This window comes from Ranitomeya variabilis, chromosome 5, assembly GCF_051348905.1.
Source record: "Ranitomeya variabilis isolate aRanVar5 chromosome 5, aRanVar5.hap1, whole genome shotgun sequence".
Classification (NCBI taxonomy): domain Eukaryota; kingdom Metazoa; phylum Chordata; class Amphibia; order Anura; family Dendrobatidae; genus Ranitomeya; species Ranitomeya variabilis.
Genome location: NC_135236.1, coordinates 41,326,993 through 41,573,681, shown reverse-complemented (window position 1 = coordinate 41,573,681; position 246,689 = coordinate 41,326,993). Strand labels below are relative to the sequence as shown.

At 45.8% G+C, this 246,689-nt stretch overlaps 1 protein-coding gene across 1 annotated transcript; it reads right to left on the bottom strand.

Moving 5' to 3' along the window:
* Positions 1-83,487: 83,487 nt before the first annotated feature.
* Positions 83,488-244,705, bottom strand: LOC143774281 (NXPE family member 3-like). Its single transcript, XM_077261708.1, has 6 exons — positions 244,560-244,705; positions 153,824-154,333; positions 123,469-123,689; positions 95,156-95,226; positions 86,641-86,856; positions 83,488-85,724 (listed from the first exon to the last, which is right to left on the bottom strand). The coding sequence occupies exons 1-6, from the start codon at positions 244,614-244,616 to the stop codon at positions 85,192-85,194; spliced, it is 1,608 nt and encodes a 535-aa protein (XP_077117823.1). The 5' UTR covers positions 244,617-244,705; the 3' UTR covers positions 83,488-85,191.
* Positions 244,706-246,689: the final 1,984 nt, after the last annotated feature.

Sequence of the window (246,689 nt, the reverse complement as noted above, 5' to 3'; positions counted from 1 at the left end):
AATCTAGAATATGTATGTAGTTTATTTATGAAGTTTTCAGAATAATGCAATTTACACACAGGATTCGGCCGGCCGCGACCAATTAGCCAAGCGTGTTTCAAATTCCGCGCCAATTCGTGGCCGGACTGCGACTGTCGCTGATTGGTCACGCCTGGCCGTGACCAATCAGTGAAGCCAAGGCCGGCTCCAGGTTTTTGAGGGACCCGGGCGAAAGAGTCTCAGTGGGCCCCCCTCTTTAACACACACCACAATTCATGATGCACAGATACAGCAGAGAAATATAGCACAGCCAAGTAGCATATAACACAGCCATGTAGTTTATTACACAGCCCACGTAGTATATAGCACAGCCACGTAGTATATAGCACAGCCACGTAGTATATAACACAGCCACGTAGTATACAGCATAGCCACGTAGTACATTGCCCAGCCACGTAGTATATTGCCCAGCCACGTAGTATATAGCACAGACACATAGTATATAGCATAGACACGTAGTATATTGCCCAGCCACGTAGTATATTGCCCAGCCACGTAGTATATAGCACAGACACATAGTTTATAGCACAGACACATAGTATATTGCCCAGCCACGTAGTATATTGCCCAGCCACGTAGTATATTGCCCAGCCACGCGTAGTATATAGCACTGACACGTAGTATATTGCCCAGCCACGTAGTATATTGCACAGCCACGTAATATATTGCACAGCCACGTAGTATATTGCACAGCCATGTAGTATATTGCACTGCCACGTAGTATATAGCACAGAGATGTAGTATATAACACTGCCCATGCAGTATATAACTCAGGCCACGTAGTATAGAGCACAGCAATGTAGTATATTGCCCAGCCACATAATATATACCACAGCCACGTAGTATATAACACAGCCCACGCAGTATCTAACACAGCCCACGTAGTATATAGCAATGTGGGCACCATATTCCTGTTAAAAAAATAATTTAAATAAAAAATAGTTATATACTCACCTTCCGTTGGCCCCCGGATCCAACCCAGGCGTTTACCGATGCTCCTCGGGACGCTCCGGTCCCAAGAGTGCATTGCGGTCTCGCGAGATGATGACATAGCGGTCTCGCGAGACCGCTACGTCATCATCTCGAGAGACCGCGATGTATAGACGGACCGTCGCGAGGAGCGGGAAAGGCCTGGGCTGGATCCGGTGGCCGACATAAGGTGAGTATATAATGATTTTTTTATTTTTTTTATTATTATTAACATTAGATCTTTTTACTATTGATGCTGCATAGGCATCAATGCTATTGCATTGCTTCTTTCTGATGTTGCCGTCACTTGGCAATGCCACATCTATTATCATTGCTGTCTTCTGATCCTTGTCTACTATCACAATGTCTGGCTGGTCAGCCAACACCTGCTTATCAGTCTGGATCTTGAAGTCCCACAGGATTTTAGCCCTTTCATTCTCCACCACTTTTTCTGGGGTCTTCCACCTGGACTTAGCCCATATGCTGTGTAGATGTTCCTGTATACAATCCCCGCTACTTGGTTGTGGCGTTCGGTATACGCTGTTCTTGCATTTTGCATCCTGCCACTATGTGTTCAAAAGTTTCTGAGGTTTCTTTGCATAGTCTGCACCTTGGGTCTTGTCTTGTGTGGTAGATTCCTGCTTCTATGGATCTGGTACTTAGTACTTGCTCTTGTGCTGCTATGATTAGTGCCATCAACAGATAATGGAGGTGACCAAAATGGAGAAATACTACATACTGTATAAATGTATATACAGCATATATATATATATATATATATATATATATATATATATATATATATACAGGGCCCCCATCAGGGCATTACTGCCTTTACTGGCATATGGGGCCCGATGAGCAGAAGGGCCCGCAGCAGGCCCCCTCTCCTCTGATTAGCAGGCCCCAGCGGCAGGATTCTGCTGGCTCAGTAAACTGCCCGTGGCGTCCGCAGATGAACGGGCAGTTAAAATTTATTAACAGCCGCCAGCCAATCACAGGCAGGCAACTGACGTCAGTGGGCACGTCACTGTCATACGCTGGAAAGAAGGTCCGCTCCTCAGATGTATCGAGCGGAGGACGCCTCTGGATCTCGGCCAGGTGAGGAGAAACTTTTTTATTTTTTTTGTAAAGTCATGGTATGGGACTGGATTATACTATGGGGCTGTATTATACCCCTATGGGGCTGCATTATATTATGGGGATGCATTATACCCCTATGGGGCTGCATTATACTATGAGGGTGCATTATACTACTATGGAGCTGCATCATATTATGCAGCTGCATTATACCCCTATGGGTCTGCATTATTCCACTATGGGGCTGCATTATACTACTATGAAGCTGCATTATATTATGGGGGTGCATTATACCCCTATGGTGGTGCATTGTACTATGGAGATGCATTATACTATTGGGTGCATATAGGGTGCCTATAGGGCTGAATTATACAATGGGGGTACATTATACTACTATGGGGCTGTGTTATATTATGGGGTGCATTATACCCCTATGAGGCTGAATTATATTATGCAGGTGCATTATACTGTGATGGGGCTGCATTATGCCTATGGAGCTCTAAAGAGTACCACAATTGCAGGGTGAAGACCCGAGCTCCCGCCGAATAATCCCAGAAAAACTCAGTGCTCGCCGAGTTCACAGAGCATAGTGATACTCGGGCGAGTACCGAGTAGTGGCGAGTACCGAGTAGTGGCGAGTACGTTGGCTCATCAATACTTGTAACGAGTCGCGTTCTTGTTATAACATCATGACGTGGCTTCGAGAGGTGAAGGAGATGCCAAAGAAAATCCGTGACGAATTTGGTATCTGGTCAGGGGCCTGGACGCTTATGGTAAAAAATAAGCGTTCAGGTGGTATGGTTGCCCACATACCATCATCTGCCTTCCTGGGTAGTGCTGTATCCTGGTCTCCTACCAGGGGCAACCAAAGCTCTGTCAGAGGTGCGGTGACCCCAAACACTTCAGTGCAAACTGCACTGTGCAGAAATGTGCATTGTGTGGGGATATCGGCCATCTTGCTGCATCTTGTGTGGAGATTAGATGCCACCTGTGTGGTGAGTTAGGTCACCCATTCAGGCATTGTTCCTTCGCTAATGCAGTCGTGACCCCGGCAGGAGAAAGCCGTGAGCCTGATTCTGCTGAGGAAGGAACTAGCAGGAATGAGGAAGCTGAGGGGCCAAGCAGGACTAGCAATAAAAAGATGACTGCCCAGCTGAGGTGTCTAGACAAGCACAGACAGGATAGGGAGCTGGGCGAGCCCCAGGCTACTGGGACAGCCCCTGTCCTTGGCGCCAGTTTTGCTGCGGGGGCCCCGAGGGATGATGAGTTGGATGAGGAGGTCAGGAGGATCCACAGGGAGGAAAGCGCCACTGCCTCCGAATCCTCCTATTATGAAAGTATGGATGAGGATAATAGGCGCTGGCTAGAGGACAAGCATAAGCTCGGCACCAAAAATAAGAGAAAGAAGGGAGATAAAACATCTTCTCCCGCTCTGACCAAGGTACCTAAGTAAGGACAAACTGACTCTCCTCTGGTTGGTCTTTCTAACCGGTTCCAAGCCCTTGAGAACATCTCTTCCTCTGAAGAGGAAGCTGAGGGTGAGGTTCCAGTTTCGGCGGGGCTTACAGGGGGTGCTGCGTCTCCTTCTTCTGGGAATGTAAGGTCCTTGGAGGGAGGAACTGGCCCAGAGTCCGGAGCCGAGGATGATAAAAAGAAAAAACATGTGGGAATGGACACCTCTATGTCATTAAAAAGGGGGAAGGATTCCCTAAGAGGGAGAGGAGACTCAGGCTCTCCTATTGGTCTCTTGCAGCCGAGCCGCATAGCGGAGTGGCAGTCCTTTTAACCGCACTGGTGGAATGCTGAAGGGTTATTGAGTTAGAAATGGGGAGGTGCGTGATCTTAGATGTCCTCATGAAGGGACAAGAGCTCTGGCTCATTAACATCTACCCAATCCAAGTGGGACTGGAAGTGTCTCTTTATAAGGATCAAGCCCTACATTTTTACAAGTCAGCAGATTGTCTTTGGAGGGGACTTCAATACTGAGACAAGGACCCGAGATAGAGGAGGTTCCAGAGACAAGCTGACTTATGATAGCATCACATTTAATAGTATAGTTAGTTAGGTTAGCCTGGTGGATGTCCACATTCGGCACACACCAGGCCACATGGGGTTAATCTATGATAGAGGTAATTGTAGGTCCAGGATAGCTGGATTTTATTTAAAGGAGGAAGCTTTCTCTTCAGCAGTGTCTGTTGTTGAGGTGGAGTTATCCAACTACTGTTTAATTTTGTTTTCTCTGAATGTTACAGAGACCCTCCAGATGGGAAGAGGCTTTTGGAGGCTTAATTCGTCTCTCTTGGAAGAAGCAGAGATAAGACAGTCCTTTGAGGGTTTTCTTCAGAGCCAAGTACCCTTACTGGATCTTTGTAGTAGTAAGTCGGAGTGGTGGGAGCTGTTCAAGGAAAGGGTGGTGAGATTCTTCCACCAGCTCTCAGGAGTGTGAGCAGGTAGATCCTGTATCAGGGTCTGAGGAAGAAACTCAAGCATCTTGTCTCAACTGGAGGTAGCCGCGAGGAGATCTCCAGAGTAAAATTTTTGCTTATGAGGTGTCAGTATGAAAGAAACGCATCTTTGGTTTTTGAAAGGGATTACGTGAAGTACCGCTTGCCCGACCCTTACAGAAACTGCAAGATGTCAGTGGATAGTAAAGTAGTTACAGGACTGGTTGACACTACGGGGTCCCTGATTCGATCCAGATCAGAGATCCTGGATGTTGTGAGATCCTTCTACTTGCACCTCTTGGGGAAGAGGGATCTTGATTGGGATGAGATGTCGGCTTTCCTGGCTGAAGCCATCACCGAACCAGGGGTAGACCCGTCTCTTGACGTTTTGACAGAAATGATCAGGGGAGAGGAAGTGAAGTTGGCGATTGAAGGGCTTGCCCCTAAAAAAATTGCCCATTCCAGATGGCTTAACATCTGAATTCTAAAAGACCTTTAAGGATGCTTTGGTTCCCCTCTTGGCTGAGGTATTCAATCAGAGTCTTTCATCGGGCACTCTGCCAAAACCAATGAGGAGGTCTGCCCTGATAATCTTGTCAAAGGGCAAGGACCCATCTTACATTGAGAACTGGCATCCCATAGCGCTTCTCAATGCAGACAGGAAGGTTCTGGCATAGGTGCTGTTTAATGAGCTGGTGAAATTTTCACCCCGACTTCTTTCGGAGGCCAGCATTACTCTTAGTGCTGTGCTCTGTGTCCGAGAGACAGTGGAGCAGAGTAGCGCTGCTCACAGGAAGGGGTACATGCTGTCATTGGACCAGGCAAAAGCCTTTGATTGGGTTAATCACAAGTACCTCTGGTCTGTCCTTCTGAGATATGGCCTGCTGGGCAGGTTTGTTGATTGGCTTAAGACCTTGGTTGTACGGTGGGGCAGAGAGTTTCCTGCTTGTGAACGGTTGGATTGGCAGCTCTTTTGAGGTTGGATCTGATGTTTGCCAGGGTTGTCTCTTGAGCCCGCTGCTGTACGTGTTTGCGATTGACCCACTTCTCAGGAGGGTGGAGTGTGGATCATTGGCCGGGATTGGGATGGACCAGGCAGCACCAGAAGCCACTCTGAGGGTGGTGGTGTATGCCGATGATGTTACTGTTTTTGTTTCCTCTCACGGGGAGGCAGGGTGGCTAATGTCAGAAGTTGATAGCTACTCAGAGGCATCCGGGTCCAAGATCAACCTGGATAAGTGTGAGAGTTTCTGGCGGGGAGGAGGAGATCCTGGTTTTGATCTTCCAGACACCCTTCCAGGACCCAAAGTCTCTGCAAAAGTCCTTGGCATCGAATTTGGCCAGGGGGACTACAACAAACAAAATTGGGGCGGCAGGCTAGAGATCGCCACTCAGAAGGTGAGCCAATGGAAGGGTTGGTCTTTGACCCTAAGGGAAAGGATAAACCTGATCAAAACTTACCTGCTCCCTTTACTGATTTATCTGGGTATTGTGTGCATCTTGCCAGAGTCTCTCTGGTCTACAGTTTGTTCTTCCAACTGTCATGGGGGAATGGACTGAACCTGGTCACGAGGGAGGTTACTTACTGTACAAGGAGACTAGGAGGGTTGGGTATGGTCATCCCTGTGGTATTCCTTGTGGATACCTTCATTAAGATCAGCATGGTGGCGCAGTGGTTAGCACAGCAGCACTGGAGTCCTGGGTTCAAACCCCACCAAGGACAAAATCTGCAAAGAGTTTGTATGTTCTCTCCATGTTTGTGTGGGTTTCCTCTGGGTACTCTGGTTTCCTCCCACATTCCAAAGACATGCTGATAGGGAATTTAGATTGTGAGCCCCAACGGGGACAGCGATGATAATGTGTGCAACCAGTAAAGCGCTGCGGAATATTATAGCGCTATATAAAGATTATTATTATTAGATTATTATTGCAAACCTCTTGAAAGTCAGGGCTCCTCCGTGGGTATTCTCCTGTAGGGGATGGTTTCATCCTTTCTTCCAGCAATGGGAGACAGGAGGGCAAGTGAAGGATCTTCGCACATCACATGGAAATCTTCTGGCTTACGCTACCTTGGTTCTGAAGGTAATACACTGGTGGGGCCAGGGAATGTGGGAGATCAGGACTCTGCCAAAAAAACTCCTTGACAATAGTGTTCTGTTGACCCATTTCCAGAGGCCTTTGGCACTCATGGATTGCCCAAGGCGGGATCTTGGGGACTATTTTCATTTTCTGAATTCTATCAGGATCCCCTCTAAGTTTTGGGACTTGGCTTGGCGTTGTTTCCATGGAAAACTGTGTGTGAGGGACAATCTGAAGTGTAGGAGCTTTGAGGACAGGAACTGTCCTCAGGAGCATTGTGGTAACGTGCTGGAAAGCATGGACCACTTCCTGCTTCGTTGCCCTTCAGCACAGAGGTGTACAACAGGGTGGGTGCCTCTAAAGGCTGGTCTCGGCTGGCCGGTCTCTCTTATGCGGAATGGGACTATGGAGCATTCGGAGACTTTGGTGGTCGGGACCGCTGCACCTTATTTCTAGTTAGCGCAGTGGTTAGGTATCACACGTGGAACATGGAGCTCCCCCAGACGCAGGGCCGCGGGATACTCTGTACCGGGCCTCTCTGTCTCGGTCCTGGGGTTGTCACGGTGGCTAGACCCGGTCCGTGACCCTGCTAAGGGGCGTCCAATGAAAGGTGTGATGGTGGTGCGTGGTGCAATGCGCGATGAATAATGAGGACACAGGGTTGCAGTCTCTTTACCTCTTTACTGAAGGCTTCAGGATCCGCAATCCAGAGCACTGCTAACAGGGCTGGCTGAGACCGGCCGGTCCAAAGGCACATCCAGAGTTCCCTTTGCAGGTGGAAATCTGAGCAGATCAAGGTCACAGATAACAGAAATTTAGGTTGTACAGTACTGATGGTAACTGAACTAGCGATTCTCTTTGTACGCTTAGGGCAGACTGAAATGACATGAGAAGCATCGCCACAATAAAAACACAACCTATTCTGACGTCTGAATCCTCATTGTTCCGTTCTAGACAGAATCCTATCACACTGCATAGGCTCAGGCATCTGCTCTGAGGACAACACCACAGCGCACACAGTTCTGCGCTCTCGCAAGCGCCGATCAATCTGAATGGCCAGAGACATAGAATCAGACAGACCGACAGGCGTGGGAAACCCCACCATAACATCTTTAACGGATTCAGAAAGACCCTTTCTGACAATTGCCGCCAAAGCCTCCTCATTCCATTTAGTCAGCACAGACCCTTTTCTAAATTTCTGACAATACAATTCTGCCGCTTCTTGACCCTGAGCCAGGGCCAACAAAGTCTTCTCCGCTTAATCCACAGAATTTGGTTCATCGTATAATAATCCTAGAGCCTGAAAAAGGCGTCTACATTAAGCAAGGCCGGATTCCCAGATTCCAGGGAAAATGCCCAATCCTGAGGATCGCCACGCAGCAGGGAGATGACAATTTTAACCTGCTGAGTGGGATCACCAGAGGAACTTGGTTTCAGAGCAAAAAACAGTTTACAGTTGTTTTTAAAACTCAAAAATTTGGACCTGTCCCCAAAAAACAAATCAGGAGTAGGAATCCTAGGCTCTAAAATGGAGTCTGAACAATATAATCAGAAATACCCTGTACCCTAGCAGCAAGCTGGTCTACACGAGAAGCTAATCTCTGAACATCCATGCTAGCACACGACTCCTCAGTCACCCAGAGGAAAAGAGGGAAGGAAAGACAAAACAGGCTACAGAAAAAAAAATGGCTCAACACCTTTCTTCCCTTCTTCTGAGATGCATTTAACTCATTGTTGGCCAGTTGTACTGTTATGATCCGGTGACCTTGGAGCCGCACGAGAGACTTTCTCAGGAGTAGGTGGTACCTGTACTGACCGCAAACCCTAAACTGACACCGCAACTAGAAGTAGCCGTGGGGTGTACCTAACACGTCCTAGACACCTCGACACAGCCGGAGGACTAAATACCCCTATAGATGGAAATGGGAACTCTATCTTGCCTCAGAGCAGCACCCCAAAGGATAGGCAGCCCCCCACAAATATTGACTGTGAGTATAAGAGGAAAGACACACGCGGGCAGAAAACAGGATTTAGCAAAAGAGGCACCTCTAGCTAAATAGAAAAGGATAGGACAGAATTCTAAGCGGTCAGTATTAAAACCCTAAAAATATCCACAGCAGATAATAAAAATATTCTACATCTAACTAAAGACATAGAAAGTATATCTGCATCTCCTGAGAATCCAGCATGACTGAAAAATCCAAACAAAGTCTAAGCTGGACAAAAACACAATGAATTGCACTGAATTGTAAAGCACACTGCATGTGTGCTGCAGAGACAAAAAACCAGACACTTATCTTAGCTGAATTGGCAGCAGGGCATGAGGAACCAGACATAGATGAAATCCCTCCAAGAACAATGGACAACTGGCAAGGACTAATGGATCCTGCACACCTAAATACCTAGTAGAGCTGCAATCAGCAGAAACACCTGCCCTGGATTACAACCCAGAGACAACTGCACTACCACCAACAACCACCGGAGGGAGCCCAAGAACAGAATTCACAACAGTGTGGTCAGCGGAGGACAATTGGAAGGAGGGACCGCAGACAGACTTCCTAGGCCTAAAATAATAAAATAGGCTCTATGCAGCTTCCATTAGGTGGCAGGGGTACACAGGCAGCATTGGTGTGGTCAGCGGAGGACAATTGGAAGGAGGGACCGCAGACAGACTTCCTAGCCCCAAAATACTAAAATAGGCTCTATGCAGCTTAAATTTGGCTACAGGGGTACACAGGCAGCATTGGTGTGGTCAGCGGAGGACAATTGGAAGGAGGGACCGCAGACAGACTTCCTAGGCCTGAAATAATAAAATAGGCTCTGTGCAGCTTCCATTAGGTGGCAGGGGTACACAGGCAGCATTGGTGTGGTCAGCGGAGGACAATTGGAAGGAGGGACCGCAGACAGACTTCCTAAGCCCAAAATACTAAAATAGGCTCTATGCGGCTTAAATTTGGCTACAGGGGTACACAGGCAGCATTGGTGTGGTCAGCGGAGGACAATTGGAAGGAGTGTCTGACACAGTAAGTACTCCGAGTCCCAAAAACTAAATTGATGTTAATGTATCACAAAAAAAAACAAAACCAAACAGGGGTGTGCTCCTATGCTGACTTTCAGACATTGTAATTTGGCGCAAAGTATTTACTGGTGTAAATGTAGGACAGGGCCCTTGACTATTTTAACTAGCATCATACATGTCAACAAATTGTTATTGTCAGTGCCGGGCATTGAAGTATTTCAGCGCATAGACTAAACAGTGGTGGAGCAGCGACAGATAATTTTGCAAGTGGTAGAGCACTGTTTGACCTTGGGGGGGACACTCTCTCCTGGCCGGCGGTACAAGCCCAGGGCCCCTCATGTTACAATGGTGTGTCTGACGTTGGGTGCGCGCCACCACCGCCAGAGACACTTCATTGTACTGTGAGGGACCCAGTGCCAGTGCCGTCGACCAAAAGTGGGCACACCCACCTCTTCAGACAAACGGCACTCTGACGGGTGCTTGCGACAAGTTGCGAGACCACGGCCCCGTGGGGGGAGTTAGGCCATTTAGGGAGGTGTAAACATGTCGTATGCTGGACAAACAGCAGCTGCAAATTAAGAGAGTGGAACAGTCAGTAACACCAGTCCCAAAGCAAGACCTTTTTACAGGAAAGCTAGGTGTCAGCCGGGAAAGGTGGGGCAAAATAATTTGAAATCCATGAGTGGTTCATTTTAATGAAGGTTAGATCATCAACATTTTGGGTAGCCAGACGAGTCCTTTTTTCGGTCAGTATTGAACCAGCAGCACTGAATACTCTTTCTGATAGCACACTAGCAGCTGGGCAAGCAAGCTCCTGCAATGCATATTCGGCCAATTCAGGCCAGGTGTCTATTTTGGATGCCCAGTAATCAAAGGGGAATGACGGTTGAGGGAGAACATCGGTAATGGAGGAAAAATAGTTAGTAACCATACTGGACAAATGTTGTCTCCTGTCACTTTGAATGGATGCTGCTGTACCTGTCGTGTCTGCGGTCATTGCGAAATCACTCCACAACCTGGTCAGAAAACCCCTCTGTCCTACGCCACTTCTGATTTGTGCACCTCTAACACCTCTGCCCTGTTGCCCCCTGCAGCTCGTGTGAGAACCATCACCGGCGCTGTGTGCTGGGAATGCCTGAATCAAACGGTCTACAAGAGTAGCTTGTTTGGTAGCCAATATCTGTTCGAGGTTCTCATGTGGCATGATATTTTGCAATTTGCCTTTATAGCGAGGATCAAGGAGGCAGGCCAACCAGTAATCGTCATCGGTCATCATTTTTATAATGCGTGGGTCCCTTTTGAGGATACGCAAGGCATAATCCGCCATGTGGGCCAATGTTCCAGTTGTCAAGTCAGTGCATATGCTGGGTTGAGGAGCACTTTCTGGCAAATCAACGTCACTTGTCTCCCTCCAAAACCCTGAACCCGGCCTTGCACAGCCAGCAGTTTCTATTGCCCCCTGAGAAGCTTCCTCATCCAAAAAATACTCATCCCCATAATCCTCCTCATCCTCCTCCTCTTCGCCCGCCACCTCGTCCTGTAGACTTCCCTGAGCAGACAATGGCTGACTGTCATCAAGGCTTCCCTCGTCCTCGGCTGCAGACGCCTGCTCCTTTATGTGCGTCAAACTTTGCATCAGCAGACGCATTAGGGGGATGCTCATGCTTATTACGGCGTTGTCTGCACTAACCAGCCGTGTGCATTCCTCAAAACACTGAAGGACTTGACACAGGTCTTGTAGCTTCGACCACTGCACAGCTGACAACTCCATGTCTGCCATCCAACTGCCTGCCCGTGTATGTGTATCCTCCCACAAATACATAACCGCACGCCTCTGTTCGCACAGTCTATTAAGCATGTGCAGTGTGGAGTTCCACCTTGTTGCAACGTCGATGATTAGGCGATGCTGGGGAAGGTTCAAAGACCGCTGATAGTTCTGCATACGGCTGGAGTGTACGGGTGAATGGCGGATGTGAGAGCAAAGTCTGCGCACTTTCAGCAGCAGGTCGGGTAACCCTGGATAACTTTTCAGGAAGCACTGCACCACCAGGTTTAAGGTATGAGCCAGGCAAGTAATGTGTTTCAGTTGTGAAAGGGCTATGTGTTGTGAACTCTATTTTTGGGCTCCCTCTAGTGGTCACAAGCGGTACTGTGTAGTGTTGTCTTTCTGCAAGTTGGCAGCATCAGGTGGTTCGTTATCCTTGGTTGGTTTCCTATTTAACTCACCTGGATACTCAGTTCCTTGCCTGCTATCAATGTATTCAGTGCTCTTCAGATTCCTGGTGTCTACCTTGCTCCCAGTCTCTCCAAGACAAGCTAAGTTTTTGTTGATCATTTTTTGATTATCAGTGTTCATTATGTTTTTAGTCCAGCTCGCTAAAATGTGATTTCCTCGCTTGCTGGTTGCTCTAGGGGACTGAGTTTCTCCCCCCACACCGTTAGTTGGTGCGGGGGTTCTTGAAATCTCAGAGTGGATATTTTGTAAGGGTTTTTTACTGACCGCATAGATTCCCTTTTCTATTTTCTGCTTTCTAGTATTAGTGGGCCTCATTTGCTGAATCTGCTTTCACCCCTGTGTATGTGCCTTCCTCTTACCTCACCGTTATTATTTGTTGGGGGCTTCTATATCTTTGGGGATTATTTCTCTGGAGGCAAGAGAGGTCTTTCTTTCTCTCTAGGGGTAGTTAGTTCCTCAGGCTGGCTCGAGACGTCTAGGATTTTTTAGGCACGTTCACCGGCTACTTCTAGTGTGTTTGGATAGGTTCAGATTTGCGGTCAGTCCAGTTTGCCACCTCCCTAGAGCTTGTCCTATGTTTGTTACTTAGCTGGAGTAATTTGTGATCCTCAACCACAAAGGATCATAACAGTATAGCAGGCCAAAAAGTGTTTAATGCATCGCAGAAGTGGGATAAAAAGAAGACCTGAGTACTTTTTTTTTTTTTTTTTTCCTCCCGCTTTTCCTTTGCTGCAGTTTGTTTAGCTTCTTTCATCCCCTTGAACTCTGGGTGGTTTTGAGCTCAGCTGCAGACATGAATGTTCAGACTCTGACTTCTAGTGTGGATCATCTTACTGCACGGGTGCAAAGTATTCAGGATTTTGTTATTCATAGCCCTATGTCAGAACCAAAGATACCCATTCCTGAGTTGTTTTCTGGAGATAGATCTAGGTTTCTAAATTTTCAGAATAATTGTAAGTTATTTCTATCTCTGAGACCTCGTTCCTCTGGTGATTCCGCTCAGCAAGTTAAAATTGTTATCTCCTTGTTGCGTGGCGACCCGCAAGATTGGGCTTTCTCTCTGGCGCCAGGAGATCCTGCATTGCTTAATGTAGATGCATTTTTTCTGGCTCTTGGACTGCTTTATGAGGAGCCTAATCTTGAGAATCAGGCAGAAAAAGCATTGCTGGCTATCTCTCAAGGTCAGGATGAAGCAGAGGTGTATTGTCAAAAATTTCGGAAATGGTCGGTGCTTACTCAATGGAATGAGTGTGCCCTGGCTGCAAATTTCAGAGAAGGTCTTTCTGAGGCCGTTAAGAATGTTATGGTGGGGTTTCCCACCCCTACCAGTCTGAGTGATTCTATGGCTTTAGCCATTCAGGTTGATCGGCGTTTGCGGGAGCGCAAATCTGCTCATCCTTTGGCGGTATTTTCTGAACAGAGACCTGAGTCTATGCAATGTGACCGAACTCTGACCAGAATTGAGCGACAAAGTCATAGACGTCAAAATGGGTTGTGCTTTTACTGTGGTGATTCTACTCATGTTATCTCAGCATGCTCTAAACGCTTAAAAAAAATCGCTAAACCTGTCACCATTGGTACTATACAGCCTAAATTTATTTTGTCTGTTACTTTGATTTGTTCTTTGTCGTCCTACCCGGTTATGGCTTTTGTGGATTCGGGTGCTGCCCTGAATCTGATGGATTTGTCGTTTGCCAGGCGCTGTGGTTTTGTCCTGGAGCCTTTGGAATTTCCTATTCCTCTGAGGGGAATTGATGCTACGCCATTGGCTGAGAATAAGCCTCAGTATTGGACGCAAATGACCATGTGCATGACTCCCGTACATCAGGAGGTGATTCGCTTTCTTGTTCTGCATAATTTGCATGATGTTGTCGTTTTGGGTCTGCCATGGCTGCAAGCTCATAATCCAGTTTTAGATTGGAAAGCTATGTCTGTGTCAAGTTGGGGTTGTCAGGGAATTCATGGCGATACTCCGTTGGTGTCTATTGCTTCTTCCACTCCTTCTGAGGTCCCTGAGTTTTTGTCTGACTACCAGGATGTATTTGATGAGCCCAGGTCCAGTGCCCTACCTCCTCATAGGGATTGTGACTGTGCTATAAATTTAATTCCTGGTAGTAAATTCCCTAAGGGACGACTTTTTAATTTGTCTATACCAGAGCATGCTGCGATGCGGAGTTATATAAAGGAGTCTTTGGAGAAGAGACATATTTGCCCATCCTCCTCCCCTCTTGGTGCAGGATTCTTTTTTGTGGCCAAGAAGGATGGTTCTCTAAGACCTTGTATAGATTATCGTCTTCTGAATAAAATCACAGTCAAATTTCAGTATCCTTTGCCATTATTGTCTGATTTGTTTGCTCGGATTAAGGGTGCCAGTTGGTTCACCAAGATAGATCTCCGTGGTGCGTATAACCTTGTGCGCATTAAGCAGGGAGATGAATGGAAAACAGCATTTAATACGCCCGAAGGCCATTTTGAGTACTTAGTGATGCCTTTTGGACTCTCTAATGCTCCTTCTGTGTTTCAGTCCTTCATGCATGACATCTTCCGAGAATTTCTGGATAAATTTATGATTGTTTATCTGGATGACATTTTGGTCTTTTCTGATGATTGGGAGTCCCATGTGAAGCAGGTCAGGATGGTGTTTCAGGTCCTGCGTGCTAATGCTTTATTTGTGAAGGGCTCAAAATGCCTCTTCGGAGTACAGAAGGTCTCCTTTTTGGGTTTTATTTTTTCTCCTTCTACTGTGGAGATGGACCCAGTCAAGGTCCAGGCTATTCATGACTGGACTCAGCCCACGTCTGTTAAGAGTCTTCAGAAGTTCTTGGGTTTTGCTAATTTTTACCGTCGTTTCATCGCTAATTTTTCTAGCGTGGTTAAACCTTTGACGGATTTGACCAAGAAGGGTTCTGATGTGACTAATTGGTCTCCTGCGGCCGTGGAGGCCTTTCGGGAGCTGAAGCACCGGTTTTCTTCAGCTCCAGTCTTATGTCAGCCAGATGTCTCTCTCCCCTTCCAGGTCGAGGTTGATGCTTCTGAGATTGGAGCAGGGGCTGTTTTGTCGCAGAGAAGCTCTGATGGCTCTGTTATGAAGCCATGTGCTTTCTTTTCAAGAAAGTTTTCGCCTGCCGAGCGGAATTATGATGTTGGTAATCGGGAGTTGTTGGCTATGAAGTGGGCATTTGAGGAGTGGCAACATTGGCTCGAAGGAGCTTAACATCGTGTGGTGGTCTTGACTGATCACAAAAATCTGATTTACCTTGAATCTGCCAAGCGCCTGAATCCTAGACAGGCTCGTTGGTCGTTGTTTTTCTCCCGTTTCAACTTCGTGGTCTCATACCTGCCTGGTTCGAAGAACGTGAAAGCTGATGCACTTTCTAGGAGTTTTGTGCCTGACTCTCCGGGAGTTTCTGAACCGGCTGGTATTCTCAGAGAGGGAGTGATTTTGTCTGCCATTTCCCCAGATTTGCGACGAGTGCTGCAGAAATTTCAGGTGGATAGACCTGACCGTTGTCCACCAGAGAGACTGTTTGTCCCGGACAGATGGACCAGCAGAGTTATTTCCGAGGTTCATTCTTCGGTGTTGGCGGGTCATCCTGGGATTTTTGGTACCAGAGATTTGGTGGCTAGGTCCTTCTGGTGGCCTTCCTTGTCGCGGGATGTGCGTTCCTTTGTGCAGTCTTGTGGGATTTGTGCTCGGGCTAAGCCTTGCTGTTCAAGTGCCAGCGGTTTGCTTTTGCCTTTGCCTGTTCCGAAAAGGCCTTGGACACACATTTCCATGGATTTTATTTTGGATCTTCCAGTATCTCAGAAAATGTCTGTCATCTGGGTGGTGTGTGATCGTTTTTCCAAGATGGTCCATTTGGTGCCCTTGCCTAAGTTGCCTTCTTCCTCCGATTTGGTTCCTCTATTTTTTCAGAATGTGGTTCGCTTGCACGGCATTCCTGAAAATATTGTGTCTGATAGAGGATCCCAGTTTGTGTCCAGGTTTTGGCGGACTTTTTGTGCTAAGATGGGCATTGATTTGTCTTTTTCGTCGGCCTTCCATCCTCAGACTAATGGCCAAACCGAGCGAACTAATCAGACGTTGGAAACTTATTTGAGATGTTTTGTTTCTGCTGATCAGGATGATTGGGTGACTTTTTTGCCATTGGCCGAGTTTGCCCTTAATAATCGGGCTAGTTCTGCTACTTTGGTTTCGCCTTTTTTCTGCAATTCTGGTTTCCATCCTCGTTTTTCCTCGGGTCAGGTTGAGCCTTCTGACTGTCCTGGGGTGGATTCTGTGGTGGATAGGTTGCAGCAGATTTGGAACCATGTGGTCGACAATTTGAGGTTGTCACAGGAGAAGGCTCAGCGCTTTGCCAACCGCCGCCGCGGTGTGGGTCCCCGACTTCGTGTTGGGGATTTGGTGTGGCTGTCTTCTCGGTATGTTCCTATGAAGGTCTCCTCTCCTAAATTCAAGCCTCGCTTCATCGGTCCTTATAAGATCTTGGAAATCCTTAACCCGGTGTCTTTTCGTTTGGATCTCCCAGCATCGTTTGCCATTCATAATGTGTTCCATAGGTCTTTGTTTCAGAGGTATGTGGTACCTGTGGTTCCTTCTGTTGAGCCTCCTGCTCCGGTGCTGGTCGAGGGCGAATTGGAGTACGTGGTGGAGAAGATTTTGGATTCTCGTATCTCTAGACGGAGGCTTCAGTATTTGGTTAAGTGGAAGGGCTATGGTCAGGAGGATAATTCCTGGGTTGTCGCCTCTGATGTTCATGCGGCCGATTTGGTTCGTGCCTTCCACGCGGCTCATCCTGATCGCCCTGGGGGTCTTGATGAGGGTTCGGTGACCCCTCCTCAAGGGGGGGGTACTGTTGTGAACTCTATTTTTGGGCTCCCTCTAGTGGTCACAAGCGGTACTGTGTAGTGTCGTCTTTCTGCAAGTTGGCAGCATCAGCTGGTTCGTTATCCTTGGTTGGTTTCCTATTTAACTCACCTGGATACTCAGTTCCTTGCCTGCTATCAATGTATTCAGTGCTCTTCAGATTCCTGGTGTCTACCTTGCTCCCAGTCTCTCCAAGACAAGCTAAGTTTTTGTTGATCATTTTTTGATTATCAGTGTTCATTATGTTTTTAGTCCAGCTCGCTAAAATGTGATTTCCTTGCTTGCTGGTTGCTCTAGGGGACTGAGTTTCTCCCCCCACACCGTTAGTTGGTGCGGGGGTTGTTGAAATCTCAGAGTGGATATTTTGTAAGGGTTTTTTACTGACCGCATAGATTCCCTTTTCTATTTTCTGCTATCTAGTATTAGTGGGCCTCATTTGCTGAATCTGCTTTCACCCCTGTGTATGTGCCTTCCTCTTACCTCACCGTTATTATTTGTTGGGGGCTTCTATATCTTTGGGGATTATTTCTCTGGAGGCAAGAGAGGTCTTTCTTTCTCTCTAGGGGTAGTTAGTTCCTCAGGCTGGCTCGAGACGTCTAGGATTTTTTAGGCACGTTCACTGGCTACTTCTAGTGTGTTTGGATAGGTTCAGATTTGCGGTCAGTCCAGTTTGCCACCTCCCTAGAGCTTGTCCTATGTTTGTTACTTAGCTGGAGTAATTTGTGATCCTCAACCACTAAGGATCATAACAGCTATGGCAGCCATAAAATTCCTTCCGTTATCACTCACTACCTTGCCTGCCTCAAGATGTACAGTACCCAGCCATGACTGAGTTTCTTGCTGCAAGAACTCGGACAGAACTTCCGCGGTGTGTCTGTTGTCGCCCAAACACTTCATTGCCAATACAGCCTGCTGACGCTTGCCACTAGCTGTTCCATAATTGGACACCTCGTGTGCAACAGTGGCAGCTGCGGATGGAGTGGTTGTGCGACTGCGGTCTGTGGACGAGCTCTTGCTTCTGCTGGAGGATGAGGAGGAGAAGGGGTGACGAACGCCTACAGCCAACTGTTTCCTAGACCGTGGGCTAGGCAGAACTGTCCCAATATTACTGTCCCCTGTGGACCCTGCATCCACCACACTAACCCAGTGTGCCGTGATGGAGACGTAACGCCCCTGGCCATGCCTACTGGTCCATGCATCTGTTGTCAGGTTCACCTTTCTACTCACAGATTGCCTGTGAGCATGGACAATGCGGTCTTTTACATGCTGGTGGAGGGCTAGGATGGCTTTTCTGGAAAAAAAGTGTCGACTGGGTAGCTCGTAGCATGGTACAGCGTAGTCCATCAGGGCTTTGAAAGCTTCGCTTTCAACTAACCGGTAGGGCATCATCTCTAACGAGATTAGTCTAGCAATGTGGGCGTTCAAACCCTGTGTACGTGGATGCGAGGATGAGTACTTCCTTTTCCTAATGAGAGTCTCATGTAGGGTGAGCTGGACTGGAGAGCTGCATAGGGTGGAACTAGCGGGGGTGCCGGTGGACATGGGTGACTGAGAGAGGGTTGGTGATGGTATTCTTGCTGTTGCCCTACATACAGTTTTTCCTACCACGAACCTGGTGATTCCCTGACTGCTTTGGCCTTGCGACGAAACCGCCACATTACCTGCAGGTGGTGTGGTAAACGGTGGGCTTACAGTGGGGGAAGGGATGTCGCGTTGCTGACTAGCTTCATTGTGAGAGGGTGCTACAACGTTAAGGGATGTTTGGTAGTTTGTCCAGGCTTGCAAGTGCATGGTGGTTAAATGTCTACGCATGCAACTTGTATTTAGATTTTTAACATTCTGACCTCTGCTGATGGTCCTTGAGCATTTCTTACAGATGACTTTGCACTGATCATTGGGATCTTGGTTAAAAAAATTCCAGACTGCACTCTTCCTACTATCGGATACCTTTTCAGGCATTGCACACTGAGCTACTTTAACCGGATGGCCACGCTGTCCTACAACTGGTTTTGTTTTTGCCACACGTTTTTGGCCAGATACGGGCCTGCCAGATGGAACCTGTTGCGATGTTGATGCCTGCTGCGGCTCCTCCTCCTCCGCTTCAGAACTACTGCCGCCTGCACCCTGTTCCCCCAATGGCTGCCAATCGGGGTCAACAACTCAGTCATCTATGACCTCCTTTTCTATGTCCTGTGCACCTTCATCTGGGTCACCGTGTTAGCCGGTGCTATAGTGTTCGTGAAGGGGCTCCATAGTCTCATCGGGGTCAGATTCTGGATCAGTACACTGCGAGGGCAATGTTCTGATCTGAGTCAAAGGAACAGCATAATAATCTGGCTGTGGCTGTGCATCTGTGCACTCCATGTCTGATTCATCTTGTAATGGGCATGGCCTGTTAACAATTTCCCTTTCTAACCCAGGCACGGTATGTGTAAAGAGCTCCATGGAGTAACCTGTTGTGTCGCCTGACGCATCCTTCACTGTTGTTCTGGGTGAAGGACACAAGGAAGCGACTTGTTCCTGACGAGGAGCATCCACTGACGATGCACTGCTCTGACATTTGGCACTTTTCCGAGGAGGAGGCGAAAGAGCTAGAGGCAGAGTCAGCAATGAAAGCCAATACTTGTTCCTCCTGCTCCGGCTTCAAACGCGGTTTTCCTACTCCCAGAAAAGGGAGCCTTCGAGGCCTTGTGTAGCCAGACGATGACGCTGGCTCAACAACTCAAGACCACTACTACCATCATTACCTGCTGGCAATGAACGCCCACGGCCACGACCTCTTCCACCAGACTTCCTTATTCTTGGAAAAATGTTACCAAACTAACAACCGTTATGTGGTCCTGTAAAACCGGGTAGAAGGTGTACGTGAACTTGTTGTGAATGTAAATCTCCCTTTTTTATGTGTGGGAGAATGCAGGAAAAAATCAGGCCCTCTGTATTACTCTACACAGTTTGATTGGCAGAAAGAGGCTGGCAGATATGGCACTAACAGGACTGACGCAGATGCACACACTGGCAATAGAAATCTCCCTTTTTTATATGGGAGACAAGGGATTTAATCAGGCCCACTATATCACAGTATAGTTCCTGTGGCACAAAATGACTGACAGATACCACAGACAGCACTGGCACAGATGCATAGATTTGGCAAGATTATTCTCCCTTTATTTTAATTTTTTTTTTGGATATGGGAGACAAGTGATTTAATCAGGCCCACTGTTATACTGTAGGTTTTCTGTGGCAGAAAAAGAAAGACAGATGCCACACACAGGACTGGCACTGATGCAGATTTGCCAATCTAAATCTCCCACTTTTTTTTTTTTCTGGGAGAATTGTGAAAAAATCAGGCCCACTGTTATACAGTAGGTTTTCTTTGGCAGAAAAAAAAAAAAAAAGATGCCACACACAGGACTGGCACTGATGCAGATTTGCCAATCTAAATCTCCCACTTTTTTTTTTTTTCTGGGAGAATTGTGAAAAAATCAGGCCCACTGTTATACAGTAGGTTTTCTGTGGCAGAAAAAGAAAGACAGATGCCACACACAGGACTGGCACTAATGCAGATTTGCCAATCTTAATCTGCCCCTTTTTTTTTTTTCAGGGAGACTAGTGAATAAATCTGGGCCACTGTATTAGAGTATATTTTCTGTGGCAGAAAGTGGCTTGAAGAGATATAAAAAAAAAAAAAAAAAAAAAGGGACTGTACCACAATTACTATCTCCCTACAGTTATCTCAGAAAAGTATGGCAGGCAGCAATAAAAAGGACTGCTGCACACAAAAGTCAAAAGTGTGGACAAACAAACAAGATAGCTGTGCAGAAAGGAAGGAGCAACAGGATTTGTGCTTTGAAAAAAGCAGTTGGTTTGTACAGCGGAGTACACACAGCAATGCAGCTATCAGGGAGCCTTATAACCAACAGAGCTGTTGCACAGAAATCTAGCCTCCACTGTCCCTGCAAAGAAAAGGTGGTGTTGGACAGTGGAAATCGCTACAGCACAAGCGGTTTAGGGGGTGAATGGACCCTGCCTAACGCTATCCCTGCTTCCGACGAAGCGGCAGCAACCTCTCCCTATGCTCAGATCAGCAGCAGTAAGATGGCGGTCGGCGGGAACGCCCCTTTATAGCCCCTGTGACGCCGCAGAAAGCAAGCCAATCACTGCCATGCCCTTCTCTAAGATGGTGGGGACCAGGACCTATGTCATCACGCTGCCCACACTCTGCATGCACCTTCATTGGCTGAGAAATGGCACTTTAAGCGTCATAGGAAACGCGACTTTGGCGCGAAGATCGTGTACCGCATGGCCGATCCCACGCTGGGATCGGATCGGCTTTCATGAAACCCGACTTTGCCAACAGTCGGCGACTTATGAAAATGACCGATCCGTTTCGCTCAACCCTAATTACAACCATTTTAGGACCTATAACATTTTCTGATGTTATTTTGTTCTTTTTATGGGAAAGGAAGTAAACAGCAAAAAAAGACCAGAAGTTCATTGCCGAACTTCAAACGGGCCTGGACATGTGCTGTGGTGAGCAGGGGGACCTTGCGTGCCCTGTACAATTTTAATTCATGATGGTGTAGTGTCTTACTAATGGTAATGTTTGAGATCTGGGCTGATTCCTCACCTTTCTCAGAATCATCCTTACCCCATGAGGCAAGAACACATGGAGCCGAAGACCAAGGATGATTGACATTCATCTTGTGCCTCTTCCATGTACTAATAATGGTGCCAACAGTTGTTGCCTTCTCATCAAGCTGTTTGCCTATTGTCCTGTGGCCCAGAGGTGTCAAACTGCATTCCTCGAGGGCCGCCAACAGGTCATGTTTTCAGGATTTCCTTAGCATTCCACAAGGTGCTGGAATCATTCTGTGCAGGTTATTAAATTATCACCTGTGCAATACAAGGAAATCCTGAAAACATGACCTGTTGGTGGCCTTCGAGGAATGCAGTTTGACACCTCTGCTGTAGCCCATTGCAGTCTTGTGCAGGTCTACAATTTTGTCCGTGGTGTCCTTAGACAGCTCTTTGGTCTTGACCATGGTGGAGAGGTTGGAGTGTGATTGATTGTGCGCGCAGGTGTCTTTTATAGAGTGCCGTCCCTTATTATATAGCGTTCCCCCTTGTTATGCATAGAGCTGTACTTTATTTCATAGCATTTCCTCTTGTTATGTATAGCGTCGTCCATTAATACATAGTGTCCTCTCTTTTTATGTATGTCGACGTTCCTTATTACGTAGTATTCTCTTTTGAGCATTTCACCATCCATTATTACATAGTGTCCGATCTTGTTATATATAGTGCAGTCCCTTATTACATAGTATCCACTTTTGCTGTTCCTTATGACATGGTGTCCCCTCTTGTTATGTATGGTGATATCCCTTACTACCTAGTATACTCTTTTGTGTATAGTGCTGTTCCTTATTACATTGTGTTCCTTCTAGTTATGTACAGTTCCTTCCATTGTTACATAGAGTCTTCTCTTGTGATGTATAGCACTGTCCCTTATTACATAGTGTGTCCTCTTGTTTTGTATAGCACAATTCCTTTTTACAGTGTCCACTCTTGTTATGCATAGCGCTGTCTCTTATTATTTAGTGTCTCCTCTTGTTATGTATAGCGCCATCCCTTATTACATGTCTGTAATTATATAGCATCTCCTCCATGTTATGTTTACAGTTGTTTTTTATTACATAGTGTCCCCTCTTGTAATATATGAAGAGCTGTCCCTTATTACATAGCACCTCCTCTTGTTATGCATAAAGCTGTTCCTTATTGCATAGCATCCTGTGTTGTGATCTATATCATTGTCCTGTAATACATAGTGTCCCCGCTTATTATGTATAGCATCATCCCTTATTACATAACATTCTCTATTCTCATGTATAGCACAGTTGCTTATTATATGTTGTAGAATCCTCTGTTGTTATGTCTAGCGCTGTCCCTTAATACATATAGCTCTGGCAAAAATTAAGAGACCACTGCAAAATGTTCAGTTTGTCTGATTTTTCTCTTCATAGGTATATTTTTGAGTAAAATGTAAATTGTTCATTTATTCTATAAACTTCTGACAACATGTCTCCGAATTTCCAAGCAATAAATTTTGTATTTTTTTCTGAAAAGGAGAAATGGTCGAAATAAAAACAAACAAACAAACAAACAAACAAACAGTGCTTTCAGACCTCTCTTGTTACTGTATGTATAGCACTGTCCTGTATTACATAGCGTTCTCTTTTGTTATGTGTAGCGCTGTTCCTTATTATGCAGCGTCCTCTCTTGTTATCTATAGCACCGTCCCTTAATACATATTGCTCCCATCTGTTATTTATAGCTCTGTCATTTATTACATAGTGTCCCCTCATGTTATGTATAGAGCCTTTCCTAATTACATAGTGTCTCCTCTGGTTATTTATAGGACCTTTCCTAATTACATGGTGTCTCCTCTTGTTATTTATAGGACCTTTCCTAATTACATGGTGTCTCCTCTTGTTATTTATAGGACCTTTCCTAATTACATGGTGTCTCCTCTTGTTATTTATAGGACCTTTCCTAATTACATAGTGTCCCCTCTTGTTATTTATAGGACCTTTCCTAATTACATAGTGTCCCCTCTTGTTATTTATAGGACCTTTCCTAATTACATAGTGTCCCCTCTTGTTATTTATAGAGCCTTTCCTAATTACATAGTGTCTCCTGTCATGATCTCTGCAGGCAGAGATCATAGCAAGCCTATAGAGGGACAAGCTCTCGGAAGATGGAACTATACTGACCACGAACTAAGCCTGCCGCGCAACTAGAAATAGCCAGGTAGCATTTCCTATTTATAGCTAGATGCCCAGCTCTGGCCTAAGACCTAAATAGCTAGCAGAGGGAAATATAAGACCTGGCTCACCTCTAGAGAAATATTCCAAAGAAGACAGTAGCCCCCCACATATAATGACGGTGAGTTCAGATGAAACAACAAACGCAGCAGGAAAATAGTCTTAGCAAATTTGAGGTCCGCTTACTAGATAGCAGAAGACAGATAGTATACTTTCATGGTCAGCAGAAAAACACTAACAAAACACCATCCAGAGATTACCTTAAACTCTGGCATTAACTCATAACGCCAGAGTAGCAATCCCTGATCAACGAGAGCTTTCCAGACACAGTAACAAAACTTCAGCTGTGAACTGGAACAAATAGGCAAAATGAAACATGGACAAAAGTCCAACTTATCTAGTAGTTGTCTAGAAGCAGGAACAAGCACTGAGAGGCATCAGATAACATTGTTGACCGGCAAGAAACCACCAGAGAAATGAGCTTAAATAGCGACACCCACTACTGATGGAACCAGGTGAAACAGGAAAGAGGATGACAAATCCAATTCCACAAGCGGCCACCGGGGGAGCCCAGAATCCAAATTCACAACAGTCTCCTCTTTTATAGGACCTTCCCTAATTACATAGTGTCTCCTCTTTTATAGGACCTTCCCTAATTACATAGTGTCTCCTCTTTTATAGGACCTTTCCTAATTACATAGCATCCTCTCTTGTGTATTGCTCTGTCCTGTATTACATAGCGTCCCCTCTTGTTATCAATAACGCCCTCCCTTTTTACTTACTATGGTCTATTCCTATGTATAGCACTATATATGAGGAAAAATTGTCGTAACACGCTATGCTCCCTCATCATCCTTACTTCCTATATGGGCTGCTGTGGGGGGCCATGCACTCCAAACTTCCAGGGCCCCTGGCTACCCTCAATCTGCCACTGGGTAATGAATACAATTTTTAATAAAAAAAGACATCAGCAGATATAAGAGACAGATGTAGACAACTGACATCACATATAGATATACAGCAGGTGAAATAAGTATTGAACACGTCACCAATTCTCTAAGTAAATCTATTTCTAAAGCTGCTACTGACATGAAATTCTCACCAGATGTCAGGAAAAAAGCATCCAATCCACAGAGGCAAAGATCAACCCAAAGATGTCCATAAATGAAGTTGAATACTTCTTTCACCTGCTGTATTGCTGACAGCACAACCTGTCAATTTTATCAGTGCGATAATAATAATAATAATAATTTTATTTATATAGCACCAACATATTCCGCAGCGCTTTACAACTTATAGAGGGGACTTGTACAGACAATAGACATTACAGCATAACAGAAATCACAGTTCAAAACAGATACCAGGAGGAATGAGGGCCCTGCTGCTCGCAAGCTTATAAACTATGAGGAAAAGGGGAGACACGAGAGGTGGATGGTAACAATTGCTTTAGTTATTTGGACCAGCCATAGTGTAAGGCTCGGGTGTTCATGTAAAGCTGCATGAACCAGTTAACTGCCTAAGTATGTAACAGTACAGACACAGAGGCTATTAACTGCATAAAGTGTATGAGAACATGATGCGAGGAACCTGATTATGTTTTTTGTTTTTTTTATTAGGCCACACAGGGATAGTAAGGTTAATGCATTGAGGCGGTAGGCCAGTCTGAACAAATGCGTTTTTAGGGCACGCTTAAAACTGTGGGGATTGGGGATTAATCATATTAACCTAGGTAGTGCATTCCAAAGAATCGGCGCAGCACGTGTAAAGTCTTGGAGACGGGAATGGGAGGTTCTGATTATTGAGGATGCTAACCTGAGGTCATCAGCAGAGCGGAGGGCACGGGTAGGGTGGTAGACTGAGACCAGAGAGGAGATGTAGGGTGGTGCTGAGCCATGGAGTGCTTTGTGGATGAGGGTAGTAGTTTTGTACTGGATTCTGGAGTGGATGGGTAGCCAGTGTAATGACTGGCACAAGATAGAGGCATCGGTGTAACGGTTGGTGAGGAATATGATCCTGGCAGCAGCGTTCAGGACAGATTGGAGCGGGGAGAGTTTGGTAAGAGGGAGGCCGATTAGTAGAGAGTTACAATAGTCCAGACGAGAATGAATAAGTGAGACAGTAAGAGTTTTTGCAGAGTCAAAAGTAAGAAAAGAGCGAATTCTAGAAATATTTTTGAGATGCAGATAAGAAGAGCGAGCCAGTGATCGGATGTGGGGGGTGAATGAAAGCTCGGAATCAAGGATGACCCCAAGGCAGCGGGCATGTTGCTTGGGAGTAATGGTGGAACCGCACACGGAGATGGCAATGTCAGGCAAAGGTAGGTTAGTAGAGGGAGAGAACACGAGGAGTTCAGTTTTTGACAGGTTCAGTTTCAGATAGAGGGAGGACATGATGTTAGAGACAGCGGTAAGACAATCACTGGTGTTTTCTAAGAAGGTCGGAGTGAAAGCAGGAGAAGAGGTGTATAATTGGGTGTCATCAGCATAGAGATGATACTGGAAACCAAATCTACTGATTGTTTGTCCAATAGGGGCAGTATACAAAGAGAAGAGGAGGGGGCCTAGGACTGATCCTTGAGGAACCCCAACAGTAAGGGGAAGGTGAGAGGAGGAGGAACCAGCAAAACATACAGTGAAGGATCGGTCAGAGAGATAGGAGGAGAACCAAGAGAGAACAGTGTCCTTGATGCCGATGGAGCAGAGCATAGTGAGGAGGAGCTGATGATCCACAGTGTCGAATGCTGCGGAAAGATCCAAGAGAATTAGCATGGAATAGTGACCATTAGATTTAGCTGTTAGTAGGTCATTAGAGACTTTAGTGAGGGCAGTTTCAGTAGAGTGTAAAGAGCGGAAGCCAGATTGAAGAGGGTCGAGAAGAGAGTTATCTGAGAGATAGCGGCAGGGCCGGACTGGGACTAAAATTCAGCCCTGGCATTTGAAGTCACACAGGCCCACTTGTCACATGGTGACTGTATAATATCTTTGTACACTTGTAGGCTACAAGAAGTGAGGGGAGTGTAACACGACTATATAACATATAATTACAGCTGTATCCAGCATTACAGCTCAGTCCCCATAGAATGTAATACAGCACAGCCCCCATAGACTATAATACAGCACAGCCCCCATAGAATGTAATACAGCACAGCCCCCATAGAATGTAATACAGCACAGCCCCCATAGAATGTAATGCAGCACAGCCCCCATAGAATGTAATACAGCACAGCCCCCATAGAATGTAATACAGCACAGCCCCCATAGACTGTGATACAGCACAGCCCCCATAGAATGTAATTCAGCCAGCCCCATAGAATGTAATACAGCACAGCCCCCATAGAATGTAATACAGCACAGCCCCCATAGAATGTAATACAGCACAGCCCCCATAGAATGTAATACAGCACAGCCCCCATAGAATGTAATGCAGCACAGCCCCCATAGAATGTAATGCAGCCAGCCCCATAGAATGTAATGCAGCACAGCCCCCATAGAATGTAATGCAGCCAGCCCCATAGAATTAAATGCAGCACAGCCCCATAGAATGTAATACAGCACAGCCCCATAGAATATAATGCAGCACAGCCCCATAGAATATAATGCAGCACAGCCCCATACAATATAATGCAGCACAGCCACCATACAATGTAATGCAGCCAGCCCCATAGAATATAATGCAGCACAGGCCCATATAATGGAATGCAGCCAGCCCCATAGAATATAATGCAGCACAGGCCCATGGAATGGAATGCAGCCAGCCCCATAGAATATAATGCAGCACAGGCCCATGGAATGGAATGCAGCCAGCCCCCATAGAATGTAATGCAGGCAGCCACCATACAATATAATGCAGCACAGCCCCCATAGAATGTAATGCAGGCAGCCCCCATAGAATGTAATGCAGGCAGCCCCCATAGAATGTAATGCAGCACAGCCCCATAGAATGTAATGCAGCACAGCCCCACAGAATGTAATGCAGCACAGCCCCATACAATATAATGCAGCACAGGCCCATAGAATGGAATGCAGCCAGCCCCATAGAATATAATGCAGCACAGGCCCATGGAATGGAATGCAGCCAGCCCCATAGAATATAATGCAGCACAGGCCCATGTAATGGAATGCAGCCAGCCCCATAGAATATAATGCAGCACAGGCCCATGGAATGGAATGCAGCCAGCCCCCATAGAATGTAATGCAGGCAGACACCATACAATATAATGCAGCACAGCCCCCATAGAATGTAATGCAGGCAGGCAGCCCTCATAGAAAGTAATGCAGGCAGGCAGCCCCCATAGAATGTAATGCAGGCAGGCAGCCCCCATAGAAAGTAATGCAGGCAGGCAGCCCCCATAGAAAGTAATGCAGGCAGGAAGCCCCCATAGAAAGTAATGCAGGCAGGCAGCCCCCATAGAAAGTAATGCAGGCAGGCAGCCCCCATAGAAAGTAATGCAGGCAGGCAGCCCCCACAGAAAGTAATGCAGGCAGGCAGGCCCCCCCCCCAATAGCTCCACAATCCAGTCATCAATCATTGATTAAAAAAAAACAAACACTCTACTCACCTCTCCTCGTGTCCCGCGCTGCTCTGGCTCTGGTCTCAGCAGTCGCAGTCTGCCCGCCCGGTCACACAGCAGGTGCGCGATGATATGACGTCATCGCGCACCCGCAGTATCAGCGGCAGGCAGAGCGGGGAATGATGGGAGAGGAAGAGTCAGCAGACGCTCTCTCCTCCATCATTGCATTCAACTGTACCGGTGTCTATGACGCCGGTATAGTTGAATGCGGGGCCGGGAGTGTGCCGCGACAGCGTGGGGAGTGTGCCGACAGCGGCACACTCGAGCGGCCCACTACTGCCACCGGCCCTTCTGGCATTTGCCAGAACTGCCCTATGGCCAGTCCGGCCCTGGATAGCGGGTAAGACGGGATTGGACCAGGCGTTCCAGGAGTTTAGAGATGAAGGGAAGATTAGAGACAGGTCTATAATTAGCGGCACAATTTTGGTCGAGGGAGGGTTTTTTAAGTAATGGATGTATGATGGCATGCTTAAATGAGGAGGGAAAAATACCGGAAGTGAGGGAAAGGTTGAATATTTTTGTTATGTGAGAGGTGACAGCCGGGGAAAGGGACTAGAGGAGATGTGACCAAATGGGGTCACTGGTGCAAGTGGTCGGGCGAGAAGATGCAAGGAGCCTGCTTACTTCTTCTTCTGTAACTGGTTCAATGTCAGAGAGTGAACTACTCGTAGATGCAGTGGGGGAGGGAGGACAGTGCATGGTATGAAGAGATTGGGAGATGATTTCCTGGCGAATGTGGTCAATTTTTTCTTTGAAGTAATTGGCCAGATCGTCAGCGTGGAGATCTGTGGTTGGGGCCTGCTCTCTTGGGTTGAGTAGGGACTGGAAAGTGTCGAAGAGACGTTTAGGGTTATTGGACAGTGAGGTGATGAGGGTGTTGAAATAGGTTTGTTTGGAGAGGTGAAGGGCAGAGTTGTATGTTTTTAGCATGAACTTATAATGGATGAAATCTTCGGGTAGATTAGATTTTCTCCACAGACGTTCGGCGCACCTGGAGCACCGCTGCAGGAAACGTGTTTGCAGCGTGTGCCACGGTTGTCGCTGTCTGTGTCGAGTTTCTCTATGTATAGGAGGAGCAGCTTCATCCAGGGCACTTTGCAGGGTTTCATTGTAATGCTTCAGAGCAGAATCAGGACATGAGATGGAGAAGATTGAGGCCAATGAGGACTGCAAGTTCTTCATAAGTTTCTGGGTGTTAATGGCCTGTATGTTTCTATAAGTGTGGAAAGTGGGGGTGACCTGAGTGGGATGGCAGTTCTTGATAGAGAATGAAAGAAGGTTGTGGTCAGAGAGCGGGAGAGGGGAGTTTGTGAAATCATCCACTGAGCAAAGCCGGGAGAAGACCAAGTCAAGGGAGTGCGATCAATGCCTTTATATTTTTGTCAGGTGGTGACACCTAGTGGTAGAAAGTGGCTGCACATCTGATGTGAATGTAAATAACGCATCATGGAATACATGTTTTTCATATGAATATAATTGTCTAAATATCAAATTATTGGTATATGGATGCCCAACAAAATTTGTAATGGTCTCCAACTAACTTGTAATTTCTACTACTGTTTTGGATCCCAACTTACAGCACAGAGACTGAATACCCAAAGGCCTATGTATAGCCTTTAGGTATTCACACATTCCTTGTCAGGATTCTCTTATTTCTCATAACTGCAATGATTATTCTTCAGTGTTTACAAAGGAGAGGACGAATTCTAAAATAATCCTGCCTGCTGAGCTCTGATTCAAACTCTACCTGCTGCACCATCCAGTCTGTCCTTCTGAGACCAACTGCTAAGCATCCGTTGGTCTGTCCTGGAGTGGCACCTGGCGTTCATCGGGAGCAAAGTCTAACCTCACCATCAGAGGCTCTAGTGAACAGTCCGCTGCTCGCTTAGTCACGCCCCTCCAGACTCTCCGCGGTCCGAGGCACAGTGGTTCCACAAACCACATCTGTGACAGGGAGTAATAATAAGAAAATGGAAGACAAACAAGACCACTGATAATCTCCCTCGATCTGGGGCTCCACATAAGGTCTCACCCCGTGGCGTCAAAATTATCACAAGAACGGTGAGCAAAAATCCCAGAACCACACGGGGGACCTAGTGAATGACCTGCATAGAGCTGGGACCACTGTAACAAAGGCTTCCATCAGTAACACACTACACCGCCAGGGACTCAGATGCTGCAGTGCCAGACGTGTTCCCCTGCTTAAGCCAGTACATGTCCAGGCCCGTCTGAAATTTGCTAGAGAGCATTTGGATTATACAGAAGAGTATTGGGAGACTGTCATATGGTCTGATGAAACCAAAGTAGAAACAAAACTTGTCGTGTTCAGAGGAGACAGAATGCTGAGTTGCATCCAAAGAACACCATACCTACTGTGAAGCATGAGGGTGACAACATCATGCTTTGGAGCTGTTTCTCTGCAAAAGGACCAGGACGACTGATCAGTGTACAGTGTTCGTTTTTCGCTCCCCTCCTTCCCAGAGCCATAACTTTTTTATATTTCTGTCAATTTGGCAATGTGAGGGCTTATTTTTTGTGGGACGAGTTGTACTTTTGAATGACGTCATTGGTTTTAGCATGTCATGTACTAGAAAACGGGAAAAAAATTCCAAGTGCAGTGAAATTGCAAAAAAAGTGCAGTCCCACACTTGTTTTTTGTTTGGCTTTTTTGCTAGGTTCACTAACTGCTAAAACTGACCCGCCATTATGATTCTCCAGCTCAGTATGAGTTCATAGACACCTAACATGACTAGGTTATTTTTTATCTAAGTGGTGAAAAAAATTCCAATCTTTGCTAAAAAAAAAAAAAAATTGCGCCATTTTCCAATACTCGTAGCGTCTCCATTTTTCATGATCTGGGGTCGGTTAAGGGCTTATTTTTTGCGTGCTGAGCTGGCATTTTTAATGATAGCATTTTGGTGCAGATAGGATCTTTTGATCGCCCGTTATTGCATTTTAATGCAATGTCGTGGCGACCAAAAAAACGTAATTCTGGCGTTTCGAATTTTTTTCTCGCTACGCTGTTTAGTGTTCAGGTTAATGCTTTTTTTTTATTGATAGATCGGGCGATTCTGAACTCGGCAATACCAAATATGTGTAGGTTTGATTTTTTTTTATTGATTTATTTTGATTGGGGCGAAAGGGGGGTGATTTAAACTTTTATTTTTTTTAATTTTTTTCACATTTTTTTTAACTTTTTTTTTTTTACTTTTGCCATGCTTCAATAGCCTCCATGGGAGGCTAGAAGCAGGCACAGCACGATCGGCTCTGCTACATAGCAGTGATCTGCTGTTCGCTGCTATGTAGCTGAAATGCAGGTGTGCTGTGAGTGCCGACCACAGGGTGGCGCTCAAAGCTGCCGGGGATCAGTAACCATAGAGGTCTCAAGGACCTCTATGGTTACAATACTGAAGCATCGCCGACCTCCGATCATTTGACGGGGGTCGGCGATGCCGTAATTTCCGGCCGCCCGGCCGTATGCGGTAGTTAAATGCCGCTGTCTGCGTTTGACAGCGGCATTTAGCTAGTTAATAGGCACGGGCAGATCACGATTCTGCCCGCGCCTATTACGGGCACATGTCAGCTGTTCAAAACAGCTGACATGTCCCGGCTTTGATGCGGGCTCACCGCCGGAGCCCGCATCAAAGAGGGGCTTCTGACCTCGGACGTACTATCCCGTCTGAGGTCAGAAAGGGGTTAAAGGGAACCTGTCACCTGAATTTGGCGGGACAGGTTTGCGGTCATATGGGCGGGGATTTCGGGTGTTTGATTGCCTTGCGCAGGCGTGTACCACGGAGGACACAGCATGAACTTCAATCCAATATTGTGGCCAGCATGCAGCCAGCGGGTAATGAAAGGGTGAATCAAACACCGAAAACCCCGCCCATATGACTGCAAACCTGTCCCGCCAAATTCAGGTGACAGGTTCCCTTTAATGACCAAATACTTATTTTCCACCATAATTTGCTAAATAAATCTTACCAAATCAGACAAGGTGATTTTCTGGATTTGTTTTCTCATTTTGACAATTGGTGGCCGACTAAATACTTCTTTCCCTACTGTATATAGGAGCGGGGAGTGACCAATACTGAACAGCTGAGATCATCCAAGCAGGAAAGCTTCAGAGACTCTAAGCTGAAGTTTAACCCCTGCACTGCTAACAGAAACCTGCACCGTTTAATATGAAGGTGAAGTGCTTCTATACAGTGCAGTAGTATGTGAACTCAGATGCTGCAGTTTTCCCATGACAGGTCTAGTGCAAGATCCTGGGGAGGTGAGGACTGTGCTCCCTCCCTAAGACTCATGCTTTGACGTGAATTACACAACACTGTACTGTACCAGCAACTAGAATCTGTATGTGGATTCAGAAACATCACAAATTATAATAAATATAGTGACTAAATAATACCGCCATACAGTGACCAGATTACATCAACATGTCATAACTGTGTAACAACATGAAACCCATAGCTACAAACCATCCTGTCCTGGGAGGTCAGGGTTATGTCCCGATTTTCAGTCTCTGTGTCTGGGATGTCTCGTCTTCTGCAGTCTTCACGTGTGTTCATTGCTCCATAGTTCCTCCTCCTCCTTCTACTCTTTTCTTGTATTCTGGTATTCCCAGGATTTGAACCCCCAACTTGTATATTTGGAGGTCGGAGGAACTGGCTTTGCTGTCTAGTGTAGGAGAATTCTCCATACTTGAATGTGTATTGTATTCTGCGTCCATATAAAGGGAAGCCAGATCACCGCGATGTATTGGTCCAAGTTTATTAGTATTCAATAATTTAGATTCATTCCATTTCACATAGCATATACTGTTGTACGGGTAAGCAAAAGGAAAAGCAACACGATCCGAGCACAACCCCACATTCTGTCTCAAAGCCTGTTTGAAAGATTTACCCATCCACCTTAAATACCTCAAAGGGCAAATCAAAATGGAGAGAAAACTCACGTGCAAGACATGTCAACTAGACAGGTGAAAAAAATCAAGTGAATGGGAAAAAGAATATATATGTATGAGAGCAGTGGCATAATTTGAAACTCATGGACCCCGATGCGAAAGCTCAAATGGGGCCAACAAATATTTTTAATCTTTAATAGCAATAGTCTTTTTCTATAGGCCAAAGGGACTTTTAGGGCCCCCTAGGCTCCAGGACCAGGTGCGATTGCAACCCCTGAACCTTTTGTAGTTACATCCCTGTATGAGAGTATGTTCACACTTGACTAGTCTTTAGGGATGAGTGAATGTGCTTGGTAATACTCGGATATCACTAAAGTTTCTGGGTGCTCAGATGTGCTCGGTACTCGGCAAGCATCAGTCGGTGCTTGAATTTGAAACTTAAATCCCCCCACGTTTGGCGCCTGTCGCACAACCAATAAGCATGTGGGGATTGCCTGTGATCCCGTAGCCATCTTGGTAGTGGCATTACTGTCATTGGCTGGCCGTATGACATCTTCAGGGGTTATAAAAGGATAGGCGTTGCCAAACTCGGCACACTGAGGCCAATTGCACAACTCAGGGACAGTTCTCATTGGACAGAGAGAGTGCTTATCCAGGGCTGTGTGTGCACAGTTGAACAAATCAGAGGTTTCTAGCATCGATACTGGTGTTGATTCTGAACCATACTAACAGTCCTTAAAAATGGCTAAATCTGTACTTTGCTGTTTGTATCAGATGCAGACTGTATTTATCCTAGGGAGGGATAGTTGTAGGAGCAGGAAGAGTGGCGGAATTCAGCCTCTAGGCAGGGTTTAGGGCTTTGCAGTCTGTTGCTAAATATATATCTACTACATGTGACTAGAGATGAGCTAACTTTTAAAGGATCGGTTTGGTTCAATTCGAGGAACGTTTTCACATTCGCTGAACACTTTCACCTTAACAGTTCAACGAACGTACCCGACCCCCATTAGATTCAATGCGAGGCCAAAACAATACCTTAACAGGTGATAAAAAGCTTCCCAAACAGCTAAAATTAGGGGTAGACACCATGAAAAGTGGCATCAATTGACCCAAAGTAGAAATTTGCAAAAGGCACACCTGCAGTCAGCCATGGGCCATGCATGAGGTATCAGGGTCTGGCCCAGCATTTACAGCTTTGAATGGAAATTTCAATGAAGCCCTGGTGGTTAAGGGAGCAGTGTAAGCCTTCGTAGGCTAGTTTCACATTTGCGTTCGAATCCGCAGCGTTTAATCCGCATCCGCAAGTGCAGGAAAAAATGCTTGAAAACGCGGCGTTTTTCAGATGCATGCGGTTAAAAAACGCCGCGTTTGCACGCTTTTCTATGCGTTTTTTCGTGCGTTTGCGTTTTTGGTGCGCATGGTGACACATTTTACAGGAGAAAAATCTAGATAACCAGAAACCGCCAATGGGACTACGGAGGGCGTGTATTATGGGATCTCAATATATAGACCCTTGAACAGCTGAAATCTTCAGATTTTGCTCCTGTATCCTATGTCATGATGGATCTTCGCATGGAGAGCTTTTATTTCAACCTGGATTTAAGCATCAAGCTGTTTCTTGCCTGTGCGTTTGCTTGGGAGCAAGACAGAAATCGCGAAAGATGGAGAAGGAGACATCGTAGGCGTTTTTGGAGACACCCCATTATCGAACTACGTGAGAGCCGTGGAGCCTATCACACACTGTATGGCGAGCTTAATGCCAACCCGGAGAAATTCCATGAATATACAAGGATGTCGCAAGACTCGTTCTGGGATTTGCTTGCTCGTGTCCAAGGAGCCATACGGAGCGATTCCACCCGAGGAACGTCTGCTGGTTACATTAAGGTACGTTCCAAATCTAAACCAATGACAGTCCAAATTTAGTGTTTTCTGACATGTATTTTTGGGGTATTTTCCTTTCTGTCTTTAGCGTAACCACACCATAAATAGAATAGATTGTAATTTTTTTTGTTGTTTTTCTTACAGATTTCTTGCAACCGGAGAGAGTTTATCATCCCTCCACTTCCAATACCGGCTCGGAATATCCACCCTGTCCGGAATAGTTGCCGACCCCTGCCGGGCTTTGTGGAATGTACTCCGGGATGAGTTTATACCCCTACCCACGGCGGAAATGTGGCTTGAAATTGCAGAAAAATTCTGGAATGTGTGTGATTTCCCCAACTGTTTGGGAGTGGTGGATGGAAAGCACATTCGCATTATCAAACCAGCCAGAACTGGGTCGGAGTACTTCAATTACAAAAAATATTTTTCTGTTGTGCTCATGGCAATAGCCGATGGGGACTGTCGCTTCATCGCCGTGGACATTGGAGCTTTTGGCCGTGGCAATGATTCCCAGACTTTCAAGAACTCGGATATGGGCCGCCTTGTGTATGGCAACAATTTCATTTTTCCCCCACCACAACCTCTCCCCAACACTCAAGGTCCACCGATGCCATTTGTTATGGTTGGGGATGAGACCTTTCAGATGTGTGAAAACCTACTGAAGCCCTATTCCAGTCGGTACTTGAACCACACTAGGAGGATCTTTAACTACAGTCTGACCAGGGCCCGAAGAACAGTAGAGTGTACCTTTGGCATTCTGGTCTCAAAATGGCGCATTCTTGCATCAGCCATAAATCTAAAAGTGGAAACAGTCGACGAGGTGGTCAAAGCCTGTGTGGTTCTGCACAATTATATAATGGCAAAGGAGCAAACCAACATTGAACTGGATGAACCAGTTACACACCCACTGCCCGATTACCAGCATCACCCGCTGCGGTCAACTGCTGAAGTTGGTCACATGCGGGACCAATTTGCTGCCTTTTTTTATTCTGATATTGGACGTGTGTCATGGCAGGACAATGTTGTGTAAATGTCCTGTTGTAATTTTATCTGTACAAGTAATTTTCTTAAATGTGAATAATATGTCTCATTAATAAACTTTATTTTTGTTTGTGTTGACCGTGTCTCCTATGTACAGTATTTCCTCTACAAACCAAGGCTGTCCTAAAACTGGAAGTATTTGGTCTGTATTTAATATCAGTATTTGTAATCCAAAACCAGGAGTGGGTGATAGAGGCAGAGGTGCTAATTATTATGTTAATATCATAATTTACCTATAATTTGTTCACTCCTTGTTTTGACTTAGAAATATTGATATAAAACACTGGCCACATACTGCTAGTGTGACGGCAGCCATGTTGCTTTATTGGTAAGCTTGTTGACGTCATTGCGTCCTGATTCTGTTCTGCTGTATCCATTGGACACAGACTGAAGAGACAATGACTGTCACACTATCTATACTCATCAAGTCAGGTGTCAGAAATAATGAATTCATCATGCACATATAACAGCTTCATGAATTCACTATTTCTGACACCTGTGCAGGTGAGCATAGATATGCCGTGTGTGACCACCATTGTCCCTTCACTTTGTGTGGAATAGATTACGTATAAAGAAGAGAAAATGGTGGTTATACAAGGCAGTTCTCTACTCACCAGGTCAGGTGTCCTAACTAATCATTTTTTTGACACCTGACCTGTTGCCTATAGTTCTGCACTGTATTTCTGCCATTTTCTCTTCAGACTGCTACACTAGTCACTGACTAAGCAGAAGGAAGAGATTATGGAGATAATACATTGATTAATTTTTTGGCCCACCTCATATCTCTATACTAAAGACACACAAAGCTGCAGTCTTTTATTTGCTAACTACTGGAGATATGATGTGGCCAAAAAATAAAGTCAGTGGCAAAGTTTATTTGGCCCACGGTGTGTGTTGCCAGCGGCGAAAGACACAATAAACCAAACATAATTGTGCCAAAAAATTTTATTTTTATTTTTAAACAACAAAAATATTTATTTAACTGCACCGGCTTGGGGTAGAGTGATGTAAACGGGGTGTGTGAAGAACTGAAGCCCGGCTAACTGTGGACGACGCAGAGGTGGCAGGAGAAGGGGCAATGAAACTAGAAGGGTCTGGAAGTTTGGGGATGGGACCTGACACACGAGAGGCTTGAAGTTGAGACGCACTGGAAGGGTGAGACAAACCTGACATTACAGACAGTTTTTTTGGGGGGATTGCCGGGTTCTGGGAAGCCTCGGTGGGCTCATATGGCGTGGCGTGGTGGAGGGTAACCTGTCAGGGTCCGGCTGCACTGTGTCACAGTCCATAGTGCTTGTAGAGCGTGCAGCCATGCCAGAGTCCATAGTGCTCGTAGAGCGTGCAGCCATGCCAGAGTCCATAGTGCTCGTAGAACGTGCAGCCATGCCAGAGTCCATAGTGCTCGTAGAACGTGCAGCCATGCCAGAGTCCATAGTGCTCGTAGAGCGTGCAGCCATGCCAGAGTCCATAGTGCTCGTAGATCGTGCAGCCATGCCAGAGTCCATAGTGCTCGTAGAACGTGCAGCCATGCCAGAGTCCATAGTGCTCGTAGAGCGTGCAGCCATGCCAGAGTCCATAGTGCTTGTAGAGCGTGCAGCCATGCCAGAGTCCATAGTGCTCGTAGAACGTGCAGCCATGCCAGAATCCATAGTGCTCGTAGAGCGTGCAGCCATGCCAGAGTCCATAGTGCTCGTAGAACGTGCAGCCATGCCAGGGTCCATAGTGCTTGTAGAACGTGCAGCCATGCCAGAGTCCATAGCGCTCATAGAGCGGAAGGCCATGCCAGGGTCCTGCTGCATCCTGGTGGTGGCGGTACGGAAGGCCATGCCAGGGTCCTGCTGCATCGTGGTGGTAGCAGTATGGAAGGCCATGCCAGGGTCCTGCTGCATCGTGGTGGTGGCGGTACAGAAGGCCATGCCAGGGTCCTGCTGCATCGTGGTGGTGGCGGTACGGAAGGCCATGCCAGGGTCCTGCTGCATCATGGTGGTGGCGGTACGGAAGGCCATGCCAGGGTCCTGCTGCATCGTGGTGATGGCGGAACGGAAGGCCATGCCAGGGTCCTGCTGCATCATGATGGTGGCGGTATGGAAGGCCTTGCCAGGGTCCTGCTGCATCATGGTGGCGGTACGGAAGGCCATGCCAGGGTCCTGCTGCATCGTGGTGGTGGCGGTACGGAAGGCCATGCCAGGGTCCTGCTGCATCGTGGTGGTGGCAGTACGGAAGGCCATGCCAGGGTCCTGCTGCATCGTGGTGGTGGCGGTATGGAAGGCCATGCCAGGGTCCTGCTGCATCATGGTGTCAGTGGAGGAGGTTTAAGCAGGAGCAGCGGTTGTCATTGTGGTGGCGGTTGGCTGTCCAACAGCACTCTGCATGGTGGTGGTGCTGTACTGGTGTCCGGCACTGCTAGGAATAGAGGTGGCCGTGCAGTGGTATGCAGCAGAGGTCGGCATTGAGGATAATCGCGACAGTGAAGGCACAGGTGGATATTAGTGTTGAGCGATACCGTCCGATACTTGAAAGTATCGGTATCGGAAAGTATCGGCCGATACCGGCAAAATATCGGATCCAATCCGATACCGATACCCGATACCAATACAAGTCAATGGGACTCAAGTATCGGACGGTATCCCTGATGGTTCCCAGGGTCTGAAGGAGAGGAAACTCTCCTTCAGGCCCTGGGAACCATATAAATGTGTAAAAGAAAGAATTAAAATAAAAAATATCGCTATACTCACCTGTCCGACGCAGCCGGGACTTCAGCGAGGGAACCGGCAGCGTTGTTTGTTTAAAAATCGCGCTATTACTTGGTTACGTGAATTCCCGGCTTGTGATTGGTCAGGTCGGCCATGTTGCCGGGACGCGGACCAATCACAGCAAGCCGTGACGAAATTACGTCACGGCTTGCTGTGATTGGTCCGCGTCCCGGCAATATGGCCGCCCTGACCAATCACAAGCCGGGACGTCACGGGAGGCTGGACACGCGCTCATTTTAAAATGGGCGCGTGTCCAGCCTCCCGTGACGTCACGGCTTGTGATTGGTTGCGCCGCGATCAACCAATCACAAGCCGGGAGGCTGGACGCGCTCATTTTGAAATGGGCGCGTGTCCAGCCTCCCGTGACGTCACGGCTTGTGATTGGTTGCGCCGCGATCAACCAATCACAAGCCGGGAGGCTGGACGCGCTCATTTTGAAATGGGCGCGTGTCCAGCCTCCCGTGACGTCACGGCTTGTGATTGGTTGCGCCGCGATCAACCAATCACAAGCCGGGAGGCTGGACGCGCTCATTTTGAAATGGGCGCGTGTCCAGCCTCCCGGCTTGTGATTGGTTGACCGCGACGCAACCAATCACAAGCCGTGACGTCACGGGAGGCTGGACACGCGCCCTTTTTAAAATGAGCGCGTTTCCAGCCTCCTGTGACGTCACGGCTTGTGATTGGTTAATGGCGGCCATGTTGCCGGGACGCGGACCAATCACAGCAAGCCGTGACGTATTTTCGTCACGGCTTGCTGTGATTGGTCCGCGGCCCGGCAACATGGCCGCCCTGACCAATCACAAGCCGGGACTTCGCGTAACCATGTAAAAGCGGGAATTTTAAACAAACAACGCTGCCGGTTCCTGCGCTGAGGTCCCGGCTGCGTCGGACAGGTGAGTATAGCGATATTTTTTATTTTAATTCTCTTTTTTACACATTATTACATTAATGTTGTTGCGATACCCGATACCCGATACCACAAGAGTATCGGAATCCCGGTATCGGAATTCCGATACAGCAAGTATCGGCCGATACCCGATACTTGCAGCATCGGAATGCTCAACACTAGTGGATATGCCTCCACTGTCTGCTGAAAATACCGACTCTGCTGCATAGCCTGCACGTAAGCAGCATTGCAGGACTGCATGACACTCAGCTGGAGGTCAGGAGTAAGGTGTTCCGACACGCCCTGCTCAATTTGGTTAAAAAAATGATGTGCTGGCCTCTGGAGGTCGGCTTTTACTTGGTCAAGGCTTTTGGTGACCTCCTGGATATGTGTATTCATGTGGCTAAGTGAAATATCCATTCGGTCACCCAAAGCCTTGAGTCCTTCATGAAAAACCGAGCTCAAATGCAAAAACTCGGGCATGAGGGACCTGTCCGATGCTCTCTGCCGCTGCCGGGAGGAGCCCCAAAAAAAGAGGCAGTGGAAGAGGACTGCGAAAGGGGAACACCTGATGGACCAGCTCCCTGGTCTCCAGTTAGTGTGGCAGGCCCACTTGCTGCAGTGCTGCTGGTTGGCTTGGATGGGTCCATAGCTGTCTGATGAAGGACCGCTCCAGAACCTGGGCCAACAGTAGTGCTCCATGTGCTGTGAAAAAAGAAAAAAGAAGGTTAATACCAAGAATTAACCAGACGCAAAATCCTGTGGAAAAGAAATATACAGATTATGGCAATACAATACAACCAAATGCAAGGGGAAAATACTTACGTTCTCTGGGCAAGGACTGGTCTTAAAAATGCCAGAATGCGATGGTATTTGTATTTTCTGATCCTTGCTCCTGAACCACTGGGAACACGGCTCTCTTGACGCAGGTCCTTGTTGAAGCGGTCCTTCATCGAATGCCAGCGTGTTTTGACTTTGAGCACTGTTGAAAAAACAAACAATAATGGTTAGACAATGGACTTTTGGCTGTGCTCACACAACTGTGTGTGAGCACGGCCAAGATCTCTGCTGCATCACACTGCATTGCAATACTTACCAAATGCACTTCGGACCCGATTCGGGGCATTGTCCCAGCCATCCCACATCGCTATGGCCACTTCATTCTATAGGCGCCGGATCGTCACGTTGTTTGAGTGCAGTGGATCCCAGGTGTCCCACAACGGAACTCGCTCATGGACCAGGGAGATGAGGATATCGTTGTCAATGAGGTCCTCATCCCGTTTTGGAACCTAAAACATAAATGAAGACATTAAATGTTGCATACATTAACATAAGGAAAAGAAAGAAAACAGAGGCTGAGAAATGGCATGAATAAGGAAAGTCAAGATAAAAAAGAGTCCAGAAGAAAAATGTAAAGAAAGAGGAAAGTAAAGAAAGGAAGATTCAAGAATAGTAAAGTGAGGTTACAGTAAACAGTCAGCCTTGTATACATACACGCTGCCGCCTTGCCACCCGACCGTGACTCCGCTGCTCCTGCCTAGTCTCAGCCGCAGTAGAAGAAGAGCTCTAAAATTAAAAACCAAAATTGTCATATGTGTAGATGTGACAGTGAATACTTACCAATCTGAGGAGGCAAGTACTCACCTCACTGACATGTTCTACTTCAGAAGGCACAGGACATTGCTCCTCATCAGAAGAAGAAGACATTCTGATGCATGCAGAAAGAAAGAAAGAAATGGCAGAAATTAGGACATGTAGAGACAGAAAATAGAAAATAAAGGCATTGGATAGGATATACTCACATTGTTCAGTGTCTTGTTTTTCCTCCAAGGATGTCTCGTCTGCTTCAGTGTCTGCTGAGTAGTGACCTGCAAATGTCCACTCCCTCCCTTTATCACCTTGTATGTGGGGGGTGACTAATTAGTGTCTAGACATGTTTTTCTGTGGTGTTACGCATGCATTCACAAACGCAAGCAAACGCATGTGCTTGTGAACACATGCGTTCATATAGACAGCAATGCGTTTTTTTGGCACATTCCTTGCACAATTGACTGCATACGTCTCCAGGCGGTAAATTGACGCCTCCAAAAATTACTACATGTTGCATTTCCGCGAAAAGCCGCAGACGACGAAGTGACACATGCGGCGTCAAACGTGGTAAAACGCGAACGATCGCAAACGCATGCGTCCCTAATGTTAAAGATAGGAATACACAACGCATGTGGATATTTGCGGAAGAAACGCTGCGGACACAACCACAAATGTGAAACCGGCCTTAGCTGAGAGCTCTGATAACTCATGCAGCACCTACAATTTTTTTTCTAGCCACACTCAGATGGCACAAACATCAATTTCATACAGTAATATCGGTAGAAAATTGTAAGGAAAGTAACACAGGCACTTGACTGAAAGTAAGTGCAGGCCTGCCTGTCTGGGAGCCCTACTTACACAGGCAATCCAACAGATGGAGACTAGTGATGGGCGAGCACTAAAATGCTCAGGTGCTCGTTGCTCGGGTCGAACAAATTGGAATACTCGGGTACTCGGCCAGAACAACGAGCACAATGTAAGTCTATGGGAGACCCGAGTATTTTTACCGCGATCCCCCGGGGGTCCTTTTAAGGTCTAAAAACGTCTGAAAATGATGGAAACACTGCTCAAATGGCACAGGAACATAATGGGGATCGCCCCTGGAAGCATTCCTGACTCCTAGGTCACAGCTGTAAACAATGTTGTCAGAGTTTCACACCATTTTTATAGGTGCACCAAAACATACAAAAATGTAACCAAAAAGGATTTTGCTGGGAAATTTGTTAAGGTACATCCTTTCCAGGGTAATAACTTGTATATAAGGCAAAATAATTAACCCCAGACCAAAATATTCCTCCACCACTTTGGGCTATGTTCACACGAAGCGTTTTTGAAGTGTTTTTCAACTTTAATATTGCTTTCAACCACTACAAATGCATTCACTGGGAAATGTCATTGTAACATGTAACACCCCTAGCTGGCCATGTGGTGTGTGACACATAAGCAGACCCATCTTGTTTCATTCATGAAAGAGGGACTCATAAAGTCACAGAGCCTAAATTAGAGGGGCATCAGGCGGCATTAATATTCTTAAAGGGCCACTATTAAACAGTGGGTCTCCTATGCTGTTATTGCCTGTGCAGTGAGTGGCTGGGTTGCCAATAATTACGACGCACCCCAATCCCCCTTTCACGAGAGGTACAGGAGGGCTTTCTGAAAAAATGTTGCATTGAATGCAAGGCCTGCCCTGCTACCAAGTCATATGCAACCCAAGAAGCCTTTGAACCCAGGTACTTGATGGCTACAGGAAAACCCATTTCACAGTCTTCAGTTGGTCCTGCCATACAGTTTCCTCATGCATTGAATGCAAGGGCCGCCTTGACCTCAATTTGCACGCACCCCAATTCCCACTTGGAAGAAACATGGAGGAGTTCCTCCTAAAAAAACTGTCCCATTAGAAAGGAGCGGGTCTCCTAGACTCATAATGCCCATATACTAAGTGTATAGGCTGACAAACATTTCCCCATGTGGGGTACATGTTTTAAAAATATTTTATGGGCATCATAGACACCCTTGCCAAAAATTAGACTGGCTGTAGGAGCACAGAACACATTAACCCTGGTGATCTAGTGGCAGAAAATGAGGATACATTGATGAAGGCCTCATTAAAAACTAGGCCCAATGTAAAGGAGCGGGTCTCCTAGACTTGTAATGCCCATACACGAAGTGCATGGCCTGACAAACATTTCCCCATGGGGGGCACATTTTTTAAAAATATTTTATGGGCATCATAGACACCTTTGCACAAAAATGAGCGACTTTTGCATCATGGAATACGCTCATGTAGCGCCCCCACTGCCGCAGGGCCGAGGGGTACCCGGTACCGGGCCTCTGAGTCTCTGTTCTGGGGTTGTCACGGTGGCTAGACCCGGTCCGTGACCCTGCTGAGGGGTGTCCAATGAAAGGTGTGGATGGTGATGATGTTATGGGGAGGTGCAGGTCGCAGTAAATAACGAGGACACCAGGTTGCAGTCTCTTTACCTCTTTACTGAAGGCTTCAGGATCCTCAGTCCGGAATACGGTTAACCGGGCTGCGCAAGTCCGGCCGGTCCGTTGGCACCTCCAGAGTTTCCTTTGCAGGTGGAAATCTGTGCCTACCTTCTAGCCCTTGTGTGTTGTGGTCCTCCCCTGCTGTGCTTACGGGATAGTCCCCACAACTGTTGTGTCTGTTTCTGAAGTTCCCTCACAACTCGATTATGATGTTCTGCTTCGTCCCCCAGATGATATGGCTAGGATGCACCCGTATGACGGGTAGGCTCGGAGGTCTTCCGGGACCCTAGAGTCGCCCCTCTCCAAATGTTGCCCCCTATGTCCTCTTAGGTGATTTGAGTGAGACAGCCCGCCTATAACTGACTGTCCTGCCGTAGGTTTGAAGTAAGGCCTGGAGCTCAATACTTCCTCGGCGTTCCGGCCACTGGCTACGCGCCTCAGTAGGATGTTGCCTCGTCTTACAGCACGTCTCCTACTGGTGTTTCTCCTTGTTGCGTTGATCTCGTTTCTCACTCAGCACAATAAACCTCGCTTCTTGTCCTTTCTTGGGGTACCGCCGCGATGAAGTGCAGGCGTGGTCCCGTAATGTTCTTTCCTGTTTGCTAGGCCTCTGTCAGGATCCCACCCCTGACAGGGGCCCCCCTGAATCTTCCCCTTCAACACCCTCTGCCACAGGATGTTGCCTGGTTCCAACCCAGTCAGCTTCTAATTAACTTCCTCTCTAACCCCCAGTTTTACCAGATTGTGAGGAGTGGCCTAATACATAGCACCCTTAGCTCCTCCCTGGAGGCCAGACTGTGAAGTGTATTGGTGTCTGTGATACCTGGTCAGGTGAACTCCTTCAGTGCCATCAGACGTACCATAGAGCCCCCCTTAGCGGCGGAGCATCAGTACTGCAATGACCAGGACTCTGGGGCGCTGCACTCCCCCCGGTTAAATCCAGTACTCCTGGACTGGGAAGAAAACAACAATACATGTCAGCAAAAAGACATACAATTTTGAAATGCAATAACAATAAGCAAATTTGAACAGAGCTTCCCTTTATGGGAGGTGAGGACACTTGAACGTTACAAACATGGTTAAATACTTTAAATAACATACTATAAATAACTTTTCTTACCCAACCGGGTATTCTACTAAGTGCAAATTTTTGAACAATAATTTAACGTTGCCATTAAGGACGTACACACTGAATCCACTAAAGACCTTCTTATAAAACACTATAAGGCTAATCATCTTTTCTTCATTTTCCATCTTTACATCTGCAGGACCGCCTGTCTATCTGTCCCAGGCCTACTGCCTCTCGTTCTGTTGCAGGACCACCCTTTTCCGCCCGGGCCTACTGCCTTTCTGCTACTATACACAGTATAGAACTTATCAACCTTCTCTCAGTTCAGGATCACTGAGCCATCTCGGTATGGCTCCTAGGAGGACTCACCACCTAACCCCATATGGGTTCACTTCCTGTCCTCATTCTTCTAGCAACATCATTAAACATTTCTCACAATTAACTAGCTCACTACTAGTGTTGAGCATTCCGATACCGCAAGTATCGGGTATCGGCCGATACTTGCGGTATTGGAATTCCGATACCGAGATCCGATACTTTTGTGGTATCGGGAATCGGTATCAAAACAACATTAATGTGTAAAATAAATAATTAAAATAAAAAATATTGATATACTCACCTGTCCGGAGGCCCCTGGACATCACCGCTGGTAACCGGCAGCCTTCTTTGCTTAAAATGAGCAAAAAAATATTGATATACTCACCTCTCCGACGCAGCCTGGACCTTACCGCTGTGAACCGGCAGCCTTCTTTGCTTAAAATGAGCGCGTTTATGGCCTTCCATGATGTCACGGTTTCTGATTGGTCGCGTGCCGCTCATGTGACCGCCACGCGACCAATCACAAGCCGTGACGTAATTCTCAGGTCCTAAATTCCTAGAATTAGGAATTTAGTACCTGAGAATTACGTCACGGCTTGTGATTGGTCGCGTGGCGGTCACATGAGCGGCACGCGACAAATCAGAAGCCGTGACATCATGGAAGGCCATAAACGCGCTCATTTTAAGCAAAGAAGGCTGCCGGTTCACAGCGGTAAGGTCCAGGCTGCGTCGGAGAGGTGAGTATATCAATATTTTTTATTTTAATTCTTTATTTTACACATTAATATGTATCCCAGGGCCTGAAGGAGAGTTTCCTCTCCTTCAGACCCTGGGAACCATCAGGGATACCTTCCAATACTTGAGTCCCATTCACTTGTATTGGTATCGGGTATCGGTATCGGATCAGATCCGATATTTTGCCGGTATCGGCTGATACTTTCTGATACCGATACTTTCAAGTATCAGACGGTATCGCTCAACACTACTCACTACATATAACTGTTACATGTCAGTATTATTACTTCTTCTTTTAAAGCATCATCATTCTCTAAGTGCTATCGATGAACGTTCCCTTTAAGAAGGGACCAAGTCTCTATGAGGTAGTGCAACTTCTCAAGCTGCAAGTCCGTATGCAGTAAAGACTCCGGTGCTGTTTCCAGGAACAGGTTCTTCGCAAAGAGTCCTTTCTTTTGTAAAACCAGTAGAGGGCACCTTTAAGAAGGTGCAAACTATTTACAATAAGTTTGTAATCATGCAGTGTTCATGATCCAGCAGTTCTTTTCAACAATGATGAACGAGAAACAAAAACAAAAGCAAAAGTAGGGATCCCGGGTAAACAAAGGGATCCCTTTAAGAATAACCCTAGTCGGGTTTAAAGCAGCAAAAAGCAGGGGAACAGTCAACTATTTACATGTTCAGGTTTCCGAGGTTTAGTTGGACGGCTTCCAGGGCTGCACCTGGCACTTAACCCTTCTTGGCCTGGGAAGAGTGAGGTCCAGGGTTACACCCAGTGCTGGACAAATGCCGATAAACCCGTCTTTCATGTACGGTTAAATCATGCGCAGCGATGGAGGTCTGCGCAGCTTGAGTATGGGCATTTACTGCAGCAGGGGTAGCGGCCACTGCAAGATCAGTCACTGGAATGGAGTCAGCAGTTGTGGCACTAGCAGTCACTGGAGTGGTGTCGGTCGTCAGGGCAGGGTCGTCCCTCATACCTGCTTCAGATGTGGTCCCTAAGGTGCCGGTCTGCTCTGCCTCCGCTGGGGTCTGGAATGCTGGCCGCAGGGCCTCGTGCTGCGATGTTGTCATCTCTGCTTGCAGCATCTCGCTTTCTGGCAGGGCCTTGCTTTCTGGCTTCGGAGCGCTGGAACTTCTTTCTTGCTCCGGACCAGACGAGGCTGCCGACAGGCGTCTGGTGAGGCTCCCGGTGAAGGTCTTCTTCCACCCGGCCTCAGTGCTCAGCTGCGTCCGCAGGAGTTGGTCGCTGAGCTCGTCCACTCCGGCCTGCAGGAAGTCAGAGCCAACCGGTGACGCCTGACCACGGTATCTCTCTGGGTAGCTGGGGGAGTCCTCTGCTCCGACCCCATGCTCCGGCTCCGGGCGGCTGGCCATGGCGTCTCCCACGCAGCTCACTTCTTCTTCCTCGTCCTTTTCCCGCTCTCTCCTTCGTGGGCGGTTTCGCTTTCTTTGTCTCTGCCCACCATTGAGGACAAGGAGGCGGATCTCGGCTTCTGACGGACACGTCCTCAAGGTACAGAAATATTTAGACTGGGCGGCCATTGTCTTTCGCGCTCTTCAGCTTGTCTACGCCCACTTCTACGCCCTTCTTCTTCTCCTTCGCTCTCCTCAGCGCTGTAATGGCGGCGGTTCTTGGCGGGAACTTTTGGCGGTAAGTGGCAATACACAGTCTTTGCAATAAGTCACAGTCCAAGTATAATAAATCACAGTTCCAAGGCACACATGACCTGATTCTTCAGGCTTAACTAGATCCTGTTCGTGATGCCAAGTTGGAGCGCCCCCACTGCCGCAGGGCCGAGGGGTACCCGGTACCGGGCCTCTGAGTCTCTGTTCTGGGGTTGTCACGGTGGCTAGACCCGGTCCGTGACCCTGCTGAGGGGTGTCCAATGAAAGGTGTGGATGGTGATGATGTTATGGTGCGGTGCAGGTCGCAGTAAATAACGAGGACACCAGGTTGCAGTCTCCTTACCTCTTTACTGAAGTCTTCAGGATCCTCAGTCCGGAATACGGTTAACCAGGCTGCGCAAGTCCGGCCGGTCCGATGGCACCTCCAGAGTTTCCTTTGCAGGTGGAAATCTGTGCCTACCTTCTAGCGCTTGTGTGTTGTGGTCCTCCCCTGCTGTGCTTACGGGATAGTCCCCACAACTGTTGTGTCTGTTTCTGAAGTTCCCTCACAACTCGATTATGATGTTCTGCTTCATCCCCCAGATGATATGGCTAGGACGCACCCGTATGATGGGTAGGCTCGGAGGTCTTCCGGGACCCTAGAGTCGCCCCTCTCCAAATGTTGCCCCCTCTGTCTTCTTAGGTGATTTGAGTCAGACAGCCCGCCTATAACTGACTGTCCTGCCGCAGGTTTGACGTAAGGCCTGGAGCTCAATACTTCCTCGGCGTTCCGGCCACCGGCTACGCGCCTCAGTAGGATGTTGCCTCGTCTTACAGCACGACTCCTACTGGTGTTTCTCCTTGTTGCGTTGATCTCATTTCTCACTCAGCACAATAAACCTCGCTTCTTGTCCTTTCTTGGGGTACCGCCGCGATGAAGTGCAGGCGCGGTCCCGTAATGTTCTTTCCTGTTCGCTAGGCCTCTGTCAGGATCCCACCCCTGACAGGGGCCCCCCTGAATCTTCCCATGCAACACCCTCTGCCACAGGATGTTGCCTGGTTCCAACCCAGTCAGCTTCTAACTAACTTCCTCTCTAACCCCCAGTTTTACCAGATTGTGAGGAGTGGCCTAATACATAGCACCCTTAGCTCCCCCTGGAGGCCAGACTGTGAAGTGTATTGGTGTCTGTGATACCTGGTCAGGTGAACTCCTTCAGTGTCATCAGACGTACCATAGCCCCCCTTAGCGGCGGAGCATCAGTACTGCAACGACCAGGACTCTGAGGCGCTGCACTCACCCTGGTGTCCTAGTAGTTGTGGATGTTGAGGATGAGGATAAGGAGGAAGATAACACCAAACAGACCAAATCAGGAAATCTATACCCATGTGTGGTTGTGAAGAGGTGTATGAGAATACACCTCCACAAAAAAAGACAATGTATTTGAGGTTATGTTTCACTGTTTTCCCTTGGTGGTGTACAGAAGTCTTGCCCAATCCAGCCCTTGTTCATTTTTATAAGAGTTAGCCTGTCAGCATTGTCAGTTGACAGGCAGATGCACTTATGTGTTATAATTCCACCAGCGGCACTAAATACCCGCTCTGACAGAATGCTAGCAGCAGGGTAGGCCAGGACCTCCAAGGCGTAAAAAGCCAGTTCATGCGACATGTCCAGCTTGGATACCCAATAATTAAAAGGCACAGAGGAATCCCAGAGGACGTTTGTACGATCTGCAAGGTACTCCCTCAGCATCTTCCCAAACATTGCACTTCTTGTGACAGCACCCCTTGCCTCTGTGCTGGCACGATGGGAGGGTCTGAGAAAACTGTCTCAGAACTTTGCCATTGTTCCCCTGCCTGAGCTGGATTGTACTTCTGTCTCTCTAAACAAACAAACTCTGGCATCTGCTGCCAGCGTTCTCAGATGGGAATTTTTTAAGTAATTCCGCCACAAGGGCCCTCTGGTACTGCAACGTTTTAGCACACCTGTCTGCCTCTGGAAGAAGAGATTGAAAGTTCTCCTTTTAGAGTGTGTCTAGAAGTGTCAACAACCAGTAATGAATGTCACAGAAAATTTTAATAATGCGAGGGTCACGGGAAAAGCAGCACAACATAAAGTCAGCCATGGGTGCCAGACTGCTAACAGGCAAGACTTCCGTGTCCTTACCAACCATGCTGTCCTCAGGCCATCCCCGCTGAACAGACTGTATAACAGCTGTGCTTGTAGTACCATCTATAGCGCATGAAAGTAGCTCTTGTTATTCTTCTTCCTCCTCCCCCTCCTCCTCATTCTCTACTAATCCACGTTGGGATGACATGAGGCTGGGCTGAGTGTAGTCACCCTGTATGATTCCTTGCTCCATATCCTCGTTCTCTGCCTGCAATACATCCTCTTTAATTGTGAGCAGAAAGGTTTTCTGAATGCTGAGAAGTGGGATGGTAATGCTAATTATGGCGTCATCGCCGCTCACCATCTTGGTACAGTCCTCAAAGTTTTGGAGGATGCTCCATATGTCTGACATCAATGTCCACTCCTGAGGACTTATGTGTGGAGTCTGAACTGAATATCAATGGCCTTTTTGATGTTGGTAGTCAACAATTGCCCTCTTCTGCTCACAAATCCTTTCCAACATATGCAGTGTAGAGTTCCAACACGTGGGGACATCACACACCAGTCAGTAAGCCGGAAGCTACAAACGCTGCTGAAGCACGGAAAGGGTGACTGAAGCTGCAGCTGACTTTCTAAAATGGGCAAACAGACGGCGTGCTTTCACTAGCAGATCCGGCAGCTCCGGTTAGCTTTTGAGAAAATGTTGAACCACGAGGTTAAGCACATGGGTCAGGCAAGATACGTGTGTGAGCTCACCTTGCCTCAGAGCCGCCACCAGGTTACGGCCATTGTCACACACAACCATGACTAGCAGTGGGTTCAGTGGTGTCATCCAAATATCTGACTGCTCTTTCAGCGCTGTCCACAACTCTTCAGCATTGTGCGGTTTGTCACCTATGCAAATTAGCTTCAGCACAGCCTGTTGCCACTTTTCTGATGCAGTGCTGCAGTGCTTCCAGTTTCTGACTGATGTGTTCATTTCAGAGATGGATGGCTGAAGAGGAGGAGGAGGTGGTGCAGGAGCTGTAGACTGTGGAGGCAACCCTGATTGACATAGTGCCCGCAATCCTCGGCGTGGGGACGATGTGTTCCATTCCAAGGTCCGACTAGGTTCCGGCTTCCATTATGTTAACCCAGTGTGCCGTCAGTGAGATGTACCATCCCTGCCCACAAGCACTTGTCCCTGTGTCTGTGGTTAGGTGGACTTTCCCAGTAACAGCATTGTTGAGGGCACGAGTAATGCTGTGGGACACATGCTGGTGTAATGCTGGTACGGGAGAAATAGTGGAGACTGGAGATCGAGTACCTTGGGACAGCCGCCACCATCAGGTTGAGGAAAGCTTCCGTCTCAACAAGCCTAAAAGGCAACATTTCGAGCGCAAGCAGACGAGAAATGTTAGAATTTAGTACTGTGTCCTGTGGGACGATGGCTGGGTATTTCCGAATGCATTCCAATGACTAGGATATAGACAATTGAAGGCTACGCTAGGACGAGGACGTGGACGGGCTTGATGATGGTCACAACAGGAGGAAAAAAGGAGGAAAAAAAACCTCCACTGTTCTAGAAAAACACCACAGAAAAAACAGGCAAAGGTGCTTACATGTCCAGGCCTCAAATCAAATGCACTAATATGGTGCTGATGATTGTGCTGGTGGACTGTCGGCAACAACAGATGCAGGGCCTGAGACATCTTAACAGGCACGGTGAACTGGGGATTGGCTTATATGCAAAACAGTATAAAAAGCAGTGGTGTCACCTGCAGACAGTGTTCCTGTAGCCTGGGGTTCGGCCCACAAAGTCGCGTGCTTTTCTGCCATGTGCCTAATCATGCTGGTGGTGGTCAGGCTGGTAGTTTTGCTACCCCTGCTGATGCAGTCATGGCAGGTGCTGCAAATGGCCTGTTTGGGGTTAACGGCAGAGTCTTTAAAATATAACCAAACGTGGGAAGATCTAACAGTTGGAATGGCAACTTCCATCATGTTGGTGTTATGGGGAACAGATGCACGCCTTCAGTCTGTGTCTCAGGGCACACAGCATGGTGGGAGGAAGGAGGATCAGGGTGAGTAATATCTGGTCCACACTCATGGCTACTCAGACTTGACCATGTGGAAGACATGGTGCTGGAAGTGGTGGCTGTGGCTGGAAGCATTATCCGCTATGCAACCAACAACTGTTTCACACTGCTCTGGCTTCAATAGTGGAGTGCTGCGGTACCCTAGAAACTGGGACAGGAAGGTTGAGCGTGAAGATGTGGGTCTTTGTTGTTGCCAACTTTCAGCTTGGCCACGGCCTTGTCCTCTGCATGCACCATCAGCATCATATTCACTTCCCCTTCCCTTGCCCATATTAAATGGACTACTGAAATATTTGAAAAGCTCAATACAAAAGGATTTATTTGGAGAAAAATTATATGTGATCAGTATGCCGGAAAAGCAAGTATGTGGAGACCACAGATACACCGAGCATCTGATGGAGATAACAGACCGTTAAAATATGATTTTTTAAAAAAATAATGAGTAGACCAAGGCTAGCAGACAGTACAATGCAACCTATGCCTGCGAAGCGAAGATTTTGACACCACAGATACACCAGGCGTCTGACGGAGATAACGGACTGTATACATTTTTTTAATGTTTTTTTGTTAATTTTTGAAAACACTAAATACAGAGTAGACCAAGGATAGCAGACAGAAAAATGCAAGATATGCCTGTGAAGCAAAGGTTTGGACACCACAGATACACCAGGCATCTGACGGAGATAACAGACTGTATTACATTTTTTAAATGTTTTTTGGTAATTTTTGAAAACAGTAAATAGTGAATAGACCAAGGCTAGCAGACAGAACAATGCAGCATATGCCTGCAAAGCAAGCATTTTGACACCACAGATACGCCAGGCGTCAGCCAGAGATAACAGACTGATCAAAATGTGGCCTTGATTTTTTGGGGCACACCAAAATTGTGTCAATAAGTTGGCTATGACACTAAAAAAAAAATTAGATTACTAAAATTGTAAGATATTTAGCACAATGTGTGTGGCGTACACCTCACAGTGCTAAATATAAGAACTGTAGCTAAATAATTTGGGGCCAGCTACAGAGAGGAGGGGAAGAGGTCCATCGCCACTAATGGAACTGAACAGTGTGATGTAGCATGGTTCCAGGCGGGTGAGACCGTTCTTTATATGTACCAGTCACATTGAAGGATTCTTTGATATGCTAAGCAATGAGAATCAATATATTTGGTGGATTTAATACCATATATTGTCTGCAGCTGAGAACTCATTGATTAACCCCAGGCTTGAGTACCTATGTTATGGTTTCTGCTGTTGCACTGGGGTAAAAAAAACCCTGTAGTGGTCTGATATGGATTTGGGTCAGAAGTCCGTTTCTAAGAAGTAACCATACCTACTAGGCTCTTGTGGAAAGTGTTCTTCATACCTAAATTGTGAGGTGTGTGTAACTTCAGTGGATATTGCGCTATATTTGTTAACCCTATAAGGTATTTGGAGCGGTTACAATAGAAATAATTGAAGTATTATGGGATTCATGGTGCAATATATCCATAGAAACCTAGAGTTTATTCATTGTGCAACAATTGGTCTCTAGCAAGGATTCATAGCGCAATCCAAGTTTATTTGTATGTCTGTCTATGTTATGCACCTTGCACCTTGCACTTTGTTGAAACTATTGGTTTTAGATTATCCAGTAAAAGTTATATTTTAATCCTTCACATTTATACATACAAATTTTGGGATTATACCATCAGCTGAATATATTATACAGATTTTTGGGGCAGCAAAATGGTGTCCAAAAATGTTGTAAGACACTACAAAATTTTAGATAGTACCAAAAAAAAAAGGACAGATTTTTTTGGCGTACTCACATCTGATGCCTGGGCCAATTTTTTTTTTTTAATTCTTAGATTTGCAAGCTCCTGTATTGCAATGACCTGGCTGTAGTCTGCAGCGTGACCAAGTAAATAAATGTAGAAAAAAGGGGGCTATGGATTGCTCTATAATAAAATTAGCAGGTATAAGCTGGAAAAAAAAAATTGCCACGGATAACTGCAGCTAGGTACATATTACATAAGCAGCAGCATCAGACAGTAATGGAGCTTTTGGAGGCATGCATTGAGATCGATGTACTCAAATACAGTGCCTGCAGGCCTTGCACTGATGTGGATATGTGCACATAGAATCCCCTGCGTACCTAGCGCTGCAATCTGTGTACCCCCGAATTAGCCCTAAAAAGGACTGTTGGTTTCTCAGGAGTTGTGGACTGAACAGTTGCAGACCTACACTAACTATTAAAAGGACGATTCTGACCCTATCTCAGCAGCAGCTCTCCCTACACTCACTAAGTCCGGAGCAGAATTTGGCGAGCAGGGTGGTGCCAGGTCTCTTATAGACCTGATGACGCTGTACAGCCAGCCAACCACTGTAAAACCACAACAAAGATGGCTGCAGCATTACAGTTCATGGCAGACAATCCCTGCATGGTCATTGGTGCTCTAAAGAGCGCCAGAATTGCAGGGCGGAGACCCGAGCTCCCGCAGAATAATCCCAGAAATACTCTGTGCTCACCGAGTACACCAAGCATAGTGATACTCGGGCAAGTACCGAGTAGTGGCGAGTACGTTTGCTCATCACTAATGGAGACCCAACTTGTAGTCTCCACATTTCAAAAAATTGTAACATCAACGTCAGTAGCAACAGCAGGCACAAAAGCCACGACAAAGGTGGCACAGACTGCAATGATGCAAGATCAATGCATGACACTAAAAACTACACCATCGGCTAGCCTGCCCAGTCTGTGACTGGGGTGCAAAAGTCATTGGAGATCTATGACTTGTTCATTTTGCTGAAACTTAGGCGGTAGACACTTTTAGGGGACAGCCGGATGCGCTTATCCATCAGGACACCACCAGCAGCGCTGAAGACATGATCTGAGAGAACGCTGGCTGCCGGGCATAACAAAACGTTAGGCCACTCTTCCATGTTTGAAGACCAAAATGCACAGGGGTCCAAACCCCCCTGATGAAATTGATATTGAGCTCCAGATACTCCTGCACCATCTTCTGCAGATTTTCACAACGTGTCAGACTTGTACGCTGTTGTGCTGGTGGACCGGCTGGTCTAAAAAATGTGAAATTACTCACAGAAATTGCTTATGACACTTGCACTGCTGCTGCTAGTGTTTTTGCGATGACGCCTTGATGTTCCAGGAGTTAGATGGTCTAGAACTAGGATGCACACTGTGTGCCTCACTGTTGTCTTGAGGAAAATTACTCTTAAGATTGTTTCAAGCTTGTTTTGATACCCCAGCATGCGCATGTTCCTTTCCAGGGGGTGAAGCATCGGGCTAAATTTACTCTTGTACTGTGCATCTAACAGACTGGCAACCCAGTAAACAGCACTATTTCTAACCCTAAGAATATGGACATCAAGTTCAAGATAGTGCAGCAAAAAAGCACTCATGTGTCGGGCCGTGGGTGCTTCCATGAGGTCCAAGTCCATGGTGTGTTGATGGAGAGGTAACACTCAAGGTTTTTCCTCTGTCCCCTCCTGCCAACCACGGACAACAGACAGGAGATAATTTTCCTCTTCATCTACTCACTGTTGCGCATCCATGACCTCACCCTCCTCCATTTGTTCCTTGGCTCCTGCACCTTCACTAACAGTTTGTCTGGTACCATGAGCCTCTCTTGATTGCTGTAAGCCACCCTCCCATGGCACCCGCCTGTGCAACGACAGTCCGGAAATTTTAGATATTGCTATCCCTTGCGCATCCTCCTTTGCTTTTACCTCTTCCTATGGGACCACCAACTCCTCACACAGACTATTCACAGTGTGCTCCAGCATGTAGGTGACCAAAATAGTGATGCTGTTGACCGCATAGTCAGTGCTAACCATCTTAGTAGCCATTCCAAAGCTATGCAGAGGTCCTTCATCTGTTCCTACATCTGTGCCTAATCCACAAGTGTGATTTGCACCACGACTAGATGACAGGACTCTGAACATTTTGATTACCTTTTGTGCATTACTGCCCTTTTCCAAGATGGCGTCTTTGATCTCATGTGCTCTATGTCTTCCTGCTATATAACTCCACCCCAGCCTTTAGTCTGTGCTAGAGTATTCTGCCTTGCAACCAGCTCCTGATGATTCCCTGGCTTTGCACCTGCACCTGTTTGAATCACCATGTGATAATATAGACTTTACCACTTATAAAACTGTGTCCTGTAGTTGTCTTGTTCCATGCAAAGAGTCTCCTGAGAAATCCCCTATAATTATTATCCTCAAAATAGGAGACTGCTGGAACAATGACTGCAGAGAGCAGATTAGAACAGGTGTTTTCCATAATTAGATCACTGCAGAAAGATGTGGAAGGTCTGCAAAAGAAGTTTGGAAGCTTTGAACACAATCAACAAGTGTTTGGACAAACTTTGCAGGACTTAAGCACCCGCATGGCAGCCCAGGAAAACAAACTTGCTGGCATAGAGTCCCAGTGTGGACGGGCTTTTCAGGACATAAGCACGCAAATGGCAGCACAAGCGACTTTACCATCTGGGCAACCGCCACCAACTAGCCCACCTAAGTTGCCCCATTCAGATTTAATGGTGATCGCGACAAATTTCGGGGCTTCGTGAATCAATGTATGCTATATTTTGATGTGCATGCTGACCGTTTTCCTAATGATAGATCCAAAGTATTGTGTGTAATAATGCTGCTGACCGCACGAGCGCTCGCCTGGGCGAATCCGATGATTGAGTCTCGTGACCCGCGGTTAAATAATTTGGATGATTTTTTGGCCGCTATGGCATTAATGTTTGATGACCCTAATCACCGTGCAACCGCTGAATCTGCTTTATTGTCTTTACGCCAGACTAAACATTCTGTTATTGAGTATGCTACTGAATTCAGGAGATTAGCGGTAGATACTAATTATGACAGTTATGCACAATTACCTATTTTTAAAAGGGGTCTGTCTAGTATTGTAAAAGATGAACTAGTTCGCTCTGAATCACCACAAGAGCTAGAAACATTTATACAGCATTGTGTGCGCATTGACATTCGCCTTACTGAGCGTAGGCAGGAGAAATTTGCTGCATATAACCGTATTTCTAACTTTTCCCTTCCTTCCAAAGAGCCTGCAGGTAAAACATCTCGAGAGGTAGAGGAGGTGCCCATGCAAATTGGTTCTGTTCAGAGGCACGAGAGTAATGAGCGCCGGGAGCATCGCCTTCGAGAAAGTCTATGTTTCTACTGCGGCCAGTCTGACCACTTTCTAATCAACTGTCCCAAGTGTCCCAAGCGGCCTAACAAGGTGCTAGCAGCAGTAGGGGAGTATGACAACTATGATGATGAATCTGACATCTCTGAATGTAGCCTGCCTTTAAACGCTGTATTCCATTCACTTTCTATGACTTCACCAGCCAAGGAGCTAAATGAAAATAACTCTCACTGTTCTCTCCCAATTAAGATCCTGTGTACAGGACAGTGGATTTCCAGTGAAGCTATGATTGACTCTGGTGCAGGTGGCAATTTTATGGATATCGCATTTTCCAAGGAACATGGTATTGAGATTCAGCAAAGAGCCTCTCCAATTACCATGGAAACAGTGGATGGGTCACCTTTAATCTCTGGGCCTGTGGATCAGGATACCGCACCCCTTGAGATTTTGTTGGAGCCTAAACATCAAGAGCAACTCTCTTTCTTGTCAATTTCTTCTCCTCATTTTCCTGTGATTATAGGCATCCCTTGGCTGCATACTCAGAATCCAACTATCAACTGGGAGACCAAGGAGATTACCTTTCCAACAAGGAGCAACTCAGCATTAACTGAAGCTGTCCCCGAGTCCACAGCTACGGAACCACCGGTACAGGTATTTACTTTACCTTCAGCATATAAAGAGTTCTCTGACATCTGTGACAAGAAGAATGCAGATCAGCTTCCTCCACACAGGCATTATGACTGTCCCATTGAGTTGCTTCCTGGGGCAGCTATTTCTTTTGGTAACGTATATCCTTTGGCGGCACCTGAGCTTCAAGCCTTAAAGGAGTATATTGATGAAAATCTGCCCAAAGGCTTCATACGTCCTACTTCTTCACCAGCAGGGGCACCTATATTTTGAAGAAGGATGGGTCCCTGAGACCCTGTGTGGACTATCAAGAGCTCAATAAGGTAACTGTATGGAATCGTTACCCTTTGCCTCTGATTCCTGAATTACTGGAAAGAGTCTGCCATGCTAAGGTGTACTCTAAACTGGATCTTCGTGGGGCTTATAATTTGGTGCGTATTCGTCCAGGGGATGAGTGGAAGACAGCTTTCCGATGCCGGTATGGACACTTTGAATATCTCGTGATGCCCTTCGGGCTTTGTAATGCCCCTGCAACGTTTCAACACCTTGCTAATGACATTTTCAGAGATTTGTTGGACCAGTTTGTGGTGATCTATTTGGACGATAGTCTAATCTTTTCTGACTCTCTACAGGAACATGAAGAACATGTCAAAGCTGTTTTAAGATGTCTGAAAGAGAACCATTTGTATATCAAGCCGGAGAAATGCGAGTTCCATCATTCTGAGATACAGTTCTTAGGTTATATCATCTCTCCCCAGGGGCTGAACATGGAATCTGGTAAGATTCAGGCTATCCTTGACTGGCCGGTACCCAAGAACGTTAAGGAGGTGCAACATTTTATTGGTTTTGCAAACTTCTACAGACGTTTTATTCGAAATTTTTCTGATATTGTCCGTCCCATTACTTCCTTGACAAAGAAGGAAAAGCCCTTTAAGTGGTCATCACAGGCTCAAGAAGCTTTTGATTGGCTTAAGATCTGTTTCACCTCAGCACCGCTGTTGATACACCCAGATTCATCACTTTCTTTCATTGTGGAGGTGGACGCTTCTGATAATGCCTTGGGGGCTATTCTCTCCCAAAGAACTAGAGAGAAGGGTCTGCTACATCCTTGTGCTTTCTTTTCCCGTAGACTAACCTCAGCAGAGAAGAATTACGATGTGGGAGACAAGGAATTGCTGGCTATTATTGCGGCTTTCAAGGAATGGAGGCATCATCTGCAAGGAGCTGCACAACAGATCGTAGTGCTTACTGACCATCGCAATTTAGAGTTCCTCAGATCCGCTAAATGTCTTTCTCCTCGTCAGGCTCATTGGAATTTATTTTTAAATCAATTTAATTTTTTTTTTTTTTTGAAAATCTGTTTATTAAAATTTTCCAATACAATACATATTATACCATTCCAATGATATTACAAAGATATAACATTGTTAAATAATAAAGTACCCTCAAAACCTTCCCCCCCTACATAATTCAAAATATAAACCCCCATACTCTGCTTACGCTTGATCTACGAAGTATCTCCTGAAACTGGTGAGTTACCACCAATCCTCTGAAGTAAATACCATTGGGTGTTTTCAAAATGTGCTCTCAGTTTCTCCCTAGTTTCTATAGGAAGCGATGGAATAAATGTAGCCCACGTGGAAAAGAATTTACCCGCCTGCCTCTCTCTATTAGTCAGTGCGTCCAACCACTCCATTCTGAATATGAACTGGATTTTAGTGCGAATGAAAGGAAGTGAAGGAATTAAGGGGCTTAACCACTGGTGCAGAATGCTCTTCCTGGTCGCCGAAGCCCAAATCATTAGTGTTGCCTTAATGTGTTTTGGTAATTTGTGAGAAGTCTCATCTAAGATATTAAAAATGGCCCATTGTGGAGTAAGCGTGAAATTTACTCTGCAAATTTCCTGTAATTCTTTGTGTACCTCGCTCCATAGTCCCAGAATTTGCGGGCAGCTCCATAAGTGATGGTATAGATCAGTGTTACGAGATTTGCATTTAGAACACACATAGACATTGGCGGGGGACATCCTAGACTTCAAGTAAGGTGTAATGTAGGCTCTGTGTAATATTAAAAGTGCCATATCCGTGTAGCTGCTATATGGCAGAGTCTTTCTCTGTGACATAGTAGCCTCAAAGAGGTCCCTCACCTCCAAGCATGGCATGTCTCTCAGCCATCTCGCCACTCCCGTAGTTTTCCCTTCCCCCACCCACCTTCTACGTAATAATGAATAAATGTTACTTATAGAAGCCGGGTTGGATTTTGCATTACGAATAAACCCATCTAGATTAATTTTTCCCTCCTCCCCACCCCCCACCGACAGACATTTCTGTACCAAGCTGCGCGCCTGGAGAAATAAGAATGGTCTATTGCTAAATAGTGGGAATCGTTGTGACGCCATATCAAAGGATAATATTGAGAAATTAAGATCCATGAGATCCACTGCCTGCCCACAACCCTGGGATGCCAAAAGCTTATAAAAAGATGGTGCGGAACCCCTCAAAAACCTCGGATTTCCCAAAAAGGGCTGGAAGGGGGACAGATCATATTTTAAATTGCAAATTTTTCTACAACGTCTCCAAGTTTGCAATGTTTGCCAAAGTGATGGGTGTTCATGTATTCCCATTGGGAGATCCTCCCCACTTAGGTGTAACAGAGCCGGTAACAAAATATGTGGGAAAAGTTGTTGCTCAAGTTCAACATTTGCAAAGTGTGAGACACCCCTAATCCAATCAATGGCATATCTAAGATTAGCCGCTAAATTATATCTTCCCAAGTCAGGAAAATTAACACCACCCTCCAATTTCGTCGCCTGTAATCTTGCCAGACTAATGCGTGATCTACCTCCAACCCCCCAGATGAATTTACGAAAGTTTAGGTTCAATAGATCCAGATCCGATCGAGTCAGGAGAAGGGGCAACGTCTGAAAAGCATATAGCAATTTAGGAAACACTATCATTTTGATTAAATGGCATCTACCAGAAAACGACAATGTGAAGTGCTTCCATGAATGGAGAAGGTCAACTATAGAGGAGATTAGTGGTTTATAATTAGCTTTATATAAAATAGATGGGTCCGCAGGTAACCGAATCCCCAAGTACTTGATAGAATCCTGACACCAGTGGAACGGGAATGAGGGATCACTCAGCCTCCCAGATCTAAAAACCGCCAGGGCCTCGGATTTACTATGGTTGACCCTAAATCCAGAACATCTGCCGAAGCTCTCTAGAATTTGCATAATGGCCGGGATTGCTTTTTCTGGGTTGGCAATAAATAAAAGGACATCGTCAGCAAAGGCTGAGATCTTTATGGATGTAGCTCCCACCTTCACCCCTTCGAAAGCTGCCTCATTCTGTAGTGTTCTTAAGAGGGGGTCTAGTGCTATGTTAAATAAAAGTGGGGACAGAGGGCAACCCTGGCGTGTTCCCCGCTGAATCTCAAAGGGTCTAGATAAAACATTGTTCACAGACATCCTGGACATTGGCTGTCTGTAAATTGATTTGACAGCTTCACAAAACCATGGACCGAACTCTCGGAAAGATAGCAGATCGTATAGGTAGTCCCATGCTACCCTATCGAACGCCTTGTCAGCGTCAAGGCTAACCACAATAGTTTTCATCCTTTTGTGTACTCTACTATAAGATATTGCACTCAAAGCCGTCCTAATATTATATGTGATGGATTTTCCATGGATGAAGCCAGTTTGTTGTAGCGAGATCAGATTTGGGATTATTTTCTGTAGCCTATCCGCCAAGATTTTTGTAAAAATTTTAAAGTCCGAATTTAATAACGAGATAGGTCTATACCCTTCAACTTGAGTGTGGTCTTTACCTGGTTTTGGGAGAACAATAACCACCGCCTCGTTAAACCGGTCTGGTAAGTGGCCAGATTCAACTATCTTGTTAAATAGCTCACTCAAATGAGGAGCTATATGTGTTCCTAGGATCTTAAAATGTTCATTGCTGAACCCATCTGGGCCTGGTGCTTTAGAAAGTTTGAGTTTAGTTAAAGTCTGTAAAACTTCTGAGGGTGTAATAGGGGAGTTAATGGTTTCCCTCTCTCCCTCCGTGAGCGTCGGAGCAAGGTGGTTTTTAAGGAATTCCTCACTCCCTCCTCCTCCTCCCGCCTCTGACCTATATAACTCGCCAAAAAAGGAACGGAATTCATCCACTATCTCATCATTATTAGTTAAAGTTTGACCGTTGCGTTGTTGTATTTTATATATTTTCGTCGCTTTCCTATAAGGTCTTGTAAGAGATGCCAAAACTTTCCCTGGTCTGTTACCCCATTTAAAATATTTTTGTTTTTGATAGTCCAAGTTGAACATAGCCATCTCATGGGCCAGGGTATCCGCCTCCTCCTTTGCCCTCAAAAATCTTTCTTTTGTCAGTGGGTTATTATTTAGTTTAAAATCTTTGTAGGCTTGGGTTACTGATTTTTGTGAATCCAATGCTCTTTTCATAATTTCTTTCCTTTTATGGCTGACATAAGAGATAATTTTACCCCTCAGCACGGCCTTAGAGGCCATCCAAAACAGATGTGCGTTATCACAGTGGATTTGATTATCGTTCTTATATTCACCCCAAGACATCTGCAGATACTTTTTAAAATCATCTGAATGGTATAGGTAAGAGGGGAAACGCCACCTCCTCTCCTGGTGGATTGGAGATGTTAATTTGGATTGGAACGTCACCGGGGCATGATCTGAAATGTGAATAGTTTGTATATTAGACTGTGTTACTAGGGGCACCAGTGACTCATGTAGCAACCAGCAATCAATCCTAGCGTGTGAATCATGGACATGGGAGTAGTGAGAATAGTCCCTCTCCAAGGGGTGTTGTAGTCTCCATATGTCAATCAAGTCAAAGTGATCTATTAATGATTGAATACTACTCCCCTGCACCGGTCTATGAGTATCTTTAGGGTTGGATCTATCCATGGAGATGTCTGCTACCTCATTGAAGTCACCTCCCATGACCACCTTTGACGTGTCCCATCCCGCCAACCTCTCTCTCAGTTTGACCTGAAACTGAATCTCCGGCGTGTTTGGGGCATAAATGTTAACCAAACTAAAACACATACCCTCAATCACAATTTTAACCAAGAGGAATCTTCCCTGAGGATCTTCTAGGGTGTCAAGTATCTCGTAACTGAGGCCATTATATATCAGTATAGCCACCCCTCGCTGCTTTTTTGTGTAAGAAGCCTCAGCACAAAGTGTGTATTTTCTACTTAACAGAGAGGGGTGATTGCCCCTGACCCAATGTGTTTCTTGCAGGAAAATGATGTGAAAATTTTGTTTTTGTAAAAAATTTAGGACCTTTTTCCTCTTAACTGGGGAGTTCAGTCCATTGACATTCCATGAGCACCAATGTAAGGAGCGGACAGTGGTATCTTTAGTGCCTGCCTGGTCAGTCATTAACCTATCCCTTTTCGGGTGACCACCAGACCCACCTGCAGAAGTTGTAAGTGAGATCCCCACCCATCCCAGCGAGTGAGCGCGAGACCTCCCTGAACCTGAGAATTAAGTATGCGCAAGCAGAGCCTCTCCCCCCCTCCCAACTCCCCACCCCCCAATTCCCCCCCCCAATTAAACTTTATAACTAGAACAGACGTACTCAACCCAAGAGTGAGCATAACACAAAAAATAAACATGCCACCTAAGGGCAAAAGAGTATTGGCATAAACACGACATCACTTAATAATGACAAATTAAAGCAGCTCTTCTAATTCAGGACCTGTCAGAGTTAGAATGAGCCCATGATGTTTCCCGAAGAAATTCTAGAGCCTTTCCCGGGTCACTGAAGGACCTATTTTTACCCTCCATGACAAAACGTAGAATCGAGGGATATTGCAGGCTAAAGCGAATGTTTTTATCTACCAAAATTTTACAAGCAGGGTTGAAGGCTTTACGTTTGGCCGCCATTATGGCCGAGTAATCTTGGAACAAAAGTAGTTTGTGGTTCTCATACAGCAAGGTGCGTTGTTTCCTATATGCTGCCAAGATGCGACCTTTATCTTGAAAGTCCAGAACCTTGAAGATAACTGGACGTGGTCTGTCGCCCTCTCCTCCCCTCGGGGGTCCCAGCCTATGTGCTCTCTCGACAGCAATCACCCCCGAAGTTGGCAACACTCCAAGAGCTCTAGGCAGCCACTCCGATGTAATTTTTACCAGCTCCGAAGGGGGAATAGACTCTGGGAGGCCTATAAGTCTCAAATTATTGCGGCGAGACCTATTTTCAAGGTCATCTACTTTGTCCAGAAGATCTGAAATAACCTTTTCTTTGTCCTCAAGTTTGTCTTTGAGGATCATGGTAGAGTCCTCCAGGTCCGATATTCTTTGTTCCACTTCTGCTATGCGTGCGCCCTGGGTGTTGACTTGTGAAACTATTGTGTCCAATGAAGTTTGAAAAGCTGCCAAGCGATTGTCTATCTCAGGCATCAGCCGTTCTATAATAGCAGTTGCTATGGACTGTGGGCTTTCTGTATTGATATCGGCTTTTTGTGACACAGGAGATGTGCCTGCCTGATTACGTGTAGAGCTTCTGCCAGACTTGGCATTTTTACCCACGAATTTGTCCATGATGAGATGGATGCCTAAGGTAGTTAGTAAAGTTGTCAGTGATAACGTTATACGTATTGATTACATCTGGGGATAGATTTGGCTATCTTTTAGGTTATAGCCCTGAGTAGGCTTTCACTTAAGACTTTGCAATAATTGTGCCAGGAGAAATAAAGGTGCCTTTCACAAAGATGTTGCATGTACACTCCAGACAACATAAGGCTGTGACTTGAGCCAGTATAGAGCCCCAGCTGTGCTATTATGCAGATTTCCCAGCAGACTGTTGCCGATACCAGGTGTGCTTTCCACAAGGTTGTATAAATGTCTCTCCCCACACTTCACACCCCGGCCTTTGTTATGTTTATCTGGGATCAGGGACACCACACTCCCTCCACCACCCTAGCATCACAGTCTCCAGTAAGTCTCCGATATTGCCTGCAGTGTAGATAGCCAATCTGGATTTTACAGCCGTCTCCCACCTCCCCAGTGCCTGGGTGGTAAGTGTCTCCTGTGTCGCTTACCCTTTCACAGCGACGGCAGCAGCAGCCTGGCTCTCCTCTCCCTTCCAGCAGTGTGTGACATGCAGTGAGAGCCGGCACTCTGTTTGACAAGATGGCGCCGGCTCACCTCCTCTTCCCGCGCAGATCTTCCTGCACGCCTGTGACGCCGCTTATCCTCCCGGGGCGCCTCGGATCCTCACCGGTGATCTCTGCACCCTTTCTCCTGGCGAAGGTCAGTACCGCTGTGCGCAGATCGCCTCCTCTCCTCCGGTATTTTTCACCACCTCCGGTCTCTGGTCCCTGGGAAGGAGCGGTGCCGCCTGCTATAAGATATGGGGTATGTAGTGCCGATTGCACCTAGTGACTCCCGAGGAATCCGGAGAGCCGGGACTTCAACGAGTGTCCCTTGTCCGGTCCCTATCCTGGATCCAGTAAGAGAATCCGGCGCTATAAGAGATATTCTGCGCCCTCGGTCCAGGAGCTCTAGTAAAAAGCGGCCATTCCTAAGCTCCGCCTCCCGGAAGTCCATCAATTTAATTTTGTTATCTTGTACCGTCCAGGTTCTCGTAATGGGAAGGCTGATGCTTTATCCCGAATCCATGCTGCGGATTACGTACCTGGAGCACGTCCAATACTGATGCCAATTTCATCGGAGTTATCCACGATCAGGACTTGTGGAAGAAGTGCAGGGAGGCTTATGACGGTGATGTATTTCTGGCCAACCCACCTGTTGATATTAATCTTGTCTTTAAGGGTGGCATGTGGTTCAGAGATCGACGTATCTACGTCCCTGAGGCCGTCCGTCTGCAGATCCTCAAGTTGGTACATGACTCCAAGTTGGCTGGTCACAGGGGGGTACAGAAGACACAAGAGTTCCTAAGCCGATTTTTCTGGTGGCCAACTTGCCTGAAGGATACTAAGGACTATGTTCTCTCTTGCGAGGTATGTGCTCGTTACAAGACTCCTCATGTGGCACCTACGGGTCTCCTGCAACCATTACCTGTTCCGTCCCGACCTTGGGGGTCTATATCAATGGACTTTATTGTGGAGCTGCCGACATCGGGGGGCATGAATACGATCATGGTAGTAGTTGATCGCCTGACTAAAGCCGCTCATTTTGTTCCATGCACCGGCCTCCCCTCAGCTAAAGATACAGTGAACTTGGTTATTCAGAATGTCTTCCGGCTGCATGGGGTCCCAGATGAGATCATCTCTGACTGTGGCGTACAGTTCACTTCAAGATTCTGGAAGGGGTTTTGCTCTGCACTCAATATTAATGTTTGTCTCTCTTCTGCTTACCATCCCCAGACAAGTGGTCAGACTGAGCGTACCAACCAGACATTGGAACCATATCTAAGATGCTATATTATCCATCTCCAAGATGATTGGTTGGAATTACTGCTGTTAGCCAAATTTTCATACAACAATTCTCAGAGCGCCTCCACTAAGTTCACTCCTTTCTTTGCCAATCTGGGCTATCATCCATGTATCTTACCTAGGTCTCCGATTAATTCTCCGGTTCCAGCAGTTGAGGAAAGGCTGACTGAGATGAGGCAAAATCTGGAGGTTCTGAAGGAATCCCTGACCATGGTTCAAGAACATTATAAGAGATCGACTAATAGATTCCGTAAACCTGCACCCATGTTCAAGGTAGGAGATTCCGTGTGGTTATCAACTAAGAATCTGAAGTTAAATGTTCCTTCACAAAAACTTGGACAGAAATTCATTGGCCCTTTCAAGATCAACAGTATTGTGAGCTCTGTGGCCTGCCGGCTGAAGCTGCCTAGGACTATGAAGGTACACCCAGTTTTTCATGTATCTTTACTAAAGCCTGTATCTCCTAATACCTTCCAGGGACGTGTTGTGCCACATCCGCAGACTGTGGTGATTGATGGGCAAGAACAATTTGTGGTGGAGGAAATTATTGATTCCAGGATTCGCAGGAATCGGCTCCAATATCTTATAAGATGGCAGGGATATCCCCCTGAGGAAGACTCTTGGGAACCTGTGGAAAACATCAATGCCCAACAGAAGATCTCTCGTTTTCATCAAAGATTCCCTGAGAAACCAGGTCCAGGATCGTCCTGAGGCCGCTTCTAAGGAGAGAGTAATGTCAGGACTCTGAACATTTTGATTACCTTTTGTGCATTACTGCCCTTTTCCAAGATGGCGTCTTTGGTCTCATGTGCTCTGTGTCTTCCTGCTATATAACTCCACCCCAGCCTTTAGTCTGTGCTAGAGTATTCTGCCTTGCATCCAGCTCCTGACGACTTCCTGGCTTTGCACCTGCACCTGTTTGAATCACCGTGTGATATAGACTATACCACTTATAAAACTGTGTCTTGTAGTTGTCTTGTTCCATGCAAAGAGTCTCCTGAGTTATCCCCTATAATTATTACATTGGACTGCGTTGTCACAGGCTATGCAAAAAGACATACTGCATCATGGCTTGTCGCTGTTGCCACAGTCACTGCAACATGTGCAGAGTGGAATCTCATGGTATTATAAAATCGCAAAACAAACGGTTAACCGGTAGATTGAAAGATCTCTGTAGCGATGCAAGTCGATGACCTGAGGGGTGCAATCGTTGGAAGTGAGCACACAGCGACCATGCTTTTGGCAACAGCGCATCCAGGCCAGGATAGTTGTGGAGAAATTGCTGTACCACCGGGTTGAGGACATAAGCTATACAAGGCACGTGTATGAGGTTGCCCCGGCATAGGACCGCCATTGGGTTTGCACCGTTATTGCACATGGATCAAGGTTCAGTGAAGACAGTCATTGCTTTAACTCGACCTGGATAGCTGTCCACAACTCTTTGCTCCAGAGTTCTGCGATCTCCAAGGCATACTAATTTGAACACTGCCTGATTGGGTGAGCCATGGCTGCGCAGTATGGAGGTGGGGGGGCATCCTATCTGCACTGTTGGAACGCTTGTCTGATTTAAGGAAAGGTTGAGGGCAGAGGTAGAGGCCCTAGAGAAGGTGGAGGAGCCAGAAGCAGTGGAGGAACTGTTAGATAGAAACGTTTGTCCCACAAGCCTTGGAGATTCAAACACTTGTGGAGTAGCCCCTTGACTGTCTGCACCCACAGCCACCAGAGTCACTCAGTGCCCAATCAGTTAGATGTAACGCCCCTGCCCATGTTTGCTTGATCAGGTGTCCTGGCATCCTGGCATCAGATGAAATGCATCCTGGCAGACAGGGATTTTTTTCAGGGAACGGGTGATGCTGTCTGTGACATGCTGGTGTAGCACAGGCACAGCTTTCTTAGAAAAGTAATGGTGACTGGGCAACTGGTAAGGAGAAACTGCGATGACCAGCAACTTTCTGAAACCATCTGTATCCACCAGGTGGAAAAGCAGCATTTCTGTGGCCAACAGATTGGAGATGGTGGAGTTGAAGCTCTTAGCTTTGGCATGTGTAGGAAGAAACATTATTTTACGTTACCACAACTGAGGGACCAAGATCTGGCTGCTGTGCTGAGAGAGGGCGGAGAACGGAGAACAGGACAAACTGCTGGACTGTGAGTGAGGTGCAGGCGGAGATGTTATGGTGGATTAAGAAAGATGTGTTATGCTAGGTGACAAAAAAAGAGCAGGCATGTTCACTTCCATAATAGCTGACGTGCTCTCACTCACCCCGACTGTAGGGGGTGATCAAGTGGAGTTTCTGCGGCTGGAGACCTGTGTGAAAGGACTTGGCATAGTAATAGAGGAGGAAGAAGCAGCAGATGTGGTTGATGGGACGGCCGGTGGTTAGCAAGGCATGCTAGTCTGCATTATAGCGCAGTGAGATTCCCACACTAAGGGATGGTGATCGTGCCAGCATAACAAGATTTCGTATGGCCATGGACATGTGACTTTGGCAGCCAATCACAGAAGACCTTGTGTCAGGACGTTGTGGATGGTTTCTGCGCCCTGATTGGCTGCCAGAATCAACACACATAAAGTTAAGGTAAAAAAACCGCTCCTCTAACCTCTCCACACCACCTCCCCTCATCAAACACGTCTCCCCGTCCCACCCGCTCTTCATACAGCACCAATATCATACCAAAGTAATAACAAAAGCATTAGTGGAAACGCGATAATTTACCGAACTGTGACTGAATTTTGCCAACTTTGAGTAAAAATGCTTGTGAAAGCGAACACGAATCCGAATGTGCTACGTTCATGCCAAATTTTAAATTGGCGAATGTTTTCTGAACAATCTCTAATAATAAGGTCAAATGATGTGAACAGGAATTAAAGGACTATATACTCATCAATGTAAGTTTATGGAAAGTCTCACTTTCAACTTCGCAGCAATAAAACTCAGCTTACTCTATGCAGAGAATAAGATTGATGACTTTCCTTTACAGCACAACAGATGCGTGATTTGTTTGTGTTTAAGAAAATAGAAATAAGTAAAAATAACTAATAAGGGATACAATTTTAATCATAAAGAGGAAAGTGTGAAATGAGAAAATTAATTTTATTATTTCATCATTATATATAAAACAAGAGGGGATTATAGGGAGAGAAATTGGAAGCGCAGACTGTTACCTTACTGTAACAATCTATTATATTACCGTCGCTTCATTGACGATTTCATTATATTCTGGAAAGGCACTGAAGTTGAAGCTCAAGAATTTATTGTGGCATTAAACACGAATGACTGGGGTATCACTTTTTCCGCTAAGGTTAATAAAGAAAAAATACATTTTCTTGATCTAGAAATATCTTATAAAAATAAAAGAATTAGCACTAAAACATCCTTCAAGAAAACTGACACCAATGGTTTCCTCGACTATCGGAGCGCACACCATCAAAAATGGAAGCAAAACATTCCTTATAGCCAGTTCCGTCGAATCAGGAGAAATAATACAAATAAGAAAGATTGTGTGGAACAATCGAAAATTTTGATCGATAGGTTTACGGATAAGAAATATCCAAAGTGATTAATTATGGCAGCATATAGAACCAATCTAGAAAGGACTCAGCAGTAGTGCTTATCCAGAGAGAATAATAAAAATAAGGAAGTGGAAGAGGGGATAACTAAGGAAGGAGGAGAAAAACCTGAGCAGATAACTAATAAAAACAAAAATAAGAATAAGGATAGTAAAAAAGATGGGTGGCGGTATAATTTTATCTATATATACAAGTTGCACACGGCACTCAAGGCTCCTGGGTGGTGCTCAAGTTAGGTTTCCAACCCGTCAATGAATGAATAATAACTTGGCACTCAGAAGTTCTTTTTGCAAGATGAAAATAACTCTTTAGTTTATTAGTGCAACCAGTTCAATGATAAATGATTTAAACGTTTTCGGTCACAAGACCTTCATCAGAAACATCTCATATGAAACTGAAATACATAATTTATAGAAAAACCACATGTTATACAATTTAGATCACATACAAGAAACCAGTATATGCACACAAGTAAAACAAATAAGAATCCAATGGATGCTGTTTGAGAAAATATAAATGTATCATATGGAAACAAAAGGTGACAACCGTGACGGTCGGAACGAATCCAGACGTGCTCCGTTAGTCGTAGAGTTCTCAAGCTAAAATGAAAGCTGTGAGCGTGGATAAGAAAAAAGAACAAAAGGTACGTCATGACTATATACTAAGGTTATCCGAAAAAAACACACATAATTGAACCGCAATGCCCCCAAAGGATACTGAGTAGCAGGTATCGCCGAGTGCTTAGTCGTGGCGTTGGGAACAGAAGTGCACAGTGAGCACCTATAAAGAAAATGTGAAATCGTGAGTTAAAAAAGGAAGAATGATCCCGGGAGGGCCACTGAAAATAAATCTATCAACGTATACCAACCAAAATTATGTAACAAAGCCATCATGTATAAAAGGCAGACCAGATGAAAGGATGGTGTCCAGTACTGGAGTGCTGCTACCACAGTATGAGTAATAGTAATCAAAGCATGCCCCTAAATTGATGTATGGTACCTGGAAGCAGGGCAGCGCAATGTATGGGCCCAAGTGGCCTGCGCTCAAGTGTAACTGGGTGAGTAGACAATGAGCAAATCAGGGTAACAGACAAGAGAAATTTAGGCTGTACAGTACTAATGGTAACAGACCTAGGGACCCTCTTAGTACGCTTAGGGCAATCAGAAATAGCATGAGCAGAATCACCACAGTAAAAACACAGGCCATTCTGACGTCTGAATTTCTGCCTTTCTGCTCTAGTCAAAATCCTATCACATTGCATAGGCTCAGGACTCTGCTCAGAGGACACTGCCATATGGTGCAGACGCCGATCAATCTGAATGGCCAAAGACATTGACTCATTCAGACCAGCAGGCATGGGAAACCCCACCATAACATCTTTAAGGGCTTCAGAAAGACCCTTTCTGAAAATCGCTGCCAGGGCATACTCATTCCATTTTGTGAGCACAGACCACTTTCTAAATTTCTGGCAGTATACTTCTGCTGCTTCCTGACCCTGACACAGAGCCAGCAAAGTCTTTTCTGCCTGATCCACAGAATTAGGCTCGTCATACAGCAATCCGAGCGCTTGAAAAAATGCGTCAATATTGAGCAATGCAGGATTTCCTGGCTCAAGGGAGAATGCCCAGTCCTGCGGGTCGCCACGCAGCAAAGAAATAACAATCTTCACCTGCTGAATGGGGTCACCAGAGGAACGGGGTCTCAGAGCAAAAAACAATCTGCAATTATTTTTGAAGTTCTAAAATTTAGATCTATTCCCAGAAAACAAATCAGGAATAGGAATTCTAGGCTCTAATAGCGGAGTCTGGACAACATAATCTTGGATACTCTGTACCCTTGCAGCGAGTTGATCCACACGCAAGGACAGACCCTGAGCCTCCATATCAGCACCAAAATCCTGAACCACCCAGAGATTAAGGGGAAAAAAAAGACAAAACAAGCTACAAAGGAAAAAAAAATGACTCAGAACTTTCTTTTCCCTCTTTTGAGATGCATTTAACACATTGTGGGCCAGCTGTACTGTTATGACCTGGTGGTTAAGAGGCCACACTGATATGACCTGGTGGCTAAAACGCAACATGGGACGAGCTCTGAGGAGGTGGTATCTCTACTGACCGCAGTTCCTAATCCTAACAACAACACTAGTAATAGCCGTGGGATGTTCCTGACTCTCCCTAGACACCTCGTCACAGCCTAAGAGCTAACTACCCCTAAAGTAGGAAATAGAAAGCTATCTTGCCTCAGAGAAAACCCCCAAAGGAAAGACAGCCCCCCACAAATATTGACTGTGAGTGGAGAGGGAAATGACGTACACAGAAATGAAATCAGATTTCAGCAAAGGAGGCCAATACTAAACTTGATAGACAGAGAGAAAAGGATACTGTGCGGTCAGTATTAAAAACTACAAAATCCACGCAGAGTTTACAAAAATGAACTCCACACCGACTCACGGTGTGGAGGGGCAAATCTGCTTCCCCAGAGCTTCCAGTTAGCCTGAATATGACATAGTGACAAGCTGGACAAAAAGAGACATATTTGCAGAGCAATAGAGTCCTAACAAATGGACAAACAAGAACTAGCAAAAACTTATCTTTTGCTGACAAGGACAGGCCATATGAGAAATCCAAGGAATGAACCAAATCCAACCAAGAACATTGACAGCTGGCATGAACTAAAGCCCAGAGCAGGTTTAAATAACAAACCCAGGCAAGGCGAACAGTGAAGGCAGCTGCTACAGCTACCTAAAGGAGCAGCAGTTCCACTCGAAACCACCAGAGGGAGCCCAAGGGCAGAACTCACAAAAATACCATTAGCAACCACAGGAGGGAGCTCCAAAACGGAATTCACAACAGTCACCAGACCTGAACCCAATCGAGATGGTTTGGGGTGAGCATATTGAACCAATCTAGAAAGAACTCAGCAGTAGTGCTTATCCAGAGAGAATAATAAAAATAAGGAAGTGGAAGAGGGGATAACTAAGGAAGGAGATTAAAAACCTGAGCAGATAACTAATAAAAACAAAAATAAGAATAAGGATAGAAAAAAAGATGGGTGGCAGTATAATTTTATCACCGCTTTTAATCGTAGTAATACAGAGATAAGATACATTTTAAAGAAATAGTGGTACTTATTGAAAAAATATACATTTTTTTATTATTATTATACATTTTTATAGCGCCATTTATTCCATGGCACTTTACATGTGAAAAAGGGGCTAATATAGACAAATACAATAAACATGAGCAAAAAACAAGGCACACAGGTACATAAGGAGGGAGGACCCTGCCCGCGAGGGCTTACAGTCTGCGGGGGATGGGTGAGGATACACTAGGAGAGGGTAGAGCTGGTTGTGCGGTGGTTCAGTAGGTTGATGATCACTGCAGGCTGTAGACTTGTCGGAAGAGGTGAGTCTTCAGGTTCTTTTTGAAGGTTTCTATGGTAGGCGAGAGTCTGATGTGTTGGGGTAAAGAGTTCCAGAGTATGGGGGATGCACGGGAGAAGTCTTGGATGCGGTTGTGGGAAGAAGAGATGAGAGGGGAGTAGAGAAGGAGATCTTGAGAGGATCGGAGGTTGAGTGTCAACCGGGAGATTTTTAAAATAAACTTTTACCAGATAAAACCCAACATCACTTTTCGTAGGGGCCAAACAGTGAAGGGTATAATTGCCCCTAGTAATCTCAGAATGACCAAAGATGGGGAATGGGAATGTATAAACAGAAAAGAAAAAATTAGGATAAACAAACTGGATGCTTCCAAACTGGATATTTATCGATGTGGTTCGCGAAAATGTTGAAAGCGGCAAAATTATCACACATATGACTCATTACATCACGACGTATAGTACAGGTGAAACCATAGCAATCACACAAAAACTATTGCGTGATTTTGTGATATATGTTATTACATGTACCTGTGGCCTGCAATACGTGGGTCGGACTATTCAGTCCTTACGATCCCGTATAAATGGCCACAGACGCAATACTAAAAATGGCTTTGTAAATCAGAGCTTATCCCGGCATTTATGTTTGAAGCATAATAAAACATTCAATATTTCTGTAACCCCGTTGGAGCAAATACCTGAGAATTCTACTAATAGAGTACAAAAGTTACACCGGAAAGAATCATATTGGATCTTCCATCTGTGTACATTATACCCAGATGGATTAAATGATGTTAGAGAGGGTATATGATGTACAAAACAAATACATTGACAGGTACAAAATTGCATATTAGCTTTTTTGTTTGTTTTGTTTTGTTTTAGTTTTGACATGAATTAAATATCGAAAAATTCTATTTGGCATTTGGAAATAGTCACAATATGAAAAAAAGAAAGTGGTTTTTTTTTTTTTCGTTGTTGTTATAATGTTTCTGTTTGTAGGATTTTACATTTTAGTATGAAATCACACTTTAGAACGTTTAATAACATTTTAAAAGAAACGTTATATAAAGTTTAATTATATTTATAGTGTTTTTTAGAAAAGAAAAAATTCTTTTAGTGAAAAATTTGTGTGTAAAAAATGCTTTTTTGTGTGAAATTTTTAACACTTTTTTTTTCCTTGTGTGAAAAAACTTGGGTATAAAATTTATTTGGTAAATGAATTTTGTTAGATTCCTCAAAGTGCAAAATCCTGCATATCTGAGTATCTGGGTGTTTCTGACAAACAGATCTTTCAGGCCCCACCCAAAAATGACATGCAGGGATATCTGCTATAAAATGTGTTCAGATAGATCTGTTTACATGCATGACATTACACCTGAGGAAGACTCCAAGAAGTCGAAACCGGTTGTATTTTAGTTTCAAATAAAAATCATCCTTGAATCAGAATATCGAGTTCCATCATCATCCTTGAGGAGCGCGTATTGCTGGGAGAAATACTTACTAAGTATTATTTCATCATTGTTTTTGTCATAGTTATAAGATGAAAGAAGTTGAGAAAAATGGTGGATTAGTAGTGTAACATGATGTATTTCTGTAGGTTTAGTGTTGTGAATTTACCTTTTGGCTCCCTCTAGTGGCTACTAGTGATTTGACTCTGGGTATGTCATTCATCCCTTGTATGCTCACCTGGGTCGTTAGGTCAGGGGTGTTGCTATATAAGCTCCCTGGACCTTCAGTTCAATGCCTGGCAACGTTGATATCAGAGCTAATCTGTAGTGCTCTTGTCTACTGATCCTGGTTCCTGCTTGATTAAGCTAAGTCTGCTTTCTTGCTTTTTGCTATTTGTTTTTGTTTGCATTTTTGTCCAGCTTGTATATAATCTGTTTCCTGACCTTGCTGGAAGCTCTAGGGTGGCTGGTGTTCTCCCCCCGGGCCGTTAGACGGTTCGGGGGTTCTTGAATCTCCAGCGTGGATTTTGATAGGGTTTTTGTTGACCATATAAGTTATCTTACTACATTCTGCTATTAGTAAGTGGGCCTCTCTTTGCTAAAATCTAGTTCATCTCTGTGTTTGTCATTTCCTCTTACCTCACCGTTATTATTTGTGGGGGGCTACTATCCTACTTTTGGGGTCTATTCTCTGGAGGCAAGAGAGGTCTTGTTTTCCTCTTCTAGGGGTAGTTAGTCCTCCGGCTGGCGCGAGACATCTAGCGACCAACGTAAGCATGTTCCCCGGCTACTGCTAGTGTTGGCGTTAGGAGTAGATATATGGTCAACCCAGCTACCACTGCCCTATGAGCTGGATTTTTTGTACGTCGCAGACTTACTTGTTTCTCTGAGACCCTCGCCATTGGGGTCATAACAGTTTAGCCCTTAGTATTTGATCAAATTCTCCACCCTTGCATGTTTTTTTTACCTTCTCTATTGCATACATTTTAATTATAGTTAAGCTATTATTTTGGCTGTTGATGAAATATCTTGTGACATATCTCTAATGTTATTAGCATTTTTTAGTTCTAGTTTGAACATGTTGTTTGGTACTTCTCACACATTTCACGCTGCATGTAGTACATTTAATTATATATACTGTATGACAAATTATGTAGGAAAGATTTAATGTGGACATTCTTTTTTCCTTTTGAGTATATGACGTTGTCACATCTTTTCACATAGGGACACATTTTACAACATTTGGATCCACATTTGAAAAACCCCTTAATTGACTGACAATTGTTGGTATGAAAGTTGCTGATCATGCAAAACTAGGAGATAACAAATGACCAAGAGCAGTGGCATGTCTAGATACAACGCGATAATTGTTTTTGATCATTTTGACTAAATCTTGACGATCGTCCAAAATGGACAGATTTTTATTTTTAAAAAATTGCTTAATTTGGTGAAATCATCTGATGTATTGGAGCGCTAGAGTGGATGGAATCACATCTAAATTTTAGATAAGTATGTTGGTTCTAAAGCGTGGTTTGGCTTGAACTATTTTATTAGTTCTTTGTGATTGTAGTCACTGTTGAAAATGCTTGACCTGTAAGATTTAGGCCTAGAAATTCAACTGAATACATTTTGGATTCTACTTTGAAGCTCAAATTTAAGGGATTGTTGTTCAAGAAGTCATTTAGGTTTTTTACAGCAGGTACGTTTGAATTCCATATCATTAAGATGTCATCTATGTATCTGCCCTACTGCCACAGATCTTTAACAAATGGATTGTTTAAATAAAAAATCTATAACTCCTCTCTACAACTCATGAACAGGCTTGCTACTGAGGGAGAATATTTGGCAGCCACTGAAACTCAATTTTTCTGTAGGTAGCATTTGTCGTGAAACCAAAAATAATTGTATTGCATTAGAAAATTGACTACCTCTAAAATACAACCAAAGATAAGACAATGTGTGCACATACCCTAATGGAAATAAATAGGTAAAAAAAAGCAAGTGCATTAAATAATTAACATAGGGTATTTAGTGAACACTCTTTTTGTTAAAAACAAAAGCATAAAGCTGTCCCACCGCGACAAGGTATACCCAATTGGGACTGTACCTACACTCTCTAATGTTAAAACCTGCCTAGTGTGAACACTGGCAGAGAGTCACAGTGTCCCAACCGGACACCCAGCTTTGGAGGGACTATATATGAACTGCCCAGCTGGGTATACCTTGTGTTAATTATTTAATGCACTTGCTTTTTCACTTATTTATTTTCATTAGGGTATATGCATACATTGTCTTTTCTTTGGTTTTGTTTGTTTCCATGGCCAGTTTGAACATGCATGTTTTCAAGTCATACTCCGGCTAAGTTTTTTTTTGTTTTACCATTAAAGTACATTTATATTCCATGGTGATGTCGCATGGCAATACTTTATTGAACCAACAACAGACAATAACATGTAAAGCAGTCCCAGCAAAATACCCAAGATGGAGCAAAATTATAGGGTCTCAACCTTACATTGACTCGCCAGAATTAGGGCAGCTGCAACTTCAGGGCTTCCAGGGTCTCTACCCCCACCGTTGGCACCATGCTTTTGGCGGGCACCCACAGAGACGAGTTAGCAACAAGCTTAGGAAGCTGATAGTTTATTGAGGGAGGTCTCCAGGTGACTGGAGGGTCCCAACTTGGATTCTCTGAATGTCTCCATGGGGCCAGGTGACCATATGGTTGCAACCTGGCTTCCCCAAATGTATTCAAGGAGCCAGGTGACAGGTGGGTCTCAACCTGGCTTCTCCAAATGTCTCCATGGGTTCAGTGATTGTCAATGGAGCAGATCTGTAGTCTTCCAACTAGGACTGTGGCCCTTAAACTGGCGTCCTGTTGAATGTGAAATCTGTGTTTCCCTTGATGGTGCCTTGGCTGTGGTTCTATAGAGACTCTCTTGAAACATAAGCAAGCAGATTCCCTTTTTATAGTTCACAGTTTTATTCAGGCATTTTTCCACAGGATTTGGGTAAGGAAAGCGGTAGGAGGTCAACTCTCATTGTTTGAGTATTTAATCAATCTGCGTAGTTTGTCCTGCACTGTTTTCAGATCAACAAACTGGATGGCCTGGTACAAAGGTAATCAACATATTAGTAGACATCGATTATATAATAACCCTGTACATCCTTGTACTTCAAAGATAGCAGACAATAACCTGTAGGAGCATTAGTTCAATAGTCAATGTTCAGACAATAGCCTATGTATCCTGGTCTACTGAAAATAGACGTCTGTCATAAATAAGATTAAATGTTGTGTCGTCACATTGCTCCCCCATCTTAATTATCAAACATATTAGGATTCCATTCATCCTTCTCCTGGTCATCGGCTTGACCTGGGTAACTCCTTACTATGTTACATAATCGTTGAAAACCGATTCATATCCATTGGGTCCACACATGGCATCCCCTGCATATGGTGGTTTGGTGGTTCCTGGATAAAATCCGACCAAGTGTCAGTGGCCTGGTATTCAATCCATCACAGCTGGCACAGCTCCTGTTGTTACCGTTTCTGTCTGTATCCCTTCCTCATTGTGGAGCCCTTTGGACGGTGCCTATGAACACAAGTCCCCTGCAGCTCCCTCGGATCTGTGCAGCTGCGTAGTATCCCACCGCTGCCACCAAGTTTAGAGACACAGGGCCAGTGGGTGCTCTCATCCACTGACCCATGACCACATGGTCCAGGGCTCATCCCATTGAATACCTGCTCTCTTTTCCCGTAGGCATAATACTGCTCAGACAACACAGGATGAAGGTTAACAGTGTGGGAATACTTTATTGAACTGCCAACAGATGTAACATATAGAACAATCCCAGCAAAATGAGGCTCATTATAGCTGAAAAGGCTTTGAAGTTTGGAGACTTGAGGGTCAGTGGGTGCTCTCATCTGCTGGCACGAGGCCACATGGAACAAGGCTCATCCCACTGAACACCCACACCTCTTTCTCATAGGCATAAAACTAATCAGGCAACACAAGGAGAGTGGAAAACAGTATAGCAATACTTTATTGAACCACCAACAGACAATAACATACAGAACACTAATTTATCCGCGCTAGGAATGAACCCCTTCTTTGTTTGTTTATATAGCAAAATGGGTTAAATAATGGTCTTTTTTTGTTTTTTAATTGCCAACTAAACGCAATAACATCTATGCTTTTACCTTTCTATACGCAGAAGGAGACCTTCAGTTTTTTTTCGTTTTTTTTCTCCTTATCCTGTACCAACCAGGCCCTTTGTAGATGTAATTTTCATCCAAGTTTGGATACTAAAAAGTGAACGCATAGGGTTTTTCTTTAGTGAGGCACACTAATACTAATATAGATAAATATAAGAAATATAAATACCTAAAATGCACATGTAAAACGTATGAAAAACGTATAAAAACAACTCGAGTTCCTTAAGGATGTTAACCAGGATGGAGATTACCTCCTATGTTCCTGCTTGCTCCTCCACTCTTCTGTAAACGTAGGAGACTCCTCGTACCTTGTCCTGCTGCAAGGAAGCAGTGTAGCGAGCGCCACTGATATTTTATACTAAACATACAGAACACTCCTAGAAAAATACCCAAAATGGTGGAAAATTACATCTACCCCCACCAGTGGCACCTCATTTTTGGCAGGCGCCCACAAAAAGAGGATGTAACACCAAGCATAAGAAGCTGACAGTCCATTGAGGCATGTGGCCAGGTGCCTTTAGGGTCCCATCCTGGCTTCTCAGAATGTATCCACGGGCCAGGTGACCTGAGGGTCCTAACCTCACTTCCCCAAATGTCTCCATGGGTTCAGTGATGGTCAGTGGAGCAGATCTGTATTCTTCCAAGAAGGGCTAGAGTTCTTAAGTTAGTATCCAGAATGTCAAATCTGTGTTCCCCTTGAGAATGCCATGGTGCATTGGCTGTGGTTTTGTAGAGACTTTCTTGAAACATAGACAGATCCCCCTTTTATTGTTCACAGTTCTATAAAGGCATTTTTCCACAGGTTTGGGTGAAGGTGGCAGGAGGTCAGCTCTCATTGTTTGAGTACTTAATCAATCTGCATAGTTTGTCTTTTCACTGTTTGCAGATCAACAAACTGCATGGCCTGGTATAATGTTTAATCAACATATTAGCAAACATTGATAGTTCAAAGACCCTGTGTCACTGTCCTCCAAAGATAGCAGACAATAACCTGTAGGAGATGATATAAGAGGTAAACAGCTGCCAATCAACGATTCACAAGCATCAATTTCACAAGTCATATGACAACAGTATGTTTCTTGACCCACAGAAGAAAAAAATATAAATTCAATAGTCAACATTCAGACAATAGCCTATGTCTCCTGGCCTACTGAAAAAAGACATCTGGTATAATTAAGATTAAATGCTGTGGGCACCCACCGCACCTGATGCGCTTTTCACTTTGACCCCTGGACGAAGCATTTCAAACCGAAATGCACGTCGGATGTGTTGGTTCCCTCGATTTCTGTTCTCAGGTAATTATACCATCCTTTTGCAACTAGTTACCTAATAGGCTTCTTTACTGTGCCACACTACTGGACACCTGTGCATACCTTACCTTATTATTGCAACCTTGATGCTATATGACAGGGGCTATTGTAATGTACTGTTTTTGTACTGTGGTCTTTTTTACTAAATATTGCCTTCTGATACACTGAGGATACATCTCCTTTTTATGAGATGGTAACTATAATATGTATGCATAATGGAACATATATACAACCCCTGGCAAAAATTATAGAATCACCGGCCTTCGAGGATGTTCATTCAGCTGTTTAATTTTGTAGAAAAAAAGCAGATCACAGACATGGCACAAAACTAAAGTCATTTCAAATGGCAACTTTCTGGCTTTAAGAAACACTAAAAGAAATCAAGAACAAAAAATGTGGTAGTCAGTAATGGTTACTTTTTTTAACCAAGCATAGGGGTAAAATTATGTAAATTTTCATACCCAAAAATAACACCTGCATCAAATTAGATCTGCTCGTTAGTCTGCATCTATAAAGGAGTGATCGCACCTTGGAGAGCTGTTGCACCAAGTGGACTGACATGAATCATGGTTCCAACATGAGAGATGTCAATTGAAACAAAGGAGAGGATTATCAATCTCTTAAAAGAGGGTAAATCATCACGCAATGTTGCAAAAGATGTTGGTTGTTCACAGTCAGCTGTGTCTAAAATCTGGACCAAATACAAACAACATGGGAAAGTTGTTACAGGCAAACATACTGGTAGACCAAGGAAGACATCAAAGTGTCAAGACCGGAATCTTCAAGCAGTATGTCTCCAAAACAGGAAATGCTCAACAAAACAAATGAGGAACGAATGGGAGGAAACTGGAGTCAACGTCTGTGACCGAACTGTAAGAAACCGCCTAAAGGAAATGGTATTTACATACAGAAAAGCTAAATGAAAGCCATCATTAACACCTAAACCGAAATAAACAAGGTTACAATGGGCTAAGGAAAAGCAATCGTGGACTGTGGATGACTGGATGAAAGTCATATTCAGTGATGAATCGTGAATCTGCATTGGGCAAGGTGATGATGCTGGAACTTTTGTTTGGTGCCGTTCCAATGAGATTTATAAAGATGACTTCCTGAAGAGAACATGCAGATTTCCACAGTTATTGATGATATGGGGCTGCATGTCAGGTAAAGGCACTGGGGAGATGGCTGCCATTACATCTTCAATAAATGCACAAGTTTATGTTGATATTTTGGACACTTTTCTTATCCCATCAATTGAAAGGATGTTTCGGAATGATTAAATCATTTTTCAAGATGATAATGCATCCTGCCATAGAGCAAAAACTGTGAAAACATTCCTTGAAAAAAGACACATAAGGTCAATGTCATGGCCGGCAAATAGTCCGGATCTCAATCCAATTGAAAATCTTTGGTGGAAGTTGAAGAAAATGGTCCATGACAAGGCTCCAACCTGCAAAGCTGATCTGGCAACAGCAATCAGAGAAAGTTGGAGCCAGATTGATGAAGAGTCCTGTGTGACCCTCATTAAGTCCATGCCTCAGAGACTGCAAGCTGTTAGAAAAGCCAGAGGTGATGAAACAAAATTCTAGTGATGTGTTGGAGGGTTTTTTTGTTTGTTTGTTTTTCAGGATTCCATAATTTGTTCCTCAGAATTGAGTGATTCCATAATTTTTCCCCGATGCTTGGTTATAAAAAGTAACCATTACTGACTACCACATTTTTTGTTCTTGATTTCTTTTAGTGTTTCTTAAAGCCAGAAAGTTGCCATTTGAAATGACTTTAGTTTTGTGCCATGTCTGTGATCTGCTTTTTTTCTACAAAATTAGACAACTGAATGAACATCCTCCAAGGCCGGTGATTCCATAATTTTTGCCAGGGGTTGTACAATGAATAAATGACGCATTAACATGTTTATGTATTAAATCTAAGGGTCCCATTAGTCTGTGAGGACTGCTACTTTCTCTGGGTTATCCTCCTAATTGTCTGTACCTGTGGTATTTTTTGTCTTACACGTTTACTCATTTTTGTATGTTGTTAATAATAAAGATTAATTGTTTTAAATACTTGGCCATATGTAAAGCTTTCTTTCGGAGTTTCATTATCTTCTTACTTTATGGTGAAATATACATGTATATGGGATAATTTTTGTTGTCTTTATTAATTCATTTGTAATTCTGCCTGAAGAAGGAGCCTCTGTGCTCTGAAAGCTTGCAGACATATTTTTTTTTCTGGTTAGCCAATAAAGGTTTCACTCTGAAAATATTTTGTCATCACTGGGCATAAAAGTATTCACATCGAATATTTGGTACAGAAACCTTTGTTTGCAGTTACAGAGGTCAGACTTTTCCTGTAGTTCATGGCAAAGTTTGCACACACTGCAGCAGGGATTTTGGCCCCCTCCTCCATACAGATCTTCTCCAGATCTTTCAGGTTTCGGGACTGTCGCTGGGCAACATTGAGTTTCAGCTGCCTCCGAAGATTTTCTATTGGGTTCAGCAGTGGAGACTGGCTAGGCCACTCCAGGACGGTTGGGACAGTGTTCTTGGGGTTGTGCTCATACTTCTTTCTCCAAACCTGGCAATTGGAGTTGATACCAAAAAGTTCTATTTTGGTCTCATCTGACTACATGACTTCTCTCATGCCTCCTCTGGATCATCCAGATGGTCGTTGGTGAACTTCAAACAGGCCTGGACATGTGCTGGAGTGTGCAGGGGGACCTTGTGTGCCCTGCACGATTTTAGTCCCTTACGGTGTAGTGTGTTACTTACGGTGATGTTTGAGACTGTGGTCCCAGCTCATGTAGTTCTGGGCTGATTCCTGACTTTTCTCAGAATCATTCTTACCCCACGAGGTGAGATCTTCCATTGAGCCCCAGACTGAAGAAGATTGACAGTCATCTTGTGTTTCTTACATTTTACATCTTACATTATGTTCTCATCAAGCTACTTGCCTATGGTTCTGTATCCCATCCCAGACTTGTGCAGGTCTACAATTTTGTTCCTGGTGTCCTTAGACAGCTCTTTGGTTTCGGCCATGGTGGAAGGGTTGGCATGTGATTGAGTGTGTGGACAGGTGTTTTTTATACCGGTAACAAGTTCAAACAAGTGCAATTAATAAAGGTAATGAGTGCAGAGTAGGAAGCTTCTTAAAGAAAAACTAACAGGTCTATGAGAGCCAGAATTCTTGCTGGTTGGTCGGTGATCAAATACTTATTTCATGCACTAAAATGCAATTTAATTGTTTAAAAAAATCATACGATGTGATTTTCTGGAATTTTTTTAGATTCTGTCTCTCACAGGTGAAGTGTACTTCCAATAAAAATTACAGACCTCTCCATCCTTTGTAGGTGGGAAAAATTGCTAAATCGTCAGTATATCAAATACCTATTTTCTCCAGTGAAGAACTAGACTAAATGGGATGGGGGGCTCTTTGTTTCCAGCCTGGCCTACTTCTTTCCCAATCCCCTGGGGGGAATATTCAGTAATTTAGGGGGTCCAGGGGAAGGAAAATGAAGCCTCACCCTTCTCTCCCACCATACCCAAAAAAAGGAGTGATAGATTTGAATGATGGAGCCAGTATAGCTTTACCACCTCCAGCGTTTGAGTACTTCTCATTAATTTCTAAGGATGCTACACTCAGTTGTTTTCATAGTAAAGCCCCAGGCGATTAAAATTCCTGTTTCAGAGATCAAAATAATTATATTAATACTTGAAAGCATATTAAAGAAGGATTGGAAAATTATGTGAATTTAAGACATAGGTCAGCTTCACCTCCATCCGAAAAAAGTTTTATTGTTTAAACTACACCACCAATTAATGGAGGAGTAGGTGGCATTCAGTTATTTATCAGTTTATAGATATACATATTGATAAAATAGAAATAAAATAGTATGAAACAGTGTATAAAAAAGTTCAAGTACTCAATGTAAAGTGTACATCCCCAATCAACCCATTGACTTGTTCCTCTGATCTTCGCTGGTAGAACATCTGCTCTTCTCTGAGATTGTGGTATTCAAGGGTTGAGACTGAAGGAAGGACCACCCCTATTTATCCCACAGAGTTCATTTAAAAATCTTAGAGGTATTGAACTATATTCTCTACTAACTCATGTATTTTTTAGAGAGGTTTAAGCCCGTACACGATCAGTAAAAATAAAACAAATCATGTTAAAAAATCTAAAATAACCAAGGTCATTAATTTGTTAAAATAAATAAACTGTACTAATTATAAATATCAGGTGTGATGCAGTGACTCCTGTTACAGGTAGGGGGCGTTGCATGGTCTCCCCAGAATACGCATGGAGGCGTATTGAGGCCATGGTAATGCATGGCAATCGCAGGCATAACTGTGGTGATGAGTCAAAGTCCGGCATTATTGTGAATCGCCGGTAGGTGTGTCGCAGAGGAAGATACTCTGCACTGTCAGCCTGAAGTAAGGATGTTCTGGGACCAGTAGTCCCGCAAGTAATTGTGTTTTTTTGGAGGGAAGCTGGCAGGGCTAGTTCTGAGAGCTGGACGGGTCGAACTAGCCACACACACCACCCATCTATGGGAGTGCTTACAGGTTGATAATGTGACCAGGGTGTGGGTCACATGGTCGGTAGTGGTTCCTGCAATAGAGTCTATAGTGGTTCCTGTGTATGGACCTGAATGATCCTGGATAGCTTGTGTGTTGGGAGGTCCTGAGTGTGGACTGGATCCCTGAAAAGCGCACTGTGAGGCCGTGGATCTGAACACCTGTGTGTTGGGAAATCCTGGGAGTAGGATCGGATCCCTGAACAGTGCACTTAGAGACTGGTGTGTTGAATGGTCCCAGGTGGGGACGGACATCCTGAACAGCATATGCAGTGGCCTGTGTTGGAAGTCCTGGGAGTAGGACTTCCTGAATAGCACATGGGAAGGAGTGTATGTAGAGTCTGTGATGGCACTGCATTGAGGGAGCTACATCCCACCTGAGGATCTGGACTGACTGATGTGTGCCTGCCAGGTAAGTTGGTGATCCCAGTTCGGCAGTTTCCCTGGAGGAGAGAGGACTGACAGGAGGTCAGCATGTGGAGCAGGAGCTCCAGAAAGGTAACACCCGGGAAGGGACTATCATAACGGCAAAGACGCATCTGCCAGTGGAACAGACTGTTGGTGCTTGTTGTGTTCCACGGACATTGATGGACTGTTCGGCGTACGGTCACACGTGGTAACTGGACGAAGTGAGAAGTCCAGCATGTTTATTGTCTGTGACTTAAAGCTAAATATAAAATGTATATAATTAACTGTGCATGTCCCGGTTTATGCTGCATAAAATAAACCGGATAGACTGTTTAAGTGAAAAACCATGCCTGTCTGAGTGTATCCCGTTGCCAAGCGAGTATTCCCCAACCCGTTAGTGAGTGCGATGTCACACCGGATATAAATAATTTGCACATTTTTTTTACATTTACCCCAATCTCAGCAATCAGTAAAATAAAATTTATCTTTTTCATTAATGTGGACATATATAGGACAACATAAGGTCCACTTCGTTCTTGATGACTGGGGGTCCTGGGTGGATGTCGTCGGGAAGATAGTGGCAGGATGTCATGTCCCAGACATCCAGGATTATCACCCCCATTCCCTTGAAGGCCGCCCTCAGTAAAATGTCCAGCTGAAGAGACAACCAGTCACTGCCGTATATTGACTTATAACCGGTATTGGCCGATTTGATGATCACTGTCGTCTCCGGGCTTCGAAAAAGCAGAGATGACATTGCCTGTCGAACTCTATCCAGCCTTTCTAGATAAACTCTCACAGGGTAGGTGGTAAAGTGAGCCCATAGAGTGAGCACGATGACGGTGTGAGGTCCTCCACCGATCCCAGCCAAGTCAGCCGCTTCATAGTGAAGATCGGACATCATGGTCTTGGTGGTCCTTAAAGGCAATCCATGAGCTCGCCATTGCATGACCAGACCAGCATTAGCTTCTACAGCTATCAGAGGTCCTGACTGATAATTGACATGCAGGTCTATCCTTTTGATGCCTACAGAGAAAAGAAAATGTACTTAGGCCATAATTAGCTGTATAATGTCGTACCAAGTGATTTATATGCATTCCTTGTTATTCTAAGAAGCTTGTTGATGGATCTCACTGACTTCAGCCAGAGCATCCAATAAAATAATTTCTATAAGAGTTGATTGATTTTCCCATATACTATGGATCACATTGTATCTGCTCTGCCCTATTTATTGCACACTGACAATATTAATGGGGGCCAGGATGATTTCAGTTTAGGAAGAATGGTCAACCTTTATTACACAGAAATCTAAAATTGACTCCGAACATCTACATGAATGATGTCCCTCTCTTACTATATGTTCAATATCTTCCACTGGTGGTTCACCTTTTGTCTGACTAGTCCCTGAGCCATGTCAGTGGGGTCAATGAGTGGAGATCCTCCTGATCTCTAGAATGATGCAGGTATGATGGTGTCACCATAACTGAGAAATTCATGAGCTATGTTGATGGTGCTTCTAAATCATTGGAACTGTAATTCAAGTGCCCAAAAGGCAATGCAGCCCATGTAGTACCTAAGCCTCTTCCTTCAATAAAGCAATGGCATCTCCTCATTGTCTTTTGTCTTGTCAATCTCGGTCTCCTAGAACTAATAAATACAGGAGGCGCCTATTCAAGGAGATCTCTAGAAGTCAATGCGAACAGAAAAAGTGTCTTGGGTGGGGGAAACTGGGAGACCAAGTTTCAAAGGTAGTTAATGTCATTCCCCTCAAAGTCTTGGATCTTAATGCGTGTAGCTGCTGCACTAGTCATAGTCACACTCATATGGACATCACATCTGCTTATTGAAGGAGGTCAAAAAATTGGGAATCCCACCATTCATATATTCACGTCCTATCCTACTGGGAAGTTAAATCACAGAAACAAAACCTTTTAGTTCTTACTAGGTATGAACTTCTCCAGGTACTCAAACCATTGTCGCAGAGTTGAGTCCCCAAACATATGGATGTCTTTTCCTTTAAGACAAGCAAGGGCATCTGAAGAGTGAGGAAAATGATGCACTTGGCACACTAAGGATGTCCAATTGTCTCCATAATAAAATCCAGATGGTTGAGAGGCATTTAGTCCAGATCTACAGGTGGGAAGCTTGGAGAGGAGATCTGCAAGACAATGGATTGACCAAAGTTAATGTCTACACAGGTCAGTGAGACTTATTCAAACTATAGTGTAACTGTGGCTCTTTTTAGGCTTTCTGATATCATTGATGCCAGGGAATATTGTCACCAGATTTTTCTTCTATGCTCGTGTATTGAGGTCATCTCCTGGTGCTGTGTATTTAGTGCTTTAGTTTCCCTTCTTTGTTCGGATGAGCATGAATCTCTTCTTGGCACAGCTCCCAGCATGTACTGTGCTTTTTGCAAAATTTATTATATCATCAAACAGTTAATTTATTTCAGTTCTTCAATACAAAAAGTGAAACTCATATATTAGAGAGTCATTACACACAGAGTGATCTATTTCAAGTGTTTATTTCTGTTACTGTTGATGATTATGGCTTACAGCCAATGAAACCCAAAAGTCATTTTCTCAGTGAATTAACAATAAACACCTGCAAAGGCTTCCTAAGCATTTAAAAAGGCTCATTAGTCTGTTTCAGTAGCTCCAGAATCACGGGGAAGACTGCTGACTTGACAGATGTCCATAAGGCAGTCACTGACACACTCCACAAGGTGGATAAGCCATAAAAAGTCATTGCTAAAGAAGCTGGCTGATCACACAGTGCTGTATCCAAGCATATAAATGGTAAGTTGAGTGGAAGGAAAAAGTGTGGTAGAAAAAGGTGCACAAATAACTGGGATAATCGCAACCTTGAAAGGATTGTTAAGAAAAGGCCATTCAAAAATTTGGGGGAGATTCACAAGGAGTGGACTGCTGCTGGAGTCATTGCTTCAAGAGCCACCACACACAGATGTCTCCAGGACATGGGCTACAAGTGTCACATTCCTTGTGTCAGCCACTCATGACCCATAGACAATGCCAGAAGTGTCTTACCTGGGCCAAGGAGGAAAAGAACTGGACTGTTGTCAGTGGTCCAAGGTGTTGTTTTCAGATGAAAGTAAATTTTGCATTTCATTGGAAATCAAAGTCCCAGAGTCTGGAGGAAGAGTGGAGAGGCCACAGTCCAAGCTGCTGGAGGTCTAGTGTGAAGTTTCCACAATCAGTGATGGTTTAGGGAGCCATGTCATCTGCTGGTGTAGGTCCACTGTGTTCTATCAAGACCAAAGTCAGCGCAGCCGTCTACCAGGAAATATTAGAGCACTTCAATGCTTCTCTCTGCCGACAAGCTTTTTGGAGATGGAAATTTCATTCTCCAGCAGGACTTGGCCCCTGTCCACACTGCCAAAAGTACCAATACCTGGTTAACAAACAACAGTATTACTGTGCTTGGTTGGCAGCAAACTCGCCTGACCTTAACCCCATAGAAAATCTATGGAGTATTGTCAAGATGAAGATGAAAGTCACCAGACCCAACAATGCAGACGAGCTGAAGGATGCTATCAAAGCAACCTGGGCTTCCATAACCCCTCAGCAGTGTCACCGGCTGATCGCCTCCATGCCACGCCGCATTGATGCAGTAATTAATGCAAAAGGAGCCTCAACCATGTATTGAGTGCATTTACTGAACATACGTTTCAGTAGGCCAACATTTTGGGGTTTAAAATAATTTTTCAAGCTGGTTTTATAAAGTATTCTAATTTACTGAGATAATGACTTTTGGGTTTTCATTGGCTGTGAGCCATAATCATCAACATCAACAGAAATAAACACTTGAAATAGATCACTCTGTTTGTAATGACTCTATATAATATATGAGTTTCACTTTTTGTATTGAAGAACTGAAATAAATTCACTTTTTGATGATATTCTAATTGTGTGAGAAGCACCTGTATGTGGCTTTTGGAGTTACTAAATGTTCCAATGGCGGGGTAAATAGAATAAACATTCTTAGTGTCAAGCCATGGGTCACGCTGACTCAAATCCATCCCAAGGCATCCCATCCATGTTTTCTAGTAAAGACTGAACATCTTATATTTGAGGGGCCAGCAGATGGAAAACCATGAAAACATGGCCTCATATCACTACATGCAAAGGTTCAAAGATATTCTTTATTGATGCGTACAAGCAAAATTATATTGGATAACAAAAATATGTGAACCTAGACTTACAAATGTGTAGGTTAGCATTACTGTCACCTGCATGGTATATAAACTGAAAACAAAGGGCACCCACCTCTACCGGTAAAACAAATAATGAAGAGGCTGGTGGCAAGCAACATTTACAAATGGTAGGGAGTGTGCTTGGTCTATGACACAGATACTAGGTATAATACGATGGACAACAGGTATTAATATTGCTAAACACAGATTCAAAAGAACATAAAATGATACTGTCACAATGAATAAGAAGGAAGTTGTAATCTACTTAGTGACATTCTCTTGCCTGTCTGAACAGCCATTGTTCCTAGTGATGGGCGAACCCGTGGATGTTCGGGTCTGGTGGGTTCGGCCGAACATCTAAAAAAAAAGTTTGGATTGAGTACCAGAATGGTACTCGGACTGAATGGGGGCCCGAACATCCGTTGTTTACCACGCTGTCATCTGCATGACAATGCAGCAAACACAGGCTCTGATTGATAAGATCATTACCGTCAGTCAGATGACAGTATGAGCCAGCAGCTGTGACCGGCGGTAAAGTGTTTATCTCCGGTCACAGGCATTGGCTGATGAGAGAGTACATCAGCTTATTCCCATTGTCACTGAAAACAGCGAGAGCTGGCACCGCTGATGGGAGAATTCATCAGTCGGCTCCTGAGCTATACATAAATGTAAAAAAAAAAGACATGGGGTCTCTTCTATTTTTAACAACCATCGCAGGTAAAACTGACAGCTGAGGTTGCAACCATCAGCTGTGAGCTTTATCATGGCTGGTTATGAAGAAGAGAGCGGTCTCACGCCGGTTTTTAAAATTATTTAAATAAATAATTTTAAAATATGGTATGGGTTCCCCCTTATTTTTGACAACCAGCCAATAGTGATGGGCGAGCACTAAAATGCTCAGGTGCTCCTTGCTCGGGTCGAGCAAATTGGATTGCTCGGGTGCTCGACCCGAGCAATGAGCCCATTGTAAGTCTATGGGAAGCTCGAGCATATTTGCGGCAGCTTCCCCTGGTGGTCTTTAGAGGGTCTAAAAATTGTGGAAATCGATGGGAACAGTGATCAAATGACATGGTTATATCATGGGCAAGACCCCTGGAAGCATTTCTGACTCCCAGGTCACTGCTGTGAACAATGTTGTCAGAGTCTTATGTCACCTTTACAGACTCACAATAAAACATACAAAAACTAAACCAAAATGGATTTTCCTTTCCAGGGTAATGACTTATATATAAGGCAAAATAAATAACCAAAAATGCTCCTCCACACCTTGGGCTATTTTTGATGAGTTTTTGAACTTTAACATTGCTTTCAACCAAGACAAATGCATTCACTGGGAAATGTCATTTTACAAACTTAGCTGGCCATGTGATGTGTGACACCTCATCAGACACATCCTGTTTCATTTATGAAGGAGGGACTCTGAAAGTTAGAAAGCCTATTTTTATAGGGCCATCAGGCGAACTGTACTATTGTTAGAGATCAATCAGCCGGCTATGCTTTGTTGTTCCCATTATTAAACAGTGGCTCTCCTATATTGTTATTGCCTATGCAGTGAGTGGCAGGGCTGCCCAAAATTTGGACGCACCCCTATACCTCTTTCACAAGAGGTACAGGAGGGCCTCCTGAAAACAATGTTCCCATTATTAGGAAGTGGTTCTCCCATACTGTTTGCCTATGCAGTGAATGCAAGGCCTGGCCAAAATTTAGATGCACCCCAATACTCCATTACGTACAGCAGGGCCTCCTGAAAACAATGTTCCCATTGTTAGCACCATGCCGGCTTCCCGGCGTGTCAGTTCACTCACCCGCACTGCAGTTGGTTTCTCTTCCTCTCATTCTCCACATGCTCCCAGCATCACTTCCAGCCGGGTCTCTGGCTAAGTTCTAAGGGCACGTGCATGCTCCCGCCCTCTTAAAGGGCCAGCACGTGCACTTGCTATTTCCTCCCCAGCCAATGGTTTTGAGGCATTATGTATATATTGTTTCCTCTCCATTGGGGAGGTGCTTGAGCAACATTCCTGTTTCAGTCTATGTTGTGTAAGGTCACATACCAGTGCCGGTCCTGCTTGCTATACTCTAAATACAAATCCTGCCTTCTGTGCTCCTAGTACAAATCCTACCTGCTCTACCCCAAGTACAAATCCTGCCTGCCGTACTCCAAGTACAAATCCCGTTTGCTGCACTCAGAAGCAAATCCTGCTAGCTGCACTTAGATGCAAACTCTATCTCTGATACAAGCTCTGCCTGCCACTCAATTCAGTCTGTCCTTCGGGTCCAGCTGCTGCGCGACCGTTGGTCTGCCCTGGAGTGTCACCTGGCATTCATCAGGAGCCAAGTCTATCCTCACCATCAGAGGCTCTAGTGAATAGTCAGGTGATCGCTTAGTCATGCCCCTCCAAGCTCTCCGCAGCCCGTGGCAAAGTGGTTCCACAAACCAAATAGCGTAACACCCATTATTAGTGGTTCTCCCATACTATTTGCTTATGCAGTGAATGCACCCCCTGGCCAAAATTTAGATGCACCTCAATACCCCTTTGAAGAGACGTACAAGAGGGCCTCCTGAAAACATTGTTCCCATTATTAGGACATATCATGTTTACAGAGTGGGCACAGATTAAGGACCTCTGCACCCTTCTGCACAGTTTTGAAATGGCTACTAAGATGGTTAGCGCTGACGACGCCATCATCAGCATCACTATTCCGGTCATGTACATGCTGGAGCAGACTTTGAATAGACTGCGGGAGGAGATGGTGGTCCCAGAGGAAGAGGAGGAAGCAGAGGAGGCTGTGGAAGGGATAACATTGTCTCTAAGTTCAAGACTAAAGTAGTGAAAAGTAAACTTGGCTCTCAACTTTAGATCAAACGAAGAAAATTTTACTGCAGCCAAACAGTAGTACAGTATCCAGACATTTCGGTCCAACACGGACCTTCATCAGTGTACTGACGGCTAATTGTATATGCATTGGGAATCTGAGGAGCCCCAGTTAAAGGCATTCCAATTTATGAGTCCTGTGGCTTTCTCATAGGTTAATAAGCAGACCCTTAGTCTTGCTTTCTCATCTTTTCTCTGCATATACAATTAGCAGTCGGTACACTGATGAAGGTCCATGAAACGTCTGGATACTGTACTACTGTATGGCTACATTAAAATTTTCTTCATTTGATCTAAAGTTGAGTGCCAAGTTTACTTTTCACTACTTTGGTTTGGGACCCTGCTTTGTGCACCACTCCAGTAGTGCCACGTCACATTATCACTATAAGTTCAAGACTGTCGTCACATAGGCAGGTGCCAAGGGAGGGTGGATTACTGTGATTGACGGGGCTGGTGATAAGAGACAAACTGTTATCGAAGGTGCAAGATCCGAGTAACAAATAGAGGAGGAAGAGGTGATGGGCGAGCAACTGTCAGATGAAGAGGAAAATCCTGCCCTCTCTGTTGTTCGTAGTTGGCAGCAGGGGATGGAGGAAACGAGCCCAATTGTTACCCAACCACCAATACAGCATGGGCTTGGACCTCATGGTAGAGACCAATATATGAGTGCCTTCTTGCTGCAACATGATCCCCATTTAGTTATGATTTAGAATACTGCTGACTACTGGGTTGCCACTCTGTTAGATCCAAGTTCTAAAACCAAATTTTGCCAGATTCTTCTTGCCCTGGAAATGGACCCGCGAATCCTGGAGTATCGAAGCATGCTTTTACACAACCTTAAGAGAGCTTTTCCCCAAGACAGCAGTGAAGCAGCAGAGTTTACATCGCAGCTCTAGACTTCCAACCTCCGGCACGTCAATTCGTCAACGCCAAAACATTAGCAGCAGCAGTGGTTGAAGTGGAAGAAGCAACTTCTGTGAGCCATTTGACACTTTTTTTTAGACCAACTCGTGCACCAGCACAACAGAGTCCAAGTCTTACACGAGGTGAACGAATGGAGAGGATGGTGAATGAGTATCTAGAACTGAATATAAATACCATCAGGGAGGGTTTGTGTCCTTTAACATTTTGGTCTCCCAAAATGGATGAGTGGCCTGAGCTCGCCTCACACACCTTGGAGGTTTTATCATTCCCAGCAGCCAGCGTTCTCTCAGAACGTGCCTTCAGCACTGCTGGTGGTGTCCTGATGGATAAGCGCAGCCGGCTGTCCCCTGAAAGTGTAGGCCGTCTAACTTTCATCAAGATGAACAAGTCATGGATCTCCAAGGACTTTTGCACCCCAATCGCAGACTGTACAGACTAGGTGATATTGCATTTTTTTAGTGTGATGCATTAATGTCACGTAACTCCACTCTGTGATATCTTTAGTGTGGCTTCTGTGGCTTCTGTGGCTGCTGCTGCTGCTGATGTTAACACAAATTTGTGGAAATGTGAACAGCCATGGTTGGTCTACATCTGCTGGGGTAGTTGTAGTGGAAGACGTGTTGATTCCAATTATACAATTTCTATTCTAGTGAAAGTTATTCCACTTCGGTGGTGTCAGGCCCTCATTTTTTTAAATGTGAAAACTACAGGTTGGGTGTCCATATGCTTGATTGAGTGTAATTCAAGAACTGTCGGTCTCTATTATACTATTTCTACTCTCGTGAAATTGATGCCACTTCTGTGGTGTAAGACCCTCATTTGTTTAAACGTGAATACTCCTGGCTGGATGTCCATCTGCTGTATTGGGTGAAGTGGAAGACCTGTCGGTCCCTATTATACTATTTCTACTGTGGTGAAATTGATGCTACTTCTGTGGTGTCTGCCAGTAATTTTTGGAAATGTGAACACTCCTGGTTGGGTGTCCATCTGCTGGATCGGGTGTAGTGGAAGATCTGTCAGTTCCTATTATACTATTTTTACTCTCGTGAAAATGATGCCACTTTGGTGGTGTCTGCCAATAATTTTGGGAAATGTGAACACTCCTGGTTGGATGTCCATCTGTTGGATTGGGTGTAGTGGAAGACCTATCAGTCCCTATTATACTATTTCTACTCTCGTGAAATTGATTCCACTTCTGTGGTGTAAGGCACTCATTTATTTAAATGTGAACACTCCTGGTTGGGTGTTCATCTGCTGGATTGGGTTTAGTGGAAGACCTATCAGTCCCTATTATACTTTTTCTACTGTGGTGAAATTGATGCCACTTTGGTGGTGTTTGCAGCCCTATAGTAAATTTAGTAAGATGTGCGGACGGCACCAGGCTGTACTAACACAATTTCTTCTTTGCCACTAAAGTTCATTTGTCACATATGCATAAAAAATGCAGGCATTAGCGGGGGTGCTCAACATGGAAGCGAAAAACAATGTCCATAACAAATGAAAAAGAAATGTGGCACTCACCCCACAGGCACTGCTGTATTAGAAACCTTTATTCATCTTAAAAATGAACGAACATCATGTGGAGAGGCGGCTGGGAACGGGAGAAGGTGTGCGGAGGAAAGAAAAGCCCTATAGTAAGCTTGATGCACCCCACACACAGCAGTACACTGGGACTGGGACATGTGTTCTCTGTAGGATGCCAAAGTAAGTGGGAACAAAATCTCACCCACGGCTACCTTGCTCGGGCATCTTACAAACCAACAACCCTAACAGGATAATTAAGGTCTGAAACCTTGGTGAAAGTTATCTAAGCACACAAATCTTCAAGGTTATACAAACTTTTGCGTTGGCCCATTTTCTTTTTGTAATTTTTAAAATGTAAAAAAAAATGACAATATATATATATTTTTTGCCTAAAATACAAAGGAAATGTGTCATCTTTAATGCTTTTAGAGATCATTTCATCTTCAACTTACTTAACTGTTCACAATAAGAGTAATTTTGACCAGGGGTGCCCAAACTTTTAAATTACACTGTATGTCCGTCTGACTGATATTAGAGATGTAAATCTGTTGATCTCAGGTGAATGGCTGCCAAAGTAGTAATATGAGTTTAGCAATGATCTGACATGCTGGAGGTAGGTGGACAGACGGCAAACATATTCTAATAACTGAAAACAAGCACAGACTCATAAAAAAATAGGCCATGTCTCAAAGCAATTGTAGATCTATACAGACCTAAATTGTAACCGATCTATGATTACATCGAATCAAGACTATCCCATTTCTGGACTGATTGACCCTGTCCTTGGACAAGAGTGAGATCTGTTGTGGATTGATGTACTCTGTTTTTCGGCTTGAAACTGAGACCTTGGATGTTTTTAAGAAGATTTAGCTGTATTTAAGTAAAACATATCCTAAGTGTATGGTGGTCTACAACCTTACCAGAGAAGCTCTCATCTGGCTTGATGATGACTGGAGGAACGGAACCAGATATTGTCTTGTCGGTGACAGGGCTAAAGGAGGAAAATCATAGATAATCTGAACAGTGACTAATCTTATTTCTAGAGACTGTCGGAGCCACCACCAATCTAAACCAAAAATCATTTCCTGCGTTTTATTTATACAGGAGAAAATTGATTCATAGGGTCCTTTTAGAGAAGCCATGTCAGTATTACATAGCTACCGAATGGGAGCCCTGTGAACCTCTTCTTACTTGCACGCATACTCAACTCCTCTTTCAATTAGTCGTCCTGGTGTGACATCATATGTGCATTAAAATGATGTTGCGTGAGGCTAACTAATCAAAACAGAAGTTGAAGATGCTGGCAGATAGGAAACAGTTTGCAAAACCCCCGCTAGCAAGTCATGGAATACTGACCTGCTGAGAATGTATTCGCTTGTCCATAACTAAATGTGTATGGTGTAATGTATGGATTGATCACATCTATGTGTATCAAAATGGATCTATTGAAGAAAATGTGTAGAACTTTCCAGAACAGATTCGGTAATAGATATAGACTATGTAGAACATTCCAGAGAACTGGTGCAGCACATGTAAAGTATTGGAGTTGGCAGTGGTAGGTTTAGTTTGTGGAGCATGTTACTCATAGATCTTTAGCAGAACAGAAAGCATGGGTAGGGCGGTAGACAGAACAAAAGGAAGAGACATAGGGCAATGAATAAGAGTGGAGAGAATGGGTAGACAGATAGACGAGGAATGTGATTTAAAGTATTGCCGCACTGTGAAGAAAATGAATATGGAAGTAGATAAAGATGAAGATGAGATGTAGGGCAGTTTAGAACTGTGGAGAGCTTTGAGGGTAAAGGTGATAAGTTTATGTTGTTTACTATAGTAGATAGACAACGAGGAAGTATGTGTGTAGTGGTTGGACAGAAAAATAAGCCTGGCTGCTGTGTTTAGGATAGATTGGAGACAGGGGGATTTGTTGTGCGAAGGATCGATTAGTAGTGAGTTACAGTAATCAAGAGAAGAATTAATCAAAGTGACAGTAATAAATTCTGCAGTTTCTAGGTAAGAATATAGAAGATTCTAGAGATGCTTGTGAAGTGCATGTGACATGATGATGTGAGTGATTCAATATACTGTATATACTTGAGTAAAAGCTGAGATTTTCAGCCCATTTTTTTTAGGCTAAAAGTGCCCCTCTCGGCTTATACTCGAGTCATTATCCCAGGGGGAGCAGCAGGAGTGGCAGCTGTCACATCATACTCACCTGCTCCTGGCGCGGTCTCTGCACTTCCCTGCTTCTCCGATGGTCTCTGGTGCCCGCAGCTCTTCCTGTATTCAGCGGTCACATGGTACTGCTCATTAAAGTAATGAATATGAACACAACTCCACTCCCATTGACGTGGAGCGCATATTTGTTACTTTAATGAGTGGTACCATGTGTTAGGGGTCAAGTTCCAGCCTCTGCACAGGGGGAATCTCGGGCCATCTCCGCTGCAGTCTCCCATTCTTCCTCCTGCCGCAGTGGAGCATGCTCAGCAGAGACGTCGGTCCCAGCGTCTTGCTCAGTCCCACTCTGTACAAAGAGTTACTGCTGCTTTTCCTGCTTCTGCCATTGAAGTCAGTGCTGGGCAGCAGCGAGCAGACGCTTCTGGGACTAAGTCCTGCTCTTCTCGTTCTGAGCATGCCCTGAGTTTGATCTCTCAGTGGAGATCGAGGGTCACATGGTCAGATACTGCAGCTAAGTCCATTGGTCCTTTCAGGAAGGTCCTGTAGGTGCTAGGACTAAGTCCTGCTTGGCACACACTGAGCATGCCCAGGGCAAGATCTCTCAGTGGAGATTTAGGGTCACATGCTCAGGTATGGCAGCCTCTCATTGGTCCTTCCAGGAAGGTCTTTTACTTGCTGCAGCTATATAAGGCTCGCATGGCCGCACGGCCATGCGCTAGTATTGCTTTCATTTATGTACTTTGCGCCAGTGTGGTCTTGTATGAGTGTGTTCAGGGACCCGGCTGAAATAAGCCCCTAGAATGCTGGCACCTCCGGCGAGGAGTTTCGTGTGCATGCAAGACCACTGACTGCTCTTGTTTAGACAGTTAACCTGTGCCTCTGTGGAGTCTAACAGGGCACAGTGCTTTGAGTTCACGGCTGCTCTGTGAAGTAACAGAGTTAGCTAACACTGCTATTAGTTCCGCTATTTACTAGCAGCAGGTTCTCCTGCACGGTGGACCCCGGGCTGCGAACGCATCTATCCTAATAAAATATATACTTTCATTTATTTCATACATTTCATTAAGTGCGTTCCGCTAGCCCTAACACCATGTGACCACTGAACACAGGAACAAGCTGCCGGCATGCGCCAGAGACCATCGGAGAAGCAGGGACATACAGAGAGACCACCCCGGGAGGGTGAGTATGACGGGGGAGGGTGAGCCATGCGATATTCAAATGTCCCCGTTCCACCGCCGGGCTCTATCTTCCTCTATCATCCTCTGGCTGTGACGTTCAGGTCAGAGGGCACGATGACGTGGTTAATGCACGCCCTCTGCCTAAACAGTCACTGCAGAGACCCGGAAGACACAGCGGTGCGTGGCGGTGGAACAGGGACAGGTGAATATCGCAAGTGCCGGGGGCCTGAGCCAGTGGCGACACCACCACCTGGCACCCAGCGACGAGAGGTGAGTATGTCATTTTTTTTAATCGCAGCAGCATACGGGGCATATCATTCTATGGAACATCTTATGGGGGCCATCAACCTTTGTTCAGCATTATAGCGAGCATAATATGGGGCCATCAACCTTAGTGCAGCATTATATGTGCATAATATTCTATGGAGCATCTTATGGGGCCCATCATCAACCTTTGTGCAGCATTATATGGGGCATGATATTCTATGGAGCATCTTAAGGGGCCATCAACATTTGTGCAGCATTATATGGGGCATAATATTCTATGGAGCATCTTATGGGGCCATCAACCTTTGTGCAGCATTATTTGGGGCATAATATTCTCTGGAGCATCTTATGGGGCCATCAACCTTTTTGCAGCATTATATGGGGCATAATATTCTATGGAGCATCTTATGGGGCCATCATTAACCTTTTATGCAGCATTATATGGGGCATATTTTAATATGGAGCACCTTATGGGGCCCATCATGAACTATATGGAGCATTATATGGGGCTCCTGATTCAATATGGATATTCAAAAACACTTAACCTACTGATGTCTCAATTAATTTTACTTTTATTGGTATCTATTTTTATAATTTACCAGAAGCTGCTGTGTTTCCCACCCTAGGCTTATACTCGAGTCAATAAGTTTTCTCAGTTTTTTATGGCAAAATTAGGGGTCTTGGCTTATACTCGGGTCGGCTTATACTCGAGTATATACGGTAAGTAGAGTTGAGCGAAACGGATCGGACATTTTCAAAAATCGCCGACTTTCAGCAAAGTCGGGTTTCATGAAACCCGACCCGATCCCACTGTGGGATCGGCCATGCGGTCGGCGATCTTCGCGCCAAAGTCGCGTTTCATATGACGCTTTCCCCACCATTTTTTCAGCCAATGAAGGCGTGTGCGCAGCGTGATGACATAGGTTCCGGCTTGCTTTCTGCGGCGTCACAGGGGGAGGAGGAGGAGGAGGAGGAGGTTCCCCATTGACTTGCATTGGGTTTTGTGTTTCGGTCGATCCCCGACTTTGGGCGATAATCGGCCGATTTCACTCGACTCGACTTATGACTAGTGTTGAGCATTCCGATACCGCAAGTATCGGGTATCGGCCGATACTTGCGGTATCGGAATTCCGATACTTGCCGCGTATCGGATACCGGAATCGGAAGTTCCCAGATTCAAACTGCACGAAATCAGCCAATGAGACTGATTCCAAGTGTGGGCACATCCTGTTCAGCATGGAGGGCATGAAACTACTGGCAAGGCTGTGATTGGCTGCTGAAATGATGTCATGCTGCAGTTTAAAAGTCGCTGGCGCCATTTTGCGCTCACTCTGCTGTGAATTCAGTTAGTGACAGGACGCTGTTTGCTGACTGAGGGCCAGTTTAGAGATAGCGATTTGCTTCTTTGTGCTTTTCCAAGGCTAATTTAGCAACCGCTGTGTTCACCTACTATTCACCTTGCTTTTGCCTTGCAGCGCTGTTTTCACAGCGATCTGCAAGGTCTGTGTGTGTGTGTCTGTGAGTGCAGCCCACTCTCTAGTCTGAGTGCAGCCACATAGGCCATCCATAGCTGGTTGTATTCAGTTCAGGGAGGGTGGTTCATTGCCTCATACTTTTTTTTTTTTCAAGTAGTGTAGTCTGCTGCTAATTTTTTCAATAAAATCCTATTAGTGTCTTTCCACCCGTCTCCAGCTAATTTGTGGAAAAACACTACATAGGATAACGTAGAGGAGGGTTTTTGGGCCTTGCAGCGCCGTTTACGGCTGTCTGCACGGTCTCCGTGTGACTGCAGCTCGCCCTGTAGTCTGTGAGCAGCCATAGCCTGGTTGTCTCCAGCCCAGGGTTCTTCACTGCGTCATACCGTAAAATCAATTTTCCTTTTCTTTTAAGTAGTGTAGTCTGCTGCTAATTTTTTTAAAAAAATCCTATTAGTGTCTTTCCACCCGTCTCCAGCTAATTTGTGGAAAAACAGTACATAGGATAACGTAGAGGAGGGTTTTTGGGCCTTGCAGCGCCGTTTACGGCTGTCTGCACGGTCTCCGTGTGACTGCAGCTCTCTCTGTTGTCAGTTCAGCCCAAAAAAAATAAATAAATAATAAAGTTCACCAAACACACCAGTGACACCACTTTACATTTGTGTAGGCCACATTAGCTCATATTAAAGTCTAGTCCACACTTTAGAAAATTAGTGTTTCTTATACCTGTTAGGAGTTGTTCAGGAATAAGCACACAAAGCCGTTAGTACTTTTCTGCTTATCTTTATCAGTCAACCAAGATGAAGAAGGCAGTGAGTAAGGCACGTGGGCGTGGGCGCGGAGCAGGGAGGGGACGTGGGGATTCTGTGCCTGCTGCGGGCACCGGTGACTCATCAGCACCCACTTTCACCAGGGAACAGTCATTCATGCGTAGCTTTGTCGCAGAGCGCCGTACACCGCTGCTGCGTGAAGACCAAATTGAAGCCGTTGTCGGATGGATGGCAGCTAATGCATCAACTTCAATTAGTGCCACATCCTCTCAGACACAGAGCACTGGAGAGCAGCCATCTGTCTCTTCACCACCTGCCAAATTGCCCAGGCAGACAGAGAGCCCAGGACAGGAGCCGTCTCTACTTCTGTTCTCTGAATCTCTTGGCTTGGAAACGGGGCCAGCCAAGCAGCATTGGAGAAATGGAAGAAGAGGCAGGGTGCAGTGATGCCCAACAGCTTTTTCTCTCTTCCTCTGAAGAGGCGGGTGGGGCAGTGCCTCCGGTCACCACATCGCAGGCCGCATCCCCTGATGATGACACTCAGGTGCCACTTACTGGTGCGTGCTCTGCTGCTGAGACTACCCAGGAGGAGCAGTTGGGGGCAGAGGGTAGTGTAGATGATGAGGTCCTTGACCCATCTTGGCGTGAGGGACAGGAAGGTGGTGGGAGCAGCTCTGAGGAAGAGATTCCCCGTACGGCCCAAAGAGGGAGAGGGAGGGGGAAGACTGCGGATCCTGCAGCCTCCGCTTTGGCACCCGTTAGGAGCATGTCTCTTCCAAAAGCCAAAAAGGGCGCTCCCAAGACTTGCAGTGCCTGGTCCTTTTTTGACACAGTTGCAGATGACATTTGCTATGTCAAATGCAAGGTGTGTCATCACAAAGTAAAAAGAGGTCGAAATGTCAGCAACCTCAATACCTCCAACATGTGGAAACATGTGCGCAACAGGCACGCGGCGGAGTTAGAAAAACACACTGAAGAGCTAGGCCAAACAACAGCGGCAGCTACCACCTCTTCAGCTCGTGTTGCCTCTTCCTCCAGCTCACACGCAGCTGGTTCGGCTTCCTCCCAGGATCGCCGTGGAAGAACCTCTGGCCCTGTTGTCCAGAGACCCGCTGTAATTCCACCCGCAGCACCACTTTCCCAGTCATCCACACACTCCCAGCCCAGTGTACAGCCATCGGTAGTACAGGCATGGGAGAAAAGGTGGCCTTTCTCGGCAAACCACCCGCGAGCACAGGCTCTGACTGCAGGCATTGCCAAACTTCTGTCACTGGAAATGCTGTCATTCAGGCTGGTGGAGACTGACAGCTTCCGTGACTTGATGTCATTGGCAGTCCCACAGTAAAATGTGCCCAGCCGCTTTTATTTCAGCAGGCAAGCCGTCCCTGCCCTGCACAAGCATGTGGAGGGACACATAAAACACGCGCTACTGAACGCCGTCAGTAGCAAGGTCCACCTCACCACCGATGCGTGGACCAGTCAACATGGACAGGGGCGATACCTTTCCCTCACTGCCCATTGGGTTAATGTCGTTGAGCCGGGTACAGACCGTGCGAGTGGTGCAGGACGTGTCCTGCCCACTCCAAGGATTGCAGGAATCCATTCTGTACGCATTGACTCCTCCTCTTACACCAGTTCCTCAGAATCATCGCTGCAGGAGCCGTCACAGTCCACCTCCACATGGACCCATGATGAACGTTTACCTGTTACGACCGACATGAGCACAGCCGTGGCCAAACGTCAACAGGCCGTCTTGAAATTAATTTCTTTGGGGAATCGAAGCCACACAGCGCAGGAGCTCTGGAATGCCATCAAGCAGGAGAGCGATGTGTGGTTTGTGCCAGCGAATCTCCAGCCAGGCATGGTAGTGTGTGATAATGGCCGAAATCTGGTGGCAGCTCTGGGCCTCGGCAACCTCACTCACATCCCATGTCTGGCACATGTGCTCAATTTGGTCGTGCAGAGTTTTTTGAGGGACTATCCGGATCTTGATGCACTGCTGCACAAGGTCCGCCTAGAGTGTGCTCACTTGCGGCGTTCCAGCACGGCAAAAGCGCGCATTGCGGCTCTGCAGCGCCGACACCGCCTGCCGGAACATCGCATCATATGTGACCTACCTACCAGGTGGAATTCCACGTTACATATGTTGGAGCGGTTGTGTGAGCAGCAGCAAGCTGTAATGGAGTACCAGCTGCATCAGGCGCAAAGAAGTCGCACTCAGCGCCGTTCAGACTTCACAACCACAGAGTGGGCCACTATGAAAGACGTCTGCCAGGTTTTGCGTCCCTTCGATTATTCCACGCGGATGGCGAGTGCAGATGATGCACTAGTCAGCATGACTGTCCCCCTTATCTGCCTGCTTGAAAAATCACTGCAAGCGCTAAGGGATGATGTTGTGGAAGAGGTGGAGGATGAGGATTCACCATTTCCATCATCTTCTGGACAGTCAGCGCCACGTGGTTCCTCACAAACGCGTAGGCAGGGGACAGTTTGTGAGGAGGATGAGGAGGAGTCAATGGAGGAGGAAGACATCCGTCCAGAGGAGGGAGTTACAGAATTGTCCAGTACTCAGTGTGTACAGCGAGGGTGGGGTGATGACGAGCGGGCAGAGATCACGCCTCCAGCAGGGGACAGCGTTTCTTGGGCAGTTGGCAGTCTGCAGCACATGGTGGATTACATGCTGCAGTGCCTGAGAAACGACCGCCGCATCGCCCACATTCTCAACATGTCTGAATATTGGGTGTTCACCCTCCTCGATCCTCGCTACCGGGACAACGTAGAAAGCCTCATCACACCGTTGAACCGGGAGCGAAAAATGCGGGAGTACCAAGACACACTGGTGAATTCCATCATCTTCTCCATTCCAAGTGAGAGAAGTGCTGCTAGTGCATTACAAAGCAGCTCAGTGCGTCCAGGCAGTGGTGGAGGCTCTGCACAAAGAGGGAGCAGAAGCAGTGCCTCTGCCCAAGGCAAGACCAGTATGGCCCAACTGTGGCACAGTTTTCTGTGCCCGCCACAAAAGTCAACACCATCACAGACGGCTCCAGTCAGCAGGAGGCAACGGTTCCGTCAGATGGTGACAGACTACATGTCTTGCCCTCTTGCTGTACTCCCAGACGGCTCTTCACCTTTCAAGTTTTGGGTCTCAAAGCTGGATACATGGCCAGAGCTAAGCCAGTATGCTTTGGAGGTGCTGGCTTGCCCTGCGGCTAGTGTATTATCGGAACGCGTCTTTAGTGCTGCAGGTGGTGTACTAACTGACCGTCGCATGTGACTATCCTCCGATAACGTTGACCGGCTTACTTTCCTGAAAATGAACAAGGCCTGGATCTCGCAGGAATTTGCCACTCCTCTTCCTGATTAAATAATTAGGTGACTGTCTACGTTAGCTGTGCAGCCGGCAATTTGTCCTGCGACCGCCACGCAGACACAACAACTGAAATGTAAGGGAACCTGTCCCCCCCCCCAAGGCGTTTGTTACTGAAAGAGCCACCTTGTGCAGCAGTAATGCTGCACAAGGAAAAGGTAGCTATTTTTGTTTAGCTCCTTGCACACGCAGAACTTAACACACTTATAAAATGTGTCCACTGATACCGTAAAACCGTCCCGGAGGTGGGACTTTCCTTCGTAATATGACGCAGCACAGCTGTCATTCCTACCCCCTTGGCGCCGTGCCCCGGCTCCTCAGCGTTGTTTAAATCTGTCCCGGAGCCTGCGCTGTTATGTTATCCCTTGGCCAGGCACACTTAGCGCTGCCCATCTTCTGACATCATTTGGTGTCAGGCTGGCTGCGCCTGTGCGGCTGCGCTGGCCGAGAGCCCGCCTCGCATTGTCTTCTGATTTCATCCCACTGTGGGCCTGAGATCCATGGACATGCGCAGTGCATATCTGAACCTCCGCCTCTCACTCATCTCCCTACGCCTTCTTCAGACTGTGCGCCGTCAGCTGATCCCTAATAGCATGCCACGGCCGTGACGCCGCACAGTCTGAAGAAGCCGTAGGGAGGGGAGTGAGAGACGAGGATATGCACTGCGCATGGCCACGGATCCCAGGCCCGCGGTGGGATTACATTAGACGACACTGCGAGGCGGGCTCTCGGCCAGCGCGGCCGCACAGGCGCAGCCAGCCTGACACCAAATGATGTCAGAAGATGGGCAGCGCTAAGTGTGCCTGGCCAAGGGATAACATAACAGCGCAGGCTCCGGGACAGATTTAAACAACGCTGAGGAGCCGGGGCACGGCGCCAAGGGGGTAGGAATAACAGCTGTGCTGCGTCATATTACGAAGGAAAGTCCCACCTCCGGGACGGTTTTACAGTATCAGTGGACACATTTTATAAGTGTGTTAAGTTCTGTGTTTGCAAGGAGCATAATGAAAAGAGCCACCTTTTCCTTTTGCATCTTTTGTGCTGCACAAGCTGGCTCTTTCAGCTACAAATGCCTTGGGGGGGGGGTTTAAAGGTTCCCTTTCTCCAATCAGGCTTCGGCCTACATTGTGTTCCTCTGCTTCTCCTGCTGTCCCTGGGATCCAACACCGCTAGTTGTTGCCTGGTAGTGCTGTACGCACAGTCCCAACAGTCCCTCCTCTGTTATTGGGGTTCAGTAACGTCAGCTGTTCCCCAGCTGTGTGTGTGGCAATCCCTCCTATCTCCTCCACCTCCTCCTCCTCCTGTCCCTGGGCTCCAACACCGCTAGTTGCCATCCAGTAGTGCTGTACGCACAGTCCCGACAGTCCCTCCTCTGTTATTGGGGTTCAGTAACGTCAGCTGTTCCCCTGCTGTGTGGTGTGGCAATTCCTCCTATCTTCTCCACCTCCTCCTCCTGTCCCTGGGCTCCAACACCACTAGTTGTTGCCCGGTAGTGCTGTACGCACAGTCCCGACAGTCCCTCCTCTGTTATTGGGGTTCAGTAACGTCAGCTGCTCCCCTGCTGTGTGTGTGGCAATCCCTCCTATCTCCTCCACCTCCTCCTCCCCCTCCTGTCCCTGGGCTCCAACACCGCTAGTTGTTGCCTGGTAGTGCTGTACGCACAGTCCCAACAGTCCCTCCTCTGTTATTGGGGTTCAGTAACGTCAGCTGTTCCCCTGCTGTGTGTGTGTGGCAATCCCTCCTATCTCCTCCACCTCCTCCTCCTGTCCCTGGGCTCCAACACCGCTAGTTGTTGCCCGGTAGTGCTGTACGCACAGTCCCGACAGTCCCTCCTCTGTTATTGGGGTTCAGTAACGTCAGCTGCTCCCCTGCTGTGTGTGTGGCAATCCCTCCTATCTCCTCCACCTCCTCCTCCTCCTCCTGTCCCTGGGCTCCAACACCGCTAGTTGTTGCCTGGTAGTGCTGTACGCACAGTCCCGACAGTCCCTCCTCTGTTATTGGGGTTCAGTAACGTCAGCTGTTCCCCTGCTGTGTGTGTGGCAATCCCTCCTATCTCCTCCACCTCCTCCTCCTCCTCCTGTCCCTGGGCTCCAACACCGCTAGTTGTTGCCCGGTAGTGCTGTACGCACAGTCCCGACAGTCCCTCCTCTGTTATTGGGGTTCAGTAACGTCAGCTGTTCCCCTGCTGTGTGTGTGTGGCAATCCCTCCTATCTCCTCCACCTCCTCCTCCTGTCCCTGGGCTCCAACACCGCTAGTTGTTGCCCGGTAGTGCTGTACGCACAGTCCCGACAGTCCCTCCTCTGTTATTGGGGTTCAGTAACGTCAGCTGTTCCCCTGCTGTGTGTGTGGCAATCCCTCCTATCTCCTCCACCTCCCCCTCCTGTCCCTGGGCTCCAACACTGCTAGTTGCCGTCCAGTCGTGCTGTACGCACAGTCCCGACAATCCCTCCTCTGTTATTGGGGTTCAGTAACGTCAGCTGCTCCCCTGCTGTGTGTGTGGCAATCCCTCCTATCTCCTCCACCTCCTCCTCCTCCTCCTGTCCCTGGGCTCCAACACCGCTAGTTGTTGCCCGGTAGTGGTGTACGCACAGTCCCGACAGTCCCTCCTCTGTTATTGGGGTTCAGTAACGTCAGCTGTTCCCCAGCTGTGTGTGTGGCAATCCCTCCTATCTCCTCCACCTCCTCCTCCTGTCCCTGGGCTCCAACACCGCTAGTTGTTGCCCGGTAGTGCTGTACGCACAGTCCCGACAGTCCCTCCTCTGTTATTGGGGTTCAGTAACGTCAGCTGCTCCCCTGCTGTGTGTGTGGCAATCCCTCCTATCTCCTCCACCTCCTCCTCCCCCTCCTGTCCCTGGGCTCCAACACCGCTAGTTGTTGCCTGGTAGTGCTGTACGCACAGTCCCAACAGTCCCTCCTCTGTTATTGGGGTTCAGTAACGTCAGCTGTTCCCCTGCTGTGTGTGTGTGGCAATCCCTCCTATCTCCTCCACCTCCTCCTCCTGTCCCTGGGCTCCAACACCGCTAGTTGTTGCCCGGTAGTGCTGTACGCACAGTCCCGACAGTCCCTCCTCTGTTATTGGGGTTCAGTAACGTCAGCTGTTCCCCTGCTGTGTGTGTGGCAATCCCTCCTATCTCCTCCACCTCCTCCCCCTCCTGTCCCTGGGCTCCAACACCGCTAGTTGTTGCCTGGTAGTGCTGTACGCACAGTCCCAACAGTTCCTCCTCTGTTATTGGGGTTCAGTAACGTCAGCTGCTCCCCTGCTGTGTGTGTGGCAATCCCTCCTATCTCCTCCACCTCCTCCTGTCCCTGGGCTCCAACACCGCTAGTTGTTGCCTGGTAGTGCTGTACGCACAGTCCCAACAGTCCCTCCTCTGTTATTGGGGTTCAGTAACGTCAGCTGTTCCCCAGCTGTGTGTGTGGCAATCCCTCCTATCTCCTCCACCTCCTCCTCCTCCTCCTGTCCCTGGGCTCCAACACCGCTAGTTGCTGTCCAGAAGTGCTGTACGCACAGAGCCAAACACCTCGCCAATGTGTTAGTGGGGTTCAGCACCGCCAGCTGTTCCCCTGCTGTGTATACGGCAACGTGTACTGCGACCGCCACGCAGGCACAACAAGTTAAATTTAAGGGAACCTGTCCCCCCCCCCCGGGCGTTTGTTACTGAAGGAGCCACCTTGTGCAGCAGTAATGATGCAAAGGGAAAAAGTGCCTCTTTTCGTGGTGCTCCTTGCACATGCTGAACCTAACACTTATGAAAAGTGTCCCCTCCTACCGTGATAATGTCCGGTAGGTGGAACTTTCCTTTGTGATGTGACGCAGCACAGCCGTCATTCTTACCCCCTTGGCGCCGTGCGCCGCCTCCTCAGCGTTGTTTGAATCAGTCCCGGAGCCTGCGCTGTTAGGTTAGCCCTTGGCCATGCACACATTTTGCGCTGCCCGTCTTCTGACATCATTTGGTGTCAGGCTGGCTGAGCCTGTGCGGCCGCGCTGGACGAGATCCCGCCTCGTAGTGTCTTCTGATTTAATCCCACTGGGGGCCTGAGATCCGTGGCCATGCGCAGTGCATATCCTCACCTCTCACTCCCCTCCCTACGGCTTCTTCAGACTATGCGGTGTCAGCTGATCCCTAATAGCATGCCACAGCCGTGACACCGCACAGTCTGAAGAAGCCGTAGGGAGGGGAGTGAGAGGTGAGGATATGCACTGCGCATGGCCACGGATCCCAGGCCCGTGGTGGGATTACATTAGACGACACTGCGAGGCGGGATCTCGTCCAGCGCGGCCGCATAGGCGCAGCCAGCCTGACACCAAATGATGTCAGAGGACAGGCAGCGCAAAATGTGTGCATGGCCAAGGGCTAACCTAACAGCGCAGGCTCCGGGACTGATTCAAACAACGCTGAGGAGGCGGCGCACGGCGCCAAGGGGGTAAGAAAAACGGCTGTGCTGCGTCACATCACAAAGGAAAGTTCCACCTACCGCACGGTATCACGGTAGGAGGGGACACTTTTCATAAGTGTTAGGTTCAGCATGTGCAAGGACCATAATTAAAAGAGCTAAGTTTACCTTTTCCAGCATTAGTGCTGTACACGATGGCTCTTTCAGCTACAAACGCCTGGCGGGGGGGGGGGGGGGGTTAAAGGTTCCCTTTCAACTTGCTCCAGTGCAGGCTTCGGCCTACACTCTGCTCCCTCTCCTCCTCCTGCTGACCCTGGGCTCTAACACCGCCAGTTGGGGCCCAGATGTGCTAGCTGCAAAGAGAAAAACACCAGCCAATGTGTCAGTGGGGTTCAGCACCGCCAGCTGTTCCCCTGCTGTGCAGCCAGCAACGTGTCCTGCAAAAGCCACGCAGACACAAGAACTGAAATTGAAGGAAACCTGTCCCCCCTCCCCCAGGTGTTTCTACGTTGTGCAGCCACCTTGTACGACAGTAACGCTGCATGTGTGCAAGGTGGCTCAGAAACTTATTCTCCTTGCCCATGTTGAACTGAACACGTCTAAAATGAGTCCTCTGCGACCATTAAAACGTCCCTCAGGTGTGATTTTCCTTTGTACTGACACGCAACAAGCTCCTTGGTAGCGCTGCCCGTCTTCTGGCATCATTGTTTGGCTTCCTGCGCCTCTGCGGCCGCCTTGCCCCACACAACGCCCCTCGGTGTCTTATTTATTTGTACTGCGAGGGTGTGATTGATGGGCATGAACGGTGCATTTCTTCGCCTGTCCCTCATCTCCTTCCGCCTTCTTCGGACTGTGCAGCTTCATGGCCGTGGCATGCGATAAGGGATCAGCTGACGCCGCATAGTCTGAAGCAGGTGTAAGAACCCAAGCGAGACGCGAACATATGTACTGCGCCAGGCCATGAATCCCAGCCCCGCAGTGTTTTAACAATGTTAAGACACTGCCGGGCTGGGATTCATGGTCATCGCGAACCGCACCGGCCGACATCAAATGTTGTCAGAGGACGGGCAGCGCTAACAGTGCAAGGCCAAGGGATAACACGACAGCGCAGACTCCTGTGCAACAAATAACGAAGCTCAGGAGGCCGCGCCAAGCACCAAGGTGGCATTTTTGCCAGCTGTACTGCGTCTCTTTACGAAGGGAACTCACGCCTCAAAATCAGTTTGACTGTGTAAGGGCCTAAATGTTATACGTGTTCCTTTCAGCGTGTGCAAGGAGAAAAATTAAAAGAGCAACCTTTGACTTGTGCAGCACTACTGCTGCATAAGGCGTGGCTCTTCTAGTTTGTAACACCTGAGGGGGGGTTAAAGGTTACCTTTAAAATTGGTTAAATTAGGCTTCGGCCTACACTCTGCTCCCCCTGCAGAGCCTGGGCTCTAACACCACCAGTTGGTGCCCGGTACTGCTAGCTGCACAGAGAAAAACACCAGCCAAAGTGTCAGTGGGGTTCAGCACCGCCAGCTGTTCCCCTGCTGTGTAGCCAGCAACGTGTCCTGCGACCGCCACGCAGACACAACAGACCCAAAGCTGCCGCCAGTGCAGGCTTCGGCCTACACTCCCCTCCCCCTGCTCCTCCTCCTGCTCCTCCTCCTGCTGACCCTGGGCTCTCACACCGCCAGTTGGGGCCCAGATGTGCTAGCTGCACAGAGAAAAACACCAGCCAATGTGTCAGTGGGGTCCAGCACCGCCAGCTGTTCCCCTGCTGTGTAGCCGGCAACGTGTCCTGCGACAGCCACGCAGACACAAGAACTGAAATTGAAGGGAACCTGTCCCCCCTCCCCCAGGTGTTTCTATGTTTTACAGCCACCTTCTACAGCAGTAATGCTGCATGTGTGCAAGGTGGCTCGGAAACTTATTCTCCTCGCCCATGGGGAACCGAACACGTCTAAAATGTGTCCTCTGTGACCATTTAACCGTCCCGGAGGTGTGACTTTCCTTTGTATTGACACGCAACAAGCTCCTTGGTAGCGCTGCCCGTCTTCTGCCATCATTGTTTGGCTGGCTGCGCCTCTGCCGCCGCCTTGCCCCACACAACGCCCCTCGGTGTCTTATTTATTTTGACTGCGAGGGTGTGATTGACGGGCATGAACGGTGCATTTCTTCGCCTATCCCTCATCTCCTTCCGCCTTCTTCGGACTGTGCGGCTTCATGGCCGTGGCATGCGATAAGGGATCAGCTGACGCCGCATAGTCTGAAGCGGGTGTAAGAACCGAAGCGAGAGGCGAACATATGTACTGCGCCAGGCCATGAATCCCAGGCCCGCAGTGTTTTAACAATGTTAAGACACTGCGGGGCTGGGATTCATGGTCATCGCGAACCGCACCGGCCGACATCAAATGTTGTCAGAGGACGGGCAGCGCTAACAGCGCAAGGCCAAGGGATAACACGACAGCGCAGACTCCTGTGCAACAAATAACGAAGCTCAGGAGGCCGCGCAAAGCACCAAGGTGGCATTTTTGTCAGCTGTGCTGCGTCTCATTACGAAGGGAACTCACGCCTCCAACACAGTTTGACTGTATAAAGGGCTAAATGTTATACGTGTTTCATTCAGCGTGTGCAAGGAGAAAAATTCAAAGAGCAACCTTTGACTTGTGCAGCACTACTGCTGCATAAGCTGTGGCTCTTCTAGTTTGTAACCCCTGAGGGGGGGTTAAAGGTTACCTTTGAAATCGGTTCAATTAGGCTTCGGCCTACACTCTGCTCCACCTGCAGAGCCCGGGCTCCAACACCGCTAGTTGCTGTCCGGAAGAGCTGGCTGCACAGAGCCAAACACCTCGCCAATGTGTCAGTGGGGTTCAGCACCGCCAGCTGTTCCCCTGCTGTGTAGCCGGCAACGTGTCCTGCGACCGCCACGCAGACACAACAGACCCAAAGCTGCCGCCAGTGCAGGCTTCGGCCTACACTCCGCTCCCCCTGCTCCTCCTGCTGACCCTGGGCTCTAACAACGCCAGTTGGGGCCCAGATGTGCTAGCTGCACAGAGAAAAACACCAGCCAATGTGTCAGTGGGGTCCAGCACCGCCATCTGTTCCCCTGCTGTGTAGCCGGCAACGTGTCCTGCGACAGCCACGCAGACACAAGAACTGAAATTGAAGGGAACCTGTCCCCCCTCCCCCAGGTGTTTCTATGTTTTACAGCCACCTTGTACAGCAGTAATGCTGCATGTGTGCAAGGTGGCTCGGAAACTTATTCTCCTCGCCCATGGGGAACCGAACACGTCTAAAATGTGTCCTCTGTGACCATTTAACCGTCCCGGAGGTGTGACTTTCCTTTGTATTGACACGCAACAAGCTCCTTGGTAGCGCTGCCCGTCTTCTGCCATCATTGTTTGGCTGGCTGCGCCTCTGCCGCCGCCTTGCCCCACACAACGCCCCTCGGTGTCTTATTTATTTTGACTGCGAGGGTGTGATTGACGGGCATGAACGGTGCATTTCTTCGCCTATCCCTCATCTTCTTCCGCCTTCTTCGGACTGTGCGGCTTCATGGCCGTGGCATGCGATAAGGGATCAGCTGACGCCGCATAGTCTGAAGCGGGTGTAAGAACCGAAGCGAGAGGCGAACATATGTACTGCGCCAGGCCATGAATCCCAGGCCCGCAGTGTTTTAACAATGTTAAGACACTGCGGGGCTGGGATTCATGGTCATCGCGAACCGCACCGGCCGACATCAAATGTTGTCAGAGGACGGGCAGCGCTAACAGCGCAAGGCCAAGGGATAACACGACAGCGCAGACTCCTGTGCAACAAATAACGAAGCTCAGGAGGCCGCGCAAAGCACCAAGGTGGCATTTTTGTCAGCTGTGCTGCGTCTCATTACGAAGGGAACTCACGCCTCCAACACAGTTTGACTGTATAAAGGGCTAAATGTTATACGTGTTTCATTCAGCGTGTGCAAGGAGAAAAATTAAAAGAGCAACCTTTGACTTGTGCAGCACTACTGCTGCATAAGCTGTGGCTCTTCTAGTTTGTAACCCCCCAGGGGGGGTTAAAGGTTACCTTTGAAATCGGTTCAATTAGGCTTCGGCCTACACTCTGCTCCACCTGCAGAGCCCGGGCTCCAACACCGCTAGTTGCTGTCCGGAAGAGCTGGCTGCACAGAGCCAAACACCTCGCCAATGTGTCAGTGGGGTTCAGCACCGCCAGCTGTTCCCCTGCTGTGTAGCCGGCAACGTGTCCTGCGACCGCCACGCAGACACAACAGACCCAAAGCTGCCGCCAGTGCAGGCTTCGGCCTACACTCCGCTCCCCCTGCTCCTCCTGCTGACCCTGGGCTCTAACAACGCCAGTTGGGGCCCAGATGTGCTAGCTGCACAGAGAAAAACACCAGCCAATGTGTCAGTGGGGTCCAGCACCGCCAGCTGTTCCCCTGCTGTGTAGCCGGCAACGTGTCCTGCGACAGCCACGCAGACACAAGAACTGAAATTGAAGGGAACCTGTCCCCCCTCCCCCAGGTGTTTCTATGTTTTACAGCCACCTTGTACAGCAGTAATGCCGCATGTGTGCAAGGTGGCTCGGAAACTTATTCTCCTCGCCCATGGGGAACCGAACACGTCTAAAATGTGTCCTCTGTGACCATTTAACCGTCCCGGAGGTGTGACTTTCCTTTGTAATGACACGCTGCAACCCCCTTGGTAGCGCTGCCCGTCTTCTGGCATCATTGTTTGGCTGGCTGCGCCTCTGCGGCCGCCCTGACCCACACAACGCCCCTCGGTGTCTTATTTATTTGGACTGCGAGGGTGTGATTGATGGGCATGAGCAGTGCCTATGTTCGCCTGTCCCTCATCTCCTTCCGCCTTCTTCAGACTGTGCGGCTTCATGGCCGCGGCATGCGATAAGGGATCAGCTGACGCCGCACAGTCTGAAGCGGGTGTAAGGACCCGAGTGTGAGAGGCGAACCTATGTACTGCGCCAGGCCATGAATCCCAGCCCCGCAGTGTTTTAACTATGTAAAGACACTGCGGGGCTGGGATTCATGGTCATCGCAAAGCGCAACGGCCGACAGTAAATGATGTCAGAAGATGGGCAGCGCTAACAGCGCAAGGCCAAGGGATAACACGACAGCGCAGACTCCTGTACAGCAAATAACAACGCTCAGGAGGCTGCGCTCAGCACCAAGGTGGGATTCTTGACATCTGTGCTGCGTCTCATTACGAAGGGAACTCACGCCTCCAACACAGTTTGACTGTATAAAGGGCTAAATGTTATACGTGTTTCATTCAGCGTGTGCAAGGAGAAAAAAGAAAAGAGCAACCTTTGACTTGTGCAGCACTACTGCTGCATAAGCTGTGGCTCTTCTAGTTTGTAACCCCTGAGTCGGGGTTAAAGGTTACTTTTGAAATCGGTTCAATTAGGCTTCGGCCTACACTCTGCTCCACCTGCAGAGCCCGGGCTCCAACACCGCTAGTTGCTGTCCGGAAGAGCTGGCTGCACAGAGCCAAACACCTCGCCAATGTGTCAGTGGGGTTCAGCACCGCCAGCTGTTCCCCTGCTGTGTAGCCGGCAACGTGTCCTGCGACCGCCACGCAGACACAACAGACCCAAAGCTGCCGCCAGTGCAGGCTTCGGCCTACACTCCCCTCCCCCTGCTCCTCCTTCTGCTGACCCTGGGCTCTAACACCGCCAGTTGGGGCTCTAGGAAGACAAGCTAGAATAGGTCCCCATCCTGGTTCCAGTACCGTCAGCTGGTTCCGGGCAGAGCCTTTGGCTTAGGTGCCTCCCTCTGGGTATCCGAGTTCCACCAACGTCAGGTGGTCCTTGGTAGTGCTTTCAGGCATGGGTACCTCCTGCTTAGTAACAGGGTTCCAGTAACGTCAGCTGGTCCTCGGTAGTTCCATTGGCTCTTGGACCTTCGGCTACACATCCAGGTTCCAGTACCGTCAGCTGGTTCTCGGCAGTGTCTTTTGCTCTTGTACCTTCTGCTCCCCATCCTGGTTCCAGTACCGTCAGCTGGTTCCGGGCAGAGCCTTTGGCTTAGGTGCCTCCCTCTGGGTATCCGAGTTCCACCAACGTCAGGTGGTCCTTGGTAGTGCTTTCAGGCACGGGTACCTCCTGCTTAGTAACCGGGTTCCAGTAACGTCAGCTGGTCCACGGTTGTTCCATTGGCTCTTGGACCTTCGGGTAGCCATCCGAGTTCCAGTTCCATCAGCTGTTTCTCGGCATTTTCTCAGCCTTCTTGTACCTTCTGCTACATTTCCAAGTTCAAGACCCTAAAGACGATGACCCGGAAGACCACCCCTAAGATGATGACGACACCAGAGACGACAACCACCGAGATGACGACGACCCTGGAGACGATGACCCTGAAGACGACCCCGATGACGACGACCCCGATGACGACGACCCCGGAGACGACGACCCTGGAGACAACGACGACAACCTGGAAGACCGAGAAGCAGAAGAACAAGAGGCTGCAGAACAAAGAGCAGAAGAACATTAAGCATAAGACTAAATATCAGAGCAAAAAATATTATCTAAATTATAAGCAGAAGAAGACTAAGCAGTGTATGGGGGTGAGTCCGTTCCTCCTCGTGGTGCCCCTGGATAAAGCCTGATGCTGCAGGCCAAACTGAACGCGGACAAATGTAACTCTTTTGTGACAGGCAGAACGGAAGGTGTAATCTTCAAACTTTTATAGATAACAACTACGGGAATGCCTGTCACAAATAAGAATATGATGAAGAAGTTGAATATGAAAAAGATAATAGTTAAATAAAAAGAATATGAACAATGTAAAAAAAAAAAATTATAGGTAGAAGAAGAAGAAGATGAATAAGGTGAAGATAGTTGATGTCAAAGACGCTGATGATGAGGATAATGAAGAAGAAAGTGTGGGAGAAGTAAAAAAGAAGGTGAAGGACGTGGAAGTAGTGAAACATCAATATCTGACAAAATAAAAAAAAAAAATAGTCAAAATCTTTCTCACGCCGAACGTCATAACAAAAAAACAAAAAAACCTGCTATTCTATTTGTTTGCGCTAAACCTCTGTGCCTTTAATGTCTCCGCCACCTCCCCCAATACATCCTACATTATTCTTAGTTGTTTTCCTTCATGTAGAATTAACCTACAAGGAAAGAAAGGGTTTATTTTAATTCCGATATTTTCGTCCCATTGACTTGCATTGGGATCGGGTATCGGTATCGGATTAGATCCGATACTTTGACGGTATCGGCCGATACTTTCCGATACCGATACTTTCCGATATCGGAAGGTATCGCTCAACACTACTTATGACAAAGTCGCTCAACCCTAACGGTAAGTAGTAAAAAAAAAGATGTGGGTCTAACATAGCTCTCTGAAGTCAGGCATCTTGGCCAGGAGTTATGTTAGTATCACATTGAAATGGAAATATTAGGTTCAGGAAGATTAGTTTTCGTCAGCAATGAGGTTATTCTTCAATGAATCAAAAAAATTCAAAGATAAATCCAAGAAGCAAGTGTGCTGTCTCGTCTGTTTAAGGCTACGTTCCCATGATGAGTATTAGATGAGTGTTTGACGTCCCAGATTTATTTCAGCATTTCTGCATCTATTAACTAAATTAATGCACAAGCAAAAAGAACAGCTCACCACACCTCTATCATGAACATTTCAGGTGCTCGGCAGCCTGAGGAGGCACAAAGATAAATGTGACTGAAGAAAAAGTCGGCACTTCGTCCTCTAGGAAGAACTCTTGATCATAATTAAAAATATCATGTAAAAAGACAACGTTTAAAAAAATGCGGATCACAACGTCTTATGCGTTTCAGAAAAAATTGTCCTGAATCATAGCTGGTCAGTACATGTTACCATCACCACTGAAAAGATGATATCGCACAGGTTACAGTTAATTAATGGGTGTGCATTCTCCACATGGAGATAACCTATAGGTACAAAAGCACAAACTCAAAATACATAAACATCAATCAAAAATGAATAAAAGCAGATGCCTGGATCAACCCATCAATAATAGTGAACAAGATCTTGCGTCTCAAGTTTAACCCATTGGGCTGCCTGGTCTGTAAAACAAAAATCCGGTAGGCTTCTCTGGTTTCCCCTCAAAATAGGCTCATCGGAAGTTTGCCCAAGGCACTTTATTACTGAGGCCATCAACTTCTATATGAGCCAAGTAGTCTCAAACTCTTCTTGATTTTTCTGATGTGCTCCCGATGAGCATATTTTGAGGGGAAACGCGTCAAGTGCTGCATTTTTTGAGACCATTAAATATACATATGATACTTGATCATACCTGTGCTGACGAGTTGTCTGTTTGAACTATTGTCCAGTGGACAAGGCTTAAATATCCATTCAGAGGTGTGTAGGTTGGCTTTCTTCCCTTTATTATTATTATTTTATTATAACAAACCAGTAGTGCCTTACAGGGACCCTCAGGGAGAGCCATTGTGGAGCGGTTGTGCCATTTGAGTTCAAGAGGGTGCCAACCTCCGCTGACCGGTAGGGACCAGTTTAGGGTATACTATAGGGTTACTGCCCTCCCACCTGTATCAACAGCCTTGTTATACCTTTGGATATAGTATCTTTGACTAAGAATTTTCTTTTTTCTTTTTTTATTGATTTTTTTTCATTTTCTGGTTCTTTTTTGTACTTTAGTTGATACTAATAAACAGTGATTTTATGTGAATCTACTAGTGAGTGTATACACTTTAAAAGTCATATACGGTGAACATCACAAGTTATCTTACAATATTCTGGCTTCCAGATAAAGTTATCCAAAAGTACCAGAGTGTCTTTAATGTAGCCCAAGATATTTTTAATTCTAGGTTGTAAAATACCATCTAACCCGGCACTTACATTTTCCCGGCTACAAGATGTCTCATACGTAGAAAAATGCCTTCATGCAATTTTGGTAGAGAATGAAAAATGGCCATTTTAACCCCTTAACGACCGCCGATACGCCTTTTAACGGCGGCAGTTAGGGGTACTTAAACCACAGCGCTGTTAATTAACGGCGCTGTGAAAAAAGTGAATATCGCCCCCCAGAGTCGGATTTTCTCTGGGGTCTCAGTTGCCGGGGGTAGCCGAGACCCCAGAGAACATGATTCGGGGTTTTTTTACTGACACCCAGGTTGCGATCGCCGGTAATTAACCGTTTACTGGCGGTCGCAAAAAAAAAGCGATTTTCCATTTAATTTCCCTGTCCTCCGATGTGATCGCACAGAGGACAGAGAAATGGGGTCCCCGATAGCCCCCCGATACTCACCTGTCTCCCTCGGTGCTCCTCGTGGCTCCCGATGGGCGCCGCCATCTTGTTCCGGTCGGTTTTTACCGACCTCTGTTTTGCGATCGCCGGTAATTAACCGTTTACTGGCGGCCGCAAAAAAAAACAACCGATGTGTCATTCTCTGTCCTCTGATGTGATCGCACATGAAAGGACAAAGAAATAGGGGGATTCGGGGACCCTGTTATACTTACCAGTGTCCCTGGGTCCTCCTGCGTCCCCTCCTGCCCGCCGGCTTCTTCATCTGGTAAGAAAATGGCAGGCACATGTGGAGTGCGCCTGCCATGATCTGCCGGCTGGCAGCTAGAGGAGTTGGGGCTAAATTTAGGGTTAGGGTTAGGGTTGGGGCTAAATTTAGGGTTAGGGTTAGGGTTGGGGCTAAATTTAGGGTTAAGGTTAGGGCTAGGGTTAAGGTTAGGCTTCTTTCACACTTGCGTCGGTACGGGGCTGTCGCAATGTGTCGGCCCGACTTACCGATGCACGTTGTGAAAATTGTGCACAGCGTGGGCAGTGGATGCAGTTTTTCAACGCATCCGCTGCCCAGTCTATGTCCTGGGGAGGAGGGGACGGAGTTACGGCCTCGCATGCGGGCAGTCGGAAATGTCGGACGCAACATACAAAAAAAGTTATATTGAACGTTTTTTGTGACGACGGTGCGCCAAAACACAACGGATCCAGTGCACGACGGGTTAGGGTTGGGGCTAAAGTTAGGGTTAGGGCTAGGGTTAAGGTTGGGGCTAAAGTTAGGGCTAGGGTTGGGGCTAAAGTTAGGGCTAGAGTTTGGATTAGGGTTATGGTTTGGATTAGGATTGGTATTAGGGTTAGGGTTGGCATTAGGGTTAGATTTGGGATTAGGGTTAAGGTTAGGGTTGGGATTAGGGTTAGGGGTGTATTGGGATTAGGGTAAGGTTTGAGGTTAGGGTTGAGATTAGGATTAGGGGTGTGTTGGATTTAGGGTTTTGATTAGGGTTATGGTTAGTGTTGAGATTAGGGTTGTTTTGGGGTTAGGGTTGTGATTATCGTTAGGGTTGTGATTAGGATTATGGATCAGGTTGGGATTATGGTTAGGGGTGTGATGGAGATAGGGTTGGAGTTAGAATTGGGGGGTTTCCACTGTTTAGGTACATCAGGGAGTCTCCAAACACGAAAGCCAATTTTGCGCTCAAAAAGTCAAATGGTGCCCCCTCCCTTCTGAGCTCTGCCGTGCGCCCAAACAGTGGTTTACCCCCACATATGGGGCATCAGCGTACTCAGGATAAATTGGACAGCAACTTTTGGGATCCAATTTCTCCTGTTACCCTTGTAAAAATAAAAACTTGGGGGCTAAAAAATCTTTTTTTGTGGAAAAAAAATGTATATTTTCATGACTCTGCATTATAAACTTCTGTGAAGCACTTGGGCATTCAAAGTTCTCACCACACATCTAGATAAGTTCCTTGGGGGGTCTAGTTTCCAAAATGGGTTCACTTGTGGGGGGGTTCTACTGTTTAGGTACATCAGGGGCTCTGCAAATGCAACATAATGCCAGCAGACCATTCTATCAAAGTCTGCATTCCAAAACAGCACTCCTTCCCTTCCGAGCTCTGCCATGCGCCCAAACAGTGGTCCCCCCACATATGGGGTATCAGCCTACTCAGCATAAATTGCACAATAAATTTTGGGGTCCAATTTCTCCTGTTACCCTTGTGAAAGTAAAAATTTGGGGGTGAAAAGATCATTTTTGTGGAAAAAATATGATTTTTTTATTTTCATGGCTCTACATCATAAACTTCTGTGAAGCAGTTGGGGGTTCCTAGTGCTCACCACACATCTAGATAAGCTCTTTTGGGGGTCTAGTTTCCAAAATGGGTTCACTTGTGGGGGGGTTTCTACTGTTTAGGTACATCAGGAGCTCTGCAAATGCAACATGATGCCCGCAGACCATCCCATCAAAGTCTGCATTCCAAGCGGCGCTCCTTCCTTTCCGAGCCCCGATGGGTGCCCAAACAGTGCCCCCCCCACATATGGGGTATCAGCGTACTGAGGACAAACTGGTCAACAGATTTTGGGGTCCAATGTCTCCTGTTACCCTTGAGAAAATAAAAAAAAATCATTTTAGAGGGAAAAAAAGGATTTTTTATTTTCACGGCTCTACATTATAAACTTCTGTGAAGCACCTAGGGGTTTAAAGTTCTCACCACACCTTTAGATAAGTTCCTTAAGGGGTCTAGCTTCCAAAATGGTGCTAATTGTGGGGGTTTCCACTGTTTAGGCACATCAGGGGCTCTCCAAACGCGACATGGCGTCCGATCTCAATTTCAGCCAATTCTACATTGAAAAAGTAAAACGGCACTCCTTCTCTTCCAAGCTCTGCGGTGCGCCCAAATAGTGGTTTACCCCCACATATGGGGTATCGGCGTATTCAGGAGAAATTGCACAACCACTTTTGTGGTCTAATTTCTCCTGTTACTCTTGTGAAAATAAAAATTTTGGGGCAAAAAGATCATTTTTGTAGAAAAAATGCTATTTTATTCAGGAGAAATTACACAACAAAATTGTATGGTTAAATTTCTGTTTTTACACTTGTGGAAATAAAAAAATGGTTCTGAAGTAAAATGTTTGCAAAAAAAAGTTAAATGTTCATTTTTTCCTTCCACATTGTTTCAGTTCCTGTGAATCACGTAAAGGGTTAATAAGCTTCTTGAATGTGGTTTTGAGCACCTTGAGGGGTGCAGTTTTTAGAATGGTGTCACACTTGGTTATTTTCTATCATATAGACCCCTCAAAATGACTTCTAATGTGATGTGGTCCCTAAAAAAAAATGGTGTTGTAAAAATGAGAAATTGCTGGTCAACTTTTAACCCAAATAACTCCCTAACAAAAAAAATTGTTGTTTCCAAAATTGCGTTGATTAACTATTTTTGTGACATATCTCTCTGATTTAGGGGCATAAAATTACAAAGCTTGAAAATTGCAAAATTTTTAAAATTTTCACCATATTTCCATTTTTTTCATAAATAATCGCAAGTAATATCGAAGAAATGTTACCACTAACATGAAGTACAATATGTCACGAAAAAACATTCTCTGAATCAGCGGGATCCGCTAAAGCGTTCCAGAGTTATAACCTCATAAAGTGACAGTGGTCAGAATTGTAAAAACTGGCCCGGTCATTAAGTACCAAATTGGTTCTGTCACTAAGGGGTTAAGGCACCCGGGTACCATAAGCTCTTTTTGTTTTGTTTTGTTTTTTTCATTGAAAATCTCTAAATCAAAACCCTGGTTTATCAATCCCATCAAAACATTTTTGTATAAATTGGCGAGGTTAGCTTCTAGCCTACGGTAAGTAGTTGTATCATTAAAATGTTGTTGGTTAGCAATTTTAGAAGATTTCTATCTAAAGTGGCTACAGCCCTGTCCTTATCTGCTTTTCTTATTATAATGGATGTATTAGATTATAGTTCTTTCAACGCTTTTTTTTCTAGTCTGAGTGAGATTGGAAAGAATTCATTATGGTTGCATTGGAATTTCTCTTAACCCACAATTTTTTTTATGCTTAATGGACAGTATTACCTACAGATAACTGAAGCATCCATGGGATCGAAGGTGTCTCACTCTTTTGCCAATATTTTTATGGTCTGGTATGAACATCATTTCATATTTCTTTCTGATAATGAGTTGCCTGATTGAGTTATCTGGTACGGTCGATACATTGATGACATTATCATCACATGTTCTGGAGATGTATCGGCTGTGCCAGACCTACAGTCCTATTTCAACATCAATAATCATAATTTACAATTCACTGTGGAGTGGAATCATAAGAATTTTTTTTTAATTAGATTTATTCATTCCGGTCAATACTGTGACTAAGAAAATAATCACCACAACAAACTGTATAAAAAAAACAGTCTTGGGTAACATTATTGCATGTGACATCCTGCAATCCTAAGCATGTCAAGTCAGCTATCCCCACAAGAGAAATTACACGAGCTAAACTAAATTGCTCTGATCCTGATAACTGGTAAAGGGAACGTGATAAAGTTTGCATTAGACTAGAAGAACGAGGTTACCCCTCTTGGTCAACTGATAAAGTGATTAAAATAGTGGAACAGAAAACTAAGACAGACAAGGTACATATAGAAAGAAGAAAAAATGAATTGATCACTATGCTTTGGATAACAATGTTGGGGAAATTTTCTTTTCCATCAGGTTCATAAATGAATTTAATTACATCATTAAAATCTTTCGTAACAATTTATCTATCCTGAAACAAGATAGAGCGTTGTGTTAGATCATTACAAAAGGAGTATGCATTATTCCGAAGAGGGCTCCTAGTTTATCACGAAAGTTGTCTCCCACGCTGTTTCAGAGTTCAGATAAAACAGGAGTATTCATGGCAAAAGCCATCGGTTGCTATGAATGTGGACATAATATATGTAAATTATGCAGGTTTTTGTCTGTGTCTTAAATATTTATGTCAATGAAAACAGGTCAGACATTCCCCATTAAATCCTATATCAATTGTAACAGTAACTTTGTAGATTATTTAATAAACTACAATAAGTGCAAAGTACAGTATGTTGGATGGCCCACATGCCCTCTTACGGTAAGAATTTCGGGGCATATTTCGGACAGTGACAAAAAAGATCTTAAGGGTGTTTTAGCAGTTTCATGGCATCTTGCTGTTGTTCACACAGGAGATGTCATTAGAATGGAAGTTACTGGGATAGAAAGGGAAAAAATGGATGTCAGAGCAAGAGATCGTAGGAGGTGCTACTAAACACAGAAGCCCACCGGATATTTTTTTCACAGTCTAATGGATTAAACTTGAGACAAGATCTTATTCACCATTATTGATTGGTTTATCGAGGCATCTGTTTATATAAATTTTTGATTTATATTTTTGTGTTTTCTGTCTGTATTTTTTTGTATTTGACCTGAAATGTTAAAGAGGATGGGTGCGATATAATCTTTTTAAAGGTGATGGTAACATGTATTGAACAGCTTTGATTAAGGAATTGTATTCCGAAATGCATAAGATGTTTTAATATGAACAGTAGTTCATAGAAACATAGAATGTTAGAGTTGGAAGGGACCTCCAGGGTCATCGTGCCCAACCCCCTGCTCAATGCAGGAGTCACTAAACCATCTTATTGAAGGAGAACTCGCCACCTCTCGTGGCAGCCTGTTCCACTCATTGATCACACTCACTGTCAATTTTTTTTTCTAATATCTAATCTGTATCTTCTCCCTTTCAGTTTCATTCCATTGCGTCTCGTGTTCCCATGTGCAAATGACAATAATGATGATCCCTCTACACTGTGACATCCCTTCACATATTTGTAGACAGCTTTAAGTCTCCTTTTAGCCTTCTTTTTTGCAAGTTAAACATTCCCAGATTCTTTAACCATTCCTCATAGGACATACTTTGCAGTCTGCTCACCATCCTGGTCGCTCTTTTCTGAACTTGCTGCAGTTTTTCGATATCTTTATGTTGTGCCCAGACCGGACACAGTATTACAGATGAGGCCTGACCAAGGATGAGTAGAGGGCGATAATTACTTGTCATGATCGAGGTTGTAATAAATCACTGAACTGGGTTTGCCTTTTTTGCTGCTGCATCACACAGTTGACTCTTGTGCAGTCTGTGATCTATTTCTTAAATGTTGTCTATGCATGTGATTTTTTGAGTAAAGAGTTCATCCTGGACGATGGAGTGACGAGATTTTCTTCAGTCACTATTAGCTAAATTAGGTTACTTGTGTTTGGTGGAAAATCAGCAAAAGTAAGTTGCAGATACCAAAAATGTACCACATGTCAGTGTTAAAAAAAAGCATGACATTTCTATAAATCCCGTACACTTTCCTCAAACTGTAAGATGTTTTTCAAAAATGTGCACTATGAAAAAGTCCCCAAAACTAATTGTGGGAACCTTAGATGTGATGATCTTCTACTGCATAAGCTAGAGCTACACGAGAATGTGAGCCAGAGTATTCCTGAACCAGGAGACGCTCAAGTGTGTGAGGTGGTAAGAGAACCTTAATAACATTGTAAGAAGTCACATGTGACCTTGGTTCCACTGATTTGTCTTTAGTAAAACCCTCCAGGAGATTCTACTGTCTGGCAGTGTTGATCCAGAAGAAGTTAAGATCCACATGAATCAGTTGCTAATTGCCTAAAATTAGTGGAAACTTCCTTGGTGGAGTTGCCTGACATTGATTACTTTATATTGTCTAACAAGTCCATGTAGTTGTGATGTCCATAGTTACTTCCACTGTGCGACTTTATTGGTCTTTTCCATTTACTGAAATAAAGGTGTGATGAAAATTTTTGTGGAAAGAAGGCATCACTCACCCACTAAGTAAAGAGTCCTCCAGAGGGTTTGTCACTTTTCGGTATCCACCCATCGAGTGAAAGATTAGTGAATGGCACGGCAGGTTCTGAGGTCTCACACAATGCCACTTGTCACCACTAACAGGATCTATATATGTGCAGACATCTTTTCCAACAACCTGAAGATTACACTCTGCCACTGCGCTGCTGCCATTATAGCGGAAATATCCACTGAAATATACCTAAAAATCAAAACACATTGAGAAAAACCATTACCAGCAGAATGGAATTGAAGACACTAAAGAAATTGAACAGAATTAGAAAAATTTGCTTGCTTACTTCAAGAAATAATACTACAATTGTCTTCAAGTTGGGACAGGTATTGCAGCTTAGATTCAATAAATTGAATACAGGTGACTTGCAACAGCACATACAACCAGAAGACCGGAGTGGAGCAGTCTCTGGAACAAAAATGTGATGTTTTTTCCAATTTTGTATAATCTCTATAGAGTGTAGACTTTGTCATTTTCATTGTATCTCTCCCCATTTTGTTTTTTTGTTTTAACCAAGAGCAGGAAAAGGACAATGTGGAAGAAGAGGAAGAACCTTCCTTGTATTCTAAAAACACTATATATGCTCTCATTAAATCTCTATTCACAAAACTTTTTAAGCCCCAACCCCCCATTATGCTTAGAATCATCCTTCAGATATCCCAGAAGCTCGCATTTCAAGACACCTTTGTATAATCTTTACCTCTCCACAACATATTTTTAGAAAATAACTTTTACAATGACGTTTTATGATATTTTATATCTTATTTTTAAAATTCTTAAAAGATTTTGGCTGCTGTCATTAAATAGAAAGACAAATTGGTCATATAAGCTATACAACATTGTCTCTACCCAAGACCGGGACACGTTTTTAATGTTCAGAAATCAAAAAGTTCCAATTCAATGACAAGAAGTGGAGAAAACAAAATATTAGCCATAAATTTCTGCAGTTATATACGTCATTGAGCAGTGTTCCATCAAAATGGTGTGCAAATGGTGTGAAAATTGTGCAGCTTCCTGTGTTAAAGCTTATGGTTTATTGATAAGAATCCAATTATAGATAAATATTAAGTTTTAATTTTTATCATATAATTATTTGTCTACTAAGGATGGGAACAATTGTTTGGAGATGGGGGAATTTCATGAAAAGATGTGCTCAATTTAACAATGCGAAGAGCAGGTATATAGACGATATTTCCCAAGTCTTAATTTGACTTTTGGCAACTAATAAATTCATGTTCAACTGTATTATGGGAATAGCAAATAGTCCTTTGGCTGAACCATGGGTAGTGACATGTTTAGTAGTACATATCAAAGAACAATGTTGTATAAATGCTGGTGGCACTGCTAACTGATCCTTTTTTATCACTAGGAGTTTCTGAAAATGGAGTCCATCAAGATATTCCAAGGCTCAGTTGGTCAGCGGGCAGAAGACCTGTAGATTTTCTTAGCATCTTTTCTCCAGCCTGGCCATGTATATGAGCAGGAAAGTACTTCACTTGTATACTTGTCTGGATAACCAAAGAGAAGATAAAAATTTGTCCAAAGCCTCATATTGCAGATTAGGCAATGTCAAATGTTATCCAAATAGACTTCAACATAGTTATGGAAGACAACACTTAGGACAAATGGCTGAAAGGGGCATAACAGAGACTTGTCATTGGAAATATTTAAAATCCTTGAGGTCCCTCTTATCCTCCCTCTCTTTTTATTCTTTAATCTACCAGTTGTCTTGAGGAGACAAATGATGGATGTCTGTTTCCCTGACAAACTGGTGGCAAGTGGTGGGATTTTACAGAACATCAGTGATCTGGTTTGAGAAATCACTCCTGTCACAGAAAACTTGCACCGTTCTTGCAAGAATCCTGTGCAAGGTTTTAAGGAATCAGATTCAGTGCTTTAATATTTTTTATCTGGAACATTACTGTACGTGCAGCAGTTACACCCCCCCACTTGCTTTTCTGTCATATCTTTTATTTGGCAATGATGGCTACGTTGGGTGAGCCCTGGTATTACCAGCAGTCCAAAGACACTCTTATTGCCCTCTGTAGGATGAGACCAGTCTGTACCCCCTGATGAAGGACCAGTTCCAAAACGCGCGTCGGGGCATGTGCTGCACTTGGAGACCACCGGTACCCAGGTAATTTATTTTACAGCCCACAGAACTCTGCCTTCATTATACCCCTCACTTAAGTCACTTCCACTATGTGGTCTATTACATTAAATCATCTATTTGATGCTCACTATTCACTACTAAGCAGTTTTTTGTTATATACACATTGTTTGGTGTTATTAGTTATCCAATTTTGCACATAGTATTTGCACTGGCACCTAGTGTGCAGTTATTGTGGTTGGTATTCTATTCATATATTTTTATTTCAGTTTGTATCACTGATTGTTTAGCATAATATTTTTAGTTCGCTTTTCAGTTATTTTTGTTGTTATATATATTATTTTCACTGGTATTACTGGCATATGTTCTCTGCGGCTTTATTCTGACAATATATATTTTGCTAGTATAATTTCTTTAGCAATTTTTCCTGGTGCGGTTTTCTCTAATTTATGGTGTTACATTTTATTATATTGCATATTATACTTTTTATCTATATAATCATGTGTTATTATTTGTGTGGGCACCTCTTGTGCTTGTAGTGCTATGTACCACTACTAAATAAAGGTATTTTAACCATAATATCGTTTATTGTCCTATTTTATTTGACCTTTTGTTCGGGTTTTTCTCTTTGGGTTTTCCCTTACAGCAGTGAGTCCAGCAACGCCAATTACTTTAAACTCCGTCCCGAGAATTTTCCTGTGATGGACATGGACAGGGACTTGGACATACTTCTGCAAGGGTCTGAAAACGCCTATAGACAGATCCAGCTGCTGGAGGACCAGTGAGCCCGATATTTAACTCCAGGGCTCAGAGGAAAAGCTCTGGAGGTGTTTGCTTCTCTCCCTCGAGACCAAGATGGAGACTATATGAGGCCATCAAGCAGGCCCTGATAAAAAAAAGTACCAGATGAGTCCTGAGGTCTACCGGAAAAAGCTCCGAGCCCTCCAGTGTGGACCACATGATGGCTACAGTGATGTGGTGAACAGGCTCAGAACCACCTTTGCACCTTTGAGCAGTGGGTCAAAGGACTGTCAATCACCACCTTTGAGGAACCCCCCGAAGAAGCCCATCTCTGAATCCCCAACAAAGGGGGTATTATCGGATCCCAGAAGGGTGGGCCGTAAGGTAGGCTTAAGGAGCGATCTGTTAATCAGCCCCTACGCTATATCAGGAAGAGGGAGGTGTCATAGGAAATATTAAAAATCCTTGAGGTCCCTCATATCCCACCTCTCTTTTTTTTTTCTCTCATCTACCAGTTGTCTTGAGGAGACAAATGATGGCTGCCTTTATGTAAAATGGCAGTGACAGAGATGTTAAGCAGATTAATTAAACTGTGAGGATTCCGCTTTATGCCCAGATTACTGAAGACGATGTGTATTGTCCATAGAGAGAGACAGAAACAGTCGTATTAGGGTCTGAAATGGATGAAAGAACTTCTGACACCCTGTACAACTCGCCATGGTCCCGGCAGTACAATGAGAGAGCACACAGAATGTCTCTGGGAGAAAATATGGAATATTGGATTTTCTATATATCCAATATTAACCCCTTAGTGACAGAGCCAATTTGCAGCTTAATGACGAAGCCAATTTTTACAATTCTGGCCACTGTCAATTTATGTGATTATAACTCTGGAACGCTACAACTTCCCACTGATTCTGAGATTGCTTTTTTCGTGACATATTGTACTTCATGGTAGTGGTAAAATTTCTTTGATATGACGGTTAATGTAATTGAACAGCTTACAGTAGAGATCAATAGGAAATATAGTGCATCAATGTCCTCACTGTGCAGTGATGAGGCAGTGACCTAAGAAAGTTCAAAGCAAACATAGTTTTAATGTCCAAAACTTACAAACAAAACAAATGGTATCCTCCGGATCGCAGCCGGGAGACAAAACAGTCTTGTAAATGCATCCGGTTGCCAAGGAAGACTGCACCAGCGTATTATGCTGCGGGGTGCCAGGAGGTCACTCTGCTTGGTTTTGTGTTTCCTAAGTGTATGGGCAATACAAGTATAGGAGACCCGCTTCTTTAAACTGGGAAAACATTTTTCAGAGGCCATCCTCCACATTTTTTCCTTGGGGGATGGGAGTGTGTGCAAATTTTTGGCAGGCCTTGTATTCACTTCATAGGCAAACTTTAGGTGACTTAAAAGAATAAAATAATAATGGAAACTTTGGTTTCATGTGGTCATGCAGTACGTGTGTTCAAAGGCTTATTGGGGTGCGTGTAACTTTAGTGTAGGGTAGGCCTTGCATTCAATGCATAAGCAAACAGTATGGGAGTACCAAATGAATAATGTGAATTTTGGTTGCATGTGGTCATCTATGATGTCTGTTGAATGGGTTATTGGGGTGCGTCCAAATTTTGGGACGCCCTGCCACTCACTGCATAGGCAATAACAGTATAGGAGAACCACTGTTTAATAATGGGAACAACAAAGCATAGCCACCTGATGGCTCTCTAAGAAAAATGAGGGCCGCCTGATGGCCCTATAAAAATAGACTTTGTATGTTTCAGGGTCCCACCTTCATAAATGTAACAGGATGTGTCTGATGAGGTGTCACACACCACATGGCCAGATAAGGTAGTAAAATGTTAAAATGATAATTCCCAGTGAATGCATTTGTAGTGGTTGAAAGCAATTATAAAGTTGAAAAACGCATTAAAAACGCTACTTGTGAACATAGCCCAAGTGATGGAGGAATATTTTTGTTTTGGGTTATTTATTTTACCTTATGTAACACCCTAGGTAACCGGTTGTTACAGTGATATTGCCTTCCCTTCTTGGAGGGTGATATCATGCTTGGAGGCAAGGGAGATTCTCTTTACCAGGTAAGCACCTGTATTCTACACATTCCGAATCCAGGCCAGAAGGGGGAGCTCTGAACCCGGAATCAGGGGAGCGTCCCCCAGCTATATGTTTTCTAGTCTGGAGGAGGAGCTAGACAGTTGTTGAGAGACACTGAAGAGAGAAGGAAGTCTGAGAGAGCAGACAGCGGAGCTGGCAGCCAGGATTGAGCTGTAGCTCCAGGGAAAGAAGTAAACCTGAAGGGTTGGAATGCAGTGGAGCTTGAGAGGAAAGGAGCACAGTGGAAGAGAAGGGTCTCAGAGGGGAACGGCAACTGGACACCCTCAGAGCCAGAACGCAGAAATCAGGAACCGGGAGCCCGAGGTAGTGTTGTTCTCCAGGATGCATGGCAGAACCGGTTCATAGGACTGTATGCTAATTGCCCACTCCAAGTCTGAGGTGAAGCAGTAACCTGAGAGCCCGGGTCATGATACTCTATGAAACGGCTCGCACTGTCTATCGTACAGACATCTGTCTCAGGACAGGAGAGAGTGGACCTTGCCAACAAGCTACAAGCAGCAGGGACCTCGCCAACTAGCGCAAATAGGAAAGGCTTACGGACCTCACCTGGGAGAGGGACCCTCTATTGCCTCCAAGCCGGCCAGACCACAGCTACCCCTGCACTTGGTACCCTGGACTGAGGCTGACTGCTACCATCTGTAAACCAGTGTGAAGGAACAAATTATGAAAGGTTCTCCATTTTGTGCTAGATTCTCCATTTTGTGTTTTTGACTCCATTTTCTTGTTGCTTAAAGATAAATTCTGTTATTTAATTAGGTAAAAGGTTAGAGCTGCCATGAAGTAATTTTATCTTGTTGTTTACAAGCCTGGTATGCAACTAGGCTATGGTTCATAATTGGTATAAAGACATTGAGTCTTCTGACTCAAGCCAGATAATAGATTTGGGGGTGTATTGCTATACAAGACTAAGGCATCTGTTAGAAAAACACATACTATGCCAAAAAGACATGACCATATCTGTAGTTTCCATTTTTCCTGTATCCTCATGGGTTAAGTTTTTCCTGCATTCTTATAGGTTAAGAACTGTGAGCGTGTTCTTATGCTGATTGGTTGAAGTATAATTTCTATGACTATGATAAGTCATACAGAATAAACGGGGGCCAGAGATCAGCTTGATCTCTCCCAAACAGAGACACACGTCTCCGTCTGGTCATTTTCAGTTGCTAGCAACACCTTGTATATTAATTTGGAAATCACTGAGTTAACTGTGAAGGATCAATTTAGATCCTCCCTCAACACCAGGTAATGACTGCAAACCTGTGTCCTGGCTCTTTACTATACCATCCACCACATCATCTGTGCCATACACCTTGGGAGCCCTGGGGACCCCGCTTCACCTGTGGTAAGCATCACCATCTTGCTGCATAACATCACCCCAGAGGACCCCTTTAAGCAGCGTCGATCCTTACTGACCGAAAACCACAGGTTTCATCACAAACATAAACATTACAAATCCCCTTAAAGACCTTTCCCTTTAATTGGGCGCCCATAGCCACGGACCGGGTCACAGCCACCGTGACATCCCCTTTAAGACTGGACCCGGTACCAAGTACCCCACTGCGCAGGCGGGTGACTCACCTTACATACAAATCATTACCCTGTAAAGGATGTTCCTTAACATATTTCCCAGGAAATTCCATTTTGGTTTAGTTTTTGTATGTTTTATTGTGCGCCTGTAAAAATGGCATAAGACTCTGACAACATTGTTCACAGTTGTGACCTGGGAGTCAGAAATGCTTCCAGGGGCGATCCCCATGATGTTCCCGTGTCACTTGAGCACTGTTCCCATCGATTTCTGATGTTTTTAGATCCTAAAAGGACCCCCGGGGGGATCACCGTAAAAATGCTCAGATTTCCCATAGACTTACATTGGGCTCGTTGCTCGGGTCGAGTGCCCAAGTATTCCAATTTGCTCGACCTGAGCAACAAGCACCCGAGCATTTTTGTGCTCGCCCATCACTACTAACTATAGATAAAGAGTTGGAAACCCAGTCAGAGGGTAAATTGTTTCAGAGTGGAATAATGCAACCTGGTTCAGGTGGAAATTGACAGTTACAGGAGTCATCCCAAGATCTGGTTGGACAGCTAAACCAGGTGAAATCTAAGAGCAAAGAAGAAGTGAGAGGCTGAAGAATTTGGAGTGTATCCTCTTCGGAATGCAGAACATCAATGTACTGGTAACGTGATAAATCATCCATTATATTAAATACATAGGGTTTCCTGGAGCAATGACAGGAAAAATTTGAGTTTTCTGACCAGGATAAAATAAATGAGGTTCTCCACAGTTTCAGACTCACAAAAGTAAATTACGATTGTTGAAAGGAAGCCTCACAGTGACCGGAACCCACAACTTGTCATTGAGGAAAGGATGTATCAGGTCTAAGACGATCTCTGCACCTGAGCGTAGAACTTAAAGCTTTAAGACTTTGTAGGGTGAAAAGGAGAGTTGGTGCCCAGATACTATTTCTTCCCACAGAAAAGACATAGGTCAAGTTAGTGAAGATTGTGAAGAGACAATGAAGATTTTCTTATTTTTCTCTTTGTTGTCAATCATATACAGCTCTGGCCAAAATTGAGAGACCACTGCAAAATTTTCAGTTTCTCTGATTTTTCTCTTTATAGGTATATTTTTGAGTAAAATGTCAATTTATCTTTCATTCTATAAACTTCTGACAACATGTCTTCGAAGTTCCAAGCAACACATTTTGTATTTATTTTCTGAAAATGAGAAATGGTCAAAATAACAAAAAAAATGCACTGCTTGCAGACCTCAAATAATGCAAAAAAACAAAACACAGTTCATAATCATTTAGAAACAACAATACTAATGTTTTAACTCAGGAAGAGTTCAGAAATCAATTTTTGTGGAATATCCATGATTTTTAATCACAGCTTTCATGCGTCTTGGCATGCTTTCCACCAGTCTTTCACCCTGCTTTTGGGTGACCTTATGCTACTCCTGGTACAAAATTGTAAGCAGTTCTTCTTTGTTTGATGGCTTGTGACTATCCATCATCCTCTTGATTACATTCCAGAGGTTTTCAATGGGGTTCAGGTCTGGAGATTGGGCTGGCCATGACTGGCATTTGATGTGGTGGTCCTTCATCCACACCTTGATTGACCTAGCTGTGTCCTGCTGGGAAAAACAGTCCTCAGAGTTGGGGAATATTGCCTGAGCTGAAGGAATCAACTGTGTTTCCAGGATAACCTTGTATGCGGCTTGATTCATACGTCCTTAGCGAAGATTAACCTGCCCAATTCCAGCCTTGCTGAAACATCCCCAGATCAACACCTGGTCATCTAATGGTTAGACGGAGACTTGGAGAGGCGTACAAGCCACAGTGTCTTGTACCTACTGTGAAATTTGGTGGAAGATCGATGATGATCTGGGGATGCTTCAGCAAGGCTGGAATTGGGCAGGTTAATCTTTGCGAAGGACGTATGAATCAAGCCCCATGCAAGGTTATCCTGGAAAAACAGTTTATTCCTTCTGCTCAGGCAATGTTCCCCAACTCTGAGGACTGTTTTTTCCAGCAGGAAAATGCGCCATGCCACACAGCTAGGTCAATCAAGGTGTGGATGGAGGACCACCACATCAAATCCCTGTCAAGGCCAGCCCAATCTCCAGACCTGAACCCCATTGAAAACCTCTGGAATGTAATCAAGAGGAAGATGGATAGTCACAAGTAGTGTTGAGCGATACCTTCCGATATCGGGAAATATCGGATCGGATGGGATCGGACCGATACCCCAAAAATATCGGATATCGCCGATTCCGATACCGGAACCAATGCAAGACAATGGGACACAAATATCGGAATGAAAATAAACCCTTTCTTTCCTTGTAGATTAATTCTACATGAAGGAAAACAACTAAGAATAATGTAGAATGTATTGGGGGAGGTGGAGGAGACACTAAAGGCCTAGAGGTTTAGCCCAATCAAATGGAATAGCAGGAATTGCATTTTTTTTAAGACGTTCGGAGTTACAAAGATTTTGACTATGTTAAGCTTTTTTATATTTTGTCATATATTTATGTTTCTCTACTTCCATGCTCTTCACCTTCTTTTTTACTTCTCCCACACTTTCTCCTTCATCATCCTCAGCAGCAGCATCTTTTTCATCAACTTCTTCTTCACCTTATTCATCTTCTTCTTCACCTTCTTCCTATTATTCATTTTTTTTACATTCTTAATATTCTTCTTATTCAACTATTCTTCTTCTTCATATTCTACTTCTTCATCTTCTTCATATTCTTCTTCTTCATCATATTCTTATTTGTGACAGGCATTCCTGTAGTTGTTATCTATAAAAGTTTGAAGATTGCACCTTCCGTTCTGCCTGTCATAAAAGATTTACAACAGGATTTGTCCGCGTTCAGTTTGGCCTGCAGCAGCAGGTATTTTCCAGGGGCACCACGAGGAGGAACGGACTCACCCCCATGCACTGCTTAGTCTTCTTCTGCTTATAATTTAGATAATATCTTTTGCTCTATTTTTTAGTCTTATGCTTAATGTTCTTCTGCTTTTTGTTCTGCACCTTCTTGTTCTTCTGCTTCTTGGTCTACTGTCTCTTGTTCTTCTGTATCTTCGTGGTTATCTTCTTGTTCTTTGTCCTCTTGGTCATCTTCTTCAGGGTCATCTTCTTGGTCTTCTTTGGGGTGGACTTCAGGGTCATCGTCATCAGGGTCGTCGTCTTCGGGGTCGTCGTCTTCTTCGGGGTGGTCTTCAGGGTCGTCGTCTTCGGGGTCGTCGTCTTCTTCAGGGTGGTCTTCAGGGTCATCATCTTTAGGGTCGTAGTCAGGGAGATCCAGAGTGATTACCAAAAACCATTTCAAAAAGCTTGAACTTGGAAATGTAGCAGAAGGTACAAGAAGGCTGAGGAACTGCCGAGAACCAGCTGACGGTACTGGAACCCAGATGGGTAGCAGAAGGTACAAGAGCCAATGGAACTACCGAGGACCAGCTGATGGTACTGGAACCCGGTTACTAAGCAGGAGGTACCTGTGCCAGTAAGCACTACCAAGGACCAGCAGACGGTGGAACTCGGATACCGAGAAGGAGGCACCTAATCCAAGGGCACTGCCTGGAACCAGCTGATGTTACTGGAACCCAGGGGGACATATTCAAGATTGACTTCCAAAGAACCAGCTAATGGTACTGGAACTCAGATAGGCAGCAGAAGGTACACATGAAAAAAAAGTTGCAAGGCCGTGAGCCGGCCGGAGTTACCGAAACCCACAGTCCTACAGGGGGTGCTTGTCCTATTGGCACTACGGAACCAGCCTTCATTGCCAGATCCCACAGCCCACATAGAAAGCACATAAACCGCAGGCACCAAAGAGTCCGCTAACCCGACATCAACAAGACAGGACAACGTATTGGAGGCAAAGTGACGTTGACACTGCACAGAAACAGCTGGCGTGTTGGAACCAGGCTGGGCAGGAGGGAGTACCTGTGCCAAAGACACTGCCGGGAAACAGATGGCGGTGCTGGAGCCCAGGGTAAATACTACAAACAGAGTGGAGGCAGAGGCCTAATTGGAGCAAGTTTAAAATCAGTAGTAGTGTGAATGTGGACACAGCAGGAGAAATTGCTGGACACACAGCAGGGGATCAGCTGATGTTACTGAACCCCAATAACACTGGAGCATGTGTTGACTATGCAGACGGCACTTCTGAGCAGCAACTGGTGGTGTTGGAGCCCAGGGTAAATACTAGAAACAGAGTGGAGGCAGAGGCCTAATTGGAGCAAGTTTAAAATCGGTAGTATTGTGAATGTGGACAGAGCAGGAAAAATTGCCGGACACACAGCAGGAGATCAGCTGACATTACTGAACCCCAATAACACTGGAGCATTTGTTGACTATGCAGACGGCACTTCTGAGCAGCAAATGGCGGTGTTGGAGCCCAGAGTAAATACTAGAAACAGAGTGGAGGCATAGGCCTAATTGGAGCAAGTTTAAAATCAGTAGTAGTGTGAATGTGGACAGAGCAGGAGAAATTGTCGGACACACAGCAGGGGATCAGCTGACGTTACTGAACCCCAATAACACAGGAGCAAGTGTTGACTGTGCAGATGGCACTTCTGAGCAGCAACTGGCGGTGTTGGAGCCAGGGTAAATACTAGAAACAGAGTGGAGGCAGAGGCCTAATTGGAGCAAGTTTAAAATCAGTAGTAGTGTGAATGTGGACAGAGCAGGCGAAATTGCCGGACACACAGCAGGGGATCAGCTGACATTACTGAACCCCAATAACACTGGAGCATGTGTTGACTATGCAGAAGGCACTTCTGAGCAGCAACTGGCGGTGTTGGAGCCCAGGATAAATACTAGAAACAGAATGGAGGCAGAGGCCTAATTGGAGCAAGTTTAAAATCAGTAGTAGTGTGAATGTGGACAGAGCAGGAGAAATTGCCGGACACACAGCAGGGGATCAGCTGACGTTACTGAACCCCAATAACACTGGAGCATGTGTTGACTATGCAGACGGCACTTCTGAGCAGCAAATGGCGGTGTTGAAGCCAGGGTAAATACTAGAAACAGAGTGGAGGCAGAGGCCTAATTGGAGCAAGTTTAAAATCAGTAGTAGTGTGAATGTGGACAGAGCAGGAGAAATTGCTGGACACACAGCAGGGGATCAGCTGACGTTACTGAACCCCAATAACACAGGAGCAAGTGTTGACTGTGCATAGGGCACTTCTGAGCAGCAACTGGCGGTGTTGGAGCCCAGGGATTTCAGTTCAGGTGTAGAAACATGAACACAGCAGGAGACCTGGATACTGTTGCCAACCAATTTTTTAATCTGGAAGAGTACTGGCAAATTCCTGCGAGATCCAGGCCTTGTTCATTTTCAGAAAAGTAAGCCGGTCAACGTTATCGGAGGATAGTCGCATGCGATGGTCTGTTAGTACACCACCTGCGGCACTAAAGACGCGTTCCGATAATACACTAGCAGCAGGGCAATCCAGCACCTCCAATGCATACTGGCTAAGCTCTGGCCATGTATCCAGCTTGGAGACCCAAAACTTGAAGGGGGAAGAGCCGTCTGGGAGGGCAAGACATGTAGTCTGTCACCATCTAACGGAAACGTTGCCTCCTGCTGACTGGAGCCGTCTGTGATGGTGTAGACATTTGTGGCGGGGACACAAAACTTTGCCACATTTGGGCCATACTGGTCTTGCATTGTGCTGAGGCACTGCTTTTGCTCCCTCTGTGCAGAGCTTCCTCCACTGCCTTGACACACTGAGCTGCTTTGTTAAGCACTAGCAGCACTGCTCTCGGGTGGAATGGAGAACATGATGGAATGCACCAGTGCGTCTTGGTACGCCCGCATTTTATGCTCCCGGTTCAACGGTGTTATGAGGCTTTGTAAGTTGTAGCGAGGATCTAGGAGGGTGGACACCCAATAATCAGCCGTGTTGAGAATGTGGGCGATGTGGCGGTCATTTCTCAGGCACTGCAGCATGAACTCAACCATGTGCTGCAGACTGCCAACTGGCCAAGAAATGCTGTCCCCTGCTTGAGGCGTGATCTCTGCCTGCTCTGCATCACCCCACCCTCGCTCTACATACTGACTACTAGAGCATTGTGTACCTCCCTCCTCTGGACAGATGTCTTCCTCCTCCATTGACTCCTCCTCATCCTCCTCACAAAGTGTCCCCTGCCTAGGCCTCTGTGAGGAACCACGTTGCGCAGACTGTCCAGAAGCAGATGGCATTTGTGACTCCTCATCCTCCACCTCTTCCAAAACCTCCTCCCTTAGTGCTTGCAGTGTTTTTTCAAGCAGGCAGATAAGAGGGATAGTCATGCTGACTAGTACATTATCCGCACTCGCCATCTGTGTGGAATCATCGAAGGCACGCAAAACGTGGCAGATGTCCTTCATAGAGGCCCACTCAGTGGTGGTGAATTCTGAACGGCGCGCAGTGCGACTGGTACTCCATTACTGCTGCCTGCTGCTCACACAACCTCTCCAACATATGTAACGTTGAATTCCACCTGGTAGGTAGGTCACATATGATGCGATGTTCCGGAAGGTGGAATCAGCGCTGCAGAGCTGCAATTCGCAATCTTGCCATGCTGGAACACCACAAGTGAGCACACTCTATGCGGACCTTGTGCAGCAGTGCATCAAGATCCGGATAGTCCCTCAAAAAACTCTGAAATGCTATCATTCAGGCTGGTGGAGACTGACACCTTCCGTAACTTCATGGCATTGGCTGTCCCACAATACAATGTGCCCAGCTGCTTTTATTTCAGCAGGGAAGCCATCCCTGACCTGCAAAAGCATGTGGAGGGAAAAATTAAACATGCGCTACTAAACGCCGTCAGTAGCAAGGTCCACCTGACCACCGATGCGTGGACCAGTAAGCATGGACAGGGACGATACCTTTCCCTCACTGCCCATTGGGTAAATGTTGTGGAGCCGGGTGCAGATCTTGAGAGTGGCGCTGTACGTGTTCTGCCAACTCTAAGGATTGCAGGAATCCAGTCTGTACACATTGACTCCTCCTCCTACTCCAGTTCCTCTGAATCAGCGCTGCAGGAGCTGTCACAGTCCACCTCCACATGGACCCGTAAACGCTTACCTGTTATGACTGATATGAGCACAGCCGTGGCCAAACAGGGGACACTTTGTGAGGAGGATGAGGAGGAGTCAATGGAGGAGGAAGACATCTGTCCAGAGGAGGGAGGTACACAATGCTCTAGTAGTCAGTATGTAGAGCGAGGGTGGGGTGATGCAGAGCAGGCAGAGATCATGCCTGAAGCAAGGGACAGCATTTCTTGGCCAGTTGGCAGTCTGCAGCACATGGTTGAGTTCATGCTACAGTGCCTGAGAAACGACCGCCGCATCGCCCAAATTCTCAACACGGCTGATTATTAGGTGTCCACAAAGCAGCTCAGTGCGTCGAGGCAGTGGAGGAAGCTCTGCACAAAGAGGGAGCAGGAGCAGTGCCTCAGCACAAGGCAAGACCAGTATGGCGCAAATGTGGCAAAGTTTTGTGTCCCCGCCACAAATGTCTACACCATCACAGATGTCTCCAGTCAGCAGGAGGCAACGTTTCCGTCAGATGGTGACAGACTACATGTCTTGCCCTCTCAGTGTACTCCTAGATGGCTCTTCCTCCTTCAAGTTTAAGGTCTCTAAGATGGTCAGAGCTTAGCCAGTATGCATTGGAGGTGCTTGCTTGCCCTGCTGCTAGTGTATTATCGGAACCTTAGTGCCGCAGGTGGTGTACTAACACACCGTCGCATGCGACTATCCTCCGATAACGTTGACTGGCTTACTTTTCTGAAAATGAACAAGGCCTGGATCTCGCAGGAATTTGCCAGTCCTCTTCCAGATTAAATAATTGGTTGGCAACAGTATCCAGGTCTCCTGTTGTGTTCATGTTTCTACACCTGAACTGTAATCCCTGGGATCCAACACCGCCAGTTGCTGCTCAGAAGTGTCATCTGCACAGTCAACACTTGCTCCTGTGTTATTGGGGTTCAGTTTCGTCAGCTGATCCCCTGCTGTGTATCCGGCATTTTCTCCTGCTCTGTCCACATTCACACTACTACTGATTTTAAACTTGCTCCGATTAGGCCTCTGCCTCCACTCTGTTTCTAGTATTTACCCTCGGCTCCAACACAGCCAGTTGCTGCTCAGAAGTGCCATCTGCACAGTCAACACTTGCTCCAGTGTTATTGGGGTTCAGTAACGTCAGCTGATCCCCTGCTGTGTGTCCGGCAATTTCTCCTGCTCTGTCCACATTCACACTACTACTGATTTTAAACTTGCTCCAATTAGGCCTCTGCCTCCACTCTGTTTCTAGTATTTACCCTGGGCTCCAGCACCGCCAGCTGTTTCCTGGCAGTGTCTTTGGCACGGAAACTCCCTCCTGCCCAACCTGGTTCCAGCACGCCAGCTGTTTCCGGGTAGTGTCAACATCACTTTGTTTCCAATACATTGTCCTGTCTTGTTGCGGTCGACTCTATGGTGGCTGCAGTTTGGGTGCTTCCTATGTGGGCTGCGGGATCTGGAAATGAAGGCTGGATCCGTAGTGCCAATAGGACAAGCAACCCCTGTAGGACTGTGGGTTTCTGTAACTCTGGCCAGCTCGTGGCCTTGCAACTTTTTTTTTCATGTGTACCTTCTGCTGCCTATCTGAGTTCCAGTACCATTAGCTGGTTCTTTGGAAGTCAATCTTGAATATGTCCCCCTGGGTTCCAGTAACATCAGCTGGTTCCAGGCAATTCCCTTAGATTAGGTGCCTCCTTCTCGGTATCCGAGTTCCACCAACGTCTGCTGGTCCTTTGTAGTGCTTTCTGGCACAGGTACCTCCTGCTTAGTAACCGGGTTCCAGTACCATCAGCTGGTCCTCGGTAGTTCCATTGGCTCTTGTACCTTCTGCTACCCATCCGGGTTCCAGTACCGTCAGCTGGTTCTCGGCAGGTCCTCAGCCTTCTTGTACCTTCTGCTACATTTCCAAGTTCAAGCTTTTTGAAATGTTTTTTGGTATTCACTCTGAATCTCCCTGATGATGTCCCTAAAGACAACGACCCTGAAGACCACCCCGAAGAAGACGACGACCCCGAAGACGACGACCCTGATGACGACGACCTTGAAGACCACCCCAAAGAAGACCAAGAAGATGACCCTGAAGAAGATGACCAAGAGGACAAAGAACAAGAAGACAACCACGAAGATACAGAAGAACAAGAGACAGAAGACCAAGAAGCAGAAGAACAAGAAGCTGCAGAACAAAAAGCAGAAGAACATTAAGCATAAGACTAAAAAACAGAGCAAAAGATATTATCTAAATTATAAGCAGAAGAAGACTAAGCAGTGTATGGGGTGAGTCCATTCCTCCTCGTGGTGCCCCTGGAAAATACCTGCTGCTGCAGGCCAAACTGAACGCGGACAAATCCTGCTGTAAATCTTTGGTGACAGGCAGAACGGAAGGTGTAATCTTCAAACTTTTATAGAAAACCACTACAGGAATGCCTGTCACAAATAAGAATATGATGAAGAAGAAGAATATGAAGAAGATGAAGAAGTAAAATATGTAGAATAATAATAGTTGAATAAGAAGAATATGAAGAATGTAAAAAAAAAGAATAATAGGAAGAAGGTGAAGAAGAAGAAGATGAATAAGGTGAAGAAGAAGTTGATGAAAAAGATGCTGCTGCTGAGGATGATGAAGGAGAAAGTGTGGGAGAAGTAAAAAAGAAGGCGAAAAGCATGGAAGTGGTGAAACATAAATATCTGACAAAATATTTAAAAAAGCTTAACATAGTCAATATCTTTGTAACTCCGAACGTCTTAAAAAAAATTTCTGCTATTCCATTTGATTGGGCTAAACCTCTATGCCTTTAATGTCTCCTCCACCTCGCCCAATACATTCTACATTATTCTTAGTTGTTTTCCTTCATGTAGAAATAACCTACAAGGAAAGAAAGGGTTTACTTTCATTCCGATATTTGTGTCCCATTGACTTGCATTGATTTCCGGTATCGGAATCGGCGATATCAGATATTTTTTGGGTATCGGTCCGATCCAATCCGATCTGATATTTCCCGATATCAGAAGGTATCGCTCAACACTAGTCACAAGCCATCAAACAAAGAAAACTGCTTAAATTTTTGCGCCAGTAGCAGTGTGGAAGACTGGTGGAAAGCATGCCAAGACGCATGGAAGCGGTGATTAAAAATCATGGTTATTCCACAAAATATTGATTTCTGAACTCTTCCTGAGTTAAAACATTAGTATGGTTGTTTCTAAATGATTATGAACTTGTTTTTTTGTTTTTGTTTTTTTGCATTGTTTGAGGTCTGAAAGCAATGCATTTTTTTGTTATTTTGACCATTTCTCATTTTCAAAAAATAAATACTAAATTTATTGCTAGGAACTTCAGAGACATGTTGCCAGTAGTTTATAGAATAAAAGAACAATTTAGATTTTACTGAAAAATATACCTATAAAGAGAAAAATCAGACAAACTGAAAAATTTGCAGTGGTCTCTTAAGTTTTGCCAGAGCTGTATTTGTAATGAGTTGTGTGATGCTGAGTTCCTACTCACGTGCAAGCCATGAGACAGGGCAGTCAGCAGCAGTGCCGGTTTTAGACAAAAGTTTAAAGTGGGGCCCCAAGTGCTCACATATTGGACCATCACACTGAAACATTTCGGTTGTATTTACATACACAGAATTCAGGCTGTTAAACGAGTGTGATCGATAATATAGAAGTCGTACGACGTTTGTTTCCTGGCTTCTTTACATCGGCTTAGGAAGAATGATGGGGATAGAACTAGTGGATCGCCCCCACGCGTAAGGGCAATGGGGTACTTGGTACCGGGTCTATCTCTGTCTCGGTTCTGGGAGTGTCACGGTGGCTCGACCCGGTCTGTGGCCCTTCTGAGGGGCGTCCAATTAAAGGTGTAGTTTGTACGGTGTTCGTGACGCCTCCTGTGGTATTCGGTCAGGATGACCGACGCTGCTTAGGGGTCCGCTGGGGTGATGGAATGGCAGCTAGATGGTTACCTTCCCACAGGTGAAGTATGTCCCCAGGGCTTCCCAGTAGAGTAGATGGTGATGGTGTAGGACGCAGTAAATAACGAGGACACAGGGCTGCAGTCTCTTTACCTTTTACTGAAGACTTCAGCGTCCCCAGTCCAGAGCACCGTTCAAAGGGTTGGCTGAATCCAGCCGGTCCAAAGGCACATCCAGAGTTCCCTTTGCAGGTGGAAATCAGTAGCCTTCCTACTAGCGCCTGTGTGTTGTAGTACTTCCCTGCTGAGCACCACGGGATAGTCCTCACAACTCTCTTGGATGATTCTGTTGTTCTCTCCCTGTCCCCCAGATGGTATGGATAGGACAGACCCGTTTGACGGGGTAGGCCTGGAGCTATTTTATAGTGACCCTAGTGTCGCCCCTCTCCCACAATTTGCCTCCGTTGTCTTCATAGGTGTAAAGGTTGGGCAGCCAACTTGGAATTAACTGTCCTGCCGTGTTCTGGAGTAATGCGTAGAGCCTATTACTCCCTCGGTGTTCTGGCCATCGGCTATGCGCCTCAGAAGGAGGCTGCCGATCTCGGGGCAGACCCTCCGCCCGGTATTTTCTCCTTTTGCTGTGATCTCGTTTCTCACTCTCCACAATATACTCCACTTCGTGTCCTTTCTTAGGATGCTGCCGCAATGAAGTGCAGGCGCAGCTCCGTAACTTTCTAACTCGTGCTCTGTCTCTGTCAGGATCCCACCCCTGACAGGGACCTCTGCCTGCAGCTCAGATGTTCCTCCTTCTCCCCCTGTCTGCCTGACAGGTCTTCTCTGGGTCGAACCCAGGTAGCTTTCTGACTGACTTCCTATCCAACCCACCAGTTTTACCCGTGTGTGAGGAGTGGCCTAGTACATAGAACCTTTGCTCCCCCTGGTGGACTGGAGTGTGAAGTGTAGTGTGTGACTGTGATACCTGGTCAGGTGAACTCCTTTAGTACCATTGGACGTAACATCACTCCCCCTGGTGGAAGAGCGACATTACTGTAACGACCCGGACTCTGGGGCACAGCACTAGCACTAGTAGATCAATCTATCCCCAGACAGTATTATGCTATCAGCAGCATATCTGCAGTTTTCACAGGGCGATGTGCTGCTGAGAACAATTTTTTTTGCATCGACATAAACAATCCAATCAGAATCGGCAGCATTTTGCTTGTTTAGTTTAATGCACCCCATAGTCCTCAACAGAGGTATAATGCAGCCCCACAGGGGTATAATGCAGCCCACAGGGGTATAATGCAGCCCCACAGGAGTATAATGCAACCCCACAGGAGTATAATGCAGCCACACAGGGGTATAGTGTAGCCCCACAGGGGTATAATGCAGCCCCACAGGGGTATAATGCAGCCACACAGGGGTATAGTGCAGCCCCACAGGGGTATAGTGCAGCCCCACAGGGGTATAATGCAGCCCCACAGGGGTATAATGCAGCCCCACAGGGGTATAATGCAGCCCCACAGGGGCATAATGCAGCCCCACAGGGGTATAATACAGCCCCACAGGAATTTAATGCTGTCCCACAGGAGTATAATGCAGCCCCACAGGGGTATAATGCAGCCCCACAGGAGTATAATGCAGCCCCATAAAGTATAATGCATCCCCATAAAGTATAATGCAGACCCATAAAGTATAATGCAGCTCCATAGGGTTTAATGCTGTCCCACAGGAATTTAAGAGATATATAGATACACCGAACACTCTCTTGGTAATTGTATGCAAAAAATTATAAGGTTTTATTCACATAACTTCAGTATGGGAGCAAAATTAAACATGTACAGTGAGCGACCAAAATATTTTGACGTTTCGACCCTCTTGAGTCTTACTCAAAGTCGCTTCCCACGGGAGCGCCGCTGAACATCAGCATATACCAGGTCCCTTATCTAATTTGGACATTGTCCTTCTCTATTCATACTAATACTGCATACCAGCAGCAACCCTTATACCCTCTTAGGGATCTACCGTAAATCTACATTCTACTTTGAAGTGACTTCATGAGTAAGACTCGGGAGGGTCGAAACGTCAAAATATTTTGGTCGCTCACTGTACATAATTGTTGTGAATTGGATTTTTTGGCTCCCTCTTGTGGTCACTAGCGACATGACACTTTGAGTTTCTTTCCCCAGCTTGGTACCCACCTGGCTCGTTAGTCCAGGGGTGTTGCTATTTAAGCTTCCTGGATTTTCAGTCTGGTGCCTGGCATCGTTGTAATCAGTTCCTTTCTGTTTGCTCCTGTCTGCTGGTCCTGGTTCTTTGCAAAATAAGCTAAGTCCTGCTTCCTTATTTTTTGGATATTTGCATTGCTCTTATTTTTGTCCAGCTTGTACTAAATGTGATTCCTGATATTGCTGGAAGCTCTAGGGGGCTGATATTCTCCCCCCGTGCCGTTAGATGGTTTGGGGGTTCTTGAATATTCAGCGTGGAAATTTTGATAGGGTTTTTGCTGACAGTATAAGTCATCTTCCTATATTCTGCTATTAGTCAGTGGGCCTCTCTTTGCTAAAACCTGGTTCATTCTTACGTTTGTCTTTTCTTCTTGCCTCACCGTTATTATTTGTTGGGGGCTTGTATCCAACTTTTGGGGTCTTTTCTCTGGAGGCAAGAAAGGTCTATTGTTTCCCTTCTAGGGTTAGTTAGTTCTCCGGCTGGTGCGAGACGTCTAGAACCAACGTAGGTACGTTCCCCGGCTACTGCTATTTGTTGTGCTAGGATCAGTTATACGGTCAGCCTAGTTACCACTGCCCTATGAGCTGGTTTTTTTGTGTGTGCAGACTTGGTAATAACCTCTGAGACCCTCTGCCATTGGGGTCATAACAGTATGCCAGGCCAAAGGTGAATGTTTAATGCATTGCAGAAGTGGGATTATAAGAAAGGAAATTCTGAGTTTTTTTTTTTTTTCTTCTCTTTCTTCCTCCCCTTTACCTCTGAGTGGCTTGAGCTTGCTGCAGACATGAATGTCCAGACTTTGATTACTAGTGTGGATCAGCTTGCTGCTCGTGTGCAGGGCATTCAAGATTTTGTTACCAGTAGTCCTATGTCTGAACCTAAAATACCTATTCCTGAACTGTTCTCTGGAGACCGATTTAAGTTTAGGAATTTCAGGAATAATTGTAAATTGTTTCTATCTCTGAGACCCCGTTCGTCTGGAGACTCAGCTCAGCAAGTTAAAATTGTTATCTCTTTCTTGCGGGGCGACCCTCAGGATTGGGCCTTCTCGTTAGCGCCAGGAGATCCGGCATTGGCAAATATTGATGCGTTTTTTCTGGCGCTCGGGTTGCTTTACGAGGAACCCAATCTTGAAATTCAGGCAGAAAAAGCCTTGCTGGCTATCTCTCAGGGCCAGGATGAAGCTGAAGTGTATTGCCAAAAATTTCGGAAATGGTCCGTGCTTACTCAGTGGAATGAGTGTGCTCTGGCCGCAAATTTCAGAAATGGCCTTTCTGAAGCCATTTAGAATGTGATGGTGGGTTTCTCCATTCCTACAAGTCTGAATGATTCCATGGCGCTGGCTATTCAAATTGACCGGCGTTTGCGGGAGCGCAAAGCCGCTAATCCTCTGGTGGTGTTGTCTGAACAAACTCCTGATTTAATGCAATGTGGTAGAATTCAGACTAGAAATGAACGGAAAAATCATAGACGTCAGAATGGGTTGTGTTTTTACTGTGGTGATTCTACACATGTTATATCAGCATGCTCTAAACGCCTAACAAGGGTTGTTAGTCCTGTCGCCATTGGTAATTTGCAACCTAAATTTATTTTGTCTGTGACTTTAATTTGCTCATTGTCTTCCTACCCTGTTATGGCGTTTGTGGATTCAGGTGCTGCCCTGAGTCTTATGGATCTGTCATTTGCCAAGCGCTGTGGTTTTGTTCTTGAGCCGTTGGTAAATCCTATCCCTCTTAGAGGTATTGATGCTACGCCATTGGCGGAAAATAAGCCGCAGTTTTGGACACAGGTAACCATGTGCATGACTCCTGAACATCGGGAGGTGATTTGTTTTCTTGTTCTGCATAAAATGCATGATTTGGTCGTTTTGGGTCTGCATTGGTTACAGACCCATAATCCAGTCTTGGATTGGAAGGCAATGTCTGTGTCAAGTTGGGGCTGTCAGGGAATTCATGGTGATTCCCCCCCGCCGGTGTCTATTGCCTCCTCTACTCCTTCGGAAGTTCCTGAGTATTTGTCTGATTATCAGGATGTATTCAGCGAGTCCAGGTCCAGTGCTCTTCCTCCTCATAGGGACTGTGACTGCGCTATAGATTTGATTCCAGGTAGTAAATTTCCTAAGGGAAGATTATTTAATCTGTCTGTACCTGAGCATACCGCAATGCGTTCGTATATCAAGGAGTCTCTGGAGAAGGGGCATATCCGTCCATCCTCTTCCCCTCTTGGTGCGGGATTCTTTTTTGTGGCCAAGAAGGACGGATCTTTGAGACCTTGTATAGACTATCGGCTTCTGAATAAAATCACTGTTACATTTCAGTATCCTTTGCCTCTGTTGTCGGACTTGTTTGCCCGGATTAAGGGTGCCAAGTGGTTCACCAAGATAGATCTTCGTGGTGCGTACAACCTTGTGCGCATTAAGCAAGGAGATGAATGGAAAACTGCATTTAATACGCCCGAAGGTCATTTTGAGTACTTGGTGATGCCTTTTGGGCTCTCTAATGCTCCTTCAGTGTTTCAGTCCTTTATGCATGATATCTTCCGGAAGTATCTGGATAAATTTATGATTGTTTATCTGGATGATATTCTGTTTTTTTCTGATGATTGGGACTCCCATGTAAAGCAGGTCAGGATGGTATTTCAGGTTTTGCGTGAGAATGCTTTGTTTGTTAAGGGCTCAAAGTGTCTCTTTGGAGTACAGAAGGTTCCCTTTTTGGGTTTTATTTTTTCCCCTTCTGCGGTGGAGATGGACCCAGTCAAGGTCCGAGCTATTCATGATTGGACTCAACCCACGTCAGTTAAGAGTCTTCAGAAGTTCTTGGGTTTTGCTAACTTCTACCGTCGTTTTATCGCTAACTTTTCTAGCGTTGTTAAACCTTTGACGGATATGACCAAGAAAGGTTCTGATGTTGCTAACTGGGCTCCTGCAGCCGTGGAAGCTTTCCAAGAGCTGAAGCGCCGGTTTACTTCGGCGCCTGTTTTGTGCCAGCCTGATGTCTCACTTCCCTTTCAGGTTGAAGTGGATGCTTCTGAGATCGGGGCAGGGGCTGTTTTGTCGCAGAGAGGCCCTGGTTGCTCTGTAATGAGACCATGTGCTTTTTTTTCTAGGAAGTTTTCGCCTGCTGAGCGGAATTATGATGTTGGCAATCGGGAGTTGTTGGCCATGAAGTGGGCATTTGAGGAGTGGCATCATTGGCTCGAGGGTGCTAAGCATCGTGTGGTGGTCTTGACTGATCACAAAAATCTGATGTATCTCGAGTCTGCTAAACGCCTGAATCCTAGACAGGCCCGTTGGTCATTGTTTTTCTCCCGTTTTGACTTTGTGGTCTCGTACTTACCAGGTTCAAAGAATGTGAAGGCTGATGCTCTTTCAAGGAGCTTTGTGCCTGACTCTCCTGGAGTCTCAGAGCCGGCTGGTATTCTTAAAGAGGGAGTAATCTTGTCAGCCATTTCTCCGGATTTGCGACGTGTGTTGCAGAGATTTCAGGCTGGTAGACCTGACTCTTGTCCACCTGACAGACTGTTTGTTCCTGATAAATGGACCAGCAGAGTCATTTCCGAGGTTCATTCCTCGGTGTTGGCAGGGCATCCGGGGATTTTTGGCACCAGAGATTTGGTGGCTAGGTCCTTTTGGTGGCCTTCCTTGTCACGGGATGTGCGGTCATTTGTGCAGTCCTGTGGGACTTGTGCTCGAGCTAAGCCTTGCTGTTCTCGTGCCAGCGGGTTGCTCTTGCCCTTGCCTGTCCCGAAGAGGCCTTGGACACACATTTCCATGGATTTCATTTCAGATCTTCCGGTGTCTCAGGGCATGTCTGTCATCTGGTTGGTATGTGATCGCTTTTCCAAGATGGTCCATTTGGTGTCTTTGCCTAAGCTGCCTTCCTCTTCCGATCTGGTTCCTTTATTCTTTCAGAATGTGGTTCGTTTGCATGGCATTCCTGAGAATATCGTGTCTGACAGAGGATCCCAGTTTGTTTCCAGGTTCTGGCGATCCTTTTGTGCTAAGATGGGCATTGATTTGTCGTTTTCCTCTGCCTTTCATCCTCAGACTAATGGCCAAACGGAGCGAACAAATCAGACTCTGGAGGCTTATTTGAGGTGTTTTGTTTCTGCAGATCAGGATGATTGGGTGACCTTCTTGCCATTGGCTGAGTTTGCCCTTAATAATCGGGCTAGTTCCGCTACTTTGGTTTCGCCATTTTTCTGCAACTCTGGTTTTCATCCTCGTTTTTCCTCGGGACATGTTGAGCCCTCTGACTGTCCTGGGGTAGATTCTGTGGTGGATAGGTTGCAGCGGATCTGGAATCATGAGGTGGACAACTTAAAGTTGTCACAGAAGGCTCAGCGTTTTGCCAACCGCCGCCGCGGTGTGGGTCCCCGACTTCGTGTTGGGGATTTGGTATGGCTGTCTTCTCGGTTTGTTCCTATGAAGGTCTCCTCTCCTAAATTTAAGCCTCGCTTCATCGGTCCTTATAAGATTTTGGAAATCCTTAATCCAGTGTCCTTTCGCTTGGATTTTCCGGTGTCGTTTGCCATTCACAACGTGTTCCATAGGTCTTTGTTGCTGCGCTACGTTGTGCCTGTGGTTCCTTCTGTTGAGCCTCCTGCTCCGGTGTTGGTTGAGGGCGAGTTGGAGTACGTGGTGGAGAAGATCTTGGATTCTCGTCTCTCCAGACGGAGGCTTCAGTATCTGGTCAAGTGGAAGGGCTATGGTCAGGAGGATAATTCCTGGGTGGTCGCCTCTGATGTTCATGCGGCCGATTTGGTTCGTGCCTTTCACGCTGCTCATCCTGATCGTCCTGGTGGTCTTGGTGAGGGTTCGGTGACCCCTCCTTAAGAGGGGGGTAATGTTGTGAATTGGATTTTTTGGCTCCCTCTTGTGGTCACTAGCGACATGACACTTTGAGTTTCTTTCCCCAGCTTGGTACCCACCTGGCTCGTTAGTCCAGGGGTGTTGCTATTTAAGCTTCCTGGATTTTCAGTCTGGTGCCTGGCATCGTTGTAATCAGTTCCTTTCTGTTTGCTCCTGTCTGCTGGTCCTGGTTCTTTGCAAAATAAGCTAAGTCCTGCTTCCTTATTTTTTGGATATTTGCATTGCTCTTATTTTTGTCCAGCTTGTACTAAATGTGATTCCTGATATTGCTGGAAGCTCTAGGGGGCTGATATTCTCCCCCCGTGCCGTTAGACGGTTCGGGGGTTCTTGAATATTCAGCGTGGAAATTTTGATAGGGTTTTTGCTGACCGTATAAGTCATCTTCCTATATTCTGCTATTAGTCAGTGGGCCTCTCTTTGCTAAAACCTGGTTCATTCTTACGTTTGTCTTTTCTTCTTGCCTCACCGTTATTATTTGTTGGGGGCTTGTATCCAACTTTTGGGGTCTTTTCTCTGGAGGCAAGAAAGGTCTATTGTTTCCCTTCTAGGGTTAGTTAGTTCTCCGGCTGGCGCGAGACGTCTAGAACCAACGTAGGTACGTTCCCCGGCTACTGCTATTTGTTGTGCTAGGATCAGTTATACGGTCAGCCTAGTTACCACTGCCCTATGAGCTGGTTTTTTTGTGTGTGCAGACTTGGTAATAACCTCTGAGACCCTCTGCCATTGGGGTCATAACACATAATTGATTTTGCTCCCATACTGATGTTATGTGAATAAAACCTTATAATTTTTTGCATACAATTACCAAGAGAGTGTGCGGTGTGTCTATATATCTCATGTTCGGGGACTGTTTACAGTCCATTATACCAGCACCACGCTCTTACCAGGCTGAGTGCACACCATTATTACTTATCCACAGAAGTTTAATGCAGCCCCACAGGAGTATAATGCAGCCCCACAACAGTATAATGTAGCCTCACAGGAGTATAGTGCAGCCCCATAGGAGTATAATGCAGCCCCACAGGTATAATGCAGCCCCACAAGAGAATAATGCAGCCCCACAGTAGTATAATGCAGCCCCACAATAGTATAATGCAGCCCCACAATAGTATAATGCAGCCTCACAGGCAGCCACACAGGAGTATAGTGCAGCCCCATAGGAGTATAATGCAGCCCCACAGGTATAACGCAGCCCCACAAGAGAATAATGCAGCCCCACAGGAGTATAATACAGCCCCAGAGAGGTATAATGCAACCCCATAGAGTATATTGTATCCACATAAAGTATATTGCAGCCCCACAGGAGTATAATGCACCCCACAGGAGTATAATGCAGCTCCTGTAGAGGTATAATGCAGTCCCACAGAGGTATGATGCAGTCCCATAGAGTATATTGCAGCCCGATAAAGTATATTGCAGCCCCATGAAGTATATTGCAGCCTCTAAAGAGTATAATGCAGCCCCATAGAGCATAATGCAGCCCCCATACAGTGTAATGCAGCTTCCATACAGTATTACTGGGCGAAACGCGCGCGTCGGGGCGTGAGGTTCTCTATGTCCCACCAGCGGTACTTACTAGGTTACAGCGATATACACGGTAAATCATACTTCCTATTTGTTTTTTTGATATTTGTATGTGTATTTACTTATGTGATCTTTACGGAATCCATATTTAGAATATACTCTCTGTGATGAGATATATATATATATATATATATATATATATATATATATATATATATATATATATATATATATATATACACATTAATGGTAGACTTGTGATATATTTGTTTGTGATAGCCTCATTTCTTAAATAGAAAGTATACTTGTATAGGTCAGCATCAGTAATACTGGTAATCTGTGAAAATATAACAACAGCGCCACCTAGCGCCCATCTGCAGTTATGGTATTTTTACATCTATAAATTACAGCATTAGGCACTTTATTGCTTTACTTTATCACTATATGTATTCCAGATGGATTGTTGAATATTTATTAATATTAAATTAATATTAAAAACAAAGCGCTTTGCTTGTAGATGATATTTATGTAATAGGTTAGTATATAGAGTAACCTCTGTTTTTCCATTACCTTGCCTCTGAATTTTAACATAGTACTGTTTTTGTATGAATTAATAAAAATTTGTATTTAAGATAATTTTGTTTTTGTTGCCACTTCAATTCTTTTTTTTTTTTTTGCCCCTAATAGAATATATTTCAATGGGTGTGCAAAAAAATATATGGTATTTTTCATGTATCTGAAGTGTTGCCCGTTTTATGGGTTAATAATTTATTTGTGAGGACTTTTTGTCTTGATTTAGCCCCCATACAGTATAATGTAACAGGTATAATGCAACCCCATAGAGTATATTGTATCTACATAAAGTATATTCCAGCCCCACAGGAGTATAATGCACCCCACAGGAGTATAATGCAGCTCCTGTAGAGGTATAATGCAGTCCCACAGAGGTATGATGCAGTCCCATAGAGTGTATTGCAGCCCGATAAAGTATATTGCAGCCACATGAAGTATAATGCAGTCCCACAGAGATATAATGATGCCCTATAAAATACAATGCAGCACCACCAGAGTATAATGCAGCCTCATAAAGTATAATGCCTCACCACCGCCAGAGCCGCCGCCGCCTCACCCCTACCTTCTGTCTCTTCCCCACTATCCCATAGAATGTAAGTCCGCAAGGACAGGGTCCTCTCTCCCCTCTGTACCAGTGTGTCACTGTAAACCTGTTTACTGTAAATGATATCTATAACCCTGTATGTAACCCCTTTCTCATGTACAGCACCATGGAATTAATGGTGCTATATAAATAAATAAAAATAATAATAACCCCATCTAGAATAATGCAGCCCCATACAGTATAGTGCAGCCCCCATACAGTATAATGCAATCCCACAGAGATACAATGATGCCCTATAAAATACAATACAGCACCACCAGAGTATAATGCAGCCTCATAGGAGTATAATGAAACTCCACAGGAGTATAATTCACCCCCATAGAGTACATATAGTATAATGCAGGCCATAATCCTACAGTATTATTGCCACCATGTACTCACTGATTTAAAAAATAAATAAATGCAATACTCCTCTCCTCATTCCCTGCCCCGGTCTCCGCAGTGCGTCTCCTCACCTTAGCAACTCCACTGCATGACACAGCGTGGTGTGCGATGAAGTGATGTCATCATGCCCCCTGTGTCAAAAGCAGAGGGTTGATGATAGGAGAGGGAGTGTCAGCTGATGCGCTCTCCTCCATCATTGCTTTCAATTGTATTGGCATCTATGATGCTGATACAGTTGAATATGGGGGGGCACTGGCACCGGACCCCGCTCACTCACAGGCCGCAAAGCGGCCATGTGATCTGCTGCTATTAGCGGTACGCCACTGACTGGGGCCCTTGGGGTAGTGTGGGCCCTAGGCAAATGCCTAATTGGCCTGCCCCTAATGCCAACCCTGGTCAAAGGGTCTGAGGTCAGATACCAGGAGAGCTCTTAGTACATAGGGATAATGAAAGGGCGTGGTGTGATAGCAGTCCAGGGTCAAATGCCAGGAGGGTACATCAAGATAAAGGAGGACATAGTCAGGAGCCAAGTCCAAGATCAGATACCTGAAATCAGAGAGCGTCAAAAGCAGAAGGGATAATCCAAACGAATAGTCATGACAAGCCCGAAGTTCAGAAACAAGATCAAAAAGTCATACAGAGAGCAAGCAAACACACCTAACCAAGCTAAGCTACAACTGACAATGTGCTGATCACAGCAAGCTAAAAACCGTGCAAATAATTGAGGACAGGAGACGTGTGGAAACGCCCACAGGCTAGATCAGAATGAGCAGCAGGGCTGTCAATCAAAATGCTGACAACCCAGCACACTACAGGATTAGATTGGATGACTGAACTGTCACTCCCAAAACTGACAGTCCAGCACACTACAGATTCCATGGGGTGGCTGAGCTCTCACTCACAGCATTCCTAGGCCACAGTCAGTGATGAAACCATGACAGTTGAGTAATTTACTCACCAGTAGTACTTTTCTGACGTTTCCAGCAGAGCTCCAGTATCACATGAATGCATTTGTGATCTGCCGAATCACACAGCATTTGTTATATATATAAGTCACAATCAACCCTTTAACGAGTCGTGCAATATGACTTAGGATAAAAGCCAAATCAGTATCTCAATTCGCAGACATGGTGTTTCGGGCTATTGGCCCTCGTCAGTGCGAAGCATGAGAACTGATTTGGCTAGGTGAGAGGCTCTGGAGTGGGGTCTAAGGGGTAACGTTTCTCCTTATGGAGAGTGACATACCATCTCTGGCTTGTCAAGGTAAGTATCGCTACTTCCAATAGGTGGCGCTATAGAGTAAAGTCCTCTTTTTCTCAGAAGAGGCAATTTGCATATTTAAATTCCCAGAGGAGCATTGCACGGCGAATAAGCCTCCTTACCTTGACAAGCCAGAGATGGTATGTCACTCTCCATAAGGAGAAACGTTACCCCTTAGACCCCACAGCATTTGTTTGAATTTTATAGAGAATCTCAGTCTAAGTTTCATAGACTTACATTGAAAAAAGTCACCGCTCCACACAGAAATCACTGTGTGATTTGGCAGGTTACAAATGAGGTCAAAAAGAGCAGAAGATGGCAACTGGTGAGTATATTACTGCACTAATTACATATACAGACTATTAGAACCCGAGAAGTGGACCCTCTGGGTCACGGCTCCAGAGCCCCCAAAGGCGAGCGGACCAGATGGAGCCACCCCCTATACAGGGAGTGTTTGGGACAGGCCCAAGGAGGGTGAAGCCGCAACTGCCGGAGCCAAAGGGATGACTGAAGATAGGACCAAAGATGGGTCAGAGGACAGGAGAGAGATGGAGTCACTGAGGCAAACAGATCGGAAGAGACACTGGACGGGCAGAGACTGCCGAGAAAATGTACTGACCGGAATGGAGGAGACACACGATAAATAGGGAACGTCAGGAACAGAGGACTGGCTGAGACGGCAGGAACACAGGACTGACAGGGATGACAGGAACACAGGACTGACAGGGATGACAGGAACACAGGACTGGCGAGACGGCAGGAAGACAGGACTGGCAGGGATGACAGGAACTCAGGACTGGCGAGACGGCAGGAACACACAACTGGCAGGGAAGACGAGAATGAGACAGGAACCTAGACAGGGTAAACGCTAGTGGAGCAAAAGAAACTAAAGGGATGCCGGCTAGAAGCCGACAAACACAATAGATGCAATGGCGTCTTACCTGGATGAATGCAGGAGAGAAATACCTGACGGGTGCCGCCATATTGGGGGCGGAACCAATGGGTCACGACCTCCCAGAAGCCCCAGCAGTAAGAGGAGCCCGTCTGCGCATGCGCGGACCGCCGAAGGGACGAGCACCAGGGAATCCAGACGGAGAGGAGCGAGGAGGAGCGTCGGGAGCGCGCCGGCTGGAAAGGTAAGTATTATTCGGCGTAACACAGACCTGACTGCTAACAAATGAAGAAATAAAAAAAAATGACAGAAAGTGCTCCTTTGACTTCACGGGCTCCTCAGGTAATACAGCTGTGGAAGAATTATTAATGGCCGGAGCCAAGATAGTATACAAATATGAATACAGTCTTTCATGAGAACTTTCACACAAACACAGATACAATCTGGTCACTAGGGAAATTAGGTTGTCCAAGAATGAGCACAAATTTGATCTAGATGTCACTAGATAGATATTTTATAAGCTGGATCACCTTTCCAGGATGACTTTCTCTCTTCTTCTTCAGAACATCCACAGCCTCACTGGAATGAATTAGCCTGATGTGCACTTCAGCCTCCCCTGTCCACGGAAGGAGGAACGTAGCTACATAACTACCATTACCATGGTCCTTCACCTGTCCTGTCACTCCGGCCTTCACTTTTCTGGAATGAAGCTTAGCCTGGAAGAAATCTCCACCATAGTTCTTAGGTCGTCCAAAGTGATCACGAGCCGTGATTAACACTTTCAGAAACTCACCAACCCTATACATATCCCGCGGATTTAACAAATGGTAATCACATTTCTCGGGACTTGTTGAGAAATTAACGTGACTGACAGTTGATGGAGGCTCAGGCCAGTCAATGAGCTTGAGAAGTTCTGATAAACTGGACTTCATTGGAAAGACCGTCGTAAAGGAGTTGCTGATGTTGGGTTGTTTGAACACCTTGAATGGTGGAGGTCTGTATTCATCCATATTGTCCACCGCTAGGAACCTGTAGAAAAACTGATGATACAAGAAAGTTAGGTGTTGTAATAGACAATCGTGGAGAAGTTTATTTGACTTCATCATCTTTCCAATTATATTCCCAGCATTATTTATACTCTATGGAGAAGTCCTATCATATCAATTATTTATTTTCAATTTTCCAGATGTCAAGTTGTGGCCATATTATTTACACGGAGCCTTCTTGCGCTGGATGTTTTGCTCTGTAAAGGCACAGCATGGCTTATACTATCGCTTTACACATCTATAATTATAGATATGTCTATGGTTTGTATATACAGTAGTTATGCATTGGCTTGCCACTTGAGATGAGCAAATGTGATTGGTGATACTCAGATATGACTGGGTGCCCCAGTGTGCTTGGCACTGGACAGGATTGGTTGGTGCTCGGATTTGAAGCACGAATTCCCTCCTCACTTGTTTGCACCTATTACACAGCCAATAAATATGCAGTAATTGCCAGCAAAGTACTGCAGCGAGCAGGTGCCGGCAAAGTTCAGAGAGACCCAGCGCCTGCACACTGCAGGATCTGTCTTGTGTGAAATTTAATTGGATTGAAATAAAAAAGGAAAACTGGCCTGCTACAAACTTAGTTGTTCAAAAATTGACTATTTTCATATACACAGTAGAACTTAGTTTGTGTGAAAACTCGTTGTTCACAAATAAAAACAAAAATGGCCTGCTACAGGTGTAGAAATTTGGTCCCTCAGTACTCGGTCCCCAGCCACCACTATTTCTCCCGATGTGGCGTCCCCACCTTCTACCAGCACATGTCCAGGAACATCACCCATGCCTATACCAATGTAGGGAGGAGAGCCAACTAATAATAATAATATTATTTATATAGCGCCAACATATTCCGTGTCTTGCGTGTCGGGACTGTCACCAGTGATTCAGGGGGAAGAAATTTCAGACCGGAGCAGTTCAGGACACCTAGCTGATGGGGGCGGGTCCGACATAAATAGCAGTCTGAGCAGGAAGATGAGACTTTTCGGGGAGAACGAGCCTATGAGTAGTGAGACACTTGACTCCTTCTCGACGGACCCACGCCAGCTAGCTGTCCCTGTATTCCCGGCTAGCTATACTGCCTACACATACTACCCCCAGCCCAAAGAGACATCTGCACCAGGTAGTGACCAGGATAGAGTGCATTCCTTGGCTCTGCTCACCACCGCGGAGGCATTGCTTAGTCCCATCCTTGCAGTGCCTGCTGAGGACTGGCCCGTGCCTGTGGCTGTGTCCCCTGGACTGTGTGCTCCTACTGCGGCCTTGTCTACTGAACTTTCCGTTTCTCCCACTGTACCACCGACCATTACCTCTACCCCACTGTGTGCCCAGATCAGGAGATCCCGTGCCGAAGAACCAGAAGGATTCATCATCGCCAGGAGACAGGGCATCGCTCTTCTGCGGGACCGGATCGGAGACATCTCGCGAGGCCTGCGGCGCTGCCGAGGGATTTTCCAGCCACCTTCCTCCAGCGCACAGAGACTGATAAGTTAACCTATTACTTTCTTCTGCATTTGACTTTCTCCCATCCTCAAGTTCACATCCGCTACCCCCTGCTTGTACCAACACTGTTTATATGTATAAAGAACCTGTTAACCCTTGCTCTGCCTCCTGTGTGTCACTGCATCCTACGCACCTGCTAACATACTACACCAATTTGATTACTGGGATTGTCCACTTAATAACCAAGATGTGGAGTACAAAAATTATTTCTATAAAATAAATCAATATATGTATAATGCTATCTGAAGCCGGAGGAAACAGTCTCCTTGCCGATCTCGTTCATGGTTTGGGCGACACAAGACCATTGCAGCCACTTCTGTCACCGCTGATTGACAGCCATCAAGGGACACCGGCAGAAGAACCAAGAAGTGACGAGGGTCAGGCAGGAGAGACCCTGATTCCAGTGATGTGTCACTGCTGTAATATTAATAAAATCATTGTTTTATCAGCAGGAGATTATCACTGGGGGACTAGTAAACCTACTTCCAGGTATTCAACCCTACCCACACCACTGATTGACAGCTTTCTACCTATGCACAATGTACATGAAAAGCAGCCAATCAGGTGTCTGGGCGGGGCTATAAAGGGTTCAGCATTCAGAGAACTGCTAGATCTACAGCAGAAAAAACAGGGTTTTGTTGTTTTTTTTTCAAAACTACAGCAAGCAGCCCAGTAAGTGATGCAGGGTTAAAAGATGACCAACGATTTCTCATTTTTCCAACAAAATTGACAACACCATTTTTTTTTAGGACCACCTCACATTTGAAGTCAGTTTGGGGGGGTCAATATAATAGAAAATACCCAAAAGTGGCACCGTTCTAAAAACTGCACCCCTCAAGGTGCGCAAAACCACATTCAAGAAGTTTTGTTTAAATCATGTTTATTGAAGCAAATAAACAATACAGAAATGAAATAAAGTAGGAACACAATCAGTCTAATTAAGAGAATACAGTTTACATTTCTGTCATAAAGTTAATGTCCCAACAATTTCAAGGTTTTATATGCCAATGCCAGAGGCGTAGCTAGGGTTTTGGTCCAGGGGGGGCGAAGCTTCTGAGTGGGCCCCTAACCAGGTAACCTTGATTACAATTCGGTGATGCACCCTAATAGTGGAGGAGAACCTCAGCAGATGACCGCGCTGTTACTGAAAATAATCTCCATATAAAGACCAACACTGATATTACCGCCATATGGTCAGTGGTAGATACCAGTCCTACAGAACATATAACAGATCACTGCACAGTTACAGATAATGACTTACCTCTGACGTTCTTTCTGATAAGAATTGTTCATTTTTCCCGTCTTTTCCATCTGGCCCAGACCGACATGACAACATCTTCCAGCTACAACTCATCTGCAGAGAATACAACAAAGACACATTTCACTTCTCATATTCCAGCCCCATCACATCACCATCTATTCCCAACCTGCACAAACTCCTCATTCTGCTGATACCCCAATACAGAGCCGCTGCTACCGTATGTGTCCCTATTACTGCCCCTGATACCCCAATACTGAGCCGCTGCTGCCATATGTGTCCCTATTACTGCCCCTGATACCCCAATACTGAGCCGCTGCTGCCGTATGTGTCCCTATTACTGCCCGATACCCCAATACTGAGCCGCTGCTGCCGTATGTGTCCCTATTACTGCCCCGATACCCCAATACAGCGCCGCTGCTGCCGTATGTGTCCCTATTACTGCCCCTGATACCCCAATACTGAGCCGCTGCTGCCATATGTGTCCCTATTACTGCCCCTGATACCCCAATACTGAGCCGCTGCTGCCATGTGTCCCTATTACTGCCCGATACCCCAATACTGAGCCGCTGCTGCCGTATGTGTCCCTATTACTGCCCCGATACCCCAATACAGCGCCGCTGCTGCCGTATGTGTCCCTATTACTGCCCCTGATACCCCAATACTGAGCCTCTGCTGCCGTATGTGTCCCTATTACTGCCCCTGATACCCCAATACTGAGCCGCTACTGCCGTATGTGTCCCTATTACTGCCACTGATACCCCAATACTGAGCCGCTGCTGCCATATGTGTCCCTATTACTGCCCCTGATACCCCAATACTGAGCCGCTGCTGCCATATGTGTCCCTATTAATGCCCCTGATACCCCAATACTGAGCCGCTGCTGCCATATGTGTCCCTATTACTGCACCTGCTGTGTGGTTCTCTGTGCCCTCTAAATTCTAAAGCACCCCTCTATAATATAGTAATGTCAGGTGCAAGTGCCCTAGAAAACAGTGCCCACATTTTGTCCCCTAGAAAGTAATAATGCCCTCTGTGTGTGACCCTTTGATAGTCACAGTAACCTGAGTTCCCCTGTAAGAATAAGTGCCCACTTTACATTTAATAAAGTCCCGAGTCTCCCCCACTGTACAGCTCCCCTATACACAGTATGATGCCCCCTCACTGTATATACTGACCCGTTAATATCCCCCAAACTGGCTCCAACACTGTATGATGGCCCCGTCGCTGTAATCTCCACACTGAATGATGGCCCTCTAGATAGTCCTCAATATGGTATAATACATTCCCCATAGGCCTCCATATAGTATCATGCACTCCCCATAGGCAGACTCTATAGTATAATGCCCTTCACATAGGAAGACTATATAGTATTATGCAGCTCCCATAGGCAGCCTCTATAAGGAAGGCTGTAAATGTGTCCCCAATCCCCTCCGCAAGGCATAAAAATGATCTCTCATTATACTCACCAATGGCTCTCACCAAGGCATCGCTGGTCTTGACTTAAGATCGCCATCCTCCATTACTGCTTCATCTGGATGACACATCCTACGTCATCCACACAGTGTCACCCATCGCGCTCCTGTGCAGGCACACTTCTGTCTGCGCTGCTGAAAGCAGAGCCAAGTACTGTAGTGCGTATGTGCTGGGAAAGGCCAAAGGGCGCTGATTACCTGGAAATAAAGCTGGCGCATGCGCACTACAATACTGTGCTCTGACTTCAGCAGGGCAAAGAGAAGTGCACCTGCACGGGAGTGCGATAGAGGACACTGAATGCATGATGTAGGACGCATCTTCCACACGAAGAGGGACAGCGATCACAGGAAGAGGGTCGGCGCCGGATCAAGACTGTGACGCCCGGACTGCGCCATCCGTGATTATAATAAAAGCTCTTTTTTGTGCCTTGCATAGAGGATTGGGGACATAGAGAGCATTCTAGAACACTATGTGAGGGCGTACAGATGTTGGCCGGACCTTATATGATGACAGGCTCCCACACGTAAAAGCCATCCTGCAAGATTCCAGCCGCTCGCAAACTTAAGAAAATAACCATTCTCCTTCTCATAAGCTAATCAGCAGTAAATAAATTATGTGCGAAGACACTTATCGATCACATGTCAGTGTTCAGTGTCTGTCCAGATTGCAGGATAAACAAGACATACAAGTTTAAAGGGAACCTGTCACCCCGTTTTTTAAAGATGAGATAAAAATAGCGTTAAATAGGGGCAGAGCTGTGCTTTACATTAGTGTCTTTTTTGTGCCTTCATTCCCCAGCTATGCTGCCGAAATACCTTTGTAAAGTCGCCATTTTGGGCTGTCACTCACACTGGTCTGGACAAATGGGCGTGGTGACATCGCTGTTTTTTCCCCCAGATCTTGCTTATCTGTCCGTTGGTGGTGTAGTGGTTTGCGCATGTCCAGCTGCCGAATCCACTGCGCAGGTGAAGGAAAAGAGCGCGATCTGCACTATTCCCCTGGTGATCGGTGGGGGCGGCCATCTTCCTGAGGCCGCGCGTGCGCAGATGGAGTGCGCGGCTTCCCGGGGCTTCAGGAAAATGGCCGCCGCGATCTCCATCTGTGCACGCGCGGCATCCCGCGGCCATTTTCCTGAAGCCCCGTGCAGCAAAGCACTCCATCTGCGCACGTGCGGCCTCAGGAAGATGGCCGCCCCCACCGATCACCAGGGTAACAGCGCAGATCGCGCTCTTTTCCTTCACCTGCGCAGTGGATTCGGCAGCTGGACATGTGCAAACCACTACACCACCAACGGACAGATAAGCAAGATCTGGGGGAGAAACAGCGCTGTCACCACACCCATTTGACCAGACCAGCGTGACAGCCCAAAATGGCGACTTTACAAAGGTATTTCGGCAGCATAGCTGGGGAATAAAGGCACAAAAAAGACACTAATGTAAAGCACAGCTCTGCCCCTATTTAACGCTATTTTTATCTCATCTTTAAAAAACGGGGTGACAGGTTCCCTTTAAGAACCTTCATTGCTTTATATACTGTGCCTGTATGTATGTATTCAAGGCAACAGATCAGACATATGAAATAGCAAATGACATGTGCCAAGATACTCATCATGCTGTGTGGAGAGTGTCCTCTGGTCCTGGGGGCTGCTCCTCCCAGTCAGATGCTGCAGACATCATGTGCAGGCAGTGAGCTCAGCTCACAGTCACAGGCAGAGTCCCCCCTGTGTCCCCGGCTGCTGCTGCTGCTGATGATGATGATCACTTGCTTCTCTGCAGCACAGGAGCTTTGAGCAGAGCGCGCTCAGCCGGGATTGGGTGAGTGGCCTCCCTTCCCCCTCTCCTCCACAGACTGCAGAAGAGCGATCACATGACTCACTCCCTGCACTCTGATTGGAGGCCTTCTCTTCTCTCTGCTGACCCCCTGTGAGTGTTTGTACCGTGCATGTTACTTTAGCTACATACACAGTACAAACGCAGGGGAAAGTAAAGATAAACATTGCCCGGAGGCAGGGGCCCCTAACGCCGGCCCTGACAGTAGCGTAGCTCCGGGTGGGCCCCCTCAGAGCACAGGGCCCGGGGCGACCGCCCCCTCTGCCCCCCTGGTAGCTACGCTACTGGCCAATGCCAATATTAACTCTTATCCAGTTTAATAATGTTAGTTGTTATTATTATAATAGGCAATCATCGGAAAAACTGTTCGTAACTCCAAATGCTAAATTACATGTATTGATAGTAGATATCACATGTAAGATGAGGAGAATTTGAAAGAAGAAAAGATAATAAAAGGAGGAAAGAAGAGAAAAAGAAAAGAATAGAGACAAGGACAAGAAGGTGTATTATAGGTAATTGGGTACGGGGGACCTGGATTCCCTCCCTTGGGTGAACCCCCCCCCCATCCAATGATGGAGAAGATGGTAAATTGTTGAAATTGGTTTCAGATCATGGAAGCAGATTAAATGAGATAAACAGTTTTCAGAATGTAAAGCCATCTGGAGCTATTCCAAATATAGATCAGGGTCTAGATAGCCGTATGTCTAATTCTGGAGTTTCTCTGAATGCCATCCATGGAGCCCAAGTGTTGTAGAATTTGGTAGGATCCCCAGTAGTCTGATTTATCAATTGCTCCATTCTATAAATATCATTAAGTTCCGCAACAAATTCAGAACATGAGGGGAATTTTTCTTGTTTCCAATACCGGGGAATCAAGTTCCTAGCAGCCGTGAGGAAATGTCTGAAGAGATTCTTCTTAAACCCAGACATCGACAATTTGACATAAGGACAAGAGGGCTAATTGTGCCGTGGGCCGGGCCTTACGAATAGATAGTTTATTAAAGAGATCAACAATTGACATCCACAATTTCTTTATGGGCGGACAATCCCACCAGATATGGACATATGTTCCCTTTTACCTCTGCGCATCTCCAGCATGTATCTGGAATCACCGGGAACATAGTATGTACCAAGGAAGGGCATCTATACCACCTCGACAAGATCTTATAGCACCTCTCCTGCGACACAGAGGACAACGAGGTCCTAAAAGTAAATAATAGGATCTTGTCCCTCTCCTCTTGAGATAAAGATATCCCCAAGTCAGTCTCCCATTTCGAAAAAAATATTGGAAAATTGTGCGTTGGGGTTTGACCCCTTTGGAAAAGATTATATAGTAAAGAGACCGTGTGGACCGTGTGGACCTCAGCAATACAAAGTTTCTCAAAAGGGGTCAATGCTCTTACAATGTTGTTCTGTTTAGATGTTGTGTATATGAAACTTTTTAATTGTTCATAGAAAAACCAGGTACCCGTAGGAGGCTCCTCCCCTTGATATATTTCATGTAGAGGTTTGATACCGGTCTGAATTAAGTAGTCATTAGTGTTGAGCGATACCTTCCGATATTCAAAAGTATCGGTATCGAATTGGATCGGCCGATATCCAAAAAATATCGGATATAGCCGATACCGATACCCGATACCAATACAAGTCAATGGGACACAAGTATCGGAACGTAAATAAGCCCTTTCTCTCCTGCCACATCCTGTTCCGGAGGGGGGAAGAGTGTGGGCGGTGCGTGGGCGGACACTGAGTGTCTGTGTGTGCGGGCGGGGTCTGTACGTGCCTGCCGGGGCTCTGTATACGGGCTGCCCGGGCTCTATGCGGCGTGGGGGGGTCTCTGTGCGGCGTAGGGGGGTCTCTGTGCGGCGTGGGGGGTCTCTGTGCGGCGTGGGGGGGTCTCTGTGCAGCATGGGGGGTCTCTCTGCGGCATGGGGGGTCTCTGTGCGGCGTGGGGGGGTCTCTGAGCGGCGTGCTGGGCCTCTGTGCAGTGTGCAGGCATCGTCCGATGGGACTTCAAGTCCCATCGGGCTCTGCCTGCTACACTGACAGTGATTGACACATTAGCCAATGATGGGACAGTAGTAGTCTCATCATCCGGATAATGTGTTGAATGTAAAAAAAAAAAAAAATACTACATACATGTTACATACATTCTACATGCATACATACTGCATACATACTACATACATACTACATACATGCTACATACATACATATATACATGCTGCATACTGCATACATACTGCATACATACTACATACATACATACATGCTACATACATACATACATACATACTACATACATACTACATACAGTACATTCATACATTACATACAATACATACATATAGACATACAGTACATTAAACATAAATTACATACTCACCATTACTTGTCACTTTGTTCCCCGAAGCCAGTGTCATCTGTAAAAAAATATGAAAAAAAACAACCAATATACTCCCTGTCTGCAGAAATCCATGAGTGTCCCACGACGATCTCCCGTGGAGAACGGCAGCAACATCTGTTGCAACCGCTCTCTAGGGGCCCCAGGAACACAATGATGGGAGGAAGGTATCCTTCCGCCACTGTATTCCTCCGCCGCTGTAAAAAAAAAAGTCCCTAGTCTCACTTTATGGCATTGCTGTATGAGAAATTTTCCCACGCAGCTTTTTGCCATAAAGTGAGATTTGTCCTAAGGTAACCTCAGTGATGCACTGCAGGAGCCATTGTCTCCTGTCAGTGTGTCACTGAGGGTCCTATAGAGCAGTGACATCACCTGATGTCACTGTTCTATAGGGGAGATCGTTGTGGGACACTCGTTCGTATGCAGTTTATTATTTTACGTTTTTTGCAGGCGCTGAAGTATGGTAAGTATGGTGAAATGAAGAATATTAAAATACTTTTTCCTAATGTGTGCGTGTTTAATTAACCCTTTCTTACTATTGGATTATTAACGGATAGGCGTCTTATTGACGCCTCTCCGTTATTAAGGCGGCTTAATGTCACCTTACAATAGCAAGGTGACATTAACCCCTTATTACCCCATATCCCACCGCTACACAAGAGTTGGAAGAGAGGGGCTAAGTGCCGGAATCGGCGCATTGGAGCCCACGCCGTTTTTTTCCGTTTATTTTGGGGGTTTTTTAAATTCAACGCTCATAAAGGCCTCTTTCACGCTTGCGTCGGTACTGGTCCGTCGCTATGCGTCGGGCCGACATACCGACACACGTTGTAAAATTTGTGCCCGACGTGGGCAGTGGATGCAGTTTTTCAACGCATCCGCTGCCCATTATGAAGTCCGGGGAGGAGGGGGCGGAGTTTCTGCCGCGCATGCGCGTTAGAAAATGGCGGAAGTGATGGACAAAAAAACGTTCACTTGAACGTTTTTTCGTGCCGACGGTCCGCCAAAACACGACATGTAGTTTTTGGTGCAGTTTTTGGTGCAGGTTTTGATGCTGGTTTTTGGTGCGGTTTTTGATGCAGTTTTTGGTGCAGTTTTTGATGCGGTTTTAGATGCTGTTTTTGATGCGGCTTTTGATGCTGTTTTTGATGCAGTTTTCGTTCCGTTTTTTGACCGGTTTTGATGCAGTTTTTGGAAATAAACGGAAAATGTTCATGATTTGAATGGAAACATGCATGAAAAAACGGATTCGGAGGCCGGATTCATCATTTCACATCTGTTTCATCCGTTTTTTGCTAGATCCATCGCTGTGCGTTTTTTCGCCGGAAACAGCTTTTTTGATGGATCCTGCAAAAAACGGATGAAACGTGTGGCCATCAGGCGCAATCCGGCGCTAATACAACTCTATGAGAAAAAAACGGATCTGGGGGAAAAAAACTGATCCGGAGGAAAAAAACGGATACAGTGGAAAAAAAAGGATCCAGCGGAAAAAAACGTATACAGTGGAAAAAACGGATACGGCGGAAAAAAACGGATACGGCGGAAAAAAACAGATACAGTGGAAAAACAGATACAGTGGAAAAAACGGATCTGGCGGAAAAAAACGGATCCGGCGGAAAAAACAGATCTGGCAGGAAAAAACGGATCTGGCGGAAAAAAAACGGATCTGGCGGAAAAAAACGGATCCGGCGGAAAAAAACGGATCTGGCGGAAGAAAACAGATCCTGCAAATGTGTTCGCAGGATGCGTTTTTTCCCCATAGACTTGTATTAGCGACAGATGACCACAGGTCGCGTCCGTCGTGCAACGGATCCGTTGTGTTTTGACGGACCGTCGGCACGAAAAAACGTTCAAGTGAACGTTTTTGCGTCCGCCATTTTCTACCGCACATGTGTGGTCGAAACTCCGCCCCCTCCTCCTCGCACTTCAGAATGGGCAGCGGATGCGTTGAAAAACTGCATTCGCTGCCCACGTCGGGCACAAATTTCACAACGTGTGTCGGTACATCGGCCCGACGCATAGCGACGGACCCGTACCGACGCAAGCGTGAAAGAGGCCTTTATGAGCGTTGAATTATAAAAAATAAATAAACGGAAAAAAACGGTGTGGGCTCCCGCGCAATTCTCTGCGCCAGAGGGGGAAAGCCGATGGCCGGGGGCCAATATTTGTAGCCTGCTATGAATATCAGCCCTCAGCTGTCTGCGTAGCCTTTACTGGCTATTAAAATAGGGGGACCCCAAAAAAATGACGTGGGGTCCCCCTATATTTTATAGCCAGAAAGGCTACGCAGACAGCTGCGGGCTGATATTCATAGCCTAGAGAGGGGCCATGGATATTGCCCCCCCCCCGGCTACAAATACCAGTCCGCAGCCGCCCCAGAAATGGCACATCTGCAAGATGCGCCAACTCCGGCACTTAGCCCCTCTCTTCCCACTCCCGTGTAGCAGTGGGATATGGGGTAATAAGGGGTTAATGTCACCTTGCTATTGTAAGGTGACATTAAGCCGGGTTAATAACGGAGAGGCGTCAATAAGACGCCTATCCGTTATTAATCGAATAGTAAGAAAGGGTTAATAAAACATTCACACATTAGGAAAAAGTATTTTAATATTCTTCATTTCACCATACTTACCATACTTCAGCGCCTGCAAAAAACGTAAAATAATAAACCGCATACTACCTGTCCGCCGTAGTCCAATTAATAACGAGTGTCCCACGACGATCTCCCCTATAGAACAGTGACATCGGGTGATGTCACTGCTCTATAGGACCCTCAGTGACACACTGACAGGAGACAATGGCTCCTGCAGTGCATCACTGAGGTTACTAAAGTTCAAAGTTTCACTTTATGGCAAAAAGCTGCGCGGGAAAATTTCTCATACAGCAATGCCATAAAGTGAGACTAGGGACTTTTTTTTTTACAGCGGCGGAGGAATACAGTGGCGGAAGGATACCTTCCTCCCATCATTGTGTTCCTGGGGCCCCTAGAGAGCGGTTGCAACAGATGTTGCTGCCGTTCTCCACGGGAGATCGTCGTGGGACACTCGTGGATTTCTGCGGACAGGGAGTATATTGGTTGTTTTTTTTCATATTTTTTTACAGATGACACTGGCCTCTGGGAACAAAGTGACAAGTAATGGTGAGTATGTAATCTATGTTTAATGTACTGTATGTCTATATGTATGTCATGTATGTAATGTATGAATGTATTGTATGTAGTATGTATGTATGTATGTATGTATGTAGTATGTATGTATGTAGCATGTATGTATGTAGTATGTATGTATGTAGCATGTATGTATGTATGTAGTATGTATGTAGCATGTATGTAGCATGTATGTATGTAGCATGTATGTATGTATGTAGCATGTATGTATGTAGCATGTATGTATGTAGCATGTATGTATGTATGTAGCATGTATGTAGCATGTATGTATGTAGCATGTATGTATGTAGCATGTATGTACGTAGCATGTATGTATGTAACATGTATGTATGTAGCATGTATGTATGTAGTATGTATGTAGCATGTATGTATGTAGCATGTATGTATGTAGTATGCATGTAGCATGTATGTAGCATGTATGTAGTATGTATGTAGCATGTATGTATGTAGTATGAATGTAGTATTATTTTTTTTTACATTCAACACATTAGCCGGATGATGGGACTACTACTGTCCCATCATTGGCTAATGTGTCAATCACTGTCATTGTAGCAGGCAGAGCCCGATGGGACTTGTAGTCCCATCGGACGATGCCTGTACAGACACAAAGACCCCCGGCAGGCCATACAGACCCCCCGGCAGGCCGTACAGACCCCCCAACAGGCCGTACAGACCCCCGGCAGGCCACACAGACCCCGGAGAGGCCGTACAGACCCCCCGGCAAGCCGCACAGACCCCGGAGAGGCCGTACAGACCCCGGAGAGGCCGCACAGACCCCGGAGAGGCCGTACAGACCCCCCGGCAGGCACGCACAGACCACCCACGGGCCCGCACAGACCCCGCCCGCACAGAGACACACAGTCTCCGCCCACGCACTGCCCACACTCAATTAAACTGCATTTTTGCACTGTGGGAACTTCCGATTCCAATTTCCGATATCGCAAAAATATCGGAACTCGGTACCGGAATTCCGATACAGCGAATATCGGCCAATACCCGATATTTGCAGTATCGGAATGCTCAACACTAGTAGTCATATATTATAGGCCTTGAGGCTATACATTTGTTCAGGTAGGTCTCCCTGTGAAGCCCTGCAGGAAAATTAGGGTTATCGTATATTGGGGTAAGTGGTCCAGGGGATGTTGAGGTTTGTAGGCGCCCGCCGCTCTGCCGGATAAATAAGATCATATTTCTAGTCACAAAGGGCAAGCAAAGCCCTCCCCCCCTTCTTCCCCTCGTGTTCCATAATGTTATTTGAGGATCGCCTCCAATAAGGTCACCTTCCAAATTAACCCACTTCTTACTATTCCTGCTGTGATATAGATCTAAGATACAGGTTCCTATTGATGCACGACCATAAACCATAAAATCCGGTAGTCCAATTCCCCCCATTTGCTTAGATCTGCTTAATACAAAGTATGATGTACGTGATCTAGTATGTGACCAAACAAATCGGGTGATTGCCTTCTTAAGTCGCGAGAAAAAAGAAGCAGGTAATTACAATGGGATTGTTTGAAAGTAATATAGGAGGCGTGGTAATAGGTCCATTTTAATTACACTAATTCTACGGAACCAGGACAGCTGAAGTCTGTGCCATCTCTCTAGGTCTAATTCCACTTTATGTAATGCAGGTTTAAAGTTTGCGTCATACAGTCCAGAAATTTTCACTGTTATTTTGACTCCTAAATAATAATGTAAGCGGATCAAAGCGCCACCTAAAGGGAAAGGAGGTGCGCAGCTGATTCACCTCAGATAGTTGTAGTGATATCTTAAGGATCTCAGATTTATGGGAGTTCATTTTGAAATTGCTTAAGAGACCAAACTTCTGCAACTCTAAGATAATGTTTGGAAAGCTGGTTAACGGGGATGTGACGTATAAAAGAATGTCATCGGCAAAAAGTGCCAACTTATGCTCCTCCAATCGCAGCTCAACTCCCCTAATGGAGGGGTTATTGCGTATTGCGGTAGCCAGATATTCCATCGTTAAGATGTACAGGAGAGGGGAAAGTGGGCACCCCTGCCTCGTGCCATTCCTGATTGCAAACGCATCGGAAAGGGCGCCATTGACCTTTATCCGGGCGCTAGGGGAGGTATATAAGGCCATAATTCTATGGAGCATATTCTCTCCTAAACCGATCCCCTTCAGGGCCTGGAATAAAAATTCCCAGTGCACCCTGTCAAAAGCTTTTTCAGCATCAATCCACAGGATGCACATAGGATCCCTCCCCCCCCCCGCCCCGCTCGGTCTATCAGTAAAATGGTCCGTATGGTGTTATCTCACGCCTCCCGACCCGGGACAAAACCCACCTGGTCTTGATAAATTAAACTGCGAAGAAGGGGGCCTAATCTGTTTGCAATCATCTTTGCATATATTTTAACGTCAAGGTTTATTAGAGATATTGGGCGATAATTATTACACAGGGAGAGATCCTTATCAGGTTTTGGTAGCACTGTAATGTGAGCGGATAGAGCCTGAGGAGGAAAAGAACCACCCAAAGAAATAAAGTTGCAAACTGTAAGGAAGATTGGGCTTAACGATGTAGAGAATAGCTTGTAAAAACCGGCTGAATACCCATCCGGGCCAGGGCTTTTCCCCTGCTTCAAGTCTTTAATAGTTTCCGACACCTCCTCCAACGTAAATTCCCTTTCCAGATCTAACACCTTATCTTCCGATAGGAGGGGTATAGTGTTCTGTTGAAGATACGCGTTGATTTTGTTATGAAGTAAAGATGTTGACATGTCTTTGTAATGTCCAACTCTGTTGTATAAGTCTTTATGATAGTCACTAAAGCCCAAAAGGATGACCCTGGTGTTATGTACCCTCCTTCCTCCCTTGTCCTTAATGAAGGGGATAAATGTATTTGGACTACGTGGGTTAATGTTTCTGGCCAGAAGTTTGCCGCTTTTATTTCCATATTGGTAAAAGCGATTACGGAGCCTTTCTCTGAAGCATCGAGATTTTTGGTCCAGTATGGCAAGCAACTTTTGCCTTGCTATAGATAGGTGTGCGAATGTAACCGCATTAAGGTCTCGCTTATGTTGTGTTTCTAATTTATGAATATGATCTGACAATTTAATTATTTCTGCAATGCTCTCTCTTTTTAAGCGTGCACCATGAGAAATAAGTACGCCCCTTATTACGCTTTTTAAAGCTTCCCAGTTCATAGGAGGAGATGTGGAGTCCCCATCGTGATCTATTATAAAGTTAGAGATCTTTTTTACAGCGTCAGATTTACATAACATGTCTTGGAGTAAATTCTCATTTAAACGCCATGAGAAGCCCAATTTTGTACGTGGATGTAACAAAATTGAAAAATATATTGGGGCGTGATCTGACCACAGTATCGAGCCCACCTTGGCTTCCACTGGTAGATCTAGTAAGTTATGTGAGGTAAAGAAATAATCTATTCTACTATATGTGTTATGTACTTGTGAAAAAAAAACTATAATCCCTAGTGTCAGGGTGAAGAACCCTCCATATGTCCACCAGTCTCATGCCATACATCTGTTTCCTTATTCAACTAATGGAAGAGGAGGAGTATGAAGTCTTACCCGAGGAGACGTCCACCGCAGGATTCATGGGGATGTTGAAGTCACCTCCCAGTATCACAGGAGAAGAGCCAGCGAACTCCCCAAGGCGTCTCTTACACTCTGCCCCAAAGTTCTGCTGTCCTTGTTTCGGAAAATATACATCAGCTATGACCAACTGACGTGCAGCGCAAGAAATTTTTAGGAAAACATATCTACCATCTGGGTCTATTAAGGAACTCAACTCCTCATGCATGAAATTTTTGTGAAAAGCTATCGATACCCCCTTAGTCTTAGCATATGGATTGGAACTATGATACCATTTGGGATAATATTTTGAAAGACATAGTGGGATAACTCCAGTTTTGAAATGGGTCTCCTGAAGCATTAAAACCGAGATTTGCTGTTTATGGCTTGTGAATAGAACCTGTCTTCGTTTTTCAGGAACATTTAGCCCCTTGACATTAAAGGAGAAAAACTTTATTTTATCCATGGTCTAGATAGGTCAGGGTACAACAAATTTTCAAAAAACCACCCGAGGAAGGGACCCATAGAATTAAAAAGTATGGAAGTGTGAGAAGAGATAAGACAAAGAGGAAAAGGAAAAAGAAGAGGAGTGTGGAGTAGAGAAGAAGAGAAGCAATGAAGGAGAAGAACATAGCCATAGTTACAATGGAGACGATGCTCAGTAGTTTTTGCATCGTTGGAGTAGATTTTGGTAGCGCACTACCCGGGAACCCTATCAGGAGAGAGGAAGCCTAAAGGGAGCTATAACCCCCCCTCCCCCATCCCAGATAATCATAAGAAATTGGAAATAGAAGTTTGTCAATACTACTAATTGAAAATATTACAGAGAAATATCAGGTGATTAACTATTTATGCAGATACTACAATACAAGGCCAAGACTATTTTCCATGTTATAGGAAATGGCGGTATAATCGTCTATGCGTAAAAAAGGTTTATAACCTAATCGAACGGGTCATATTAATCTTGTCTAGGTTAGTACATCTCCCTTAGGGAAGGAAAAAAAAAAGGGGGGGGGGAGAAAAGGGAGGGAGATGCTGTACTGCGCATCTATAACCCCCTATGACCGGTACTGTCCGCACTTGAGAAACTAAAAACATGAAAATGAAGTGCAAACAAAATAAACCTATGTAATGATTACAGAACATCTATGTCATACATAACGTAGAAAGAAGATAAACCAGGCTGTATGAAGCCCCTATGTGAAGCCGGATCTATCTGTGATCGAGGTTCACACAACAGGGAATACAAACAAAAGGAAGGAGCCCTCATGTCGGATCAGATGAAGCTCGCTTGGTGTCACGTTTCTTGGTCTGCTGAACTTTAAGCCATTTCGGTGGGGCTTCTGGGAACATCGGACTCAAGGGCCACTCTGGGAGATCAATCAGAAGGAGTTCGAAAGTACCCAGAAAATTGGACAGGTCGCCCATCCGTCTGAAAGAAGCCGTTTTGCCTCCCTTGAAAGCTGTTAGTTGGAAGGGGAACCCCCATCTGTACGGGATGTCCTTCTTTTTGAGTTCAGCCAATAGTGGTTTCAGAGCTCTGCGCAGTAGCAATGTACGTCTGGACAGATCTGAGAGAATTAATATTTGATGGCCCTCAAATCGGACAAACTCTTTTTTCCTTGAGGCCATCATTATAGCTTCCTTAATTCTGTAGTAATGGATTCTGCATATGACATCCAGGGGACCGGTATCGGAAGTGGGTTTGGGGCCCAAGGCTCTGTGAATCCTGTCGAACTCAATAGAATTGCCCTCCTTGTCATCTAGCAGATCCAGAAAGATTTTCTGCACTGTGTGGTCTAGATCAGAAGGACCAATAGATTCTGGTAGACCTCGTATGTGAATATTATTTCGCCTATTGCAGTTTTCAAGGTCTTCCATACCAGATGAGATCTCCTCCAGCTTAAGGGTAAGGCCTATTAAAATGTCTCTGTGTGCCTGTAGCTCTTGAGAGATATCTTCCTGGCTTTTTTCCACGTCTTCAATTCTGTAAGTTGTGAATTTCTTGCTTATATGAATTTTCAAGTCTACAAGCAAATCCCTCAAGATCTTTTTTGTGGGGAGAGCTTTTATATACTTGCTTAATTCTACAATATTCATTTCCTCCGTATCCGTGTTGTCCTCCTCAAAGTCATCAGCAAGCGAACCACGTGTGCCCGTTGACTCCTTAGATGGAGAATTTTCTCCGTTTGTAGAAGGAGTCATTGTGGACCTTGTGTGTCTAGACTGAGGAGTTGGGTTTAGATAGCGTTTCATATCCTCTGAGGTGGTCTCCCCAGTTAGGCTTGCCTTCTGTTCAGGGATCCGTCTGGTTTTACCCATAGATGTCTGTAGTTAATATTGTGTGTCTATAATTTTGATGGGATATGGGGGAGTGGAGCAATCACTCCATGGAGTCTAGCCCCTCATCAGCAAGCCCATCTCGGTCAAGCTCCTGTATGTCTCAGTATTTATTGGGGACGTCCACAGAATCCTTCAAGACGATCCACAAAAAGATGTTATTGTGGGGATAATATAAATCTGAAGTTATTCTAGGATTCGCCACAAGATGTCACCAGAATCCCCTTAATGCTTGTTCCAGTGTCGTTATATAATAAATAAAGTCAATGAAGGATCCGATTCGTGCCACAAAAGCCCAGCACAGACAGCCCCACATCCACACCCAGGGCACAAAGCTGAATTGCCCTACAATAGTCAGTCTGATTAGTCAGGTGATTATTTTTGGCGGGAAAAAGTCTCCAGGCTATGGCGCCAGGGAGGGAGCAATCCCGGGTTCCAGCCGCACTCCCTCCAGTTCCTCCCAAGGTTCCACTCCACCGGGCTCAGGATTGCGGCAGGCTTCAAGGGTAAGATCAACCGCGCAGAGCCCAGCAAGTTCACTACAGGATGCCTAGATCCCGGTCTGTGTTGTGCGGTCAGCGTTCGGGAGCGGGCATGATCCCCCCTTACTTCTGCTCCACGTTCTGTACGGTACGAACGGGTTTCCTCGGCTGGAGCCTCCTTTACGGTATCGTAGGCGTCACGACTCGTCCGCCCTCCTGCTGTGTCGCCTGTGATACTCACAGTCGGCCCGCCTGTGTCTCCTGCAATCTCCTGCCTGTGAGCTGTGGAGGCCGCAGTCTCTGGTGTGGCCGAGCGCCGGGCTGTCAGCACCTATTCCTCCGATCCTGGGATCCCCCGCCAGCGATCTCCTCCGTCCTAGATCTCCCTTGGTGCAGTAGGGGCACTGAGTAAGATGTGGGTGCCTGGGAAAGTCTTTAAACTTCACTCGTTTTACGGAGCTCTTCCACCATGCGTCCTGCTCTTATGGTGGTTGGACACGGCCCCCCCACATCAAAGAAGTTGATTAACCCTTCAGGTGCACCACGAGAACTAAAGAGCGTTTTATACCTTGTGGGAATAAAAGAACAAGAAATAGGAAAAACAAAGAAGTAAGAGGGGCAATTAACAGTAAAAAAAAAAAAAGCATTTACACTACTAAAGCAGGATGGCACCGGTGAAGCTCTAAAAAACTATAGGGAGAAAAATACTTTATCTAAAAAACTAATTAAAGCTGCCAAAAAGAAACAGAGAAGCACATTGCTAAGGAGAGTAAAACTAACCCCAAACTTCTCTTCAGCTATATCAATAGTAAAAGAATCATAAGAGAAAGCGTAGGCCCCTTAAAAAAGTGTGAGGAAAGAATGGTTGTAGATGACGAGGAAAAAGCTAATTATTAAACACCTTCTTCTCCACGGTAGAAAATGAAATGCTAGGCGAAATGCCGAGAGACAAAGAAAATCCTCTATTAAGGGTCACCAATCTAACCCAAGAAGAGGTGCGAAACCGGCTAAGTAAGATTCAAATAGATAAATCTCCGGGTCCGGATGGCATACACCCATGAGTACTAAGAGAACTAAGTAATGTAATAGATAAACCATTATTTCTTATATTTAGGGACTCTATAGTGACGGGGTCTGTTCCACAGGACTGGCGCATAGCAAATGTGGTGCCAATATTCAAAAAGGGCTCTAAAAGTGACCCTGGAAATTATAGGCCAGTAAGTCTAACCTCTACTGTTGGTAAAATATTTGAAGGGTTTCTGAGGGATGTTATTCTGGATTATCTCAATGAGAATAACTGTTTAACTCCATATCAGCATGGGTTTATGAGGAATCGCTCCTGTTAAACCAATCTAATCAGTTTTTATGAAGAGGTAAGCTATAGGCTGGACCACGGTGAGTCATTGGACGTGGTATATCTCGATTTTTCCAAAGCGTTTGATACTGTGCCGCACAAGAGGTTGGTACACAAAATGACAATGCTCGGTCTGGGGGGAAATGTGTGTAAATGGGTTAGTAACTGGCTTAGTGATAGAAAGCAGACGGTGGTTATAAATGGAATATTCTCTAACTGGGTCGCTGTGACCAGTGGGGTACCGCAGGGGTCGGTGTTGGGACCTGTTCTCTTCAACATATTTATTAATGATCTGGTAGAAGGTTTACACAGTAAAAAATCGATATTTGCAGATGATACAAAACTATGTAAAGCAGTTAATACAAGAGAAGATAGTATTCTGCTACAGATGGATGTGGATAAGTTGGAGACTTGGGCCGAGAGGTGGCAGATGAGGTTTAACAATGATTAATGTAAGGTTATACACATGGGAAGAAGGAATCAATATCACCATTACACACTGAACGGGAAACCACTGGGTAAATCAGACATGGAGAAACAAGAGCCAGGCAGCGGCTGCCAAGGCAAATAGGATCATGGGGTGCATTAAAAGAGGTCTGGATACACATGATGAGAGCATTATACTGCCTCTATACAAATCCCTGTTTAGACCGCACATGGAGTACTGTGTACAGTATTGGGCACCGGTGCTCAGGAAGGATATAATGGAACTAGAGCGAGTACAAAGGAGGGCAATGAAATTAATAAAGGGGATGGGGGAACTACAATACCCAGAGAGATTAGCAAAATTAGGATTATTTAGTCTAGAAAAAAGACCACTGAGGGGCGATCTAATAACCATGTATATAAGGGGACAATACAAATATCTCTCCGAGGATCTGTTTATACCAAGGAAGGTGACGGTCACAATGGGGCATTCTCTGCATCTGGAGGAGAGAAGGTTTTTCCACCAACATAGAAGAGGATTCTTTACTATTAGGGCAGTGAGAATCTGGAATTCCTTACCTGAGGAGGTGGTGATGGCGAACACAGTTGAGGGGTTCAAGAGAGGCCTGGACATATTCCTGGAGCAGAACAATATTGTATCTTACAGTTATTAGGTTCTGTAGAAGGACGTAGATCTGGAGATTTATTCTGACAGAATATAGGCTGAACTGGATGGACAAATGTCTTTTTTTGGCCTTGCTAACTATGTTACTATGTTACTAAAGCAATGTGGAAGGAAAAAATTAACATCTTACTTTTTTCACAAAAAATGTACTTTGCAACAATTTTTTTACATTTTTTTTTACAAGGGTATCAGGAGAAAATGGACCACAAAGTTTGTTGTGCACTTTCTCCTGAGTACACCGATACCCTGTATGTGGGGGAAAGCCACTATTTAGGCGCATGGCAGGGCCCAGAAGGGAGGGAGCACCGTTTGACTTTTTGAATGCAAAATTGACTGGAATCAATGGCAGGCGCCATGTCGCATTTTGGAGACCCCCTGATGTGTCTGAACAGTGGAAACCCCCAAATTCTAACTCCAACCCTAACACACCTCTAACCCGAACACACCCCTAAACCTGATTCCAACCCTATCCGCAATCCCAACCCTAGCCCCAACACCACCCTAACCCCAACACCACAACACAATCCTAACCCTAACAAAATCCTAACCCCAACACCACCCCAGCCCCAACAGAACCCTAACCTTAACCCTAACCCTAGCACCAACCATAACCCTAGCCCAACTCTAACCCTAGCTCTAAACCCAATCCTAGCCCCAACCCTAACCCTAACTACAAAGAATGGAAAAAAAAATTTTTTTATTTTATTATAATAACTAACTAAGGGGATCACTATTTTTTTTAATTTGATCACTGTGATATTACAGTGATCAAAATGAACCAATAGGAAAAATCTCCTATTGTCACCGGATTTCGGTCGGCAGATCACGGCAGGGGCACTGTGCATGCGCCCACCATTTTCTTCCAGGAAAAAGACGCGGAAGGTCAGGGGATGGAGCAGGAGGGTCCAGGGATGGTGGACATACCAGAGGGGCTTGGAAGTCCCCATTTCTCTCTCCTCTGATATGCTAGATTATATCAGAGGAGAGAGAAATGAATGGGTAATCGGATTTTTTTTTTTGCAAATGGTAAAAAACCGACCCAAATCATGTTCTCCAGGGTCTCAACTACCCCCGGTAGCCAAGATCCCAAAGATTTTCCCATGCAAGGAGGCACTATACCCTTATTACTCAGCACTGTTAAAAAGAGGCACTGAGGAATAAGGCCCCTTAACTGTCACAGTTAAAAAGGTGTATCGGTGTCATTAAGGTCTGGGCTTTAACTCGGCCACTCCAAAACATTTACATGTGTCCCTTTAAACCACTCGAGTGTTGCTTTAGCAGTATCCTTTGGGTCAATGTTTTGTTGAAAGGTGAACCTCCATCCCAGTCTCAAATCACTGATAGAAAGTAAAAAGTGGGTTGGCACTACGTTTTCCATAGTTATGCTCGTGGAGAAAAAGCAGGAGATAAAATAAAATCCTGGCACTTACATGCATTGAAGTTCATTGAATGTACACTTGTTAATCCAAATCACAGACGTTTAAGCTCATCTCAGGCTTTCTTCAATAATTAATAAAAGCCTGGGATGGGCTGTTGCACCTGTTATTTGGATTTCCATATATGCATTAAATGAACTTCAGTGCATGTGAGTGCCAGGATTCCATTTTGTCAAATCACTGACAGACTGAAACAGGTTTTGCTCAAGAATATCCCTGTATTTCGAACCATCTATCTTTACCTCAAATCGGATCATTTTCCTTGCCCCTGCTGCAGAAAAACAACCCCACAGCATGATGCTGCCACCTCCATGTTTCACTGTGGGGATGGTGTTCTTGGCATGATGAGCTATGTTGGTTTGGCGCCAGACATAGAATATACCTTCGCGGCCAAAAAGTTTAATTTTGGTCTCATCCGACCACAGCAACTCCCTCCATACATTTGGAGAGTCTCCCAAATGTATTTTGGCAAACTCAAAATGAGCTTTACATTTTTTGTGTGTAAGTAAAGGCTTTTTCTGCCCACTCTTCCATAAGGGTCACCTCAATGGAGTGTATGGCTTATTGTGATCATGTGGACAGATACTCCAGTCTTTGATTGAGAACCCTGCAGCTCCTTCAGGGTTACCTTTGGTCTCTGTGCTACCCCTCTGATTAATGCCCTCCTTGTTCGGGCTGAGAGTTTTGGTTGGTGGCCCTCTCTTGTCAGGTTTGTTGTGGTACCATGTTTCCATTTGATGATAATGGATTTGATGGTGCTCAGGGGAATCATTGGCTGGGATATTTTTTTTTTATAACCCAAACCTGACTGGTACGTCTCAACAACTTTGTCCCTGACTTGTTTGGAGATCTCCTTGCTCTACATGGTGTTGTTTGGAGATCTCCTTGGTCTTCATGGTGTTGTTTGAAGATCTCCTTGGTCTTGTTGTCTAGAAGCTTTTTGGCTTGTCAACATGTACAGTACAGACCAAAAGTTTGGACACAACCTCTCATTTAAAGATTTTTCTGTATTTTCATGACTATGAAAATTGTATATTCACACTGAAGGCATCAGAGCTATGAATTAACACATGTGGAATTATATACTTAACAAAAAAGTGTGAAACAACTGAAATTATGTCTTATATTCCAGGTTCTTCAAAGTAGCCACCTTTTGCTTTGATGACTGCTTTGCACACTATTGACTACCTCTTGAAGCTCATCAAGAGAATGCTAAGAGTTTGCAAAGCAGGTGAGTCAGGTACTCATGCCGAAGGCAGAAAATATAACTGTCACCACCTGTAGGACTCAACCGAGCTAAATAGCAAACCTGAACCCAGAATGAGGCAGAGCAAAGTTAATCCTTGACTTGATGAGCCCAGGAAATTGGTAGGCAGGGCTCAAAACCCAGAGCGGATCGTGACAATGTAGTTTGGCAAATTCCAGTCTGGCTTTTTTATGATTTTTTTCAACAATGGCGTCCTCCTTGGTCATATCCCATGAAGTCCACTTTGGCTCATACAATGACGGCTGGGGCGATCAGACACTGAGGTTCCTTGAGCTTGAAGTTCACCTTTAATCTGTTTAGAAGTTTTTCTGGGCTCTTTTGTTACCATTCGTATTATCCGTCTCTTTGATTTGTCATCAATATTCCTCCTGCGGTCACATTCAGAGAGGTTGGCTACAGTCGCATGGCTCTTAAATTTCTGAATATTATATGTGTAGCGCCCCACTGCCGCAGGGCCGAGGGGTACCCAGTACCGGACCTCTGAGTCTCTGCTCTGGGGTTGTCACGGTGGCTAGACCCGGTCCGTGACCCTGCAGAGGGTCGCACAATGAAGGGAAGCAGTTCAATGTGTGGGTGATGGTAGTCCGGTGAAGTGCCGGTCGCAGTAAATGACGAGGACACCAGGTTGCAGTCTCTTTACCTCTTTACTGATGGCTTCAGGATCCTCAGTCCGAAATACGGTTAACCGGGCTGCGCAAGTCCGGCCGGTCCGATGGCACCTCCAGAGTTTCCTTTGCAGGTGGAAATCTGTGCCTACCTTCTAGCGCTTGTGTGTTGCGGTCCTCCCCTGCTGTGCTTACGGGATAGTCCCCACAACTGTTGTGTCTGTTTCTCGTGTTCCCTCACAACTGTATTATGATGTTCTTCTTCGTCCCCCAGATGATTTGGCTAGGACGCACCCGTATGACGGGTAGGCTCGGAGTTCTTCCGGGACCCTAGAATCACCCCTCTCCTATGTTGCCCCCTATGTCTTCTTAGGTGATTTAGGTGAGACAGCCCGCCTATAACTGACTGTCCTGCCGTAGGTTTGAAGTTAGGCCTGGAGCTCTATACTTCCTCGGCGTTCCGGCCACCGGTTACACGCCTCAGTAGGATGTTGCCTCGTCTTACAGTACGACTCCTACTGGTGTTTCTCCTTGTTGCGTTGATCTCGTTTCTCACTCAGCACAATAAACCTCGCTTCTTGTCCTTTCTTGGGGCACCGCCGCTATCTCGTGCAGGCGCGGTCCCGTAACGTTCTCTCTGTTCGCTAGGCCTCTGTCAGGATCCCACCCCTGACCAGGACCCCCCTGAGTCTCTCCCCGCAACACCCTCTGCCACAGGATGTTGCCTGTTCGATTCCCAGTCAGCTTTCTCACTAACTTCCTATCCAACCCCCAGTTTTACCAGATTGTGAGGAGTGGCCTAATACATAGCACCCTTAGCTCCCCCTGGAGGCCAGACTGTGAAGTGTATTGGTGTCTGTGATACCTGGTCAGGTGAACTCCTTCAGTGCCATCAGACGTACCATAGCCCCCCTTAGCGGCGGAGCATCAGTACTGCAACGAAAAGGACTCTGGGGCGCTGCATATGCAACTGTAGTCACAGGAACATCCAGCTGCTTGGAAATGGTCTTATAACTTACTTTTAATATGTTTGTCTGTAATTTTCCTTCTAATCTCCTGAGACAACTCTTTCCTTCGCTTCCGCTGGTCCATGTTGAGTGTGATACATGTGGCACCTCAGGAGTCCGGATGCCACAGTAGCAATGCCTCTCTCAGGGGGGTGATGTCATGCCTGGAAGCAAGAAAGGATCCCCTTAGCAGTTAACACTGCATACAACACCATTCCTGACTCCAGACCAGAAGGGGAACTCTAAACCCGGTTTCAGGGGAACTTCCCTAAAAGTTCTGGTCTGGAGGAGGGGTTAGTCAGTATGTGAGGGCTACTCTAGGGAAGAGGAAGTAAGTGAGGAGAACCTGGGGATAGGAGCTGCAACCGAGCTCACCCCAGGTCGGAGCGCCAAGGACCGGACACCGGAGTCCGTGGTTGTCTGGGAATTGCAGGCCCAGCAACTAAAGCCAGAGGGCAGGGGATTGCAGGTCTCCCGGCCACCTGACACCTGAGGCACAGCGGCATACCAGAGCCCAGAGTCACCACGCAAGAGTGACACCTGGAACAGGCTCAAGCTGCCTACCATGTGGGAAGTGTTCCATTTTATGGACAGACAGTAAGAGGAACTTGAATAGAGCATAAAGCATCAGGACCCAGAGAACAGTGCAGCAGGGAGATTCTGCTACCACCAGGCTAGGGAGATTCTGAATTGCTTCCAGGCTGCCCGGATCTCCAATACCACCTGTTACCTGCACTCCGGACTGCACTTTTTACCAGGAATTAAAGATAAAGAAAACTGCAGCCCCTGTGTCTTTTATTCCTTTTCCAGCACCCTCATTCCTGCACCCCAACGTCCACCATCCCTCATAAACTGTCCTGGTAGCCCTGGAGCCCACTCCACCTGTGGGGAGCCAAACCATCTCAGCTGTAACACCACCGGCCCCAGTGGTCCCTTTAAGCAGCGTCGGCCAGCTATAGCTGAACACCACAGGTGGCGTCATGTGAAGTCCCTTACAAACATTCCCTCATCCCTTTTATTGTGCGCCCAAGGCCACGGACCAGGTCACCGCTGCCGTGAGCACCCCTTTAGAAGCTGTCCAGCCCGGCTTCGAGTACCCCACTGCCCTAACGGGTGTTGCATACACACCATGTCACCAAACAGCACAGTGAGTATCTGTAACCCTATATACAGGTCACTCACTGAGTCCAAGATTGTAGACACCTGTGATGCTAGCTAGTGGACACACCGTGATTTAACATGTCCCATTTGTCAAATTATTTTCAGGGGTCCCATCATTTCTGTCCAGGCCGATTTCATGAGTTTTATTTTTTATTTAATTCTGTGGAAGCATGGTTGAAAAGCAATGTCCGACTTTCATTTGTTCATTTTCATAGATCTTTTATTTATTATTACTTTTGTCAGATTCAAGTTATTTCTGTGACCATTGTGGGTTTTTCTGTCATTAGACAAGGGGGACCAACAATTTTGACCACGTGTGTAGATATAGCTAGATAACAGCTAGATAATAGATAGATAATATATAGATGATAGATTGATGATAGATAGATAATAGACAGATAGATAACACTGGTCTACAAAAAAAAAAGAAAAAAAGCATTTCTGGCATGGACTTTAAGAACAGTTTTAGAATAATTTGAGGGTGCTGAATTCAAATCTGATCTTATAATTTCTCTATCACATCACGTTTTTGCGCTATAGGTATATAGCCCATTTTCATGAATTCCATGATAAATATAAGTAGTGTATGAAAAGTGCCGGTTTATATGGTTCACTATGGTAAAAGTGAGAATATCTTTGTTTTCTTTGAACATGCATAATTCCCACTTGTTATGATAAGAAAGTAAACAGTTTTCAACGAACACAACAGTCGTGTGCAGGTACTGTTTTATTTATTGAAATTTTCAATGAATTTTGATATTTATTGTTTTTATCCTGCTATTTTTCTGTTTTTTTTGTTTGTGAATCAATACCTAAGGTGTGGGGGGGGGGACAGAAATTCAATGAACAACTCAGGTAGCTAACAACGTTTATCTTGTATTTCTCTGCAGGATGTTTTGCTGATCTAACAATGGCCTCTACATCTCGCAGAAGACAGTGCTCAAATGATCCAAATATTTTTTGTTACATCTGTGGAAACTTTACTGTGAAGACTCAGAGGCGCAACATTACTGACTTTGTTAAGAGGGTGTATTTTGCGTACTTCAAAGTAAAACTTGGAGACCAAGACAAGCATTGGGCTCCTCACAAAGTGTGCAAAAAATGTATTGAGAGATCATGGTCAAGGAAAGAATGCTAAACTTCAGTTTGGAGTTCCTATGGTTTGGAGAGAACCAAGCAATCATTTAGAAGACTGCTATTTCTGCCTTGTCGATGTAAAAGGTTTCAATATTAAAAACAAGCAATATTTGCAATACCCGAGTATCAATTCAGCTATTCGTCCAGTTGCCCATAGTGAAGACATACCTGTTCCAAAATGTACTGTGCTTCCAGAAAACGTTGACACAGAACTCTCCTCACATTGCTATACTGATGAAGAAGACAGTCCAGATATTTTTCAGCCATGTGATGAAGATTGTGATAAACCAATTCTGTTTACTCAGTCTGCTTCGAATGATCTTTATCTACCTAAAGAGTCTGCTGGACTATTGGCTTCAAGACTACAAGAGAATCGAATGTTGAAACCCGGTACAAGTAACAGGGAAGTACTTCCATTCAGATGGCCAGCTTGTCTATTGTACTGATGTTGAAGGGCTACTTCTCTTTATGGGACTTCCTGCATATGATTTAAGGGATTGGAGGCTTTATATTGATAGTTCCAAAAGAAGTTTAAAATGTGGTCTGTTACACAATGGAAATAAGCATGGCTCTGTACCAATAGGTCATTCTGTAAAACTTAAAGAAGAATCTAAAAACATCAAGATTGTTCTAGAGAGGTTACAATATAATGTTCATGAGTGGTTAATTTGCGTTGATTTGAAAATGGTTAACTTTCTTTTGGGTCTGCAAGGAGGGTACACAAAACACCCTTGTTTTCTGTGCTACTGGGATAGTAGAGCTACAGCAGAGCATTGGGTGAAAACTGAATGGCCTCAGCGACAGAGTTTGGCATCTGGCGATAAGAATGCCATCCATGATCCTCTAGTGGATAGGAAGGACATTGTCTTTCCTCCCTTACACATAAAACTTGGATTGATGAAGCAGTTCGTCAAAGCTCTCAATCACAGTGGAGAATGCTTTAACTATATATGTTCAACTTTTCCTGGTCTTAGTGAAGAGAAGAAAAAGGCTGGAATATTTGATGGACCTCAAATAAGAACACTTATGAGAGACCCAAAATTGACTTAAAATATGTTTTAAAACCTTGTGCCAGAAAAATTGCGTTGACCAGTGTAATAGATAGATAGATAGATGATAGATAGCTAGATAGATAGATAATAGATAGATACATAATAGATAGAGATACTTCCTTCTATCTGAGCTCTTAATAAACCATATGATTTCCTTGTGTGAATTAAGCACATAGTTTGCACGCATCTTGAGAAGAGCCACCCTTCTCGGTCCAGGTTTCCCATCTTTATCAACAACTAGTGTTGAGCGATACCGTCCGATACTTGAAAGTATCGGTATCGGAAAGTATCGGCCGATACCGGCAAAGTATCGGATCCAATCCGATACCGATACCCGATACCAATACAAGTCAATGGGACTCAAGTATCGGACGGTATTCCTGATGGTTCCCAGGGTCTGAAGGAGAGGAAACTCTCCTTCAGGCCCTGGGAACCATATAAATGTGTAAAAGAAAGAATTAAAATAAAAAATATCGCTATACTCACCTGTCCGACGCAGCCGGGACCTCAGCGAGGGAACCGGCAGCGTTGTTTGTTTAAAATTCGCGCTTTTACTTGGTTACGTGAATTCCCGGCTTGTGATTGGTCAGGGCGGCCATGTTGCCGGGACGCGGACCAATCACAGCAAGCCGTGACGAAATTACGTCACGGCTTGCTGTGATTGGTCCGCGTCCCGGCAACATGGCCGCCATTAACCAATCACAAGCCGTGACGTCACGGGAGGCTGGACTTGCGCACTTTTTAAAAAACGCGCGTGTCCAGCCTCCCGTGACGTCACGGCTTGTGATTGGTTAATGGCGTCCATGTTGCCGGGACGCGGACCAATCACAGCAAGCCGTGACGTAATTTCGTCACGGCTTACTGTGATTGGTCCGCGTCCCGGCAACATGGCGCCGTGACCAATCATAAGCCGGGACGTCACTGGAGGCTGGACACGCGCGTTTTTTAAAAAGTGCGCAAGTCCAGCCTCCCGTGACGTCACGGCTTGTGATTGGTTAATGGCGGCCATGTTGCCGGGACGCGGACCAATCACAGCAAGCCGTGACGTAATTTCGTCACGGCTTGCTGTGATTGGTCCGCGTCCCGGCAACATGGCCGCCCTGACCAATCACAAGCCGGGAATTCACGTAACCAAGTAAAAGCGCGAATTTTAAGCAAACAACGCTGCCGGTTCCTTCGCTGAGGTCCAGGCTGCGTCGGACAGGTGAGTATAGCGATATTTTTTATTTTAATTCTTTCTTTTACACATTTTTACATTAATGTTGTTTCGATACCGATACCCGATATCACAAAAATATCGGATCTCGGTATCGGAAATTCCGATACAGCAAGTATCGGCCGATACCCGATACTTGCAGCATCGGAATGCTCAACACTATCAACAACCTTTTGAACATGCCTTTTGATGTCCGGAATATACACTGAAGTTCACAACTGTGTAATTTGTAACAGCTTCTTTGATAATTTTAGACATAAAATTTGTTCCCTGGTCTGTTATAATATATGTTGGGATACTTGCCCAGGAAAACATTTGGAACAATTCTTCAGCAATAACCTTAGATGAGATGTTCCTGAGCAGCAATTTCTCCAGATAATGGGTGGCGTAATCTAAAGCAGTGCTTTCTAAATTCCCGTCATCATGGCCGCTAACACATCATGTTTTCATGATTTCCATAGTGTTGCACAGGTGAGAGGATTCCTGATACCTTGATGATATTTCCATCACCTGTCCAATACTAAGGAAATCCTGAAAACATGACTTGTGGGGGGTCGGGAGGACTGGAGTGTGGGAAATGCTGGTCTTCAACCACTAAGATGTGCTGGTGGCCCATGGTGGACCTATGAAGTGGTCCACCCTGATCCACAGTAATGTGCTCCAAAGAAACCTCAGTTATAGGTAGCAGTATTAGTGAGTTATGAAAGTGCATCCAAGGAGTGCTGTTTTGCCAGTCTGGGCAGGACTGGCAAACAATCTCCGTGGCTTTACTAATACCTGGCCAGAAATAGTTACGCTCATTACACTCTATTCTTTTCTGTTCCTATAAATGACGCATCTAGAACAAGTGAATGTGCCAATTCCAATACTGTGTTCACAAGACTGTGAAACAACAAGCTTCTAGGTATTCTCTGCTTGAGTTTCCTTTATCCTGAAATGTAAATCATTATGTACTTCAAAGTGAGGATACCCAAAATCACTCCATGGTTCTTGGGGTACACCATTGACTACAGGCCTTCATTAGATTTGGATCCTTCAACTGTTGTTCTGTACCAAAGTAATCCTCAGAGACTTGCAAGTCAGAAATCCCAATCTCCGTGGTGGATTTCTAACTCCCCAACTGGGATATACAAGGGATAATGAACAGCTCCCTCTGGTATCGGTACTGCAATAATATCACACTGAGTAGACATATGATATACTGTATATTAGGTTTTTCATCACAGTGAATGGATTGTTTTCTCATAAATTCCAGAATAAAGAAAAGTCACAACTAACAGTACCACTGTGTCACATGTTTTTAACTACATTGTCTTCATGGTTCACTGACCCTCATGGAGTTTCCACCATTTAGACTCCAGTGGGATACTTTAGCATCTTCATGGACACAAATAGACTACAGATTCAATGAATGATGGTTATCAGCGACAACAAGGTTGGCATGCACCAAAATCGCAAGAGTCCAGTAACGTGATTACAGGATGCCCTTCAATTATAACTGGTGCTGCTTCTATGTCTGACACAGTGCCAACATAAGCCTTATAGGAAGGCTTAGCAAATAAAGAAATATGTCTTCCCAAATCACAGTCCATAGGTTCTCCTAGAACCGGACAGTTAAATGCCACATGGCCCTGTCCTTGGCATTGTCAATACGCTACTTGTCCCCAATTTTGGGTAAAGTTTTCTTCTTTGGACTTGTTGGTCTCTCATATCTGCCAGACACCTGAGTGTGTCCTACACTCTTCTTTAGAACACAGTCTATTAGTATATTAGAAGAAAGAACAGTCTCATCTATGACTAGTCTTTTCTGCTTTCTTGCGGCCTAGGTGGCCACACTTTTTACATAGCAACATAGTAACATAGTTATTAAGGTTGAAGGAAGACTAGTCCATCTAGTTCAACCCATAGCCTAACCTAACATGCCCTAACATGTTGATCCAGAGGAAGACAAAAAAAAACCATGTGGCAAAGAGTAAGCTCTGTCATGGTTCCCAATGGCAAGGGAACATCAGAGAACTTAAACAACAGACTAGCTCTTGGGTGATGGAAACTCGAGCTGACCGTGAGCTAAACCTACCACACAACTAACAGTGGCCGGGTGGCGTACCTACGTTTTATCCCTAGATGCCTAGCGCCAGCCGGAGGACTAACTAACCCTAATAGAGGAAAAGACAGACCTGGCTTACCTCTAGGGAAATTCCCCCAAAAAGGAGACAGAAGCTCCCCACATATATTGACGGTGAGTTCAGAGGAAAAGACATACGCAGTATGAAGGTAGGTTCAGCAAAGCGAGGTCCGCTTACTAGATAGCAAGAAGATACAATAGGGAACTTCACGGTCAGCTGAAAACCCTATTAAAATACCATTCCGAAATTACTTTAAGACTCATGTGTCAACTCATGACACCGGAGTGGCAATTTCGGCCCACAAGAGCTTCCAGCTACAGAAAAATAACATAACTGTGAACTGGAACAAAAATGCAAAACAAACTTAGGACTAAGAGTCCAACTTAGCTGATAGTAGTCTAGAAGCAGGAACATGCAACAGAAAGGCTCTGGTTACATTGATGGCCGGCACTAGAATAACTGAGCAGCAAGGCTAAATAGGATACACCCATATCCTAATGGAAACAGGTGAACAGAGAAAGTGAAGCACACAAGTCCAGTACCACCAGTGACCACCGGGGGAGCCCAAAAACCAAATTCACAACAGTACCCCCCCCTCAAGGAGGGGGCACCGAACCCTCACAAGAACCACCAGGGCGATCAGGATGAGCCCTATGAAAGGCACGGACCAAATCAGAGGCATGAACATCAGAGGCTGTCACCCAAGAATTATCCTCTTGACCGTAGCCCTTCCACTTGACCAGATACTGAAGTTTCCGTCTGGAAACACGGGAGTCCAAGATCTTCTCCACAACGTACTCCAATTGACCCTCAACCAACACCGGAGCGGGAGGCTCAACGGAAGGCACAACCGGTACCTCATACCTGCGCAATAATGACCGATGGAAGACATTATGGATAGAAAAAGATGCTGGGAGGTCCAATCGAAAGGACACGGGGTTAAGAATCTCCAAAATCTTATACGGGCCGATGAACCGAGGCTTAAACTTAGGAGAAGAAACCCTCATAGGGACAAAACGAGAAGACAACCACACCAAGTCCCCAACACGAAGACGAGGACCAACACGACGACGGCGGTTAGCAAAATACCGAGTCTTCTCCTGGGACAACTCCAAATTGTCCACCACCTGTCCCCAAATCCGATGCAACCTATCCACCACAGTATCCACTCCAGGACAATCCGAAGACTCCACCTGACCGGAAGAAAAACGAGGATGAAACCCCGCATTGCAAAAGAAAGGAGAAACCAAAGTGGCAGAACTAGCCCGATTATTGAAGGCAAACTCCGCCAACGGCAAAAAGGCAACCCAGTCATCCTGATCCGCAGACACAAAACACCTCAAATAAGTCTCCAAGGTCTGATTAGTTCGCTCAGTCTGGCCATTAGTCTGAGGATGGAACGCAGACGAAAAAGACAAATCAATGCCCATCCTAGCACAGAACGCCCGCCAAAATCTAGACACGAACTGGGTCCCCCTGTCAGAAACGATATTCTCCGGAATACCATGCAAGCGAACCACATTTTGAAAAAACAGAGGAACCAACTCGGATGAGGAAGGCAACTTAGGCAAGGGCACCAAATGGACCATCTTTGAAAAACGGTCACACACCACCCAGATGACAGACATTTTCTGAGAAACAGGGAGATCAGAAATAAAATCCATAGAGATGTGAGTTCAAGGCCTCTTCGGAATAGGCAAAGATAACAACAATCCGCTGGCCCGAGAACAACAAGGTTTGGCCCGAGCACAAACATCACAAGACTGCACAAAAACTCGTACATCTCGAGACAGGGAAGGCCACCAGAAGGACCTAGCCACCAAATCCCTGGTACCAAAGATCCCGGGATGACCTGCCAGCACAGAAGAATGAACCTCCGAGATGACTCTACTGGTCCAATCATCAGGAACAAACAGTCTACCAGGCGGGCAACGATCAGGTCTATCCGCCTGAAACTCCTGCAAAGCCCGTCGCAGGTCTGGGGAAACAGCAGATAATATCACCCCATCCTTAAGGATACCTGTAGGTTCAGAATCACCAGGGGAATCAGGCTCAAAACTCCTAGAAAGGGCATCCGCCTTCACATTTTTAGAACCTGGTAAGTATGAGACCACAAAATTAAACCGAGAGAAAAACAATGACCAGCGCGCCTGTCTAGGATTCAGGCGCCTGGCCGACTCAAGATAAATCAAATTCTTGTGATCGGTTAATACCACCACTTGATGTCTAGCCCCCTCAAGCCAATGACGCCACTCCTCAAAAGCCCACTTCATAGCCAAAAGCTCCCAATTACCAATATCATAATTTCGCTCGGCGGGCGAAAATTTTCGAGAAAAGAACGCACAAGGTCTCATCACGGAGCAGTCGGAACTTTTCTGCGACAAGACCGCCCCAGCTCCGATCTCGGAAGCATCGACCTCAACCTGAAAAGGAAGAGTAACATCAGGCTGACGCAACACAGGGGCGGAAGAAAAGCGGTGCTTAAGCTCCCGAAAGGCCTCCACAGCAGCAGGGGACCAATCAGCAACATCAGCACCCTTTTTGGTCAAATCAGTCAAAGTTTTAGCAACATCAGAAAAACCAGTTATAAATCGACGATAAAAATTAGCAAAGCCCAAAAATTTCTGAAGGCTCTTAAGAGAAGAAGGTTGCGTCCAATCACAAATAGCCCGAACCTTGACAGGATCCATCTCAATGGAAGAGGGGGAAAAAATGTACCCCAAAAAAGAAATCTTTTGAACCCCAAAAACACACTTAGAACCCTTCACACACAAGGAATTAGCCCGCAAAACCTGAAAAACCCTCCTGACCTGTTGGACATGAGAATCCCAGTCCTCCGAAAAAATCAAAATATCATCCAGATACACGATCATAAATTTATCCAAATATTCACGGAAAATGTCATGCATAAAGGACTGAAAGACTGAAGGGGCATTTGAAAGACCAAAAGGCATTACTAAATACTCAAAATGGCCCTCGGGCGTATTAAATGCGGTTTTCCACTCATCCCCCTGCTTAATTCGCACCAAATTATACGCCCCACGGAGATCAATCTTAGAGAACCACTTAGCCCCCTTTATTCGAGCAAACAAATCAGTCAGCAGTGGCAGAGGATACTGATATTTGACTGTAATTTTATTCAAGAGTCGATAATCAATACACGGCCTCAAAGAGCCATCTTTTTTAGATACAAAGAAAAAACCGGCTCCTAAGGGAGATGAAGAAGGACGAATATGTCCCTTTTCCTGGGACTCCTTAATATATTCTCGCATAGCAGCATGTTCAGGTACAGATAGATTAAATAAACGACCCTTTGGAAATTTACTGCCCGGAATCAGATCTATGGTACAATCGCAATCTCTGTGAGGAGGTAGTGAACCAAGCTTAGGCTCCTCAAAAACATCACGATAATCAGACAAAAATTCCGGAATCTCAGAGGGAATAGATGACGAAATGGAAACCAAAGGTACGTCCCCATGAGCCCCCTGACATCCCCAGCTTAATACAGACATGGCTTTCCAGTCAAGGACTGGGTTATGAGATTGTAACCATGGTAATCCGAGCATCAAAACGTCATGTAGATTGTACAACACAAGGAAGCGAATCATCTCCTGATGGTCTGGATTCATACGCATAGTCACTTGTGTCCAGTATTGTGGTTTATTACTAGCCAATGGTGTAGAGTCAATACCCTTCAGAGGTATAGGAACTTCCAGAGGCTCTAGATCAAACCCACAGCGCCTGGCAAAGGACCAATCCATTAGACTCAAAGCGGCGCCAGAGTCGACATAGGCATCCGCGGTAATTGACGATAATGAACAAATCAAGGTCACAGACAGAATAAACTTAGACTGTAAAGTGCAAATTGAAATAGACTTATCAACCTTTTTTGTACGTTTAGAGCATGCTGATATAACATGAGTTGAATCACCACAATAGAAGCACAACCCATTCTTTCGCCTAAAATTCTGCCGTTCGCTTCTAGACAGAATTCTATCACATTGCATATTTTCTGGAGCCTTCTCAGAAGACACCGCCAAATGGTGCACAGGTTTGCGCTCCCGCAAACGCCGATCAATCTGAATAGCCATTGTCATGGACTCATTCAGACCTGTAGGTGCAGGGAACCCCACCATAACATCTTTAATGGCATCAGAGAGACCCTCTCTGAAATTCGCCGCCAGGGCGCACTCATTCCACTGAGTAAGCACAGACCATTTACAAAATTTTTGGCAATATATTTCAGCTTCATCTTGCCCTTGAGATAGGGCCATCAAGGCTTTTTCGGCCTGAATCTCTAAGTTAGGTTCCTCATAAAGCAACCCCAAAGCCAGAAAAAACGCATCCACATTGAGCAACGCAGGATCCCTGGGTGCCAATGCAAATGCCCAGTTTTGAGGGTCACCCCGCAGCAAGGAAATTACTATCTTAACCTGCTGTGCGGGATCTCCAGCGGAGCGAGATCTCAGGGAAATAAATAATTTACAATTATTTTTGAAATTCAGGAAACGAGATCTATCCCCGGAGAAAAATTCTGGTATAGGAATTCTAGGTTCAGATATAGGAGCATGAATAACAAAATCCTGTAAATTTTGAACCTTCATAGCAAGATTATTCAAACCTGTAGCCAAACTCTGAGGATCCATTTTAATCAGGTGAGATCAGAGCCATTCAAGGATTAGAAGGAGAGAGAGAGACAAAGGCTGCAATTAGAGCAGAAATGCAACTGAGTCAACTAAAAAGCAAGCTCAGAAGGAAAAAAAAAAAAAAAAAATCTGCAGACTTCTTTTTCTCTCCTTTCTTCTGCCAACGGTTTTAACCCTTGGCCGGCCATACTGTCATGGTTCCCAATGGCAAGGGAACATCAGAGAACTTAAACAACAGACTAGCTCTTGGGTGATGGAAACTCGAGCTGACCGTGAGCTAAACCTACCACACAACTAACAGTGGCCGGGTGGCGTACCTACGTTTTATCCCTAGACGCCTAGCGCCAGCCGGAGGACTAACTAACCCTAATAGAGGAAAAGACAGACCTGGCTTACCTCTAGGGAAATTCCCCCAAAAAGGAGACAGAAGCCCCCCACATATATTGACGGTGAGTTCAGAGGAAAAGACATACGCAGTATGAAGGTAGGTTCAGCAAAGCGAGGTCCGCTTACTAGATAGCAAGAAGATACAATAGGGAACTTCACGGTCAGCTGAAAACCCTATTAAAATACCATTCCGAAATTACTTTAAGACTCATGTGTCAACTCATGACACCGGAGTGGCAATTTCGGCCCACAAGAGCTTCCAGCTACAGAAAAATAACATAACTGTGAACTGGAACAAAAATGCAAAACAAACTTAGGACTAAGAGTCCAACTTAGCTGATAGTAGTCTAGAAGCAGGAACATGCAACAGAAAGGCTCTGGTTACATTGATGGCCGGCACTAGAATAACTGAGCAGCAAGGCTAAATAGGATACACCCATATCCTAATGGAAACAGGTGAACAGAGAAAGTGAAGCACACAAGTCCAGTACCACCAGTGACCACCGGGGGAGCCCAAAAACCAAATTCACAACAAAGCTCCACATTGGGAAAAAACATCTTTTACGTCTATATAACCGATGCAATGCTGTTTTCTCAAAGTCCTGGCATGGGTGAAACGATCACAAACCACTCACTCCACAATTTGAGCTAACGTAAACTCCTCAAGCTGCAACCATTTATTGGTGAGGTGGAACAGGTCAAAGATCTGTGACCTGGCTAGCTTTTCCAGATCATAATCCCAAGTGCAGACTCTCTATGCTCAGATGGCCAAGATAACATCCAACCTGGTAAGGATTTTACCTTTGAACTTGGCATATACTGCTCATACTCACAGGTGGAAGAAAGGCTTTTGGGGCTCCCCAATAAGGCTACTTTCACCTTAGCGTCTTACTCGGCCCATCGCAGTGCGTCGGGCCGATTTACCGACGCTAGCAGTGAATGCGCCGCACAGCGGGGGCAGCGGATGCATTTTTCCAGCACATCCGCCGCCCCATTGTGAGGTGCGGGGAGGTGGGGGCGGAGTTCCGGCCGCGCATGAGCGGTTGGAAATGGCGGTCCGTCGGCAGCAAAAAACATTACATGTAACTTTTTTTGCAGCCGACGGTCCTCCGCAACACGGCGCAACCGTCGCACGACGGTTGCGACGTGTGGCAAAGCGTCGCAATGCAACGCTAATGCAAATCAATGGTGAAAAAACACATCCTGCAAGCACTTTTGCAGGATGCGTTTTTTCAACCAAACGACGCATAGCGACGTGCAGTGCACGACACTAGTGTGAAAGTAGCCTAAGGAACGAGACCAGAATCTCAGTCCATTGGTCTTCATGAAATTTCTTTCTCAGCAATCTTTTCAAAGGTACCCAGATAAACTTCAATATCATCTTCATGAATCATCTTCCTCAAAGTATTTTGCACCAACTGCCAGTGTGGGAGCTGTAGTCCAAGAACCACTTCACGTGTCTATGTGAATCTGTGCTGCGGGGATTGGTTTACTTGCTGCTATTCTTTTTTTAGATGCTTCGTAAGCTTTAGCCAACAGGTGATTAGTCTCACTTTGGGCTTTCATGGCTTCCTCATGCACTTGATGCTGTAGTGCACTGGCTTGTGGAAGATTTTCATTGGCCTGTAGTAGCTGCTTTATTGGTTCATCCATGCCTATTAATTCAGGGCACTGTTTCTTTAATAGTACTGTCTCAATAAGGATCCTTATGTCCACAACCTCCATCATATGCAGCCGGTATAGCTCACTGGTTACAGCAAAGGAGGCTTCAATTGTTTACCGCTCTGCTCCGTTCCAGCTTTAATTGACAGAAAATCAGCACATGCAACAAACATACGAGTTGTGAGAGGCAACACAAAACCATATAACTTTCCCCTCTGTCTTACACGCAGAACAGCAACAACCTGTACATGTAATTTGCAAGCAACTTGAGACCAACCAACCTGCTCTGCCTACAGGGTCCCTTCCTCCATGAGGAAAGATGAGCAGATGGTGGTCTGGGATGACTCAGGATGCAGATACTGTTAACAGTTGTAGTGGAGCAGAGAGCTATCAGCTCCCTGCTCCACCACCTTCTCTGGAAGCCTGCCGAAAGCTATTAGGCCATCATGTTTTTTAGGTAGCTGTGGGAGACATACTGTATATCCGAAGCTGTGTGGCCAATATATTGTTAATAGGAGGCTATGGGGGCAATATTCAGCATACATGGGAGACACAGGGTTAGTGGGTGCTTTCGTCCGCTGGCCTGGCTGTATTTAGAAAGACTGCTTAGACAAGGGCTCATGTCACTGAATGCCCACTCTCTCTCCACGTGGGCAGAACACTACTCAGAAAACACAGGGTGAGGGTAAAACAATGTGCCAATAATTTATTGAACCACCAACACACAATAGCATATAGAACAGCTCCATCAAATACCCAAGATGGTGCAAATTGCAGAGCCTCACGCTTCCGCTGACTCGCCGGGATTAGAACTGCTTCTAGGGCCGACTACCCCCACCAGTGGCACCCCGGTTTTGGCAGGTCGCCACAGTGAGCATAGGAAGATGACAGTCCATTGATGTACGAGGCCAGTTGAATTGATTGTCTCAACCTGGATTCTGTAAACGTCTTTGAGGGTTCAGTGATGGTCAATGGAGCAACTCTGTATTTCTTCAGTTAGAGTGATGATGCCATGACAACTGTAATGTAGACTCTCTGAACACAGGCAGATCCTCCCATTTATACCTCACAACTTCTTATTCAGTTATTACACCACTGACTTGGGGGAAGTTGGTAGGAGGCCATGCCTCGCTGCTGGAATGTTCAAACAACATGCATAGATTGCCCTTCATATTTCTAGAGCACGAATGGATCATCAACATATTAAGAAACATTGTGCCTTTGTTTTCCAAAGATAGAAGAACAATACTAGGACAGACACAATAGGTAATCAGCAGCCAGTCAACAAATGGCAGCCATTGAACATAAGGTTCAACAGTCATTCTTACATGAACTCTAAGGGTATGTGCACACGTTGCGGATTTCTTGCAGAAATTTCCTGAAGAAAACCGGAAATTTTCTGCAAGAAATCCGCATTTTTTTTTGCGTTTTTTTTCCATTTTTTTCGCGTTTTTTTAGCATTCTGCAAGCGTAATTAGCTTGCAGAATGCTAAAGTTTTCCAAGCGATCTGTAGCATCGCTTGGAAAACTGACTGACAAGTTGGTCACACTTGTCAAACATACTGTTTGACAAGTGTGACCAACTTTTTACTATAGATGCAGCTTATGCAGCATCTATAGTAAAAGATAGAATGTTTAAAAATAATAAAAAAAATAAAAAAATGCTTATACTCACCCAGACATCTCATCAGCGGCGTCCGTTCGTCTTCCTATAGCTGGTCTGTGCGCACAGGACCTAGCGTGACGTCACGGTCACGTGAGCGGTCACATGACCGCTCACGACCAATCACAGGACAGTGACGTCATCGGCAAGGTCCTTCGCCGCACATCAGCTACAGGAACCGAACGGCAGCGTGCAGCGGTGAGGCGGGAACACTGCGCGGGACATCGAGGGTGAGTATAGGACTATTTTTTATTTTAATTCTTTTATTTTTGACCAATTATATGGTGCCCAGTCCGTGGAGGAGAGTCTCCTCTCCTCCACCCTGGGTACCAACCGCACATAATCTGCTTACTTCCCGCATGGTGTGCACAGCTCCGTGCGGGAAGTAAGCAGATCAATGGACTCCTAGGTGTGCGGAATCCCTGCAATTCCGCATTTTTAATGAACATGTTGCTTTTTTTTCCGCTATGCGATTTTTTCGCGGAAAAAATCGCAACATTTGCACAAAAAATGCGGAATACCTTGTAAATAATAGGAGGCATATGTTAGCGTTTTTTTCGCGTTTTTATCACGTTTTTATAGCGAAAAAACGCGAAAAAAAACGCTAAAAATCCTGAACGTGTGCACATGGCCTAACTCATGTCCCTGGGCCTACTGAAATAATACATCTGTATAATTCAGATAAAAGCTGTGTTGTCACAGGGTGCTAGGTTATCCTATTTTGTATTGGCAAGATATGAGGGAATCATACTATGTATGGGGGCTGTGAGGGCCATAAAATTGCATATGGGGTATGGGGCATAATAAGGAGGCATAAATGGGGATCATTATCATTTTAAGGAAGCACGGAAGTATTAATATTGTAAGAAAGCATGGAGGTTATATTTCATGACCGTGAGCGGTGTGGAGCTTATAGTTCAGAAGGGCTGACGGTGTGAAGGTTGTAGTTCCTAAGGGCAGATGGCGTAGAGACTGTAGTTCATAAGGGCAGACAATGTGGAGATTGTAGATCATAAAGATGAGCAGTTTAAGAGTTATAGATCATAATGATTGGTGGTGTTTAATAAGTCAAAAGACAGATGGTGAAGAGTGTTACCCCTGAAGAAGGCGTGGACCCATTGTGTCGGGCCTGCCTAGGAAGGGGCATAGCTAAGCGGCTACCCTACCTAGTGTTCACTGGAGCTCCTGATGGTGGAGACAGGCTGGGCTGCAGGTAGCTAGCAGGTACCACTCCTAGGCAGTCCCTGGTACTGCAGCTGCTGACCCCAGGGGTCAAGTTCGTGGAAATGGACTTGGGCTACATTCAGACTGGACTGATTAGGAGACTGATTTTAGCAGTCTAGAGGCACATAATATTCGGAAGCACACGTACAGACACACGGGACTCGGATACAGGTACTGGCACCGGCCGCACACAGACCGAGGAACAAGCTTCAGGCACTGGCCGCACTAGGACCAGGGACTCGAGTTTAGGGCTGGTAGCACACAGACCAAGGGACAAGGTTCAGGCACTGGCAGCACCAGGACCAGGTATTTGGGTTCAGAATACAGGCCGCACCAAAACCGGGGATTCAGGTTCAGGTTCAGTGGTTAGCACTGCAGCCTTGTAGTGCTGGAGTCCTGGGTTCAAATCTAACCAAGGACAACATCTGTAAGGAGTTTGTATGTTCTCTCCGTGTTTGCGTGGGTTTCCTCCGGGTTCTCCGGTTTCCTCCCACATTCCAAAGACATACTGATAGGGAATTTAGATGGTGAGCCCCATCGGGGACAGCGACGATAATGTGTGCAAACTGTAAAGTGCTGCGGAATATGTTAGTGCTATATAAAAATAAAGATTATTATAGATTATAGCACACTGGCCACACCAGGACAAGGAATTTGGATTCAGGACGCTGGCCACATCAGGACCAGGGAGTCGTGTTCAGGACACTGACCGTGCCGGGACAACTGGTAGAACACCACACTACCTAATGACTAAATGTGTTGCTTGCCATCTCCTTACTGGGGAGGGTGCCTTTTAAACAAAATGCCTCCCAGCTATTGGCTGCGAGCCATCTTGTAGGTGCATAATTATACTAGATACCTCTCAACTACAGGCTGAGGGTAATTTATTATATGTGCACTGTCCCTTTAAGAGCAGGGGAGCGATACAGGAAGTAATCAGGGAGCACGCCAGGGTACTATGCCACACGACCAGAGTGGTCACTATGCCGGTGTCCGTGCATGGAGGGGGATGGGGAACCATGCAGAGGTGCATACCATAGCGTTACCCAGAGGTAATATTATATAGGAGAGGACTATGTGGTGGCAATGTACTGTAAGGGGGAAAGTGTGGGGATCATATTTTATGCAGGTGTAGGGGACGAGGACCTGGTGAGCCGTGCAGACGGGTGGAACCATTGTTGCCGGGAGTCGGGGTTCCAGGAGACGGATTTGAGGGGCGGACGGGAAGCCACGCTCATGTGACAGGAGACCGAGTGACGCAGGGAGAGGGCAGGATAAAAAGAAAAGCGCGCGAAAGCAGGGGCAGAGAAGCGCGGGTAAACTATGAGGGGAGGGAACTGCAGCGCAGTTGTCGTGCGGGTGCAGGCCACAGAGAGACTTGCTGGAAGCAGGGGGAGAACGAGCCGCAGACGCCGCGGGCAATTACCAGAGCCCCCAGAAAGAGGCGCATCCATCGTCAGAGACCCCCAAAGCAGAGGGGTAGTGCTGATCAGCTCAGGGACAGTATTACCGCGCTCCCCGGGAGCACCTTGCCACAGAGTGCTCCGGGCCCTCCTGGGTTTTTCTTAACTGTGACTGATACGGATTACTCTGCTAATTCTCCTCAAAAAGACTCCTCTCTGGACGTGGAAACTGTTACCCCGGATCAACGTCCGCCTGCGGGAGGTAACGCAGCACCGCTAAAGACATTCTGGACTTGAATCTACACCTGGGCCCGACGTCGGAGGACACCGCCTTCCCCCGCCATCAGGACTACGTCGCTGACGGAGCCTCACCACCAGGACTACTTCGCTGAAACAGCACTGATAAGTGAACGTTGTTGACTTTACCTTAGTAGGGAAGGTACTAGTGAGGCGCTGTCGCGTTCTGCGGGTATAGTTCAGGGCGCCCATATAGTAGATAGGATTTACTGTGATATTGTAGACTTGTACTCAAGTTCCCTGCGTGGAAAACTGTTGTTATCTTTTTGGTTGGAAGTTAAAGGAAAAGTTAAAAACGCTGTTTGCTTTCTGGCTCCCATTTGTCCCTGCATCCTTCTTTATCTGCGGTCTCTTCATTTGGCGTAGTCGGCAGGATGCAGGATCCAAAGAGGGAGCCAGAAGATACGGAGGATGGGGCTGGGCCGAGAGCGTCTCTCTCATTGGGGGCCATGTTAAATAATCTGCCCAAGTTTAATGGGAGCAACATGTTGTTGTGGAGCTGGACTGAAAGGATGCGGGGGCTGCTGAGAATGCATCCTATGACCCCGGCCCTGGAAGCAGAGGTGGCCATTATGGCCTTAGACGGAGAGGCCCGGGATTCAGTGATGTTGAGACCCCCCACGGAGCGGAATACTTTTACCGGTGTGTTAAATGTGTTAGAGGGGACGCATGGGGATCCCACCGACGTGGGAGAGCTGCGGGCCCGGTTGTTTAGACGGCGACAACAAGAGGGCGAGTCTGTCACTCAGTACATGAATGCTCTGCAAGAGCTAAACATTGCAATCGTGCGGAAAGATGGTATGGGGATGGGACATGTTGATGTGACCCTGCGCGACCAGCTGGTGACGGGACTGCGGGATGAGTTGACCAAACAGGCTCTACGTGAACGAGTGCGGGTCGACCCGCGCCTGACTTTCTCCGACATAGGCAATGAGGCCCACACCCGGGAACAAGAGAGGGGGGTGAACGTCCCGACAGGAGAGACTCGGGTTATCCAGACCGACGCCGCAGGAGGGGGTGAGCCGTCGTGGGTTAAGGAGATGCGGCAAGAGCTCAAACAAATCAGAGACGAACTGGCTGAAGTAAAAGAAAATGCGCGAAGCCCAAGGGAGTTACCCCGGGGGCAAGGTTCTGGGAGTCCAGCTCGTGGCGCTCGTCCAGGATATTATCCGGTCCCCGGTGTTTGCTATGGTTGCGGGGAGGCCGGACATTTCGCACGGGAGTGCCCCCGGAGGGGGAGGGCCTTGTCTCGTCGGGCGTTAAACTAGAGGGCTCCGAGCTAGGGGGACGACGCTCGGAGTCAGAGTCCCCGCGAATGGGTGGTGAAAGTCCCGGAAATTTGGTTGCCAGCTGCCCCCTGGTCTGGGCAGAGTTTGAAGGGAGGGCTGTACGTTGTCTGGTGGATACCGGATCGCAAGTCACGACTATGCCCGAGGCTTATTTTAGAAAACACTTTCCTTTGTCCGTCAGACCCCAATGGGGCCCCGTAATTCAGTTACAGGCCGCCAATCAGCTGCCCATCCCCGTGGAAGGGGTCACCTGGATGCAAATATCTTTATGTGGGAAAGACCTGGGCCGCCGGGGGGTTGTGTTAACTCGGGGAGATCCCAGCCCACAACATACCGTGACCTTGGGGATGAACGTATTGAAAGATTTTGGCAGTTTTCTGTTAGGGGAGACTACGCAAGAGACACTCAATCAGTGGGGGACCAGTACACCTCAGGGCTCCGTGTTCAGACAGTTAGTGAGAGAAGTCCGGGTACAAGAGTCCTGTCAGGAGGGAGACATACTAGGGAGAGTGATTACTTCCCCGACAGCCAAGGTGACGTTCCCCCCAGGACAGACTGTTATATCCCTGCCCATACGAGCCCGCATCCCTCTAGAAGGAGTACAAGTACAGATTGAGCCCACCTTTACATCCCCTTTGCCCACAGGACTGCTGGTGGCCCGATCTCTGGCTACTGTTAAAAATGGAGCCGTACCAGTGCGATGTGTGAATGTGGACGAACACGATGTCGTGCTACGGGTCCGAAGTGAGATGGCCAAAGTGTTACGACCTTTAGAAGTGATGCCTCCTCCGGATACTTTGCAGTTAAAGGTGGATTCCCCTGATCCCTGGATGGTCAGTGTCCGGTCTACACAGGATCCTGAGCCAATAGCGGTCCGAAAGGGACAAACTATTCTGGAGCACATGCGGACAGGATTACCGGGCCTGGATCCATCACAGGTCTCGCGAGTGCAGCGACTCCTTGGGCACTATGCTGAAGTGTTCGCGCAACATGAAGATGATTTTGGCTGTACCACGGCCATCGAACATGGAATTCCTACCGGGGATACAGTGCCCATCAGGGAGCGGTACAGACAGATTCCCCCGCAGATGTACCAAGAAGTAAAGACGTTGCTAGGCCAGATGCTGCAAAAAGGAGTGATCCGCGAGAGTCAGAGCCCGTGGGCTGCCCCGATCGTGCTGGTGCGGAAAAAGGACGGCACGGTACGGTTCTGTGTGGACTATCGTAAGCTAAATGCATGCACCGTCCGAGACTCTTATCCACTTCCCCGTATTGAGGAATCTCTCTCCGTGCTGGGTCGGGCCAAATATTTTTCCACCTTAGACCTAGCCAGCGGATACTGGCAGGTCCCGATGTCAGAAGCAGATCGTCCCAAGACAGCGTTTATCCTGCCCATGGGATTATTCGAGTTCAATCGAATGCCGTTTGGACTGGCCAACGCTCCCGGCACCTTTCAACGATTAATGGAGCGGTGTCTGGGGGATTTGAACTTCGAGGCCACTCTCATTTATCTGGATGACATCATCATCTATGCCCCAACATTCGAAGAACATCTGTGCCGACTGGAGCAGGTGCTGGACCGGTTACTGAAATACGGGCTTAAGGTGAAGCCCCAGAAATGCCACTTGTTCCGGGAACAGATCGAGTACCTGGGGCATGTGGTGTCCGCCGAAGGAGTCCGACCATCACAGGAGAAGATTGCCGCAATCCAGGAGTGGCCCACACCAGAGACCGCCAAGGATGTACGGGCGTTCTTGGGCCTTGCTGGGTACTACCGGCGCTTTGTGAAGAACTTTGCTCGCCGCTCTTACAATCTACAAGTCTTGCTGAAAGGAAGCTCCCCCAAGGAACGGGGGAAGAAGATACAATGGCAGGAGCCACAAGAGGCAGCGTTCCAGGACTTGAAGACAGCTCTCATGGAGCCGCCTGTGTTGGCTTATGCGGACTTTTCGCAACCGTTCATCCTGCACACCGACGGAAGCTCTCAGGGATTGGGGGCTGTGTTGTCTCAGGTTCAGGATGGGCGGGAGAGAGTGATCGCCTATGCGAGTCGGTCTCTTCATGACTCTGAGTTGAACCCGGACAATTACAGTTCTTTCAAGGTGGAGTTGCTAGCCGTGGTGTGGGCTATGACGGAGCGATTCGCTGAGTACCTGGCCGGTTCTGAGGTGCTGGTACGCACGGACAACAACCCATTGGCACATCTGGAAAATGCGAAATTGGGTGCCCTGGAACAGCGCTGGGTAGCCCGGATGGCCAAGTACAGATACCGTATCCTCTACAAGCGAGGAGCGGAGAATGTTCATGCTGACGCATTATCTCGTCTTCGGAGGGTCACCCCAAGAACTAACCGAGATGAGGAGCTGGAGGGAGAAGAAATCCCTTACGCCATCGGGGGCGCTGCTCGGACGGCTGTGAGCCGGGAGCAGACCGGTAACGGAACGGCTACAGGACTGTTGGTTCAGAGTCGAGACGAATGGATACGGTTACAACAAGAAGACCAAGAACTAGCTCCATTGCGACAGTGGGTAACGAATGGTCTATTGCCCGTGAGAACTCCTGGACAAACCCTCCCGTCAGACCTGAACCTTCTTCTGCGGCAATGGGAACGTCTAACTCTTCAGGAAGGGCTCTTATGCCACTTAACCATGGCGCAGGCAGATTCCGGGCCGACGTGGCAGATGGTCTTACCAGGGCCCGTGGTGGCCGCAGTTGCTAAAGAAGCTCATGAGTCCGGGGCACACTTCGGAGTGAAGAGGACATTTAAGTGGCTGCAAACTCGGTTCTATCACCCTCGGCTGCTCGCGGAAGTACAAACTGCCTGTAGGCAATGTCGACAATGTGAGTTAACCAAGTCACCGGAGGAAAGGGCGCCTGTGCAGAGCATCACGACGTCTGCCCCTTTTGAAGTATTGATGATAGACTACATCACCATTGGAGCAGCGCAACAAGGCTACGAACACTGCCTCGTTATGGTGGATCATTTTTCAAAGTTCGCAGTAGTCACCCCTACCCGCGATCAGACAGCTGAGTCTGCGGCGAGTGCTGTCTGTAAGAACTTTATTCAAGTCTACGGCTGTCCGAGGCGAATACATTCGGATCAAGGAGCCTGTTTCTTGGGCAAAGTCATGGATGAGCTGCATCGCCTCTACGGCATTGATAAGTCACGCACCACACCGTATCACCCCCAGGGAAATGGGGCATGTGAGCGGTTTAACCGGACTTTGCTTCAAATGTTGCGTGCGCTAGAACAAGATCAGAAGGCCCGCTGGCCGGAGTATGTGTCTGACCTAGTGTGGGTCTACAACAATAGAGTTCATCAAGTCACAGGACACACCCCGTATGAAGTGGTCTTTGGGCGCCCAGGAAAAGGCATGACAGATCTGGAACTGTCTTCGGAGGAAGAAGTCCCTCGAACAGGGATGGCTTCGTGGGTGCGTGATCATCGGCATCGGCTGCAGACCTTACACCGACTGGTGCACACTCGAATTCGGGAAGTGGAGCACCGGAGCACCCCTACAGCAAAACCCCCAGAGTTCCGGCCAGGTGATCGAGTACTCGTTCGAGAACAAAGACCACAAAACAAGTTAGACCATCGTTGGGAAAAAACACCCTATCGGGTGCTTCGCCGTATAGACCCGCATGGACCTGTATATGAAGTGCAGTCTGAGGCCCCCGGAAGTACAGGTACTCGCATTCTCCATTGCAACATGCTCCGGTTGTGTCGCTCTGTTGACTCGGACACCCCGGAATCCGCGATCAGGGAAGAGCCACCTACGACTGAGTCCCCCAACAACCATTGGTGGGATGGAGAAGATGATGAAGAAGAAGAACGGCGTCAAAATACTCCCCCTATCTCGACTACTACACTACCCCTGACCAGTCACCCTTCCGCTGACTACATTCCCCCGACACCCCCTACACAAGGACCCGAGCTACGACGTTCTGAACGTTCTACTGCAGGTAGACCCCCAACTCGCTACAGTCCTGACTTACACACTAGACAGACCCAAGTGTGGAACAACCCGTCAGGTAGGCGACCTGTCAGTGCGAAGGCCTCGCCCAGGGACTGGCGAGCATACAGGGTGGGGGAATGTAGGGGACGGGGACCTGGTGAGCCGTGCAGACGGGTGGAACCATTGTTGCCGGGAGTCGGGGTTCCGGGAGACGGATTTGAGGGGCGGACGGGAAGCCAGGCTCATGTGACAGGAGACCGAGTGACGCAGGGAGAGGGCAGGATAAAAAGAAAAGGGCGCGAAAGCAGGGGCAGAGAAGCGCGGGTAAACTCTGAGGGGAGGGAACTGCAGCGCAGTTGTCGTGCGGGTGCAGGCCACAGAGAGACTTGCTGGAAGCAGCGGGAGAACGAGCCGCAGACGCCGCGGGCAATTACCAGAGCCCCCAGAAAGAGGCGTATCCGTCGTCAGAGACCCCCAAAGCAGAGGGGTAGTGCTGATCAGCTCAGGGACAGTATTACCGCGCTCCCTGGGAGCACCTTGCCACAGAGTGCTCCGGGCCCTCCTGGGTTTTTCTTAACTGTGACTGATACGGATTACTCTGCTAATTCTCCTCAAAAAGACTCCTCTCTGGACGTGGTTGTTCTGGTACTGTATTAATGTACTGATGGTGGTTTTGGTGATTTATTCCTGTTCTGATGGTGGCTCTGGAGCTGTATTGCTGTAATGGCGGTGGATCTGATGCAGTAGTCCGGTACTGATGGTGGTTCTGGGGCAGTATTAATGTTTTTTTTTATTATTATGGTTCTGTATACCTTCATAGGAGACAGTGATTTGCTATATATATGCAAATACTGGAAGTTCAAGTGGACTAAATAATAACAATCGAACACAGCAAATACTAAACCCAAAAAAATAATCATGGAATTGCATTTGTTCACTGCAGGTTTAAATTGCACTGAGCTAGGGGGCACCATTTACATTTCAACCTCAGACAGCAGAAAAAAAACAGAATTAGTACTGTGTGTCCATGTGTATATAGCAACGACTGGAGGCAGCACTCCAAAGAGATGTGGTAAAAAGGTGATTTATTAGCCCATTCACACCACTATGGGCAAATAAATCCCCTTTTTACCATATCTCTTTGGAGTGCTGCCTCCAGTCCTTGCTTTTTATCTGGATGTCTTGGTATTTGCCATGGAAAGCTTTGCACCCATATTGCTCTGGTGCTGCTCCATTATTTTTTTCTTCTAATAATTTTTTTATCCAGTTTCTGCACATTATTATGGGGGTGACCATCTTACTGTGACATCACCTACTGTCTACTGTATATAGAGGTGCTATCAGTCATTGTACAGGAGGAGGAGGAGGTGAGCTGTGATATCACCTATTGTGAATGGTGGATCCTGTGTTATCTACTGTATATAGAGGTGTTATCAGTCATTGTACAGGAGGAGGAGGAGGTGAACTGTGACATCATCTATTGTGAATGGTGGATCCTGTGTTATCTACTGTATATAGAGGTGTTATCAGTCATTGTACAGGAGGAGGTGAGCTGTGACATCATCTATTGTGAATGGTGGATCCTGTGTTATCTACTGTATATAGAGGTGTTATCAGTCATTGTGCAGGAGGAGGAGGAGGTGATCTGTGACATCACCTATTGTGAAGGGTGGATCCTGTGTTATCTACTGTATATAGAGGTGTTATCAGTCATTGTACAGGAAGAGGAGGTGAGCTGTGATATCACCTATTGTGAATGGCGGATCCTGTGTTATCTACTGTATATAGAGGTGTTATCAGTCATTGTACAGGAGGAGGTGAGCTTTGACATCACCTATTGTGAATGGTGGATCCTGTGTTATCTACTGTATATACAGGTGTTATCAGTCATTGTACAGGAGGAGGTGAACTGTGACATCACCTATTGTGAATGGTGGATCCTGTGTTATCTACTGTATATAGAGGTGTTATCAGTCATTGTACAGGAGGAGGAGGTGAGCTGTGACATCACCTATTGTGAATGGCGGATCCTGTGATATCTACTGTATATAGAGGTATTATCAGTCATTGTATAGGAGGAGGAGGTGAGCTGTGATATCACCTATTGTGAATGGTGGATCCTGTGTTATCTACTTTATATAGAGGTGTTATCAGTCATTGTACAGGAGGAGGAGGTGAGCTGTGACATCACCTATTGTGAATGGTGGATCCCTTTTCTCTAGTGTCCTTATATTACTTTGTTGTAACTCCTTTAAAAACATGGTGCGCACATAGCTTTTCAATAAAAAATCGTGGTTTTTGAACTTCTCACTGATTTTGGAGAGGATCTGCGGCAATACCTCAACAAGAAAATTCATCAAGACCAGCAATGTTCACGCTAGACTACATCAGGGGATTCTATCGGCTTCAGGATTCTGATTCAGAAATATATGGCGAAGGCTGTTTCATCTTGTTGACAGTGAGGGTGGTCAATGAGTGGAACAGGCTGCAACAAGAGGTGGTGAGTTCTCCTTCAATGGAAGTCTCCACACAGAGGCTGGACAGACATCTGTCTGAGATGTTAGTGACTCCTGCATTGAGCAGGGGGTTGGACATGATGACCCTGGAGGTCCTTCCAACTCTAATGAGTCGCCCGCCTGGGCCATGGAATACTTGGCACCAGGTACTGTTGCACTTAAAGGGGAGGTCACGGTGGCTGCGACCCGATCCGTGGCCTTGGGCGCCCAATTAAAGGGGAACAGTCTTTTAAGGGGAATTGTGAATAAAGTCTATTGTTCGTGACGCCACCTGTGGTTCTCAGTCAATAGGACTGATGCTGCTTAAAGGGGGGCCCCTGGGGTGATGAAATGGCGGCTAGTTGGTAACGCTTCCCACAGGTGAAGCAGGGTCCCCAGGTCTCCAAAGGTGTATGGCAGAGATGGTAGTTTGCCGGTAAATAAGTGGAGGACACAGTGTTGTAAAGTCTTTACCTGGTTTACTGATGGTAGTAATGCATCTCAGTCCAGATTACCAGGTACAGGTGTCCTGTGGTTCGGCCGGCTCGGAGAATCCCTTTCCCAGTTGAGGTCCATGAGCCTTTCCTCCTTGGGCTGTTGTATGAGGTCCCTGCTGCCTGAAGCTTACTGGCAAAGTCCTCTATTCCCCTGTCCTCGAACAGGTACCTGCATGATGGGCAGCTTGAGCCATTTTACAGGGTCTCTATCATGACCCAGTCTCTTCAGGTGCTGCTGCGTTTCAGGCGTGGTGCGGGCCGATCACTTAAAGTTCTTAGCCCTCCGGTTCTGCTAAGTGTCCTAGAGTCCCACTAAAGCCTTGGGCTCCCGGTGCCCGGTTGCTGCGCTCTTTTCTGAGGGTGTTCGGTCGCAGTTCCCCTCAGAACCCTTTATCTCTCCTCTGCTCCTTTCCTCTGTAGCTCCACCACAGTCAACCCTTCAGGTTATCTGTCTTTCCAGAGACTGCAGCTCCCACATGGCTGCTAGGCATCTCCGTCTGTACCAGACGTCCTTCCTCTATCACTCCCTCCTGGAGACTGACTCCCTAACTCCTCCTCCTGGCCAGGATACATATATCTGAGGGAAGCTCCCCTGAATCTGGGTCATGAGCTCCCCCTTCTGGCCTGGATTTGGAATGTGTTGTGTATGGGTGCCTTACCTGGTAACGAGGAGTCCCCTTACCTCCAAGCATGATATTACCCCCCTCCCCCCCCCCCGAAGAGAAGGCATCATCACTGTAACAACTGAATACCTGGGGTGTTACGCTAACATTCTATGATTCTATGATTCTACATAACATCCCATGGACAGGTGACTGAACAGTCGGCCCCTGTCCTCCTCTGTCCTTATACACATTGAGGCCGGCTGACACAAGGTAAGGTATTAATACTAGAGAGAGGATAGGAGGGTCCCAACTGGGTACCCCTTGTCGCGGTGGGATGACTTATGTTTTCTGATCAAACTTGTGTTACCATAGTACCCTATGTTATTTATTACTGGAGCTCCAGGAGGTGAATATTTTTTCACATATTTCTGGAATAGATTTACTTTGTTTGTCCATATTTTGTCTAGAAGCTTTCCTTTCTTTATAATTTTTCTCACGTTATGCAAACGGAAAATTCATGAGTAAATAAAAGGTCCAAGTGAAAGAAGTGACCCGGTACAAAGTGACACGCAAAGTACAAAAATGATAAAACATGGCTCCAAGTGCAGCATGACTGGTTGCCACATGCTCCTTATCTGTATTGAAGTGGTCTTAGGGTGTGTTTCCACGGTCAGGATTGCATCAGGATTTGACGCAGGTAAAATCTGCACCAAATCTGCACCTGAGGTCACTGGCAGGTCACCTGCGTTTTTAATGCGTTTTTTGACGCGTTTTTCATGCGTGTGTGTGTGTGTGTTTTTGTAAGCTCAATAAAGATATACAAAAAAAAAAGGATGATGTCATTTCTTGTCCAACCTCTTCATTTACATACTCCATTGAAGAATAATGTTTACACACACAGACAGATAGATGATAGATAACAGATAGATATGGGATAGATAGATAGATAGATAGATAATAGATAGATCTATCGTATCTCTCTATCGTATCTATTATCTAGCTATAAATATATCTATTGATAGATATATCTATAGATAGCTAGATAGATATATCGATAGATAGATATTAGATAGATACGATAGATAGATAGATAATACCAGGCCCGATGTTTAGTATATCTATGTATCTATAGATATATCTATCTATAAATATATCTATAGATAGATTATCCATCTATCTATATAATCATCTAAGGGGTACTTCCATCTGTTTGTCTCTCTGTCTTTCTGTCTGTAACGGAAATCCCGAGTCGCTGATTGGTCACAGCCGGCAGGCTGCAAGCAATCAGCGACAGGCTTAATCCGGCTGTGAATTGGCCCCTCCAGTCAGCGCCAGTGTGTCGCCCCATCCCGGACCAACTTTTAACTATTGATGCTGGCTATGCAGCATCAATAGTAAAAAAATATAATGTTAAAAATAATTTAAAAAAATAAAAAATCATGCTATTCTGACCTTCCGTCGCCTCCGCAGCTTTCCCGCTCCTCCCGATGCTCTCGGCAGCTTCTGTTCCCAGAGATGCATTGCGAAATTACACAGATGACTTAGCGGTCTCTGGCTAAGACCGCTAAGTCATCTGGGAAATTTTGCAATGCATCTCTGGGAATGGAAGCTGCCGGCCGCATCGCAAGGAGCGGGACAGCTTCGGTGGACAACGGAAGGTGAGTATATAACTATTTTTTATTTTAATTCTTTTTTTTCACAGGGATATGGTGCCCGCACTGCTGTATACTATGTGGGCTATGTTATATACTGCGTGGGCTGTGTTATACACTACGTGGGCTGTGATATATACTATGTGGCCTGTGTTATATACAGTACTACGTGGGCTGTGTTATATACTACGTGGGCTGTGTTATATACTGCGTGGGCTGTGTTATATACTGCGTGGGCTGTGTTATATACTGCGTGGGCTGTGCTATATACAATGTGGCCTGTGTTATATACTACATGGGCTGTGTTATATACTACGTGGGCTGTTATATAGTATGTGGCTGCTATATATTACGTGGCTGCTATATATTACATGGCTGCTATATACTACGTGACTGTGCTATCTACTGTTTGGGCTGTGCTATATTCTACATGGCCGTGTTATATACTACGTGGCTGCTATATACTACGTGGCTGTGCTATCTACTGTGTGGGCTGTGTTATATACTTTGTGGGCTCTGTTATATAGTACATGGCTGCTATATACTACGTGGCTGTGCTATCTACTGCGTGGCTGTGTTATATACTACATGGGCTGTTATATACTACGTGGCTGCTATATACTATGTGGCTGCTATATATTACGTGGCTGCTATATACTATGTGGCTGTGTTATATACTATGTGGGCTGTGCTATATACTACATCACTGTGCTATATACTACATGGCTGTGCAATATACTACGCGGCCGGCCGCGACCAGTCAGCAATATTGGGGCGGAATTTAGCCCTCACTCACAGCATGACGTACATACATACATACATATACTAGAATACCCAATGCGTTAGAATCGGGCCACCATCTAGTAGATCTGTAATAACAAGGCCGATGTATATGAGCGAACGTTTAATTAAAAAAAAAACGGGAAAAAAATGGCGTGGGCTCCCGCGCAATTTTCTGTGCCAGAGGGGGAAAGCTGACAGCTGGGGGCCAATATTTGTAGTCTGGGAAGGGGGTAATACCCATGGCCCCTCTCTAGGCTATGAATATCAGCCCACATCTGTCTGCTTAGCCTTTCCTGGCTATTAAATTAAGGGGACCCCCAAAAAATGACGTGGGGTCCCCCTATATTTTATAGCCAGAAAGGCTATGCAGACAGCTGAGGGGCTGAGGCTGATATTCATAGCCTAGAGAGGAGCCATGGATATTGGTCCCCCCCGGCTACAAATACCAGTCCGTAGCCGCCCCAGAAATGGCGCATCTGTGAGATGCGCCAATTCCAGCACTTAGCTCCTCTCTTCCCACTCCCGAGTAGCGGTGGGATATGGGGTAATAAGGGGTTAATGTTACCTTGCTATTGTAATGTGACATTAAGCCTGGTTAATAATGGAGAGGCGTCAATAAGACGCCTATCCATTATTAATCCTAGAGTAGTGAAAGGGTTAAAAAAAAAATAAAGACACAGCCAGAAAAAAGTATTTTAATATTCTTAATTTTACCATACGTACCATACTCGATCGCCTGCATAAAAAAATAAAATAATAAACCAACCGTATACTACCTGTCCACGTAGTCCAATTAATAACGAATGTCCCACGACGATCTCCCCTATAGAACAGTGACATGGGGTGATGTCACTGCTCTATAGGACCTCCATTGACACACTGACAGGAGACAATGGCTCCTGCTGTGTATCACTGAGGTTACCTTAGTTCAGGGTCTCACTTTATGGCAAAAGCTGCGTGGGAATTTTCCCACACAGCACTGCCACAAGTGAGACTAGGGACTATTTCTCACAGGGGCGTAGGAATACATTGCTGAAGGATACCTTCTGTCATTGTATTCCTGGAGCCCCTGGAGAGCGGTCGCATCAGCTGATGTGGCATGTTGTATGTTGCATCTTGCATATCGCATGGTACATGTATGTCGCATGTTGCATGTCACATGGTGCATGTTGTATGTCGCATGTTGCATGTTGTGTGTCGCATGTCGCATGGTGTATGTTGTATGGTGTTTGTTGTGTGTTGTATGTTATGTGTTGTATGTGCACACAGTGTAGATGAGTCCGGCTCTGCTACATCTGGATGCCTGACATCCAAATGTAGCAGAGCCTGTAGATGATCGCCGGAGATAACTCTCCAGCGATCACCTACACTGCAGCATTCTCACAATCAGCTGATCAGCTGTTTGTGAGAACCAGACTAGTGACCGGAGATAACTCCCAGTCACGCGCACGGCAGTTCTCGCGATAACATAAGTTATCGCGAGAACTGCAGTGGACGAGGGACTTCCGGCGGCGGGACAGGTGAGCCGGTAGACATGCGTAGTAAGCTGCATTTACGCAGTTTCTACGCATGTGACAAATAATTAGATGCGGTTTTACCGCATCTAATGATTGTCTATGGTAAATTTACGGCGCGGCAGCAGAGCGTCGCCTCATTGTAAACAGACATGCTGCGTTCTGAAAAGACGCGCCGCATGTCTGTTCTCATGGGTCTGCCGCCTGCGTGTTTTACCGCATCTAATGATAGTCTATGGTAAATTTATGGAGCGGCAATGGAGCGTCGCCGCATTGTAAACAGACATGCTGCGTTCTGAAAAGATGCGCTGCATGTCCGTTTACGCGGGTCTGCCGCCTGCGTGTTTTACCGCACAGTGGAGACGGGATTTCATGAAATCCCCTCCGCTATGCTGTGACATCTGGACGCAGCATTTCCTGAACGTGGAAACACACCCTTATAATGTGGAACATCAACCACTCCATTCACTCTGCGCTCATTTGATTGGTGGAAAGCTTAGAAATGACTCAGATAACATGAATTTCTAATGCCATAAAGGCTGACCACCATGTTATATTTTCACTCCTTAACGACCGCCGATACGTCATTTTACGACAGTCCTTAACCCCTTTCCATCCGCTGCTAATTTTTCATTGTTGCATTTCCATCTTTTTCCTCACCTTTTTCAAAAAAACCATAACGTTTTTTTTTTTTCTCATTTTTCCACTGACATAGACATATGACGGCTTGTTTTTTCTTTGCAGGACGGGTTGTAGTCTTGAATGGCATCATTCATTTTACCATATAGAGTAAGGGAAACCGGCAGCCGATGCAGTAAAATGGTAAAATTCCGATGTTGTCTTTTGGGGTTTTAGATTTACTGTGGCAATCAACCTGGAAAAATTATTCTACAGATAACAAAGAAGTCTATTATTTTAACTATTTATTAGCTTAAAAAGTATTAGAAGATTGTAAAAAGAATTGGCTTCTGTTACCATTTTCCAAATGTAATTTTTATCATCAGTGGAGCTGTGTGGGGGGTTTAGCAACTCCGTGAATTAAATCTGGTGTCATCCAATTTTACCCTCTTTGACTTTTTTGTAGCATCCACACTTCCTGCCAGGTTCCTCAGATGTAAGAGATGAGAACCTCACCCATGGCTACAACCCGCGCCATGTTACATCTACATGCTGACCTCATTGCATGTAGACACCACTGTGATGGCAAGAGGCAGGGACGCCAAAAGAGACACGGCCTGATTAACAATAAATTTACGGGAGGTCTTGACCTCCGAGCCTGGGTTTCAACCTTTTTTTAGCGAAGTGGAAGACCAGGGACTGGTATAAAAAGGTGGCAATCTACATCACCCAGATTGCTACACATTGCTACCACACACCTTCCCATTATTAATCTGACATTTAGGGATGATACTGTGAGTTGGCGTCTTTTTAGTTTCCTGTTTAGTGGACCATTGGACAATTAATTCCAGGACTTGATCACTCACATACAGATGACGTTTGACCATTCAGCTTCATTTGACTTTTTGCCATAGAAAGCTTTTCCTTCCATTTATATTATGGTTTGGAGTTCCAGGCTTTGATCATTTTTATTTGGAGGATTTCCTAATATTCAGGCTGTTCTGTTCACCACAGGCAATTTTCCCTTTTTTCCTCCCCTTTCTTCCAAGATCCATAACTTTTCCTTTTTTCCCATCCACATTGCCATATTAGGACTTGTTTTTGGGGGGGCAAGTTGTACTTTTGAACGACATCATTCCTTTTATCATGTGATGCACTGAAAAGAAGGAATAATATAGATTTGTTTTATTTACCCTGTTGACTATAGGGTAAAACTGGTTCTCCACGTCAATGCAATTACGCAGATGTCAAACATGAATTGTTTTTTTTTACGTAGTGAAAAAAATTCCAAAAATTGTAAAAAAAAAAAATTCCTTTTCTCGCCGTAACTCTTTCAATTTTAAGAATATGGGGCTGGTGAGGGCTTATTTTTTGTGCACTGAGCTGAAGTTCTCACGGATATCATTTTGGGGTAGATACAATGTTTTTGTCTTCATATTGTATTTTATTGCAGTGTTGCTGATGACCTACCCTACTGCCCCAATGCTAACGGCATTTAACCGGTTTACAAACGTGGACTTGCTGCTGTCAAACGCACGTGACAGCTGATTAAATCACTGTGGGCTTTATTGTGTGTTTTTTGCGGACCCTCCTATACTTTTCAAACTCTGTAGGTGATTGGATATTTTGTGCACACCGCAGTCCCCGTCTTGCCGGGCAGGAGACTGTTAGGTTGTACCACGTCGCTTGGCACATTTGTCCCTCATGTAAGGATTACTGAGGCTAAAGAGACTTTGCGCAGGCTCAAGTCAGACACATATTTATCAAAAGTTTTCTCTATATGTTAACCATATAGACCCCCGAATCAGGAAAAGTGTTTACCCAAGAACTCAGTTTCAACACACTTTGAAAAGTCGCAAGGATTTTGCGAAACGTGCAAATGACTATTTGCATTTTCACACCAGCTTCAATTTGCTCCACCAAAATGGAGCAGGGCAGGAATGGGGGCGAAACTGGGCATGGCGACACCCAGTTGTTGGCCATGACGAATTGGGGCCATAGCCCTTTACTTCAGCACAGTTTATTCTTCCTGCTGTTATCTACACAAATGTGGGACCACCGCTTATTTAGGAAGACTAACTTGTAATTGTAAGTCTCTGTAAGCTTTGACAGGGATCTGAAATGGAATCAATTCTTCCCTGAAAAACCCAATGGTGCTTCGTCTGTTTTAGGCACAGCCATATTGGGGCCATATTGGGGCCGTATTGGATGTATTTTTTGAACCCTGAAGAATGAGTGCTATAAAATCTGATGTGTTTTTCAGACTGCGCAAAAAGAAAAGCACAAACGTGACTTATTGTGTGAAGCAAAATGTAAATTGTAATTTTTCAAATTTGTGGTCCATTAACTTTATAAAAAAAGAGGGTATTGGACTGCTCACTACCTCCCTAGATAAATACATTATAGGGTATAATTTCCTAATAGATGTTTTCTGCAGGCCTGGACTCTCAGGGGCTCTGTAAATATGACAATTTATTCCAAATTATGATGTTGGTCACCTGGAAGCTCTAAAAATACCTACCATGAATAGACTGGGGCTTCTAGCTGCCCATTTACCAGATCTCAGGGGTTGCCCTGACCTATAACCTTTAACCCCTGTACAGGAATCTGAGCTTACACTGGGGCCCCTGGACTGGGGCCATTGAGTCGGCTGCTGTTCTATAGTGCACCTTGGCAAATAGAATAGTCAGAAACCCAGAGGTACAAAATCTTGAGAAATGACAACAGTCAGTATATAAGTCAAAGTCAGAATCAGGAATATCCAGTAAGACACAGGAGCTGAGATACATACAGAAGCTACTTAGGCTATAACTGGTAATGGAAACTGATTCTCAGGAGATTATACCCAGGGCTGACAGCAAGAAGAAAGACAGACTAACTAGGATGAACCCCAAAGCCTCCAAACTGCCCATAGCCACAAGTAGCAGGAGAAAAACAGGGCTACCGCAAAGCTGCCCTTCATCTGCTGCTGATCGAATCGGAAATGTGGTTTGTTAGTTGTCCGATGACAGACCACTTAATAATAATCTTTATTTTTATATAGCACTAACATATTCCACAGCGCTTTACAGTTTGCACACATTATCATCTCTGTCCCCGATGGGGCTCACAATCTAAATTCACTATCAGTATGTCTTTGGAATGTGGGAGGAAACCAGAGTACCCAGAGGAAACCCACGCAAACACGGAGAGAACATACAAACTCCTCACAGATGTTGTCCTTGGTTTGATTTGAACCCAGGACTCCAGCGCTGCAATGCTAACCACTGAGCCACCGTACCACTTCACGAAGTTTGAAGTTGTGACCCAGATCTGAGGTCAATCGGTTGAGTCAGCAACCTATGTCATTTGCTAAGACTTCATCGGGATATATGGGTGCCCGAAGAGGATCCACTCTGATCAAGGGGCATGCACAAACAGGTACACACCCTACACGATGTAGTTTGGCCATAATGACCGCAAAAAATGAAGCTAGAGATTGACCCAGAGGAACATTGCACCAGGATGAGCATGTACACCTTGTGCAGGAACATCAGCATGAGCTGCTGTGAGGGATCACAGGGCACTAGTCGTAGCTGACATACACTGTGTGCAGAATTATTAGGCAAGTTGTATTTTGATCACATGATACTTGTTATACATTTTGTCCTACTCCAAGCTGTTCAGGCTTGAGAGCCAACTACCAATTAAGTAAATCAGGTGATGTGCATCTCTGTACTGAGGAGGGGTGTTGTCTAATGACATCAAAACCCTATATAAGGTGTGCTTAAGTATTAGGCAACTGCCTTTCCTTTGGCAAAATGGGTCAGAAGAGAGATTTGAAAGACTCTGAAAAGTCCACAATTGTGAGATGTCTTGCAGAGGGATGCAGCAGTGTTGAAATTGCCAAACTTTTGAAGCGTGATCACCGAACAATCAAGGGTTTGATGGCAAATAGCCAACAGGGTCACAAGAAGCGTGTTGGGCAAAAAAGGCGCAAAATAACGGCCCATGAATTGAGGAAAATCAAGCACGAAACTGCCAAGATGCCATTTGCCACCAGTTTTGCCATATTTCAGAGCTGCAACGTTACTGGAGTAACAAAAAGTACAAGGTGTGTGATACTCAGGGACATGGCAAAAGTAAGGAAGGCTGAAAAACGACCACCTTTGAACAAGAAACATAAGTTAAAAAGGCAAGACTGGGCCAAGAAATAAGACTGACTTTCAAAGGTTTTATGGACTGATGAAATGAGAGTGACTCTTGATGGGCCAGATCGATGGGCCAGAGGCTGGATCAGTAAAGGGCAGAGAGCTCCACTCCGACTCAGACACCAGCAAGGTGGAGGTGGGGGACTGGTATGGGCTGGGATCATCAAAGATGGACTTGTGGGACCTTTTCGGGTTGAGGATGCAGTGAAGCTCAACTCCCAGACCTATTGCTAGTTTCCGGAAGATCTATACCTATACAGCTCCTCTATTTCTTGTGTGGCTGTTCTACCCCTGATGAAACCCCGTTATTCCCAATGGGGGGGAAACGCGTCGGGCACTGTTTGGGGACTGTTTAACAGATGTTGGTCACGTTCATCTGGACTCAACCATCCTCACTTCGGGTAGTCGTGGGACTAATACGATTGGAATTCCCAGCGAGTGGATAAGTATATTGTTTGCATCTGCTCTTATCTATCTGTGTTAGCAGGACGATTGAGTCCTTAGGGTACCGTCACACAGTGCCATTTTCATCGCTACGACGGCACGATTCGTGACGTTCTAGCGATATCGTTACGATATCGTTGTGTCTGACACGCTACTGCGATCAGACATCACGCTGAGAATCGTACGTCGTAGCAGATCGTTTGGAACTTTCTTTCGTCGCTTGATCACCCGCTGACATCGCTGGATCGTTGTGTGTGACACCGATCCAGCGATGTGTTCGCTTGTAACCAGGGTAAACATCGGGTAACTAAGCGCAGGGCCGCGCTTAGTAACCCGATGTTTACCCTGGTTACCAGTGTAAACGTAAAAAAAACAAACAGTACATACTTACATTCCGGTGTCTGTCCTCCGGCGTTCTGCTTCTCTGCACTGTGTAAGCACCATAGCCGGAAAGCAGAGCGGTGACGTCACCGCTGTGCTCGCTTTCCGGCTGGCCGGCGCTCACAGTGCAGAGAAGCTGAGACGCCGGAGGACAGACACCGGAATGTAAGTATGTATTGTTTGTTTTTTTTACGTTTACGCTGGTAACCAGGGTAAACATCGGGTTACTAAGCGCAGCCCTGCGCTTAGTAACCCGATGTTTACCCTGGTTACCCGGGGACTTCGGCATCGCTCCAGCGCCGTGATTGCAAAGTGTGACCGCAGTCTACGACGCTGGAGCGATAATCATACGACGCTGCGACGTCACGGATCGTGCCGTCGTAGCGATGAAAATGGCACTGTGTGACGGTACCCTTAAACCCATGTGTTTATTTAAATTAGGGTGCTCTTCTTCAAAGTGTCATCCACTAGTGGTTGATATTATGTCCCTACTAACTGGAGGATTTTCCTTATGACTATCTTTGTCTACGTCTTGCTATGGTAGAATGGATGCCGGTGATTAGTCTGTGGATTATTAGATCACAGAAAGTCTATAAATGCATATATATAGTTATTTTTTGGAGTATTTATCTTTTCTATGTTTAGCATTATATGGCAAGACAAGGTTAGACCTTTTTAGCTAATAGAGGAATGTAAATAACACATTTTTACCTTATTTGGTTTTTCATGCTTGATATATATAAAGATCCATTCGGACTAAGGTCTATTGTTACACTCTGGTTACCCGTGTATCTTTTTGGGCTAAGTAGGTTTACTGTACATTTAGTCATTGTACTTTGCAAATACTTCCTCCGGGTGGCATTATTCTGAATCGAATTCACAGTATTTGTTTTTGTTTTAATAATTTTTTTTGGTTATTTTTTCATTTTTTTCTTTTTTTCTACGGGTATCAGTGGTGTATTGGGACATTAATCTCTTACCTATCCTATGTCTAGGGATTGGTAGGGACCCTAGGGTCAGCCGCCGTTGAGTGGGGGCACCTACTGCAACAAATTAGGGTGTCTACCTCCACTGTCAGGCAGTTGGTATTACAGGGATTGCACCTAGGGCTCACCAGGTTTCCTTGATTGTAGGTATTTTTTAGGGAAATAAGAGGGTGAGCCATCGAGGAGTGGGGGCGCCTACCGCAGTAAAGTAGGGTGCCTACCTCCACTGTCAGCCAGGACTCATTAGAGTGTGACATATGGTGGTGTAGGTACATTGAATGCCTTCTTACTTTTTTAATTACCTTGATAAATAGAGTCTTTTTTAACTGTCCTAATAAAAGTTAAATTTTAGGGATCCTTGTTTTCTTTCTTGGTTTGTCCAGTTTCTGGAAGACAACTTCTTCAATCATTAGTACAGGAAGAAGTTGGTATTGTTCAAGAAAAACATGATTTTCATGCAGGAAAATCCATCACATGCCTCCAACTACTCCACAGCGTGGCTGGCCAGTAAAGGTCTCAAAGAAGAAAAAATAATGACATGGCTCCTTGTTCACCTGATCTGAACCCCATAGAGAACCTGTGATCCGTCATAAAATGTGAGATCTACAGGGAGGGAACACAGTCCACCTCTCGGAACAGTGTCTGGGAGGCTGTGGTGGCTGCTGCACGCAATGTTGATCATAAACAGATCAAGCAACTGACAGAATCTATGGATGGAGGCTGCTGAGTGTCATCATAAAGAAAGGTGGCTATATTGGTCACTAATTTTTTGGGGTTTTGTTTTTGCATGTCAGAAATGTTTATTTCTAAATTTTGTGCAGTTATATTGGTTTACCTGGTGAAAATAAACAAGTGAGATGGGAATATATTTGGTTTTTATTAAGTTGCCTAATAATTCTGCCCAGTAATAGTTACCTGCACAAACAGATCTCCTCCTAAGATAGCCAAATCTAAAAAAAAAACCACTCCAACTTCCAAAAATATTTAAGCTTTGATATTTATGAGTCTTTGAGGTTGATTGAGAACATAGTTGTTGATCAATAATAAAAATAATCCTCTAAAATACAACTTGCCGAATATTTCTGCACACAGTGTATATCGCTCAATCGCGCCCTGGTCTCCTGTCACATATAAACAATGTCCTTTTGTCAATGTACTTGCCTCTCAGCTTTCTGCACTTTCAGGGTCTTCTCTGAGTCGCTGAAGACCCCCTCCGTACGTTTGCGCACAAACAGAGACACAGTCCAATTTCAACTGTAAACAAATATCTTTACTTCTTTCCATTTGCAGCACGTCCATATCAGATACAGCATTAGTGTAGGGTTCCATACAATTAACAGCTTTCTCTTACCCTGTACTCTTCCCTACGACTTCCAGTGGGTGCCCAGGTCCTACCGTTCCGTCCTGTACCGCAGCCGTCCTCCCTGTTCAGCCTTACTACATTCAGGAGTTCCCTCGTCCTCTTCGCTCTGGACAAAAGGGCATCTGCCCATGAAGTAAGCTGCCACATGTTGAGCGACCTGCGTCCCTGTACTGCTGTGGCTTTGGCTACAGCCTCTGTTCCCACTGCTGCTGTCACTGCTGTCCTTCTGGCCCGTTGGCCCTGGACAGCTGGGCTTCATGCTTTGAACATTGCGGAGGCAACCGCACTATATGGGCTCAAAGACCCTTCTGCTATAAACGGGGAAAACCCTCTATCTTAACCATGGTTGGCTCCTTCTAATTAACTTTATTCATTAGTGTACCCCCATCTAATGTAATAACGGAGGTACTGCACTTTCCCTATTAATCATGTACAAATAGCTAAATACGGAAATAAATATACAATAATATATACTAGGCAATATTTGAAGAAAGGGAGTGGAGCATCACACGATTCCGGTACTCCCCTTACACTGCAGACACTGAGACGGCTCATTGAACAGAAATTCCAGGAGATAAGCCACCCAGATGTGACTCTGGTGCAACCCTGAGATTGAGTGCTGATATGAGCAAAGTGCCCTAGGGTTAATTTGGAATATAGATTGGAAATTCCTTCTCCTGACTCCTGTGGCTATGTGCCCACATTGCGGATTTCTGTGCGCATTTTTCCATTCAGCTTTTAAAAAATCTGCAGGTAAAACACACTGCGTTTTACCTGCGGATTTACCGCGGATTTACCGCGGATTTCCAGCATTTTTTGTGCAGATTTCACCTGCGTTTTAACATCTCCGGATTCCTATTGAGGAGCAGGTGTAAAACGCTGCAGAATCTGCGCAAAGAATTGACATGCTGCAGAAAATAAACCGCAGCGTTTCCGCTCGGAATTTGTTTTCCATAGGTTTAGAGAGAGTTTATTAATTGTAGTGACACATTTGTGGTTTAAATCATAGAATGCACTGTTTGCAGTTTACAATATGGAGGATGCACCACTTGATCTTAGAAAGTAAGAATAAGAAGACATTTGTCTGATGCTGCTAATTCCCAGGCTCTGTCCTCCTCTGCTGTTTCCAAGCATTTTTCTAATGTCCATAAAGGTGATACAAAGGGTCTTGTGTTTTCTCGTATTGAAAAGGTGTACACGCCATGTGGGGGGGGAGACCATAAAAGAAAACTTCTCAATCGATAACCATTTTGGATCTTCACGCTGGAGACGAGGACACCGCATGGTCTGAACCATAGACAAGACCTGATATTACAATATTAATAACCAAACCATTATATACAGTCAGGGCTGGACTGGGCATCTGGCAATTCTGGCAAATGCCAGAAGGGCCTGTCTGGTCATGGGCCGCATTGTCTGCTACGTTGTTTTCAGAATCGGTGATCTCAAGACACCCATACTGTTAAGAGTTGTGATGGAGCACAAAGTCGCTGACTCCGTCACTAAGGCTGGTTTCACATTTGTGTTTTTTGCCGCTGCGTTTTAGCGCAAAAAAAGCATGCGTTTTTTTTCCTATATTTAACATTAAAAACGCATGCTTTTTTTTGTATGCGTTTTGCCACGTTTGACGACGCGTCTTTTCTATACTTGCATTTTGTTGCAGAAATGCAACATGTAGTAATTTCTAGAGGCGTTTTTTTCCCACAAAAAAACGCATGCGTTTTTTTGCGGCAAAAAAACGTATTGCTGTCTATGTAAACGCATGCGTTTTTAAGCACATGCTTTTGGTTGCGTTTTAAACGCATGCGTTTCAATAGAAAAAAAACAAGAATACACACTGATAAGCCACCCCCCACCATCAAGGTGATAAAGGGATCGAAACCCTAACCCTAACCCTAGGGATCCTAACCCTAACCCTAACCCTAGGGATCCTAACTCTAACCCTAACCCTAACCCTAGCTGTTTCTATTTATAGTGGGTTTTATAGATGATTTTGATGATTGCCAGCTGTCACACACTTCTCAGCATGCGTTTCAAAAATGCAAAAGCAGGAAAAAACGCATGTAAACGCGTCAAAACGCCGCATTTTTTTTACCGCATGAGAAAACGCATGTGTCTAAAAAACGCAGCGTTTGCACGCGTTTACATGCGTTTTTTTCACCACCTGCGTTTGCGTTTTAAACGCTGCATTTTTAAAAGCAAATGTGAAACTAGCCTTACCACCGCAGTCCACGGGTATCATTAGACGTATTTGTCTTGTAGTAAATGTCGCTTTCCTCCATCTAGGGTAATATTAGTAATTAGTGTTGAGCGATACCGTCCGATACTTGAAAGTATCGGTATCGGAAAGTATCGGCCGATACCGGCAAAGTATCGGATCTAATCCGATACCGATACCCGATACCAATACAAGTCAATGGGACTCAAGTATCGGATGGTATTCCTGATGGTTCTCAGGGTCTGAAGGAGAGGAAACTCTCCTTCAGGCCCTGGGAACCATATAAATGTGTAAAAGAAAGAATTAAAATAAAAAATATCGCTATACTCACCTGTCCGACGCAGCCGGGACTTCAGCGAGGGAACCGGCAGCGTTGTTTGTTTAAAATTCGCGCTATTACTTGGTTACGTTAATTCCCGGCTTGTGATTGGTCAGGTCGGCCATGTTGCCGGGACGCGGACCAATCACAGCAAGCCGTGACGAAATTACGTCACGGCTTGCTGTGATTGGTCCGCGTCCCGGCAATATGGCCGCCCTGACCAATCACAAGCCGTGACGTCACGGGAGGCTGGACACGCGCTCATTTTAAAATGGGCGCGTGTCCAGCCTCCCGTGACGTCACGGCTTGTGATTGGTTGCGCCGCGGTCAACCAATCACAAGCCGGGAGGCTGGACGCGCTCATTTTAAAATGGGCGCGTGTCCAGCCTCCCGTGACGTCACGGCTTGTGATTGGTTGCGCCGCGGTCAACCAATCACAAGCCGGGAGGCTGGACGCGCTCATTTTAAAATGGGCGCGTGTCCAGCCTCCCGTGACGTCACGGCTTGTGATTGGTTGCGCCGCGGTCAACCAATCACAAGCCGGGAGGCTGGACGCGCTAATTTTAAAATGGGCGCGTGTCCAGCCTCCCGTGACGTCACGGCTTGTGATTGGTCAGGGCGGCCATATTGCCGGGACGCGGACCAATCACAGCAAGCCGTGACGTAATTTCGTCACGGCTTGCTGTGATTGGTCCGCGTCCCGGCAACATGGCCGACCTGACCAATCACAAGCCGGGAATTCACGTAACCAAGTAATAGCGCGAATTTTAAACAAACAACGCTGCCGGTTCCCTCGCTGAAGTCCCGGCTGCGTCGGAGAGGTGAGGATAGCGATATTTTTTATTTTAATTCTCTCTTTTACACATTTTAACATTAATGTTGTTGCGATACCCGATATCCGATACCACAAGAGTATCGGAATCCCGGTATCGGAATTCCGATACAGCAAGTATCGGCCGATACCCGATACTTGCAGCATCGGAATGCTCAACACTATTAGTAATATATCCCATCTGGTGCTTGGGCACGGGGACTGTTATGAACCGGTGACTTTGGAGCTGCATGAGACTTTCTCAGGAGAAGTGGAATCTGTACTGACTGCAAACCCTGAACTTAACACCGCAACTAGAAGTAGCCGTGGGGTGTGCCTAACAAACCCTAGACACCTCGACACAGCCGGAGGACTAAATACCCCTATAGATAGAAATAGGAATACTAACTTGCCTCAGAGCAGAACCCCAAAGGATAGGCAGCCCCCACAAATATTGACTGTGAATAGGAGAGGAAAGACACACACAGGCAGAAAACAGATTCCAGCAAAAGAGGCCACTCTAAACAGGGAAAGATAGAACGGAATACTAAGCGGTCAGTATTAAAACTATAAAAATATCCACAGCAGAAAATACAAAAAGTTCCACAATCTAACTAAAGACATGGAATGTATATCTGCAACTCCTGAGAATCCAACATGTTGTGAATTCTGCTCTTGGGCTCCCTCCGGTGGTTATAAAAGGTAGCGCTGTGTTATGATCCTAGTGGCTGAGGATCACAGGATATACTAGCTAAGTTACTGAACATAGGACAGGCTCTAGGGAGGTGGTAACTGGACTGACCGCAAACCTGATCCTAACGAAACACACTAAAGGTAGCCGGTGAACGTGCCTAAAATCCTGGACGTCTCGACGCAGCCTGAGGAACTAGCTACCCCTAGAGAGAAAGCAAGACCTCACTTGCCTCAAGAGAAATAACCCCAAAGATATAGGAAGCCGCCAACAAATAATAACGGTGAGGTAAGGGGAAAACACATACGTAGAAATGAAAACAGATTCAGCAAATGAGGCCCGCTAATACTAGATAGCAGAAGACAGATAGAGAACTGTGCGGTCAGTAGAAAACCCTACAAAATATCCACGCTGAGAATTCAAGAACCCCCACACCAACTATCGGTGTGAGGGGAGAAACTCAGCCCCTAGAGCTACCAGCAAGCAAGGAAATCACATATTAGCAAGCTGGACAAGAAACATATTGAACACTGATGATCAAAAAATGAGCAAACGGAAACTTAGCTTCTCTTGAAGAGACTGGTAGCAAGGTAGTCAGAAGGAATCAGAATAGCACTGAATACATTGACAGCAGGCATCAACTGAGAGTCCAGGTGAGCTTAAATAGGAAACCAACCAACTGATAATGAGACAGCTGATGCCAGCCACAAACCTGCAGAAAGACAGCACTCACACAGTACCACTTGTGACCACAAGAGGGAGCCCAGAAATAGAGTTCACAACAGTACCCCCCCCCCCCTTGAGGAGGGGTCACGAACCCTCATCAAGACCCCCAGGGCGATCAGGATGAGCCGCATGGAAGGCATGAACCAAATCGGCCGCATGAACATCAGAGGCGACAACCCAGGAACTATCCTCCTGACCATAGCCCTTCCACTTAACCAAATACTGAAGCCTCCGTCTAGAAATACGAGAATCCAAGATCTACTCCACCACGTACTCCAATTCGCCCTCAACCAGCACCGGAGCAGGGGGCTCAACAGAAGGAACCACAGGCACCACATACCTCCGCAACAAAGACCTATGGAACACATTATGAATCGCAAACGATGCTGGGAGGTCCAAACGAAAAGACACCGGATTAAGGATTTCCAAAATCTTATAAGGACCGATGAAGCGAGGCTTGAATTTAGGAGAGGAGACCTTCATAGGAACATACTGAGAAGACAGCCATACCAAATCCCCAACACGAAGTCGGGGACCCACACCGCGACGGCGGTTGGCAAAGCGCTGAGCCTTCTCCTGTGACAACTTCAAATTGTCCACCACATGGTTCCAAATCTGCTGCAACCTATCCACCACAGAATCCACCCCAGGACAGTCAGAAGGCTCAACCTGACCCGAGGAAAAACGAGGATGAAAACCAGAATTTCAGAAAAAAGGCGAAACCAAAGTAGCAGAACTAGCCCGATTATTAAGGGCAAACTCAGCCAATGGCAAAAAAGTCACCCAATCATCCTGATCAGCAGAAACAAAACATCTTAAGTAAGTTTCCAACGTCTGATTAGTTCGCTCGGTTTGGCCATTCGTCTGAGGATGGAAGGCCGAAGAAAAAGACAAATCAATGCCCATCTTAGCACAAAAAATCCACCAAAATCTGGACAAACTTGGATCCCCTGTCAGACACAATATTTTCAGGGATGCCGTGCAAGCGAACCACATTCTGAAAAAAAAAGGGAACCAAATCGGAGGAGGAAGGCAACTTAGGCAAGGGCACCAAATGGACCATTTTGGAAAAACGATCACACACCACCCAGATGACAGACATTCTCTGAGATACTGGAAGATCCGAAATAAAATCCATGGAAATGTGCGTCCACGGCCTCTTCGGGATAGGCAAAGGCAAAAGCAAACCGCTGGCACGAGAACAGCAAGGCTTAGCCCGAGCACAAATCCCACAGGACTGCACAAAGGAACACACATCCCGCGACAAGGAAGGCCACCAGAAGGACCTAGCCACCAAATCTCTGGTATCAAAAATCCCAGGATGACCTGCCGACACCGAAGAATGAACCTCGGAAATAACTCTGCTGGTCCATCTATCTGGGACAAACAGTCTCTCTGGTGGGCAACGGTCAGGTCTATCCGCCTGAAATTTCTGCAGCACTCGTCGCAAATCTGGGGAAATGGCAGACAAAATCACTCCCTCTCTGAGGATACCAGCCGGCTCTGAAACTCCCGGAGAGTCAGGCACAAAACTCCTAGAAAGAGCATCAGCCTTCACGTTCTTCGAACCAGGCAGGTACGAGACCACAAAATCGAAACGGGAGAAAAACAACGACCAACGAGCCTGTCTAGGATTCAGGCGCTTGGCAGACTCGAGATAAATCAGATTTTTGTGATCAGTCAAGACCACCACACGATGCTTAGCTCCCTCGAGCCAATGTCGCCACTCCTCAAATGCCCACTTCATAGCCAACAACTCCCGATTACCAACATCATAATTCCGCTCGGCAGGCGAAAACTTTCTTGAAAAGAAGGCACAAGGCTTCATCACAGAGCAATCAGAGCCTCTCTGCGACAAAACAGCCCCTGCTCCAATCTCAGAAGCATCCACCTCGACCTGAAAAGGAAGAGAGATATCAGGCTGACATAAGACTGGAGCTGAAGAAAACCGGCGCCTCAGCTCCCGAAAGGCTTCCACGGCCGCAGGAGACCAATTAGTCACATCAGAACCCTTCTTGGTCAAATCCGTCAAGGGCTTAACCACGCCAGAAAAATTAGCGATGAAACGACGGTAAAAATTAGCAAAACCCAAGAACTTCTGAAGACTCTTAACAGATGTAGGCTGAGTCCAGTCATAAATAGCCTGAACCTTAACTGGGTCCATCTCAATAGTAGAAGGAGAAAAAATAAAACCCAAAAAGGAAACCTTCTGTACTCCGAATAGACATTTTGAGCCCTTCACAAATAAAGCATTAGCACGCAGGACCTGAAACACCATCCTGACCTGCTTCACATGGGACTCCCAATCATCAGAAAAGGCCAAAATGTCATCCAGATACACAATCATAAATTTATCCAGATATTCTCGGAAGATGTCATGCATAAAGGACTGAAACACAGAAGGAGCATTAGAGAGTCCAAAAGGCATCACCAAGTACTCAAAATGGCCTTCGGGCGTATTAAATGCTGTTTTCCATTCATCCCCCTGCTTAATACGCACAAGGTTATATGCACCACGAAGATCTATCTTGGTGAACCAACTGGACCCCTTAATCCGAGCAAACAGATCAGAAAATAATGGCAAAGGATACTGAAATTTGACTGTGATTTTATTTAGAAGGCGATAATCTATACAAGGTCTCAGAGAACCATCCTTCTTGGCCACAAAAAAAAAACCTGCACCAAGAGGGGAGGAGGATGGACGAATATGTCCCTTCTCCAAAGACTCCTTTATATAACTCCGCATCGCAGCAAGTTCTGGTATAGACAAATTAAAAAGTCGTCCCTTAGGGAACTTACTACCAGGAATCAAATTTATAGCACAATCACAATCCCTATGAGGAGGCAGGGCACCGGATCTGGGCTCATCAAATACATCCTGGTAGTCCGACAAAAACTCAGGGACCTCAGAAGGAGTGGAAGAAGCAATCGACACCAAAGGAGCATCGCCATGAATCCCCTGACAACCCCAACTTGACACAGACATAGCTTTCCAATCCAAAACTGTATTATGGGCCTGCAGCCATGGCAGACCCAAAACGACAACATCATGCAAATTATGCAGCACAAGAAAGCGAATCACCTCCTGATGTACAGGAGTCATGCACATGGTCACTTGAGTCCAATACTGAGGCTTATTCTCAGCCAATGGTGTAGCATCAATTCCCCTCAGTGGAATAGGGAATTCTAAAGGCTCCAGGACAAAACCACAGCGCCTGGCAAACGACAAATCCATCAGATTCAGGGCAGCACCTGAATCCACAAAAGCCATAACCGAGTAGGATGACAAAGAACAAATTAGAGTAACAGACAAAATGAATTTAGGCTGTATAGTACCAATGGTGACAGGTTTAGCGATTTTTTTAAGCGCTTAGAGCATGCTGAGATAACATGAGTAGAATCACCACAGTAAAAGCACAACCCATTTTGACGTCTATGACTTTGCCGCTCAATTCTAGTCAGAATTCTGTCACATTGCATAGACTCAGGTCTCTGTTCAGAAAACACCGCCAGAGGATGCGCAGATTTGCGCTCCCGCAAACGCCGATCAATCTGAATGGCCAAAGCCATTGAATCACTCAGATTTGTAGGCGTGGGGAACCCCACCATAACATTCTTAATGGCTTCAGAAAGACCTTCTCTGAAATTTGCAGCCAGGGCACACTCGTTCCATTGAGTAAGCACCGACCACTTCCTAAATCTTTGACAGTACACCTCTGCTTCATCCTGACCTTGAGAGATAGCCAGCAAAGCCTTTTCTGCCTGGTTCTCAAGATTAGGTTCCTCATAAAGCAGTCCAAGCGCCAGAAAAAACGCATCCACATTCAGTAATGCAGGATCTCCTGGAGCCAGAGAGAAAGCCCAATCTTGAGGGTCGCCGCGTAACAAGGCGATAACAATTTTAACTTGCTGAGCGGAATCACCAGAGGAACGAGGTCTCAAAGATAGAAATAATTTACAATTATTCTTAAAATTCAGAAACCTAGATCTATCTCCAGAAAACAACTCAGGAATAGGTATCTTTAGCTCAGACATAGGGCTATGAACAACAAAATCCTGAATGCTTTGCACCCTTGCAGCAAGATGATCCACACTAGAAGTCAGACTCTGAATATCCATGTCTGCAGCTGAGCTCAAAACCACCCAGAGATTAAGGGGATGAGAGAAGCTGGACAGACTGCAGCAAAGAAAGAGGAAAAAAAAAAATTGTACTCAGGACTTCTTTTATCCCACTTCTGCGATGATATTAAACACTTTTTTGGCCTGCTGTACTGTTATGATCCTAGTGGCTGAGGATCACAGGATATACTAGCTAAGTTACTGAACATAGAACAAGCTCTAGGGAGGTGGTAACTGGACTGACCGCAAACCTGATCCTAACCAAACACACTAAAGGTAGCCGGTGAACGTGCCTAAAATCCTGGACGTCTCGACGCAGCCTGAGGAACTAGCTACCCCTAGAGAGAAAGCAAGACCTCACTTGCCTCAAGAGAAATAACCCCAAAGATATAGGAAGCCCCCAACAAATAATAATGGTGAGGTAAGGGGAAAACACATACGTAGAAATGAAAACAGATTCAGTAAATGAGGCCCGCTAATACTAGATAGCAGAAGACAGATAGAGAACTGTGCGGTCAGTAGAAAACCCTACAAAATATCCACGCTGAGAATTCAAGAACCCCCACACCAACTAACGGTGTGAGGGGAGAAACTCAGCCCCCTAGAGCTACCAGCAAGCAAGGAAATCACATATTAGCAAGCTGGACAAGAAACATATTGAACACTGATGATCAAAAAATGAGCAAACGGAAACTTAGCTTCTCTTGAAGAGACTGGTAGCAAGGTAGTCAGAAGGAATCAGAATAGCACTGAATACATTGACAGCAGGCATCAACTGAGAGTCCAGGTGAGCTTAAATAGGAAACCAACCAACTGATAATGAGACAGCTGATGCCAGCCACAAACCTGCAGAAAGACAGCACTCACACAGTACCACTTGTGACCACAAGAGGGAGCCCAGAAATAGAGTTCACAACAGCGCTGCTGTCTTCAATCACAGCATTTCATCAGGTGGGCCCACTTAATGCATTTCTCTGGGCTATTTAGTTTTGTTCCACCCTTTAGTCAGTGCCAGTTGCCCATTGTTTTTGGAGGATTCACATCTCTGCCTGGTCTGTCCTGCTTTGCAGTTCATTTCTACAAAGATAAGTTCGGGTTTTGTTTTTGCAGTCCACATGCTGTGGCTTTATAGTTCAAGTGCATTTCTATGTTTTGTCTTGTCCAGCTTGGTCTGTATAATGACTTGCTCATCCAAGCTGGTATCTCTGGAGATGCAGATATACCCTCTATATCTTTAGTTAGATGTGGAGATTTTGTATTTTCTGTGGTGGATATTTTCTAGTATTTTAATACTGACCGCATAGTACTCTGTCCTATCTTTTCTTTCTAGCTAGAATGGCCTCCTTTGCTAAATCCTGATTTCAGTCTGTGTATGTTAATTCCCTCTCCTCTCACAGTCAATATTTGTGGGGGACTGTCTATCCTTTGGGGATTTTCTCTGAGGCAAGATAGTTTTCCCTTTTCTATCTTTAGGGGTATTTAGTCCTCCAGCTGTGACGAGGTGTCTAGGGAGTGTCAGGAACATCCCACGGCTACTTCTAGTTGCGGTGTTAAGTTCAGTGTGCGCGGTCAGTACAGGTACCACCTTCTCCAGGGTACGTCTCATGCTGCTCCTAGGCCACCAGATCATAACAGTACAACTGGCCAACAATGAGTTAATTGTTTCTCAAAAGAAGGGAAGGAAAGTGCTGAGCCATTTTTTTTTCTGTAGTCTGTGGTGTCTTTTTTTTCCCTCTTTACCTCTGGGTGGCTCAGGAGTTTGGCGCTGACATGGATGTTCAGGGACTGGCTTCTCGTGTGGATCAGCTTGCTGCTAGAGTACAGGGTATTTCCGATTATATCGTTCAGACTCCGGTTTTAGAGCCTAGAATTCCAACTCCTGATTTGTTTTTTGGGGATAGGTCCAAATTTTTGAGCTTTAAAAATAACTGTAAATTGTTTTTTGCTCTGAAACCACGTTCCTCTGGTGATCCCATACAGCAGGTTAAAATTGTCATTTCTCTGCTGCGCGGCGATCCTCAGGATTGGGCATTTTCCCTGGAATCTGGGAATCCGGCTTTGCTTAATGTAGACACCTTTTTTCAGGCGCTAGGGTTATTGTATGATGAACCTAATTCAGTGGATCATGCTGAGAAGACCTTGTTGGCCTTGTGTCAGGGTCAAGAAGCGGTAGAATCTTATTGCCAGAAATTTAGAAAATGGTCTGTGCTGACTAAATGGAATGAGGAGGCCTTGGCGGCAATTTTCAGAAAGGGTCTTTCTGAGTCCGTTAAAGATGTTATGGTGGGGTTCCCCACGCCTGCTGGTCTGAGTGATTCTATGTCTCTGGCCATTCAGATTGATCGGCGCTTGCGCGAGCGCAGAGTTGTGCACACTATGGCGTTGTCCTCCGAGCGGAGTACTGAGCCTATGCAGTGTGATAGGATTTTGTCTAGAGCTGAACGACAAGGATTCAGACGTCAGAATAGGTTGTGTTTTTACTGCGGCGATTCTGCTCATGTTATTTCTGATTGCCCTAAGCATACAAAGAGAATCGCTAGTTCCGTTACCATCAGTACTGTACAACCTAAATTTCTGTTATCTGTGACCCTGATCTGCTCATTATCGTCATTTTCTGTCATGGCATTTGTGGATTCAGGCGCCGCTTTGAACTTAATGGACTTAGAATTTGCCAAACATTGTGGTTTCCCCTTACAGCCTTTGCAGAACCCTATTCCTTTGAGGGGTATTGATGCTACACCGTTGGCTAAAAATAAACCTCAGTTTTGGACACAGCTGACCATGTGCATGGCACCAGCCCATCAGGAAGATTGTTGCTTTCTGGTGTTGCAGAATTTGCATGATGCTATTGTGCTGGGTTTCCCATGGTTACAGGTACATAATCCGGTGTTAGATTGGAAATCTATGTCTGTGACTAGTTGGGGTTGTCAGGGGGTTCATGGTGACATTCCTTTGATGTCAATTTCCTCTTCCCCTTCTTCTGAAATTCCTGAGTTTTTGTCAGATTTCCAGGATGTATTCGATGAGCCCAAGTCCAGTTCCCTTCCACCGCATAGGGACTGTGATTGTGCTATTGACTTGATTCCAGGCTGTAAGTTCCCTAAAGGTCGACTTTTCAACATGTCTGTGCCAGAACATGCCGCCATGCGGAGTTATGTTACGGATTCTTTGGAGAAGGGGCATATTCGGCCATCTTCTTCACCTTTGGGAGCAGGTTTTTTCTTTGTTGCCAAGAAGGATTGCTCCTTGAGACCCTGTATTGATTATCGCCTCTTGAATAAGATCACGGTCAAATTCCAATACCCTTTGCCTTTGCTTTCTGATTTGTTTGCTAGGATTAAGGGGGCTAGTTGGTTTACTAAGATTGACCTTCGAGGAGCATATAATCTTGTTCGTATTAAGCAGGGTGACGAATGGAAAACTGCGTTTAATACGCCCGAAGGCTATTTTGAATACCTTGTGATGCCATTTGGGCTCTCTAATGCTCCATCTGTGTTTCAGTCCTTCATGCATGATATCTTTCGGAGTTATCTTGATAAATTCGTGATTGTATATTTGGATGATATTTTGATTTTTTCCGATGATTGGGAATCTCATGTGAAAAAGGTCAGGATGGTATTTCAGATCCTTCGTGATAATGCTTTATTTGTGAAGGGGTCTAAGTGCCTCTTTGGAGTGCAGAAGGTTTCTTTTTTGGGCTTCATTTTTTCTCCATCATCTATAGAAATGGATCCAGTTAAGGTTCAGGCCATTCATCATTGGATTCAGCCCACATCCTTGAAGAACCTTCAGAAATTTTTGGGCTTTGATAATTTTTATCGCCGTTTCATTGCCAACTTCTCCAGTGTGGTTAAACCCCTGACCGATTTGACGAAGAAAGGCGCTGATGTGACGAATTGGTCCACTGCGGCGGTTTCTGCCTTTCAGGAGATTAAACGCCAATTTACTTCTGCCCCTGTGTTACGTCAGCCGGATGTTTCTCTTCCTTTTCAGGTTGAGGTTGACGCTTCTGAGATTGGGGCAGGGGCCGTTTTGTCTCAGAGGAATTCTGATAGTTCCTTGATGAAACCGTGTGCCTTCTTTTCTCGAAAGTTTTTGCCTGCAGAACGCAATTATGATGTCGGCAATCGTGAGTTGTTGGCTATGAAGTGGGCATTTGAGGAGTGGCGACATTGGCTTGAGGGGGCCAAGCACCGTATTGTGGTCTTGACCGATCATAAGAATCTGATTTACCTCGAGTCTGCCAAGCGGTTGAATCCTAGACAGGTTCGATGGTCCCTGTTTTTCTCTCGTTTTGATTTTGTGGTCTCGTATCTTCCAGGTTCTAAGAATGTTAAGGCGGATGCCCTCTCTAGGAGCTTTTTGCCTGATTCTCCTGCGGTCCTTGAGCCGGTCGGTATTCTGAAGGAAGGGGTGATTCTTTCTGCCATCTCCCCTGATTTACGACGGGCTCTTCAGGAATTTCAGGCTGATAAGCCGGACCGCTGTCCAGTGGGGAAACTGTTTGTTCCTGATAGATGGACGGACCAGTAAAGTGATTTCTGAGGTTCATTGTTCTGTGTTGGCTGGCCATCCTGGGATTTTTGGTACCAGAGAATTGGTTGGTAGGTCCTTTAGGTGGCCTTCTTTGTCACGGGATGTGCGTTCTTTTGTGCAGTCCTTTGGGACTTGTGCACGGGCTAAGCCTTGCTGTTCCCGCGCTAGTGGGTTGCTTTTACCTTTGCCGGTCCCTGAGAGGCCTTGGACGCATATTTCTATGGATTTTATTTCAGATCTTCCAGTTTCCCAGAGGATGTCAGTTATCTGGGTGGTTTGTGACCGGTTTTCTAAGATGGTTCATTTGGTACCTTTGCCTAAATTGCCTTCCTCTTCTGATTTGGTTCCGTTGTTTTTTCAGCATGTGGTTCGTTTGCATGTTATTCCGGAGAATATTGTGTCCGACAGAGGTTCCCAGCTTGTCTCTAGGTTTTGGCGAGCCTTTTGTGCTAGGCTGGGCATTAATTTGTCTTTTTCTTCCGCATTTCATCCTCAGACAAATGGCCAAACCGAGCGAACTAATCAGACTTTGGAAACTTATTTGAGATGCTTTGTGTCTGCTGATCAGGATGATTGGGTGGCTTTCTTGCCATTGGCCAAGTTTGCCCTTAATAATCGGGCAAGTTCTGCTACCTTGGTTTTGCCCTTCTTTTGCAATTCTGGTTTTCATCCTCCTTTTTCTTCAGGGCAGGTTGAGCCTTCTGATTGTCCTGGGGTGGATTCTGTGGTTGACAGGTTGTGGCAGATTTGGGCTCATGTGGTGGACAATTTGGTGTTGTCTCAGGAGGAGGCTCAGCGTTTTGCTAACCATCGTCGGTGTGTTGGTTCCCAGCTTTGGGTTGGGGATCTGGTCTGGTTGTCTTCCCGTCATGTTCCTATGAAGGTTTCTTCCCCTAAGTTCAAGCCTCGGTTTATTGGCCCTTATAGGATTTCTGAGATTATTAATCCTTTGTCTTTTCGTTTGGCCCTTCCAGCCTCTTTTTCCATCCATAATGTTTTTCATAGATCTTTGTTGTGGAAATATGTGGTGCCCGTTGTCCCCTCTGTTGATCCTCCTGCCCCGGTGTTGATTGATGGGGAGTTGGAGTATGTGGTTGAGAAGATTTTGGATTCTCGTTTTTCGAGGCGGAGGCTTCAGTATCTTGTCAAATGGAAGGGTTATTGCCAGGAGGATAATTCTTGGGTTGTTGCCTCCGATGTTCATGCTGACGATTTGGTTCGTGCCTTTCATTTGGCTCGTCCTGATCGGCCTGGGGGCTCTGGTGAGGGTTCGGTGACCCCTCCTCAAGGGGGGGGGGTACTGTTGTGAATTCTGCTCTTGGGCTCCCTCCGGTGGTTATAAGTGGTAGCGCTGCTGTCTTCAATCACAGCATTTCATCAGGTGGGCCCACTTAATGCATTTCTCTGGGCTATTTAGTTTTGTTCCACCCTTTAGTCAGTGCCAGTTGCCCATTGTTTTTGGAGGATTCACATCTCTGACTGGTCTGTCCTGCTTTGCAGTTCATTTCTACAAAGATAAGTTCTGGTTTTGTTTTTGCAGTCCACATGCTGTGGCTTTATAGTTCAAGTGCATTTCTATGTTTTGTCTTGTCCAGCTTGGTCTGTATAAGGACTTGCTCATCCAAGCTGGTATCTCTGGAGATGCAGATATACCCTCTATATCTTTGGTTAGATGTGGAGATTTTGTATTTTCTGTGGTGGATATTTTCTAGTATTTTAATACTGACCACATAGTACTCTGTCCTATCTTTTCTATCTAGCTAGAATGGCCTCCTTTGCTAAATCCTGATTTCAGTCTGTGTATGTTAATTCCCTCTCCTCTCACAGTCAATATTTGTGGGGGACTGTCTATCCTTTGGGGATTTTCTCTGAGGCAAGATAGTTTTCCCTTTTCTATCTTTAGGGGTATTTAGTCCTCCGGCTGTGACGAGGTGTCTACGGAGTGTCAGGAACATCCCACGGCTACTTCTAGTTGCGGTGTTAAGTTCAGGGTGCGCAGTCAGTACAGGTATCACCTTCTCCAGGGTACGTCTCATGCTACTCCTAGGCCACCAGATCATAACACCAACAAGACTGAGAACTTACTGATACAATCTAAGCTGGACAAAAAAACACTGAATAGCACTAAATCATAAGCACACGGCATGTGTGCCAAGAAAACCAGACACTTATCTTTGCAGATTTGGCAGCAAGGCAGAGGAACCAGGCAAGGACAAAACCTCCAAAAACAATGGACAACTGGCAAGGACTAATGAATCCTGCTCACCTAAATACCCCAGTCAGAACTGCAATCAGCAGAAACACCTGACCAGGGCTGCAGCCCAGAGACAACTGCATTACCACCTACAACCACCGGAGGGAGCCCAAAAGCAGAATTCACAACAGTACCCCCCCCTTGAGGAAGGGTCATCGAACCCTCACCAGAGCCCCCAGGCCGATCAGGACGAGGCAAAAACCCAAGAATTATCCTCCTGGCCATAACCCTTCCATTTGACAAAATACTGAAGCCTCTGCCTCGAAAAACGAGAATCCAAAATCTTCTCAACCACATACTCCAACTCCCCATCAACCGACACAGGGGCCGGAGGATCAACAGAGGGAACAACAGGTACCACATATTTCCGCAATAAAGATCTATGGAAGACATTATGGATAGCAAAAGAGGCCGGAAGCGCCAATCGAAAAGACACCGGATTAATAATCTCAGAAATCCTATAAAGACCAATAAACCGAGGCTTAAACTTAGGAGAAGAAACCTTCATAGGAACATGACGGGAAGACAACCAGACCAGATCCCCAACATGAAGCCGGGAACCAACACCCCGACGACGGTTAGCAAAACGTTGAGCCTTCTCCTGAGACAACACCAAATTGTCTACCACATGAGTCCAAATCTGCTGCAACCTGTCAACCACAGAATCCACACCAGGACAATCAGAAGGCTCAACCTGCCCAGAAGAAAAACGAGGATGAAAACCAAAATTACAAAAAAAAGGCGAAACCAAAGTAGCCGAACTAGCCCGATTATTAAGGGCAAACTCGGCCAATGGCAAAAAGGCCACCCAATCATCCTGATCAGCAGACACAAAGCATCTCAAATAAGTCTCAAGGTCTGATTAGTTCGCTCGGTTTGGCCTTTTGTCTGAGGATGAAATGCAGAGGAAAAATACAAATCAATGCCCAGCCTAGCACAAAAGGCCCGCCAAAACCTAGAAACAAACTGGGAATCTCTGTCGGACACAATATTCTCCGGAATACCATGCAAACGAACCACATGCTGAAAAAACAACGAAACCAAATCTGAGGAGGAAGGCAATTTAGGCAAAGGCACCAAATGAACCATCTTAGAGAACCGGTCACAAACAACCCAGATAACCGACATCTTCTGGGAAACCGGAAGATCAGAAATAAAATCCATAGAAATATGCGTCCAAGGCCTCTCAGGGACCGGCAATGGCAAAAGCAACCCACTAGCATGGGAACAACAAGGCTTGGCCCGCGCACAAGTCCCACAGGACTGCACAAAAGAACGCACATCACGTGATAAAGAAGGCCACCAAAAGGACCTACCAAACAAGTCTCTGGTACCAAAGATACCAGGATGACCAGCCAACACAAAACAATGAACCTCAGAAATCACTCTACTAGTCCATCTGTCAGGAACAAACAATTTCCCCACTGGACAGCGGTCAGGTCTATCAGCCTGAAATTCCTGAAGAACCCGTCACAAATCAGGGGAAATGGCAGAAAGAACCACGCCTTCTTTCAAAATGCCGACCAGTTCCAGGACCTCAGGAGAATCAGGCAAAAAACTCCTAGAAAGGGCATCAGCCTTAATATTCTTAGAACCCGGAAGATACGAGACCACAAAATCAAAACAGGAAAAAAACAAAGACCATCGAGCCTGTCTAGGATTCAGCCGCTTGGCAGACTCGAGGTAAATAAGATTCTTATGATCAGTCAACACCACAATACGGTGCTTGGCTCCCTCAAGCCAATGTCACCATTCCTCAAACGCCCACTTCATAGCCAACAACTCCCAACTGCCGACATCATAATTGCGTTCAGCAGGTGAAAATTTACGGGAAAAGAAGGCACACGGTTTCATCAAGGAACCAGCAGGATCCCTCTGAGACAAAACGGCCCCTGCCCCAATCTCAGAAGCGTCAACCTCAACCTGAAATGGAAAAGAAACATCACGTTGACGCAACACCGGAGCAGAAGTAAATCGACGTTTAAGCTCCTGAAAGGCAGAAACAGCCGCAGAGGACCAATTCGCCACATCAGCGCCTTTCTTCGTTAAATCTGTCAAGGGTTTAACCACGCTGGAAAAGTTAGCAATGAAACGGCGATAAAAATTTGCAAAACCCAAACATTTCTGAAGGCTCTTTACGGACGTGGGTTGAATCCAATCATGAATGGCCTGAACCTTAACCGGGTCCATCTCAATAGATGAAGGAGAAAAAATAAAACCCAAAAAAGAAACCTTCTGCACCCCAAAGAGACACTTAGACCCCTTCACAAACAAAGCATTGTCACGAAGGATCTGAAACACCATTGCTCTACATGAGACTCCCAATCATCAGAAAAAATCAAAATATTGTCCAGATATACAATCAAGAATTTATCAATATAAGTCCGGAAGATATCATGCATGAAAGATTGAAAAACAGATGGAGCATTAGTGAGCCCGAACGGCATCACAAGGTATTCAAAATGACCCTCGGGCATATTGAACGCAGTTTTCCATTCATCACCCTGCTTAATACGAACAAGATTATACACCCCATGAAGGTCAATCTTTGTAAACCAACTAGCCCCCTTAATCCTAGCAAACAAATCGGAAAGCAAGGGTAAAGGGTATTGAAACTTGACCGTGATCTTATTCAAGAGGCGATAATCAATACAGGGTCTCAAGGAGCCATCCTTCTTAGCAACAAAAATAACCCTGCTCCCATCGGTGAAGAAGATGGCCGAATATGCCCTTTCTCCAAAGACTCCTTAACATAACTCCGCATAGCGGTATGTTCAGGCACAGACAGGTTGAAAAGTCGGCCCTTAGGAAACTTACAGCCTGGAATCAAATCAATAGCACAATCACAATCCCTGTGAGGTGGAAGAGAACTGGACTTGGGCTCATCGAATACATCCTGAAAATCAGACAAAAACTCTGGAATTTCGGAAGAGGAAGAAGAGGAGATGGACATTAAAGGAACCTCATTATGAACACCTTGACAACCCCAACTATTCACAGACATAGACTTCCAATCCAACACAGGATTATGTACCTGCAACCACGGAAGACCCAGCACGATAGCATCATGCAAATTATGCAACACCAGAAATCGACAATCTTCCTGATGGGCCGGCGCCATACGCATGGTCACCTGAGTCCAAAACTGGGGCTTATTTTTAGCCAAAGGTGTAGCATCAATGCCCCTTAAAGGAATAAGGTTCTGCAAAGGCTGCAGGGGAAAACCACAACGCTTGGCAAACTCAAAATCCATTAAGTTCAAAGCGGCGCCTGAATCCACAAACGCCATGACAGAAAATGATGACAATGAGCAGATCAGGGACACAGATAACAGAAATTTAGGTTGTACAGTACTGATGGTAAATGAACTAGCGATCTTCTTTGTCCACTTAGGGCAGACTGAAATGACATGAGAAGCGTCGCCACAATAATAACACAACTTATTCTGACGTCTGAATCCTTGTCGTTCTGTTCTAGACAGAATCCTATCACACTGCATTGGCTCAGGACTCTGCTCTGAGGACAACGCCACAGTACGCATAGTTCTTCTCTCCCACAAGCGCCGATCAATCTGAATGGCCAGAGACATAGAATCACTCAGACTGACAGGCGTGGGAAACCCCACCATAACATCTTTAACGGATTCAGAAAGACCCTTTCTGAAAATTGCCGCCAAAGCATCATCATTCCATTTAGTCAACACAGACCATTTTCTAAATTTCTGACAATACAATTCTGCCGCCTCTTGGCCCTGTGACTGAACCAACAAGGTCTTCTCCGCTTGATCCACAGAATTAGGTTTGTCATACAATAGTCCTAAAGTCTGCAAAAAAGAATCTACATTAAGCAAAGCAGGACTCCCAGATTCCTGGGAAAATGCCCAATCCTGTGGATCGCCACGCAGCAGGGAAATAACGATCTTAATCTGCTGAATGGAATCACCAGAGGATCGAGGTCTTAAAGCAAAAAATAGTTTACAGTTGTTTTTAAAACTCAGAAATTTAGACCTGTCACCAAAAAACAAATCAGGAGTAGGAATCTTCGGCTCCAAGACAGGAGTCTGAACAATATAATCAGAAATTCCCTGCACCCTAGCAGCAAGCTGGTTCACACGAGAAGCCAATTCATGAACATCCATGCTAACACAAGACTCCTCAGCCACCCAGAGAAAAAGAGGGAGGAACAGGCAAAACAAACCACAGAAAAAAAATGACTCAACACCTTTCTTCCCTTCTTCTAAGATGCATTTAACTCATTGTTGGCCAGTTGTACTATTATGAACCCGGTGACTTTGGAGCCGCATGAGACTTTCTCAGGAGAAGTGGAATCTGTACTGACCGCAAACCCTGAACTTAACACCGCAACTAGAAGTAGCCGTGGGGTGTGCCTAACAAACCCTAGACACCTCGACAGAGCCGGAGGACTAAATACCCCTATATATAGAAATAGGAATACTAACTTGCCTCAGAGCAGAACTCCAAAGGATATGCAGCCCCCCACAAATATTGACTGTGAATAGGAGAGGAAAGACACACACAGGCAGAAAACAGATTCCAGCAAAAGAGGCCACTCTAGCTAAACAGGGAAAGATAGAACAGAATACTAAGCGGTCAGTATTAAAACTCTAAAAATATCCACAGCAGAAAACACAAAAAGTTCCACAATCTAACTAAAGACATGGAATGTATATCTGCAACTCCTGAGAATCCAACAAGACTGAGAAATTACTGATACAATCTAAGCTGGACAAAAAAAACACTGAATAGCACTAAATCATAAGCACACGGCATGTATGCCACGAAAACCAGAGACTTATCTTTGTAGATTTGGCAGCAAGGCAGAGGAACCAGGCAAGGACAAAACCTCCAAGAACAATGGACAACTGGCCAGGACTAATGAATCCTGCTCACCTAAATACCCCAGTCAGAACTGCAATCAGCAGAAACACCTGACCAGGGCTGCAGCCCAGAGACAACTGCATTACCACCTACAACCACCGGAGGGAGCCCAAAAGCAGAATTCACAACAGGTTGCCCAGGGAGATCCCCAAAATGCAGATGACTTGGTAGGCCTAGTGGAGAGGTACTGAGCTATCGAGGGTTTCCTGTGTAGTCAAGCAGGGGTAAAGTCACATTTCTGGGGTTCCCAAAGGGGGATGGCTGCGCTAGCAGCCGCTCATTCATCAGTGGTTCTCAGTCTGGATGGTAGCTTCTTGGCGCCGTCCTGGTTGAAAGCAATTAATCCTCAGACATGGATTATAGTGTGGGACAGAAAAACGGACGGGTAAGGGATATTGTTGTTTTTTATTTTAGTTTTATTACAGGAGATCGAGGGCTTTGGTGGAATTGGGCGTTAGGTGAGTGTTTTTGTGAGTATATAGTGTGTTTATTATTTTTAAATAAAAATCTAAAAGTGTGTTTTGTGTTTTTTTTCAAATAAAAAACTTTATTCCGGCTGTGACTTTATTTACCATATAACTATATGATTAGTAATGGATAGGTGTCTTATAGCCCACTTGCCACGTCCACAGGTCAAGTGGGATGAGCCGGGCAAATCGCCTGAATTGCCATATCTAATAGATGCTCCTTTTCTGAGTAGCTGCGGGCTGCTATTTTTAGGATGGGGGGTCAATATCCATGGGCCTTTACCAGCCTGGGAATACCAGAACTAATATTTTAAAAATGTATAAAAAAACAGTGTAGGGGCTCCTCTATTTTTGATAACCAACCTTGCTGAAGCTGACAGATGAGGGTTGCACCCCCTAGCTGTGAGTTCTGCCTGGCTGGTTATAGAAAATACAGGGGAACCAACACCAGATTTTTAATTTATTTTTAGCTGCTCCTGCTCTCACTGTTAATAGCGGCAGCAGGTGTCGACTGATGGGAGTAATAGTCCCATCACCCGCCATCTTATGTCTCTGACATCAGTTGAATACATCTGTCATCATTCTTCTCTGTTGGAGCTGTTAGCCGGCAGAGCAGGGGAGAATGATGAGAGCCATATTCAGCACCTGGCGCCGGGGAACAGCGCTTACTGTACCACTGCTTCTCAGGCACTGGTGTGTGTGGTAGTGATGCGGCACATGGTTGCCACGCGTGTGCCGCAAGTATGACACAATTGGACACTGATAAAACTAGGAAGAAATTAATAATAAAGGTCCTAAAGAATCCAAAAACCAAAACAAAATGACCTTAATCTTATTGATACTCAAGAGAAAACACTATTTTAATCAATACCTTTAAAACCATGAAAGACAACCACAGTCAACAAGACAAACAATCGTGCTCTCTAATATACCCCTATCACAGTACCTATTGCATACTACCTGACAGCAGAGGTTGGCACCCTATACATACGAGATTGGTGCCCCCGCTCAGCGTCGGCTGTCCCTAGATCTCCTAATGAGTGCCCTAGGCTAGTGTCTCTTTTGGGCCACCATATATACGAAAGGAAAAACTAGAAGGAGATAGGGTTATAATAAGCTGATATTGGCTAATAATTACCAAAATCTAGACTGTGATAGGGTCAGAGACACAGACAGAAAAGTGCAATAGTGCAAAAAGTGCTAGTGCACTAAAACCTCACTATGCTGTTCCCTGCTTGTCCAACAGCCTGCCTAGCTGTGGGGGTTGGCACCCTACTGTACAGCGGATATGGCGCCCCCACTCCACGATGACTGGCCCTTTAGACACCCTGTAGATAGATAATATAGACAAAAATATATATGATAATGGGCTCCAAGTTGGTAGCCGTATCTTAAATATAAGGCGGAAAGACCATATAAATCCCATGCAGATCCGATTGTCTGCTGGTATTACACATATAGATAAATCATAACAGCAAGTGAGGAGAAATACTCATCGTTTTAAGATGTTCAGACACGATTCAACGCGTTTCACCATATTGGATCATCAGGAGGCCATGATATGTGGATGCACAATCGGACACTGACATCTCCAGCACTGTTTCTTCCGTTATCGGAAATATGAGGACATGTGAAACAAGCCTAAGATAGTAAATTTGGTTGAGCAAATTACAGGACCTAAAAGTACTAAATTACCATCTGTAAGCTTACTAGGAGACAAACCTCAAGGCCTCGTTCAAACGTTCAGTATTTGGTTCGGATTTTACATCAGTATTTGTAAGCCAGAATCAGGAGTGGGTGATAAACGCATAAATGGTGACGTGTTTCTATCATAGTTTTCCTCTGATTGTTTCACTCCCGGTTTGGGCCTACAAATACTAATGTAAATTTCTGAACAAATACTAAATACTAAAAGTGCAAACGTGAAGATCAGAGAACTAGAGATGGGTGTCATGCTCCAATAAGGAGCCATACAGCGCATGGCGAGATGGAGGGAAAGGGAAGCACTGCAACTAGGGAAGATTAGAGAAGAACTAGAGATGGGAGTCATGCTCCACTAAGGAGCCAGACAGCATATGGCGAGATGGAGGGAAAGGGAAGCACTGCAACTAGGGAAGATTAGAGGAGAACTAGAGATGGGTGTCATGTTCCACTAAGGAGCCAGACAGTGCACGGAGGAAAGGGAAGCACTGCAACTAGGGAAGATTAGAGGAGAACTAGAGATGGGTGTCATGTTCCACAAAGGAGCCATACAGCGCACGGAGGAAAGGGAAGCACTGCATCTAGGGAAGATTAGAGAACTAGTGATGGGTGTCATGCTCCAACAAGGAGCAATACGGCGCAAGGGGGAAAGGGAAGCACTGCAACTAGGAATATTAGAGAAGAACTAGAGATGGGTGTCATGCTCCACTAAGGAGCCATACAGCGCACGGAGGAAAGGTAAGCACTGCAACTAGGGAAGATTAGAGAAGAACTAGAGATGGGTGTCATGCTCCAACAAGGAGCCAAATGGCACATGGCGAGATGGAGGGAAAGGGAACCACTGCAACTAGAGAAGATTAGAGGGACACCCCTGAATCTTGCCTTGAGCAACCCTAAGCTCCCTGACGTCCCTAGTCAGGTTCTTTTACCCTGTGCGGTGCTCGTGTTTCTATTTCTGCCTTGCCCTATGTACGGCCCTAGCTAGTGCAGTGGGCAGCAGGAACGCTAGTCCTGCTCTATAATATAGAAACAGAGGGAAACAGTCAAGAGTAAAAGAAAACAGCAAAGTTAAGGAATATAAGGTATATAATTGGAAAAGATGGGAGAGTCAAATCAAAAGGGAGATAAGTAGAAGGAAGACACGAGACAAATTTCCAAACACTAATCTCCGGGGACTCTTTCCACAGCTCCAAAAACAATTCCAAGTTATAGCAAGCTATCACTGGCAACTACCAAAGTTAAGAGGTGAGAACTTATACCAGAGGGGGGTGGAGAAAATCAGACCAGCTGAGATAACTCAGGACGGAAAGTTTTAGGAGACAAGCAGGAGAGTTTAACCCTTGCAAGCAATGAATAAGGGAAATCTGCATAGCTAACTGGAAAGCAAAGCATATCCAACCAGTGCAGGGGTGCATGGATCGCCCCCCAAAGGGCCGTGGGGTACTCGGTACCGGGTCCTGTGGTTCACAGGGGGATGTCACGGTGGCTGACCCGGTCCGTGGCCCTGGGACGTCCGTATTAGAGGGGAAAGGTCTTTAAAGGGATAGAGTTTATGTTTGTGACGCCACCTGTGGTATTCGGTCAGGGTGACCGAAGCTGCTTTAAGGGGTCCGCTGGGGTGATGTTATGGCAGCTAGATGGTATTGCTTCGCACAGGTGAAGTATGTCCCCAGGGCTCCCGATGTGTAGATGGTGGTATGGCGAGAGGCGCAGAGAAGAACGAGTACACAAGGTTGCAGTCTCTTTGCCTTTACTGAAGACTTCAGCATCCACAGTGCAGGTGCGGACAGGTAACCTGCAATTAGCTGCCCTGCCGGTCTCTGAAATAAGGCGTAGAGGTTCTTACTCCCTCTGTGTTCCGGCTACCGGGATTTTGCGCCTCAGAAGGAGACAGCTTGAGCAGGGCTGGTCCCCTTCTGGTATCCTCTCCTTTGCTTCGACTTCCTTCATGCTCGCTGCAATACAGTTCTGCCTTTCAATGTCTCTTTCTGGGAGCTGCAGCTCTGAGGGCATGCACAGCTCCTTTAACCCTCTGTCCTCCTCAGACTCTGGTCTGGAACTAACAGAACTCCTGTCTGGAGCTCTGCCAGGAACTAACTAACTTTCCCTACAGACTACCAGTTATATATATATATATGTATATATGGGGAGTGACCTAATAAATAGGAGCAGAAGCTCCCCCTGGTGGTCTGGAGTGTGAAATGTGTTGCATGTTTGTGATACCTGGATGCAGTTATCCTTCTTTGCCTCCAAACGTAGCATCACTCTCCCCAAGAGGAAATCAATACCACTGCGACGACCAGGACACTGGGGCGCCGCATGCGTGTAGCAAAACGCTGCAGTCTTATGAGCCCTGAATTAGGAGGAAACCACTCTCTGTCTCGGTATCCCTGTGACAATGGGTGGATGGATTCACTGGACTCTGGTCCATCAGTCAGGTCATGGCTATATGGCTGGTACCCATTTACAACTGAAGTTCTGTCACACACACTATGTAATGTTTATACAGAAGCTTTATTTCCTAATCTATACTACTAAGCTGTGACACCCTCCCACTATCTTGATTCACTACAAGGAGGCTGCTGCTTTCTTTGCCTCAGCTTTTATACTGGCTATGATAGTCCTTCCTGATTGGTTGTGCTATTCCATGTGATGTGATAATTACAAGGCATTGTAGGCAATACCCGCACTGCTATGCTTGAGGTCATGTGAACCTTCCCTTCTATGGCAGATGCAAACTTTTGCATTGTGAAAAATAGTAGTGGGCATTGGGTTTTCTTCTGCAATCGCTCACTAATTTTTTCAAATTTACAAAGTACCGCAAAATCCTACACAAATTCAATTACTATCGGGGTTGTACGTTAATAAAACGTGCACTCCGAGGGTGGTTAGGTGAGACGCCCCAGATATACTGTATGATTTGTCTCTAGGACGTGCCTACTGTGAAATGTCTTATTGTTTCTCACGTATCGGTTCCTTGTACAAACCTGTTTAATTATCTCTCCAAACATTTCAAAAAAGATTTTCCTCTCGTATTTGTAAAACTTTTTTCTACTCCTTTTATTGAACTTTGTGTTTGATAAAAAAAAAAATATTGTTCTGCTCATTAAAATATACATCCCTACTGAGAACTGCCTAAACCAGATCTATCACTTCATGAAAATCCTGTCCTGTAGGTGTCATTCTAAAGGGTTTTCTAGCCCAAGTTACAGGTCTGAAAATCACTAAAATATAATGTGTATATATATATATATATATATATATATATATATATATATATATATATATATATATTTATATTTATATTTACAGTTTAGCATCACCATAATTGTACTGACGCAGAGAGTCACTTCTTCAGATCACTTTTGCCTCACAAAGCACGCTGATAGAACAACCAGACAAAAAAAAAGAAAAGCAAGCAATAACAAAATTGAGTTTTCTCATCACACTTTTTTCCTGTTTTTTTTCAGTACATCATATGGTGTCCTTCAAAACTGCAGCTCATTCCATAGAAAAAACAAGACCTCGCACTTCTGTGTGGATGGAAAAAGTAAAAAAAAAAAAAATCTGTGTCTGATAAAGCGAGAAAGAAAAATTGATAGTGCAAAAGTAAAAATTGGCTCCACGGAAAGCGATTCGTAAAATATATATATTTTTTAGCCGTTCATTAATATGCAGATACTTTATCTAGAATTATTCTTGCACTTGTATTTCCACTGGCTCCGCACCAGTGTAATATGTTTTATTACGAACTCGTTACTTATGTAATAAGATTACTCTGCTGTATACATGGTAGAAAACACATCGTTTCCGGCCCCGGATGTCATAAATTAACATCAGTCATATTTTGGAAAATTTTTACAGTGAAAACCTAAAAACACAGTCCTAGACTACTACCCCCATCAGGTACTATCCCTTACACTATGGTCCCCCACGTACTTACCCCTCCAATGCATCCCATACAGCAGAGCAGGAGCAGGAGTCTCTTGCTGGTCCACATCTGTGACTGTCGGAGGACGGGTGTGTGACTGTCGCACTTACTAACCGGACACACCTCACGTTACTCGCAGCAGAGAAATCTCCCAGCACTTCATATGCTCACAAACAGGCTCGTTCACATTGTAAAAATTCTTATGGCTTTGGGATATGCAGCAGGGGTTAAATAGATTTGCAAGGCTGTGGGGGTTAAATATTTTTGCCTGGCTCTGTGTGTGTGTGTGTGTGGGGGGCAGGGCCGGACTGGCCATAGGGCACTTCTGGCAAATGCCAGAAGGGCCGGTGCCAGTGGTGGGCCGCCCAATCCGCCGCCCCCGCCGTCGCATTCAACTATACCGGCGTATAGACGCCGGTACAGTTGAATGCAATGATGGAGGAGAGAGCGTCTACAGACGCTCCTCTCCCATCATTCCCCGCTCTGCCTCTGACACTGCGGGTGCGCGATGATGTCATATCATCGCGCACCTGCTGTGTCCCGGGCAGACTGCAGCTGCTGAGACAGGAGCAGGAACCAGGAAGCAACGCTGGGCACGAGGAGAGGTGAGGAGAGTTTTTTTTTTTCTGGACTGTGGGGCCATTCTCGGAGGAGGTGAGGGGAGGAAGAGAAGAGATGTGGGCTGTATATAGTTCTCTGTGGGCTGTGCTCTGTGCTGTATACTGTGGGCTGTATATAGTACTCTGTGGGCTGTGCTCTGTGCTGTATACTGCTGTGGGCTGTATATAGTTCTCTGTGGGCTGTGCTCTGTGCTGTATACTGCTGTGGGCTGTATATAGTTCTCTGTGGGCTGTGCTCTGTGCTGTATACTGCTGTGGGCTGTATATAGTTCTCTGTGGGCTGTGCTCTGTGCTGTATACTGCTGTGGGCTGTATATAGTTCTCTGTGGGCTGTGCTCTGTGCTGTATACTACTGTGTGCTCTGTGCTATATATAGTTCTCTGTGGGCTGTGCTCTGTGCTGTATACTGCTGTGTGCTCTGTGCTATATATAGTTCTCTGTGGGCTGTGCTCTGTGCTGTATACTGCTGTGGGCTGTATATAGCTCTCTGTGGGCTGTGCTCTGTGCTGTATACTGCTGTGGGCTGTATATAGTTCTCTGTGGGCTGTGCTCTGTGCTGTATACTACTGTGGGCTGTATATAGTTCTCTGTGGGCTGTGCTCTGTGCTGTATACTGCTGTGGGCTGTATATAGCTCTCTGTGGGCTGTGCTCTGTGCTGTATACTGCTGTGGGCTGTATATAGTTCTCTGTGGGCTGTGCTCTGTGCTGTATACTACTGTGGGCTGTATATAGTTCTCTGTGGGCTGTGCTCTGTGCTGTATACTGCTGTGGGCTGTATATAGCTCTCTGTGGGCTGTGCTCTGTCCTGTATACTGCTGTGGGCTGTATATAGTTCTCTGTGGGCTGTGCTCTGTGCTGTATACCACTGTGGGCTGTATATAGTTCTCTGTGGGCTGTTCTCTGTGCTGTATACTACTGTGTGCTGTATATAGTTCTCTGTGGGCTGTGCTCTGTGCTGTATACTGCTGTGGGCTGTATATAGCTCTCTGTGGGCTGTGCTCTGTGCTGTATACTGCTGTGGGCTGTATATAGTTCTCTGTGGGCTGTGCTCTGTGCTGTATACTGCTGTGTGCTATATATAGTTCTCTGTGGGCTGTATATAGTTCTCTGTGGGCTGTGCTCTGTGCTGTATACTGCTGTGGGCTGTATATAGTACTCTGGGCTGTGCTCTGTGCTGTATACTGCTGTGGGCTGTATATAGTTCTCTGTGGGCTGTGCTCTGTGCTGTATACTACTGTGGGCTGTATATAGTTCTCTGTGGGCTGTGCTCTGTGCTGTATACTGCTGTGGGCTGTATATAGCTCTCTGTGGGCTGTGCTCTGTGCTGTATACTGCTGTGGGCTGTATATAGTTCTCTGTGGGCTGTGCTCTGTGCTGTATACTGCTGTGTGCTATATATAGTTCTCTGTGGGCTGTATATAGTTCTCTGTGGGCTGTGCTCTGTGCTGTATACTACTGTGGGCTGTATATAGTTCTCTGTGGGCTGTGCTCTGTGCTGTATGCTACTGTGGGCTGTATATA

Excerpts from the sequence above, each read along its gene's own strand:
- LOC143774281 (XM_077261708.1), bottom strand. The coding sequence starts at position 244,616 with ATGTGGACCAGCAAGAGACTCCTGCTCCTGCTCTGCTGTATGGGATGC. Across the intron at positions 154,334-244,559 it reads GTATGGGATGCATTGGAGGG|TTTTTCTACAGGTTCCTAGC; the intron begins GTAAGTACGTGG and ends TTGTATCATCAG. Across the intron at positions 86,857-95,155 it reads GCCAGATGAGAGCTTCTCTG|ATCTCCTCTCCAAGCTTCCC; the intron begins GTAAGGTTGTAG and ends ATTGTCTTGCAG.